A 288,358-nucleotide genomic window follows, 5' to 3' on the forward strand; every position below is an offset into this window, starting at 1 on the left:
TCTTTAAATACCTGGCTCTGTAAGACATGGAGACAACCTAAATGTCCATCGACAGATGAATGGATAAAGAAGATGTGGTACATATATACAGTGGAATACTACTCAGCCATAAAAAGAACGAAATAATTCATTTGCAGCAACATGGATGCAACTAGAGATTATCATACTAAATGAAGTAAGTCAGAAAGAGAAAGACAAATACCATATGATATCACTTATATGTGGAATCTAAAATATGGCACAAATGAACCTATCTATGAAACAGAAAAAGAATCATGGACATAGACAACAGACTGGTGGTTGTCAAGGGGGAGGGGGTTGGGGGAGGGATGGAGTGGGAGGTTGGGGTTAGCAGATGTCAGCTATTATATATGGAATGCATAAACAAGGTCCTACTGTATAGCCCAGAGAACTATACTTAATATTCCATGATAAACCATCATGGAAAAGAATATTTAAAAGAATGTGTGTGTATGTGTGTGTGTGTATATATATATATATATATGTATAACTGAATCACTTCACTGTATAGCAGTAATTAACACTGTAAATCAGCTATACTTCAATAAAAAAATAATAAATAGATAAATACCTGGCTCTGAAAATGTCTGAGAATTAGTCAAAATATATTTTAGCCTTCAACTAATTTATAGATACTAGGATCTTTATAAAAGATGATTTCTAATTTATAAGTTAGGAAATCAACTTGGTTCTTTGTGGCTAGGATTTAAGGTACTTGAGAAGGAGTAGAAGGAAATAGGTGAGTTTAAAGTGTTGGCACCAGGACTTAGAAGTTTGGTCTTTATCCTGTGAATAAAATTTTTAAAAGGAGAGTGCAGTGACCCAGTTTATAACTTGAGAAATCAGTCTGAGAAGAATGTGAAGTATGAACTGGGTCAAAGAGACATTAGTTACAGTAAGGCACTTCAGGAATGGGCTCAGTCTCTACAAAGGAGACAAGGGCTTGGATAAAATGCTGATAAATAGGGATAGAGATAAGAGGGGGAAATGAGGGAGGAAGCCTGTATGCTCCTAAGGTGGCATCAATCACATCTGATCGAGTGAATGGGGATATGGTGGTGAGGGGGAAGGAAAATGCCCTTGGTTGTGTGTCATCGTGAACTGACAATGAATGCAAGAGGAGGTGAAAGGTATTGTGGGAAGTGAGAAATAATAGGTTCAAATTTTGATAAGTTACATTTGAAGTAGCTGAGGGATTTCCAAATAGAGGTGATCAGTAGACGATTATAAATGGATGTTTGTGTTTGAGAAGCATGAGTCCACATGCTAGAAATCAGGAAGGAATAAAACACATGGTTCTATAAAGTCTTCAGGTGTAAATATTGGGACTCACTGTGTGAAACTTAACAGTTCTGGGGCTTATTGGTAGGAATGTCTAAATACATTAATCTGCTTAACCTTAATGATAACCTTAGTAGGACAGTTAAAGCTCCAAATCTAGACATGTATGTTTACTGGAGACCACTCCCCAATTTTTTTTCCCCTCTAGCAACAGCAGCACTTTCTAAAGAGTATGAAATTATGAAAGGAATGGGAGCCTTGAGGTCAGAATGGATTCAAATCTGAGCTTGGTCAGTTATTGGGTGAGTTACATTTAATAAATGACTTAATCGCTCAGAGCCTCAGTTTCTTCACCTTTAGAAGAAGATAGCAGTGGTAACCTTAGGGTTGCTATAAAGAGAGGCAAAACAGCATAGTGGCCAAGAACATGAGCCCTGAAAACAGACTGTCCTGAGTTTGAATTCTGCCTGTGCTATTCATTAGCTGTGTGACCTTGGCTAAGTTTCTGGACTTCTCTGGGCCTGTTTCCTTACCTGTAAAAAAGGGGTACCCTTTGCTGTTTTTGAGTTGGTCAGTGACCAGTGTCACGCTTCCCAGTGCACCACTCCTGCAGAGAGAAACGAAGCACCTCCCCAAGAACAGGGTGAAGGTGCAAGTCGGGGACCACAGAAATTATTATTGGGTGCCTGAAAGTTCAAGGCCACACTTGGGAAAAGACTTGCAGTTCTGGCAAAAGAAGAATGATTCTATTGTAACTGTCATCTGATCAGGACTGGGCAGGAATAGAGGCCGGGGTGGCCTTCCTGGTTCAGAAGAGTGTAAATGAGGGTTAGACTCTCAGTATGAAACAGCTGGAAAGATACCTGTCCAGCCCTTTTCTTTTTTTTTTTTTAACATCTTTATTGGAGTATAATTGCTTTACAATGGTGTGTTAGTTTCTGCTGTATAACAAAGTGAATCAGCTATGCATGTACATGTATCCCCACATCTCCTCCCTCTTGGCGTCTCCCTCCCTCCCATCCTCCCTATCCCACCCCTCTAGGTGGACACAAAGCACCGAGGTGATCTCCCTGTGCTATGCGGCTGCTTGCCACTAGCTATCTATTTTACATTTGGTAATGTATATATGTCCATGCCACTCTATCACTTCGTCCCAGCTTACCCTTCCCAGCCCTTTCTTTTGAAAGACAAGGACCCTGGAGCCCAGGGAGGTTGTCTGCAGACCATTATACTGCAAACCAGTGACAGACAGGACTCCTGACTCTCACTTCATTGCTCCTTTCTTCACATCACACCTTTACATAATACAGATGGCCTCAGATCTGAGAACTGCTAAAAGATACTGCAGTGGTTATTCTTTCTGTTCTGAGGAAAACAAATCAGAGATCTGAAAACATAGCAAATACTCAGGCATTATGTTTTACATTATACACATTAAAAAAATACATATTGTGACGACACTATAATCAGAATGTTTGGCCTTGCATTAAACACAACTTGTAAATGAGAATGAAAAGTTAAAATCCACCGAAAGAATCATCTGTGCATCTTCCTAATCTACTGTCCTAGCTTCACCTCTAACAATACCTAATTCCTCACCCTTTTCCTGTGGCAATATTTTTTTTACGTTTCTACCTTTGCATGTGCTGCTTCCTGTGCCTAGAAGCCTCTTTTCTTCATAAATTGACTCATTTGTTCAAGTTACTAGGTTCTCCGTGTAATCTTCCTATTCCAATTCTAGTCCTATTGGTTTTTGCATTTGGTACATTCTAGCACTTAATGGACTTTAATTATTTGGATGTGACAGTGTCTTCAGCCAGTAACGATCTCCTTAGAAACGTCCCAAGCCTTAAGGAGTGCTCAACACCAGCACTTCTCCCACACTTTTACAGAATTAGAAATAAAAATGAGAGGTAAGCAAAGCAACGGTGAACACAGGATTCACTATGTAAGTTACCTGCAATAGGAGGAGGCAGACTTTGGATGGTGAGTCTGTGGGTCCTTATTACATATTTAAAAATAAATAAATTAATAAAAATTCTATATTACTAAGGTACAGTAACTAGAAATTATTTACACGAGGGAGAAGATTGGCCTTTCTATTATTACCGGTTACTCCACAAAGGTTCCTCTTTGACTTTAAACTGTCCACATGTTCCCTGCATTAATAAACATGTAGAGTCGAAATGGGCAATTAAAGGTTAAATTTCTCTTTCCCTTAGTGGGCCTGATTTTTGCATTAGAACTCACGGGTCACTAGACATTTGCTTTGGGTGTGAGCAGTTTGTTTCCTTCCGTTTTTAGCAGGAACAATATGCAGCGGGTTAAAATAATCCCTAGACTTGGTTTATGGTGACACGTACGGAAGGTGCTCATTTTGAGCTTCCTCATCACTACAGCCAAATAACACGTATTTATTCGGCGCCGAGTTATGCACAAGGATCAAAAGGGAGAAGTTAACAAGGCAACACCACGGACTTCCCCTTACAAGGGGCCCGTGGCTTTTGCGAGGAAAGGCTTGCACTGGGTCCGGTACCAGAACACTAACCACTCAACGGCACACGACCAGCTGCGTCGACAGCCCGGGTAGACCTGCTCTGCAGAGGAGGGCGGCGGCCCGCCCCAGTCCACGTGAGCTTGGACGCCGCGCTCGGACGTTCGAACGCCGTCCCTGCGGCCTCCGCCAATGGGGAAAGCGGGCCTCGAGGCTCCGCCCCCTCCGTCGAATACGTCACGGCGTCGCCCAGGGCGCGCGGGCCGCGGGGCTCTTGGGCTTCCGCCTCCAGAGGTCTGCTCGCTCTTAGGTGTTGCGTGAGGGAGTATTCTCCGCCAGGTCTTGTCGCTGTTGCCGCTTTCGCCGTCTGCACCATGGCTTTCGTAACCAGGCAGTTCGTGCGTTCCATGTCCTCTTCGTCCACCGCCGCGGCCTCAGCGAAGAAAATCCTCGTCAAGCATGTGACGGTCATCGGCGGCGGGCTGATGGGCGCCGGCATCGCCCAGGTGGGCAGTCCTCGGGCAGCGCTCCCCGCTCGCTTTGCTGCCCCACCCTGGCGGTGCCGCGACCCGGCGGGGGTTGTCAGGCCCGGAGGCCAGCGTTCACGCGAGCCCCGCGGAATTTCCACCCCGACCCTCCCCCGTGTAGTTGAAATGTCTGGGCCTGTTAGTCTGCAGTCCCCCAAAGATCTAGTGTTCTTGGGCCGAGCCTCAGTTTACGGCGGTTGGCTTCCAGAGACCCGCACTGCGATGTTTTAATTTTATTAGTTTTTTATAATTCTGCAGCCGTTGTCAGAGCAGTTTTCTGCTCTCTAAATGGTCTTTTCTCCTCTCCCAGTGTGTGCTTGCTGAGTTACAAAGAATAATAGTAGTCAGCACTTTTGCAGCATTTGGTAACGTTACCTAATCGGCGCTTGTGAGGCGCTGGGACTCCACCAAGTGCTGCGCAAGAAGTCTTTGACCTAGTGCCCTCTGGCGCTGGGTAGAGTGGGAGGGGGAGGCAGAGCGGTTGAGGGCTCTGAAGGAGTCGCTAATCTCAGTGTGCATCTTCAGGACTCCGCGCGGTTCCAACTAAGCTGTCATTCAGGGTCAGTTGTGCAGCTGTTACCTAGGTACTGTGATCCTTGTGTTTTTACTGATTGGGTTTTAGCGTTTATATTCCAACTCGTATTGGGGAACCGTGATTTTCATATCCTAGCTGATTATATGCTTAGCATGTCGGCCCTTTGTTACTTGTACTGTTGGACCGGGGAGGCATTTATCTAATTTTTCTTAGGGGAGAACTCAAGTTCAGTGGCTATGATCGTGAAGGAGTTTAATTTTTGTAGTGTCTGTTTCCAGCCAAGTCTATGCTTCTATGCTTGCTTTGTAGAAAAATCTTTTCTTATTATTATATATCTTAAAACTTCCCAGACTGCAGGTTTTTTGCAACATATTAATTTGATTGCATTTTCTTCTAAAATCTGTATTTCATTAATGTTTTATCCTTCTGACTCCCATTTCTTCTCAGATCATGTTTTTGGACATATATTGCCCTTTTTATTGTGTACATGCCCTGGCTGCTGGGTTATGGTGTCCCATTAATCTTTATTATACGTGAGATGGGAGAAGTATGTCCTTTTAACATGAAAGTTTATTATACTACATGATACTTAAAAGAAAGTTTAGGTTGAGTGCATTTGTATCTCCCTGCTCCACCCAAATCTCCCTATGCTGTGAGAGTGAGATTTGTTGTATATCTCACAGGTATACAGGGCAGGTATAAAATACCTCACAGGGCAGGTATAAAATAATGTATTTGTTTAAAAACATCTAAACAACATCTTAGTGACAAGGTATTAGGGCCTTAAGCCCCCAATAACAATATAGGAAATGGGTCCAGAAACTATTGTTGATGGTCCTTTGAAGACATCAGTGGAAGAGGATTAGAAACTAAGTAGAAAGCATCACTTCAACTTTTGTACAAATTCAGGTTGCTCAGTTCTTGGAGTACTGTATCCACTACTGGCCCAAAAAGTGTTATGTTGCACAAAAAGGCACACACGTAACACCTAAAATTATGGGTATGGTGTTGGAGCTTTCATCTGAGAAAGGAGGGAGGAGATTGACAATGATGGGCATTCAGACTTGTGGATCAAATCCTTGAGTAGTTGGACCAGGGTGGCGTGCCTTTTGAAACCTAAGGGGTAAAAAAGAAAGCTATTTACCCCACACATTGGAAATATAATGGAATTGTCATTCAAGAAGTTGATAAGGACCAAAGATTTAAATAGTGGACAATCCTAGGGAACGGTAGTTCTGTCCTTACATAACAAGGTTTAAAAGAGCCTCAGCCGCTGTAGGTGACAGCTTTAATCCTGTGGAGGGGAACCGCACTTTCCTGCATTATATCTCTGTGTGCCACTTTCAGCCAGTTGGTTGGTTTCGGCTGTTTAGCTGATCCATTTTTGTACTCCATCCTGCAGCATGCTGTTCGAGGCAGTACTGCCTCATTCTTCATGCTCCTTGACCTACAGCTTTTGTCACAGGGTAAATCTGTTTTGCTTATTTAGTGCCACAGCTATTAGTTGGTGTGGTTTGACTGTAGATTGGATCCAGTTCACTGTGGGGAATTGGGATGGTCTATGCTGGCTCTGTGCTAACATGGAAAAGTTACTTCTGTGCCTTGCTTTACTAATCTCTGAGGTAGGACTAGCCTCCTGGGAGTATGGAGAGGATTGAATGAAGTAGCACACGTCAAGCACTTAGCACAGTGGCATCTAGTAAGGTCTCACAGAATGTTAGCTGCCTTCAGGGTTATTACCACCTTGGTGTTATCCTTGTCCTTTTGTCATTGTCCCCTCATGCCACTCCCATCTCTGATCCTTGCTGCTATGGTAGGCCTGTGATGTTAAGATGGAGAGCACTGGTTTTGATTCTGTTCCATCTTGCTTAATCTTGAAGGCAAATGCCAGTTGTTGACTGCAGTTTGTTCAGGGACCTCTGAAAAGAGGGAAGGCACTTTTTATCCTCCTTAGTAAAGCCTTAAAAACACAAGCACAAAGTAACATCTAAGTTTATGCTACTAATTCACACTTAGCTTCACTCTCCAGAACTCTTTCTGAAGTAGGGTTTTTTTTAATTAAAAAAAAAATTGGGGGTGGCACCAGGTCTTAGTTGCAGCAGGCTGACTCCTTAGTTGTGGCTCACGGGCTCCTTAGTTGTGGTACATGTGCTCCTTAGTTGCAGCCAGCAGGTTCCTTAGTTGCAGCTCACGGGCTCCTTAGTTGTGGCATGCATGTGGGATCTAGTTCCCTGACCAGGGATCAAACCCGCGTCCCCTGCATTGGAAGGCGGATTCGTAACCACTGCACCACCAGGGAAGTCCCATGAAGTAGTTTTAATTTTAATCAAGGTGTAGTTCTGTTTACATTTTTAATATTTTAAAAAAATTTATCATTTTTGCCATATGTTCCAGTTCATGCTGAGTAGGATAAAAAAAAACTGAGTAGATTTTGTGGGAGCCTGACACATTTCTCAAGCAATTAAGCAATTTAAGACGAGTGAGGTTTGTGTTTAATTATACATAGTTGATCAGAGCACAGGCCATTTGTATATTTGTATTCTCTAAGAGTATCTACTTTGCCTGTCATTACTTTTGCTTGTTTTAAATTAAAAAAACAAAAAACAAAAACTGTGGGTTAATATTTAAGTAAGGTTAACTTGTTGTGTGTGTTTGCCCATTATTCTGACTTGGGTCTGATTGCCAGTTTATCTTCAGCTGGATACTTAGGCCAGCAAAGAAGCTTCCAGCAGTAATTGACCCTTGAGTGGGGGACAGGTTGGTTTTTGCTTTGTAAAGAAGGGAAAAAAGGAAGAAGTTATTAGCTGTGCATCTCTTCAATTTATAGAATGAGTCAGAGCTTTGCTTCTTGCATTGCCTTTTTTTCATATGAGGAGCCCAGAGAGCTTATAGCTTTTGTTAATTTACTAGTGAGAAGCCAGTGGGCTTTCTGGGAATGGCATTTTAGGGGCTGGATTTCTTGGCTCTCTGGTAACAACCTTACTTTTAGTGCACTATACTTCTTTGAGGAAGTGAGAGTTTGCATCTAGAAGGAGATTGGAGCTGAGTTCACACCGAAAGCTTTTTTATTTGTTCTTCTTAAAGAGCAAAAAGTGCACATTTTTTCTGGGGAGAGCTCCCTAGGCTATTAAAACAAGGGGAGGGGTATTCTAAACTACAAGTACACGTTTCCCTGACATTTGTAGTACTCTGCGATGCTTGATGAGGACTCAAGTGGATAGGAAGTCTTCTCCCCAGCCTCTGCATTTGTTTGCCCATCTCCTTTTTCCTGCCCCCAACTCTGAACTTTCTGATGCTGAGTAGAAGAATGATCAGAGTTGCTTTGTGTTGTTTAGCTTTATTCTTTTCTGTCGCTACAGTGAGTATGCCTCTGTTGAAGTTTGTTTGAAAGCAGTGCAGTGGCCTAGGAGAAGTTTTAGGAGCACAGGAGGTTGGCACAGTCACATGGCTGTAAGCTCTCATTTTGACTCAGAGTTCTTTATGGAGGGAATAGTTGTGTTTTGTTTTGTTTTGTTTCTTTTATTTTTGGCTGTGTTGGGTCTTCATTGCTATGCACAGGCTTTCTCTAGTTGCAGGAAGCAGGGGCTTCTCTTGTTGACGAGCACAGGCTCTAGGCATGTGGGCTTCAGTAGTGTGGCACGCGGGCTCTAGAGCACAGGCTCAGTAGTTATGGTGCACGGGCTTAGCTGCTCCACGGCATGTGGGACCTTCACGGACCAGGGCTTGAACCCGTGTCCCCTGCATTGGCAGGTGGATTCTTAACCACTGCGCCACCAGGGAAGTCCCATGGAGGGAATAGTTTTATTCCCAGGTGTTAACTTTGTCCTCAAGGGTACGGGGTGTGTGTTTGTTGTGAAGTTCTTCCCTCATTTACTGTGTTGTTGCTCATTTCTTTATTGGGCTGTTCTCTGATATCCATGATGTACTAGGACAGTAAAATCAGCTGCTGTCAGCATGTTAGTCTTTGGACTTGGGGTGTGGCTGTAGATGCTGTAGAAGAGGTAGGGCTGACGGGCAGAAAAATGAATGCCGTAGAATATGTTTGGATATTGTAGAGCAGAAACGGTACCTCAGTCAGGTTTTGGGTTTTCTCTGCCGTTTCCTAGATCCGCCTCACTGTTATCTGCCCCTTTCTTGAGTTTCTCATTTCCTTTCCTCCTCCTTCTCTCTTCTCCCCATATCTGCCTTAGGCACATACCTCACTGCCTAGCTCTCCTGGGACCACAGGAAGATAATGCTGCTGCTTTCTGTTCTCTGTCTCCCTCTAGGTTATGCTGACTATGTGATAGTTTCCGCTCAGTGGTGGTCTCATGCCTGAAAGTGAGCAGGCTGTAAGGTGCCTGCTGGAGTTTGGATCCCAGCCCTTCCTCTCCTGGCTGTGGAATCTTGGGCGAGTCTCTTAACCCCTCTCTGCTTCTTCCCTTATCTACGAATAATACTTAGTGTTCTGAGAGTTCTATGAGCTAAGTGCTTAGACTGTACTAGTGTTTTCAATGGTAACTGTTCAGTAAATGTTAGCTGCCTTTATGTAGCTCCATCAGCTGTAATCTGGTGATGACTTCTCTTATTTTAGATTCTCTTAACTGTCTTTGAAGATATGATAGGGAGCTATGGAGAGTTCAAACAGTTCTAAAGATTTTAAGACTAATTGTGTGGGCTGTTGAGAGAGATAATCTTAGTGCTTTGTTCACTTGTATTTGGGTATTACAGTAAGTTCATAGTCATAAAGCATTTGCAACAGAGCCTGACACTTAAAAAACACTCTACAGATGTGACATTTTTTTTCTGTTCCAAGCACTTTAATGTCTCTGTCATTTCATGTGACCATTATGATATTCATCCCTGCAGAGATGGCACTTGGGGTCAAGGGTCAGAGGCAGAGCAGGGCCTGGAACTCGGGTCTCTCAACTGCTCTTCTGCTTGCTGGAGATCCCTGTGGCTGCAGTGACCACAGTTCTACCTGCACCTTTAGCCTCTGCTGTCTTGTGGGGAGAAGTATGGCTTCCATGGGCAAGGGGATTTTTTGTGGGTATCTGGAATCAGCAGTTATCAGCTTGACCTCTCTTCAGCTCTAGATTCAAAGTTAGAGTCACCTGCTAGTCATCTCCATGCTCTGGTACTATCTTTCTGCCCATAATAGACTCAAATTCACCTGGCAAGACTTCTTTGTTCTCTCCAGCTTTCCCAAAGAGTTTCCTCCCTCTGTGATTGCCATTGTTGATCTTCTAGCCACTTCATGCACTCCAAAGACAGGGTTTCTGTCAGAGTGTCCACCATACAGCAGAAGGCTCTGAGGCTTTCCTCCGAGGAGAACTGTTTCCCCTGTTCTTTACTTTGTAATTCCTAGACCAGGCGTTGATACCTGAATTGTTGAGGAAACATCTTAATTGGTTCATTTCAGCAGAATCTAATAGGAAAGAAACACTCATCCTAATAACCATTGCCATATTAATCTTCCGAGAGAGCAGTTTGGAATTGCAGCTCTCTCCTCTACTCAGAAAGTGTGCATCCTGGCAACATCTTTCAGAGATTCTTAAGTATAACTAAGAGTTGGTTGATGCCACTGACATGTCCAGTTATCCCATCTCCTTTCCAGAATTTGTGGGAGATGGGAGTGGAGGGTCCAGGGAGAGAATTTATTTTCTCTACATTACCAAACCCAGATGCTTACTGAATTTAAAAAAAAATTGTGTATTTAACAGGCTCACTTAAAAATTGAGGCACATTTCCTTGGCTTTTTAGAAATGCTATTTAAAATATAAAAATCTCAGTTAAAAAAAGAGGCCAGCCAATGAACTTAACTGTTTTAAGTACAAACCACCTATCTGTGGTGGTGGTCGAAAGCCTCAATGGAATGCCTTTTTCTGATTGTTGAAGTTTGTGAAGATAGCTTGTGTTGATGGCAGAGTTCACGGCATTGCACAGAGACAGTCATAAACCCCGACTTGCCAGCTCTGAGAGATGCAACTGATTTATGACTTTTTTCCTCCCTGGATCAAATCATGAGAACCAAGGGCAGGCCTAGATGCAAAGGCACAGCAGCCTCCGGGGCGCAGCAGCCTCATGGGGAGCAGCGACTCCGTGTACTTATTCTGGGCCAAACACTTACTCTGAGGATCGAGAAGTCAGAATTTGCGTTTGGCAGATGGTACATACAACTTTGCCGTTTTTCAGAGAGAATGTAATGTTGATGAAATGCAGCCCTCCTGTAGTGTAGGGGCACATGGAACATCTCACTGGACCAGTTGATGTAATTCTCACAAATTCTTCACTCAAATTACACTTCAGAGAAGGGGCTTCAAATCTGGTGGTATGTTTGCAAAAATAGAAAAATCCAGCAAGCTTCTGCTTGGCATGCTTCCTTGGCCCTGTGGCTGGAGTACTCAGGGGCTTTGACAAGTGTGCTGTTCACTGGACCTATTTTTACAGCTCTGAGCACCCTTGTCCAAAAATATTTCTCTCTGGCTAAGCCTGCTTTCCACCAAGGCTAGAGAAGTCATAGAGCTGAGGACATAGCCTTCAAATAAAATTTTTTCCATTGCAGACTGCTTGTCCTCAAGGTCTTACAGTGTAGGTCACTATCACATAAAACAGGAGTTCTCAGTGGGTTGATTCAGATTATTTGCACTCAGATTAAAGTGCCAGGGAGAGTCCTCCTTATTTATTGAAAAAATAACATGTCTATGGGAGGAGGGAAAAAGACCTCTTTATTTTTGTGATCCACTCTTCCACTACCATCTCCTCAGAAAGCTAGGGATAATTTATCACTGAATAATTTGAGAAGAATGAGTGTGATTGATTTCCTTGCAAACAAGACACATGAAATTCTTTTCTAAGTAAGAGAAAATTCAATAATTAATTAAAATCAAATCAGGTGTGAATCATCAATATCACTCTTATCAACAAACAATGCTGATAAGCTGGTACAAACCACCCCAAAACTTTAGACTTCAGTTTACAAAGCAACACTATAAATCAGTAGGTTTCATGCCTTGACCAGGGGTCATTGTGGTGCAGGAACTTCAGCAAAACAACTCAGGCTAATTCTAGACCTGCTGGAATTAACCGGCACAGCACTGTTGCTGTGAAGAGTCATGGTCCTGTCTTTTGACATACATGTGTGGACATATCTCTTGGGTGAAATCACAATTTCAGTTTCAATTACAGTCTTGCTGGATTACAAGATATGAATATATTTGACTTCAGTAGATAATGCCAAACATTTTTCCAAAGTGGTTATACCAGTTTACAGTTTTGCCTTCAGGGTATGAAGATTCTCTTTGCTCTATAGGATTATATTGTTCCTTTCAAGTTTAGTCATTCTGGTGGGTGTAGTGACATTTCATTGTATTTTTATTAGAATTCCCTGCTTACGATACTAGTGAGGTGAACCTCTTTTCACATGTTTATTGGCCATATAGATATATTCTTGTGTAATATGCTATTAAATTTCATTCCTGTTTAGCTCTCATGTTGTCCTTTTTTTTCCTAATGGATTTTTAGGAAATGTTTATAGATTCTGATTATGAATTCTTATATTCATATTTCAGATATCTTCAGTTCCCTGCATTGACTTTTAATTTTCTTTGTGGTTACCATGGGGCTTACATACAGCAACTTGTACAGTCTATTTTAATTTAATAACGACTTAAATTTGATCCCATTCTAAAGCTCAACATTAATACCCTCCTGCCATTTAATGTTTTTGATGTCACATTTTACACCTTTTTATCTTGTATATCCCTTAACTAATTATTATAATCATAGTTACTTTTACGACTTTTGTCTTTTAATATTCATGCTAGCTTTATAAATGATTAATCTACCTTTACTATATATTTACCTTTCCAGTGAGATTTATTCTTTCATATGTGTTCTTGTTACTAATTAGTGCCCTTTCTTTTCAGCTTAAAGTCCCTTTAACATTTCTTGTAAGGCTGGTTTAGTAGTGATGAACTCTTTCACTCTGAGCAATAACTTTGCCAGGTAGAGTATTCTTGGTTGGAAGTTTTTTTCTTTCAGCACTCTGAATGTATTGTGCCACTCCCTTCTAACATACAGAGATTCTGCTGTTGGTCTTACTGGGGGTTCCCTTGTGTGTAGCAAGTTGTTTTTCTCTTGATGCTTTTAATATTTTCTCCTTGTCTTTTTTTTTTTTTATTCAACACCCATTTATTCTCTAGTTCTGCCCACTATGGATGGAGACACCCTCCTTGAAAAGGTGTTAAATCCTTCGTTCACTTTAGCACCTTGTGCTGAAAACACGTGTTCCAAGGTTTTAACTATGAGATCCACATTCTTAAAGCATTAATTCTTAAACCTCATCTAGATTTCTCCCCCTTGGTTGTGGGGAGATGACCCAAACACAGCGAAGAACAGCTCAGGACTGTGGGCTCTGCTCGCCCAGAAGACCTTGCAGTTCCCCTGACCACCCGGCTGGAGCCAGGATTAGGGCCCTGAGACGAGGGGTGCCTGCTGGGCTGCCACCACCACCACTGGCCCCAACTCCTGTCCTCTTCACTGGCTTGCTGTCACCTTTAGTTTCCCTGGAGTTTGGGGATTCCAGACCATCTCTGCTCACACTTCTGTATCACGCCTGCTGCCTCAGCACTGCTGATCCACACCAAGGGGGAAAGCACACAGAACTGCTTTTCAGCACACCAACGTTCCACACAAAAGTTATTTGATAAGCCTGCAGGTTCTTTTTCATCAGAAGACATTCCCAAGGCCATGACTTCCCTGGCTCTCCACTGCCCTTGCCGGCAGACTGGGTGTGCGTGGACTCCGTGCTGTGAGTCAGGCACACACCCCCCGGCTCCACTCCGGTGCACTGTCCTGCAGAACTGAGGATGGTGTCCTGGCCTCATCAGCAGGATCTGTCCTGAAGCCAGTCCTAGAGTGACAAGAGCCACACCTGCAGATCTATTCCACTGACCAGCTGCACAGGACCGAGCTGGGCCCACGGACCTGAGAAATGGAATCCAATCCGTGAATCACCCCCAAACCATATTTTCTATAGCAGGTTTTGTCAGCCTTGGCCCTATCAGCATTTGGGACCCTGTAGCTTTACTATGGAGCTGTCCTGGGCACCACAGGACATGTAGTTACAGCCCTGGCCCCCACCAACTAGATGCCAGCAGCACCGCTACCCCTTTCCTGCCCTGCACATTGCCATGTGCCCTGGGAGGGGGACAAACTGCCCCTAGTCGAGAGCCACTGACCTACAGCTTTTGTTCAGCCCTCCAACTTAAACATTTCGGGAAATAGCAAAATGCACTCTCCGCCCGCAAGGAGACCAGGACGCCCCTGGTTTGGATGATCATTTTATAGGGTTACATTTGGCCCATCGAGGGGCTCCACACAGGGGCCCCACTTCTGCCTCATCAACAGGACAAATGCCAGGAGCGAACCTCTGGCCTTCCTTCCAGAGTGACACGTCTCAGGGTCCTCAGAGCACGAGTGCTTGTGGACCAGGTGGCTCTGGGCCCCCCTCGCCCCCACCTAGGACCCTGCTCTGAACAGGGCCTGGAGGCCCTACAGGGCCTTGATACCAGCTCAGCGGCCCTCAGCCAGGGATGCATGTCACACTTGCCCAAGGATTCCTAAAAAGTCCTCGCCAGACAGACCAACAGAACAATCATTTCCAATAAGGAGACCCTCTCCTGGTCAATCCCATTGTGCCCAAAGCTTGCCATATGGTTGTACACATATCTCATTTAATTCTCGCGACGAGCCTTATTTTATAAAGAAAAAGAATATCAAAGTGTTCAAGGGCCTGCGCACAGCTCCCACTGCAAGTGCACGTGGAAACAAGGTGCTTTCTCACGCAGCTTTTGGTGGTGTCTGGCTACAAAGCATTCTAAGCGCCCACTCTTCTGAGCACTGAGCGTAGAAGTAGCCGCTTCCTCTCTGCCCCAGCGTCACAGGTGCAGCAGGGCAGCCGCACCCGTGGTGCCAGCAAGTCCGGCATCTGCAGGGCAGCTCTCCTTGTCTTTCACTTTTGACATTTTAATTATAATGTGTCTTGGTGTGGGTCTCTTGGGTTCTTCTTATTTGAAACTCTTTGGCCTTACTGGATCTGGATGTCTGTTTCTTTTCCCCAGGTTAGGGAATTTTTCTGCCATTATTTCTTGGAATAAGTTTTCTCCTTTCTCCCTCTCTTCTCCTTCTAGGACACAGTAACGTGAATGTTAGTATACTTGATGTTGTACAATAAGTCTCTTAAGCTATCTTCACTTTTTTTCATTCTCTTTGTGCTGCTCTGATTGGTTGAGTTTTATGCTTTGTCTTCTAGTTGACTCATTCTTCTGCTTTATCTGTTCTGCTGTTTAACCTCTATAGCTTTTTTTTCAGTTCAGTTATTGTATTCTTTAGCTCTGTGACTTCTGTTTGGTACTTTCTTTATTTTCCATGTCTTTGTTGAAGTTCTCCCTGTGTTCATCTATTCTCCTGCTCAATTTGGTGAACATCTTTATGACCACTACTTTGCACTCTATCAGGTACATTACTTGTCTCTGCTTTGTTACGGTTTTTTCCTGAGGTTTTATCTTGTTCTTTCATTTGGAACATAATCCTCTGTTTCTTCAGTTTGCTTGACTCTAAACGGTAGAAGGAACAATCACGTCTCCCAGCCCTGAAGGAGTGACCTCATGTAGAAGGTGAACCCTGTTGTTCATCCCTGCCTCAGCTCCTGGTTGTCTCCAACCTCTGTGCTTATCCAAGTACGCTGTTATGTTTTTAACAGCTCTTAGTAGTTGAGGATATGCCAAGTCCTGTTAATGTCCCAAAGGGAAGAATCTCAGCATCTAGATTCAGGCCACCTGGAAGCCAGGCCCTCAGGCATCAGCTTTTAGAAGTAATTAGATACATACAGACCTTGGAACCTTAGGCATTAAAGCCCCTCTGGCCACCAGAGCCAGGTGATCTGGAAGTGTTCCCTGAGTGGCAGCCACAGAAATTAGGGCACCGGATGAGTGTATAAGCTCTTTTCTGGTAGCCCTTTAAGAACTTTCTCTGTTGGTTACAGTCCTGTGGGAACCACAAACATAAACCCCACTGACCACCAGAGCCAGGCGATGTAGAGGTGTCCCCTGGCAGCAGTAGCAAAAAGTGGGGTGCCAGATGGGTATGAGCTCCTTTCTGGGTGACACTAATTATTACAGTCCTACGGGGCCAGGAATGCAAACTCACCTAGCCTCCAGAGGCAGGCAATCAAGAGGCACTGCTTAGCAGCGGCCGCAAAAATTGGGGCACCAGACACATGCAGAAGTTTCCCACCAGGAGACACTGGTGCTCTGGAGAATGGCACAGGGAGAGCGCAGAGGTGGTGCCTACCGGTCTCCATACCTGGAGAGTGTTACAGCCGGCTTCTAGATGTGTGTGTGAAATTAGATGCCTGCCCTTCAGGCTGACGCTTTAATATAAGCAGGTCAGCTTCCTTTATTTTAAGTCTGGTGTGATCAGCTGCCTCTGAGCTGGGCCCTGGGGTGTGTGAACCCGAGCACGTGAGCCTTTTAAGAGTGGCTTCTCAGATTGCTAGAGTCTTGTGGGCCTTGGGACATGAACCTTGTTGGTTTTCAAAGCCAGAAGTTTTGGAGGGTCATCTCAAGTGTATGACCCAAAAGTTGGGATGCCTGATGTGGGTGCAAGCCCCTTGCTCTTCAGGGAGAAGCTCCAGGTTCCAAGGTCCCTCCCTGCATGGGGTTTATGATGAGATTGTATCCCAGCCTCTCCTACCTACCTTGTGGTTTTCTTCTCTTTTGCCTGACGTGTAGTCATCACTCAGCCCCTCTTTAGGTTTTTTTAAAGAGGAAATTGTTCCATATGTAGTTGTAGACTCAGCGTGTCTATGGGAGGACGTGAGTTCAGGATCTTCCTACTGTACTGTCTTGAACTGGAACTCCAGTATAGTTATTTTCACATTATGAGGGGAGGCCCTAAGCAACCCTATGAAGAGAGCCTTGGACCTTCAGGAGACCTAATCTCATCTTGGCTTTTCCCAGCAGATGTATTTATTCAGTCAACATTTCCTGAGGGCCCACCCCAGCCATGCAGGGTCTATTCAGCCGACAAAGATAGAATGACATTTAGTCAGAATCCAGGAGTCGGGGAGACAGCACTTAAATGGGTGATCATCACACACCATGGTGGGTGGATGGTAAGGGTATGCAGGGGTATTACTGGAACACAGATGCTGTGCCTGGGACGAAGAGGATCTTGGGGTGGGGATGCTTAGTATCTGGAAGTGATACTCAGGCTTAGTTAATAAGGGGAAGTTGGGGAGGAGGCATGGGCAGTACAAAGTCCTGGAGGTGAGAGGCAGTAGTAGCAGGTGTGGGCAACTACGAGCCTTGTGGTGGTCTTAGAGTCTCAGGCGACGGTGAACAGCATGTCTGGAGAGGAGGTGGGTCACTTTCCTGGAGGGCCTTGCATGCCATGTGTAAGAACTTTTATTCTGTGGTCATGGGAGCCACTGAAAAGTTTAATGGAGTTAGTAATGTAGACAGAAGTGCCTTTTACAGAATTATGTTTTGGATAGAACACTTTAGTGCCTGTATGTGATCTTAGGTGAATAATTTTTTTGCTTTAGTTAATGTTTCTTTCTCAGTAAAATGAAGGTGTTGTGTTGGATTAAAGGTTTTGTGTGTGTGTGGTAAAAAATACATAAAGTAAGACATCATTTTGACCATTTAAAAATGTACAGTTCAGTGGCATTTAAGTGCATGCCTGTTAAGTAATAACTCCCTATCTCCCCTTCCCCCAGCCCCCGGCAGCCATTGCTTTACTTTTCGGTCTCTGAATTTGACTGTGTTCTAGATACTACCTATAGGAGGAATCCTACAGTATTTGTCCTTTTGTGACTGCCTTATTTCACCTAAAAATCTTAAAGGTTCATTTGTGTTGTAGCATGTGTCAGAATTTCTTTCCTTTTTAGGGAATAATATTGCATTGGAATATTTTTAATGGCATCATATTCCATTGCATGTCCACACTACCTTTTGTTTTTCCATTCATCCATTGATGGACACTTGGGCTGCTTCCACCTTTTGGTTATTGTGAATAATGCTTCTATGAACATGGTCTGCAACTGTGTTACAGTTGTAACTGTGTTACAGTCTTGCTTCAGTTCTTTTGGGTATGTACCCAGAAGTGGAATTGCTGGATAATATGGTAATTATTTTTAATTTTTTGAGGAACTGCCATACCATATTCTACAGTGGCTGTACTGTTTTACCCGTCAGCAGTGTGGAAGGGTTCCAATTTCTCCATATCCTTGCTAACACTTATTTTATGGTTTTGTTTTTGTTTTTGTTTTTTTAATAATAGCCATCCTAACAGATGTGAATAGATCAGAGGTTTTTACACTATGCTCTGACTGACTTTAGGGTTAGGAGTTCAGTGAATCTCCTTGGTGGTTCCCAAAGCCCTCTTCCTTGACCCATACTTTATGTATTGTTCTTCTGTATACATTCTTAGGAGGAAGGATTTCATGGCTAAAAAGTGTGAAAGCCACCACACTGATCTTCCTGCTCTAAAAATTGAGGATCTTGATCATCTGTAGCTAATAAAGCTGAACAGTAAATACTTTTGCCAATCTCTGACCTTGCAGTAGTTGAGAAATTAAGGTGCCTCACTTTCTCCCTTCTATGATAGAGAAGAAACATACGTTGAAGAGAAACCTGAAGATGAACCTATGTCACATGTCTGTGGTCATCCTTGACCTGGCTCACGCACGTGTCCCTCACAGGATGGACGGACACATCCTGTCCGTCAAAGGGGCTGTGTGTGCCCACAGCCCCTTTGATAAATGGTACAGGACACATTGACATGCTGGAGGAAATTAAGCATAAATCCAGTTTTGAAATTACAGAGGTGGTCATATTACACGGCGGTTGCCCTCCAGTTCCCCTTTTGCCTGGCATCTCCACCAGTGCCAGAAAACGGTTGGACTGCTCACAAAATACCAGGCATTTTTGTGGCATTTTTTTCACTTGGTAATTGACTAAAGGCTCCAGTTATTAACTCTTTTTTTCTTCCTATCCTTTTCAAACTAAGAGTGTGATTTTTCATAATTCTAAAATAACTTGGTTTGTAAAATTTGTTATAAAGAGTTTCTAGTAGCAAAACCAGTCATGATTTCTTGAGAACTTATTCCTAAGATAATTTACAAATTGACGCTTTTAAAAAATACAGCTATTATTCATGCCTTCTTTTCATGAATATTGTGTCCCTTTGTGCCAGGCACTGGGGCAGTTGAAGGTAACATGTGGCTGCTGCTCTTGAATTGCTCACTGTCCAGAGGAAGGAGCACAAGTATGAACAGTTAATTGTCATAAAGGCACAGATCGCCTGCTTATCATATCTGGGATGTCACCTGATACAGATGAAAGTTTTAGTGGTTTAAATACCTTAAGATATGGCTTTTAGACACTTAAGATATAACATTACATATAAGATATATCTTCTTAGGGTGAGGGAAAAGGAACATTAAAAAAGTACATGTTATAAAAAGGCATATGTATACATTACACCACATATATGTATATGAAATTTATATTTACTGGAAATTTTGGTTGGATTGCAGTTAGGAGTGTGCCAGAACCACCCTATGTTGGGATTTGTGGTAACAGCTACTTCAGACTCTGAAGAAGTGGATGATACAGCAGCTCTTTTGAAAAGGTCTCTAGGTATTATTTTGAGTCATCATCAGGAGTTGGTGTTGGTCAGCTTTTTCATGTCTAATTTATCTTTCACATCTGGAATTTCTCCTACATACTCATTGGTTTATGACCTTCATTCTGAAATTTGTGAGATTTTTACAACATGAAATTGTTTATGACCATTTGTTTTATGACCATTTGTTTTTGATTCCTCTGTTGTATTCACATCCTGGGGTTCTGGCTACCGTTACATAACTGAGTGGCCATTGGTAGCTGGTGGCTCTCACCAGCTCCGCACTCTATTTTCTTTCTGTATTTGGAGTCCTGCAGGAAAGACCTGCTGTATCTGTAAATCAGTAGAGGCACAAAGGAGTGACCACCTCTGCTAGAGGTTGGGAGAGCTTTCATTAAAGGAGAGAGGGCCTCTCTTGGATCATGAAGGACGAGTTGGAGTCCCCCAGGCAACAGTGAGGCAGAGGTGCTTTCTGGTGGAGGGAACCTAAGGGCAGGGTCGTGGAGCCATGAAGCAGCGTAAGGGAGAAGTGTGTGGCCGGAGGAGAGCACGGGCTCAGGTCACTGTGCTCTAGGCACCTGGTATTGAGCAGTTATTTATCGGACAACCACCGTGTGCAAGTGATGAGTGCTAGGGGACACAGGGACCAGATCAGTGTTTGCTATCAAGGGATTCAGATCCAAGAGCAGAGATCATTAGACAAAGATCCACGTGACACAGCTGACTTTGGTGTGAAGCAGCATAATAACAGCAGTAAAAGTCTAGGTCTAAGGTTTCAAAACAGAGGAAAGAAGACATTCATTTGGAAAAAGGCTTCATGGAGAGGGTAGCTTTTGAAATGGGCCTTGAATAGTGGATATAATTTCTTTGGACGTAATTAAGGGTTGAGGTTAAGAAAAAAGTGTTGTCCAGCAAATTGTGACCCTCAGGATAGTGGTAGTATTAATGAAGGTCAAGGAGAATTGGTTTTTAGGGTCAAGGTGTTGACTGTAGCTTAGGACAGAATATGCTGGTTTCATACATAGCTGGAATTACGCGAATGATTAAGATTCCAGAAAGAAAGGCTATAAAGACAGAGAAAAAGAATACTGACAGCAGAACCTTGAAGGATACCTTTGTTCAAAAGCTGAGAAGATGGAGAGAATTAATATGGCTAAAAGGAACAGATAAAAAATAGAGGTAAGAAATTGGAGAGTTTCAAAAAGGATGGTTTAGCTGGCAGTGTGTAGGGCTGTGGAAAAGTAGAATATGGAGCCAAAGAACAGGCATTGGCTTTAGCACTTAGAAGACCATTGATAAGTTATCTGTACATTCATACCACAGTACTGGTGGAGGAAGCCTCATCGCTAGGGTTTAGGAATTGCATGGCTCAGGGGGAAAGTGAGAGTGCAAAGTGTAGTGACGAGAGTGACATCTAACAAGCATTGTGCACCTTCTTTGTGCTTGGCATTGGTCTATACGCTTTAAACGCTTTAACTTCTTTAATTTTCACAACAATCTTATGAAATGGGCACTGTTGTTTTCCTTATCACAGATCAGGAAATCATAGATAAAGAGGCTGTATAACTTGTCCAAAGTTATGCAGTAAGTGGCTAAGCCAGGGTTTCAATCTAGGAAGTCCAGTTCTAGAACTCGCACTCCACATACCACTGTGCCCCCCCAGTAATTGAAAGACTTCTGTGGTGAAGCAAAGGCCAGCTTCAGGTGGCTAAGGAAGCTTGTGGGTGTCCCTCCTGCTTTTTAAACATTCTTACTTTTTTAATTAATTAATTTGGTTGTGTTGGGTCTTCATTGCTGCTCACGGGTTTTCTCTAGTTGCATTGAGCAGGGGCTGCTCTTTGTTGTGGTGCTCAGGTTTCTCATTGCAGTGGTTTCTCTTGTGGAGCTCGGGCTTTAGGCATGCGGGCTTCAGTAGTTGTGGCTCGCGGGCTCTAGAGCGCAGGCTCAGTAGTTGTGGTACATGGGCTTAGTTGCTCCGCGGCATGTGGGATCTTCACGGACCAGGGATCGAACCCGTGTCCCCTGCATTGGGCAGGCGGATTCCTAACCACTGTGCCACCAGGGAAGTCCCTAAACATTCTTTTTAAATGAAGAGAGATCCTAGCCTGTTTGTAAAAATGGAAGGACGCAGAAGAGGAAACCTGAAAATGAAAACCAAAAAGGGAACAAGTCGTGAGATCAGAAGATGTAATTTTAAAAGCAAAATAAAGTAATTTACCTTTGGAGTCTGTACCTGGATCCAGCATTAGGCCTTGGACCCTTGCAGAAGGAGGAAGGGGCCTGCCTAGAGTAAAATCGTTAAGCTGTTGTGATATGCTAGGCACAGTCCCTAGTGTATATTAACTCTTAATCCTCTCAACAGCTCTGCTGCCCATTTTTATGGGTGAGGAGACAGCCTCTGGGAGTTAAGGAATTTTTCTGTCTCACAGTTGGCAGACGGGCTCCAGAGTCTGGCCCTTGCCCAGCTCAGAGCTGTCTCAGACTGTTCCCCTCAGACCCAGCCATGCCTTTCGGGGTCAGGAACAGCCAGCACGTGAGCTTGGATACAGGCGGCCCTAGCGTCAAAGCCCCATCACATCCAGACTTTGCTTACTGTTACAGTGCCTCCCCCAAAGGCTGTTGTGCAGACCAAACGGGGTAATTTATGAGCAGTGAAAGCTCTCTGAGAGGAGGGGATTTGTTTTGTTCCTCACCTTGTCCCAGGGCCTGGAGCAGCCGCGACACGGGGTTGAGCCACGAGGAGGCAGTAGTAGTAAAGGGAACGCACGTAGAGCCGTGCTCAGCACGGGACTCTAAATGGTGCTTGCCCTCCACCCCAGGGGAGTGCGGGTGTTGGCGCGGGGGAGCAAAAGTGCTCACCTCTGAGAGGCCAAAGTTCTCGTCTGTGACCCCTGGTCATTTGGTGGAAAGCGTTTCCTAATAATCTGCATTTTTTTCATCCAAACTATTTGACAGCTTCCCCACTGTCCAGATTGTTTGTATACCCCAGTGCAGTTACTTGGCTTCCAAGAAAAACACAGCACTTCCTGTTCTGTTTTTTCTGGTTTTTGCCTTCAAACCCGCGTGTAGCTGAAGCCATGAATGAAGATCTGACTGCTGGCCATGCCTAAGGTTGCATCAGCTTACTGAGCCAGCCTGGGATGAGAGTCATGCAGCTTTCAGGTTGGACATGGATTGCAGGGGGGCAAGGGACAGGCTGCCTGCATCCTGACTCTATCCCAGTGGTAGCCCGTTTAGACACACAGAGTAGGAGAGGAATATCAGCCCCACTTGGAGTAGATGAATAGAATCAAAGAACATTAGACTCATCCTGTGGAAATGTTATCAGGCATGTAATACATACCAGGCAGTGGTCTAGATGTAGTTTGATCATTTACTTATTCAACAAATATACATTGAGTGCCCACCACAGACCAGGCACTGGGGTTTGCAAAGATGAATAGGACAGGAAGTTGCCCTCAAGATACTGCCAACGTTGTGTCTCTTGGGTATGTCTGCAAGAAATGATTGCAAGGAACTTTAGCATTAGGTTGGGTTACTCTCTACAAGTGGGTAGGATGAAAATAACTGCTTTCTTTGAAATCATTTGAAGCTGTGCTGTAACGGCAGTTTACTGCTATGCAACCAAGAGCTCCACCATGAGATGGAAAATATTTCAAGAATGTAAATTTCTCTTTTTTCACTCGTATTTTCTCTACTCAGTCCGAACCAAATCCACTTTGGGTTTTTTGTTTGTTTGTTTGTTTGGCTGTGCCGCACAGCTTGCGGGATCTTAGTTTCCTGACCAGGGATTGAACCCAGGCTACGGTAGTGAAAGTGTCAAGTCCTAACCACTGGACCACCAGGGAACTCCCCACTAACCATATCCACTTTGGGTTTAAACCAGAATGTCCTTCTCTAACTATATTTGTGGAATGACTCTACCATAAGATTTCCTTCGTATTTTCTTGAAGCTTTATGAGTTAGCCAAGGTAAGAAAAGCTGAAGTAGAAATTGTTAAAGGGATAACCATTTAGATTATACAATTGTTGCTTTCTTACTACACCAGAAATACCAGTTTAGGCATTTTGGAGAGCCCAAAATTGTAGAAAATTCTGCAGTCAGTTGAGGTAGAGAAAAAAATTGAACAAAGTTTCTACAAGAGCAGCCTCTTTCAGACCATTGAGGCACGGTGGGGCTGAGGGAAGTTTTGCAGAGGAGGATGTGATCAGTGACACTGGGAAGATCTGTCTGTCTTCTTTCTCTCTGAGGTTCGGCCCCTCCTTGCACATCCTGTATCTTCTGGTTGAGATGAGAAAGTAAACAAAAATTTTACACCCTCAGTAACTTTGACATGGGTCATTTGACACATGCACTTTGCTCTTCTGGAACATTGCCTAGAGAGCCTTGATTTAATAGCTGGTTTTGGCTGCTGTCTACATACTGTATCATCTCTAGTGTGCTCATTTAGACGCCAGGATGAGCAAGGTAGTGACTGAATTGCCCAGTGTCTCCTTATGGCCGGGGTGGGGGACTGGGGCGGGGGGGGGGGGGGAGTGTGGGTGGGCAGCTGGCGGTGTTTATCAGAGGACTTTGGATAGGAGTGGAAAGTCAGCATTTAGGCTGAAAATGCTTTTTGGCCAGGGTTTTTCCCAGTTGAATTTTAGTGTTTTTGTAAGTCTCTCTTGGTTCACTTGAATTTTTGAGGGTTGCTTCCTCTCTAGGTTTGGTTCTGCTTGCAACTTAAAAAAAGTAATCATAAGGATAACGTTATGGCTTATCTGCCACATAACCAAAAATGCCCTGTGACTGTCACAAACACGATTATAATAACTCTGAAGGAGGCCTTCTAGAGAGACGGCATGATACCACCTCCTTCACTTATTCTGCTCCACCTCTTTAAGGTTAATACCTTGTTCCTTGGGAAGATGGCGCATTCCAGGTGTACTCTTCTTACCCGGCTTTCTGAGATCTGTTGCCTGACAGAATTCTTCACCATGTGGTTTTTATTTTCTTTGACATCCCACATATGGAGCTTTGTATTGTTGAGTGTTTTTTTTTCCTTCATGTTTTCTCAGTGGGATTATAAAGTTTTAAAGCAGAAAGACACTGCCTTTGCTGTCTTTTTTTTTTTTTTTGGTCGCCAGTTGCAGCTTCCGGGATGTTAGTTCCCCGACCAGGGATCAAACCAGTGTCCCCTGCAGTGGAAGCACGGAGTCCTAACCACTGAACCACTAGCGAAGTCCCTTGCTGTCTTTCTTTGTCTCTATTCCCTTCAGCTTTGGCACTGTCTTGTTCCAAATGTACTTGAAGTTTCCTCCCCAACCCCTTGAGGAGCAAAAAAGCCCGAGTGATGCTGGAGGTGAAGTGCGGAAGAGTGGATTGGGACCTGGGCAAAAGGCGGAACCTGAGGAATCCTGTCTGGCCTATTGAAAGGATGACCTAGGTCAGAGGTTAAGAGGAGCAAGGTGAAAACCACTTGTGTTATTCCAGACGGACTGTCAGACAGAGGAACCAAGACAAAAAGGGAAGGTCCCCAAGCCAGCACCTCTGCTTGCCCCACCTTGCAGACGAGGTGCCCGACCAGTGGTCATCACACCTCCCTTCAGCTGTTGCCCCCCAGTGCTGCCTGCCTCAAAGCAGTTCAGTTTCATCACCAGCTGCATCTGGAATTTGAGATTTATTTTCTTAGTTTTCTGTGTCAGGGTTCCTCACCAAATTCCCCCCGCTTCTCCAGGTTTGGTGATTTACTTACAGGACCAGCATAGAGTCATCACCATGGTGGCTATAACTTATTACAGGAAAAGGATATAGAACAGAACCAGCAAAGGGAAAAGGCGTGTGGGACAAAGTCTAGAGGAAATCAGGTGCCAGCTTCTCAAGTCGTCTCCCAGTGAACTCAAACAGGACACACTTAGTTCCTCTAGCAGCACGTTGTGACAGCACATGTGAAATGTTGTCTACTAGGGATGCTCACTAGAGACCCAGAGCCCAGGATTTTTATTGGGGCTGGTCACATAGGCACCCTCCTCCTGGCAAGCACCAGAATTTCAGACTCTCAGAAGGAAAGCAGTTGTGAGTGTAAACCATATTGCACAGTTTACATACCGCGAGCAGGAACCCTCTCCAAATGTATGTTTCCAGACACCAGCCAAGAGCCTTTCTAAAGAAAACAGTCTCACAGTGTGGTCTTTCCTGCACAGTTTCTAAACTTGCTCTTGCTTTTTTAGTTTGAATTTACTGAATTGGAGGTTCAGATTTGTGTCCAGTGATTTGAGGTGTTGGCAAGATGGGCCTTGGTCTGTTGTTACTTAGGGAGAAACCTGGTCTGGACTGATGTGTGTTTAGCTTTCGGGGTGTTATTTTACTTTGACCTGCTGCTGCCTGCAGCCTGTGTTTGTGCCGACAGGGCAAGTTTGCTTCTTTCCTCTGTTTTTTTATCAAGATAACTCATTCCGTTACCCCCATTGCCCTGCTGTGGTTGTCAGGCCTTCCGATCCTGGCAGTGTTTCCTTTTCTCGGTTCCAGTCTCTGGGGCGCTGGCGGTGCTTATGCGGCCTACAGGCCCCGCAGGCTCAGACTCGCAGTCCTAAGTGCAGCGTTCTCAGGGAGACGCTGTTGTTAATTAACTTCCATCTAAAACCTGTCTTATCGTTTTTAGAAGTGTTCCTTGGAAATCTTTCTTTGGGATATGAACCTTTTTTCCTTTGCATTTTTCTCTTCTGTTTCTTTCTTTTCCTCTTTGGTTTTCAACTTTGAGTTTTTAGTTGCCTGGTTTCCAGAATCACATCATGATGGTGGTTTAGAATTACTCTTTACTGTCATCTCTGGGCAGGTTTGTTTCTGCTAACCTGCCCCTCTTTTACGTACCACTGGTCCACAGACGTTCCAAAGCCAGTGGTTCTGTGGGGTCTCTCCAGACCCTGAGAGGCATCTCAGTTGTGCTGTTATCTTGCATCATTGATGTTTGTTTTAGGCTATATGTGTCCTATTACTTATGGCTTGAACTGAGTATAACACCTACCTGTAATATGAAATAAAAAATGTATCTACCTTTTCCACAGTTTTTGCCAAAGCTGTTGGCAAACTGTGATGAAGTAGGTAGGGCTTGACTTGTCATTGATTGTGGCTAAACTAGGCTGGCTCCATGTGAACTTGGGGCAGCTTCACTAAACGTATCCTCAGGATTTAACCAAGATGGGCAAGGGGACGGGAGGGGAATTTTCCTTTTAAATTGGTTGATGACAAGACCTAGTTTCCTGGGAGTCTTATCACTAATTAGCCCTTGGGGACATGAGTCTTTTTGCCACCATTGTTAAAGTCTTACCCATTGCTGACTTAAGGACTACAGCGGAGATGAGCCACGGGTCAATCTGCACAAGCTGGGCCAGCTCTAAGGAAGCAAGGTGGTTGGGGAGGGAGTAGGTGCTCTGTGAATGGGCTGTTGAACACTTGGGATAGGACTGGTGCAACTGAGGAGCTGAGTTTTTAATTTTACTTAATTTCAGTTAATTTAACTAGTCCTGTGTGGCTAGTGGCTTCTGTGTTGGACAGCGCAGCCCGGGGTAGTGGTTACAGTGTGGCCTTCGGAACCTTGATTCAGATCCCAGCTCTGCGGCCTACCTATTGTGTGACCATGGGCACATTTCTTAACCTTGTAAGGTTGTTTGGAGAATTGTCATCGTGTTAAGGGTTTAGGGCAGTGCCTGGGAAGAAGTAAGAAGTGTGTATTTAATTACTGTTGGCTTATTATGTTTATTCGGTATTTTGAGTAGAATGGTGTTAGAGTTCATGTAGAATATGAAACTTTACTGTTTCTTTGTTTTTGTTTTGAGCCACGCCACACGGCTTGCAGGATCTTAGTTCCCCAACCAGGGATTGAACCCCAGTGGTGAAAGCGCTGAGTCCTAACCACTGGACCACCAGGGAATTCCCATCTACTGTTTTTTTTTTTTTTTTAACTTTTATGTTTTCTTGCTTTTTTTTTTTTTTTTGCTCCAGGTTGCTGCAGCAACTGGCCACACAGTAGTGTTGGTGGACCAAACGGAGGACATCCTGGCAAAATCTAGAAAGGGAATTGAGGAAAGCCTTTGGAAAGTGGCCAAGAAGAAGTTTGCAGAAAACCCCAAGGTAATTTCTTGTCGTCCATGTCCTCAAGACCAGTCCTCTGACCACTTCACATTTGTGAGGGTGCTCTCGCCTTTGCTTGCTTTTTCAATTTGTTTGAATTGAAACCTTAGGCCAGTATAATAGGCCTAACTTTAGGCCAGTATAATAACGTAATCACTAAATAGTCCATGAGAAATATTGGGGTTAAATAAAATTAATTTTACCTGTTTCTTTTCGCTTGTTAAAATGCAACCAGTAGACATTTTAAATCACCTGTCGTCTTGCGTTATATTTCTGTTGAACGGCTCTGAGAGTTGTTTATTTCCTGATGACTTTGGATGCCTTTAGCTGATTGTGACCATTTTGAATCCTCACGGGCAAATGACATTTTGAAGTAAAATGGCAGCTGATAGGGGCACTGTCTGCTTCTGCCCTGACTGAGATCTCTTCGTGGAAACCTGGAGGCACAAATGAGGAAAAGACAGGACTGTGAGCTCTTTTAGAGCAGAGACTGTGTCTGGTGTGCTTCTGAACCACCCATTGCCGGCACGTGATGGGCGATCATTATTTGACGAGCGACTGCTGAGTTCAGCTTTCTTATTCCTCGCTCCTGCCCTTACTGGGCTCTTCCCTGCCTCCTACTAGAGGGATATAGTCAGCACCACCCCTCAGACTCATGGATGGGGCTGAGCTCAGCCTTTACCCTTTTCCGGAAGACAAATTACAGGCTTCCAAGAAGCCCGTCATGGAACAGTACATGGCTGGCTGGCTGTTCACTCGGAACAGATAGAACAGGCCAACACAGGTGCTGTGAACAAACAGTTTAGTGACTGGAGCAGAGCTGACTAAGAGCTTCAAAGATTATGACTGACACACGACAGTGTGCTGACCAGCAGTTGGGATTGTGCACAGGCTGATTCTTGCCCTGGTGTCCAGAAGTATATTGAGATGCTGTCTGCCCTAAGAAGAAACGTAGGGAGTTTTATTTCTCAGAATTTCAGGACACATTCAGGTTGTGTCTGGGGTATCCTCGCCCTCCTCTCTCCTCTCGCCTTAGCAGCAAGTCACACACCGTTTTCTAGTGAGCCCAGTGACTGTTCTCTTCTTACTCCACTGCATTAGGCTGGCGATGAGTTCATGGAGAAGACCCTGAGCAGCATATTGACCAGCGTGGACGCAGCATCCGTGGTCCACAGCACAGACCTGGTGGTGGAGGCCATTGTAGAGAATCTGAGCGTGAAGAGCGAGCTCTTCAAGAGGCTGGACAAGTTTGCTTCCGAGTACGTGATCTCTGGGAGATCTTGTAGGGTCTGGGGGCTTCCTCCTGGGCGCTTGGGCTTTTCTCCTGGGAAAGAGTCTTCTGACACTAAGACTTTTTATTACCCTACAGCTGTTTCCAGAAGAGCTGACACTGTTTCCTTTGTTCTCCATCCTCCACCCCCAGTTTGCTTCCCGAGGCTTGGGCTGCCCTCATCTGATCCTTGTCCCCAAATTAGGGTGGAATTTCCCATGTGAAATGGAGGGCCCTTCCAGGGACAGGCCTTCATCTCTTGCAGCGTCTTTGTCTTGGGCCCTCCCAGGCCAGAGGATGGAGGCACTCGGACATGTCCTTAAATGTCTGCTGAACAACCTCAGAGCAGTTTGGTGTGTCCCCTCTTTTGGGTAGAACCAACAGAATGATGTAATTGAAGGGACTGCTTCTCTGTCTACACAGTTTTCGAGGACCCTCCTGCTTTGAGCTTTCTGTGGGTTAAATCACAACACTCTTGGGAGCCTTTAAGGAGCACTGAGTTCTTACCCAGCTTCCTGGCAAAGGGTGGGAGAAGAGAGCCAGCCTCATGCAGGTCAGGCGCAGGGCCGCCGGGCTCAGGACTATCTGCAGTGTCAGCAAGCTGTGCACATGTGCAGCTCTAGTTCTGCGTGTGGCTCTTGGTGATACTGACACCTGATGTATTCATTCATGCTCTTCTTGTGGTTTGCCTGGCCACGCTTCACCCTTCTTGGTTGGGACTCAAAGTCAAATAAGATTATATGACAACAGTAATTCTTAGGCAGCCACCAGTGAGCACCGGCTAAAGAGAAACACTTGCATACCAGGCTGCTGGGTTGTCAGCCCTTAGAGCTCTATGGTCTGGTGGCTGGAGAGGCCCTGTCCTGACAAAGAGAAGAGGCCTGTCTTTCTGTCACCTGTGTGTCACTCTGCTGACGAGCATGCTTATGTGCTTTACACGGGCATTTAGGGGCTGCAGCACCATCTACAGAAACAGAAGGCTGTCTTGGTAGGGGCGTTGACTCCCAAGTCAGCGGGGAGCCCTCTGAGTCAGTGAAACACCCACCCCCAGAAAAGGGAGTATTGTCAAGCAGTTTGGTCTTTATTGGAATGTTGGTCATTCCCTCGTGACAGTGACGGGTCTGACTGCCCTCTTTTGTCAGCGTCGAGTAAGGGAAGGACTGTTAGGGGAAAGTCAGGTGGCCTGGGGCCTGGTGCCAGGCCCCCCCCCCCACTTCCCTCTCTGACCTTGGAGAGTCATGAACCCCTTCTGGCTCTCAGTTTTATCATCTGTAATTTGAGTTCAGGAGTTAGGGGTAAATAATTTCCAAGACCTTCCCAGTCCTAACTCTAAGACTAGTTGCCCTGTCCGTGAAATAGGGGTAGTGGTACCTATTGCACAGGGTTGTTTGGGAAACTCGTGTAACTCAGCTCACATTTCCGGAGAGCTTCTGTATGTCAGGCACTATACTAGCCTCTTTCACCTAAGTTTACGTAATAAAACAGATGTGACACGTGACAGGACCAGTAGTAGGCACGCCGTAGATGTGACTTTGCTTCTGGCCCCAGCCATCCTTCTCCACACTCTTGTCTTCATTTTAGATCACCGCCTTTATTGAATGTTTGCTGAATTGTTGTTGTTGTGTTTTTTTTTATTGATAAAACAGCTTGATTGAGATACTTTACTGCTTAATTTTGCAGTTAGATCCTTATAATGGGAGACGAAAATATATTCTAGTGATAAAGATCCACTTGGAAGCCCTGATAAAACAGTTGCATCCTGGAAGAGAGCACAAATTCCCTAGCTGCAGTATAAGACATGCAGATGAAAAGCTTCCTTAGGGCCCATGGCCCACCCCAGCTGAGTCCTGGCTCCCCGCTTTCAACAAAGCATGGGCTCTCCTCCACCACAGTCCACCACCTCCTCTAGTCTTCTTCACACCTGGGGGTGTTGCCAGTGACCATCATGCTTGTGCTGTTGATTTTCTGTTAGTGCATTTCAGAGGAAAGTTTTTTGGTACGTGACTATCAGAAAGGGAAAAACAAAAGATGGTCCTAGAGAGTCAAGTGTTTCAAGGAAAATGTGAGAGTGTGCTTTTTTATGGAAGATAATGTGTACATATATTGTGTTTGTGTTGAAGGAAGGCAGTGTGAGACACTGTTAGTAGCAGAGCCAGCCTGGCCGATTGGGAGAGGTGGCGGTGGAGGTCTGTCGGCAGGAGACATCTTTCTCCTTCTGGTAATATGTGTGCTGGGAATGTCCTGGGTTGGAGACACTCGGCACTGGGCACTGATGTACAGTCTTCCTTCTGTATCTGTCGGGGTTGGTTCCAGGACCCCCTGGGAATACGAAAATCTGAGGATGCTCGAGTCCCTTACATAAAGTGTTGTAGTATTTGCATGTAATCTACGCAATCCCCCATATACTTTAAATCATCTCTAGATTACTTATAATATCTGATACAATGTAAATGCTATGTAGACTTCCCTGGCAGTCCAGTGGTTAAGACTTTGCCTTCCAGTGCAGGGGGTGCAGGTTCGATCCCTGGTCGGGGAGCTAAGATCCCACATGCCTCGCGGACCAAAAAAAACCAAAACACATGAACAGCAGAAGCAGTATTGTAATAAATTCAGTAAAGACTTTTTAAAAAATGGTCCACATCAATGTAAATGCTATGTAAATCACAAGCAAGTCCAAGTTTCGCTTTTTGGAATTTTTTGGGGGGAATATTTTTGATCCGGGTTGGCGGAACCTGTGGATCCTGAGGGCCGACTGTAACTTCATTGTTTGACGAAACGTGCTCTCCAGTCAGTGTGCCTTTGTTTCCCCTTTTTGCAGATGAGTTGCCCTTCAAATGTCCTATAAAAAGGTGCCACACTCATCAAAGATGAGTGTGTAACCCTCACCTTTGAGATAGCCCTTTCTTTTCTTAAGGGTGGTGTGGAACCCCTGCTAGCACAGCCTTGGGTTGTGGAGACCCTGCTGCTGTGCTTCAGGGCATGTCAGCCACTCCTTGTTACTGCAGAGGGTCTCCTTGCCTTCTGTGATGGGGGATGGTTTATATTATGTGACAGGATAATTTATATTATTTTCCCCAGACCAAAAAGCAAGAAACTTTGAAAACTAGAATTTTAAACCTTAAAAAAAGTCTTTTTATTTTTTTAAACGACAGGCCCCTCCAGCTGGCCTTTAAGTTGGCCAACTTAGAAGTTGTTTGAGAAAGGTCAGTGTTCTTGTGCTGTAAAGGTGAAATGCTGTTTATGTCAGAGAGTGTTCTGCCTGTGCTTTCCTCTAAGAGTTTTATAGTGTCCAGTCTTACATTTAGGTCTTTAATCCATTTTGAGTTTATTTTTGTGTATGGTGTTAGGGTGTATTCTAATTTCATTGTTTTGGGGTTTTTTTTGCAGTCATTTTTGTGTGCTTTTATTTATTTTTTTAATGGACTAGATTGAGAATCTGCTGTATTTTTTTTGTGGTTTTTTTTATACAGCAGCTTATCTATTTTTTTAATAGCATCTTGCTTTATATTGATTTCTTTATAATTTTCTTTTTTTTAATTTTATTTATTTTTATACAGCAGGTTCTTATTAGTCATCCATTTTATACACATCAGTGTATACATGTCAATCCCAATCTCCCAATTCATCACACCACCACCCCCACCCCACCACCCCCACCACTTTCCCCCTTTGGTGTCCATACATTTGTTCTGTACATCTGTGTCTCTATTTCTGCCTTGCAAACCGGTTCATCTGTACCATTTTTCTAGATTCCACATATATGTGTTAATACACGATATTTGTTTTTCTCTTTCTGACTTACTTCACTCTGTGTGACACACTCTAGGTCCATCCGCATCTCTACAGATGACCCAGTTTCATTCCTTTTTACAGCTGAGTAATATTCCATTGTATGTACCACATCTTCTTTATCCATTTGTCTGTCGATGGGCATTTAGGTTGCTTCCATGACTTGGCTGTTGTAGATAGTGCTGCAGTGAACATTGGAGTGCATGTGTCTTTTTGAATTATGGTTTTCTCTGGGTATATATATGCCCAGTAGTGGAATTGCTGGGATGTGGTCTAATTTCATTCTTTTACATGTAGCTGTCCAGTTTTCCCAGCACCACTTATTAAAGAGACTGTCTTTTCTCCGTTGTATATTCTTGCATCCTTTGTCATAGATTACGTGACCACAGATACATGAGTTTATCTCTGGACTTTCTATCCTGTTCCATTGATCTGTAAATCACAGCAAGATCTTTTTCAGTCCACCTACTAGAGTAATGAAAATTAAAACGAAAATAAACAAATGGGACCTGATGAAACTTAAAAGCTTTTACACAGCAAAGGAAACTGTAAACAAAATGAAAAGACAACCCTCAGAATGGGAAAAAATATTTGCAAATGAAGCAACCGACAAGGGATTAATCTCCAAAATATACAAACAGCTCATTCAGCTCAGTATCAAAAAAATACCAACCCAGTCAAAAAATGGGTGGAAGATCTAAGTAGACATTTCTCCAGAGAAGACATACAGATGGTTAAAAAGTGCATGAAAAGATGCTCAACATCACTAATTATTAGAGAATTGCACATCAAAACTACAATGAGGTATCACCGCATACGGGTCAGAATGACCATCGTCAAAAAAATCCACAAACAATAAATGCTCAAGAGGGTGTGGGGAAAAGGGAACCCTCCTACACTGTTGGTGGGAATGTACACTGGTACAGCCACTATGGAGAACAGTATGGAGGTTCCTTAAAAAACTAAAAATAGAGCTACCATATGATCCAGCAATCCCACTCCTGGCCATATATCCAGAGAAAACCTTAATTCAAAAAGATACATGCACCCCAATGTTCATTGCAGCACTATTCACAATAGCCAACACATGGAAGCAACCTGAATGCCCATCAACAGAGGAATGGATAAAGAAGATGTGGTTCATATATACAATGGAATATTAGTCAGCCATAAAAAAGGATGAAATAATGCCATTTGCAGCAACATGGATGGACCTAGAGATTGTCATACTGAGTGAAGTCAGAGAAAGACAAATATGATATCACTTATATGTAGAATCTAAAAAAAGGCTACAAATGAACTTATCTACAAAACAGAAATAGAGTTACAGATGTCGAAAATACACTTATGGTTATGGGGTGGGGGAGTAAGGGGCAAGGAGGGATAAATTGGAAGATTGGGACTGACACATACACACTGCTATATATAAAATAGAAAACTAATAAGGACCTACTGTGTAGCACTGGGAACTCTACTCAATACTCTGTAATGGCCTATATGGGAAAAGAATCTAAAAAAGAGTGGGTATACATATATGTATGACTGATTTACTTTGCTGTGCACCTGAAACTAACACAATATTGTAAATCAACTATACCCCAACAAAAATTTTTAAAAAAAAGTGAAGTGCTTTCCTGGGCTGAGCACACGAAGGGTCCTCCTTCAGCCTCTGGTAGCCACCACCTAGCACACCAGCTGCTTTCACCTCACTCTTCTCTCCTCTTCCCAAATTACTAGTTTCTTCTCCCTTCCCTTCTCCTTCCCACTTGCCCCTGATTTCAGGCAGATTGTAGTATTGCCTTTTGAGCAAGCAGGAACCCCCCAATCTGGTCGTAAGGAACCACTCCCCTTCCTGCGCTGTGACCAGGCTCTTGTGGTTGTACTTAGCATTAGGCCATTTTGTGTACATTTATCCACGAGGTGGTGCTGTAGGAAAGCTCGTAAGTCTTGCCTGTCTCTTTAAATATTTGCCTGTCCTGCCTTTGGCACCCACTTTACTGAGGTCTTAAAAAATTAAATTGGGTTTAAGTCAGTATGGATTTTTTAAATTAATAATTTAATATTTTATATACTCAAAAGAAGATGGTACTGCTTTTTTAAGGAGATTTTATGATAATAAGAATGCCTTGAACTACATTTATCATGTGTATACGTGTATCCTTCCTTCCCCAAGTCTACTAGTATAACCTTAAAACTTCTTTTGGACCATGTTGGTTTTTTTCTGTTTTCATTTGAATTCCCAGTCAATGGAAAAGTAAAACTTTTCACTTGAGGGGAAGATTGTAGTTCATGTTTATGTCAGATGTTTCTTGTTAAGGATTCAGGTGTTTCTTCACAGTTTTTTGCTTATTTTGAGTGTCTGTGATGCATCCTGTTTTTCCTTAGTCTTTGTTCACTTGGAGTTTCATCTTGTGACTGACGTTGTTGCCTCCTTTTGTTTCTCACATACTGTGTGAATTAAATAATGCAAGTAGCCAGGAGAAATTTTGCTCCTTAAAATTAAGGAAGGTTTGGTAAAGACTACGTAGGCTTTTGGAACAGGTAACTTCTGAATTTAAAATTTCAAAATTTAAATGAAACAGGTCACTGATTCCAGCCTCTTGTGTGAAGCTGTGTCTTTTCCCTGATTTCCTCTAGGGTCAGGAAAGGACAGGACCTGGACAGTAAGCAGTCACCTTGTGTGTTGCACCTGAGAGGAGTCCTGACTTTCCAAAGATGGGACTCATTTCAATACTCTACTGTCTTTCTCTCCACAGACACACAATCTTTGCCAGCAACACTTCCTCTTTGCAGATCACAAGCATAGCCAATGCCACCACCAGACAGGACCGATTTGCCGGGCTCCATTTCTTCAACCCAGTGCCCCTGATGAAACTTGTGGAGGTCAGTGGGTGTCTGCTTGTGCGTACGTGCTTTTGCCCTGCCAGCCCTCAGCCCTGCTTCTGTGAGTCACATCCTCCCTGCCACTGGGGATTGCACTGGATAGATTTTAGTGGCAGGGTGGAGGGTTGTCCTTGTGCTTGGGTTTCTCTGGCCAGACTCTCCTTTCAGAGCCAAAGGAAGAAACAGCACCTAATATCTAGGAAGGCCCCTGTGCTTTGTTCTTTGCAGCCCTGCGTTCTGACCAGTGATGTCCAGGAGGGCTGTTAACTTTGTGGAATGTCACTTACTTGTTTGTGCCATAGCTGATAGGTAGTGTAGAGAGAGGCATCAGACTGGGAAGGCAGCACTAAAGACCACTAGCTTGATGAGACCACGGAGGGGAGAGCCACCCATGTTCATATTGTCTTGTCCAGGTCAGTTTGTCTAGGCTGGATGTGGAATTCTATTAGAAGCTTGGTTTCCCACAGGAGCCGCTGTAATATGCCCTGACCACTGTTCCCAGGGTGAATTCAGCCCCAGGTAACAGGGCCTTGATATTGTCACCAGGGGAGGCACAGCTCCCGTGTGTTATAATCAGACCTATTAAAGCAGCTAGTGGGAAGCAGCCGCATAGCACAGGGAGATCAGCTCGGTGCTTTGTGACCACCTAGAGGCGTGGGATAGGGAGGGTGGGGGGGAGGGAGACGCAAGAGGGAGGGGATACGGGGATATATGTATATGTAAAGCTGATTCACTTTGTTACACAGCAGAAACTAGCACACCATTGTAAAGCAATTATACTCCAATAAAGGTGTTGAAAAAAAAATTAAAAAGCAGCTTCCAGTAGCCTTGAACCTCCCGACCTCAAACCTGGGAGGTGGAGGAAAGTGGCCAGGGAGGGCTGCCAGCGTACCTGTTTGGGCTGCTTCTGCTTGCTTGCTTGGAGTCTTAGATACCAGGGAGGTGGAGTCACTGTAGATAATTTGCACCTGAAATGTGGCAACTTGCCATTAATAGGGGGGCTCATTACAGGATCTGAGGAGCAGCTGCTATTAAAGTAGCATTTGTGCGGAGGCTGCGGAGTTACTGCCATGCGCGAAGCGTGGGGCTGTGGATCCAGGCAGGCCTCCGGAGACTGGCCCGGGCTCCCTGGGCACGCGGTGGGGTCTTTTTCTCCACTGCTGCCTTCTCCTCCAGGCCCCTTCCCCTCCCGTGTCCCCTCCCCCTACAACATAAGCATTAGCATCTAGTTTAAGGGTGACTACGTTTTCTTACAGTTCTCTTTCAAGGACGACTCTGACCCATCTTGCAATAGGAATTATCTGTTCCACTAACATTGCTTCTTAGTTTCTTCCAATTTACTGCCAACCCCTAAGGCTGTTTTTGAAGAAGTTAAGGAATGAAAGGGAGGGGCACAGGGAATTAGAAGAAACAGCATTTCTCCTTATACAAAAAAGAGCAAGGAAGTGGAATGGAATTTTCAGCATTTCAGTACTTAGGGACTAATTACTTTTTTGGTTACCATATCATGCACATAATGTGTTTCGAAGATACAGACAAATTTTGTAGATTTACTTCAAACTCTAATACTGTTTTCAACTGCATTCATCTGATAATGTCCATCTGTGTCTTTGGAAATAATGGCACCTTGATTGTTAACAGTTAATGCTTGGCAAGTGTTAACATTTTCTAGAAAGTGTTTTCCAAAAGTGCTCTTCTTTATGCAACTTTTACTCTTTAACTTGAGCATTCATGTATGTGTTGCTGGTGGTAAGCACCACAATGAACCATAAGTTGAGTGGCTCTTCTTTCCTTGGGGCTGGGCTCAATTGATGTGTGTATATGTATATTTTTTCAGACCCTGTGTTGGAACAGAATATATGTAGCACATTGCTATTTGTTGAATGAATGAGTAAATATGCATCCCTCCTGTTAAAAAAAAACAAAAACTATAGTATTGACTCCTTTAAGCCAAGAGATTATTTTTTTAAACTCCATAATTAGCAGCCCTTGTCCTAGGTCAATCTGTACGGTTCTGATGGAGGTGGTTTTATACCTCCTCTTGAATAATTCTCCTATTGCTGTTTGATTTGTGATGCCTGCAGAGCAGTTTCTGGCCCATCTCATCCCATTCCTCAACCCCATCTTCATGGTGCTTTTTTCTGTTTCCACTCATTTACTTCCCTTAGTGCCATAACGTAGCCCCACACCCCAAGCTGTGATCACATTAAAACATGAATGATAATGATTCTCTTCATTTATATAGAGCTTTTCATCCTGCACGGACACTAGCTCGTTACACCATATAGCCCTCTTAAAAGAGGAAGGATGTGTCAAATGTCATCATCCCAATTTCATATAAGAAAGGTGAGGCACAGAGGGTTGATTTGACTTGCCTAGGCTCATATAAAGGGTCTGATGTAGAAGCCAAGCCTGTTTGCTTTGACTCTGGTTGAAGTCCTTTAACTGGCATTTAAATTGTATATTTAATTTATATATATTTTTAAGTTTAAATTCATCTGGGTCTCTCTCCATTTGCTGAAATCTAATTGCTGACAACGCCTGAGAGTTGACTGCCAGGTGCGGCCCTTGGTGCTGACTTCTGTAGAGCCCAGCAGCCACTGTGAGGAGGGTAGCAGTCATACTCTGGCAGTGCACCTCATAGAGAAGGTCAGGAGGACAGCCAGGGGCCTTCCTGAGGCGCCTGGCAGGTGGCAGGCCCCAGCCATTGGCTGGTGTTTGCTGGTTATGAAAGCCTTCCACTGGGATGAGCCTGTCGTGAGGCAAATGGAGCTGTTGGGCTTTGGGGCATCTGTGTGGGAGAGGGCGCAGTAATGGGGGGATTACTCATCTCAGAGTCCACAGGACCTGGGTGACCTGAGTGCACCTCTGTTTTCCTGAGGCTCCTTCTCATCTGTATGCTAAGAGAAGGTGTGACTTCATGCAGAGTACTTTAAGGGCAGTTGTTACACTCTAGTAGACTTCCAGTTACCTCCCTGAAATAATTAACAGTAGCAAGTAAAACCCTAATAAAAGCCAGCGTTTACTGAGCACTTCAGCCCTCGTAGGAGCTGCCCTTAATGCTTTACTTCCTAATCTAATTCCATCCTCACCTTAACTCCTTGAGGTAGGTAGAGTGGTTTAAATGTCATTTCAATTTCAAGAAACATTCCCAGGCTCACAGAGCCAGTAAGTGGTGTGATTGGTATTTGAACCCAGGTCTGTCTCAGTGACAAAACCTGTAGAACTCTCCTGCACACACACACACACACACACACACACACACGTATGGTTTTTTTAAAATATATTTATTTATTATTTTTGGCTGCGTTGGGTCTTCATTGCTGCGCGCGGACTTTCTCTAGCTGTGGTGAGCAGGGGCTACTCTTTGTTGCGGTGTGCGGGCTTCTCATTGCGGTGGTGTCTCTTGTTGCGGAGCACGGGCTCTAGGCCCGTGGGCTTCAGCAGTTGCAGCACACGGGCTCAGTCGTTGTGGCTCACGGGCTGTAGAGTGCAGGCTCAGTAGTTGTGGCGCATGGGCTTAACTGCTCTGTGGCATGTGGGATCTTCCCAGACCAGGGCTCGAACCCATGTCCCCTACATTGGCAGGCGATTCTTAACCACTGCACCACCAGGGAAGTCCCCACATTTATATTTTAAGCCTTGATTTTGTGTGTTCTGCCGTAGTCCACTATCTTAAAGTGGACGTTTTGTTTCTGGCTTGAAATCCTTCTAATCTGAAACTGAAATTATTTTTGTCACCTGTGTGGCAATATTTGATCAGTGTTTCCTTGAACTGTTCTGTTGAGATTGTTTGCTGACTTTCTGATTATAACTCTCCTCTGCTTTACGTTTCCAGGTCATTAAAACACCAATGACCAGCCAGAAGACCTTTGAATCTCTGGTAGACTTCAGCAAAACGCTGGGAAAGCATCCTGTTGCTTGCAAGGTAGAGTATGGATAGCTTGGTAAGGCCGGGGGGTGACTTTTCTCAGAACCTGACTTATTCCAGGTAGTACTCTTCCATAGTAGGATGATGTGGGACGTGGGCCACTTTTGCTGCAGGCCTGTCCGCAGGCTGTAAAGAGCAAGTTGCATCTAGCCGTGCTCAAGGCCATCAGGTGGATAGTCTGCGATCCAAATGGAGCCACGGCTTCAGCTAAATCAAAAACTCGGATTTCTCTCTGGGTCTTGACTTTTGTCTCTTGATGAGTGGTTGTGTTTCCATTAGTGGTTTTTGTTACCCCATCAGCTTCGGCTTCTTCTGGGCCCTGAGGAAACAGAACCCTGTGTGTCAGGCACAGCCTGGTGGCACATGAATCCTGAACAGAAAACTGGGCCTTCCCTTTTGGAAAGAACACTGCAGGTGATTAGGGAAATGGTGTGAGGGAGGTAGAGCCCACCTCAACCAAGGTAGCAGAAAATGAAGCTGTTTCTCAGTGGAATGTTGCTTATGATTTTGTTTGTGTTGTTTTGTTTTTCAGTAAGAAGTGTGGTGGGTGGAAAGCTTGACTCCGGCCTTTTTCCCCTTTCTTGAGATACCTGGTATTATATGTAAAATTATCCCCAGGTGCTGTCACCTACTTTGGTTTGATTACCCTCAGTCTCTCCATTTGCTGTAGTTCCTCTTTAGTTCCCCCCAGATTTAGGGACTGCACTTCTTCATGACTTGGCCGTTTTTCTGAAAGGACAATTGTGTCACAGAATTCCATTACAAATTTTTATAAATATGTTATCTACTTTTTTGACCATAATCATTTTATTTAAAAAAATTATTTTTAAACAATTTTAAAAGGTTACTTTCCATTTACAGTTACTACAAAATATTGGCTATATTCGCCGTATTGTACAATACATCCTTGAGCCTACCTGATACCCAGTAGTTTGTATCTCCCATTCTCCCACCCCTGTATTAACCTGTCCCCACCCCATGGTAACCACTAGTTTGTTCTCTGTTACTGTGAATCTGCTTCTTTTTTGTTCTATTTACTAGTTTGTTGTATTTTTTAGATTCCACATATAAGTGATATCATACAGTATTTGTCTTTCTCTGTCTGACTTCAAGTCCATCCATGTTGCTGCAAATGGCAAAATTTCATTGTTTTTTATGGCTGAGCAGTATTGCATTGTATATATATCATGTCTGCTTAAGCCAGTTGTATGTTGATGGGCACTTGGGTTGTTTCCATGTCATGGTTATTGTAAATAGTGCTGCTCTGAATATTGGGGTGCATGTATCTTTTCGAAGTAGTGTTTTTGTTTTTTCGGATATATATCCAGGAGTGGAATTGCTGGTTGACTGTAATCTTTTAAATACCATTGTGGTTCTTCTCATACCATAGTTTTGCTTTCTAAAATAGTCTCAAGTTTGAACTCAAACTTCAAATATTGTATTAACCCATGAAAACTCAAATTGTTCATGAATCATCTGAATCAGTCATCTGTCGATGTGGACCCCAATAGTCTTCCACATGCCAGTCCCCCCAGTGGAGGTCTGTAGTGTTATATTAGGGAATCTCATTTTTTAACACTCATTATTTTGGTTTAGTTTTATGGTTTTAAATATTTTGGATTAAAAAAAATCACATTAATAACCAGAGGGTATGGTTGCACTTTTTCTTACCAGTTGATGCTTTTTTGTGGCAGAAAGTAGTCATAATGTTAGAAAGGGCATCAGCCTGCAGCAGATCAAAAGCCAGGTATGAAAATGGAGGTGCGGGAACAAGCCAGGGATGGTCTTCAGCAGCACAGTCATTAATGCATGGAGAGTGATGATTCGTTCTTCCATCAGACTGGCCATGGCAGATGCAGGCCTGGCAACTCTGGTCTCATAAAATTGCCCTTGTTACATCTCTTTTTAGGTGATACCTTAGGGCTTCTGGGGAGTCTTTCGGGGTCAGTTATTCAAGCTCTTGCTGAGGCACCCAGACGACAGAAGGCAATCACATAGAACAAGGGTCAGCAAACTTTTCTGCCAAGGGCCAGATAGTAATATTTTAGAGCTTATGGTCTCTGTTGCAACTACTCGATTCTGCTGCATGGACCATGCCAGCAGAGAAGTGTGGCTGTGTTCCACTAAAACTTTATTTACAACTGGATTTGGCCTGCAGGATTGTAGCTTACCAACACCCGACACAGAAGAATGGCATGAATGTGCCTGAAATGTGTCTTTCGTCCTAGTAGGACTTCACAGGGAAAGTGTGGTGTGAAAAGGTTAAGGCCATGGACTCTGGAGCCAGCCTGCCTGGGTTCACATCCTGGCTTTGGCACTTATTAGATGTGTAACCTTGGGCAAGTCACTTAACCTCTCTGTGCCTCAGTATCCTCTACCTCACGTAGAGGTAATAATAGTACTTGTCTCACAGGGTTATCATGAGGAATAAATGAATTAATATTTGTAAAGTACTTAGAACAAACAATACCTGGTATGTAATAAATACAGTAAAGTATATTTAATAAATATATGTGTATGAAAAATGTAAGGTGTATGATTATATAAAATTAAATTGCTTAATTAAAGGACTGTGTCTCTTTACATTCTACTGAGAGTATCACTCTGCATCCTCAGCAGCATTGAATATTATAATGGGGAAAAAACCTCTTGCCAATAGTCTTACTGGCAACATGCTATTTTGTTCTAATGAATATTTCTTTAAATATTTTGTGAGTTTTAGCATGTTTTCCTTATTGAGTTCCATGAGCTCTTTATGTAAATGATTTTAAAACTCCATATATTATATATGGAGAAAATATTTTTCCCAGGCTGCTTTCTGATTTCTAACCTTGTATATGGTGTGCTTCATGTATTCAGGTACCCTACCCCATCCTGAATTTCTACAATAAACTTTTTGAAGTTGAAAAGCATTTTTGCCCTAGTTATTTAAAAAAGTTTTTTTATTAGAGTATAGTTGATTTACAACGTTTCATTAGTTTCCGCTGTACAGCAAAGTGTATCAGTTATACCTATATCCACTTTTTTAGATTCTTTTCCCATATAGGTCATTACAGAGTATTGAGAAGAGTTCCCTGTGCTATACAGTAGGTCCTTATTAATTACGTATTTTATATATGGCAGTGTGTATTTGTCAGTCCCAGTCTCCCAATTTATCACCCCCCCAACTTTCCCCCGGTAACCATAAGTTTGTTTTCTACACTTGTGACTCTTTCTGTTTTGTAAATAAGTTCATTTGTACCACTTTTTTAGATTTCACATATAAGCAATATCATGATATTTGTCTTTCTCTGTCTGACTTATTTCTCTCGGTATGAGATTCTCTAGGTCCATCCATGGTGCTGCAAATGGCATTATTCCTTTCTTTTTTTCTAGCTGAGTAATATCCCATTGTATATATGTACCACATCTTCTTTATCCATTCATCCGTCGATGGACATTTAAGTGCTTCCATGCCCTAGTTATTAAATCAACATGGTTATATTAATATAGTCTTGGTTAAAGTGATAAAGCTCTTTTGTGCATCTCTGTATTCCTGGGAGATGGGGTAGGCATGGTTTCAGCTTGTCCAGGGTGAAAGGAGCTACAAATCCTGTGGCTATGGTGTGCAGTCTGGTGAGTTGGAAGAGTAATGCAGGAGGCTGGGCGTCTTTAATTCAGATGTTTCTGGAGTGTCCAGTGTGTGCTTGAAACGGGACACAAGACCTGGGGCCAGGGTGCAGATTTCTTCCTGCAGGAGGATCACAGCCTTTTGTTAAAAGAGCGGGCTCCATTTACTTAGTGGAAATCAACTTCACATAAATACCACCAAAAAGTTAACCAACCCAGCCTGCCCCACAAGCTTCCAAAAGAGATCAGTAGGTAGAATCCAGACCCCATACTAGGCCTCCAGGAGAGATGGTTAAGCATTTTAATGAGGGGGGAAATGAAGAAAGGATGTGCAGTACAAGGAGTCATCAGGGTAGAGAGTCTTCCGTAGTGAGCTGTGAAAGGCCATCGATCTGTTAGCATCTGCTTGTTTGCCCCGGCACCTGTCCCCAGTTCCACCATCCTGTGCTGTGCGCTGGAGCCTGAGAAAATCCTGAGCAGCCGGGAGGTCGTGCTCCTACAAGGAGTGTTCAAGGTGGACTGTTACTTTTTCTAGACTCCTAGAAGGGATGTGGGAGAGAAGAGGAATAAAAGGACTACCATTTGAGGGGAGGGCTGTATGCACAGCATTTTATGTGTTCTGATTTATCTTCACAGCCTGTGAGGTGGAAGTTACTATTCCCATTTCACAGATGATGAAACTGAGATTCAGAATGATGCAAAGTCAGAGAATATTAGAATTCGAGCCCACATCTGCCTGCCCCCAAAGCCATGCTCTTTCTAGTGACCTTATCTGCCTTTATTTCAGGGTCCGTGCAGTAGGGGCTTCTGGAGTACTATAATTGTTGGATAAACTGTCATGTGAGATAGAAGTGAGACTGTCTTGGTACCTTAAGACATTTTGAAAATGTATAGCTTGATAAATGTGGGTAACAGTCCAGGGTGAGAAGGAGTGATCTGGTGACTTTACAAAAGATAAAGTTCACGGAAATTTCATTTGTCTACTGTTTTTCTCTCTCCTCTGACAGGATACTCCTGGGTTTATTGTGAACCGTCTCCTGGTGCCGTACCTCATGGAAGCAGTCAGGCTGTATGAACGAGGTAGCTGTCCTGACCCAGGCTGGGTGCAGCGAGTCTGGGAGTTCTCCCGCAGGGTCTGTGGGAAGGGATGGGCCATGAGGTGTAGGGGAGGAGCTTCTGTTTTCTGGCTCTGTGGATCAGCCTGACCCTGGGCCCCCGTGCCTCTGTCACTGTGCTCCCAGGCCACCCTGGATTCCCTCTGAGGTGGCTCTGGGACAGCCCCCCCACTACAGTCCCAGCCAGAGCAATCATAGGCCAACACGGATTTATATCCTGGATCTCTGGTTAAAGGGTTTATTGCTTAAAATAATAATCATGATGATGATGATGATGATGTAGATGTAAAAATCACAGGGCTAGGAAACCTTTAAAATTCCCTAAAGTTCTAAAATTGTGACAGGAGAAGGGAAACGAGTAACAAGGCTGTTGTGTGACAAGGAATGTTAACAGCCTTGTCCATCCTTACTGAGTGATGTTATGATGCCTTTTTTTTTTAACCTTAAGAATGGTCTGAAATGTTTTTTTCTCAATACTTTGTTGATTGACAAAGAATCATTTTCCCTGTTGCAGAAGTAGACTTGGGACATGGTCCAAGGTTATAAAATGTCATGTATCCTCCTGCCTACCTTACCTACCGCATTTCTGGAAAGGTAACTATCATGTCTGCTTCAAAGGCAAACAGGCCTTAATAGGACTGGATGAAAAGCAAGTGTAATTGTTTTCAATTACTTCATTTACAAATGCTTGCTCCTGAGAATGTCATTTTTGAAACAAAACATTTATACTAGCTCTTCCAGAGAGATGAAAGCATATTTTCTTCCTCAAAATCTGCTTTAAATATTAAAACTTTTCTCTGTGTTTTATGGAGGCATTTGCCTCACTTTTGCTCCAAGATCAAACCAACACTTCTGTGTTTATCTATCAACAAATATGCCTAATTACACCTCAAAGACAGCATGAAGCATTTTGCCCTACTTTGAAAGGCAGTTTTTTTTGTAATGTAATGTTTTAGAATATAACATGTGGGTGATCCACCTCGTAATGGTGTCTTTCTCACTGAAACATGCTGTCACTTTGATATATTTTCAACTGAACCATGTATCTGGTTGTAAGTTGAAAGTCATTTTCTTATCTTCTACTTTCCTCTTACCAGCAGTGGTCCTTTTCTAAACAGATGGAATCCCTTTAACCTTCACCATCACTAGCCACCTGGGAGGTAGAATTTGGAGGGGAGTCTGACCCCACAGGGGAAGTACTCTTACTTGGCCCTTGGCGGCGCCCTCAGGACCCTGGAGGTGCTGGGCGTCATGTCTGGCTGCTGTTTCCCAGGAAGCCACACTATGGTCTGGACTCCTCACACCTCAGGCTTCTTACCATGTCCGTTCTGCCACCTCAAGGTTCTGCCCTCATTCAGCCAGTGCAGGGGGTGCTCACATGCACGCCTGCCACCCCGCCTCTGTTAGCCTGCTCTGAGTGGCTGGCAGAACTGCATCCGTTCTTCTTTGAAACCTGAAGGCATTCTGGATTATCCTCTCTCGCTGCCATGTCTTTTCATTTGTCACTTTGGATTCCTCCCTGTCATCCCAGTCTCCCTGTGCCGGTCAGCCTGCCTTTAGTGAGGCTCCCCCAGGCAGCAAAGGATTTCCTGTTACCTTGTGTCTTTTCCAAACTGGTCTCCTCAAGTATTGTGTTGTCCAGGAGGGTGAGGAGACAGTGCGTGCAGTGCCGCCACCCCCCGCCCCACCCCGGGCAGCAGAGTCAAGCCATAAAGGCAGTTCAGCCCAGCCTTTTACAAACTCATTGTGGAGAATTTCTCTGGATGACACTGTCTTGGTCAGCTTGGGCTGCCATAAAAAATACAGCAATATAGATTGGGTGGCATATAAATGACAGAAATATAATTCTCGCAGTTCTGGAGGCTAAAGTCCAAATTGAGGGTGCCAGCATGATTGGGTATCTGTGCGAGCCCTCTTCTGGTTGTAGACTGCCTCCCATGGCAGAGAGCAGAGAGAGGAAACAGGCTCTCTTATGACTCTGAGAAGAGCACTGATCCCATTCATGGGAGCTCTACCCTTGTGACTCTTCTAATCCTAATTCCTACAAGACCCCACCTCCTTATACCATCGCATTGGGGGGTAGTATTTCAACATGAATTTTGGGTCCCTTACAAACACTTTTGGTATTCCCGAGGTAAGTGTGCCACTCAGACAGGTTGGCAGAATGCTGGTTTGAGCGGTAGAGGGTCGTCAGAAGGATGTGTGGGGCGTTAGAACAGAGAATCAGCTCCGTCGTTGTCCACTCGGGCCTCCTGGGCAGCTGAGCGTCTTTTCAGTGCACAGGCCCCCAGCAGCGCTTCCGTCAACTGCCTGTGGAGTCTAGCTGCGCTTCACCGCCCCCATCGCTGCTCTCTGGTGCTGGGAGCCTCCTTGCTTCTGCCGTGCCTTCCTCCCCAGTGCCCTGCAGCTTCTGTCCTCTCTCCTTCGTTGCTCTCATCATTCCCACTGTAACCGAGGCCTGATTGGTGGGCTTGGTCACCCTCGCCCCTGGGGTCCGGGCTCTCTCTGCAGACCTTTGAGCAGGCTGGTGCCTGGAACAGACAGCTGCCCCCGTCAGATGCCACTGTGACAGGGTCCACTCTGGCAGTGTGGTGGGGCTGCATGGTTAGCTCTTCTCGGGTGACGCCCTGGGAGTGTCGTGAGCCTGTTCTCCAGGCACTGTGTGACATCCTGCTCACACTGTCCCTCCCCCGCCCAAGACGTGTTCAGCGGTTCCATTGTAGCCTACCAAATACGGTGCCCTCACCAGGGGGCCTTCTTTCTCCTCACCCTCAGCCTTCCTGTCATCACCCCACACCTTACTCCCAGCTTCTCACAAGGCCCCACTGCACTGTCCCCAGCGCTCCAGGCTGGATGTGATCTGTGTTGTCGTAACTCTCTGTACACTTTGCTTCTCCTTCGGGGCATGTGCTACTCTCTTCCCTGCCGCACGGCATGTGTCTCTCTTCTCCTACTGTACTCTTGTCTTCTGCGGCAGTATTTGGGTCCCCATCTTCATACCCCGCAAAGTGCTTGTGTAGGACAGGCTTTAGGTAGCTGTTGATGAATAAAGGAATGGTGGCTGCACTGCGGTTCTGATCTCTTTGCTGTGACTCTGGTTTGTTGTTAATGCCAAGAATGGTCGGTAGGTGGTGCTGATGAGCCGGCAGAGGAAGCCTGTTGGGGCAGGTCCCAGGTTCTCAGGCCTGCAGAAGAGCTGGGAGTTCACTGAGGACGCCCTTCTTTGTTGTTCAGAGTTGGGGGCTCTTAGCTGGCGGTGGGGGTGGGTCCCATGAGCCTCCTAAGGTTGATGCTGAATTTTGTGTATACGTGCATTTTCTTTGGAGAAGGTGTCAGGTTCCAAGTGAAGTGCTTGATTCTAAAGAGTAGGAATTATTGGTCTAAAATTATTATTGGTTAAAATTATTGGTCTATACCACGTGTTGTTAACTCCCACTTGGCACACCGGTCTGTATTTTATTCCTCTCTCTTTTCTTTTTGCCTCTTTCACCCTGTGTTACTCAGAACAGAATTTTTAGAATTATACTGACTTTGTAAAGCTTTTTAGATTTTTTTTCCATGATGTGCTGTGTCTTCATATTATTTCAGTCAAGTGAGTCTCTGAATCTGGAATTACAGTTTTGACTCTAGGGTTTATTGTCTGTCTTGAATATTGATTTAATTAAATGGCTTTAGGTAAGTTGGAACCGTTATGCTATGAGATTTCTGTCCCCAGGGAGCCTATATTCTAATGAGGGGAGACAGCCTGTAGCGAATGAACCAATAGATAACATGTTAGGTTGTGATCAGTAATCCCCGAGAAAGATAAAGTCTAGGGGATGGCCGGAGTCCTAGCCTGGAGTCCTGACAGTTGCTAGTGTATATGCAGGGAGGAGGGGGAGGCTCTGATGCGGTGACACCTGAGCAGAGGTTCTGCGGATGGTGAGGACAGGTCACCAGTACAGGGAGCATCCTGGGCTGTCGTTGCAGCATTCTGGCCCGGACACCACGGAAACCTCGAAGTCTAATGAAATCCTCTCGGCATAATCCACTTATCAGCTGCCGGCTTCTTTCTCACTCCTGCCTTTGTACGTGCTGTTCCTGCTCCCTGGAATGCCCTTCCCTGCCCCTCCCTGAGATTCTCTTCAGGACTGCCAGGACCCGGGCCTGGGTGGCAGTTGTGGTGAAGTCGTGGCAGTATGCGTAAATCTCTCCGTGTTTGTGAGTCTTCATGAATCCTCAGCACTTGTCATGATGAAATTTGTGCTTTACACGTCTGAATCCTCCCATTATACTGTGAACACTGGAGTGCTTGTCTTGTTTTTCTTTGTCTCATTCCAAGTCTCTGGTGCCTGATACATAACAGATATAGACAAAAGTTGAATGAATGAGTGAATGAGGCTGCCTGATAAGGCTAATGTGTATGTGATCATTTTTGCTCTCTTATGGCCTGAAGCTCAAATCATGGTTCTCAGGATCCTCTGGTTGACTAATCAGTGGAGTACTGATAATGTCTCCCGTAAGAAATAATTGGTTGGTATTTTAATCATCTTGAACTGCCTTGAAATCCTTTGGCATTACCTTAGTACTTCATATGCTTTTAAAAATAGAGTCTTTATGCATGTTAAGTAGTTCTTGTTCCTCATGTCTAAAAATCTGAAATATTTAGGTTGTGAAATCTCTCAAGTCTTTTATAGCTTTTTAATTTTATTTAGCTTTGGTATAATTGACCGTTTCTTTATGCTTTGGAACAAAATTCTAGATAGACACTTGTGACAGGCAAGTCCTGATTTTGGAGAAAGGGACCAGGTTGTTCTCTGTAAAGACCTCTGTGACCCAGGGACATTATGTGAAGGATAAAAACTCCAAGAAAAAAGCACTTGGCCCTTGACTCCTCAGCACACTTGCACACTTACATGGCAGTGCTCAGTCGGGTTTGGGCTTTCCTTTAAACATTATCGTGACTAACGAGTTTGTGTGCATGTGATTCCAGAGGGATACTCATTACTTATAAAACCAGGAAATCTGGAAAAGAAAAATATACATATAATACATAGAAAAACAAAAAAAAGCCCATTTATCAATCAAAAACATGTCCTTGCTTTAAAGGATATTTTGGTAAGTTATTCCAGAGAAGGTGATTCCCAATCCATTAGAAAGTAACTAATGTTTCCAGGCCACTGGGGCCTTCTCTCTCCATGAACAAGGTTGCAGTGCTCTAGAATTCACCTCACAGAGTAAAACTTCGTGGAGTAGCTCTGAAAATCTTGTGACCTATTTGGCATTTACCTCTAAGAAAAATCTTACCTAAGCCAGAGTTCCTGACTCCAGATGTTTTTTGAATGTGCAAATATGTAAAATGCTAGTAATTCAGGGACTCAGCATGTGACCAGGAGGATTCTGGGAAGGATGGTGGTGACTCAGCACTGCCCTCTTCTGCGTAGGTGATGCGTCCAAGGAAGACATCGATACTGCTATGAAGCTGGGCGCTGGGTACCCCATGGGCCCATTCGAGCTTCTCGATTACGTTGGGCTGGATACTACGAAGTTCATCATGGACGGTAAGAATTGGAATTCTCTGTTGTCTGTCTTTAATTGAGTTGAGGTAGTCTCTCAACTATGAATTAAAGTATAATGCCTATTTAAACAGATAAGGAGTCTTAGTAGACCTTCCAAAGTCCTGCCCCACCAGCTTAAAGATTAAAGTGAAATGGCAGAAGGAAAAATGTGATTGCCTATTCTCCTCATAAGGCAACTTTTTTTTTAAACTTTTCATTTTGAAATAATTATAGATTCACAAGAAGTCTCAAATACAGCACAGACAGGGCCTGTGTACCCCTTTATATAGTTTCCCCCTGTGGTTCCATCTTATATCATAACCACAGTACAGTATCAAAGCCAGGAAATTGACATTGGTACACATTCTATCACATATGCTGATATGTGTAACCACTGCATTCAAGATGCACAGCCATTTAAAAAAGTGTATTCATTTTACTGTAGTGGCTCTGAAGACAGGTTTAAAATAGTAACCAAAATTGGGCTACCGACGTTGAATGTACCTCATAATACCAAGTTGCACAAAGAATACTTACGGGAGGAGCAAGGAGGGCTCTGGTTTAAGCATGAACTTTTGAATTTTATGAGGGTACAAAATACCAGGGGCAGCAAATTCAGATTTGTTGAAAAGTCATTTCACTGTGTCACTGAGGGGTCCAGCCACCAGGTGAATGGGTTCTGTTTGTGACCCTGGACCTTTGGCATTAGCGATTCCCAGGAAGGGGTCGGATGAACGGGACGGCCTCGAGTGGCGCGGCCTGGTGGCAGCACACCCGCTTTAGGGCTCATGCTCAGCCTTCCTTCTGCCTCTGCCGTTTTGGCCCGAGTGACACCAAGCCTGTGGGGCTCTCCCACATCAGAGTAAGGACCCTTCTCCCCACACTCTGCCTCCAGACTTGCCCAGGAACGCCGAGACTTAAACCCAGCAGTTCATCCGAAGCTCTTTTCCCTCCTCTCAATAGGATGGCATGAAATGGATACAAAGAACCCCTTGTTTCAGTCCAGCCCATCCATGAATAAGCTGGTAGCAGAGAATAAGCTTGGCAAGAAGACTGGAGAAGGATATTACAAATACAAGTGATGCGCAGCTTCTCTGGCTCTGGGAAGAAGCCCCGTAAGCACATACCAACAGCTCCCCAAGTGCCCAGGGGAATGCTTTTTGGTCAGACGTTCCCTCACACAGCACAGTCTGTTCAATGTGCATTTTGATTGTAATCTATATGAACTAATTATTTACAATAGTTACAGTAATAGCCGATTCCTCCATTGAGAACTAATTCCCTTTTTAAGTCTGTTTATTCATTTCTGTGTATTTTCTAAAAAGCTTTACACCTTAGGTGCCTTGGAGTAAACATTTATTTTGAACCTTGTCGTTTTTGTAAAGAGTGTCCTGAACCTGAACTCATTCACTTGTAACGAGAGCACCCTGTGTCCGTCGTTGCCACACGGGAGAGCCGCGAGCCGTTGCCTCGTCGTGGTGTGTCTGTGGAGGGCTGCGTGAGCAGCACCTGCATCTCGCCTTTACCAGAACATGTGCTGCCTGCAGCCTCAAGCCTTACCCTACTTCGGGCGTGACGTCAGGTGTCACGCCTCGATTCAGCTCATCATCGAGATGCTGCTTCTGGATTGGTGGGAATACCTCCATGTGTTTTGTTTTTGCAGGAAGAGGTTTCATTCACCTCTGAAATCTGAGTGGTTATTGTCTTTTTTTTTTCATGAGAAATAATTGCTGCAGATTGACTCTAATGAAATGCAGTCTTTTATTCTGTGAAAATTTGAATTCAAATAAACATGTAAAATTTAAAATCATAATATGCTTAAATGGTTATAAAAGTAAAGGTTGGTAATTTAGGCAGAAGCTGTGCCATGTTCCTTGGCCTGTAGTCACTTTTTTGAGTGGTAATGGAGGGGGAGGAGTGGCAGGAGAGGGTGTTCATGTACAACCTGCCTGCAGCTGTCACTCCAGATTTCTTACCCACAGAGCAAGAATAAGGGCACAGAAAACACTTTTTAAGGAACATCGGTTTCTTCTTTGCCAACAAAAAGAAACAGTGTAACATAAGCTTCTTTTAATCATTGGCTTGAGAAAGTGTCTTCCAAGATAGAATTTTGAAGCTGGAAAGAAATCAGAAACCCTGAGGTCCAGTGGCCTCATTAACAGATAGCTGAAGTGATGTGCCCAAGGTCACCAGAAATTTTGTGGCGGAGCCAGGATTAGAACTAGGTTTCAATGATTAAAAAAAAAATACAAAAAAGCAAATTTGAAAATTTCAAACAGGACTGTCCCCAAAATGGGCATCCTTGTTTGGTATCCTGGGTCACAGTGCCAGTGGTTGAGAGATTTCTGCCCCCCTCCATTTCATGGTGGATAAAGGGGAGCTTATTCTTTTTTTTTACTTGAATCTAACTATAGCATAATGGAAAAATTAATATGTACTTACATTTCTACCACACATAGAACCTGGTTTAGGAAACTTGTAGGTTATTCTTATAAAACATTTCCTAACGATAAAAGGAAGCACCTGTCACACCATCACCATTTCCATTACTTAAGGTTACCCTGTGGTCAGACAGCCCCCTGCTCACTCTCAGGCTGGCTCCTGACCTTTGTTTGACAGGAGCCCCGGGCTTAGGAGGGGCCTTTCTTTCTTTCTATTCTCTGACTGGAGTGCCCGCAGGATGTGGGCCCTTGTCTTGGAAATGGCAGGGCTCACTCTTGACCACTGAATTCCAGGAAAGAGAGCTCTCAGTGGTGTGACCGTCAGCCTGCCGGGGTGAGGGTGGAGGTCACAGCACCTTTCTCTGGCTGAGGGTTTTCAGCTCACTCAGCCTGCCAGAAAGTCAGAACACCTGGCCTCTGAAGATTCTTTTATCATTTTCAAAAATCCTGTTCCACATGGCATGTTTGAGTCCGGGAAGGAATTTTGAACATCTTCTTACAGGAGCAGAGAGCGGCTTTCTCAGCCCCGTCTCTGCATTCTTGGGTGAGCCCAGCTGCTGCCCGCCGAGGGCTCCGTGGGGAGAAGGGTCTCTGTGGTCAGGTCCTCTGCTTTCAATTCAGGACGGCTGCTGCTGTTTGCCACGGTATGTGTTGCAAACTGAGCCTCAGCAGGAACCGTAGGGGCTTGGGTTGGCCTCCACTGTGTTTGGCTGCACTTGTTCAGGAGGGAGGGCAAGTCCAGGCGGGGCTGTGGGCCTGGCTTCCCCGATGCTGTTCCTCCTCTATTCCCTGAACTCTCCTCCAATCAGCGATCCAGGGATGTTTGGTCACATCTTGAACGTAATTACTAGATTTTTTAGATCAAGAGGATACTCTCCCCCCTTCTCTCCTGTACTCCCTTCTTAGTGATATTATTATTCCTATGATAGAAATGAAAATTTGAGATTAAAAAGAAAGCTGTACGATGGATGAAATAGCTTGTCGAAAAAGACTAAGTGAGCCTCTGAGCATAGCCATCACCTGGACTTCAATTATGTTTAGCCAGATGGCGTTCTCTGAAGGATAGTTTTAGCGCTTCTGAAGATGTCTTTGTAAAGTAAAAATTGTGGCCCTTTAATGTCCATAAGCTTCACTGTTAGTAGTTTCTCAGGGGGCAATGGTTGGCTAATTCTCTTTCTTTTTAAAAATTAATTTATGGCTGCGTTGGGTCTTCGTTGCTGCGTGCGGGCTTTCTCTAGTTGTGGCGAGCGGGGGCTATCTTCGTTGCGGTGCGCGGGCTTCTCATTGTGGTGGCTTCTCTAGTTGCGGAGCATGGGCTCTAGGCGCGCGGGCTTCAGTAGTTGTGGCTCACAGGCTTAGTTGCTCCGCAGCATGTGGGATCTAAGTGGACCAGGGCTCGAACCCGTGTCCCCTGCATTAGCTGGCGGATTCTTAACCACTGTGCCCCCAGGGCAGTCCTGGCTAACTTCTCTTGGCATCAGTTGTAAGGTCTGTTTCCAGTTTGGGGATTGTTAACTGATGCAGCATGGGGGTAAGGCAGGAACAGATCTTGAAACTACAGTATAAAAATCTGGTGGTACAAAATGATTCCCCACTGGGTTCTGTTCTATGGTAAGTTTTCTGACTCTTTAACATGTCAGCTTTTAAAAGCTCATTTGAGACCCAGCCATTAATTGTTGGAGGAGGTAAAACTAATACGTTAGTCACCGCTTATACAACATGCACAAATTACACTTTCTCTCATAGTTTTCAAGTTGTAGTTGTCACACATTTGAAACAAGCTTTTGTCTTGATTTTAATCCCTTTAACATTTCAACCTAAGTAACTAATTGATTAAGTCTTAGCAGAAATACAAGGTGTGGCTGTAATTTTGTGGAACTAATTTTCCTGTAAACAGGCATTGATGGTACATAAACAGTAATCAAAAAATGCTTTGAACAATGGAAGCATTGCTGCGTTTTCAACCCAATTTGATTGTGTAAATTCTGTTTTTAAGATCACTCGATTTCATAATCACAGTTTTTATTTCTATGGCAGAACAAATTTTAACTCCTGAAAGACAGAAAAATCCCATCATTGATACTAATTCTATTCAGCGTTTTATTTAAAATGACCAAATGTAGCTGTTCCGGAATTAATCGGTATAAGTGATTAATACCATGGGCTTTGGAATTAAACACACTTGGGTTCTAGTGCTCAGCTGCACTCTCTTTACCTATGTAGCCTCACCTCGAGGGGGCGGGGCGGGCAGTTGTCTTCTGGAGAAATCTAGCAGAATGGGCACAGTGATGGGGCCTACCCGACAGGGTTTCTGAGGACCAAATGAGATGATGGATGTCCGGTGTTGAGCTCATTGCCTGGCTCAATAGGCTGATCGTGACTGCCTCCCTCCTCTGTGCCCATTGGAAGGAAGCCACGGTTCCTCAGAACCTGCAGGCTTAAGATTTACACTTGCGGGAGGGAGCTGAGTGACAGGGAGTCTTAGAGGCGAAGCTGCGGGGACAACTGGGTGAAAAGATAAGTGCGGGCGCTCCATACTCCACCCCGCAGCTGCTCCACAAGGGCCTCCCAAGCCTCGGGAGGGCCGCTGTCAGGGCTGATCCGGAGGGAGAAGCACGCAGGAACCAGCGAGCGGGCGAGGCGGCCATCACCCAGGTGAGTTCCGTTTTATGTGTGAGCAGTAGACTGTGGAAGATTCAGGACCCCAGAAGGAAAGCAAGTGCGTAGGAGAGAGGGCCCCAAGACTCGCCGAACACATGCAGAAGTCAGGGAAGGGGGCGGTGTAGGAACAGAAGCAGCGGCGAACTTCGTGCTCTCCTAGCGTTTGTCAAGGCAGAGCCAGGAGACAGGCCTTCAGGCGCAAGGGCTGTGGCCGCTGCTGGCCTGCAGGCCTCGAGTCCGCCAGAAACATGTAGCCTGCTCTCAGGCGGCCGAGCACATGTTATAAGAGAAAACTTAGACTAAGAACTCCTCGTAAACGGTCACTTTACCACGTTTGGAAATCCTGGGTTTAGAAAACAGGAAACTGAGAAACCACCCAAACAGGCCTGGGGAGGAAGGCGCGTTTCCGCGAAGTTTTCTGGTTGAAGCGTCTGAAGGACCGAACCCTGAAAGCCTCACTCTAGAGCCGCGTGGAGGTTTTGCCACCTACCCCTGGGGAGGGGGATTTCCAGAGCTTTAACACCTCAGTGTTACAGCTGCAGGGCAGCCCCCCCAGCCACCCATGGATTCCTGGCGTAGCCGGAGCGCCCTGGTTGGGCCCGGGGCCGTGATTGGCCCTCTGAGTCCAGAGGAGAGGCTGTCCGCCCTGAGGCCCGCAGGTGACACCTGCTTAACTGGCATCAGGTGATGCGTGAGGGAGGGAATTGGTACCGAGCTGCCTTCCCCTCCCCCCCAACCCTGCACAGCTGGCAGAGCTTAAGCGAAGGCACACACCTCCTCGGCTGGGAACCAGCCGCGTGCGCGTGTTGGTGTTTAGAGAGTCCGCTGCCCTTTCAGCACTGGGTTTCTTGGGGGATTCTGCCGGTAGCTGGCTCGATGCTCTTAGGTCAGAGGCCCGTGTGAGGTCACGAATGCTCAAGTCTTGATTTTCTCTGTTGTCCTCCCTTGCCAGTTAAGGCTCGCACGTATTAGGGGCTGACTCGTGCTAGCGTCGTTTTGTTAAAGTCACGCTAGTCTGCAGTGCCAGGGGCTCTGGGGACAACACATCTCTGTTGCGCTTCTTGCTGTTTGCAGTCCCTGCCCCATCCCTGTGCGTCACAGCCTCCTCGCAACTCTGTGCTCCAGGGCCTCTCATCACCGCTTGAAATTCCCCATCCCTGCTGCTCTGGGAGAAAGGACTGGAGGGGAGAATAGACACAGTGCTCCTAACATTTCAGAATAAAAGTTGTGGTGGCCACAATATTGAGTGTTGCATTCAGGTTGAAAGCGTATGAAAATGGGCTATACAGTTTTTTTTTTTTTTCCTTTCTATCAATTTTTTTTAAATTAAGGTATATTTGATTTACAGTGTCGTGGTAATTTCTGCTGTACAGCAAATGAAATGTTATACATATTTATGCATTCCTTTTTCACATTCTTTTCCATGATGGTTTATCATAGGATACTGAATATAGTTCTCTGGGCTATACAGTAGGACCTTGTTGTTTATGCCTTCGATATATAATAGCTCACATCTGCTAATCCCAACCTCCCACTCCATCCCTCCCCCAACCCCCTTCCCCTTGGTAACCACCAGTCTGTTCTCTGTGTCCGTGTTTCTGTTTCATAGGCAGGTTCATTTGTGTCATGTTTTAGATTTCATGTGTGATATCATATGGTATTTGTCTTTCTCTGTCTGACTTCACTTAGTATGATAATCTCTAGGTCCATCCATGTTGCTGCAAATGCATTATTTCATTCTTCTTTATGGCTGAGTAATATTCCATTGTATGTATGTACCACATCTTCTTTTTATCCATTCATCTGTTGATGGACATTTAGGTTGCTTGCATGTCTTGACTATTGTGAATAGTGCAGCTGTGAACATAGCGGGGGTGTGTATATCTTTTTGAATTATACTTTTGTCCAGATATATGCCCAGGAGTGGGATGGCTGGGTCATATGGTCTATTTTTAGGTTGTTTTTTTTTTTTTTTTTTTTAGTTTTAGTTTTTTAAGTGGCTGTACCAATTTACATTCCCACCAACAGTGCAGGAGGGTTCCCTTTTCTCCATACCCTCTCCAGCATTTGTTCTTTGTAGAGTTTTTTTTTTATTTAATTGTTTTATACAGCAGGTTCTTATTATCTATTTTATACACATCAGTGTATACATGTCAATCCCAATCTCCCAGTTCATCCCACCACCACCACCCACCCCCACCGCTTTCCCCCCTTGGTGTCCATACGTTTGTTCTCTACATCTGTGTCTCTATTTCTGCCTTGCAAGCCAGTTCATCTGTACCATTTTCCTAGGTTCCACATATATACATTAATATATGATATTTGTTTTTCTCTTTCTGACTTACTTCACTCTGTATGACACAGCTAGGTCCATCCACATCTCTACAATGTTAGTTGTAGAGTTTTTGATGATAACCATTCTGACTGGTGTGAGGTGATACCTCACTGTAGTTTTGATTTGCATTTCTCTAATAATTAGTGATGTTGAGCATCTTTTCATGTGCCTCTTGGCCATCTGTATGTCTTCTTTAGAGAAATGTCTATTTAGGTCTTCTGAAAATGGGCCAGTTGTTGTAAGGGGCGCCTGGATGGGTTGGAATTCTGAGACCAGACACTGAGGAAAGAAGAGACCCAGCTAGTTGGATCCTAGGAATCAGAGCAGACACAGCCTGTGCCACATGCTGGAATGCGGGGAACAGATGAAGTGGTTCAGCAGGCACCCCTGGGCTTTTTAAGTCCCCAGCAAGCACTGCACAGGCCTTGCTTTGTACGCTGCATGGTGGCTAGAGCCGGGCATGGAGGGCGAGCTAGATTTTGAAACTGTGGGTTGCCTTTCTCCAGCTGAGTAACGTTGATAGGACCTGTAAAAACAACAGGCCAATTTGTGGGGCTCCGTTTTACTTTGGTTGTCTTGCACCTTCTTCCTGGTGGGAGAAAATATTACCACAGTGTAGAACATAATTTAGTGATTCTACTGAGTTCAAATTCTGAGACAATTAAGTTACGAACAGAGAAGAGAATGACTAATCTGTTCTCACTGCGACTACAAAGAGAAACAACAGTTGTGTGATTAAGTCTGTTTGTAGGCAGTGTTCTCATTCCATCCGGCAAGTAATACATTTTCGAACAACTTCTCCATGTATTTAATGGAGATCAAAATTTAACTGAGCCGGTAACATCTCAAGCTATTAGAGATGAGATAAAGAAAAATATTTAATAAACACATCAGTGTAAATGACCCGATACAATCCAGACTCTGCACCCTTAGTGTGACCATTTCCTCGCTCTTTGGTCCAAAACAGAGTGGTTAGGCCTGGTTACCAACTGCTTCCACGGGCAGAAGAAAAATACTCATATGTTCTATGGCTACAGGCATTACAAAAACAAGGTATTATTTTTTTACATTGGGGAAAAAAGAAACTGTTTAATAACAAATTCTAAAACAATTCAAAGGGAACTTCATTTGCTAGTTATTTTGTATGTGTGGGGTGCCTCTCATTTTCCACTCGCCGAATGTTCGCGGAGGTCAGTGAGATCTTCTTCAGCCCGCGAGGGGGTGTGCGCAGAGGGATGAAGCACACAGCTCCTGGCAGCGGGCGCGGCAGACACTGTCCGGCTCCGTGCGACTCCAAACCTGGGCTTTCCCCACCGTGTACCTCCTTCCGTTATAAGCAACTGATTTTTAAAGTTTAAATTACTATTCAGGGAGAAGGATGCCTGTATATTATAACAAATGCAGGTGGTGAACAAGCTTACAAACAGCAGAAACATTTTCCTAGTGGACAGTTATTTCGGCAGAGCCCATGGGCAGGTGCTCACTCAGTAAATAGGTATTGAATGAGTGCATTGACCAATTCTGTTTAACGCCGCCTTACTGGCCTGCAGCACTGCCGACGGTAAACAAGGGGAGCATTTTTCTTCAGCTAGGCAAGTTCTAATTTAGGTTGATTCATGCTCGTGACGTTTATGTTAACTGGCTGTCTCAGTATACCCGATACATTCTCCAGTCTCCCTCAAAACCACTCCTAGCTGCAGAGTAAGACAATGTATGTTTTCCGCATTAGAGAGCTGGAGAAGTTTTGGAGGTTTGCAGCTGCCAAGATGGTATCCACTAAGTAATAGCCAACAAAACCAGTCATCTTATTTTTTCCCGTAATACATACATAGGCATTTAGAATCCCATTCTTCTATTCCTATTAAGATGCTTAACTTCAGACTATTCAGTGTCTGTTAAAAAGCGGTTCAGATTTTGTGCGCGTATACATGTACGTATCCCTGGAGGTCAGGCTTCACAGGGCAGCTCTTAAAATTTCTGCGTATGAAAGATAACATCCTGTGGCAGATGTAGCAACCTGTACAACTAGTACGTCGTGCGGAATTTAAGTTTCTCCTTTCTGTCGGGACCATGCGTCGCTCCCTCGTGACTTTGCTCCTTTAAAAAGAAAGCCACGCAGACATCTTGTTCTTGCTTGCGGGCCCCTGACCAGAAGTTTCCATATTGTTTCAACCTTCTAGAGGAAAAGACATAGTTTCCTAACGTATAGAGGAAAAAATGGTTGTATTTAGGACAGCCATAGTTGTGAAGGTGTTCCAAGGCTCCTTCCAGCCGAACAGGTAGTTGCCAGCAACCAAACACACTAAAGCCACAAGGAAAGCGCCCCTTGCTTGGTAACGACTGGCGCATCCGCTGTGACCTCCGAGAGAGGCTGGCCGTCCTCCTCTAGCAACACGCCCCAGCCTCGAGCTCGCCGCGGGGAAGGAAGCCGAAGCCGAATCGCTGCAAGAGCAAACAGAAGCAGTGGCCAGAGGGGAGTCCCTCTGCCCCGTCGCCCCAGGAGACTGTGTCCCTTGGTCTGTGTGTGCCTCTCAGGGGACTCTTGGACTCTCCTTTCACCAAAACTGCTGCCTGCAGAAAGCAGGATTTGGGAAGAATGGGCCAGAAGTGAGCACCGTGCCATGACATCCAGGTTATCTAGGAAGAGTTATTCTGGAGGAAATATGAATAGAAAACTAGGAGGGACCAAGTTGTGGCCCGGAGGATTCAAACAACCCATTTCTTTCAATGTTGTTTACCCATTTTTTGCGTCATAAAAACGTAGAGGAGGAGGAACCCAGGGAGAGGAGACTTGAGTAGGCTTTGGCTGAGGTGCAAGTCTCACAGCTATCCTTGCTCTGTTCACTTGACGGACAGACTTTTATCACTAATCAGTTTCTTTCTGAGACTCAGAAGAACCAATGTGTTGCTATGACCTGTTTTTCCCCCCAAAAGTAACACCCTAGATTTTTCCTACACTTCCTTGGATCTTATAGTTAACTTCTGGAGAGAGCACGGTGGCAGCTTTAAACAGTTATAACTTCTTGGTTCATGTATGTTAAGAAAACAGAGAGAGAGAGTTTCAAATGAATAGGAAACCTTTAACAAGTAGGTCCCCTGAACGTAATAGACATTTTTCCCTGCTTCAAGTTTAGGACTAAATGAAGAGGAATTGGAGAGGTTCCAGAGGATACTAATGAAAATGATTAAAGGACCACTGATGAAAGGTTCAAGGAATTGGGATTACTTAGCCTGGAGAAGAGAAATTTGAGGGGTGATTTAATGGCAATCTTCAAGTACAGTATGTGGAGGGTTATTACAAGTATGGTAGCCAGCTGTTCTCCAGCTGTAGTGAAGGTTGAAAAAAGGAAACAGAACTAGAATTTCAGCAAGACATTGAAATGAGATCAGTGGTGTCGGTGGTTTGCAGACTAGCTCAATGGACTGTGGAAGCTTTGTGGAAGGCCATGAAATGCTGATGTTTTAAACTTAAAATATGGAGGTTCTACTAAATCCGATACCGACCTATAGATAGTATAACAAACGCTTAAGGGAGAATTACGGAGTTCAAACTCAAAATTGGGAAAATGTCGACTTTGGGAGATGAATGGGAGTTAAAGCACGGGGATACCTTGATTCGGGGAGCCCTGTTTTGAGAACCCATGGGCTCTGACCACGGGCTGCACCAGCACAACCTGCAGTGGTGCCGGCTGGAGCCCGTGAGGATGTCTGGGTTCTCAGGAAGGGAGAGAATCATTCCCATCTGAATTCTGTTGCCCTGATTTCCACCTACCCGTGGGAGAGGAGGAGGTGGGGTTCCAGGCTGCAGGAGCGCCCCTACGGACTGCATGGCCTGGAGACGGGGGGAGGGTGTGGGCCTGTCCCCGAGGCAGCCTCACGGGCAGCGCCCCCATCATGTGGACACACCAGCTCTGGCCTGGCCTATGGATTTAGGTCACCATTACACAACTGCAGGTTATCAGGAACTTCACTTTTTAAAAAAAAAAAAGACTTGTTTTTAAATGTTTTATTACAAAGCTTTTTTAAAAAAATGCTCAGCACGTTAACTCAAACTGGAATGACAAACGTTAGATGACAGTTTGGGGCAAAGGCTGTGCCTTGCTATTTAAAAAAAAATGGGTACATCAATGCTCATTTTAACAACTGGCTTAAAATTCCACTAATTGGCTAATAAAAACAGATACAAATACAGAACATTTAAAGTAATAATTCAAGTGCTGGGCTTTTTACAACAAGGGGGTGAGAAGGAAAGAAATGAAAATTCACTGCAAACTGGTCTGCTGAAAGTATCTGTTAAGGTTTACCATTTAAAAAAAAGAGAAGAGATCATAAGAAAAATAAAATGAAAGAGGACTGCCAACTGCTACCCACAGAGTGGACTGGCTGTTACAGTTTACTTAGCTCTATCGGACACCTTACAAAGACAGGCTACTATTATTACAGGTAATTCACCGAGAAGCCCCTTAGCGGACAAGATATCCCTCAAAAGAAGAGGGCTTCTTTTCATTTCGTTTTTATTTCAAACTCTTCCAGATCTTTCGATTTTACTTAAAAAGCTCATTGCTAGCAAAATATACAAGAAGATTAAAACTAAAAAGTGTAAATTAAAAAAATTCAAGTTTAAAAAAAAAAAGAAGCAAACAAGATTGATCCTTTTGCACTGTTAAATAAAAGCTTGAGGAAAAGAGAAACAAACATGAAGCCAGAAACAAAGAGGGAACTCTTCCACAAGTTCCCTCCGGGATGCTGACGGCTGTGCTGCGGCCGCTCCCAGGGCTCGGGGCAGGCAAAAGCAGCCAAGTCACTGTCCTTGCCAGGAGGTTACAGGTATGGAGGCGGGATGCTCTGGGAAGTGCACGGCGGAGACGGGGGAGGAAAGCTGCTCAGCTGACCCAGGGCCTGCTAGCATGCTCATGTGCTTTTTTTCTTTTGAAAAACCTTGTATGCTTTTTATTGTGGAACATGGCTCTCGCAGTAGATGAAAGGGGGTTTGGCAGTGATTGTCTTTATGGATCAGCGTCTCTAGCAGTGACCTCAGGGTGAAGTTGGTGTCATTTCTCCTTTGGGGTCGACTGGGCAAGCCGTGGAGACAGTCTGGGTGTTCAACAAGCTTCCATCTCCAGGAGAGGTCCCGGGGTCGCTGCCTTGGCTTTGCACGTGGGGAATGAGCTTCGTTTTCCACCTCAAGAAGGAACAAATAAAGTACTGTGAATGTGAATGTGCCACAGACCTTTACAGATTTTAACCTCTGTTTCATACAGCACATGTCTTAAGATCTCTGCATTTCATTAATCCACGTTGTTGATCTGGTGATGGCTAGAAGAGGTTGCCCTATGGTAGCCCTAAATCCTCAGACTATGTTAGAGAATAAGTGTGCTTTACTGAAATGTTTACCCTGGTTCCATGTATGTGTACATAAATGTACAGGGTTATGATGCGAAATACACATAATACTTTAGATCATGGTTTAAAAAAAAAAAAAATCTGTTGGAAAAACATCAGGAGGGAATGGCCAAACATGAATCGTAATGGCAGGCAATGGCCAAATCAGGGAAGACTTGTCATTCTAAAGTGTTTGGTCTTTTTAGTCCACTGTGGGGAGCCAGTGTAGGATTTTACATGAGACTAAACCACACGCAAGTTAGTCAGTGCCCCTCACACTCCTAACAAGCCCCCTTGTGACCGGGATGGTCTATGTCCGCTCATATTCAGTCTTGAGGTGCATACGCTTCTCCAATCTTCGACTTTTCAATTCTCAAGAGTTTTTTCCTTCCTAACAACCAGGATCTCTAACGTTAGCCTTGGAATGTACACTCAACAAGTATTTAAAGATACTGCTGATAAGAGCATTCAGAAAGGAGAATCCCTACATCCCAAAAGCTTTAATAATCTGAGTTTTAAAAAGTGATTAAAAATAAAATATAACATTGCAACAAGATGAGACAAAGACAAAAGGAAAGTGAAAGCATCTCCAAGGTCAACTCCTTTCTGGAGAGCATCCGCCTCCCCTGCTTCACACCAGCTGCAGGGAAGCACCTACTCTACCTGGGTCTTTGGCACCTCAGACGCATCTCAACTCTGTGCTTGCAGTGTCCTTGTTATTAGCAGACATTTCCTTTAAAAAAAATTAATTCTAAAAAGTGGAGTGCATTCCCTTTAGGCTTCTTATTTGAGTGGAAAGACATCTTAGAGGAGAAATAAAAGGAAGCTTTGAGATAGTTTAATAATGAAAACTCAACTCAACTCTGGGTAGCCAGTTACAGTCTACACCGCGCTGTTCAGAGAAGATGGATCTGTAGCCCGGGAGCCGTGAGGACGGGCTCTGCCAATGCCTCTAAGGGGCTCAGAGAGTGCGGGGTGCAGAGTGAGCCCTGCCATTAGGGCTCTTACCAGCCACGTGTTAGCATCGTCAGAATCACGGCAACCACCACCGCTGCTGTCCCTCAAAATGACTTACCAGAGCTGAGAAGAAACTGTTTACCCGGGTGGCTAGTGAACAAACAAAACAAGCAAAAGCAAACTGGGAGGAAATCAGCCACAGAATGTTGCCTTCAACAGAATGAGGTCTTCAATGACAGTTTCAATTCCTATTCTCCTGCTTCCCCCATTTAACAGGAAAACCACACTACAGCTTTGTGGTTTTTAAACTTGACGCAGAGTAGAGATGCTTCACACAGGAAGATGGAAGAGCTGCGAAGGGCCCTGGCTTTCCAAGGAGACAGAAGCAGAGCCCGGGCGGGGGTGAAGGCAGCGCCCGCAGACTCCTATCCACACCGTGCTCGGGCTCACTGACTCTCAAAGGCCCGGTCCCGGTTGCTCTTGCTGGTGAGGAATGGCGAGCAGCCCCGGGCTGCTGGAGACCAGTGCTGTGGTTCAGGACAGACTGGAGACCAGTGCTGTGGTTCAGGACAGACTGGCCTCAGCCACCAGGAGCGCCTGTCTGCTCACGGAGACAAACTGTCCCTCTGCTGGGACCCGTGCCCACCCCAGCCTCAGGCTGACTCCGAAGTCAGACGGTCGGCGGCCTCCACTCTCCTGCACTGACCACTCGTCGAGTCGCCCTCTCTCCTCATGGCACCCAGAGTGCCTCCTCCTCCCGCTTCTTGAGCGCATAACAACGTAATTACTAACCCGATCCTGGCTGGCCAGAGTGGCCATTTATCCCAAGGATGATACGCGCTTCCCTGGGAAGAATTTCGACATCTCCTAATGAAGCCAGTGCTTTTTACAGTCTCACGTTTCCCCACTGTTGTTTCATTATCTTAGTATCCTCTTATAAATCCTCCTGAAAAGCTGGTTTCAGAGGTGCTTGTACAACTGCCAACCAAAAAGCGACTCTTCCCCACCTGGGATGCTCTCCTTATAGTGTAGCTAGTATTTAAATAGGTGCGCAAGGAAACTGCCTATCAAATAAGCCGCCTTATTTGAACCTGGTTGCTCCTTTAAAATATCGGGTCACCAGGGCAGACCAGTCTTACCCCCAGATGGGAGAAATGGGGGTAAAAGGCCTTGCAGTGTTGCTTTACAGACATAAAACAGGTCAAATCAAGATTCTTTTCAAGAAACCACAGGCATGAGGCTCGGGAGACTGGCGACTTCCCACATCTAAGTCTTCACGGGGGGCTGCAGCTGAAGCTGGGCTGGCCAGGCGAGCCCCGCGCAGCCCAGCCCGGCGGTGGAGTCGGTGTAATCAAAGCCGCAATTACCGCGCCCGCTTCAAAGGGAGCTCGGAGCCCGTCTTACCCGTCAGGCTTGGGCTCCCTCCACCAGCACTCACCACGCATGGGCCATTTGCTGAGTGGGTGTGAAGGAAGCACAGGAAAACACCCTCCCCCCACCGTCCCTCTGAAGCTCCTCTTCTGGACCAGACTCCAATCTGGACAAAATATCCCACTAACCAAATGGAAGCAGGAACGCAAACAGGCGGAGTCGCTTAAGAAGAGCCCAAGCGGTAAAGGGACATCTCAAGATTTCAAGAGGGACCTGCGTCTGGAAGACGACCAGCACTGACCGAGGCATTAGGGCCTTCTAGGCCTTGGCTCAAAAGATGTGATGAGAGGGAGAGGGGAAATTCCTTCTTCTTACGTGCAAACGTAAGCCTCCACTGGGAGCTAAGCGTGGGGTCAGCCCATATCCTTGAGGTCCTGCGGCCCAGCCCCCTTCCCAGGCTGTCCCCACAGCAGGAGGGGCTGCGGAAACAAGCCCATTAGAGGCCGAGGTGGGGGCGGGAGGAGGGGCGACGCGTGACCAGGACCCACCGGCTCAGCTGGAGCCGTGCCTGTAAGCTCACTTCCCCGTCCAGAAATGGTGAGTAACCCGAAAGGAAACTGGTTGGAGTAAGAGCTCCTCCCTCCCCCTCCCACATGTTACTAGCAAGGAGTGGGAAACTTTCAAGTGTTTTTAGTTATGATGTGAAATTTGAGGGGAGAGTATCAGAGATCAGTCTGTGAGAGATGAAGAGAGGCGGGGGCTTTGCAAAGATTGCCCTCCTCACAGCAGCACACTCCTCCTCACAGCAGCACACTCCGCCTCACGCCTACTGCCTAAGTTCTTCTGCCCCACCTCGGGGCAATCGGACGCAAGCCTGCCATTTCACGGCGTGAACTCCCGCGCTGCACAAAGCCGCCTGTGGACGCAGAGAGCAGACTTCCAGAGCAGGAAGCGAGCGCGACAGAGCTGGTCTGGCCCTGCTGTCCTAGAGGGAACTGAGGCATCTGGTTGTCAGCGGCTGGTGTGAGGGGCCCCTAGAGATTCCCCAGGCCTCCTGGTTCCCCATGGGTCACAGGAGCTGGTGAGGAGGAAGGAAGAAGAACAACGTGCGCCGAGCGCTGCTGTGCCAGGCGCTGGGACACGACGTCATGCGATCACGACAGCTCCGCTGACTTCAGCGCGTTTACACACAAGGATCCCGCTGCGGGAGGGGCAAAAGGCCTTGCCTAAGGTCACCCAACCTACAGGTGGCAGGATTAGCTTTTGAGCCCTAAACCTACGTTCTCTCCAGCACACCTCGGGGCTGAATTTTCACTCATTTGCTTCTCCTTGCCTACCTGCCTGCCGTGCCCATCACTAGTCAGCATCACTGCGGAGGTGGAGGTGGTCTCCATCTGGACCACTGCCCACCCCAAGAGGCTATGCTCTGTTTGAAAGCAGGGTGAGAGAACAAAGGGCCTAAGAAAGTAACTTTGAAAATTAAATCTCTAAGATTGAAAGTATAACCTACAAAGGCCACCTTCAGGTCTTTGAAAGTAAGTACCACCCAGTATTTGAGAAAAAGAAGAGATGATAACGCGTGGTTAGGAAGGTTAGTGCTGACTCTGCAGCTGAGCTAGTCCTGAAGTCCCAGCATCGAGCCAGTCAGTCCCCCAGTCGCCAGCCACAGCTCTGACACCAGATGATTCCCAGAACGTGGAGGAGGGAGGGAGGGGTCAGCGAGACAAGGGGTCACTGGCCCCGGGCTTGGATCCAGGTTATACAGACCGAGGCAGGGTCACTGAATCTGTGCGGTTATTCAAAGCGTAACTGTGACCAGTGAAAGCAGACTTCTTCGGCAATGCCAAGATGACGCTGAGGCAGGCCTGGAACTATTGATAAATTGCTCGAGGGGGAAATTCTGGTTTCCATCTGCAGCTGATGGTTTCTTTTCCTGATCAGCCCTTGGTGTCTCCCTGTGAGGATGTACACCACCATCGGTTGGCTGGGCCTCCCAGTGTAGGTCTCACCCACTAGACCTTCACCTCCGCTGGGAATACCACCGAAACATTCTCGAGGAAAGTTTTTAATAAGAGACCCTCAGAACCCATTTTAATTCTGTATATTAAAGTGCTTCAGGAGGACAGTAACTGTGGAGACTCATCTACCCACCTCCAGATTCTTTATCCAGTTCACCTTTCTCTCTACAAGTTCTCCTGCACTAAAAATGCTAACTTCACCTTCTAAAAATGAGGCAGCAGAGTGAGCACACACTTGTGTGTTTTTCCTTTCCGCTGTCATGTAGTACGAGTCTACGTGTCTAAGTATATGGGGCCTAGGGAGGTGACAATGTGTTGTGGGTTCTGAGCATGAGCTCTGAAGACAGAGCTATCCTGAGCAAGTTACTTGAACATGCCACGCCGGTTTCCTCGTCTGTGAAATGGAAATAGTTAAGTCGCTCTACCTCATAACGTGTGTTGAGGGGATGAAAGGAGATAATACACATGACAGGCTTGGTAAGTACCTGGCATCTGAAAGGGCACAATGAATGTTGGTTACTGCAGTGGGTGGAGACTTGAGTTAGAGAGAGACAGAGCCAGGTGTGAACCTGTCCCTGCTGCACACCAGCCACGTACGTGGCCCTGGACAAGTTACTGACGTTTTCGCATCCCTCAAACAGGGCAGAGATCCCTCCCCACACGGGGCTGCCTCAAGGACGGGAATGGAGAGGCTTCTATTAGAGCACCCAGGACAGGATACGTGGTCCAGAAACGTTAGTTCCATTTCTGTTGTTCCAATCTCACACAGCATGTTCAGGGGGTAAAAGCAAGATTTATACTACTTACAGAACTTCCGGTGGAAAATTACGACCAATAGAGAATTCTGGAAAATCTCTCATGAAATATTACAAAATATCTTATCAAATAGAACGTCTGCAGAAACACACCGATAGATGGGAAAAGGAATCCCAAGAGGGCAGCAAAAAATTCGTCATTATATTTACAGAGACTGTATCTAAAAATTTAGAAAACTTCGGGTTAGATTTGACTTAGGACTTAAGCAGAAAAGCGGGCACTACTGTTTGAGGTGCTTTCATTTTTTTTTCTCCTCGTTCTGTCAAATAGAATAGAGTGACTTTGCTAAGGCTCACAGACAGTTCTAGGCAGGATCACCCCACTCCTCTGGATCTGCTGACTGGCAGCTTCAGACCCAAAGGACACAGCTGAGGAAAAGGAAGTGAAAAGGCCTCAGGGTCTCACTGTAGTTATCAAGAAATTCAAGCAAAAAAAAAAAAAAAGCATATTTACCCTTCCTAATAAGAGCACCCTCCATGCGCCAACTCAGGCCCCATTTACTTTTAATGTATATATTATTCAAATAAGCTTTGTTTTCTGGTTCCCAAATCTACAAAATGGATCAGAAGGAAAATTACTTTAGGGGAGGGGTACACAGTCCTAGACAGAACAAGAAGGCACAATAAATAGAGAAGAGCAGATATTAAAAAAAAAAAAAAACCCCATTATTTGGGGTCATCTAGAAGGGTCAAATGGCATCAATTCCTTGTTACCATTTACCACATGGTACATTACACTGTAGACTAATGGCATGAGGTATTAAGAAATATTTCATTGTCATGTACTCTGGTGAAGACAGAGGTGCACTCACAAAAGTGAAAATTAAAAATTACATGTTTTGATACTTAAAGAGGTAAACCTAGAGTTCTCTGGGAAACTCTGTTATCCAGAAGGATGATTTCCCTCAAGTATCTGGATGGCTCAGTGAGAAAACATTCTATCAAACTCCATTTGTCCAAAATAATTTTTTTATTCTATGAAGTCTTAGAATAATAGCATGGATCTTACTTTCATAGGGCTTTCATGAGCAATACTAAATATTACGTATCTCGAGAGGGTTGGAATAATGAGCTTCATTCTTCTCTCCGTCTACTATTATTTTTTTCACGGCACGTGATCACTCTTGCTAGCCCAGGGTCCGGTTTCCTGTTTGTTTCCCAAGGCAACTTAAACACAATTCTAGCTCTTCTGACCATTAAAGAAAGAGGGGGAAAGGCTTGATGGGAAGGGCACTGTAGCACAACAGAGATTTTAAAAGCTTTCACCATATGTACGATCCTCTACCAGTTCCTTCACGAATGCACAGTTGCCTAGATAAAATCACCCTGTCTGCTGATCTAACAGGCCCAGCCACCAGCTTATTAGTGAGCTGTGGTGGACGTGTGCTGGGTTGCAGCCTGCCTCCCTCTTGATGATCCCAATGCCAACACAGCCCCGGTGGGAGCGGTGAGCCCCCGACAGCTGTCTCGTACTGTGTGGCCATCTGCTGTGGCCACAGTTGACTGCAGATGGGGGTAGGAGTTTGACCCAAGCTGGGCTAGCCAGAGTCCCTTCTCTGGAATTTGACTTTGTATTGGTTTGTTTTTTGGCCACGCGGCACGTGGGATCTTAGTTCCCCGACCAGGGATCAAAAGCCTGTGTCCCCTGCAGTGGAAGCGCAGCGTCCTAACCATTGGACTGCCAGGGAAGTCCCCCTTCTCTGGAATTTGAAAGAGTTTTCTCTTTTGGAGACTGGTACTGTAAGAATATGTGAGCTCGAGGGGTTCTGGACACGTGGATCAAAGAACTGAGGAGGCCAATCTGCAGAAGGGGAGGATGTGATTTGGGGGAGGGGCAGATATAAGAGACAGCAGAAGCGTATGGACAGTTTTCCAAGCCCACCTTCTAGTGCTCTCCTCGGCCTCCGCACGATGCTCCTGCACCCTTAAATAGAGGCGCTCAGCCTCGCGGGGGCTGTTTCTGTTCCTTGTGATGAAAAGGCTTGCGTCACATGAGCGCGCGTGAGGCACTCTGGAGAATGATTAGAACGTGAAAACCTGCGGTCCACGCACAGCTTGGTCTAGCCACACGGTGCCGTGAGGCAGCCATCTCCGTTTCAGACCGCGTGCCCAAGGCTGCCCTTGCTATCAGTGTCTGCATTTTCCTGCTGAACGGTCTTACTAGGGAGTCCCTAGTAAGAACACTGCAGTCCAGTGTCATTGCTGTGTGAATTCTCTGCAAGTTTTCCGCTAACTCACGACACGTCTCGCAGGGGTTTGCAGCCAGACGTTAGAGGAGGGGAACGCGGGTAGGCTACCACCCCAGGCAGGGACAGACCTCCGTGTCCTAGGCACAGCACACCTGCGATCCTGACAAGACAAAGGACGCGCCTGCGGCCGTTTCCATCAGGATCCAGACGCTTGGCCAACTGGCGGGCGAGGTCCTGCACTGGCTGGGCCACCACTCAGAGGGCGCTCAGGAGGAGCTTGGGGACAGCACTGAGCAGGGTGCAGGCGGCCGTGCTGGTCTCCCACCTCCGGATGTGAGGCTCCCTTCCCAAGAGCTCCTAACTCTGCCGTATCCTGTGTGGTTAGTGGCAATTCTAGGCTAAGTGCCTGACACACTTAGTGCCTCATCGTGTGACAAAAAGATGAAGGATGGAAAACAGGGCATAGTGTTTTCACTTTCTCATTATCAAAGCCTTAATTTTTACTCTGAGACTTTGGACAAGCCTTACCGTTTCTCTAGCTGCTTCCAACTTTACTACTTTGTAAGCACTTGGCTTTGCTTTCTAAGTAGACATGCCAACCTAGGAACAAGTACCCAGAGGCTCACTGATACTTACTTAATGGGGGTGACGACATACGTACTTAGGGAACAGAGTTCAGAGCAAAGATTAGGCAAAAGCATCAAGTTCCCCAGGGTGAGCTTCAAAAACTATACGAAATAAATGTTTTTCTCAAGGAGACTGCTGAAAATATTTAGACCTCTCCCCGACTCTTAAGAGGACAGGGCTAAGTCCCGAGCTTCAGACAACGCTCCTAGAAGACCTTCAGGGTCACAGTCCTCTCGCTAGTCCTGCACATGACTCCAGTCTATAATGGAAAGCTAGAGACAATTTTTTTTTTTTTTTTTTTTTTTTTTTGCGGTACGGGGGCCTCTCACTGTTGTGGCCTCTCCCACTGCGGAGCACAGGCTCTGGACGCGCAGGCTCAGCGGCCATGGCTCACGGGCCCAGCCGCTCCGCGGCATGTGGGATCTTCCCAGACTGGGGCACGAACCCATGTCCCCTGCATCGGCTGGCAGACTCTCAACCACTGTGCCACCAGGGAAGCCCTAGAGACAATTTTTTTAAAGATGTAAATCCAAGCACTGCACAATTAACTATTGCATTCTATGCTGTACTAGAAATTACTTCTCCCACACACCTCTTGGTGCCAGGGAAATAAAGGCGAATGTTTTTATTTAGTAAAAAATATATACTAATTTCTCAGTTCAGCAAGTATACAAGCTGAAGATTATGCCAAGGCTAAAATCATAGTGTACAGAAGAAGTATTTCTGTATGTGAGTGCCCGTATGTATCTCTGGGTGCGTTTAACCAGAGATTTTTTGCTTTTTAAAAAAAGATAGCTTGTTTCTACTTTTAAACTAGACCTTTGACGTTATATAATCAAATGAAATACACTGAAATATCATAAGAATATCTTTTCCATCTATATAACTTTAAGATAGTGGACTTTTTATGTTTTGCTAAAGTAAATATTAGTAAACCAACCTGTAAAGTTAAGTTTTTAAGTTAGTAAACTCAGAATGATAATTCTCTCCAGCTTTTCAAAAATTCTAATTCTCTGCTTCTTTAATTCTTTATGAATCTTGATTAAGTCAGGAAGAAAGGGAAGTTCAGTATTTGATGATAATCTCTGACTTCTGACAAACTCTTGACGTTACATATTCCAAATGAAACGTGCACCAAAATACTGGAAACTCAAAGAAAGCAACTCGATCATTGTTCTATCAAACTCAAGAATTCCCCCATGACTGGGCACGCAAGTGTTACCTACTGCAGGAGGCCTTCCTTGAGCTCGCTCTGATTTCCGTCACCTTTGTTTTTACACACTGCACTGTATGCACTTCCTTGGTAGCATAAAACGTATTATTTTATAATTATCCATTTGTACGTCTGCATCCTCTTAAACTGGGAGTGCCTCTGGTAACGGACAGGGTCCGTTTGGCAAGTAACCCCACTGCCTAGAGCAGTTCTTGCTTGCCGGAGCAGGCCTCACTGGATGTTGGCCGAATGAATAAACGAACAATTGGCATTTTATGATATTGGCCCGCACAGGAGAACGTGTGTAAGTCTCACTGCCTGAGGCCCTGGGCTCCCAGCTCCCACAAGCAGCAAGTTAGTTAAAAAAGCTAAGGATGAATCTGGATTTCCTGAATGATCCCACAGCTTGGGGATCACCTCCAACTTGGAGGAATGTCTTTTAAGGATCCCGTTTCCAATAATCCTAAAGTCTGCTGCAAGGTGTTGAGACTGGGTTAATGCTCATTTTTTTATTTCAACTTGATTTCACCAGAGTGAATATTCTTATAGAATACACAAAAGTAGAAACTCACAGGGAGATGGGGACACAGCTGGGTGTATGAAGCAACTGCAATGGCATTTCCCACCATTGGGAAATGAGAAAGTATTAAGTGAAACTCATGTCTTTCAAGGAACAGAAACAAGTTTTCAGAGGGCTTTTGTGTTCACAGAGGAGTCTTTTCCTGATGGGTGGGGTCTTTTCCTTATAGTCCGCTGCCCCACTCTAGTTCAGGGTACTGAGAGTTCCCTAGCATTTGAGCTACACCATGGATTGTCTAAGCTCAGTGATCTAATAGGAATTTCCTTTAAGGGCAGCAGGCTAATGTTAAGTTTCGCTGTGCAGAAAGAAACCCTCTCAAAAGTCTCTTCACGTTGGAGTCAACGGCATCCTCCCTGTCTGGGCACTGCGCTCCGTTAGCTTTACCTTCCTGCAGGGAGGGCCGTGACTTTAGAACTTCCCTTCAGAACTGAAAGCAAGTCCTGCGAGCTTTCACAGACACTATGTGCAGGAGCAAGTCTAATCAAACATTTCATCTGTCTTCGGCTTTTTTATAAGGTGGAGCCAGCACTGGCGGGACTGAAGTCTGGCAAACAAGGAGCCACGTGACGGCATCCGTGGAGAAGCAAAGCCCCAGACTAGAGGCAGTGCTTCTGGGCACTCATCCTGTGGAGGGGGAGGGGAGGCAGGAAGTGATCTATACAGGAATTGAAGAGCAAGCACATCGTGGACAAGGCGTTTTCAAGATCATACAGGTGCCTTATAGTTATACAGAGCCACTCAGACCTAGAATGAGGACGACAAATTAGTAAACAAAAAAGAGACCCGAGTCCCTTGACTAACACTGGGAGGCAGTGCAGCCCGCGGAAGCACAAAGCAGACCAGGACGTTGGGACCTGATGCGGCCGGGAGCGTAGAGGCCAGCAAAGCACCCCTTTCACGGAGGAACCAGTCTCCAGCTTAAACCTACTGCCCCGGGCCATACAGCACAGGGAGGGCTAATGTGAGAGCCCAGTGTGGCCTCACTCCTAGTCTAGTCTAACCTCTTTCTACAACAGGGTGCTCTGTTGGCCTGGTCTTTCATTTAGAACAATACACACAATACCCTCCAGGGAAAACAGCTGGTTATTACTGAGTGTCACTTCTCAGAAGGGCCTTTCATGATCTTCAAGCCAAAGCCGACCCTCAAGTCACTCCCTGTCTTCTTTTTATTATAGCACTTACACTTTCCTGTTTGCTTTAAATCAGCTGCTCTCCCCGAGATGTAAGCAGTACAGAGCGGGGACCTTCTGAGCCTTGTTCGATACTGTATTTCCGGTATTATGGAGCTAACTGGCATTTATAAAGTGCTCAATAAATGCGGAATAATGACTAAACAAGTCAACGGCTACACAGATAGAAGTTTCTGAATTCCTAAAACAAAGAAGGGGATGGGGAAACGGTAGGGATAGTATCATTCCTAATTTGCGGAAATCTTTATGAATGCAAATCTGACCTTCTCTCTGCTTAGTAATTCTTATCAGATGACTGCCAGTGCCGCTCTCTACAACAGGATAGTGGGGAGGACAGAACTTCAAAGGCTGCATGACTGATCCAGCAACGAGAGGGGAGAGGAACACTGGAGACCCTGATTAAGTGCAGCCCAGCCGACGGGAGCCTCACTGGTTGCTGGTGAAAATATTTTTCTTGGGGGGAGGGGGGGAGACTTTGTTGTGTTTTTCTGGGACAGGGCAGAGGGGACACCCCTTGACCTTTAGAAAAACAAGTTAAGTGACAAGAAAACACCATGATCACTGTAACATTATTTTAAAAAGAGATATTTGGGATACATTCTAGGACAAAAATGCATTCAGCCTAATCGTCTAGTTTAAAATACTACATAAGGTTAATCATTAAGGATGCAAAACTAAATATCAAAGTATGAAGCAGAGAAATACATTTTTGCATGATCTTTAATAGAAATAGCATTAAAGATTTTGGTGCAAACAGAGGACACAGTAAAATCAGCGAATGTTGGTCCTTAGCACGGTATGCTTATCAGGGTTTTCTGTTTCGAGGCAGAGCATAAAAAGGGCTGCTGTCCATACCTAAGTGTTTGTTTAGTCATTAAAAGGACAATATTCTTCTAAAAAAATGCAAAGAAGAAGTACAAGAGCCTGTGCTTGCTACTAAAATTACTTCTGAACTATGATGCCATGAGCACCTGGGGGCAGAGCCTGTGCTCCTATAACCAAGCTGGGGGGCCAGCTCAGAAGAGGTCCTCAATTAATAGCCGTTAAGTTGAATTAAATATGAACATCATCTGTGATATTATTTTTCTGATACCTTGTTTGGTCACCTGTATGAAGGGCTGATCTTCTTTTCAGCTGGAGAAAAGCCTACCACTCAGCGCTAGTTTAGAAGACTTTTGATATCATAAAACAATGATGACATTTTGAAGAACCTGGGGAACGTGAATAAACATGAGGAAAGTTTCACAGAGGAGAAGGCAGCTGCAGTAGGTCTTTGGGGTGGCGTCTAGGGAGGGAGGGAGGCCACATACGATAAACAAAGAACCCTAGCGGGCGGCGGTTACTGTTCCCATTTTACAGCGGAGGAAAATGAAGATTAAAAAGCTCACGCAGATTGCCGGGGCAAACAGCTGATGTGAAATTCATACCTATTTGGTACCCAAATCTCTGCAGATTCCCCTGGGAAAGTCCGCTGAAATTTGAGCACCAAAATTAAGTTCTGAAAGATTAAGCGGTCATCTGGTTCTAGTCAAGAATGAAGTGACCCGCAGGCTAATGCTCTTCTCCTAAGAAACACCACCCTCAGGCAGAGGAAACGGGCTTTCCAAGCACAGGGACAGCACGTGCAGCGGCCTCCACCTGTCTCAGGGACGCCAAATAATTTTGTTTGGACTGAGCCCAAGACGCATGGTTGGAGGTGAGGCGGGTCAGAGAGTGGAACCCCCCAGGACAGGGGAGACGCAGATCCACCCTGACGTGGTCTGCACTGCGTCCCTCAGACAGTGGGGAGCACTGACCGTTTTTAAGTCGGGAAGTGACACAATCCGTTTGTGTTTCAGCAGATCCCTCTGGGAGCAACACAGAGGATGAACTGGCAGAAAGGAAGTCTGGAAGCAGAAAAATTATCCAAAGGCTTATTACAATAATCCAGATGGGAAGTCTGAGCACCTGATCCGGGGCTGTGAAACTGCTGAGTGTGAGAGGAAAGACTCGAGACAGACCCAAACGATAGAGCTGACGGGACTGGGATGTGGCTTCCTAGAGAGAACAGAATCAAAGGGAGCGCCTCTGAGAAGAACTTTCACAGTGTAGACACACCGTGAACTCAAAGCCTAGCAAAGACTGAGGCAATGTACAAAGCCAGGTTCCCGCCAGGGATGGTGGTCAAGCGGTCAAAAGTCAAATAACTGCAATAAAAAGAAATGAGATAAATATCACCTATAAAGATGAGAGTGAGATCTAGCAATGGTTACCAATAAAGAACTTGATAGAATACAGTTAGTAAGTCCCCATGCCACATTTTTAAACAACAGATAAAACGAAGCATCCCTCTCTTTCTCACTGGAAACAAATACATTACTTCTTAAGCCTCTGTGTATCATCTCAACTGAGAAAAAGTCTCTATACCACAAAACCTTCCAGGTCCTGGGCCAGCCTGAGCTCCTCCAACGCAGCCCTGGGTTTGCAGAGTAAGATGGCATTTTGCCGGGTTTCGTTACTTGTTTGTTTCTGAAGCAGGCAGATGTGCCACTGGTCAGTAAGGAATGGCTGACAAGAGTTAGGGGAAAGGGAACAGAGAAAGATTAAAGGGGCAAAAAGGGGAAGAAGAGAAGAGAGAGACACATACTATATTGCAAATCCATAGCCGGTATAAAAACCATCAGACGTTTTAAAGCACTGGTTTGATTTTGGTGGCCTTTCCTCTTTAAAGGAGCAATGCTGAATGGCATCAGTATAAGCAAGAAGATTCACAAGCAAGTGCCTCTGTTTATAACTAATGTCAGCAGTAGGACCAGAGAGTCGTTCTTACCATGTTTCAGATGTAGGCAGCTGTCATTCTTGGACCTGTACCTGCAGAAAATTGTGTCTTTAACAAATTTTTATTGAAGAGGTTTTTGTACATTCCAAATACGTAGTAGCTACAATATAATGTGGACCTGTTTGCTTTATTTTTTATGGTTCTTACGCCAGCCAGTCTTATTTGTGCCGTACAAGTAGAGGCCTTATCTTTTATGAAAGAAAAGGGGAAATAAACTGGACCTCACTGATGGATGCCTTGAATTAACGTACACGAAAGATAAACCCTATCATCATGTTTTATATTTTTAAATAACCCCAAACCATAGAAAGGATTCTCAAGGGGATATAAGGTAGCATATCAGAGAGTCATCATAAAAAACTGTATTGTAAGGAGTTTTGCAAATAGAAGAACAGAAGTGTTAGAGAACACAGACAACAAAAGCAAAAACAAAACCTTAAAAACAACCACAGTTAGCAACCAGGAATCCAGGTGACAGGGTTTGCAAGAGCTTTTTAGGTGTACCTTCACATAGTCACATTTAAAAGAAAGGTCTTTCAAACATTTTGAAAGAATCTCAGGAAGAAAAGCAGAGTTCAAGAATCATATGTTATAGCTGAAGAAGAAAGCAGCGTGTAGAAAGATGCACACTACTCTTTAAAAGGTGCTTGTCAGAAGCACGAGAATTGGCTGGAAAGTCACATGGTGCCTACCTGATGTAGATTCCTGTAGTTTCTCTCTCTTCCTCTTCTTTTTCTTACCCTGGAAGAAGACAGGCACATGTTCATGTTATAGACTGTACTGTGAACACACGGATGAACGTGATACAAAAGGACCAGCAGGTGGTCAACCAAGAGATCAAGATGCCTCATTTTCTCTCTCTCTTTACCATCTGTGCCTAGAAACAGGGCAAGAGAAAGAAATTCTTATCTGTGACCTCTGTCTCTATAGCTTCGCATTTAATGTCATCAGTACGGTACTGACGTAAGCAGTGGTCATACACACACACACACAGAGGAGGATGATGTCCTAGGGCTGTGGCCACAGACCCCTCCGCCCCCCGCCCACCTTCAAGGAACGCCCGCTTAATAAGGAGGCCCTCCTTTCACTGCTAAGCACCACACTTAGGACCCACTTCTGGTAGTGTCGATGACAAATCTTCCTCACTGTGAATTCCACCATCTAATTAAAAATCCACAGTGTTAACTGAGGCCCCCTCAGCTCCCATGGCACAGACAAGATGTAACTGAAGACAGTAGTAGAAGGGTAAGATAGAACCTGAGAAAACTTAGAAGGTAATTTTAAAGACTGGTTTATGGCAGTTAAGGACCCTGCTTCCTAAAACAAACACAATAACGTGAATATGCTTGCAATTTAAAATACATTTCAAAATCATCTTAATCACAAATTTATAATTTTAGGTCCCTCTGATAGTAGTTTAATTTTCTATTTTTCTTCATAATTACTTTCCCCTCAAAAAATAATTGTAATAGGGCATAGACACGGCATATATTTGATTTATATGAATAGTAAATGACCAACCTAGATTAGGATGGTCTTTTCAAATAAGTGTCATAGGACACATATCACATCCAGTATCTCTATCTTATGTCTGCTGTAATAATCACATTCACAAAAAATAAAACCATAAGATTATATTGAGTATATTGTGTGAATATATAAAAGTCTCTACTTTTATGCACCTCAAGATAGTTTTTCTGGGGCTTCCCTGGTGGCGCAGTGGTTAAGAATCCGCCTGCCAATGCAGGGGACACCGGTTCGAGCCCTGGTCCGGGAAGATCCCACATGCCGCGGAGCAACTAAGCCTGTGTGCCACAACTACTGAGCCTGCGCTCTAGAGCCCGTGTGCCACAACTACTGAGCCCATGCACCTAGAGCCCGTGCTCCGCAACGAGAAGCCACCACAATTAGAAGCCCGCGCACTGCAATGAAGAGTAGCCCCCGCTCGCCGCAACTAGAGAAAGCCCGCGTGCAGCAACGAAGCCCCAATGCAGTCAAAAAAATAAAATAAATAAATTAAAAAAAATGTTTGTTGTTGTTGTATTAGGAAGACATATCCCAAAAAAAAAATAAAATAAAGTAAAAGATAGTTTTTCTTCATGTCACATGACCTGACCACTGAGGCTCTATATCTTTGGAAAGCTGACTGAAACTATCCTCACAAACACTAAGGCAAACAACAGATATTAGTGACCTGGGGAAATGGCATATCAAAAACAATGGAGTCTTCTTTCAGAAGATTAAGGTGCTCCAGGAGGAGGGGCATCTGCTATCTCCCTTTCAAATGCAACGACTGTGGTTTCCAGAAGGTGCAATAAGGTCGTTTCCTGTGTCTGGAGCCTTCTTCCTCACCGTCTCCTAGCTCCCATTTGCCCTTTAAGACTCACCTCAGGTGTCATCTTGTCCAGGACCCTTCTCTCCCCCCACCGCCCCCCGACGTCAGCCCCAGGCAGAGCTCACCACCATAACGTAACTCCGCACAGGTGTCATAATGGGCTGTGGCCCTGGACCCCTCAGCCACATGGCTATCGGCTCACACGAGCACCGCCCGAGTCTCAGCACATCTCTGCCGCCCAGCACATGCCTAGCACGTGCCTAGAACATGCGACCGTGCCCTGACATGTCGGACTGATGTTGCTTTGTGAAATAACCTGTACTATATTCTAGGTATACATCAGTGCTTCAAGAGAACTTACATTTATGGTAGACAAAAGGACCTAAGGAGTTTGAATGTATTCATGTCAGCTTAACACAAAAACAAAATTCATGTGTAGTAAACACATATAAAATTTTCATTAAAATCATATATAGTACTTGGGTTTTAAGCACCACATTTAAAAGCTCTAATAATATAAATAATACACCTAAGAAAATATGTGCACTGATTTATGAAAACCAGTTACAAAAAATGAAAGTTATAAAAACAAACTGAAGTGATAAAATCTACAATGCCATAGAATAGGACAACTTGATATTAAATCATTGAGATATATATTTAATATGATTGCAGTGAGCATCAGGATATCATTCTGACAATGAAATGCTAAGATATAGGGCATGCATCTTATTTAGACTGTATTCCTGTACTCTTATTTTAAGAATACTGTAATATCTTTAGCTAAAGTGATACCACTTGACTGACTTCTGTTTGCCTTAGTAATTAATAGGCTTGTTTTGATTGTTTTAAACATTTTAAGTAACAAAGCTGGGCTTCCCCTTCATTCAAAGAGATCCTAAAATCAAGTTACGCAAACAATTTCCTTTAAAAGTTGCGCAGAGGAAAATCTTTAAAGGTAAATTCACATAACACCGGTTTTCTTTAAAACTACTCTCTTCCCGTCTCTCCACATGGAGAAAAGGGGAGAGAGCAAGAGGGAGAGAATGTGTGTTTCTTTTATCTCTTTTTAAAAGTGGAAACTCACTCCTTAAGGATCAGAAACAGAAACTTCACTCAAAGACATAATATCATTCATATATGTGGAATCTAAAATACAACACACATAAATTAGGAGGTTGGGATTAACAATATACACACTACTATATATAAAATAGATAAGCAACAAGGACCTACTGTATAGCACAAGGAACTCTACTCAGTACTGTGCAATAACCTATATGGGAAAAGAATCTGAAAAAGAACAGATATATGTATATGCATAAGTGAATCACTTTGCTGTACACCTGAAACTAACACAACATTGTAAATCAACTATACTCCAATATAAAACAAAAATGAATAAATAAATAAAAAGAAGGATGAGTTTGAAAAAATACAACACAAATGAACATACATCTATGAAACGGAAACAGACTCACAGACGTAGACAACAGACTTTTGGTTGCCAAGGGGGAGGGGGCGATGGGGAAGGGATGGACTGGGAGTTTGGGATGAGCAGATACAAACTATTATATATAGGATGGATAGACAACAAGGTCCTACTGTATAGCACAGGGAACTATATTCAGTATCCTGTGATAAACCGTAATGGAAAAGAATATGAAAAAGAATATATATATATGTATAACTGAATCACTTTGCTGTACAGCAGAAATTAACACTGTAAGTCAACTACACTTCAAAAAAAAAAAAGAGAGAGACAGTCAACACACAACACTAAATCTATGCAAAGTCACAGCACAGCAAAGCTCTCCCAGAGGTCAAAGAAGGAAGGCCACTCTCCCCTATAAGGCCAACCACATCCAAAAGAGATCCAGGACGGGGTTAGAGGAGGGCACTTCTGAAACGCTTTAGGTGGGGGACTGATCTTCCCACTTAAAGGGCATCACAAAGGCTCTATCCAGAAAATACTAATTACGGCCCAGAGGATGGAAGCCCAGTTCAGGGAGAAAAGTCTTCAACTAAAGCAGGCTTCCTAAAAAGGTCCTGGAAGACTGAGCTGGTCCACCTGGAGGAGGAGGGAAATGGCATAGACTGTGAAGTCTGGGGGACCTGGGTGTCCCCTGTAGCTTAGCCACGCCACTACATGGCCCTGGACCAATTACCTAACCTCCTGACAATTTAACTTCCCTCATCTGTAAAATACAATAATACTGTTGACGCCACAGGATTATTAGAAGGACTAGAAAATAACACAAAAAGCATTTAAGACAGTTCTTGACCATTGGCATATAGTATTGCGCTGGCCAAAAAGTTCGTTAGGGTTTTTCCATAGCATCTTACAGCACAACCCAAACGAACTTTTTGGCCAACCCAAGTAGTTATTTAAAACAATCAAGACAACAGTTCAGGAGACATGATGAAGCTGCTGCTCCCAAGTCACGAAAGGAGGACTCTTACTTCCTGTGTCATAGTTGTATCCAATGTTGAAGCTCCAAATCCTGACCAGCAGTGACTTGGCCACACACTGGCCACACGCTGATTTACATATTGATTCATGGCTTCACCCTCGCCCTATTTTTTTTAAATTTATTTATTTATGTATTTATTTAACATCTTTATTGGAGCATAACTGCTTTACAATGGTGTGTTTCTGCTGTATAACAAAGTGAATCAGCTATATGCATACATATATCCCCATATCCCCTCCCTCTTGCATCTCCCTCCTGCCCTCCCAATCCCACGCCTCTAGGTGGTCACAAAGCACCCAGCTGATCTCCCCGTGCTATACGGCTGCTTCCCACTAGCTATCTATTTTACGTTTGGTAGTGTATATATGTCCCTGCCACTCTCTCACTTCGTCCCAGCTTACCCTTCCCCCTCCCCGTGTCCTCAAGTCCATTATCTACATTTGTGTCTTTATTCCTGTCCTGCCCCTAGGTTCTTCAGAACCTTTTTTTTTTTTTTTTTAGGTTCCATATATACGTGTTAGCATACGGTATTTGTTTTTCTCTTTCTGACTTACTTCACTCTGTGTGACAGTCTCTAGGTCCATCCACCTCACTACAAATAACTCACTTTCGTTTCTTTTTATGGCTGAGTAATATTCCATTGTATATATGTACCACATCTTCTTTATCCATTCATCTGTCCATGGACACTTAGGTTGCTTCCATGTCCTGGCTATTGTAAATAGTGCTGCAGTGAACACTGTGGTACATGATTCTTTTTGAATGATGGTTTTCTCAGGGTATATGCCCAGGAGTGGGATTGCTGGGTCGTATGGTAGCTCTGTTTCTAGTTTTTTAAGGAACCTCCATACTGTTCTCCATAGTGCCTCACCCTTTTAAAAAAGGACAATTCCATTTAATGTGAAGTCTGTCCTTGCGGGCACTCTGAGTGCTCGTCTCACAAGAAACATGAAAATGATCTTCAAAGTTTTAAATTAAGAGCTTAAGTAATCAAAATCATTCCCCTCTATAAAATATGATACAACTAATATCACTTATAATAGTCTTTCTCAGTAGTTTTTGCTGTATCAAGACTACATGAGTAAGGTATTCAAACTCTGAAGTAATAAAATAATTGGCAATATAAATGAGGTATTTTTTTCCCAATGAAATTAGTACAGCTTAAAAATATAGTACCTACTCCATCTGAATAAAATATATAATAGGCATCATGGTACGTTAATATGAAACGAACAAAAAAATGTTTTTTTACCCAGTTTTAATTAGTCTGTGCAAAACAGTCACTGGAATATATTGTTTGTAAGAAGGGTAAAATAACACAATCCATTTTGGAAAGAAATCTGACAATATATATCAAGAGGCTTTAAAATATTTGTAATCTGTCCTCAGCAATTTCACTAGCGTTTCACTACTGTGAGTCTATCCTGTAGAAATAAGTCCTAAAAACTGTTACGCACAATCCACTGCAGGATAATTTCCGATTATTAACAAAAAAATAGCCAATGTCTAAAAAGCAGGGAAAAAATGGTTAAGTAAATTGTGACATTCACTCAGTGAAATACTGTATACCTGTTAAAAGTGATATACAGAAACGCTATGCCGTAACAGAAAAATGCTTATTATAGATAAGAGCAAGCAGCATGATACAAAGGCGTATGTAATACACAGCCACCCACCCACACATATCCAAGTAAAAGGTAAAAAGCTACGCACAACACACCGCTGTACAAAGCAATTATACTCCAATAAAGATGTTAAAAAAAAAAAAAGATATGCACAGAAAAAATACTGGAAGGTAGTGTAACTAGTTATTACTAATGCTGCCTTCACATGATGAGATTATATGCTTTAAAAAAAATCTTTTTCAGGCTTCCCTGGTGGCACAGTGGTTGAGAGTCCGCCTGCCGATGCAAGGGACATGGGTTCGTGCCCTGGTCCGGGAAGATCCCACATGCCGCGGAGCGGCTGGGCCCATGAGCCATGGCCGCTGAGTCTGTGCGTCTGGAACCTGTGCTCCGCAACGGGAGCGGCCACAACAGTAAGAGGCCCGAGTACCACAAAAAAACAAAACAAAACAAAACAAAACAAAACAAAAACAAAACAAAACAAAATCTTTTTCACCAACATTTAAATAAGGTTTTCTTCGATTTAAAAAATTTTACTTAAAAATTTCATTAGCATATAGCCAAAAAAAAGTGACAGCACAAAGCTTTCAGACTGGAATATATCCATGAAATCTTTATTATAAAGTTCATTAACTTTCAAAAATAGAGAACGGTGCCAGCATTAGCTACACTCTACAACACATTTCCTTCACGAGAGCAACACAGAGGGAGAACGAGTGAGAGGAGAGAGCCGTTGGTGTGCATAAAGTGCTTACATAATTGTCTCTTGCAGACCAGCCTGGATAGAGCTGCATATGTAGCTGTCTTTCCTTCCGCGCTAATTCATAATATTTAGCCTGCTCTTCACGAGAGAGGGCATGCCACTGAAAAAGAAAGGGGAAGGGGGAAAATATCAAGTGAAAGCAAAACAGCGACAGTATTGTATGTTTCATATTTCAGACACTGAAGAATGAAAACAGTAAGCATTTAAACTTCGATTTATTTTTAAATGGCAGAAGACCACGTGTCGCAGAAATCCATCTAGAGTTCGGTGGCTGGAGTGAGACTCAAACTTTGATTTCTCTATTCTGTTCTCACGTGACATGAAACCTGTCAAAGTATCCAAAGTGAAATGGCCTGTTACCCAGCCTTTCTCTTCTCCAATACAAATTAAAGAGAACATTCACTGGTGAACCTCAACACCCACCTTAGCCCTTTTTCATAGTTTGCAGCACATTCTGACATCTGAGCCCAAGCACCATTTATTTATGCAAAATGAAGTAATTTCCACAGATATATCCTCACCTCCCATGCACTCTCCCACTCTGTCATGTGAGGAATCTGAAACCTTCATCATATGATCCTGTCCATACGGCAAGACATCAAAAGTCAGTCTGTCTCAGTCTCTTCACCCTCCCCCCACACTTATTTAAACACTAATTGTCCATAGGGAGAATACAGATAACGCTGTGTAATCAAACACGCACACTTTATGGCTGTGTTTTTTAGCTTCCTTCGGATGGAAAACAAGGAACCTGACTAAGTTTATTTTGCCATCTAGACTTCGAGACCGTAGGATCTAATCTGGGGAACGTAGCAGCTGACACCCTGCAAATTTTCCACTTCCCTTTAGGTAACATATATTTATTTATCATACAGAGCAGAAGAGTTTTATGCAGGCAAGGTGCTGTTTGGGATTTTTAGCAGCCTGTACCGGCACTTTGTGTGTGTTTGCACACAACTTACCCCAGCCCCCCAGGGAGCAGTTTCCAAGTTGGTCCCCCTACTTCCCAAATGCCAGGATCTGTTGCCAGAACATCCCAGGAGAACTGGCTGCACTTTGGGGAACCCACTGGCTGGAGGTGACGGCACAGAGGCGGTGGACCCGACGCCACACCACTGCGCAGCTACATACACGTGCATATGCACGCGCACACGCTCTGCGTGAGCCTGGCTCCCAGTCCAGGGCTCCCAGCTCTAGGGTGTGTCGCTTCCCATTTTGCTAACTTCCCCTGAAAGGCTGGGCGATTCTTTCTCATTCACCTCTACCCTGCATATTGATTTTAATTACCCTGTTCTTGTTTTTTTAAATGATAAGACAAAAAGAAAAGAAAGGTGTGACTGGATTGGGGGAAAGGAAGGAGGAGTGAGGGAGAGAGGCTGGTGAGCGAGAAAAGGCTGCCCTCCAGGACAGCGATCCAGTGGTTAGGATGCAGCCCCCAGAGCATGGCAGGGATGCTCTCCTCAAGAAAACGAACACCTGCTGCTCTTGCCTGTTAGAAGAACAAGAACCTGATCTCAAGGAGAGCACTAAAGCACCTTCGGCCTCCTTCCATCCTCCTGTCCAGAGGCTGTGGGGCTTACAGGCAAGGCAACCAATTCCATTTCCTTTGAAAAGCCCCTTGAAGGCCAGGGCCTCTGTGCTGGATAGAGCAGATGATTTCATTTTTAATTGCTTTACACGTGCGGAGGGTAAAGGTAAGATGCATGGCCCACAGCGGGACTTGGCCTGAGTCTAAAGGCAAATCAGGTAATATGCTTTTCTTTTTAAAAAAAAAGGGCGGAGGGGGGAGAGGAGACTGGGAGGTGGCAGGAAACAACAACAACAACAAAAAACCCCAAACACCTGGGAAAAGTTACCTGCGACACAAGTCTTTGTACTAACAGAGTAATCACAATTAGTTAAGCGGAGCCTAAGGAGGCACGTCTGGGGAGCAGTGGAAGTTTAGGCAGGAAAAGTCACACCGCCTCTGTCAACTGACAGCTTTTCTAAACCTGAGGTACTGACCTAGAGACCTTCACAGGGAGAAAAGGCCGAACTGGGCACAGCGGAAAAGATCGGCCTACACTTTTTTTTAAAAAAAGACCAACCATTAGTGTTTAGACAGTTCTGGTGCTAACATGATCAACAAGAGGCAAAGTGTTATCAAAAAGGAACAACAACAAAAAAAGAGACTAAGAGAAAAAAGGTAAGGATAGAAGTCTTACTTTGTACATCTGTTTATTCATTTGATAAATAATCTCTCTCATCCTACTGCAGTATGTCAGTATAAAGATATCTTTTTTATCAATATAATTGTTTGTAAATATATTTTATAGTATAAAAAAGCTTAACTAATTTAAAGTATAATTTTATGTAATTTATGGCAGCTTTATACCTTGCTGAGAAAATCTGGCATTGCAAATAGGACTTATCTCCCAAATACGTATGGAGGTTGGGTCTTCTACCCAAAACAAGCAGTTAATGAACAAGCATGAATTTTTCAGTTACAGCAGGAAACTTAGGTTGACAAGACCCCAGCGAACAAAACAGCAAAGTTCAAGGAGAAAAAAAAGCAGACCACAGACTAAACTGTTTACTTGCTTACCTCAGATTGCTTTTAGTTCCTTGATATTATTTCGAATTCACAAACGAAACATCATTTACCAGAGTAAAACAGTAGGTGAAACTTTGTATTAAAGTTTTGCACTGAAAACAAGAATAAAGTCTGATGCAGACAAGAAAGATGATCTTTCTTTACAGGAATTTCTGAAACACAATTGACCAAAAATGCTTTTCCATCTCTTCTGCTTACTGAAAGATTCACCAAGTTTTTGGGAAAATACCCATTTAATTTGAAGAGACATTCTGACAATAAATATGCAATAAGTGGACTTCCTTTAGTAGCCTGGAAGGTCTGAAAACAAAAGGCTTATTTTAAAGTAGTATTTGTGTTATTATTATTCAGAATACGAAGTAGAAAACTTTGATGCATTCATATGAACGAACATTTCTATGCTAGAAATACAGTAGAACTGAATAAAAATCAGAAGATCAAATGTTCTAGGATGAATTTCAGGCCCACTATTAAGAATTCTAATTATCCCAATGTAAAACTTCATGATTTTAAAGCTGGGAACTTTAAAGAACTAGCAAGGACTACCCTGCCACAGGCGGAGTTATGAAAGGATAGAAAACCTGATCTTAATCAAAGATCTCAGAGATCTATAAATAGAAACAGGTGTCCAAATTAAAACCAGAGAGAGACCTTAAATGAGAGCCATCCTTTAGGACACATGCTCTGATCTGGGGATTGTTAAGGGAGCTGAGAAAGTAGCAACTGTTGGAAATGTGCATTAAAAAGAGGAAGCATACATTCATATATTCTTAACTCTATAGAGCAGGAAAATAATTCCCACTGGAGGACCATGGACCTTTAACTCAAAAAAGAAACAAACAAACAAAAAAAATCTAAGAGTTTTACACAAGCGGAAATAACCCGTCTTTTCCTCTGATTTCTTCTTTTAAAGGGTCAGGGAAAATCGTCATCAGCCTTTAAGCTTTCAAGGAGGAATTCTTCAAAAAATGATGGGAATCACTCATCTGCTATGATCTGGCTTTGGAAATCATTGTAATTATTGTTATTAAGTGTTTAAGAATCCACAGGGAGATAGAGTACTGTACACAGGGCACCAAAAGAGCTATAATCTACCCCTGCATCCCACCCCTGAAACCCTGATGTCTTGCAGATTGGAAATTGCTGCATTTTTATGCTCTCCAACAGGAATCGATAATACAAGAACGCCTGCTTTCCTCCATCTGCGTCCTCACGTGGACTGGTAATCTCCTAAATGTTTTCTGTTATGAATGCTGAAATGTATTAGGTTTGTAACAAACATGACAAAAATAATCAACAACAGCTAAAACATGATCTCTAGGTCTCACAAAGGTTGTCAAGACCCTCCTTCTCCTGAATGTTCATTTGCAAATCATGAATTTCTTGAGAGGTTGCAAAAACAAATACACAGGGTCATATTTTAAGAAGCTACCGGGACTTCCCTGGTGGCTCAGTGGTCAAGAATCCACCTGGCAACACAGGAGACACGGGTTCGATCCCAGATCCGGGAAGATCCTACGTGCCCCAGAGCAACTAAGCCCGTGCACCACAGCTAAAGAGCCTGCGCTCTAGAGCCCATGAGCCACAACTACTGAGCCCTCGTGCCACAACTACTGAAGCCCAGGCGCCTAGAGCCCGTGCTCCGCAACAAGAGAAGCCACTGCAATGAGAAGCCCCGTGCACCGCAACGAAGAGTAGCCCCTGCTCGCCACAACTGGAGAAAGCCCGCACGCAGCAATGAAGACCCAACGCAGCCAAAAATAAATAAATGAAAAAAAAAAAAGCTACCACACATATATGAAGAGCATCAACAAGTTAAGATGAAGCATTTCTAAAATTACAGTGTAATTACAGAAAAATGCAATTTGAATTAGAAAAATTCAAATGTTCTCCACCACCCATCAGATACCCAACTAAACCCATTTCAATCCTGAGAAAAGTACTGGGAAGGACTTGACTAGCCTCTGGGCTGGTGGCTGGACAAAGAAATCTAAGAGTGTCTGTCCTAGCTGTAAGTCCAGTTCCTGGTACATGACAGGTGCTCAGAAAAATATCTTCGCATGGGTGAAAGAAGCAACAACAAAAAGAGAGGCAGTCGAGAAACCTGGCCCATGTACACGTTAAGATTCAGAGACCAATTTTCTAGAAAGACTTCTCAGGCCTGTGCCACTTCTTCCATTTAAAGCTTCAAGGTGGAACGATCTGCTTATGTCTTGCAAGGTGCAGCCGACCACATGTGCTTGACAGGGTTCACCCAGAAGCGTGGCTGGTCCCGCAGGCCTTTCTGTAGCCCCCTGGGTGGGCTAAGTGGTTTCCTGCTTCAGAGTGTGCACGCACACGCACGCAACGCACGCACACGCAACACCCGCAACGCACGCACACACGCACTCGCACACGCACGCAACGCACGCACACACATGCACACACGCACACGCACGCAACGCACGCACACACACGCAACGCATGCACGCAACGCACTCGCACGCACAAAACGCACGCATGCACGCAACGCACACACACACGCAACGCACGCACGCAACGCATGCAACACACACACACACACACACACACACACACACACACACACACACACACACACACACACACACACACACACACACACACACACACACACACACACACACACACACACACACACACACACACACACACACACACACACACACACACCCCTTTACCTCACCCCGTTCATCACATGGCTAACCCCAGGCAGCTCTCAGGCCTCAACTACGTTCTCAGTGGGCCCTTCCCCAGCCACCCTGTGGTTCTTTCTCAGATCCTTGCTCTTCATACAATATTTATCACAATTTTAATTATATATATACTGGGTTTTATTCGTCTAATATTCGTCTCATTTTTATTCGTCTAATTCGTCTAATATTTATTCGTCTAATTCGTTAATTATTCGTCTAATATCTGTATCCTGTCACAAAACTTCAAGCTCTACGAGGGCAAGCACTGCATCTATATTATTCAGCAATAATTATCTAATGCCTACCACAGTGCCTGGTACCTAAAAGACACTCAAGATATATTTGTTTAAAGAATGATAATAGGACAAACAGTTATCATTTTCAGGAAGTTTTCTATGCGCCAGGTACCATCTCAGTTGCTTACAAGGCATTGTATCATTTACTCCTCCTAAAGGCTGTCGTGCTCTCTCTGTTACTCCCCGAATGGCGGTGGCTGGTGACTATACAATGATTCTATGACTACCTGGCATGTAAGTGCATTCGGGCAGATGTTACTGAAGAGTTTCCGTGGTTACCGTGAACATCTACAGACCATCCCACTACTTACCCTTCTGCCTAGAATCTGGTTGATAGCGGCACTTTCCTTTAGGGTGCACTCAGCTACGACATTCGCTCTCATTTCTTTCATGTATAACATAAAGGCATTCAGAGGCTTCTTGATGTGAGGTCTCTTGGGCTCCTGCTCCTTCCTCTGTTCATGCTGAGGCTTCCTAAAGGGCGGGGGTGGGGAAGAGGTGAGCCCAGTAAGGAAGACATGGCAGGAGAGAAGCAGAGCATCTGCTTACGCCACGAGTCCAGCTCAGGCTGGGACCACCCTCTGGGCTCTCTGTAAGCCCCCAGAACACCAGCAGCTTAGAAGAACACCTCATCAACTCCTTGTGGATGAGGAAGTTTACCTATAGCTATAGAAGGGGTGAACACAACGTGGAAATGGGCTTGTGAAGATGTTCCATCTAAGCTTTTAGATGCTCCTTGGTCACCTCGGGAAAAGCTGAACATAGAGTGCGGGGGGTCAGTCCTCCTCCAGAACTGAGGTTCTTAACTTTTTTGGGGTCAACGGCCCCTCTGAGAAGCTAATGAAACCTTAGACTCTCTCCCGCAAACACACGCACCGCACACTGGTTTTGCCTGATCACGTGCTCCCTGCCACCCCATCCATCCTCCCATCCCAGTACAAACCCTAGATTAAGAAACTCAATTACTAACCTCTTCGGACAATCTAGCCCTGCTGTAACAGCCTGGGATGACCCTGGCCCGACAGGAAATCCTGGGCTTGGTTTGCCCCTTTCCCTTGAATTCTGTGCTCTTGAAGCCTAGATGCAGGGCGACTGCCTTTCTAGAAGGAAATGCACTGAACCCTCCAATCTACTTCGCTCCCGTGCTCCTCAAGAATCGGAACCCAATTAAAGCCTTGTAGTAAATGGCTAAACCGCTCAAGTTACTCAGTCGCTATGCTCTGAAGATCACCCCCCTTTGGTGAGTTTCCCTCGATCTTTTGAGGTCTGTGCTCCTCTTCAATCTCAGACTCAGAACCAGAGCAGTGAGAATCAAGCTGCTTTTGAGGACAGAGCTTCTGAGGCGGGGCTACACTGATTTCCGTAATAACAGACAGGGGGCAGATTCAACAACAGCGAAAGAGAAGAGACTGTGTGGTTTAAGTCCTTAGTACCATAAGGCACTCGCAGGTGAAGACAGGGGCACACTTACACGTGCATTAGGTCGCTGTCAGTGTGCGGGTGTTCCTGTTTGACCTGAGGCGTTACGATAGCTGGATGTGGGATGCCAGTTGTGTGGGGACCAGGAGGACCAGGAATCATATGATGAGAAAACCTAAAAGAAGGAAAGACAAGAAAACAAAATGTACCGCTGTAGCGAAAGCTAGACAGAATTTCCAAACAACCCACTGACTGCTATTGGCTGACAGTGAAAACACACCTTCACACGCAGAAGTATTAACTCTAAGTTAGAGCAGGCTGATGATTAATTTCTTTCTTTTCTGTATTCAGGTGGAAAATATTTATAATTACGTGCCACCTCACAGATTTTTTTTCAAGCTAATGGTACAATCTGGCATTTCTCCTGGGAGGGCTCTAGGCCATAGGATTTAAAAAAAAAAAAAAAAAAAAAAGTGAGTCACTTTTCTTGCAAAGCAGTTTTCAGAGAAGAATTTCAAGAACAATTACTGGAAATATAACACTATATTAAGATTTAGCTTTTTAAATGATTAAAAAATCGAAAGACATCACATTTTAAACTCTCTGTCTACATTCCTAAGCAAACCTTCACATTAAGAGTCTTCTTCTCCTGTTGGCTTTTTTCCTAATACTAGGAGAGAACAATTGAGAAGACAGGGGACAGGAAGATTTGTTCAGTCCCCAATTTAATAAGGTCACCATCAACGTCACCCCAAATAATTTTCTACACATAAAGAAAGTAGTGTTTGAGAGATCCGGACTAATGGAAAACCGATAACAAAATTAAGGGGAAGGATTTAATTAAAGGGAAGGATACAGTTCTGCTTCAAGGTAAAAACTACGTATGCTAAAATGAAGGCTTTTTCCCACAGTATACTTGTAGAGCATTAAACAAATCTTAAAATATCCAACTACCATCCAACACAAAGGAGGGAAACTGCCATGCAAGAAAAATAAAACAAATGAAGACAGTACTTTCAACAAGCTCTTTGGATAAGTTTGGATACGCTTTAGAAATTTTTGTTTTTCAAGCTCTTTTAAAGTCAACAATTTAATTCAACAAAAACAACTTTCTCAGGTCTTTTCATCGCCGCCTGTACAGTTAATTCCTTCTTCTGGGAAGGAAAGAAGGGACTCTGCTTGGATATGTAATATTTCAGAAGCAAATTTTTAAAAATTAAGGAGGCATGGGAAAAATACAAACATTTGATCAAATCATAATGCTCTGCTAACTGTACCATTTGCAAAAATACATGATGCTGGTTATTTGCCCGCGAGAAAATCCCGTCGTCACACAATTCTTACAATGTTAAAAAAAAGTGTACAGAGAGATTTGGGGGGAAGGATATTAATTTCATCCTCTCGCAATCAGCTAGATTTACAACCTACTGAAAAAATAACGTTTCCTAAAAAGCTGAAATTCGCCACAGAAAACTGCGAATTTCATACCGATGTAAAAAAGTAAAGATTCACAACCAGTTGCTAACCCGACAGTTTGACTTCTAGCATGTTAATGCTAGCTCCCTTGAAAAAGCCACATTGAACACGCAGATGACACACCACAAATGTGTGTGTACATCAAAGCACAGGGCACAGAAGCCATCCTTTCCAGAGGCAAAAGCATTACACACAGCAGTGTGGCACAGCAGACCTCACAGAGCTTCGCTTGCACCAACGTGTCCACACGGGGCCTGATTCACACACTAGGACACGCAGCCCCGTATGGCCTGACAGCCTGTGAGCACCGTCCCTTCTCTTCCGACGGCCTTGGTCCCGAAGGCTCTAGACTGGGCGTTTTCAAACACTGGCACGTGAAACTGATACAACTTTCCTCATAGAGAGCAAATTAGAAAACTCAGATCAAACCAGTCTCTATTCTCCCCCCCGACCCCACCCCCATCATATTTTGAATCGAACAAGCTCTTCTGATAATGTCCCCTCTGGGGATGTTTCCCGTCCCACAGTCAGGTGGCAGCGAAGTCTTCTGGAGGGAGACGCGGGTTCCCGGGGCGGCCGAGTCCATCCCCCTGGTGGGCGTGGCTGGCGCTGCTGGGGGAGGACCCTCCGGGACGCCTAGTGTGGGAGCCAGGCACCCTGCGCAGACAGACGCGCGGGCCGAGCCGTGCACCCGCCCGGCCAGGACCGAGAGGCAAGCAGAGGCGCGCGAGCTGCAAGCGCAGGAAGGGCAGCCTGTCCTGGAGCGCCCGGTTCCACCTCCACCTACCTGGACATGGAAGTGTCGACTGACAGGGAGGATGGGTAGGGTTGCCTGAAGCCTCCCGTGACGGGATATACAGGCTGACCTTGCCTGAGGTCACAGAAGAAAGGAACCCATCAATGACAAAGCATGACTTACCAACCAGAAGTAAGAGTTTCAGGAGGGGAGGAACTCAACCAGAATTTGGGGGGAGTGTTACCAGGGCATTGCTTCAGTCACCCGGCTCCTTCCCTTCCTGGACACCCTCCGCCCAACCAAAGCATCGTCTGCCTTGAAGGAAATCTCCCACCGCAGTCCGTGAACGACCTGTCGTCTATCCCTTCCCCTCTCCCATCCCCACGAATGCTCTGAACAACAGGTAAACAATGTTTTCACTGAATATAACAGAACCTGAGAACGGTGAGATACTCCTTTTAGGTTAGTAGATTCTTTATCAGAATCTTTGAGCATTTCAGGGAAGGGAAGAAAGAAGGAAATAAAAGTTTATATTTATATAAAAATGAACAAAGTTTTTAAAACGCTGCACTCCCCCCCTTATATATCCATGCTACAGGGAAGAAATAAAAGATCGATTCATCGGAGTTATTTTCTCTCTCCTCTGAGAATTCCATCTCTCCCTCTGCTTTTCCTACATCTCACACTTTGCATTTACACGGTCTTTGCATTTACACGGTCTTTATTTCCAGATGCCACTGATGCAACTCGGCCCAGGATTATTGCCCCTGAGTAGCTAAGTTCAGAGAGAATAATTGATGGAGCTTTGAAAATATCTGCATAATCAATTAAATTCAGACAGAGTTATTGACTGAGAGATTTAATGCAAAGAGAAGAGAGAAAGCGGGGATTTCCATGGCAGGATGAGCCTCCTTATGAAGAAGAGATAATCTAAGGATGTCAAGGTAGGGAAACTGGGGCCTTGACGTGGGAGCTGTGGGGACTGAGAGCCAGATGAAGAAAGGAGAGAAAATATCTGCTGAAGTTGCCACGCTCTGTCCATGGAGTGAGCGGTGGGGAGAGGAGAGGAAGGGAAGTGGGAACAGGGAAAGCCTCACGCTAACAATAAAATGACAAAAATAGGCTACATCACATGCAGTGATTCTTTCTTCCCTAAATACATTTCTTTTCCTTTACCTTTACAATTAAAAAATTTTGAAAGGAATGTTACGGATTTTTCAGAAATAACAAAATAGAGAGCATTTGGATTCTGAAAAGAGAAGTCCAAACATCAGTTTTTCATGCCTCTGAACTCAAACTGGTGCTTATTTTATTAAAATTCAAAAGATGCTTTTGCACTTGCATTTCTCCCTAGTTATCTGTCATTTATCTCACTTGCCCATTTATAAGCAAAGATCGATATTCAATACATCTAAGGTTATGTTTCAAAAATATAAGTTGTTCATAAAGAACTAGAAAAGAAAAATCCACGCTGAACACTTTGTACAGGCATAGCAAATGCCCAAAGCCACAAATTGAATCCATAAAACTATAAGCTTCAAAGCAAATGCTACACAGCCATTTTCTACACATATTAGCAAACGAATTCAATCCATTTCAAAGTCTGTATGTTTTTTAATCTTTTAAATTAAAATGAAATAAAGTTAGCACCTTGCTTGTTGATGTGAAGTTTCTTCAACTCCAGTGTTATCATTCATAAAGCTAATTTCCATGAATGGGAAGTAGAAGAACACGTGTTCAAACGCCTGGCTAAATGTTGCAGGAAGGATCTTACCAGCCAAGAGGTGGGGTAATCTGTCCAACACCACCCGGAGACAGGGGATAGAAGGTAGGGATCTCGGGAGCTGGAGGATGTCTGGACATGCCTATTAAAAAGAACAACAGAGAGGTAGAGTTTTCAGATTCATAGGACATTCGACTTTAAGAGAAATAGAAAGGCAAGCAAATGCGTGATGTCATTAATACTTAAGCTCTCGAATGAAACAGTATTTATTTTTCAGATCCATTTAACAGAAGTCAGTTTGTTAACTTTTCTCAAGATTTCAGCATCTGAGAAAACAGGCATTAAGGTAGTACATCTTGAGGAGCTCCTGAAAGAGTAAATATGCTGCTAGTAAAACAGGCATCAAAATAAGACTTTAAAATTATTTAGTTTGCCCTCATTATAATATCACTTTGGTCAGGAGAATGGTAGACAATTGTTTTTGTGTAGAATGGAAAATGACAGCCCTTCATAAGTAGAAGGCCTGCCATGGTGTTCAAGGATTAGGTAAATTGCTACTTTCAGATTTTCACTGGCTCCCTTATGGACACATAGATTTGGAAAATGTGATACCTCAGAGGATCAAAGATTAATTAGAAATCATCTTCAGCCCCATAATGGTCGTACTTGATATGATTCATTTGGTCTCTGCCACTTCAGCTCCAGCTAAGCTCTTCATCAAGTTGAGTCCTCTGGGCTCCAAGGTCAAGCTGTTCTGGATTAGTTGTATTCCACAGAAAATGAGAGTGCCACCAAATTGTTTCTTGAGCTCACACTCCCTGGAGCACACTGCCCTATAACTGTAAAAACCACCTGAAGCGGCTTCCCTGGTGGCGCAGCGGTTGAGAGTCCGCCTGCCGATGCAGGGGACGCGGGTTCGTGCCCCGGTCCGGGAAGATCCCACATGCCGCGGAGCGGTTGGGCCCGTGAGCCATGGCCGCTGAGCCTGCGCGTCCGGAGCCTGTGCTCCGCAACGGGAGAGGCCACAACAGTGAGACGCCCGCGTACCGCAATAAAAAAAAAATTTAAAAAAAAACCAAACACCTGTAGATTGTACCTAATCCTAGTCCCAGATGACACCTCTTTGTTTATATCTTACCTTGGGTACAGAAAAGAAGGGCTAAGACGCACACATAAAAATGCAAAATAAAAACTTAGATTTAGATTTGGGGGAAAGTGCTTCGGAACAGAAAAGAGCCACATGAGTTTCTTTACATAGCTAATCTGGCTTTAAAAGGCCATTACACGTGCAAAGACACATTCTCAGGTTTAACACCCAGCATATGCATTCAGTGGCTGTAATTATATTAGCCGGTATGCAAATTAGGTGAGTATACAGAAGATGCCCTTTAAGTATGCTGCTTTTTTTTTTACTATTTAAAATGTTTATGAATTTCATTTGGATCTTAAAAGATACTGAAGGCCTTGAGCATATGGGAATGGCTTAAGAAGTGTCGCCTTCAAAGTGGATGTTAATTTGACTTTGAAGTTAGGACACACTCTTTCTCAACTCTCAGAGAAAGGTCTTTAATCTTTCTCTTAACAGAGAGTTTACAGGAGATCATCTGAGGTTTTATTGTTTTTAAAAGAATAGTCTAAAATCTCCTTTTTTGATCTCTTATCACTTTCAAATTTAATGAGTATTCTTTTAATTCCTTTATATCATCAATTCACCAGGAGCACTGCGTACAATGGGACCCAGGGCATTCTGCGGATCCACTCTCTCCCACTGAAGCAGAACCACTGGCAGCTGGTTTTTGGAAGCTGGAAGTTCACCTTAGCAGAGTTACCATCAAATCTCCCTTTTTTTTAAAGCGAGAAATACTGCTTCTTTTGGTCACAGTAGACCCCAAATTTCATACTCTGGGATTTTTTTTCTTGGGTCTGGGGAGGTAGGGGCAGCAGGGGTGCCTACAGTGGTGATTCTTGACGTATCAGAATCACAGGGAAGTTTCTCCAACTCGCTGCCTCCCTCACTCTGACGCTCTGATACCTCTCCAAGCCTCAGGTTCTGCAGGAGGGCTGCTCCGTTTTGAAAAGAAAAACCAGGCCAACTCAGAAGAACTTGGAAAACTTTGCGGAAATTTGAACTTGAAAATCGTAATTAGAGATGGAATTGTCTGAATTGTCTCCTTTAATCCCTTTGTTGGGGAGGTGAAGTGACTGTTCAGGTACCTAAAAAATGCGATTTGTCCTGGGATCTTATCTCTGGGATGCAGAGAAGTAGCCTGCTTTCAATCACATGTCTCTAAGCAGACAAGCTTGAAAGCTTGCTCTCCACTCTAGTCCATGTTCTGAGTACACTGAGAAGGCTGCACTAGTGATTCTGTGTGGGAGTAATCTGACAGAACAAAAAATACAAACTAGCTGCACTTGGTTTCACTGCTTAAGAAGAAAGGAGGGAACTACCATTTACTTAGCACCTGCTACATGCTAGTTCCTAGGCTGGGTATTTAATTTGACTCTTCCTATTAAAAGTCTACTCATATTTCAGATACCTCTCTCTCATGGAATATTCTCTAACTCTTATTGCTCTGAGAAATCTTTCTTCTTTGAATTTACAACATTTCATTTGTACTTTTAACATGGTACTTAAGATAGTCTTCACTTGGCTTTATAGTGAGGTTGTACAAATGATTTCCTGCCTGAGCCTCGTACGCTGCTTGGAAAAAAAGAGACCGTGTCTTCCCCATCTGTGCATCAAACTATGGCTGTCTCCGGACGAGGCTCTGAATATACGTCTGAGCGACTAAACAAATGAACAGGTGAAATAAATGGACCCATTCCCCATGCTGGGTCAGTACTATAACCGTTTTGCACGTACGTACATGATGTGGCTTAGGTCATTACATGAGTAGAAGAAAGTGGATCTGTGTTTTCTAAATAGCTTATTGTTGCTTTAAGATCCCGTTTCCAAAGATTCCGAGAAGTGTGCGCCTCTCTACCAACTCCTGTGCTACTTTAGACACATTTCACATCATTCATTTAATGAGTATTTATTGAACACTTAATTATATTCTATGCAGTATATCCTTAAAAATTTTTAAACTTTTATAAATAACTTTTATAAACACAGCCAAAATGATTCTGGTGTCAGACTGCATGGATACAGTCATTCTGCCACTCACTAGCTATCTGGTCTTGAGGAAGTTATTTAATTATTATTCTGTAAAATCAGAATGAAAATGAAATAAGTGTTGCTGTGAGGAATACATGCATTCGTGTGTAATACTGAGAAGTGCTTGGTATATAGTATAAGCACTATGTTGAGTGTCTGTTGTTATTTATAAGGATACAAAACATATAAACAGGTACATAAACCCAGTATTTCTTAAAAGCTCTTTCAACATTTTTATCAGACACAATGAGTGGAACAAAATGAGGGGTATTAGCTTCCCTTGCTTTTCCTACAACTAACTACACCTACACACCTGCACCCCGCACCCTATCCCAAAACACATACTGAGGGAAACGTAAAACCTAATACGCTTCCTAATAGGAAATTAACCTCAAGTTATTTTCCTACAAATGAGAATGGGTTCTGCTGACAAGCAGTTTATATTTATCGGATAATTCCATCAAGGGTTAGAGTATGAACACGATATTCTTTTTTTTGGATTTGGGGGGGGATAAAGCTAACCAGCTTCCCAAGGAACTTTGAAATCAGCAACTCAGCACCACCATGTTATAACCAGCTGTACGTGATATACCAAAAGGCAGGCAGAAGGAGAGAAAAGAGAGTAAATGCAAGAGATCCAGTAAGCCTTAGACTTTTTTTTCCCTTATACTTATTTTTTGGTGATCAAGGTACCCAAATATAATGATATGAACTCAAAATCATGTAAATTAGTACTTTTTAAAAAATTAGTTCTTTTTAAACCAAGGTTTTATATCCCCCTAACTACAGGGTGATGAGGTACATGAAGTCCAGGACAAAAAAAGTAATTAAAAACAGGATTTTTATATTAAAACAAATGTAGACTGTGTATGGAGTAGAATGCAAAAATCACACGAATTTTTAGGACAAAATACTTCAAAGAAACTGCAATCAGACAATTTCTGTTCATGCCCACTAGTCCCTTCTCTAGTTCTAAAAAGTTTGTTTAAAAAAAAAAGTTTGAGGAGTAATGATAATAAAGTACAATTAGCAAGGTAGGGTAGCCGTAAGATATGGAAACAGAAGAGAAAGTGTAATTGGTAGCTAGTCAGAAAATTGTCTGTTTCAAAAAACTGAACTCTCCTAGGGACTTCCCTGGTGGTCCAGTGGGTAAGACTCCGTGCTGCCAATGCAGGGGGCCCAGGTTCCATCCCTGGTTGGGGAACTAGATCCCGCATGCATCCCGCAACTAAAGCCTGGTGCAGCCTAAATAAATAAATAAATAAATATTTTTATAAAACAAAACAAAACAAAAAATTGAACTCTCCTAGAATTCCTGAAAGAACAACTTCTGAACCATCATGTGTTTAAAATTTTTTTAAAATTTTTATAATGTTATTTTTTTAAACAAGTCCGTTTCAAAGTGCTCAGAACAGGGACTGGGGTATAGTAAGTACTATGTAATTGTTAAGTAAATAAACGGTTTAAAACTAAATAAAACATGCTGTTGGATTATTTTTGCTAATAGCTTGTTCGGGGCTTTTATATCTATCTTTAACTGTCACCCGCATCTTTATGGTCCTCAGAGGCCAAGGTCATATTCATCATATGGTCCCCCTTGGCCACGGCCAAGGTCATATTGGTCATATGGTCCCCCTTGGCCACGGCCAAGGTCACATTGGTCATATGGTCCCCCTTGGCCATGGCCAAGGTCATATTCGTCATATGGTCCCCCTTGGCCACGGCCAAGGTCATATTCTTGAGCTTCCCTCTCAAACTCAGCCTTCTTCCTAAGATGCCTATTTTAATTCCCTTTCTCACTACATATTCACAGACCTGTCTCTGATGTTTCTTATTCTTTGGAGGTCCTTGACAAAAGGAAATAGAGGAGAGGAAGGACTGGAAATGAGGAATAAAACAGAGACAAACCCAGAAACATTGGCCTTGATGATTTCTGCCTTCTCTAAGTAAAGGTACCTGGGCTCCACTCAAGCGAAGTCCAACGGTAACTAAGTCCTCAAACAGTCGTCTTTTTAATAAAGGTGGGAAATGAACATGATACATATTTAACCTAGAAGTGTTCACAGCAGTGGGAAAAACACCCAGCCTCTGAACTCCATTTTTTATTTTACATACTTACTATATTTTGTTGTTCACTATCGATCAAAGATAGGCCTGGACACACGGGTGAAGTGTGGAGGTGGCACATTTGACCCCTATATACATTCTCTGCCTTCATGTGGTTTTGCAGGACCCTTTATTTTGAATGTCTAAAGAGCCCGTTGAGGTCCAAGTATGTGTGTACGTGGGAAGAATAAGGGCTATGCTGTGAACAAACTCCCCCTCAAAGTCTGCTCTAAGCTGACATGACCAGAAGGCTTGGGGAACCCGAGCGTTGTGTCTGACAACGAACCCACACACACACCCATCAGGTTAGAAAACAGGTGTCTTGAGTTTTCAGACCGCTTATGATGTGTGTTTCTCTGTAAATGATACAGAAGCAGAACTTGGTAATAATGTAGAGAAGCAAAATAAGACTCACGTTGCTTTGACTTTAGACAGAGATGGTTTTGTATTTTAATTATATTTATATCTAAATTGGTGCTGGGAAACAACAAAGAGAGGAGAAAACACAACAGGGATATAAAGACCAAAAGAAATCACAAAAGGCTCAAAAAGGTAACATTTGAGGAAAAAACAATCTCCTACTTTATCCCTTTTCTACCTTTTTTTTTTTTAACACTATCATCAAACCTGCTAAACATGCAAACATGCTAAAATAAACAAATACGGCAGGGGGCACTGAGGACTGAATTTGTAATATATTTTCACAACATATTGGTTTACACTGTGATCATAGATCATCAGAGCTGTCACTTTGAAATGACCCTTCAATATTTTTGTTCTGTTTTCTTTTTTTTTAATCCTGAAAAGAAAAGAAGCCAACAACAAATTCTTGTATGCTTATTAGATGTGGCACTATATACAATGGAATATTACTCAGCCATAAAAAGAAACGAAATTGAGCTATTTGTAATGAGGTGGATAGACCTAGAGTCTGTCATACAGAGTCAAGTAAGTCAGAAGGAGAAAGACAAATACCGTATGCTAACACATATATATGGAATTTAAGAAAAAAAAATGTCATGAAGAACCTAGGGGTAAGACAGGAATAAAGACACAGACCTACTAGAGAATGGACTTGAGGATATGGGGAGGGGGAAGGGTGAGCTGTGTCAAAGCGAGAGAGAGGCATGGACATATACCAAACGTAAGGTAGATAGCTAGTGGGAAGCAGCCACATAGCACAGGGAGATCAGCTCGGTGTTTTGTGACCGCCTGGAGGGGTGGGATAGGGAGGGTGGGAGGGAGGGAGATGCAAGAGGGAGGAGATATGGGGATATATGTATATGTATAACTGATTCACTTTGTTATAAAGCAGAAACTAACACACCATTGTAAAGCAATTATACTCCAATAAAGATGGAAAAAAAAAAAGAAATTGCTATCAAATAAATTCCTCTCATCTCCTACAAATGTATTATGACCCATAATAATGTATTGACCCATAATAATGTAAATGTATTATGACCCCAGTGACATGTGTGGAGGCACTTGTGAGGTCACTCAGACTGATGAGATGAGGCTCCTTGCTTATCCAAAGCGGCCTGGGGAGGGAGGCAGGGCTCTCACCTTGTTTGGAGCTGACATCCGACGGGATGTGTGACGGGTGTGATCCTGGAGAAAAGTGCTCGTCGCTGTAAGTGATGAGGGGGGTGAGAGGATGGACTGCGTGGGACGGCTGCACCACGGGCACTTTATTTGACTGCAAAGTAACCACAAGGACAGCCGTTAATACGGACGCCCAGCTCCTGTCTCCTCTCCCCGCAGAAGTCACACAACAGCGGTCACTGGGCACCAGCACAACCCGAGAATCCTCTCCAGACCTGGACGACTGAATCGTCTGCTCTACTCACTTAGATCGTCAGGATTTTCTCGTGTTCGGGACTCAAGTACATGAATATCCCACCGAGAAACAACCAGTTATTTAACCAAGGCCCCTTTGGAGATTTAGGTTGGTCACTATTATCCCATATGACGTAAGTTCTAAACGTACACATGTACACTCCCCTTTTGGATTATCTCCTCAGGTGAAAGTCAGCAGAGAGCTACTGGAGCAAAAGTTGTGAATGTTTTATAAACTCTTTATTCATTATATATGTTCGGCATAAAAAAGGCACTCAATAAATATTGTTCAAAGAATACATAAATGAATAAATATTGTCAACTTGAAGGGCAACTTTTAAAACAACCCAGTATGTATAAATCTGCTGTATTGGTATCACCTTAGTTTATAAAATTCGTCATTCTAGAGTTGTACATCTTTAAGAACCACATTATACCATATAGTTTTATAGTTTGGTCAGTCAAGCATGACCATCATTCATTATGCTTCAGAGCTGCTCAGTTCATCTTCAGGTTCTTTAGTTTCTAGAAGTCTTAATTGATAAGAGCAAGTTCCCAATCTTGAGCTTAACTGCGTAATGTGAAATATGGCTTGTCAGAACACTCTAACTTGTTAGCCTTTATATTTTAACATATTTTATATGTCTTATATGTGTTTAAAAGTAAACTTTATTATTTAATTTGGAATTCTAAAACAGTAACCCGTTTTAGAGGTTCAGGTTATTTATCTGGACCTCATCAATTTGAAATCTGGAATTCTTTTGTTTGGCTAAAGTTGACCCCGCCCCCCACCCCGCCCCCAAGAAAGTGCCTACAAAGCAAATCAGTAATATAAACAAGATTCAGGCAGTTTAACCTAATCAGGGGACTGTTTTAAAAGGAACTCTACCCACCCACCCACCCCCAAGAGAGTAAACTCAACACAATTATATACATGCAAAATACGTTCCTGATTTTAAATTCATCTCCTAGTTAAAGCAGTCTCGGGAAGATCTCTATTTAGAAACACTACCGTAATAAGTAACTTGTGAATTTAAGAGGAATAGACTGTAATGAATTGTAACTATTCTCTCATTCACTAGTTCAAACTGGCCTTCACCACAGCCAGTTTGAAATAGTGAGACTGTTACTGTGCTACAGACTAAAATGCACACGAAATCACTTTCTCCGGAAACAAATATCTGTTTAAAACAAATATTAAAAAAACGTAAGTGCCAGAAAACTGCACAGTGTAAACTGCTTAAAATGTAGGGACATATCTGAATGGCTGAGGGCCCATAACACACTTGTGTGTGGTGGCTGCACCTATGATGTACTCTGATTATTTCATGTTTTTTTTTACAAATTAGGTATAAACGGTACGTGGCTCCAACAGGAAAAACCATCCTCTCAGGAAAATTAGGAATAATCATACTAGTAACACTTAATTCTCTTTACAGTTAGTAATAGTAATTCTCTACACCCTATCATTACAACCTGCGCCCAAAAGAAACTTACGAAGAAAAAAAAGCAAGGGGAAAAAAAATCACACTTTTTTAGACAATAACATAATATCCATACTAGACTTTGCCCTATTTTATAATTATCAGCTTCCCTCTAATGGCAGAACTTGCGTAGCTCATATAGCCCTTGGCATTTATTAAATAGAGCACCATTATCAAAGCCACATGCCTTTTCTCCCTACACTTCTGCACAGACATCTATGCACATAAATGTGTAAACGGTTAAAAAAAAATCTTTCCATGCTTTTCAAGGGTTAGTGATGCAGTTTGTCAAATACACAGAATGAGCTTCTTAAATACTTAGAATGCTAAAGGGATGCTTCTTAAATATTTAGGATGCTAGAGGAAGTGGGAGGCGGGTGGGTGTGACGATATTATTATTATAAACCCTTTTAAAGACAGCAAAAATCGCAACACCCAAATGCTAAAATGAATATATTTCAACTATAGTTTAGAATAACTGCTTTGAGTTTCATTTTTCAGAAGTTTCATAAGAAGCATAATCGCCGAACAATCTACTTAGATATTTTCTTGCGGTAGTTAAAAAAGCACTGCAGAAATCTTCTGGGAAAAAAAAAAATATGTATTTATTTTGCATGCCTTTCTCATTTCCAGAGCACCACCTTAAGGGACCTGCATTAGCAGGCAGCATCTTCTTGACGTCTGACCTATCCCTCCAGCCATATAGCTCAGAATCCGGTGCCATGAATTTTTGTTAAATTATGCTATCCTTGCTCTCCTCTTAATTTTACGGCTTTCAAGACAGATTTGCTTTCCTGTGGGAAGGAGATAAGAAGCTGAGGATTTTCATTTAAGCTCTGGCCTTGTCTTATATTTTGCAAGATGGATAGCGGAAGCAGTACTAGTAGGTGTGCTAAAGCCAACAAGGATTATGTCTATTTTTGTGGCCAAATAATAAAAGCAATATGAAATCTCAATAACATGAGCGAGCCCAGTTCTAGGGTTTATATCTTGCCTCCTGCTGATCACCTCTGCTACGTACACAAAAGGGTCCAACCGACACCACGGAGGCTCGGCACGTCGCCCTCACAGTCAAGTGTCCTCAGCCCTGAACAGTGGGCTTCCTCTGACATCAGGAGCCGCTGCCCTCTGATGCCACACGCCCACACAAGGCGAGAAGCCACGCACTGCGACTTTGTGTTAAGTTTTACGACAGACAATATAACCATTCTTTTTTATCGCCCACCTTAGGGTTTTTTCTCTTTTTTTTGAACTTTTTATTTTATATTGGAGTACAGTTGATCAACAGTGTTGTGTTGGTTTCAGGTGTACAGCCAAGTGATTCAGTTATACATATACATGTATCTATTGCTTTTCAAATTCTTTTCCCACTTAGGTTGTTACATAATATTGAGCAGAGTTCCCTGTGCTCTACAGTAGGTCCTTGTTGGTTATCTCTTTTAAATACAGCAGTGTGTGCATGTCAGTCCCAAACTCCCAACATAACCATTCTTAATTCTAGTCTTCTCATCTCCAAATAACAATGTGCTGTATATTGGGGAGGGGAGCGTGTGAGGAGAGAAATAACTAATCGACGACTTAGCTTCTATAGACACACTTACGTAACTACGTTATAATGCCTAGTTACAGGTATATATGCGGGCACATGTGTATATTCATTAAGCACCTAAAATGTTCCAAACACTATTCTAGTGGGGATGGCCAATACAGACAAGGTCCCTGTTCTCACACAGCTTCCTTTCTAGGGGCCTGGAAAATGGGGATGCGAGTATTGGAGACTAAATAAATAAATGTATAAAAAGCAAAACAAAAACCCCAAGCAAAATCTGAAAAGACGACATCAAGTGCTATGAAGAAGAGGAACCAGGTGATAGAAGAGACAGTGTATATCTCATCATATGCCTTCGTATCACATTAAAGCTGTAAGAAACTGAAAGTTCATTTAGTCCAAGATCCTTATTTTCTAAGACAGGAAGCTGAAAAACAGAGGTCACCAGGGAATGGGTGATCAAGCCATGACTACTGTCAACACTTACAGTAAGACAGCCTTACTCACTACACAACTCCAGTTAACACAGGGCCACTGGGAAGAAAATGGGAATGGAGACCCCCAGGCGCACTTAAGAGAGTGGAACCAAGCAGCAGAGAAATTACCATCTTTCTGGCTCCTACTCTGTGCTGGGAACTGTGCACCTAGTACTGTACCTAATGGGACCCCAGTCTCCTGACTCCCCCTCTGGTGCTTTTCCCAGCATACAGCTCCCTGTAAGGGAGGGAGGAAGGGCAAAAATCATTTCGATTCTTTTTCATTCACAGGTACAGTCAGGTAAGTCTTAGCTTCCAGAGGAGAGCCACCAGGTACTCCCAACGTGTGTCCTTTCCTTGATCATCTCAGGAAAACAGCATGCACAATTATCCACCTTTACAAGACACCTGGCAGCCTTAAGTCGTCCCAAATTCTCCACGCCTGTTCAGAGAGAGGTTCGGTAACTTGTCTACGCTCATACGGCAGCAGGTGGCTGAGCCCGGCCACAGACCTTCATCTTCTGATTCCAGCTCTGCATCTCAGGCAGGTGATCAGTCAGGTGAGCAAAGGAAAAAGATGGAAAGAGCAGGTACTGGAAAAGGGGTAGAAGATATCAAGGGTGGATTCGAGAACACAGCTCTCCTGCCTACACTCAGCACGCATAAGTGGCCATTCAGGAGGAATCCTGCAATCTTTTCCCAAACTGGAAAAACCACCATCAGGCCACCCTACCCGCGAAGCACATAATGATTACGGTAACTAACATTTAGCCAAGTACTTCCTAGGTACTAAGCACTTTATAAGTATCTTTGAGGCAGATACTATCATTATCCTCCTTTTCCAGAAGGGGAGGCTGAGGCACAGAGAAGGTAAGTAACTTTCCTGAGGACCCAGAGCTAGTAAGTGGCAGAGCCAGGTTCAAATGCAGGAAGTCTGGCTCTAGAGGCCACGTTCATTACCAGTAGACCATGCGGCCTCCCCGAAGAGCCCAGCTCATAAAATCCTGGACACCGAGTTGACCATCTGGGCCGTAGCTGACAGTACGTGACATCCATGAAATGCCCGTGTGGTCTCTGTACCCCGCACAGGAATCACATCAGACAAAGAGGCACCTTAGTAGAAGTGGTTAGAGCCGGAGACTCAACAGCCACCTTTCTCTCCAGGACTGGAAAACATTCCAAGGAAGCTAGCTTGGCTGCCACCCAGGCTGGTCCCTGCGCGTAAGGACTTCTTCGGCATCACGGCCAAGAAGACCCACACCTCCTGCGGACACGAAGTGGGTATCACTTAGGGACCCGGAGAGTCAGCCCCAAAGCAGCATTCCCAGAAACGACCCACTCACTGCGGGCAATAACTCGAGCTGTCGTGAATGTCGTCAGCCTCTGAGGATGTGGTCTGGGAAGGACTAAAACATGGTTCAGCTCCCTCCTGGCTAAGGCCGTGGGCCTGCTGGTAAGTGGAGTAACTGGGGGGGGGAATCCTGCTGGCCTGCTGGCTAGTCCCCGCTGTGCACATCTGCACACCTCCACTAAACCCACAGTGCAGGATCTGGCTGTGCATAAAGGTCCTGAGTTCCATTCCAACTGGCTGTGCATTTCATCAACAGTCCTCCCGGTAATGGCCGAATCCAGGGGAATTCTGACACTCCACCAACTTACCGAGATGAGGAATTTCATCTGGCCTAAATCGTTATAGTGGCATTTTACTTTTTACTGAACTCCTAATACGTCTGGTGTTCGTGAAGTAGAAGCCGCGTAATTTCGTATCGTGCCTTCCCGTCCTCTTCTGAGAATCTGAGCTTCTCAAGCCTTCCCACAAAGAGCAGCAGATTGAATTTGCCCAAAAAGGATACAGTGACTCTTGCATTCGCTAGAACTCAAAAGTAACACTTGGTACTGGAAATCTTTCCTAAGAGCCACCAAAGCTAAACACCTGATTCAGATCTGCTGCGGCTGTCAAATCTCAGATGACTACCGGCTGAGAGGCAGCAGTTCTTTTCAGATAATGATGAGGTCCCAGACTTTGCAGACTTCCCGAGCAGGAACTGATAGAACTTCTAAGGTTCGCAAAGGACAAGTATTCCACGAGCCCAACTCTGGAGGCAAAGGGATGGTCTCTACCGGACACCTGGAATATCTTCCCTAAGAGAGGAAGGAACATGTTGTAGGGAAAGGAATTAATATGCACTGGACACCCAGTAAGTGCCCTCATTACGGCCATGCCTTTATATCTCTGGCTGGCACTCATGCACAGAGGTGGGGCGGTATCACCTCTATATTTATAGATGAGAAGGCTGAGTCCTATTGGACACAGCTAAGTAATAATCAGAGGAGAGAGAACTTGTGCTGGCACAACTGGGCACCCACGTCCCTGACTGTCCTGCCCCACATTGCCCACTACTCAGCTCCTCTCTCCACCGCTGCTCCAAACCACCCTGCCGGCTGAGCATGGCCCGCCCGGGGCTCAACTGTAATGAAGGGTCTGGGCAGAACAACGGGCCTCTTGCAAAAGACTGATGTCACCAGCGGGACTCCAAACAGACTGATGGAATTGCTGATAAAATGAAAAGGTGTGAAGCGCCCTCCGTGTTCCCACTTCTCTGTAAGGTGATGATTTCTATAGGTTTCCTCATTGAAACCTAAAGTCACCCCTAAGTTAGGTGTTACAGTTTACGTTAACACAGAGAAGAAAGCCAAGGTTCTGAGAGGGTAAGCAGTTTATACAAGATCACACAGGATGTTAAGCGGCAGAGACAGGATTTGGACCCAAGTTAGAGACTCTGAAGTCCACAGCTTGTATCCCAAGGAACCAAAACCAGACAGTGCCAGCATCCTCTGGTTGCCAAGTGGATGAGATGAGTAATAATACAGTTTAATATTCGAGTACGTGGAAACTGGAGGCAGAGTGTTCAAACATTCAAATACCAGTTAGCTGCTATGCTTAGGTAACTCACTTAATTTTTCAGAATCTCGGTTTTCCCATATGTAAAATGGGTAGACTAATACCTCACAGGATGAAGGTGAGGATTAATGAACAATGCAAATAAAATATCTATCGAGTCCTGGCATATAATATATGCTCAATGAATATCTGTGGAATGGATAAAGGGAAGAGGAAAGGGAAAAGAGGGCCAATAAATGAATTACTCGGCTCCCCAAAGTTCAAATCACTCATCTCTAAGACACAGTACATTTTAGAATTTAGAACTGTGCTTTCTTTCAGATGAATTGCCCGCCACCTCTCCCTTCTGCAACTGGTTTAATAGGAAGACAACTGCATTCTCCTATCTGCTTTCACATTCAAATCTCCAATTTGATACGTTATTTTGGTTGAAACATAGGAAGAAAATCTGACCTCACACAGATACGTTGTTGAAAAGGGAAGGATGATTTTAATCATTTTTTCAGATAATTGTGGTTCTTCTTCTTTGATACTAAACCAAAACTCTACAAGTGGTAGTTGAAAGGCTTGCTGCAATGTAGAATCGAAAAGCTTATCAATATATTTTTCCTGCTCTTACATCAAAATCGATTGCTCTGTCTTGCACTTTGAATTCACCCATGTATCATCTTGCATTGGGTCATTTGGAAAACAGCCTTCACTGAGTTGACATATTTTGTTACACAATATAAAAATCACATTCATTCACGTCATCACTCGTCTCATCAGAAAAGCTTTAAGGATCTGGGAAGTTATCAGGCCTACAGCAGCGGTTCACAAGTTTTCTAAAATTCTCGTTTTTGCTTGAAAGCTCCGATTTTATCAGCGGCAACAAATGCTATCAAGTGTTTTCACTGAAGAGAGAGACTCACCTGACTCATCTGTGAGAAAGTATCAGCCAAATACCAGAGTCCAAAGAACCACAGTTTGTCTGTCAGTTATGCAGTCAAGGGGTCAAGATTTAAGAAAATTCCAAAATTTTCTACTGCTTCCTCAAGGATATTCTAAGTGACACCGGCATTTTTGCTCCCCTGGGAGGGTGTTGTGGTGCAGAATTCAGTGACTATTAGTACCTCTTGGTGCCAAGGCACCAATAGTTTTACCCACTGTTGCTCTTGGACCAATGATGCAAATGCCCACATATGGTAGAGAAGACAACTAATGTGCTGCTGTTATCACGACAGTAGTTTTGACCTCGTGGACACCCTATCTCAGGGAGTCCTTTGAAAACGGCTGCCTGTAGGAAAGTAATGGTACAGAAATAGTTGTTGATTGTCGATGATCCAAAGCCAGTAAGGTGAAAAGTATTATTTTTGCTCAGCTGAATTCAGAGAGAAATTGATTAATGTGTTACAAAGGTAGAATGCTTTCATGATGTACTAAGTTATCATTTTTTCCTTCCTATTTGCTAGTATCATACATCTGTAAATCAAGAGAAATTTGAAAAGCAAACAATCAAAAGTAATATATACCACATCCTTTTAAATAACATTAAAATTGTTTTACACTCCTTCAACTCTTTTAACTCGATATAGAACCCCAGAGACCTGTGTTCATTCATTCAATGTGAATTATTTTCTTGAAAGGAATTCTTGACACATAATAGCTGGGAATAAGGATTTGCACCCTTTGGTGCTAAGAAGCCTTCTTCAACTTCCTCAGGTACACCAGTCATCACTGGCTCTATGCTTGCAGCCCCAGGACATGACACCATGCATTTACCACACTGCACTGTGACTACTTGTTTGTGCATCTGTTTCCTAGATAGAGATCAGGTCTTGGTAACTCATCGCCAGTGTCTAGCATAGGTCCCAGTAACGTGGAGACAATCAGTACCTACTTCTTGTGACTAAAGGTCTGAATGAGGCTTTCAACACAAAGAAGTCGGCTCTGCTCAAGAAAGAATTCCTACCCTTAAATTAAAAACAGGGATTGGTCCTCGTGTTTTCTATTGCTGCCTGAAAAATTATCGCAAATTTATCAGTGGCCTTAACACAGCACAATGTACTGTCCCTCAGTTTCGGTGGGCAGGATCCTGGCACGGTGTGACCTGTTTCTTAGCTCAGGGTATCCCAAGGGTTGGCCGGGCTGAGTTCCTGTCTGCAGACTCTGCCAGCTCTCTCTTGCTGTTAGCCGGATTCATTTCCTGTGGTGATCCCCATTTCCCTGCTGCCTGTCACGGGGTGGGGGGGGGCACTCACATTCCTTGCCAAGCAGCCCCTACGCTGAGCATCAAACGTTTCTTGCTTTGAGTCTCTGATTTCTTCTTCTATGACCTCTGGAGAAACCTGCTTTCCAAGGGCCCCCCGTGTCAGGGGTATGTCAGGCCTACCCCATAACCACTCTTTCCTAAAGCCAACAGTGAGAGTAAGAGAGCAGAAGTGGGGGGCAGCTCTGATCAGCTCAGGATGCTGCAAGACCTGATGCCATCTGTTAAGACACAGATCACCCCCTTCACTCTCTCAGTGTTTCTCTGTTTGCAAAATGTTATCACCAATTAATCTTCAGCACATAAAAATGAAGTACCATTACAAACGTTATTTATCTGGTGTTATCGTTCTTCTGGCTACACTATAAAGTCCTGAGGTTTAGTTTTGTGTTTTCCTCCTCTCCTTTTCGCTCTTTTTAATCCAGGGACTACATCGTCAACAGCGTGTTAACTCACACGCATCAGAGTTGACGGCAGTGGCGGCTCAGAGGGGAAGGGATAAGAGAGGATTCAAACATCTTCCCCTCCCCTCCTCCCAAAGTCAGGGAAGTCAGGGAGAGCTATGTGCAAGGAAAGTTCCAAGGTAGCTACAGGGTCATGGCTTAAAGAATGGAAAAGGGCAATCACTAAACAGGGCTGAGGCTCCAATAGATTTATCTTGAAGAAAACGTTAACAACCAACATATCAGATTTCGGCCAATTATCTGCCTTTTAAGAAAATTTTTAGAAAGATCATTATTTTATATTTAAGTGCAACTCTCTTATTACAAGGGTCTATCTAACCTGAAGCTTTTGGCTTAATGACCTGACCCTAAAGAGTCATATAACTGTCTTACCATTTATTAATCACTAATAATGCACTAAATGCTGTAAGAAATAAACATGGTAGAAGGGAAATATATCAAAGTTGTAGGTTAAAACCTGGATGCTTGAGTGAGAAAGACAAGAGAAGGGACATTCACGGAGTATTTACTCTATTCTAGGAACTACGAATGATACTTACACACTTGTGATCAAATTTATTTCCTCATTTTCAACTAAGGAAACAAACGGAGGCTCAGAAAGGTTAAGTTCTGCCCAATGTCACATAGGTTAGCTTGTCAATGTTTGAACCTGGATTCAATACAGATCTGTTCTATCCCAAACAGAGGAACTGTTCACTGTGAGCTGCTGAAAAGAATGGCAACAGGGGGAATAACTCATTCTGGGAGCCTAAAGGGGACCCACACGTTTCAGTCACTGGCGTCTATACCTCAACAGACTGGGGTTACGCCGAGAAAAGATCAGAGCAAAAGGGAAAATGACTTATAATTAGGTGAAGCTGCAACATCCTATTATTTGATTGATTTCACAACACCTTCACCACACCCCTAATCCTCTGAGTGCTGCGTTTATTTTTCATGTTAAAGGCTGTTCTTTGAAAATTACGAGAAAGAACTGGAATCATTCAAGATAAACAAACCAACCAAAGAACAAAGCAAACAGGTTTGAGATTTACTGTGCTAGTGGTAAGACATTACGAGATGAGGCCAGACAGTGGCTAATTCAGAAGCTGAATAAAGGGGTGAAGCATAGGTGAAAGGAAGGATCACTAGATTCTAAGCAAGAGGAGACTGCCTGGGCTACGGGCTGTAGGAGCGTGGGGTCCTGTGGGGTGCATAGGTAGATGTAAGATTTTACAGCGGAAGGACATGGGGTAGAACAAGATGCCAACGGTTCGCGGCATTTTCTGGATCACAGACATCGTGATCTGATGAAAGGCGGCGTGTAAGTGTTTTCACATACAAACACAATCACACATTAATGGACGGGGGTGGGAGGTTTCAGTGTGCACAGGGGAGGACAGGGTATGGAGTAGCCCATGGACCCTAGATTAAAAACTGCTGCCCTATTCTAAGAGACACGTGCTTTAGCAATCACTCAATCATAAAACTTTATTATTATTAATAAGCTGGAGTTTAATTAGCATGTTGAAAGTAGTATTTGTGGGGGTCACTGGGAAATAATGAAAGGCAAACAAGTCAGTGAAGGTGGGTGAGAAGTCAGGGCCGGGGCCGCCTTTGTCTACCCCAGAGAGCACTGAGCACAGGTAGCAAGTGACAGTTTCCTCTGTAGCCCAGAGACAAGGCCGTGTAACAACAACAGGCCATCGGGAAAGGGCAGAATGAGGCAACTCCAGGAGCTCTAGAGCCAGAGAGGGAGTGTACTGCTTTGGGGTGAGTGGATCCCCAGAAGTTCTCCTCTGAATCTCATCGGCCATCAATCCTGAATAGACTCGGTCAGGTTTTCTGGTGCTGGTCTGAGCACAGGCTGGTTAAAAGAGACTCTCTCCACCCACTGCCCAGGGATAGATATTCAAAGGGAAGGTGTAATTCTTCCTACTGCCACCACAGCAGAATCAATCTCTCATCCAGTTTCAGAGGGTTGGAAGATTTCCCCACGGCACTCAGAACGTCCAGTCCGAGAACTTGATGACCCCAGATCTCCTTGGGGGAGAGGGGAAGGGGGGAGCCTGCATGGGGTAGAGGGCAAGGAAGTCCCACAGCTACCCAGGAGAGTGGATGAGTTGTTTTCATGTTCGGGCTGCAAACGGATGGTACAAAATTCCGCAGGAGCAAAGGCCAACAGGCTTAAACCTGGTATTTTCGTATTGAAAAGGGATCCTTCACACTTAAAGTAACTAGGAAAAGCATGTGTCTTATTTTAGTTTAGATAAAATTGATTTCTGTTTTAAGATCAGGTGTGAAGCATTTACAGAACAGTAATAAGAGGGCTTATGTGCCCATTCTGTCCCTCAAGCGGTCTCTGATTTTAGTAAGTACCATACGTGTAAAATAGTCTCTGCTTAAAACTGGGTGTTTTGAAAAGTGAAAAGAGTAACATTTATGTCTGTGAGGGACCCTCATTTTTCTACACTATTTGCTAAAGAGTCTTTCAGAAATCAAAGAAAGAAATGCGAATTATTTGGGGTTCAGCTACTAACAATAACACTCTAATTGAGAGCTACAGCTTACTAGGAAAAGCAAATCATTTTCTGTGAATGTGTAAATGTGATATTTACACTGTAAGATATGCATTAAAGCTATTCTACAGAGCTATGCTGTCCGATATGGTAGCCACTGGTCACCGGCTTTTGAGGGCTTGAAATGTGGCTAGTCCAAATGTAGACGTGCTGTTAAGTATAAAACGCACACCGGATTTCACACAGTTAATGTGGAAAAAAGAATGTAAAATATCTCAGTAATTCTTCACATCGATTACATGTTGAAATAACATTTTGGTTATACTGTGTTAAACAAAGTTATGACTAAAGTTGATTTTACCTGTTTCTCTTTACTTTTCTGATGGGGCTACGAGAAAACTTTAAATTACATGTATGACTTGCAGTTGTGGACTCACATTATATTTCTAACAGACAGCTCTGCTTCACAGTTTGAAAATCTACAGGTAAGAATGCACCTTTCCCTATTATACTCTAATTTGACTTAAAACAAATAAACAAAAAAGTCATATTTATTATTAACAAAAGGTCCTTTTATGGAAAAGGAAACTTACAGATAAAGAAACTGAAAATCAGAGAAGTTTAGTGGTAGAGCTGGAAATTAAACATTGGATTCCAATATCCCATACTGAGGGCCAAGTCAGTAAGTTTAAAACCAAATATTTATATGACAAGTAGTATAAAACTATACATTTCATATTATAGCATGAAAGGAATTACTAAATGATATCTATCTTTTATAGGTCAGTGAGCCTTTTGAGTAAATGGTGTGTTGCACAGCGGTTATATGTAACTTCTTCCACTTGTCAGCACAGATTACTTTTAAAAACACCTAATACACATTTTCAGATTCATTACAAGTTAATGGTTAACTCACTCCCTGATGGGTAACCATCTTTCCATCTCACACCAGAATATATTGTCTGAAAAAAAACAAAACCCAACACACTAGAGTTTATCTTGAGTGAAAATGATGCTGCAGACATCACCATTTATAGGATATACTTTTATGAGTCAAGGAAAAAAAGCTTTTGCTTGGGATTTGAAACCAAATTCTTGAAAGGAGTTGAAACGGAGGCATAAAACCTGAGTGACAAATGAAGTAGACTACATAAACAGGGTTTTATGTAATTTACTACATTTCGATTCATCTTAAAGCCCACAAATAAGTCAAACTAGAACAGCAAACTTTCCTTGAAAATGTTTGTTTCAATGGTATAAAAAGAGGAAGCAAAATGTAAAGACCCTTTAAAAACTCAGTTCTATTCATATATTGTAACAGAGAAATGCCCTATAGCCAGTGGAAAAGTATAGCAGCAAAAACGACAATAGCTATTCTCTGCCGGTGAAAAAGGATACTTCCACGAATATAAACTCAAAGATAAACTCTATTTTGTAGCATTTATTGTGAATAGGAAATTTCCTTTTTGAATTTTATTTTGCATCCTTTTTGGGAAAACTTGCTGATGAACTCAAGGCAGATACCCAATGCCTGATCTACAAACCTTGCCCAAGAGCAACCTAGGTTACTGTTTACTTACAACATTGGATTGGAGTTGGCTGCTACTAGCCCTCCAGAGCCGACTGCTAAATTTTCAGGAATTTTGAGAACCTGTTAATATTATGTTGGTAGCTTGAAATTGGCCATGGTGGGATTATTTATACCATGAAAATTGGCAAATATGAAAAGTCACTGCCACTTCCCCCCAAACTGGTTGTTAAACATGAAACAGCACACCACTGGCAAACACTGAATCCCTTCCTAAATTACCGGGTGAAACAAACTTTTCTTTCCTTATTTCTCTTTGACAAGCAACAGGAACGTATTCTCGATCTTTGTCTGAAACCGTTCCAGAATAAGACGTTTCAAAGATCGTCATTTGATGCGATCTAGGATGACCTGAGCCATGTCCCCAGGCCCTGCTAACACTGGGAAAACGTGTGGCGGCTGGGCGTGAACTACTCTGCCTGGTTCCCTGCCATTGGGCTTCAGCAGCACCGGGGTCTGAGTCAGCAGACAGGAGGAGCTCCACCACGTGGCACTGACAAGAGAGGTGTAGAAGATTTGCTGGCATTTTCTTCCCTCCTCTCCTGGAAATAGTTCATGCAGCCCCAAAAAAGGATAAAATGCTTAACGGAATAACTTTTGAAAGTTATCCGTAACAAATGAATTTTACACAGAAAAGCAAATAATTGAAACTATGTCATATCATACATGCTTAATAAAGAAATCAGCTTCCAACATGAGGGCGGTATATCAAAGAGCAATTCTCCAGACAAACTGCACAGAACCGCGTACTGGACTCAATATTAAAAAAGAGGGAGATGAGAGGCTGCTGCCTTTACAGCACTTTTACTCAAGAAATAGGACATAAATACTCTGTAGAGAATATGAGAATCAACTTAGGGACCTCTGAAAGCAATTATGAATCTTAGGGAGAAGTGTAAAGGAGCAAAAAGAACTTAAGGGCTAATTAAGGAATATTCTTAAGACACTATACTCTTTGCTTTCACAAAGCTTTTGCCTGGGTTTCTATACGAAGGCTGGGGGTAGTGGTCGGTTCTTGGGCAGATAATTGCATACTGGATTTGAAGTGGAAACACCTGGATACTATTCCTGGTCCTACCTGTTGTGTGGACTTAGGCAAATGACATACCCCTTTTGTGTTTCAGACTGCTCGTTCAATGAGGCTAATATTTCCCCAGCTAAGTGTGTATAAGGATCAAGTGAGATCATGCATGGAAACACTTTGCAAATGGTAAAACACTATGTAAATACAATAGTTAATTCCACTTTGGAAGAAAGAGAAGTCATTAATCTCATTTCCTACACTGAGAAAGTTATTACCTGAGTCCACATGCATGAGTCTGGTGAATACCAGATAAAGCTAACTTAGAAATTTGCTGAAACAGTTAATCATGGCCTCAAAGAATCCTCTCAATCACTGTTTCACTACTGATTTGCAGCCTTAAAGAAATCTCTACTCCCTATTCAGATAACTTCTTTGTGTAAGAATGTTTCTTTTCTGATGCAAATATGCTACACTATGGTCTATCTAAATGCACGAAGAATATTTCAATTTACCTCTTTAATATGTGTCACCTGCTCCATCTGAATACCACTATTTTAACGATGTTTGAAGGTAGTGGTTGACTTGCTAATACAAAAAGTGGAAATATATACGTACTGGGGGGCCAAGAAAGCCCGAAGATGACCCATAAACCCAAGAGGGAGCAAGAAAGGTAAAGCCACGTGAGGAGCGTAAGGCAAGGCTCTCAGGTGCAACAACTTGAAGTTTTTGAGTCTGACGTTTTGGGATTGGATTCCCGCCATCAACAAATGATAAAAGTGTCGGCCCGAGTATCTTCCATGCCATCTCCAGTACCAACGACCCTGTGATCCCAAGGGTTTCTAAAGCTTTGAATTCCAATAGTTTAATATTCTGTAGTTCTGATTCTTCTAGTAGTAACTAGGAGGAAGGAAGAAGGTCAGGAAGGTGAAAGAAAGAACTGCATATAATCAGAGATGACTTACCTGAACATTTAAAAAATCAGTTTGAAGATGCATCAGTGTCGCACTGCTGATGGGGCCCTGGCTTGCTGGCAGCATGTACTGGTGATCTGAAGGAACATCCATAAAGCTTACAGAACAGATGGAAGACAGAGGGCGAGAGCACTTTCACTGTCATGAAACCCGATTTCTCCCAGTGCAAGGACCTGGAAGATTGTGCTAATCGTGACAAGGGTCAGAACTTCCAGATGAGATGAGTCATGCTGCCAAGATTCCACTGAGGGCTTCTCCCTTTCTGCAGCAAAGACAGGAACCACTGTGTACTCCTGCACCCCAAGTCTACCTTGAATCTCCGCCGCTCAATGAACCTTCAAAGACAAACCCAGTTGGACTAGTCTGTGACTAAGAAGTGGCAATCCCCTGTCAGAAGGGCAGGGAGACGGCAGCCCCCTGAGTGAGGTGTACTTGCACCAAAAGGCCAGTCCAGAGTCTGCACTGACAGAGTGAGCTAACGGTCAGTACTTGTAAGTGCGATGAATTGTATGGCTACAGAGTTATGGTCCTACAGAATAACAAACATGGAAGAAGAGTCCTGCTTTATTTCAGGGGTCTAGGTTCCTGGTTTCCTCTAAGTACTTTACTGCAAAGAGGATTCGGCGTTGGCAGTTTGGTCTAGCTAGGAACAAGCCACTCCGAGGAAAGGCTGATGTCTTGTGGGGAAAAGCCAGAACTGAACTATGACAAAACAACCAATTTACATTAGTTTACAAAGTGTCTTCATGTCCCTTGTCTCATTCGGATCTTGGCATTGCCCTGGGAGAAAAGCATTATTAATTTCCCCATTTTTCAGACAAGGACAAGAAAGCTCAGGGAAGTCCAACACCACAAAGGAATAAGTAAGAAAGGCTGGACTAAATCCTATCTTCCTTCACGTAACCATGATGCAGCCCATTTTCTGATCATCCAGTGGCCGACAGCCTCTCTCACTAGGCTGGGAAAGTTGACCTGGAACAGGTCACAGGGCCTCAGAGGCAGGCGTGAGAAACGTCAAATGGTAAAGGCGTAGCCAAACACCACAGACCGCCCCCCCCAAACGCTATCATCATCTGTGTTTATGCTTTAGAAATAGTTATGCAATGTACTAATGTATAGTATAATCAATCAATACATTATCCACAAGCCTTGCAATTCCCAAGCCAAGCTGATGAATGGAATGTCGAGAAAGGATATACGCTGTCATTCTATTTAGAAGATTCCTGCCTCATACAAGTAATCATTTTAAGGAACCTATGGGCCTCTGTTTTTCACCTTCCCTTTAACTTCCAGTTTACGTGAACAACGGTCATTTCTTCAGGCTCTCAAGTCTTTCAGCTAATTAGCAATGCTCAGGACACCTTCCCAACCTTGATTACTACCGCTGATTCTTGAAAATAATTAAACTTTATTTCACCAGAGTTTGAATATGTCTATTAAAAAATCCAAGGGAATTCATTTTCTCCACCAACCCTATTTAAGCCAGCTTAATGTGGCGATAACATAAATCACTGTAAGTAATAAAGTTTTCTTGTATTTAACAGAACCTGAAATTTTCCAACTCAGATTATTATTGCAATACTAACTCAGTTACTGTGTTCTCTAACCAAATATACTGACTTGTTGAACTCCTGCCTCCCTTAAAAATGTTTTAACTAGGTGATATTTAGGCCTTTAAAAATATTTCAAAGGAATAGACAGGAAAATAGTTTTTCAGTTCCTCAAAAAGTTAAACATATGACCTAGCAATTCCACTTCTAGGAATGTACCCAAGAGAACTGAATGCATGTGTTCACAGAAATGCTTGTACACAAATGTTCACAGCAGCATTGTTCATTAATAGCCAAAATGTGGAGCATTCCAAATGTCCATCAACTGATGAATGGATAAACAAATTGCAGTATATCCATACAGTGGAATATTATGCAGCTATAAAAAAGAATGAAGTTCTGATATATGCTAGAATATAGATGAACCTTAAAAACTATACAAAGTGAAATAAACCAGACACAAAAGGCCACATATTATATAATTCCATTTCTATGAAATGTCCAGGATAAGCAAATCCATAGAGACAGAAAGAAGAGTCGCTGCCAGGGGCTGAGGGGAGGGAAAAATAATTGGGAGTGACTGCTAATAGGTAGGGATTTCTTTTTAAAGTGATAGAAATATTCTGGAATTAGACAGTGGCAATAGTTCCACAACTTAGAGAATATACTAGAAACCACTAAACTGTACAATTTAAATGGTAAATCTTATGTTATGTGAATTATATCTCAATTTAAAAAAGTAAACTAGAGGCGCAATAACTGATTTGGACTGAATGAAGCCTAATTGTACTGTATATGTAAGGCAAATCCAAGCGATATTTTACTGTGTATGTGAATTATATCTCTGAACCTTGTAATTTTACATACAGTGATGACAGGGCAATCTCAGAAGGCTAAACTTGGGATTATATATAACCAAAGCACAGCCCACAGCAAAAGCGTGACACGCTGTGTGTGTGTAGGGACACAGATGACACCCACATAATCAGACTGAGGACACATCTAGGAGCGAGCCTCCCCTTCCCTCACAGACACCTTCCTGGGCCTTGCTCACGTGCTGGCAGGAAGGCTGTTATTGGCCCTGTGGTGTCCCTGCCCTTCCAGGAGCTCTCTCTGGAGTCGTTCCATACATGGCACCAGTCTGACTGTGGGCACTGCCGCAAATGGACAGAAGGGAACCGGAAAATTTTCCAGGTGTTCTCCAACCTACCATAGGCTGATTAGGGGCTTGCAAGCCTCCTGGGAAATGGCACTGACTTCTCAGCTTGCTCTCAGCTGTCAGGTAGACAGACGGGCATGCTTCACGGGAGCTGAAGAGAGCATACCTTGTAGACTCGGAGTCTGGGCACACACGGAAGGAAGGGCTCCAAGGGCTTTCTGCTGGCCTGGTCGGCAGGCCACGTTCACAGCAGAAACCTGGGAAGTCTCTATTTGTAACCTGGAGTTCTAAGTCCTAAGGTTGATATTTTATCCTATTCTTGAAAAGGCAGTGAGTTTTTAAAGTTACAAGTGTGTAAAGAATCCACTTCTTAAGAGGACTCCTGGGGTTGGAATAAAAAGTTTAAAGGCCACGCTCTAATTTTAAAACATTGTTTTCACTTCAAATATCTCCATTTTCCCGAGTGGTTTCAAAATTAACTTCAATCCTGTTCAAATCATGACTTTTACCATTATACGTGAAAATTGTTAAGTTTTCTATCTTATTTCTCTACAGATGATTTGGCCAAAAGTCTTACAATAGAACAACGGAAACGATCCCATCTCTTCCAACATGGAGTCTCTGGCAGGGCTCTCATTAGCCGCCCTCACAGGATACGCGCAGAAGGACTCCTGGGCTTGAGATGAAACATTTTATCTCATACGAGACGGGGAAAGTTGCTACTTCAAAGTGATCAAGAGCAAAGCAGTTTACTGAAGTGGGATTCAAGAGCTGGAAGGGGCCTAAGGGCTCACACAAATCTGACTGCCCTCAGTTGGCCGGTTCGGGGAGCGCCGTCGCCTGGGGACGTGGTCGTCTGCAGCCAGGCCCCAGATCCAACGCTCCCCTGCAACAGCATGCCACGACCAGATCAGCCAAAATCGCTCCAAGGTGAGCCCAAATCTGGCTCAGAGATTAAACAATCCAATCAATTCAGTTCACTCCTACCCCATTCAATAAACTTTAAATCGGGTACCTACCATGTTAAAGTGCAGGGCCAGACAAGGAAGGGTGGCAAAGGGGCCAAAGATAAGAAAAATCTCACCTCTGTTCTCAAGGAACTTGGTATCTGCTCAAGGAGGTAAGACACATATGCAAGGAACTAGAAGGTGGAGTATTCGAAGCAAAGCTAGGCCAGTTGGGAGAGGAACGAGTCCAGCAGGAGGTAACAGGATGGAGGGGTGGCAGCGACAGAGGAATGGTCACAAATGCGAGCAGCAGAGGACAATGGGCTGGACGTGACGGCAGACTGGGTGTGCTGGTAAGGGGAATGGCCAGGACAGAGAGCCTTCTAGGTTTCCAAACTAGCAGCCTCAGAGAATGCAGAGGCTGCCTTTGTGGACTAGGTTGCGGGTAGGCAGGTGGGTGAGAAGTGATAATGGGCTTTGTTATCTCACACACGTTCTGAGAACATTTTAGGTCCACCGAGGGGAACAAAATTGGGTGTTACGGCCTTTGACTATCATGGAGTCCAACAGACCACTTTCACTCCCCCCTCCCCAACTCTGCTGCCTCTCACGGCCACTTCCCCTGTTATACATGACCGCACACTCATGGACCAGTTAGGGTATTCATGTTGTTTTCCTTTCATGAAACAAAATTAGCAAAGTGACTTTCATGAGGTCACTGGGCTAGGAAGAGGTAGAGCTGGCACCAGACTCCAAGGAAGGCCCACTATCTGAGTCCTTGCCCCGGGCCATCCCGTACCTCCAAAATGCTACCTCTATTGTGGACGAGTTTCAAAGACCAGTTGCAGAAATACAAATTCTTTTTCCAAACCCACTCATGTTAGTAAAAAGCATATAAGAAAAAGCAACCTCACAGGATCATCAAACAACACTTGATAATGAATGGCACTTTACATATTTATAGTCCCTTTCAACTTTCGTGGAGCGCTCAGAGAGAGGAAACCCAACTGACTGAGGAGGCAGACAGGTTGAAAACTGAGCAGTAACAGAGGGATGAGTAGAAATGAGACAGCAGGCTAGACACAGACAGTGTGTCCGCCAGAGTCCAACTTGAGCCTGATTGAAAAATATTTAAAAACCCCACACCTGGGCTTCCCTGGTGGCGCAGTGGTTGAGAGTCCACCTGCCGATGCAGGGGACACGGGTTCGTGCCCCGGTCCGGGAAGATCCCACATGCCGCGGAGCGGCTGGGCCCGTGAGCCATGGCCGCTGAGCCTGCGCGTCCGGAGCCTGTGCTCTGCAGCGGGAGAGGCCACAACAGCGAGAGGCCCGCGTACCGCAAAAAACAAAACAAAACAAAAAAACCCCACACCTCACGTGCCTCTTATTATAAAAAGGCCCGCCCATTGGTCTTGGTGGAAAGGCTGACTGGGCTTTTAAACAGTCCACTCTCTCTGTCCTCATTACGCCCCTCGTCATTTTTATCTGCATGAATGTACCGACTCATGCCTGGAATAGGGGCTGAGGTCAGTGACCTCTGCAGGCAAACACGATGGTGCTTATGGGCACAGAGAGGGAAAAGGGTTTTTTGAAAATGTTCCCCATACTTAGCAGCCTTTGTTCTGGGAAAAGTGAAATTTCATACAGTACCTATGGACAGAAAAAAGACTGGAAATACATGCACTGAAATGGGAACCACAGTGTTAACTTGTCAGACTAGAGGTGATCTTGTCTCTGGTGCTCTTCTGTATGCTCCAAAACTTCCACCAAGATATTATGCATTAGCCTTATAATCAAAGAAGAAGACTTCCACAACAGTGAAATTTTAGTGTTAACTCGAGCTTTCTTGTATAGAAAAACTGTATACTATGAACTGTACTCTGGATAGCCACTGAAGTCAGCCTCATGTGTAAATCTTTTGGTTTTTCACAAAATTTTGCCCTGTTTCTGTCAAGTAAGTGATGATCTTCACGCAAACACACTGAGAACACTGAAAGAAAAAAACAACTGGGGTGTTACGTCCTTTGACTATCATGGAATCCAAGAGTCCACTTCCACTCCTCCCCGCCCAGCCCCCGCTGTCTCCCACTGCCATTTCCCCTTTTATTGATAGAAGAAAGAAAAAGATATAGAAAACCTAATACAGGTACACAAACCCGTGCGGACAGTTACCACGTGAAGGTCTTATAAACGAGGATACCCTCAGAAAGCACAACTCTGAGGACTCAGAGCCAGACATCTACCTACAGCACGAAGCTGGCTAGAAAGGGACAGCTCCCTGGGCAGGGACGGGGTGAGATGGAGAGCCATGAAGGGAAACGCAACCGCACGGAACTCGAGAGAGAGGCGGAAGTATCGACGAGACCCAGTCATCTATCTATTCAATCGCTCTGCAAAGTGTACAGCTGCAGGGACCTCAACCTGGATACGTGGCTTTACAATAGTCTGCTTCAACTTTGACGTTTCCTCTCCAAATGGCTCAGATGTTCCACATCAACCTTCAGGCGCTTTGCCAGAGATGACAGTTGTGCAACCAGCCAAACATCGTGCTGGCAGTGAAAAGATCTCAGTTCATCATCTTATCTGCCATCAGTTCGTCACATCACCTCTTTCTTACTTTCGACTTCTTCTAGATTTGACTCACTCGTAGGACACCCTTTTCTCCTTGCAAGCTTATCTGGTTAAGAGGTGCTGCACTAATGTTCTACTGGGCTCGGTTTTTCCTACCCAAATTAAGGCAACAACACGCACAACAACTGGTTATCTGCCTTCTGAACGTGTACAATAACTCATATTACAGCACGGGGGATGTCTCACAGCCTCGGCACTGGGAACGGTTCCACCAAGATAAGAGCAGTCACATGGTCAGGAGAAAGGCCTCCCACCTCATCTCACCAGCTCCTTCCCATGAGGTAAACAGGATCTGCCAGGAAACCCGTACAAATCACTACCTTCTCAACTTACGTATAAGGCACACTTGCACGAGGTTAGGATTAACTGTTAAATATGAGGTTTAAAAATAAACAGAGGGCTTCCCTGGTGGCGCAGTGGTTGAGAGTACGCCTGCCGATGCAGGGGACACGGGTTCATGCCCCGGTCCGGGAAGATCCCAAATGCCGCGGAGCGGCTGGGCCCGTGAGCCGTGGCCGCTGAGCCTGCGCGTCCGGAGCCTGTGCTCCGCAACGGGAGAGGCCACAACAGTGAGAGGCCTGCGTACCACAAAAATAAATAAATAAACAGAAAACAAGCAAACTAGTCCCTTCTGTTGAGCTGCAAGTTTTTCTCTCCTCTCTCGCATCCCTACCCCTATTAACTCTCTTAATTACATTAAAAGGATCTGGAGCAAAGATCTTACTAGTAATTAGGGGTGACTTATGTGTGTTTTTCATTCTCTATCTGTGAACCAGGAATATAGGATTGGATCCAGACCAAGTATGAAATTCAATAGGTCCCTCCTGTCCCCAGCTTAGCATGCAAACTTTGATGTGTAAAAACTTACATTTCTACCTAGGGATATAGTTTTGATAACAAAGGAGCTTGGCAGACAAAGGATAATTTGTTAAATCTGCTAGAAGCTACTTATCTGCTGTGGGCATGCGGATCTCTACGCACATTTGAGTTAGCACCTGTGTGGAAGAACTATTTAAATTGGAAGAAAGAAGAGAAATCCACTCCCTGTATGGCCATCAACTATTCCTCCTTAGTGTTTTTTAGCCTGTGCACTTTCTCAGTGCTCAATCTGTTTCAACGATTAACAGACGAAAGCTAAATGCTGTTCCCCTGCTGGAGGCTGTCATCTAGAAACGCCTCAGAGAAAAACGAGGAACAAGCTGTCTTCCAATATAGTAAGGGGCTGAGCTGTGGACTCTGGAGCCAGGCTGCCTGGGTTTGAATGTCACTTCTGCCCCATAACAGCTGAACGATCTCTGGCAAGTCACTCCATCCCCATGTGCCCAGTTTCTTCACATGGAAAGTGCGGAACAAGAACAGGAGCATGCCTGAAGGACTGCACGAGGAATACACGTGTTAATATCTGCAAGCCCCTTAGAACAGCGCCTGGCTTACGGTAAGTACTATGTCAATGCTGAACAAAAATAAATGCATGTGAAGTGTTTGGAATGGTGACCAATGAGCACTAGATATTACTACCCCTTGTCTAGTGTAAATTTTAAACCAGAAAACGGAAGACAAAACATTCAGGGTCCTGAACACTGAAGACATTCCCTGAGGTACTCAACTATGGCCTCCCACTGTATTAACAGATTCTTAAAAATCCAGACAAGTTATTTTCCATCAAGTCCCAAGCTCTTGGGGTCGGAGTGGAGGGCAGGAACAGCAGGTCCACAGAAATACCCATCTGCCCAGCCCCATAATTAAGAACAAGTCACCGTTACAGAGCGCAGATGTGTTTGAAGTTCACCGGAGCTTTACAATACAGTACAAATTACTTTCTCCTGGTACTTCAAGCAATTATCACTTTTAAAGTCTACTGGGGGAGGGGTGTGAAAGGGAAAGTAATGGGATTTGTATCAGAACTGCTTTTCCCTTCAATTGTTTATATTCAGCAAGGGCGAGTCGCCTCTGGTGGGGAGGGCAGATGGGGAAGAAAGGCAGGTGGTAATAATGTTGGCTGAACAGTTTTCCGGGGAGAAAATTAACATCCTCCAAACGGTATGTAATTGTTAAATTTTTCTGTCTGCTTGTTTTGAGTACAATAACAGGGGTCACTAAGTATTATAATCATTTCCTTATGGGACATGTTTTCACACTCTAAAATTAACACGTTTTCGTATTTTATACTAGAATTTCTCACAAGCATCCTACAGTATGGGTATTTACTATCTCTACAGTGTAATAGCTTCAATCGGCCCCTGGTGATACAGCCATTTGTCTGTTGCCTAGAAGGTTCCTAATAGGATGATTATAATTGTCTTTGAGATTGACACTTGTGTTACTGGCATTTAATAAAAAAAAGAAAGAAAGAAAACAACCCACAAAGGGGGTTATTTTCAATAAGGAAACAGACACATGAGCGTTCTTTATTTCTTCACCCTCCCAAGAATGCTCCCCTCTCCACTTCTCTCAGGAAATCATCCCAGCTAATCTCTGCCCCTCCCCTTGCATGGGCACTCCATGCAGGTCTCCTGGTGTGGTGTGAAGCTGACAGATCTGGGTTCAAATCTTGACTCTGCGCCGTTGGTAATCCTTGTCTAAATACACCTCTCTGTTTCCTCCATTGTAAAATGGAAATGTTAACATCCAACATCTAGTGTTAATGTTAACACTAGATGTTAGTGTTATGAAAAGGATTAAGGAAAATGTAGAGAGAATTCACAGCCCTTAGTAGCTCTTCAGTAGTACATAGCAATCCTTCATGTTATTTGAAAACTTGGATGGGTCCTACAACCATAAGGTCTCTGAAACCTGTCTGTATTGAGCATTTATTAAATTGGAAGAAAGATGCATCTTCTTTCTATATGCTGAATTTCCTAAAAATTGGGCAAATCTCCTCTATGTTCTTCTTAAGCAGAATATAGGGCTAATCAACAACTTACCTCCCCCTCACCCAATATTTCCATAGGATACACCAAAGAACACATGAGTCACAAAAGGAAGAAGAAAAGATCATTCATGTTGATGATCTGAGAAGACGCCTACGAAGGTAAATGAAGGATGCCCATCTGTGAGATATACCCCTGCAGACTCAACTCTACTTTCTTTCCATTCCCATTGTTGTTTCCGAATGTAGCTATAGCTTTGATGACTTCACAAGAGCTGCGTTTTTATCTTGATTCCCAGCACACCGGCCTATAGCTATTTTTTGAAAGCACCACCTGCTGAGCGTACCTGGGGATCCAGCTAATGAACTGCACTGTTGGCTAAGTCACCTTTCAGCAACCAGGCCATGCTATAGAGTCCCCACAAACTCCTGCTTGAGGGGAGGACAGGAGGGAAAAACAAGTGACGGCTACAAAGAAGAGGTTCTTTACCTTTTGCAGCTACCATATAAATTCCCAGCCCTGATTCTGACACTTATCTCCACCACTTAATAAGAGGGAGAGTTAAAAAAGAATGAGCTAGAGAAAGACAAGATGAGCAAGAAAGGTCCTGGCATATCAAAGAGTGGCGGACGAATTTAGGTTCTATGCTGAAGGTAGACTACTGGCACTATACCTTCTTACCCATGATGGCAGTACCTAGTTCACAGGGTTGTTAAGGATTAAGTGAGCTACTATTAGTCAAGTTTCTGGATCAGTTCCTGGCTCATAATAATGACATACATATATGTTTGTTAAATAGGTAAAATGTAAAAATAATTCAACATCTGCTGCACAGTAACCAAACGTGACTCATACCTAGTACAAATGGTCTAACAGGAATGTGATTAGTACACGTGCCTCATTTTAAACCCAAGCCCTTTTACAGATACAGCCCTCTCAGAGAAGGCAGAATCAAGCCAAGGTCCACCTCCACATAGTAAAGTGTTATCTGTCCCTAAGACGTCCCCCAGAGATCCCAGAAGTACACCGTTAGGCAAAGTCAAAAAAAAGCACTGTCAGAAACTGCCCCGGTGGAGTGGAAACACCACTAGGAGAGGCAGGGGCCCAGGCATGGAAGCCGGGCGCTGCCATGAGTCCCACAAGCTGTAAGCTGGAGACTGCGCCGCAAAGGTGAGATATGTTACCGAAGTGAAAACCATGCCAGGTGTTTAATTAACAAGGCTGGTGGAAACCATTCTCTTGGTTTAAGGTCATACATGATCAAAGTGAGGAAGAAATACAGTAAGCCGGTAAATCCACCAACCCCTAACTTTTAATTTGGAAATCAGAGAGCGCGCAAGGGACAGAAACTTTCTGATGAAGACAGAGAGGAGGCAGGTGGGAGGGGTCCACCCCGCCCCCGAGCGAAACGGGGGACCTGGGGAGCGCCAACTGAGTGCCTGTCCCTTGACAAGTCCTGAAACTAACCTGCACACAAAGAGACAGAATTGTTGTGGGTGTGGAAGGGGAAGTGGGGACCGTAGTCAGGGAGCACCCACCCTGCCACAAGCCTACCTCCTGTACAGTCAGGCTCACCTAAAACATCCTGTTTTTGCCGCAGATCACAAGCACCTGAAGCCAAGTCTGCATCTCATGCTGTCAAAATACCAAAACAGAAGAGATGCATCTACAAATCTGCTCTTCGAAGAATTCAACAAGATGCCCCCGGCACTCCTGAAAACGGGAGGAAGGGCAGATACACAACAGCAAGCGCAGGGTGGGGAGCTTGGGGCCCTGAACACACAGCCCGAACGTCCGCCGAAAGGAGGGGGACGTAGGGAGGATGAGGCAGCGAGTGGCTACTTCTCCCCTTGGGCCACCCGTTGTCACTACTGCTCAGAATAAGCATTTTGAATAAAAGACAAGGCAGGTTCAAGTTGGAAGTTGGTTTGTGCTACCTTCAGCTGTAAAAGAGTTCGCTCTGGACACAAAGCCCATGTTAAAAACCGCTGTGTGAAGACAAAGAATGAAAGAAAGGCAACAGAAGAGTTCCAAGCAATCTGGGCTTCCTTCTATTTTTGTCTTAAAAGGCAAGTATGTTAGGGCAACTTCAGGAAGTTTTAAATACTCAAAACTTCTTAACCTATTTTATTAAAATTTTTCAAAACTCCATTTTTTCATTGTAGAAATTCAGCATATTCAAGCCAACAGTTGCACGTATTCAAACTTGCCCAGAGTATTTACCATTCAAACACAACAAGAAACGGAAAGAAAAACTGTCCTTCGGAGATTTTCTTTCTCCTTTAGAGTTAACTTATTTGGTAAAAGAACCAACCTTAAAAATATTTTCTGAGTCAAGTAAAGGAATGTATAAGGACAAGCAGGGAGGAGGACCAAGCTTGCCTAAATGACAGACATAAAAAAAGCCATACAAACAATGGTATCACCATCGTCATCACTGTTGTTGTCGATACAGCAGGATAATTAAGAAATATGAACTGGGCCGTTCGAGAAAATGGTTTTCGCAGAAAGCAAGTTTTCATCACCCCTACCATTCCAAAGGTCCTATGTTAAAGGGGAAAGGTTAAAATGAGGAAAACACCAAAAGCACAGAGGTGAAAAGGTACACAGTTAGGGGAAATAGCACAAATTAATATGAAAACAAGGGTTCTCTAGGAAATATGGAGACAATTTTGGTGCATATGAGCAGACAAACTCCATTAGCTGAAGATACGAGATGATGCTGTTTAGGGAGAGACACTGACTAGGAATGAACAGCTGCTACAGGGCAAGGAAAACACCCTGTGCCCTGGAAAAGGGTTTACAGAGGGCAGTTAGGACCACTGTCAGAGGCACATGTCATACGTGATACATCATTTGTCCTTATCAGTGGAAGTGTCAGCTTCCTCTGTGAACACTGCCCCTCAGCGGCCCAGGACTGTGTTACCCCAGGCAGCAGCCCTGGGCATGGTGACGGCGGGGGGTTGCCTGCCTGGGGAGAAAGGGATGTGGGAGAACGGCATTTGAACTGGGTTCCCTCTGGCCTGCTACGGACAACCTACGCCCAAGAGGCTGCATTTAAAGCAACTGATTTATTATCCACTTTAGATTATAAGCCATCAACTAAAGGTCCCCTTCCCTTTATATATACACTGGTATAACTGATATATTCTCCTCTGTTGAAGACAGAAGATTCTCTCCTGGCCATGCAAATACCCAACTTTATATATTGAAAATGAGCTGTCCAAATAACTCAGACCAACAGGCACACCTTAACATATGAGGCAACCTGAGGGTGAGAACGGGAGTAAGCAGAAACCGTACAAAGACCTGATGACGAGAAGTTAGATGTAATTTGGTAGAATGCTGGGAAGCTGCCTCCTCTCTCAGTGGCTACGGTGAGCCCAGGTCATTCCTCTGCTTTATAACCTTGAGAAAATTCCTACTTAAATGTTATTTTAAAGTGGTTCACTTTGAGAGATAATGGTCTATCCAGAAACAATTTTGCTAATAACCCCAAAATTGCTAACTCCGAGCTCTCCATCAAAAATAGATTAGTAACTGATGCTACAGTAAGAAAACTGCCATCAGAACAATAGGACAGGGCTTCCCTGGTGGCGCAGTGGTTGGGAGTCCGCCTGCCGATGCAGGGGACACGGGTTCGTGCCCCGGTCCGGGAAGATCCCACATGCCGCAGAGCGGCTGGGCCCGTGAGCCATGGCCGCTGAGCCTGCGCGTCCAGAGCCTGTTGCTCCGCGGCGGGAGAGGCCACGGCAGTGAGAGGCCCGCGAACCGCAAAAAAAAAAAAAAAACCAAAAAAACAATAGGACACAGCTGAGGTACTTATCAGACCTGATGAGGTTAAAGGAAGGAAAAGAGTTTTGCGGCTGTTGTAGAAATATACAATAAGACTCTAACCTCTTTCTGCTTCTGGAATATACTAGAAAAAAACAATATGTAACAGAAAATGTTGAAAGACTGCACCGAGTCTTTTTCAAAGAATCAGAGCAGTGAGAGACCTTGAAATTCATTTAATCCTGTCCTTGAATTTTTCCAATGAAGAAACTGAGGCCCAGAGAGGTTAAGAGGTCTGCCTGTAACACACACAGAGATGGCTTAGGTACACCTGTGGTTTGAAGCCCTCAGGCCAGGGGTACCCTTTCTCGTTACCTTGCTTTCCCTCCCTCTATGAGAAGCAGTTATGGAAGAGTTATTTTTATAGGGAGAATTGAAGCCACCGACTATGACAGAAGGAAAGGAAATGGTGGTTTTCATTTTGAGTGAAGCTATCGACTCATTGATACGCTCACACCCAGGTAAGATTTTTGAGCCTCAGGTAAAATAAGTAGCAGGCCTTGGTAGCCGAGGCTGTTGTGTGGGGTTAGGACTGGGGTCCAAACAGTGACGAGATCGGAGGACCACGGGCTGGACTCGGCTCACAGGACAGAGAATCGACAGGTTAAGAGAAAGGGTCCAAGCAGCCCTTTGCATCCACTTGTGACTGCATTTGGCCACGGCACCCAAGTTCACCTTGCCATGGCTACACGAACAAAATCCACCTTGGAAATAGCTTGCCAGGAGCGCTGTTAGAGCTCAAGGCAACCCGGGACCGTGCGGCTGAAGCGCGGGCTCTGGGTCTGGGTCTCGGTTCTCCTGCTCGTGTCTGTGCGAGCCTGGCTGCGTTAACCTCCCTGTGCCCTGGTTTCCCATAGGGTACAGATAACAGGCTCTCCTCCGCGAAGTTAACAGATCCAGAGCACTGAGAACAGTGCTGAGCACGCGACGTGCACAAGTCGTTTGGGACTGGCTCATTCCACGGCATCAAGGCCACAAGCCTCCCAGGGTGACGACACCTCGCTTCCAGGCACTGCGGCGCACAGTTCACACTCACACATCCTCTTTTCTCTGAAAGGTTAACCTTTTTGTCTGAAAGACAATTTGGTTTCTTTCTTTAGAAAAAAAAAAAAAAAATCAGCTTTTGTTTCTCCTTACTAGAATTCTCAACTCATGTAAAACATTTAGAAAATCCAAATAACAGTTAACAAAAACTACCTGATATTGCCACCCAGAAAAAAAACACTTCAACACAGAGATAAGCTTCTTTCCAATCCTTCTTCTCTATTAGTTTCACACACATACATTAATTTAAAAAACAGAACTGTGATGTTGTTTTGTGATCTGGTTTTTTTACTGAATACATTGTGAATATATCCCCTTATTGATTATGTTTCATGACACCACGTTTTAATGGTGGCGCTATCTGGGGCATAATTTACCACTTCTAACATCTTCGACAAGACTTGACCTCCACCGTCCTAGTCTCACCTTTTATATATCCCCAAAGAAAACAGAAACATAACAATTAAAGCTTTTTGATGGTGACCTCCGTACAAGAATTCTCCCTTTTGTTTCTCCCCAGCTCAGTCAGCCCTGGTGCTCAGAAAGTGGCTTCCAGAAAAGCTTCTCCATGTAGAGGCTAGAGCTCCTGCATTACTAGACTAGGGAAGGGCAGCTATTATAGCCAGCTGAGTGTCACAGTGCCAGGAATGTCTGACCTTTCCCAGGGCTTTGATCTAGCAACCTCCTGCTGGGAGCTAACTGGCCAGGGCTGCTGGGGAGGAGGGAAGTAAGATAGGGGGTGGGGAGGGGAGAGTGAAGGACCCTCCACTGGGCAGCGAGCCAACCTCCTGAAGCAGACTCAAATGTCCAGCTGGAAGAATTACTTAGAGCTCACCTACCAACCCCACATTTTAGAGATAAGAGAACCAAGGCTCTGGAAGATAACAGGACTTAATTAGTACTTGAGAAATACAGCTTAATATTAGCAAGGATAACAGCCACAATTACTATTACTACTATTGGGAGCATTTACTTTGTACCAAGTACCGTGCTAAACAAATGTTTAATCCCAACGACAATCCTGTGAGACTGTATAATTATCCCCATTTAAGGAGGGGGGAGTGATGAGTCTTGGAAAGATGAAATGAGTTCCCTGAGATCCCACAGCAGGTACACAGTACAGGTAGGAGTCAAATCCAGATCTGACACCACAGTACGGGCTCCCTCCAAGCACACTGTAAAAGTGATTATTTTTATTTCCATTGCATTGGTTTTTTTTTAAAAGATGAGCTTATTAGTACTCACTGTTAATTTAGAAGTTGGCAAAGAATCCACGCTTTCATCTCTCTAGTCATCTTTTTACAAATCCATCTTTCTGCATTTGCTAAACAGTGACATAAAAATATTCAACAGATCAATTTGCTGGCAGTCAACCTCCATATATTTCATATGATGGTTCTGGTAATAGCCTGACTGTAAAGTTTAGGCTAAATGTGAACTACCAGCTGCAATGATATAGCTGAACTAGCAAAGAAGGTGACAGACTTGACAAAACACTTTGTCTCCAATGAATGACAAATACAAAGACATTTCTTCTACATTTCTCCTAGGCCACTGCAGGTTTGGAAAGGCCTCAGGCCAGGGACTGTCCCAAGTACATAATTACCATGCTTCTCTTAGATGATTATCAGGTAGAAGACAAAGATTTCAAATAGTTTGTTTACTTCCTTTTTTAAAGGCAGAGTCTCTTCTCAGAACGACTCATGTGAGCAATTTAAAACAAACAGCTGCGGCAGGAGATGGACAGCCACTGCCACCTGGTTTGGTGGGTAAATGTGCTGAATCTGTGTGCGTTAATTTGATCAGTCCTGACTCATTTTCTTTAATGAGACAGTATAACACAACATCCACCCAACCTGTTTTCTGGATTTTGTTTTACATACATTTGTTGTCATGGTCAAATCTGTTCTTGAGCTTCTTGTTGGTTGAAGCAAAAAGTTTACAACTATTTTTTTTCCAAACACGTATTTTAGGTGTGCGTATATGACAGCTATGCTCCCTTGTGAGGGAGCTGTACTTCACCGCATGTGGTCTGTGATCAAATAGATTCAAATAACTTACACCAAAGAAAGAAACATAAAAATAAAATTTAAAAAGGAGGATTTTATTCAATTTCTTTGCCTTCTCATTAGATCAGCTATGTAGACTACAGATGCAAATTCTGCAGGAAGGTGGGCTTCTCAGTCTTGATATTTTTTTCATTTTCTAGAATATCATACGGATACATGGGAAGATGATTGTTCTTTCTCACTCTCATCTCTCTTAACTGTGCTTGTGGAATTCTGAGGTCTAAAGGCCAAGAGGAAAGGTTGTGATCACAGCCCTGTCTGTAGAGGTGAAGGCCAACTCCCACATTCAGGATGAAAGCTCAAACACCAGGTTACTGAAAACCATGTGCTGAGGAAAAAAGCAAGTCTTTGGGTTCTGAATCATTTGTTTTTGTTTTCTGTTAAATGAGGAAATCTTTTTTACTTTCATTTAGAAAAGATCATTGCTATTCTTGATCTTTGAGTGAACACACTGAAATTTTATTTTAAGTAAGAAAGGACATGATAGATTCTCATACATTTTCACTCAAGAAATTTCTGAGTCCACTTTAAATACATAATAGGCTTCAGATTTATGGGGTTCAAAATGTCATTTAATACTATTACAGTCATGTACAAAATGACAGTGAGAATTACCCACACTTAAAAAATGCAAAAAAAAAAAATAGCTCAAAACACTCAATAACATGTCTTAGGTCTTGCCAATATGGCCTATTTGGGATTATTTTGAATGGTGTGGTTCATCACCAACAGCCTTTATTACAAAAAAAACAAAAAAAACCCTTGTATGTATCTGTGCATTTGGCAGCCTACAATCTTTCCCATGAAAAAGTTTAAAAGTTTGACTCACTAAACTAGTAGTTCTCAAACTTTTTGGTTTTAGGAGCCCTTTAACTCGTAAAAATTATTGAGGACCCCAAATAACTTTTGTCTATGTGGATTATATCTACCAATATTTACCACACAGAAATTAAAACTGAGAACATTTAAAAGTATTTACTTATTTATTAAAAACAATAGTAATAAATTCATCACATGTGACTATAACTGACCTTTTTATGGAAAATAAGTGGTACTGTTTTACATTTTTGAAAATCCCTTTAACATCTGGCTTAATAGAAAAGAGCTGCCTTTTCATATCTGCTTCAGCACAAAATCTGTGGTGATATGTTGTTTTGGTTAAAATATATGTAGAAAATCTGGCCTCACACAGATATGTAGTTGGAAAAGAGAATTATTCTAATAGCCTTTTTAGATAATTCTGAATATTCTCCTTATACGTGCAGTATAATGGAGATATTATACTACATTGGACAAATGATGGTTTCTTAAAGGTTAGGTGCAAAATGAAATTTGAAACCATACCAGTGTACTTTTCCTACCCTGTCACATCAAAATCCATTAGTCTCCATTGAATGGATCTTTCATCCATGTATGATTTTGTAATAAGTACTGATCATTTTGAATATGTTGGTTTCCTGAGTTATTGCAGCTCTTCCAAATATTGACACATTTCATTATACAATATCAAAATCACATTTGTCAATACCCCCAATGAGCTTATTAGAAGAGTCTTTAAGGATTCAGGCTTCAAGCTTATGGAGAGGGATACAAGACTTCCAAAATTCTAAGTTTTGCTTGAAAGTCTGAATTTTATCATAGGTAACAAATATATTGTTTTCCTTGAAGTGACAGGCTTAGTTCTCATAAAAGGTCTACCACAAGGGTCCCCAACCTGCGGGCCGTGAACCGGTACCAGTCCATGGCCTGTTAGGAACCAGCCGCACAGCAGGAGGAAGCAGCAGGCAAGCGTGCGAACCTTCACCTGGCACTCCCCATCACTCCCCATCGCTCGCATTACTGCCTGAACCACCCCCACCCCCTCCCCGCCGGTCCGTGGAAAACTCTCTTCCACGAAACTGGTCCCTGGTGCCAAAAAGGTTGGGGAGCACTGGTCTACCAAGCCTAAATAGCCATATTTGATCATCAATCATTCTGTAAAGTAAAAACTCAATCACACAAGTGTTTTCTCGAGACAGCCATGGCACGTCACTACACACGAAAAGTACCTTCTTATGTGTACTTCTCATTCATCACCAGAATACATTAAAACAAAAAAAAGACTCAAAGGGTTTAGGTTTAATAAAATAACTTTTACTGTTTTATCAAGGGGCACCAGCATTTTTTAATTGAATTCATGATAGGAAAGAATATAATCACTATTAATAGAGTTGGTGCTACAGCCTTGATCTGTGCTGTTGCCACTAGTTTAACTCATTGTTACTTTCATACTACTAGTGCAAATGTTAACACAGTGAAACAGCAAAAAGAAAAAAAGAAAGAAAAAAAAGGACAATATTATATGTTATCATGAAAACAGTTTTGATCTCATGGACCCCCTCAAAAGTGTCTCAGGGACCCAGGGGTTCAGAGACTACACTTTGAGAACCTATCTAACTAAACCAAACCTGCTGATACTGATCCACTCAACTAAGGAAGTTGGTTTTATTTTTGCTCTGAGCGAAGAATAGAGATACCAAAGCACAAGCCAAGCATGCCCTCGTATTTTGAGTACTACAGCGTAACCACTTTCCTTTTGTTACCCTCTGGACCAGCTGTTCCCAAAAACTTGGACAACATTTTCTGGCCAAGACTTTGAAAGACTGATTTCTCAGAGTCATGAGTGACTGCTAGCAGCAAAGGAGGATAGTCCCTGGCCTGGACTCTGTTGCAATCACCCCTCATGCCTCAATCATTCTCTTTGATTCATCACATATTCACCACACCTTTAATCTTTCCTGTTTTGCTCTTATGAGCATTTAAGGCTATAAATTTCCCTCTAAGTATCACTTTGGCTGAATACCACTGGTTTGATATGCCAACTTTTAATTACCATTCAGTCCTAAATAATTTCTTTGACCTTTGTGGCATTTAGAAGAGTTATCCTTATTAATAAAAAAGTTTTTCTGGTTTCCTTCTAAATTAATAGCTTTATGACAAGAGAATACAGTTGTATAATAACTAATCCTTTGAAGTTTGGTAACACTTGATTCCTGGCCTAATATTTTATATCCCAAAGCAGCTGGATATAGCAATCCACATAATCCATTTGAACAAGCTGTGTTGTTCAAATATTTTATAGCTTAATTATTTTGAGGAGGAGGAGGAACATCTGGTGATTTATCAATTATTGAGATATGCTGAAATCCCTTATTGGAATGTAGATTTGTCCATATTTCCTTATGTTTCTGTCAATTTTTCCTTTATAGATTTTGAAGTTGTATTATTATAAGCATGACAGTTTAGCATTTTATTTTCCTTTGTCTGATAGTATCATAGTTCTATCAGCTTTTTCTGGGTTGGTCTTTGCATGTAATACCTTTTACCTTAACTTTCATAATTTTCCTTTTTTTGTTTGGTCTCTCCATATGAATTCTGGAAAATTTCTTCAGATCTCTCTTCCGTTTCATTAATTCTCCCTTCAGCTAAGTCCAATCTGCTCTTAAACCCATCCATTTTAGTTTTTAGCTTTAAATGCTCCATTTTTTCCTTTCTAAAAATTCTGTTTCTTTCTTAAAACTGTATCATATTTCTATAGTCTCTTGATCTTTACTCATATATTTTTCAATTCCCTTTTCTATTTCTTAAGCATATTAAACTAAGTGTATAATAATTCTACTTTCTAAAGCTGTACTATCCCATACAGTAGTCACAAGCTGTATGGCTACCTAAATTAAACATTCAGTTTCTCAGTTGTACTAGTTAAGTGCTCAAGAGCCACATACATTATGACTACCATATTGGATAATACATATGACAACACTGATTTAAAGACTCTGGTGTTTGACTCAACTGAATCTGTTGAGTATGGGGCCGTGTTTTCTTGTGTGCTGTGACTTTCTTTCTTTCTTTTTTTCTTTACTGTAAGTGCCTATTTCTTGTAAGTTTATCTATGGACATTCTTTGAGACCTATTTTAAAGGTAGGACTTCCAGAGGGAACTTGTCTCTGCTTCTGCTATGTGTTGAGAAACATTACCAAACTAGGATTCCTTTAAAGAAAATTCTCAGTTTGAGGTCTTTAGTCCACCTGGGTAATATGAACTTGGGTTGCAAACCTCAGTGAAAGCCAGCTGTGTTTACAATTCTCATGAGAGTATTTTTCCAACCTTCTAGTCAGCGCCAATATTTGAGACAAGAAATTTTCCTTGCATTTTCCTGGGAAGGTGGGTTTATTGCTAGTTCACCTTTATACTGAAGATACAGCTTTTGGCATCCAGCTTTCTGCTGGGATTGGTGTTTTTCTTTTACTAGACTCTATCTACTTTTATTCCTGTGTACTCTGCAAGATGTAAACTGAAGCTTGATTCACTACATTCAACAAAAGCCAGCTTCTGTGGGCCATTTACATCACTGGGTTCCTACTTTTACTTGTTGATTGGCCTCTGAGTATCCCTTACTTTCTAGTTAGCTGACAGATGCATTCAAAATGTATATTTTGACAGTAAGTTTTTTATAGATTGGGTATGTGTATGCATGTTTGTGTATGCATCATTAATGTGCATATATTTGTGCATATATGAGTGTGTGTGTAAGTAAAATAGATCTCCATAATTTTGGCTCATTTCAGCAGAAGGGTTGGTGAGAGTATCTCATTTACCATGATGCCAGAATTAGAAGACCACATCAATTTTCAAGATGCCTGTTGCCAATTTTAAATCTGAAGTTAATAAGCAAAGCTACTACTTAGGGAGTATTTTGACTTATCACCTATCAAACATGGTATTTTAGAAACTTTCAAAACAAATAACCCTATAATCTAAGAATTATTCTTTCAGAGGTTAAACAACCTGTCCCTGGTCTCATGGTAAAAGGCAAAGGCAGATTTAAATCCAGATCTGTCTGACATCGAAAACTTTTCTCTTGCAAAATGGTATGGTATTATCAATCTAATTTACATGAAATAACTAAGGTTCTGGTCTACAACGTACGTGTTACATGAAACCCGAGGGGACGTGTTTTTCAGTTTTCAGAATTTTCATATGTATGTAAAGTAATACAGGATGTAGACTGTATGTCTACAGGATGTAGACTGTATGTATATGTAATACCCCCAGCAGAGTCAGGGGCAGCACCCCTTAATCAGTTAGATGAACATTCCTTCAGCAAAATTCAACAAGAGTCACACTAAGTGGGTTAGATATAGGCTATAAAAAGTCTCACGTCCATTTTGGTCAGCTCTGGTGACCAATTAACTTATGAAAACACTTTCAGATTTCAGACTGTTTTTGGATTTCCACACTCTTTTATCTGCAAGCAATCTGTCCAAAGTTCATCTTGGACCTAGGATTAGAGCTTAGCTTTTCTAACACTTCCTTCTAGGTATCACCAGAATTGTTTCATACATTTTAATGTAGCAATATTGGTACCAAGCTGTGGGAGAAACATTACTTTTGACTCATTAAATCTGAAATGAATTCTCTGCTGAAAGGCTAATCATATAGAATTTATCTCCTTCCAACTTAGAATTTTAACTTACCAACATCTTTTCCCATTAGAGACTAGCAATTATTTTTCTCTGGACTAATGCACTGAGCTTATTAGTATTCATTGCACTTACTAATTCAATATAATTCAGTCATTATTATATCAATATTACTTACAGTGGTAGGATGCCAGCTCTTTTAAATATACCTCACTATCGGTTTTTAAATTTCCCACTGCTACAGATAAAATGTTTAGTGTTTTAGAATTTCCTTGATGCACTAGTGAAAATCTGTGAAAGTCCAGCAGATATGTGTATATTATTGATAGCTTATATGTTATTAGTGGGATTTTGCAACTTTGAGGTCTCCCAGAAAAATCATTTGTTTGCTGCGTAACACTACCTTAGAATCTTTTTTTAAATACATTTTTAAAGCACGTGAGTTTGAAAGATACTTCAGTAATCAGACTTTGGAAACAGCTAACCCTCAACAGATGGTTTAAGCACAGTAGTGTGAATGTACAGTCTTACCACCAGAGAAGAGAGGTCAAGGCTTGCCTGAGACTTCAATTCAATGTAATCCATAAATGCTGATTAAATCCACTATTATACTCGTACGAGGTAATCCTAAATGTATTATGTTGTATTATTTAGAACTCTAAGTTCAAAAAGTTACTAATCATAACAGTGTGAACACTAATCATATCTTTTACCACCAAAACCCACAAAACTACCCAAAATCTCCAGTTCTTAATATTTAAGTTCTTAGATGGACATGAGACAACTTTACTGGAGTGGGGTAGTTTCTTGTTGTTTGTTTCTGGAAATGGTCCTAGTCCAGAGTCCCGTGCTCTTAATTATGTTCTGAAATGCTCTTTTTCTACTAAGGACTTAAAGCTCCAATTATAAGTCCCTTAAGTTGCAAAAACTTTCACATACACATGCATAAAAAAGCCAATTCTAGATTTCTGATACTAATGAAAACAGATATCATGGATATTTTTAGTAAATGTTCAGCAGTTTTTTTAGTCAACTATGTCAACTTTCTCAATCAAATTTTTTCATCTAATCAGGACTTAAACTGATTAGTTTGAATTTGACCTTTTTGTGCCTTTTGATATAGGTGTGATAGGGACAAAAGAAAAATGGGTAAAAGAATCAGTCAGGGGCTTCCCTGGTGGCGCAGTGGTTGAGAGTCCGCCTGCCGAGGCAGGGGACGCGGGTTCGTGCCCCGGTCCAGGGGGACCCCACATGCCGCGGAGCGGCTGGGCCCGTGAGCGATGGCCGTTGAGCCTGTGCGTCCGGAGCCTGTGCTCCGCAACGGGAGGGGCCACAGCGGTGAGAGACCCGCGTACCGCAAAAAAAAAAAAAAAAAGGATCAGTCAGGATAAATGACAATTGGAATAATTAATCAAGACTGCAATTGAATAGTTTCTCAACATATTCATCTCCTTATTTTTTATCCTTAGGAAAAAAAATGAAGTTCCATTCATTTACTTCACCATTCGTTGGTTTGTGTACACATGGCTCTATTTTAGGGGCTAATCATATAAAGGTGGTCTCTGTCCTGAAGAATCTGTGCACAGTCTAGTGAGAGGAATGGGATGTAAATTAATAACCTTCAATACAATGTGGAAAATGCTGTAAGTGAGGCATGAATAAAAAAAAATATTCTACATGAGTGATTAAGGCCAACTAGGGCTCAACTAGAGCTTCTGAGGAGAGGCGACATGTGAGCCGGTAGGAGTTTTCCCTGCGGAGCGAGCACTCAGGCACACTGAAACCTGGGAGAGGCCCGAGATGGCACCTGGGACTTCCCATCTGACGAGTCAATTCTTTGGATTATTCTTCAGGAGGGCTCCTAAGGTTGTTTCAGAGCCTTCCAAATTTGGGGGACTAGTAAAGGAATGAAAGACATCTAAAAGTTACTTATTTCATTTATGAAGTTGTGTACCTAAGGAAATGCTGAGGACGTGATGACTGCTATATAAATCGCTGACGCCGAATCTCGTGACCCTCCAGAGAGAGGCTGAAGAGAGCTGGAGGGAGTGGGGGCAGAAAGAAGCAAGCACAGGGGTTCACTGACGTAAATAATTATTTACGATTACCACTGTGTTGTCATCAATTTTATGTTCTCTCTTTTCTCCATGCATTTGAAAACCATCCATCATCAAACTACCTCAGGGACTACAGGCAGTCTCCTGAACTTGTCTACAGTACATCTCACTTACAGAGCAGGTACTGTAGCTGCTTCTCACTTACTGAAGCAGAAAACGTACTGTAGCATTCTTGCCACTGTGAGGAATCAGAGATTTTAGGAATGTAAATACACAGTGGGAAAAAGGAAGTTATAGAGAACTTATGGATGTAGGGAGTATAACACGTCAAGATAGTAAAGGCTGAACTGTGGGAAACAGGAATTTAAACAGGTCTCAAATTGTTTGGGGCCAGGCAAAGAGAAGGAGATCAAGGGCTGGGTCTCTGTCCTTGCGTCCTCTTTTATGGGGCTTTTGACCACGGCCCTGAATCTTCTCCGTAAGGTCTGGTGCTGGACATTTCAATCCCACAAGTCCTATTTCTTTATCTTTCCAGCTGTTGGAGGTTTGCTAATGCAACACATGCAGAGTATATTTTCGTAATATATGATTTGCTGGGGAAAAAACAGCAAATGAATTACGTACGGTTCTTAAGAGAGAGTAGTACTCTCAAAAAGAAATATGCACGCAAACCCCAGTATAAAAGTGACAATATTCACCTGTTGTGGAGTTCCCACAAAAGGACCTCTTACTAACGGAGGGAGTCTAGCAGTCAGGACCTCCACAAGGACCTTCAGTCTTGCCCTCCAAAGACACGTTAGGCATTCAAGAAAAACAACAAAAAAGATGAATAAAACTGCAACAAGAGCTCCTAAACATCAATGTTTACAACATAAGCAAAATTATTTAGCTGTCATTAAAAAAACCTGTATCCGTAAAAGCTTGACAAGAAATCAGTCACTGGTAGAAAAGCAAAGTGGGATTAAAATCTCAAGGAAAAGAAAAACAAAAAGACGATGTATTTTTCTTTAAGGATAAATTGATCACTGAAAGTAAGGAGTTAGGGCTTTTTTTTTGCCCTTTGGAAAGACGTTACTTATTTTATTTTTTAAAATTGAAGTATCGTTGATTTACAATATTGTGTTAGTTTCAGGTGTACAGCATAAAGAATCAGTTTTTTTTGCAGATTATATTCCATTATGGGTTATTACAAGATATTGTGTGTAATTCTCTGTGCTATATAGTAAATCCTTATTGCTTATCTATTTTATATGTAGTTTGTATTTGTTAATTCCATATTCCTAATTCGTCCCCTTTAGTAACCACAAATTTGTTTTCTAAGGATATATCTTATTTTAAAGTTGACTTGAAACCGTTCTTTTCTAAATTGTGAAATACATTCATTTTAACTAGAAAATAAATATATAGTTAAGATACAGCACCCATTCTTATTGCAAGGATATAAATATCTAAACAGATAAGATTACAAAAATGCCAAAAATGCATATGTATATGGGAAAGGACTAGAAAATAGAAAAGATCGTGAATAATCAAAAGAGGTATTTATTAGGGCAGTAAGGCTGTGTATGGATTAGCTCATCTGATTTCCTTTGTTGTTGCCTTAAGACAGATTAAAACTAAGAGGAAAAGAGCTCCTAAAAATGCCTATTATAAATGGATGTTTGTAGCAATCAAATAAATATCACAGATAAAATAAATGAACACTTCCCACACTATTAAATCACAGGCACCATTTTCACTTCAGAAAAGAAGGCCAGGTAAAATCCCAGAGCGCGTCCACTGGGCACCATCTTCACCACTCCCTGTGCCCCATCTTCACCACTCCCTGTGCCCCACACCCCATGCTGAATCAGGACATCTCTTCTGTTTGTGTTCTTTCTCAGATTCCTGACAGAACCAAACCTGCTGCTCCCAAGGGAAGAAGAAAGAACTCAGAAAACCAAGTTTCTCTGAACATCTTGCAGGATTTGTGCCACTTCACAGTCTTTCTGATTATATGCAACTCTGGTCAGTTCCAACCGGCTCACTAGAGAGAGACAGAAAAACACAAACCCCTTCCACTCCCAAGAACCAGTGGTCAATTAGAATGCTCCCTTTGCCGCTAGCATTACAAGAGCACTAGAATTCCAAAGAAAATTATAATTTTGGAGGAAAAAATATCTCTGAATCATAGATTCTCTAAGCTTCAAGTCATAATTTTTTTTTTTTTTGGTAAGGAGTAAGTTAGAAGCTCAAACCATGTATAGATTGCATGAATTCTGAATGCTTTGTTCTCAGAAACATGGTCATTCATGAATAATGGAGAGGCAGAAGGAGAGAGAACAATCCAAGTAAAATAACACTTTTCAGATTCTGAGAAAATCCCAGATACAGAACAAAAATCCTGCCCTGGGCATTCCACTTAAAAATATATATGGAATCTTTAAAAAAAAAAAAAAAAGGTTCTGAAGAACCTAGGGGCAGGACAGGAATAAAGACGCAGACATAGAGAATGGACTTGAGGACAAGGGGAGGGGGAAGGGTAAGCTGGGACGAAGTGAGAGAGTAGCACTGACATATACACACTACCAAATGTAAAATGGATGGCTAGTGGGAAGCAGCCGCATAGCACAGCGAGATCAGCTCGGTGCTTTGTGACCACCTAGAGGGGTGGGATAGGGAGGGTGGCAGGGAGACGCAAGAGGGAGGGGATGTGGGGATATACGTACGCATATAGCTGATTCACTCTGCTATACAGCAGAAACTAACACAACACTGTAAAGCAATTATACTCCAGTAAAGATGTTAAAAAACAAACAACAAAACTATCTTTGGTTGTTCTCCTCACTCTTCATAAGTCTATCCAACAACAAAATGTTCCCAGTTAATTCAGGTCATATCTTGGCATTCAAATTGTTTAATAAAGTTAGAAATATACTTAGTTTATCTTATGTTAGTTATAGCTAGTTGCAAATCCTAGGTACAAAAACATGATATCAATATTGGGTACTTACTTACTAGGGTATAACCCTAGGAAGCACGTTGTATATTCTTTGAACAATTTTCTTAGCCTGTCTGAAGTACCAGTAATAAATGGTATCAACTTAGGAGAGAAACACTGTCCTCTTAAACCACGTTATGGGTAGCAGCGCCATTCACAGAGTGAACAGTCATTGAGGCAGTTGGTAGTGATCCCATTTTTCATTTCTTTTTTCCATAACATCATCAGTCCCAAGATCACTTTAAAAAAGTACTTGATTCACGTCCCTTTGAGTTTCAGGACGAGTTAAAATAGTCCTTCAAATCTCTCCCTTCATACAAGAACTTTCAGAGCAGCAGCTGGAATTGAGGTTAAAAAAAGAGGAATGACAGCCTGTAACACAGGTGACCAGAACCGATTATTAAGTCTGCTTATATGATTCTCTTTAAATGAAGCCATTAAGAGCTTGACAGATAACTATCCACCTGGATAATAATGTTGATGAGATCCTTAAAGACACAAGAAGGCTCTCTTATGTTGACAGTCCTATGATGCAGTGTTATCAGCCTATGGTTACATTAACTGTTTACAGTTCATCAAAAGGCTTTCTAGTTAATTTGCTATGAAGTGAAAATAACATGTTCTCTTCCCTGCCTTCCCAAGTTGCTTCCTGGAGCTTAGGCTTGTCCTTAACCAACAAAGAAAGAAAATGAATAAGCGCACGTATTTTTTTTTTTTTTTTTTGTCTTAAACAGCATCTGACTGTCACATGGCGGCGGGGGTGCCACATAGAAATCGTTTTTTCTAACGTAAACCACTCGAAAGTGCCTCCGCAATGCCCACACGACTATGCAAGCGGCCCTCACAGAAACACGCTTCCATGTGTTATTAGACAGAATTTTGGTCAAAAGAAAGACATCTGGAAACACTGTCAACTCCTGAGCAACTGCATCCGAGTCAGTCCCCGCAAACTGCCCAAGTGGTCTGAGAGGGGGCTGCAGAGGACCAGCTCGTGCGCCTGTGCCTTGGGTAGTATCTGGCACAAGCCAATACGTGCTACTAGTCACCAGTCCGGCTTCCGTGAGGCACGGGCTCTTTGGGAACATACAATAAAAATTTTAAGTTTCTGGCAGGCTAAAAATCAGACAAAATTCTGCCCTTGGGCAGCTTACCATATAGTATAAAGCATATCTTATAAGAAAAAGCTTAAAATGTAAAAAGTTCCCAGTAAAAAATTTAGTGGTGTGCTGTATAGGGTTTGATGAGAAAACAAAAGAGACTTTTGTTTGCTTTGCAAACCACGCAAGAAATCAAGGTTATTTCTTTGTAGTTCAGCAAGTGCACTGACACGACGTTAGGATTCAGGTCAACCTAGAGGGAGATGTCAAACGCAAGTTCAAAGTGTCTATCGATGACTTGGATGAGGATCTAATTAGGCAATGTGGTTCAGGAATCCAAAACATTATGGGACTCAACTGATGTGCCTATTTGAGCAAGATGAAATTTAACAAGGATAAATAAGGTAAGGCACTTGGGTCCAAAGAGAATTGATTTCACATCCAAAAGCATGTGAAAAATGTAACCCAGTAGTCTGGCTGATATATTTCTTTAGTCCTCCCTTGCTACTGCTGTATCCCCACTGACATTCTAGAGACAACAGATCTCCCAGTGGGGAGAGAACTGTTCTTCCTCCTGAGCCAGGAATACTATTCCATCTGTAGCCCAAAGTCTTACCCATCGTAAAGCACCCTCTTCTCAATGAGCCTCTTCTCGTTGTCCCAGTTAGAATTCCTTTACTCCTCCCCTACTCTCCTTCTGTATTTTGAGTTTCATTTACAGCCCTTTCAAAATAGTAACTTGGCACAGAGTAACCTGGGCCTAGACGGCAGGCACCATGGGCCTCTCCAGGTGTTTTCTTCATGGCAAGTACTCAGTACTGCTTACTGAATTAGCATGCCTCAGACCTGGAGGACTTAAATCAAGCACAGGTTTCAGGACCTCGCCTGACAGAGTTCTCCGTAGATCTGGGATGGGAACAGAAATATGCTTTTCTAAGAAATTCCCAGGTGATGCTGATTCTGCTGACCCCTGGACCACACTTTGAGAACCTCTGACCTCTGGTCAGATCAAGCTCATGAAACAAGTTTACCACACAACTTTTATTTATAATTTAAACTCTACAATGACTATAGCATTCTGTGTAATCGTGAGACATAAGTAATAAATGTGAAGCAAGTACGGGCTTCTCCGTCGGTAGGTGCCTGCACTCTGGCGTGGAGGGTTGGAAGAGACTTCATAGGTCCAGTTTCCTACTCAATGAACTCCTCGACAACATCTTAAAGAGGGGGTTGCATGCCACCTCTCCACCTCCCCCCACCCCAAAGAGTGATCTCAGTGTTAGAGATGTCATCACGTTGGAAAATGATCCCACTTTATTGCCAAGTATGTGAGAAAGTCTTCCCTAAACTAGGCTGGTATGTGTCTTTCTGAGATTTCTGTTTACCCACCGGTACAGGCCTACAATCTAATCTCTTATCTAAAGTCCTTGGGATCATAGGTTTCGTAACTTAATTTTTCAGATTTTAAAAAAGTAATATGGTACCCATACTACATATCATATGCTGTCCTCAGTGGAGTCCAGGGTAGTACTCTATAATCAAACATGTTTTTATTTTTGCAGTGAGGCATCTGAATAGTCACACTTAGTGGAATAAAGATTATAAATAACTTCACATTGATGAGAGTCAGATTTTGCCACCGAATTTACCAAAACGCTCAATTTTCAGGTATTTTTCAATTCCAAATTTATAAATAAAGGACTGTGGACCTGTATCAGTTTGTCCTTTGTGATTACACGAGGTAAGTCTACTTCCTCTTCCACCCTAGCTAGCAGTCCTTCAACCATCTGAAGACTGCTATCACACCCCTCCCTCTTATCCACTGTGTCTCCTCCTACATGTCACCGTTCTTCCAAATTATCAACTGATAGATTGATCCAGTGTAATGAAAGAGGACTAGGTAAAAGGTCAACTACTCATCCTAAGCAACCTTAGTTCTTTACTTGAAGTTCAAATGTGCAGAAATGTAGAGCACAGAAGGAATAGTCAAAAGTGGCACTCAATCCTCGAAAAGAGAAGACTTGTGAAGCTGATGAGGAGACAGTGATTCAGTTAATCCAAGACATATGGATGAAGTATTAAACTTTATGATTCCAAAGCACAGGAAAAAAAGAGAATTAATCTTTGTTGACAACGACTCTGTGCCAAGCACTGTTTGATGACTGACATACGTGATCTCCAATCTTTACAACTGCTCTATGAAGTAGGTGGTATCGTCATTTTATAGATGAGGAAATTAACACTTTGAGAAGTTAACTGCTCAAGGTCATACTGCAAGCCAAAGGCAAAACGAGGATTCTTATTACCTGATTCCAAAGTCTAAGCAAGATCCTTCCAAAGTACCCAAAGGGTACTGATGAATGGCTCAGTAAGTCCGTTCTTAGTCCTGCCTCTATACACATTTTAATCAATGAGTTTAAAGGAAATGAAGATGCCTGCCTTCCAAATTCTGATAGGACAAGAAAATGGCAAGAATAAAAAACACTATCACTGGATCCAAAATGACCCCACATGGCTAAAAATGACAAAGTAACACTGAGAAGGGCGGTTTTAATATGGCTTAGTATGAAATTTTACAAGTTGATGGGTCCATCCACCACCATGTTGGAGGAAGACAGGAATTTTAGTTGCCGCAAATTAACTTTAAGCCCACATGCCAAGAAGTGATGAAGACTTTAAAACCTATGGTTGCATTAATAGAACTCTAATGCTTAGAATGAGGGACCCCACAGACCCAACATGAAGTACTGAGGAGTTCAAACCTCAAGGCTTTACTGAACCAAAACAAACGTAATGGGGCGGGCCGACCAGAACAGCAAAATTTCTGAAAGCAGAGGCTTGGAAGAACTAAGAACGTTTAGCCTGAAACAGGGGGAAAGAGTGAGAGGAAGGCAAATGACAGCAGTCTCAAAAACACATGAAAGAGTGATTCCATTTACTTTCAGTGATGGCCCTGAAAGGCAGCTACCTCTCCCCATGGGGGTGGGAGATGGTGGGAGGGTGAGAGATGAGGGAGTTACTCTCGCAGAGGGCTGGCCTCACCTGGGGAGAGGCGCAATGCCGTGTCTACCAGCCAGAATGTTAGACAAGCCCACCTCTAAGGCACTCCTCATCCCCAGCATTAGGGTTAAGGGCACTGAACAGGGGCCTTTGGCAGCAACGCCCCTGCTTTGTCTGTAGAGAACCTCTAACAGTGGGAATTGGGAGCAAGTAGGCCAGCTGAGTGACATTTCAATGGACTGCCAGCAGGGAAGAGATTTTTAGGCAAGCAGAGACTTGCAGGCCTCCTCAAGCCCTATAGTGTAGGTAATTATCCACTCTGAATCCTTCAGGGGCTAACCCCACTTGGAGCCTGCAATCCCTTCTCCCCTTCTCCCCCTCACCCCGTGGGCTGGCTCCAACGAAGCTTTTCTTTTTGGCTTCATCACTCCCCTCCACCCCCCATGCAAAAGTACATCAAACAGTATGTGCGATTAAGTATATCCTTTTAAAATTCCTTAGGTTGACTTATTCCTTACCCATTCATAAAGAAAATCAGTTACAAAGTTATTAGACAAACAGGCCAACTGAACAAAAACCGGTCTCATTTTACCTGGAAGCAGTGTAACCGCTCATAGGAAGGGGATGATGGGGGGTGAAAAGCAAATCTTTCAAAGGTTAAAATTCAGGTAGAAAAACAAAACAAAACATGGCAGACAAGAACAAAAAACCTCTGAACTTAAATGCAAAATGATTTCCAGAAGATTATATTACAAACTTTAAAATTCTAAGGCATGGTTCATTTTTTCTAAGACGCACAAGCAAACACTGTGTGTTTGAGCTCTATGAAGAACTCTTACCTTTAAAATTTCCGTGTGGTGTTGGTCGAGCATTTTATACAATTTATATCTTTCTATCATGTCTGCTTTGTCCTGCTACTATATATATTCCCCCAAACCTTCAATACTTCAGTTGCACGGGCTATTCAACCAAATATTCCAAAAATCAAAGCATTAATCTTCATAGAAATGTGTGTGCTAAATTGCCAGGTCAAATACTTCTAATGAAATAATGTTTCTAATGAAACATCTCCTTAATTTCCTTTATAAAAAAAAAAAAATAAACAACTTTAGATGCTTATGCTGCATAGTAACATTCCGGTTTGGAAAACCCACTCAAATCTGGAAAGCAACACACAGGATCAAATACCAGAAGTTTGCCTTTTAGGAGGTCTTATAACTGCAAAGCTAGAGGCAACATTTACATGTTTTACAAAGCATGCTGTTTAATTCTTAGTGTGCCTGAAGAGTTAATAAAATCATTTAGGGTCATGTGCCCTCCAATAAGATTTGCATTTTTTTTTCCAAAAGCGTAAATGGTTGAGATTGTTTACCCTGTTATGCTTGTAAGATTTTGAAAGCATGTTCTAACTCCAAATAGCCAAGAGTAAAATGGGAGATACCGGCCAATAACTTTTATGAAGTTACTATATAGGTTACATAATCACTGAAATTTTTTTTTAAAACAAATTTATTTATTTATTTTTGGCTGCATTAGGTCTTCGTTGCTGTGCACGGGCCTCCTCTAGTTGCGGTGAGTGGGGGCTACCCTGAATTGCAGTGGCTTCTCTTGTTGCAGAGCACGGGCTCTAGGTGCATGGGCATCAGTAGCTGTGGCATGCAGGCTCAGTAGTTGTGGCTCGCGGGCTCTAGAGCACAGGCTCAGTAGTTGTGGTGCATGGGCTTACCTGCTCTGCAGCACGTGGGATCTTCCCGGACCAGGGCCCGAACCCGTGTCTCCTGCATTAGCAGGCGGATTCTTAACCACTGTGCTACCAGGGAAGCCCTGTAATCACTGAAAATTAAATAGCTACAACTAAGAGCTCTAGAGTGTTCCTTTAAAATTCTGAGAAGTTGATCAAAACATCATTTTTTGTACACCTTTAGTATGTACAATTTTTGTCTGTCAATTACACCTCAAAAAAATTGGAAAAAAAATCTGAGAGATTGTCCGGTCCTTTCTGCTGAGGATATAGCTATTTACCCAGACTAAGTTTCTTTTGGCTTGTCAAAAATTCAGAGGTTTTATTTTAAATATTTTTAAATGGATGTTAATTAACCTCAATTAAAATGTACATTGGTGCCCCTCTCCTAAATAATTCTTCTTCAAACAGTACAGAATTTTGAAGTTAAGAGGAGTAAAACTGTTAAGTAAGTTATCTTCAGTAGTTTTTACAAAAACAACACAAATCACCAAAACTGGAGATTTCCTATTAAAACAGACGGTCCAAGTACTATTTTAAATTCCACATGGTTATCTTCCCACTGCAACTTAGATTTTAAATGTTGGAGTTCGTATGTGATAAAACTGCCCTCAAAGGCCTGAGAAGAGGAAGGTAAAGCAGCACTGACGACTGTCCGCACGATGGTGAGAGGCCGTGAGTGCTGGTAGGCAAGAGGCGCAGTCTGGACGCAGGAAGGACAGATACTAGTCACTGTGCTGCCCAGAGTCTGCTTTTATCCTGGAGGATTTACAATAATCCAGTAACCTGAATCTTGTTTGTCTCATCCACCCTGAATATTATCTTATTATATTATAAATTTTAGATCCTTAACCAATTTTTTTATTTGTAACTCAAAATATCTGAATATGGCTCTCCTTTTCACCATTCCAAATGCTAGTGAATTACACATGGATAGACTCTGTAAAAAGAACTTAATACTGTCCTATGGAATGTATCCAACTAACAAATACAACATGTGAAAATATAACACTCATGTAATTAAAATTTTTTCCTTTGAAAGAGATAAGCTATTTCCTTTAGTGTATTAAAAAGGCTAGAAAAAAATGTGAATTATGGTTTTTTTCCTCAACTCCAAATTACGAAACCTAAGAGTTAAACAAATTATTGACCATGTATTTTCTCCCATGATTATGCAGCCCTTAGGATCATTACAACAAAACCCCTTATTATTGCATCTTCAATAGACGTTCAGGCTTAGACGAGACATGCTGGAGTCAACGTTTCCCTCCAGAGCCTGGGCTCTACTCTGGGAATGGGTCATGAAGAAATTCAAATACCAACAAATGCATAAACAGATAATACATCTCAAAAAATTAGTAGCAAAATGCAAATTATCTTTTGAGTGCAGAACAGATGCATTCTTTTCTAACATGAACCCAAGAAGAGCTAACATTAGTACCTAAACATCATCTATGTTTGCATCTGCATTACCGTTACACAGAGTCCCCACAGTAGTCACTACTATTACTTCCATTATACAGATAAGGAAATGGAGGCTTAAAATACTTAAAGCGGCTTGCTTAAGGTCCCACAGCCATTAAGCGGTGGAGCTGGGATCCAAGTACAGGCCATCCAACTGATCAGCTCTAAACACTGCACTATATGTACATGTACATCTATATATATACACTCACACACAGGGGAATGTGCCTGACAATTTACCTAGCATGTACATTTCTACATAAAAGGAGCTTAGGGACGGCAATCTAGGTGGAAGAAGGGATTAGAGGTTCCATCTTGAAGAATGCTTTTACTTGGCATAGGTGTTTATTTGGGGCAGCTGCTGGAGGCAGTTTATTCAGGATATTGCTGGAGATCATGGAGGCTAGCCCGCCCTCACACCCCACCCCCCAACCCCTTGGAGCTTCTGCTGCCTGTGTGACAGTAAACGCCCTGAGCTCAGAATTTAGGGCTGGGATGACAGGTGCTTCCACCTGGGCCAGAGCAGAGCTTGCTTGGGGCATGGTACCTATGTGCTGCACGTACACCCTGCCCCATTTTCCTCCTCTGTCTTCTTTCCTTCCTTGCATGTAAATGTGAAGACACTTATAACAACATCTGCTAAGTAACCTGGAAGGATGACAAAACGGGATTAAGGATAGGAAATGGAAGAGGGAGACTGGAGTAGAAATGCAAGCCGAACCCAGCCTGAAGGAGAGTCAGAGGACAAAGGCCTAAAAATACTGACTGCAATTCTCGACCATAGCTTAATTATACGAAACTAGAAAGAATCTTCACTTCTTGTCTCAAGGCCTACAGCACACCCTTGCAAGCTTCAACGTATAATAAAGTACATTCATGAAATAGTTCAAACAAAATGCAAGTCTTTTAGATTTGTGGAAATGGCTCTACCATTTTTCTGCTCATTAACTCTGTACTAGGAAATAAAAGTTGCAACCCACAGTGTGTGGTTGTTTTCCATTTGGGTTTATTTCGTTTTCAAAACAGTGAGTCATCTGAACTTATGCAAATGAAAGTTATGATGATTTTACTCAAGCGATTAACTCCAGTTTATACGTAGAACAAGTTTCTTTAAATAGCAGGGCATCCAGTTCTATAAAGCCAAGCTATCTTGTTCTCCCTTAAAATCTGGAGACTTATTACCCAGCAAGGGGCAAATCAGGCTCCACAGTGGTTGTGGAGGTGGATGCGGGTGGCTCCCTGGGCAGCAGCTCAGGTACACTACTCCATCAGTGAGGAAGGTAAAAAGAAACCAAGGGAAAGGTAAAAGCGTAATCTGTGCTGCTACTTTATGAAAGACCTTTAGGGAAGCTAATGAAGGAACTATATCTTGGGTAATCTCAGAAATGTTTACAGCTGTAAAATGAGTGAGCAAACAGGTTCACTTTTCTATAAGAATATCTAAAAATACAAGCCTTTTAAACTCTAACTTGGGTTCATAAAAATACATACTGGCTCACATAGCAACGTGCTGGCCAAACTGCTTCAGATAGATAGTTAATCTCCAAAACTATCTGCCATTACCCACAAGAAACAGAGGAAAAACACAGATTTCTTACCTCAGAAAAGAATTCATGGGGGCTTTCCAGCTCTCCTTAATAATTTGGCTTGGGGAAAGAACACACACGGTAGAGATTTGCCTTACTTTTCATATAAATCAATGGCTTTCAATAAACATTAAGGAAAACCTCTCCTCAACTTATATTCAAAATATCAAGGGATTATTGAAACCCCTAATTTGCTGTAAAGTCTGTGGCAAGTGTTATACCTTGAGTGAAATGCAATCTAATTCCTATGTGGTTATATTTAAAAAGGGTCGGTGGGCGGGGGGGAGGGGGTGGTGGTGGTGGTGGGGAGAAGCAACGTTATTAAAGCCAATGCTCCAGGCAGCCCTGGAGCAGACTGGATCCAGTTTGAAAAGAACTGGCAACCCCAAAACTTTTTGATAAGATAAAAATTCATTGATGTTGGCTCACACGAGGCCCACTTCAACCCTGCACTTGTCCTCCGAGTTTCCTTGGCATATCTGCTCCTTTCCTCTATGTGCTTTAGCATAACTTTATTTTTCTCTTTTATCTTTCGATAACTGCACCCAGGGACCGGAGGGGATTGATTTTTTGTTTTGACTTATTGTTTGAAGATCTGTAACTCAAAGCAGCTCTCACGCCTCTGATGTCTAAGCTGGAGCGGCATAAAAGGTAAACCCGGGCCTGGGTAGCAAGCTGAGCAGCAGCAATACCATTTTATAATCAGCCATCTAGGTTTTCATCTTCTTCTGCCTTCCCTCCCACCCCCTTTAGCTGGGCTAGCTGGCAAAGTGCGAGGTTACTCCTACGCCTTTGTTAGGTGACAAGAGCAAGTTAAAATAAAAATAAATGCCTCGACATCTTTGCGTGCCAGAGCTCTGAGACTAAATATACTTCTACTTACAGCAAAAAGTTATTTCCTACCTAGAAGAAAGGCCTTGCTTTTATTCACAATGAAAGGAAACTTCAACGCATTTCAGAAGGCTGCATTAGAAAAATATAACCTGTGAAAACAAGGGACGACAGAACAACTGACAAAATCATTTTCCCAAAGGGCTTAAGTTAAGATGAAAAAACGTAAGGCTTTTTTGAGGCAGATTAACAAATTCAAAACAAAAATGTGACTCTTGAACCGGAAGATGTTTAAAGACAGACTCACATATGTTAGGTCAGAAACTCAGTTGTGTTTTCAGGGTTCCGTGTCAGCGGTATAAATTCCAAATTAGCAAATGTAATAACCCAAAGCTCTCTTTCTCTCTTCCAGTCTAATCCTCAAATGATCAGGATTATTTCTGCCTTAATTAAGCTAACTTCACATGCACACGCTAGTACACATACACATAAATACCCACACAAGAGTATCTAAGGGTCTGTTCCCTGAAGTTGTTCAGCCTGATGAAATATGGTTACATATGCAAACATTACCGCCCAATTGTAACCTCATTTTCTGCTCTGCTGGACAGCGTGACCAGCATTTGTCATCGTGCCTCCCCCGCCCGCCACGTCATTCGTATGTCTGTAATTGTCATCGAGATGTGGCATGTCAGCAGGACTCCAGTGTTCTCTGCACCCTGTCTCCACAGTCACTCAGGTAACAAACCCGTAATCTCGTCCTGTTTTCATGATGGTTGAATTACACATAATTGTTTCTGCACAGTGATTGATTTCTGCCTGAATAGAGACCTCTGCCTTTTTTCAATGCAAGCGAGTGGCAGCCAAGTCTCTCCATCTAGGAGGAGGCAGCAGCCTTTGAAGAGATCAAAGCCAAGGCCGCAAGCAGTTGTGCGCCCTGGGAATATGGAAAGCCTTTATGCTCTCAACCCCATTTCCAGCATCATGTTGGACTGCAGCTGCATTACATTCTGCCAGCATTCTTAATGCTTTTAGTATTGACTCTGACATCACCAATAGCTGTTTTAAAGTAACAAAAGCCGAAAGATGACTTATTTTCACAACTCTGTAATTGGAACATGCAAAGATGGGGGTGGGGAATCAAGAATGAAGGGGAGGGAAGTACATTTGCTTTTAATTTAAAGCAGCACAAAAGAAAGCCCAGCCAAAAAAAAAAATTATATAAGTTTTCACAAATGAAAAACATGTTTTTCATATGGAAAAACCAGCAGGGGCATTTTTATAACTCAGACCACACAAAATGAACCGATGGCTAAACACACGCTTTTTCAAGCCTGAAGGGTAAAATGAAAACGATGGGGTAAGTGACTCCAATTGGGAAAGGGACTTTAACATGCACTGGGTCTGAAGACACCTGATGCAAGGTGAACCTTGCAGCTCAAGAACTGCCCCCTCCCCACTCCTTTTTCTATTAAGGAGAGCTGAAATTTGCATCTGTAATACATCACAGGTTCACTCGGGAAATTGTAAATGCATAATTCCTTACTAATAAGAGAAGAAAAACAGGAAAGTCAGAGGAGCTTTTCAGTTCTGGCTCCAGATACACAGACACACAGTCTGCCATGATTACACCTTGGCATCTGAATCAAAACCGGAAGCCACCAAACAGCAGAAAAATTCTTAAGGATACGATAACCAAAACATATCAACATCAGTGTCCTACTCTTTCTTAAAATCGCAAATAACAGTGAAGGTATTTCTGATTGTTTAAAAGTTAAGGCATTTTGGCCACTTTTATTAAGCACACTGTGTAAATAATCCATTACTGCCTTTAAAATCAACACAGAAAACAAGCAGGTCAACCATAAGTCATTATACTGTGTCTCCAGGGTTACGTATAGTGCTATCTATGTCCAGTAATCTCCACTCCCTAGCTACCAGAAAACCCTCTCATATTCCAATTCCAATACTTAAATTTCTGCTTTTGAAAATATCTGCCCCAATGAATATATGTAGCTTTATAAAGAAGCTACAAATGTAATATAGGACAAGACTTTAGGGCAGAAAAAGTAGAAAAGCAGAACTTTTTAAGAACTTACAGAATTGAATGCATCTCATTTATTAAAGCCCCCTTTTCAAAAAGATTTAATATCGTTTATGTAGCTATTAATCAATGAACCACAAGTCTTTTACTTTTTCAAGTCTACGAAGTTCTAAAACTTACTGACATCGAAGAAATGCATCCTTTCCCTCTGCACAAAATCTTAGTTTTGAAACACCAAGTAACTGGTGAACAAAAGCTGCCTTTGTGTTTCTGACAGGATTTTGAATCAACAGGCCTGGTTGTAAGGTCCCCAACTGTAAATTTTCTCTGAAAAATTTGTCTGAAACTCTGCTGAACTGGAAAGTTCTACCTCAGTTTACTGGGCTACAGTTTTGATGCCTGTTTTATTTGGGGTTTATTTTTTGGTTTTGTTTTGGAAAAAGGAGTGCAAACTACATGAATTTAGACTTGCAACAACAAAATTCAGCAAGGAAATATGAATAACAACATTTCAAAGTCTAGATCTTCTTCTCTTGGAAAAATGCTGTCTTTCCTGAATTTTACCATTTTACAGAAATTGCCAGAAATAAGTTCCAGTTATTTTCTCTGTGTTGCATTCCTAATAAGCTTATCACATTTTCTGTACCCCAAGGCCCCAATCTAATTTCAGATTATCAGGCAAAACCCATTTCTTTATGATTCTATCATGAGCGCTCTCCAGCAAAGTAACAAGCAAAATGGCCACTGGGAGCATCCCCTGCTTCTCATTCACACCTGAGGGACAGTCACTACAGGCTAACCGAACCCAGGCCCCCGCTCACAACCAAGCGTCCCACTCTTCCTAGACTCTTTCTCTTGAGTCCAATACGCTTCAAGGCTCTCTTCAGAGAAACCTGAATTTAGAATTTTAGTCACCTGGACAGGATGTGAAGTGACACAGCACCCTTTGCTCAGCCACCAGCCTTGAGAGTAACACCACGGCGGCTAAGCAGAGACACGCTGAAAGCACGGGGAATCTCAGGTGCCGCGGGCTCCCCAACTCCTAAGACTGCCCCTCGGCCAAAATTGCCATAATTGAGAACTGAGGTGACAGCACTGTAATGATACACAGGAGACTCGTTATATAGCATAATCTATACGCTGGCCTCTTTGTCTTTCCCTTCAGGAAGGACTATAATCTCTTGGAGGACCTGGAGGGCTTGCATGCTGCTGACTGAAAAGAAAATACAACTGCCTCCGAGGTGAAGGGTGGGCGAGGCAAGGCGGGTGAAGCACAGGGTGAAGTACAGGACGGACAGGCACAGCCCACGCCTGGGGTCGCTCCAGGTGAGGCATTTTCATCACTTCGTACAAGCGTTTCTCCTTAAAACCTTTAAAGAATCAGACTCCGTGCTTCTCCTTTGGTAAACCATTCTAACGTTTATTAATCCCTCCCTCTGAAGTAATTCTTCCAACCTCAATTCTTTCAACAATTGAAGCCCGGTTTCTTTGGATATTCCTTCAGCGAAAACAAAGCTGGTCACCAACTCATTTCTGAAGAAACAGTCTTACACTTAGGGATGATTTCAAACTGCTCTTCTGCCTTGTCCAAGTCAGATGACCAGCTTCTTATCAGGCAGGTCCCTCTGGGGACATCGACAGCCACAAGAATATGTCAAGATTTGGATGGTGTCCAATTTCCAATGTGCTCGTGAAAGACTGAGAACTGTCTCAGATAGCAGAGGGCTTTCTTTTCAAGCGGTTTCATCACTTGCACACACACTGTACAGTTTTGGTTGAAAATAGCAAACACCCCAGCGCAGACATCTAATCTAGGGGAAGGAAGGCAGCAGAATTCTCACACAGCTGCTGGAGGGCAGGGCCACAAGAAGGGCACACAGGAGATACCGCAAGATCGGCATGAAGCGCAACCTCCGATGATGTAACTTAGCTGGGCCATAGCAGGGTCACACATGACCTCAGCCAGGAGCCCAGCGTGCGGCAAACCCAGGCGACTCTGAGCCATCCGCAAGTAACCTACACGCGAAGAACCTACTTAACCGGACAAAAAGAGGAGTATTTTCACGAGTGTTGCAGCATCTGCTGGTCTCCTAAAAAAACCCTCACGGGAAACACGTAGCAGCCAGCTTGTCAGAAGTATCTTATTGGATCAAATAGCAATACAGCTTCCCTTTACTTTCTCCATCAATCTAGAGCAGTGGGCTATAATGTAGTATAGGAAGAGTACACAGCATCATCCGCTGGGGTGCAGGAAGAAAACATTACAATGTCCATACTTATTTTTATGTTAAATCACTTAAGCTTTGCAAAATGTTTTTAATATACAGATTGTCACTGGGCAAACGCCCCCATTTACTCTGTATGTCAGATGGGCAAGAAGGCAAGTGGATTGAAGACAATGCTAACAATGAAAACACAAGTAAAATCAAGAAAATGGCAAAGCTAACAGTTATCCTACTTCTAATAACAACTCTTTAAGAGCCTGTCTTAGAGCTAAAATCTAGGATGAGATCTGACAAGAAGCTAACTGAAATAATTAGAAATTATTTATTTTATTTGAAATAAGAATTTGCAGCTTCCATCAATGACCATACACAGTGCCCTAAGTGTATACTCTCATTTGAGTTATTAGATAAATGTGTAATTCAGCTATATAATTCAAAAATAATTATACAGTGGTCAAATGTTTTAACTGGTAGGGATCTGCAATCAAAAGTATTCTCATCACTGAGTTATGTATCTGAAATATCAACTGACTTTAACTTTCCTCCCTCCCGAAAAAGACTAAATCAACTCATTTTCTCACTGTACTGATGCTCATACCGACATCAGAGAGGGTATCCAACCTCTGCAAGGTGAGATTCAGCCATGAAGAGGCAGAGGAAGAAATGAATGAAGTAGTGATAACATGCTACAACATGAAGGAACCTCAAAGATACTATGCTAAGTCAAAGAAGCAAGTCACGAAGGACCACCTGTTATGATTCCATTCTTACAAGATGTCCCAAACAGGGAAATCTATTGAGACAAAAAAAAAAAAAAAATAGATTAGTGGTTGCTTAAACCTGGGGTGGTGTGGTGAGGGAACAGGGAGATGGTGGGGTGACAGTTGAAGGGTACAGGGTTACTTTCTGAGGTGATGAAGATGTTCCAAAACTGACTGTGGCGATGATTCCTCACATCTGTGAACACGTTAAAAACCATTAAACTATACCCTTTGAATGAGTGAACCGTATGCAACGTGAATTACATCTCAATTAAGCTATTTAAAAATAAGTAATCACTAAATAAACGCTAAATAAATGAATAAATTCCTCCTCCCCACTTAAAAAAAAAGGCAAAGTTTCGAGAAAACCCTCCCAGACATGATCCCCCTGAGTCAAACTACTGTGGGACTTAATCCTTGTCCACAGGGCTACCCTGTGACTTTAAAACGACCAAATGGTTGCTTGTGGCCATGCAGCATCTGGATGACAACTGTGGGCAAGGAATTCTAGGAACATGTTGGGGTGTGCGAAAAAGAGGAAAAGCAGAAATAGTTATGGGTTGGTTCCCTGAAGCAGACCTTTATTGGTCAGCAAGCCCACTGCATGGAACTATTCAAATTAGATGTCCATGGGTTAGTCTGCAATTGGGGCGCCCCCAGAGGTTACTAATGGGCAACGAGATGCCCTCCCAGAGCCAGGCAGAAGCAGTACTGGGTTCATTTTCTTTGCTTCTCAAACCATCAGACCTTGCTCTGCTCTAAGAGCAGAAACACTCCTTTGCCAAAGCACTGAGGTCAATTCTGATGCTTTCAGTGCCGATAAAACAGCTCAACGGAAACGCACATCTCATGCAGCTCAGCAGTCTGGCGCCCAAAAGCCCAGGGACTGTGCTTCTCAGTCCCCGCAACCACTTGTTCCCACTGTGAGACAAGAATACCAAGGCTCGAGGGTTAGGAACCCCTTCAGAGACAAACAGCCGGTCAACGACTTGCCTAACTTCTTGTCAGTATTTTTTCCCCACCACGAAATTAGCAACAACAGAACTTAAAGAAAAAATTAAAAGGCTTTTAAAATTTATTTTTCTAATCCTAAGGAAAGAAAATTAATTTTTCTGCAGGTAGCCAACCATTTTCAAACTTCACATTGCATACACATCATTGAATTCATTCATTAACTATTTAGACAACCAACAAACGTAAAATAAACACCTCAGATGTCCCTGAATTACAAACCGTTTTCTCAATTGTAGGCTAAATGTCAAATTTCTCTTGCTCTTTCCATCTTGGGAGGAAATATTTCCTTTTGAAAAATTTCATCTCTGACTAATTTCCCCAATGAGATACATGAGAACCCCTCAAAAATCTAGTTAAGTTGATCTTACATTATTTAAATTTGGCTTTAGCTTAGAATTATTCAATAAACGGTATAGAAGGCATGAAAGCGAAGATCCTCAGGCCTGTGATTCACAGATCTATCTTGATACCTATTCCAAGCAGGTAGTCATTCCCTGCCATGGATTTTGACCAAATATTTCCTATATGCGGTAACTAAGTAACATCGTTTTCAAAGCAGTCGTTTCCTGCTGTATTTCCAACTCTCAGGAAAATTTTCAAACTGTGAGTAAAGAAACAGAAACAGAGAGGTAAAAGTAATGTTCCCCTTGGACAGCTACCAAGTGGCTGATTCTGCATTTGGGCTTAGCCGTTCAAGATCCAGGGCATGTGTTCTTAGCCCTACATGACATAAGCCAAAGGAAACCTGTCTACCTTCCTGAGCTTCTGTTTGCCTAATTCTAATTGTGGTCAAGTCTGACAATAACTCTTAATGTGGTTAAAGAGTACACAGAGCAAATGTCTCACAAGTTAAGGTTTCTGGTGGTGGTGCTAATGAAAGTGACACAGTACCAACAACTAAGCAGAGGAGGGTCTGACGCCTAGCCTTCATTCTTACCATCAATCAGCTTGGCGGCGATGTTGATAAACTCGCCCCTTTAAAATGCTTTATGATGGGTGTGTTAACTTACTTTAAAAATAAATAAATAGGGCTTCCCCGGTGACGCAGGGGTTGAGAGTCTGCCTGCCGATGCAGGGGACACGGGTTCATGCCCCGGTCCGGGAGGATCCCACATGCCATGGAGCGGCTGGGCCCATGAGTCATGGCCGCTGACCCTATGCGTCCAGAGCCTGTGCTCCGCAATGGGAGAGGCCATGGCGGTGAGAGGCCCGCGTACCGCAAAATAAATAAATAAATAAATAAAACAAAATGCTCTATAAATTATTGAGTTCTTTTCTTAAATAGTCTTAGGTTACTTACTATGCGTAACTTTTAATTTTAAAAAGTGTTTATTTATTAAAACAACTCTCCTGGCCCAACCCAAAGAGAACTATCTACACAAGCATTTTAAAATAACTAAACCAAATACTCTCTATCATACATCAAATGGTCCATACTGAACTGAAAGCAGGTAAAGAAAGTTTGGCACATATGAAAACTACAACCCTCAGGAACTGTTCAGTAGGCTGCACCACTGCAGGAAGACCTGCCCACTCCTGTTCCCTGGGTCCTGCTCCCTCCGCGTTCAGCCGTGGGTGTCTGCACAAGCGTCTCTCCCTTCCTAAACCGTAAGCTCCTTGAGGGTGGTGACCCCGTCTTCACTGTCATGTATGTTAACAATGGGGCTCAGCACAATGACTCCCAAAATAAGTACCTTCAATGAACGTTTATGAGATGAATGATAAATCGCACCTGAAATAAACATGCTTTGGTGTTTGCCTTCGTTCTACCAGGAAACCTGTTTTAACCCTGAACTTGAGGGTTAATTCAGAAACTGCTACAACAACAGGTATCTTCTTCTGATAGTGAAATGAAATAAAATGTTTTTTCCTGGTTACTGTACCATCCTACAAGAGTCAAAAGAGTATCTTCTCTTCTGAAATAAATTATAAAAAATGAGCCAAGCTAACGCTGGAAAGCATTTTCTTGGAATCAAAATGGTTAATATGCTTTATATATAAAAACCTCTTATAAATCAAGAAAGGTATGATCAAGTGATTCACATAAACATGTAAAAACACATATTTAATCTGAAATATGCATAGACTTATTTCTATAAACTATTTAATTCTACATAACCTAAAAAAATAGATTATGAATAAATACGCATTTTTAACAGGGTTTCATTTAGCATTGTTTCAAACAAGTAAAAACAAAAAAATAACACCCATAATTGAGGATAAAATCAATAAACTGAAATATTCTTATAACTGGATAGTATCCAGCCGTGACAACTGATGATACAGACCTTTACTTATTCATATTGAAAGATGAGCAACAATATCTTTTTAATGAAAAAGTTATAATAAAATAATAACCTTATGAACCACCTTATAAAAGTACTTGTATTATAGGTACAGTGGTGAAAGAACATCTTAAAAAAATATATAAATGAAACCATTATATCTGAGTGACAGAAATACAGGCAGTTTTATTTTTTTCTATTCTTTAATGAGTTTTCCCCTGACTTTTTAAAAACAATATTACTTTAAAACGACAACAAAAACCTCCTTTTGAGAGAAAGAAAATTGTTTCTAATAACTATTTTCTTAATAAAAAAAGTTTCTTCATTTTTTTAAGGAAACCCACTGTTGCAACTTCTCAGGAATGATCACAATTCCAGTTAATCCTAAACTAATTTCTTTTACTTAACCTAACATCACGATACCACAAAAATCACCACAAACAGCTCCTAGAAACGAAGCACAAACCACATTTTAATTGCTTATTGTGCAAAGAACACTCTTCGGCAGCAGATTTTTGCCTGTAAATACTCAGTTCTTATGGAAGGAGGCAACATCATTCACCAAAGTGATTCCAAGACTTACAAAACCTTTGGCCACACAGCTGTTTGATTAAGCTATTTAGTCCTTAAGACTTGAGGACACTGGGACCCTAGAAGTGAGCAATAGGAATTCCTATACAAGTCAGACATTTGTCACCTAAGAAACAAACATTTCCTGGGAATTTTCAAGAACACATTGAGCAATCACATGGTTATGTGCTGAATGAACCAGAAGACAAATTTCAAGTATTCTTAGAGCTTGCTAATCAAGCCACCACTAAAGCTGAACCGTTTACATTGTTTAATAGAACACAAGCATAACAGACACTTTTAATCCTCAAAGTGATTTATCGACATTGACTAAGGATTATTCTTTGGGGGGGGGGAACTAGTTTATAAAACGGGTCCCAGTTCCTAAATCAAGGCTATCTGACTTTGAATCCAAGTTCTACCGCTTACTAAGCTTTGGAACTATAGCAATCAATATAACCTCTCTGTGCCTCAGTTTCTTGAATGGAAAGATGGGAAGACTAGGTAGTGTTCACTTCATAGTGTTACACTGAGTATTTAATAAGAAAAATGCAGGTAAAGTGAACTCATTAAATATTACATGCTAGTATATTAATACTATTCCTCTCCTCACCTATAGGCAATATGCAGTTCTGTTTTTCATAACCACAGAGGCTTCTAATCAAGGTCCAGGCAGCTCCAGAGGTAAGTGATTTTGTGAGGCACAAAAAATTAAATAAATTAGATAAATTATGGACCAAAATGATGTCCATAATGTAAAATGTTTGGTTGCAGATACTGGTTAATTTTTTGTTTTCTTAACATAAAAGAGAAAACACAGGACAGTCCTTAAGCCAAACTCATGTATGTCTGTCCTAAAGCTTGCTCCTCTTTCTAAATTCATTATTTCCACTAATACCGCCCCCTCATCATCAGGCTAGAACTTTCACCATCTTTTTTGCATCTCCCCTAATTTTTCCTCCCTTCGCTACATCTAACTTGTAATTTGCTCTTTCTAAATTCATTATTTCCACTAATACCGCCCCCTCATCATCAGGCTAGTACTTTCACCACTTTTTTTGCATCTCCCCCAATTTCCCCTCATTTCGCTGCATCTAACTTGTTGCCTTTGAACTCTGTGTTCTCTATTAGCACCATAGCTATTACTACCAAACATAATGTTAAAGACATTTATAATTTCATATACTATTTTATTTTATGCTTGCAAATGCCATATAGATTAAGAATCATTTACATCTTCCTGATGAGAAATTCACTGATTCAACAATCATCGACCATCTTCTGAGTACCAGTGGCAGTGATGGCAATGAAAACTGAAGTTGCAGAAAGCACCCTGCAGTGAGAGTCAAGGCCTGGTCCAAGCATGGTACCACTACTTACTAGCTGTATATCCTGGCAAATTAACTACTTTATCTGACCAAGCATTTCTTGGTCTGGTCTTACAGTGGTCCTTAACCACTTCCATGGCCCCTATGCCTCAGTTGCTCAAACCTCCTTATGCCTCAGTCTTCTCATCTGTAAAATGGGGGTACTGGGGATATCACTGGGTTATTGTCAGGATTAAATGAGCTAATATACATAAAGTGCTCAGAACAGGTCCTGGCACTTACTAAATACTCAAAACTAATAGCTAATTCTATCCCATGGATTATACTTAATGCTCAGATAATTTCTAAGCTCAATTCAGGTCTGTGATTCTGTATTAGCTTATATTTTATTAAAGTGTCTCCATTTAAATATAGATTGATATCTGGTGTCACTGCCCTATATTAATGAATTTTAAAATTTTCTGCTCTATTTATTCCACAAATATCCGTGGAGTAACCTGCTCTATGCCAGGTAGTATAGCAGGCTGTGAGCAACAGAGATGAGTAAGACAAGCTCCTTATCCTAAAGGAACTAACAGTGAGACAGAAAGACACGGAGACAACCAATGATTATAAGATGTGGTAACGGTTATGAAGAAGGTCCTGTGGGAACCCACAGGAGAGAGCACTTAGTCTTAACTGGTGGTGCAATCAGAACTTCATGAGGTACCATTTAGCCTGGATCTTTCAGGATGAACAAGACTGTGCTGGCAGGGAAGAGGGAGCAGGGCATTTCAGGGAGACCAAGCTGTAATTACCTGAAGACAGGGATTTGGGAAAGCGTTTAGGATGCAGGTCTGGAAATGTCACTGAATCGTAAGCTGCAGGGTCTGGTGGTAAGGAGGCAAGGCTTGCAAGGTGGATGATTCCAGATTGCATAAAGCTTTGAAAATAATGCCAAAGAATGTGGGTTACGGGAAACCCCCTGAGGTCTGACTTGAAGTGAGCAGGGTGCCAGTGGTCTCCAAGAGGCATAGCGCTGAACTGAGCTGAGTGGAGAGAAAGTAAGCTTTGGGGCCAAAGTGCCTGACTGCTTTCTAGGTGTGCGAGTCACTTGGGATATCTAAGCCCAAGTGAATTAAATTATTGAATGTTTACTTGATCAGTGTTTTTTCAAACCTTACTGTAGGTAAGAATCGCTAAAGTACCTGGTTAATAGTGTACGTGGTACGTGTTATGTCCTGCTTGTCGCTTCTGGTTCAGGACATTTGCAGAAGGGCCTACATATTTGCCTTTTGAATAAGAATACCAGTAAATTCGGATGCAGTTGGTCCGCCTTCCACAGACACTACTACTAATGCAGAGTGCCAGGTACTTTCGTAAGTAGACGAGGTGGCAGTCTATGTTGCAGGTGAAGAAATCAAGGTCCAGAGAGGAGGTAGCTGGCTGCAGCCGGTCACTAGCAGACCCCGACATCTAGATCTTCAGACCCCAAACGCAGTGCTCCGCTGTAGCTCCCGTCGTGTACGCACGCGCGTCTCACCACTGTCCCGGCTCTCGGTCTGATCAGGGATTATGACTAAGGAGATAAACACACTCTCCTTCGCCCCTCCTCCCTAGCCTGGCAGCGGCTGCAGCCTTTGTCTCTCCCACCCCCTCACTCACTTTCCACAAAGGAAAGCGACTCATCTCTGGTGATCTGGAGAAAGAACTGGGCAAGGACGGTCTGACCCTTTGTTCTCCCTCTTGGGGCCAGCTTGCGTGGGTTTGTTCTCGTCTCCAGTTCTATAGGACGTAAGCTCCCTGCCCCTGTTAGGGAGGCCTGTGACTTAGTGGTGTGTTCCATCTGGGGAAGTCAAAGGAAGTCCAAATTCGTGTCACGGTTCAAGCCACGTTCTCCAATCCAGCCTTATTAATAATGAAGTTGACATTCTGCTCCCCATCTGTCCAGCTTCTTGTCTATCGCTGGACTGACTCTTGACTAGGAGAAGGCATGACACCAACCATAACCAAATATGAATGTAGTCAAGTGATACTTCTAAATACTGACTTCAAACAAATGTTTTTTTAAGGTTAAATTGCAATGTTGGGTTAACCCCAAATTAAAAAGGTGCATTCATTGCCTTTGACTCTACAATTCCACTTCTAGCGATTCATTCCAAAGAAACAGAATTTGTGCAAAGATGTAGTTAGAAAATATGCATTGCATCACAATGTTGCTTAAGATAGAGGGAAAAAAAGTGACACCACCTAAATGTCTTACCAACAAAACTGATTAAATAAATTAGGCAATAAATCAGGCATTAAAAATGATGTTACAGAAGATATCCACTGTATACTGGTGGGAAAAAAGCAAGTACAAAATGGTATATTATGTTTCCATTACCATGCATGTATAACATATACTTACGTGTGTTTATGTGTATTTCTAAATGTGCATAGGAAGAGGTCTAAAATGCTACATGGTGAGTTTTGAGATCATCTCTGACGGCAGGACCCTAAGAATTTAATATTTGCTATTCCTTTTGCTCATCTGAGTTTTCTAGTGTATTGCTTTTTAAATGAAAGTATTTTCTTTTTATTTTCATAAAAAATAGCTAAGCATTACTGAAAAGAAGTTGCCAACAAAATCTTCAAAATAATAACTTTTTGCTTTACATTTAATCAACATTATGATTCATTTAATAAGTGTTTTATGTTCTGAAAGGCAAATTTGGTCATTTTTTATGAAAATAAACAAGTCTTCAGACCTTAAGAAGGGAAGGGCAGTGACTCTATCACTTACTAAACTGAAGCAGGTTCCTGCTGCCCCTGAGGATGGGCCCTTCTTTTCAGCATGGAGATTACTACACCCAACCACAGTTTCCATTCGCGTAAATTGCCTAGCACAGCACCTGGCGCATGACAGTAGTTAAAAAAGAAAAAAAAAAAGTTAATCGTTTTCCCTTTCAAAAGAATTTCTTGAGTTCTAATTTTAAACTTTTAACATATACCAAAAAAAAAAAAGAGTAAAAACCAATTCAAGCAATGTCTGGGAGACTTGATTCTTTTCCTAACCCTGCCAGATACTTAACTGGTTAGCCCATTTGTAGTAAACGGTAAACAGTTTTTACTTTGGTACTCCTGGTTTTGTTTCAGACTTTAAAAAATCTTAAGTGTCGGGGTCTAAGACAATGTTTAACACAACTGAGATAAGACCACAATACCTTTTTCCTTTGGTCCAAGTCATATGAACTAGTGTGCCAAGATGATACGTGTTCATAATTATTACAAGGTAGAATACATGATGTTTAAAACTGAAGAAGTCTACCAAGAAAGCTAATTCCACACTGAAATATATTTAACATTCACTGAGTTTTACTGAAAGAAAAAGAAGTCTTGAAAGGATGAAAGCTGTAATTTTCCAACGAGACTAGGAAAACACTGATTTCTCTCTGCTGCCTGGCCAACATATCCCCCCTTGGACCTGACTTTTTTTAGATGCCACGAAAGCTCGAAAGACTTAAGGCAGAAGAAAATTTGAAGGCGGAAAAGAATAACTCTCCTGTCGTCCTCTACATTCATGCGGCTCTTAAATCTCCTCTCTATATAATGTTTGCAGTGGAGAAAAGAAACCCAGCTGCTAAAGGATTAAGGAAAAAAAGGTTTCCTAAATAAAAATCAATTACCACCCCCATCCAAGGAGTTAAGAGTTATCTGTCAATTTCATATCAAATGTTAGAAGGATATGAGATTTTTAAACAAATCTTAAATTTAGAAATCCATTCCCTCACACATCTCATTCCCTTAGCAGAAGAAAATCAGGTGCTCTCCTAACAACTGCGAGAGAAAAAAGAGCCCAAGAGAAGAAAGCTGTCTCTGTAAAGAATATAATGACAATTCCCAAAACTTTTATTTTATGCTAATATTTTCTAAAAGTTAATGTAAGGTCTTGACCCAGTGTCCAATTTCCAGGCCTGCATGGGGCCACGGTAAGAACCAAAAATGTCTCCCCTTTCTCAGGAGCTTCTTGGATACAGTCAAACCCCTCTTGTGGCAGAATTCCTACCAGGTGGGCATGAGGGCTTACACCATCTGAGACTTGTGCTTTGCTCCCATAGCTAAAAAACCAGATGCTTTCACAGGCTTTGTGCCATCTGAACTGTACATCCACCATATAAGGTAGGCAACCAGATATTAACATGCCTCACAGTAAACAAGGAAACAAACTCTGAGAGAGGTCAGATACCTTCCCAAGGCTTTGGGGGAGAGTGATGGACGTGGGTCTAGACCCCAGACCTTTTGATATCTTGCCTAGGACTTCCCTCCTCCACAGGCCCAGCCTTCACAGGAGGATCCCTACCTCTGCCTGATACAGACTCAAAAGTTTTGCTCTCCACATTGCTGAAGAATATAATCAACTTACAACACACACTGGCCTAGAAGAGTCAGCGCTGATGCTACCATACGTATTTAAAAAGAACATGCAGAATTTTTTAATATCTCAAAATACCTCAAGTGTTACTGAAAAAAGAAATGTCCTTTCTACCTGGGAAAGAATAAAAATGAATTGAGAAGCATTAACCGTACGATACAGAAACGTAATTGAAGATGGTTTGCTTCTTTATTACTTTATTTCCATCTCAAGCACCCTTCTGAAAAAAGCGTTTCTATCACCTCTTCTTCTTCAATCAGGTTTCTAGGACATAAGTAAGAGATAAGTACTTCTTATGATCAGTCCTCAAATGAGGACCAAATCCCATTCTTTTTCACTCTAGCAGCGAGCTCTCCAGCTGACTGTTTTCAGCTGTTACTCGGAAACAACATTCTGAAGGACTCTGACTTCCTCATTAAAGACAATGGTCTAATGCTCTTTTTTTTTTCCCCACTGAAGCAACAAATCAGAGAAAACGTAAAATAATAAAATACTAAGGATTTATTTAGCAGACACTTTCAGATTTTGCTTTTCATATAGCGTTTGGTTGAATAAAGACAGATCCTTTTGAAATATTCCCAGAAATACATGAAAAATTTCTACAACATTATTTATTCAGCAAATCTACTGAAGTGTCTATCCCGTGCTAGGCTACTCACGACATATAACTATCTCATAATTCATCAGTCGTCCCTGATCAACTATCATTCACAGTTAATAGGCTTTATTGCAAAACTTTTCAGGATTTAAAAAAAAAGGATTTATAAAAATATTTTTCTGTGCCAGCTTTTGACAGTTTTGGTAACTGTTTCATTCAGAAGCTGACAATAATAAGAGAAAATTAAAACTACACTAGAGCCATTCCTCTTTTTATGTTATCGTACCTTCCCTTTGTCCACCCCTCATTCAACCTTTCTCTATACTGAGTAAAGTAGTAACAGGCTTCCTTTTTAAAGCGAACATAACAGCAACAGTAAATTACCATGACTAAGATCAAAACTTGATTCTGCAGAACTGTCACCAAGTTCCATACAGTATTATACGTGGGCATAGCTAGAAACAACGGTCAATAATCAAAAGGTTTTTTTAGAGTCTACTTGCCTCCGGTTAGCTGCAAAAATACAATACATTTCTAGACCCTCTGTGAGGCAACATCTCTGCCAGTCCTATTTCTCCTACAGACGCGGGAAAGAGGACAGGTAACCTAAACTCTTGTTTGCGCTGTAATGCCCTTGCAGTCTTCCCTGTACGGATTGAAGGCAGGCAAGTAACATTCTTCAGTGAGCTTTATACTGATCTACATATAGCAAGTGGATAGTTTCAGCAGGCTTAGAGATTTGGCTAGAATGGGTATTGTGTATAAATGTACTGCTTTACAGAGACTTTACAGTCCTCTGAACAGCCTCTGATAATAGTCTGCAAATAGTCCCAGCTAGATTGGCTAGATTATCAGAAGCTGGGAGTTAGCAATCCCTGTTCCCTATCCATCCTCTGCTCAACTCCTGACTCTCCTTTTTGGTGCATTCAATCTCTCCCCTCGCTCATCTTTGTTGTTGGTCTCCAGGGCATTTTCGGGCTTTGTGCCTCCAAATCTTATAGACTGATAATTTATACGCTTAAAGTGACTTCAAAGCTTACAGCAGAGTCTGTAACTGCAGATGATCCATCTGCAGATGATCCATCCAGTTCCTACAGGAACTTCACGAGGTCACAATTAATATTTAAAAAGTGATCACCAATCTAAAATATATTTTAAAAATTATTTAAATAAAGTCCAATGGCTGCCTTTTCCAAATGAGTAAGGACGTGCTGGGACAGGACAAAGCAGTACTAAGTCCCTTGATTGCTACAGTATTAGCTTTCTACAGACTGGCTCAGTTTGGCATAATGACTGAAGTAATAACTTTAAAGATACAAAGTTTAAATGAATACCCTCTTTTTAAAAAACTTCAGTCCCATGACAGTGGCACCTATATAATGCTGAGCTCTACCTTTGCCTGGGAATAAAACATATGTGCCTTTCTGCCGGCCCATGGACAGTGCTGACACATTTTCTCTTTAAACTTCAAGTTTATCTTGAAATCACAGGGAAACCAGTTTTATAAAATTCCCATTTTGTCTATAATACGTAAACAAGGAACGAGGGGAGTCAGAGAGGAATGGAATGGTCTAACTGCTTAAAAAATGTCAGTCACATAAACCACAAACAGTTCTGCCTAAAGAACTAACAGGATTAGTTAAAAACAAAACAAGACTCAAAAAGTTGCAAAAATCTCTCAGTTGATACTGTGGAAGAATACTTGTGAGGTAACAAGTTCGAGTCCAGATAGACCCATTTATGAGGCCCTTACTCTGTCCTGTTGGAATTACACGAGTCAGTCTGCAAGACAGAAATGGATCAAAATAGTTGGGTTGATGAGAGCCAAGTCCAGGACCTGTAAGGGGGCAGGGGAAGGGGGTATTTCAAAGAGCAAGATCTTCTGCAGGTTGGCTTAATGGTCTTGTTTTAGTGAAACTGGGTTGTTCTCATATCTTTATGAATGAACAAGAAATTTCTAGGGTCATTTCAGAAAAATCTATCAACTAAGGATCACACTTGTGCAGTACCAGGGTCACATGTAGCATGGGCTCCCAGGACACTTGAATTAGCATGCCATTCGGTCATAAGATTTCTAAATTATCTGAAGGGGAAATGGCAATCACTCCCAGTTCTTCTGACTGTGGTCCTTTCCCAACTTTGTAGCAGTACAATTAAGATGAATCATACAAGGATTTCCCCGGCAGTCCAGTGGTCAACACTCTGCACTCCCAATTCAAGGGGTGCAGGTTCGATCCCTGGTTGGGGAAGTAAGATTCCACATGCCATGTGGTGTGGCAAAAAATAAATAAATAAAAGATGAATCAGACAGAAGAGTTTGGGGCCCTGAGGAACTTTCCCACACATTCTCCTGACATCACATTCAAATCTGAGATAGAATATACTTTCTAAAACTTAACTCCTCCTGAACTTGAGGTAAAAGGAAAATTTAATATACTTAGCTTCAAAAAGTACACAACTTAGATTAGAAAATTTTAAATAATTTATTAGTAAGTCAAATGAAGTAGCTCCTTGCAGTAAAGTGAAAAAACACTTAAAATTTTTGCTCAAAACATAAGCTATAGTCCCCCTGTACCCTTGAATTAAGAAGCCATAGTCTCCCTATTGATTATTGTTTCTGTGATTATTTTCACAGCCAAGCAGCAGTGTGATGGACAGCTGGATAAGTGTAAGCTTACTGATTAGACATGTCCACCTACTTCCTTAATTCCAGATGTGAACAATGGCAAAAATCTAATTTTAACTGTAAGCAAATACAACCATGGGCGGGGGAGGTTAAGACAAAGTTATAATAGGTAAATTCTGTTCATCAAAAATCAAAATGTTGATTCCCTTCAGGTAAAAACCATACAATAGAACTGAGTTGCTCAAAATAACAACAACAACAAAAAAAACCCGAAACATTTTAATAGCAATGTCTACTAAAAATAAGAAAGATGAAATTCAAACAGAAACATCTTCCTTTCCCACCTAAAATTCCATCCTCAGATCACAAAGAAACAAACGATGCACTCTGCAGTACTATCCTGGCCAGGTGTTACTGTGGTTGGTGTGACCCGAGCTGCAACGTTTGCTGACGCTTCCTGAGCTAAGTCTGCTGCTTTTCCCTTGAGCAGCTAAAGAGAAATGAGATGTTTCTCTTCAGAGAGAGGTGCTAAACATTTGGGTTGCATGAGGGACAAATGTAAGTTTGACACCTAAGATGAATAACCACAGTGCATGAGGCCAATGGGAACTTTCACTATGTAACGCCAGCCGAGCTCACTGTCACACAGTATTCAGGCACACAAGTGCCAGGACCCAGCGCAGGAGGCAAAGAACTATTTTTTCCTTTTAATACGTTACCATTGGCCTCCAAGGATTTTCATAAATAAGACTCAGAGAAAGTCTTCGGAGTATGCTTTTAATAAACTCTCCAGGGCCCTTGCTCTGAAATATTTCAAAGGCTCCTGCATCCTCTCACACTCGATGAAGGCGACCACCTCAAGCCAAGGTTTACTGTGCTTTAAGAACTCATGACACCAAAAGTGTCATTATTACAGGTGCTTTCTTGCTAGGCCCAATTTATCTGAACCAAGAAGTCTTATTTAAAATTCTATGAAACACCCTCACAAGATTTCTGGTATAGACACACCTCTAAGAATTTCTGTTCTAGAAGGATGAAATTAGCCGATTAAAATTTCCCTTCAGATGGAAAAAAAGAAAAAAAGCTCAATTGGCAAAGGTGGTTCTCCTGTGTAGGTAATACTATATTTAGGCCATGGGTAAAAGCTGTGCGAGCATACATATGTCAGTGTTTGCCTAAAAAAGAGCAGACACATAATAGAATTGTTCAAATGAGCCACCAGCAGAAACATTTCTGTGCGTGCCAGTTGGATCATCTGCAGTTACATGTGAACAGAAGATTCTGTGTGGGGAAGGGCTGGTCAGGGCCCTCCCTCACCCCCAGATGTTTTTCTAATCCTAACACCTGAGGGCAGCAGATACAGTAAACAAGCAGTTGTTTGTAATGCAAATCCAAGTAACAGGGCTGACAGGGCAAAGCCCAAACCCAAATGGTCACCCTGCTCCTGACTCCTGACACCCTAGATGCAAACCTATCACTGTGGATGTCAGTTGCACAAACACTCAGTCCTGCTAAGGACAGAGTTAAAGAGAAAGAGGCAGAAGTGTGGTTAGGGGTAAAGAGGAGGGGCTGCCTTCCGGTTAAAGTGTTTTGGGTCTCAGACACACTAAAAACAGCTGTTAATTATTAAAAACCAAAGATTTCAACTCATTTCGGTCAGACCCTAAAAGAAAAAAATTGAACATTGTCTCGTGGTTAAACCTGAAAAGCTTCTCAAATTGTGCAAATTGCAGAATATCCCAAGAAAGGTGCCTAAAATAAATGTGTTCTAAAATGTAACAGAATAAAGCAACGCAGCAGATAGGAGGGTAAGGTAACTGTTTCCTGACCACACCCCTTTCCTCCACTCTACACCCACCAACATTTATTCTGGCCACAAATCTTTCCCAAACAATGAATGACTGTTCAATTCACTGACCTCAGAATTTTAATACATACACTAACAATAAATACTTTCCATTCTAACAATTTAAAATGATTAGTATACTGAGGGGGTAAAAATGCTGGTTTAAAGAGGAAGAGAAGCTTAATTTTCAGTATTCTTAGGAATAATTTATAAATATCAATAGACTTTAATTATACTGACTTTTTAAAAATTATTGCTTTGAAAGGAGAAGTGGCTAAAGAATAAATCCCACAAATACTTATTAAGCATTAACCGTGTGCACAGCCTAAAAGTATAAGATTATTTTGGTAGCTATTTTCTATTGTTACCAAGTCAGAGACTATAATTTGATTTGTTGTTCTAAAAAGCCTTCAGCAGAAATCTTCAATTATTCCCTATCTAAAACATAGTCTCCTCCCCCTCCCCTCCAAAACATCAACAAAAGAAAAACAGCCCAACTTTAAAATATCTGAATGTACGCATATTTAATTCAACAATATAAAGCCTCCTACAAATTTTAAGACTCAGAAGCATTTATTTGGGTGGTCTCTAAATGTTAAAAACCATATTTGCTTTTATTAGTTCATTCACTTTTTAGATAAGAGATTTATATGTACCACACACACATTTCTATCATTAAGTATTAGAAAAGCCTTTTAAAATGTGAAATCGCTCTTTCCTATAACAACCATCACAAGATTTCCAAGATCTCCATTTTAGCTGCTATATGCAAATCAGAAAAATCTCATTCCCTGCTTAAAAGGTCACATATCTTTTTGGAACTTGTGGGAAAAAATTATAACTTCTAAATCACAGTGCCTGCATAAAGTGGTTGTATTTCATAGATCTATCGCTTCAATAGTTGAGGGCCACAGGTAATCAAGATAACCGTAAATACTCTTGTTTGTTGATGACTGATTAGGAGGTATTCCTCTCTCCTACTCTGTAGTATCTCATGGCTCCCAGATTCTGTCCACTGAGGTATCAATGATAGTACTTGCCCCCAGATGTCTGTGACTGATTTTTTTTTTTCACTTGGTGAAAGCACTGGGCTAATAAGGCAAAGACTACAGGTTCCATTTTATAATCCTAGATTGACTCGCGGGAGGGCCAGTTAGACTGAAACCCTCATCCTCAACACCCAAATATACATGTTTTTCATTGGGGTTTGGGTGGTTGAGGGAGAGTGAGGCCAGAAAGAAGGTATATATATTGACGGAGCAATGAAAACCCATCACTACCTACGAAGAGACAAATCTCAGGGAGAACTCCATCACCAGCACATTTCACATTCATGTACTACAGAGGTAACCCTTTAGCTGTTTTCTTACTATATAAATGAGGTCTCCATGTTATGCATAATGTGTAAAGCAGCTATAATGCCACTGAATTTTTAAAACTTGAAAGTTAACTGAACCCCGAGATAAAAAAGAACAATTTTCATTAGAATTATCTTCAAGTGATACTTTCTTAACAATTGACAATAACGCAAAAAATAGCTCATTCCTCCCCACCCCCAAACTGATTTTAAAGAAACATTAGCTAACACAATAAAATGAGACACTGTTTTAAAAGCTGACATAACATTTCCAATATTCAGCTCCAAATAAGCCAAAGGAGTTCTGATTCTACATAGCTTATGGGCAATGAAAGACATACAGCACTTAGTTAATTGAAAGATTAAATCAATTTCTCTCATCAGAGTAGAAAGCATAAATACTCATAAAATCATGAATTTGCTGATTTAAATTCAATGATGCCACGATAGCTCGTGATCTGTTTTTTATTATCTTAACCAAAAGCTAAAATTCCAAGTGCAAAACATCAAAAGTAGCAATATTGTATGTAAGGCAGCCATTCCTCATAGCAGGTCTTATTTAGCAACGACTGGTCACACATAATGAAAGCATTTCCAGTGTCTTTAAAAACACAAACATTTTGCCAAAATGCAAATTAATTTACACTTCTGAAATAATCTGCAACATCAGCACGTTACTCACTGTTCTCGGGATAGGCGGAGAAAGAGATCCATTGGACATGTATGGGTCACTATTCATGTTTGGCATCATTATGTACCCGGAATAACTCGAGTAAGAGGGTCCCTTGTTGTAGAGTCCTCCATCTGGATGCTTTCCTGAGAGAATGCAAAGAACAATCAAATGTGCTTTGACGTCCTTTTTATATCACTGTATTTTTCATTGAGAAGTTAATAGTACTACTTCAAATCACACCTTACATAAGACATTTGTTTACAAAGTATTGTAACTGGATTATTATGCTCTATTTTAGATTGACAGTATTTATTCCCTTAAATGGCTTAGCAGTGAACCAGATGTTTGAAAAACATGTGGTTCAATTTATTGCCACTACTGACTGGTTTTTTACTGGTGTTTTTACAAAACTAAGTGTTACCCATCTAACTTAATTTGTTCTAATACTAACAAACTGGACTGAGAAATACAGACACATGAAAGAAGACACAAAGCTGTAATATAAATATACTAGGCCATTCAGCTATACCCACACGTATATATTTATACACTTGAAGTTATGCTCCATCTTACTGGCAAACTCAAAAATTCTACCTGTGCTTCTAGATTTCTGGAAAATTTCTAGATTTTTACTGAGGGAGCAAGCTGTATCTAGCATATGGGCAACTACCCAAATTTATGAAGGATTAACTACAGGAGACTTAATTTTATGTGCTACACTACATCACTCTGGTAAAGAAATGTGTGTTTGTTCACTGTATACATTTCTTCTCTTTAATCTGTGTGACTACTTTGTAGCTCAGAAGGAAGCCTGATATTATAGTTCTCTTCTCTTCTTCCCCTAGCTGACATATTGTATATGCGAACACCTCATTCTGGTCAGGCCAATTGTAAGTAATTAAAGGAGAACAGAAATGTAGACTGTTCAACAAGGGAACCCTAAAGATTACAGATTCTTTTAAAGTCACACGGAGTTCTCCTTAAATCTTAAAAAATATGTAGAATTTTTACAGTTTTGAGCAAGAATCGGCAATGGGGAGAAAGTCTATCACGTTCCATATGCATAGTTCTTAATTTTAAGAATAACGTTTTATATTTTTACAAGTTAGAGTCTTCTTTACTGAGCCATATTTAGTCTGCGCATACAGTGCCTGCCTTCTCACTATAACAAGAAACAGCAATTTCACAAATGAAAGCCCATTTGAAACTATTCTTGTTGGAAAATAAATTGGTGTAGACTGTCACTCTTTATAACAATGCAGGAAAAAATAGTAAAGATCTACAATTAGAACTTCAGGTAAAATGAGAAAACTAATTATAGACATTTCTCTTCCACAAAGAATCTGGAAGCCAACAGAAATTCAAAAGCCCCTAAATCATTCAGACAGTTTTTAAATTACGTAACTATACATTAGTGATAAGCAATAAGTTTCCCGGGTTTTCTTTCCCATTTTGTTACAACACAGGCACAGTCTTATCACATATGATTCGAGTTTCTTGGATGCAAACAAAAATAGCAAAACATACCTACATTCACAAATTGCACACGTTAAATGTTAACGTTGGGAGAGATAGAATTGGCGTCTTACCGTCATCAGGGTGTTCTCTGGCCTTGTCGTGGTAGGAGTCCTGAGAGGTTTGTGCTTGTCTGGCCACCTAACAAGACGAATCCCCACCCCCAAAAGAAAGATCACTTTAGAGTTTGTGACAATAATGATAGAAGTGTGTATCCACTGGTAACTCAAAAGAGGAGAATCAGGTGCAACTCAATCTACTTGTTTATTAATCTAAGAGGATAGGCTAAGGCTGAGTACTGGGAAATCTTTCTCTTTTCAACATGTGTTTTTGAAAATTATCTACCCAGGACTACCAGCTATAAATGATAATAACAACAGAAACAAACTTGCGAAAAATCCATATGCTGTTCTGACCACTGTTTACTAAAACACAACAAGGCTACTTGGATACCTAATATGACAAGAATTTGAGTTAACGGCGGCGTTAATCATTTTGATGGCTTCTTCAACCACTGTTTACTTCAATCAGAGCTGATTAACAGTCGGCTGAAATATTTTGCAACTGAAAATGACATTTAACGAAAAACAAGCCCATCACTCACAAATGGAGATCTTAGGCAACTGTCCCAAACCAATCCCAGCAGGAGCTCTTCTCCTCATAAGCTACCATGGCTGGCTCAGTGCAAGCTTACGAGAGAAAAGTAAACTGTTCTGTGGTTAAAGGGAGGAAAACTTGAAAACTGGGCTATAGACTTCTAAAAGGTAGCCCAGCTAATGTCAGTTTGGGTAACCATCATCCACCCAGACTCAACCACCTGCAAATCAGCGGTATTACCCCTTCACTGTCTTCCTTGGGTCTGCCCCATGCCCACTTACCACTGGTAAAGATTAACAGAGCCCTAATAGGAGTTCTGGACTTCAAATGCAGCACCCTTCTCCCCAAGGCAGAAACGTTTAGAAAATGTGAAGTGCGTAGCAACTTTACTTATTGAAAAAGAAAGGACGAGGAAAAGGGGTAGAAATTTTAAAAGGCTGCTCTACAAATATGAGTTTGGCCTCGAATGTTTTGGATGGCATTTGGTTCCTCGGACATCTGTCCTCCCACTGGCCTCCTTCCCCCCATACACACATAGTCACAAATCTTTTAAGTGGAGCTGGGTGTGCCCTGGCCACCCCTAGGTTCCCCCCTAATTGGCATATTGGGATGAAAGACTCAGGGTATGGAGAACACCCCTATGCTCCCCTTAGAACCCAGGCCCCCGGGCTTCCAAAATGCGTACTCACCCCTGCCATTGGGATAAAGAAGGCAACTCTGAGGTGTTCTTAAACTTACTGTTTAAAACCCAAAATGTCCCCGCCCCCAAAACCACACGCTTTCTTTTTGGGGGTAGAAGGATGCCATTTAAGGAAAAAGAATATACCCTCCAAATTTCTTTGGAGGGAAAAAGCGTTGGTGAAATCATCTGAGTGTCAGGACTTTTCTACCGGATTTCCTCCAAAGAGTTTCCCAGTTGTTGAACAAGGGTGGCCAGTGGAGTGTCGGGTATCAGGGTCCATCCGCCCCCCCTGCCCCCACTTCTGAAGCTCTCCGCGAGGCCTGAAATAGCCCTTCCGCGAGGTCCTGCTCACTGGCTTTCTCTCGCCAGCACCCACGTGTCTCTATTTACTCTACTCGGGTTACCATCGCTATCGCCCGCAGCCGGCCAGGAGATCTGATAAAGCGCTTTCCACCCTCCCCTGAGTGAGTGCACCGGTTTCCGCTGCATCTCTCCGACTCGCCCTTCTTCTGCAAAGATTTAAAGGCCTGATTCGGGCCCAAACTAACCCCAAATATAAGCGTACTTTTTTTCTTTACGTGGCGATGATTGGAGCAAGCTAGTGTTGCAGGCGGTACTGCGAGCCCCCCGCCGCCCTGGGGTGGCTCGGCTCGCCCACGGCTGCTGGCAGCCGGCCCCAGCGGCCCAAAGGACCCGCGCCCGAACCGCCCCCGCCGCCCGGGCGCGCGCCCCCTCGGCCGGCCGGCTCCGCAGCGGTTGGGACCGCCCCGCCTGTCCCCGGCCCACGCCCGCCTCCCCTTCCTCGGGCCTGTGCCTCTGCTCGCCTTTACCTAAGCCTTTGGTGGTTTAACGCACTTTTGCAGAGACATCTACCGAGAAAGATAGCGGGTGCACTCTGTTTTCCGTCCTACGGAAGAACTTCTCAGTAGTGTTGTTCAGACATACTCGCTTTAATCGCACTCCCTAAACCCCACTAAAAAGTCCGAAGGCCAAACATGATGGGTTAAGGGCAGGTTCTCCTGGCCGCAAACCAACGGTTTAAGTCACCAAACCCCAAAACTGATCCACTTGGAATGTTTCCCAGCACACCACACACACACACACACACACACACACACACACACACACACACACACACACACACACAAAGAAAGAAAGAACACTAACCAGGAGCCCAGCCACCCGCCCCCATCCCCCCACCCTGCAGACCTAATCGGGACCCTTCAGCCAAGGCTCTCCAGCGCCTTCCCTCCCTTCTTCCCTCTCTGCTCTTCCCCCGGACCCGCCACGCCTCTCAAAGCTCGGGGCAGCAGCCCGCTCACCTCGTGGCCGTTGCTCGCCGGGATGATTTCGGATTCGTTAACCAAGGAAGACTTGATGTCGGCTAAGTCACCTTCCTCTTCAGGGTGACTGATCTCGGCGAAAATCTTCTCCTTCTGGGGATCGCCCTCGTCTTTGAAGGGGATCATCTCGTCCGTGGCGCAGAGTTCCGGGTCCCCCCCACCGCCGCCGCCTGCCCCGGAGAGTTGGGGCATCCCGACCACTCTGTAATCTCCGCTCCGCTGGGGGAGCACCCCAGGCGACAGCAGAAAAGAGAAGGGGTCAACGAAAAGGGGAGGAGGAGAAGGAGAATTGAAAGGATGCGTGAGGAAGGAGAGCAGGCGGAAGCCGGGCTGGAGAGCGCCGGGCTGGCGGCCGGCAGCCGGAGCTGCTGCAGCGGCGCCCGCGCCCCGGTGGCCGCCCGTGCCTTCCCACTCCGCAAAGACCTACGCCCGCGCCCGTCCCCGACGCCGAAAGACACAGGGATGCGAGGGCCGCAGCAGCTGGCGCCTCTGGGGGCGTCTGTGCTGCGCGCTAGGCTAGGCTGCCCGGGCGGCCGCCCCACGCCCCCAGCGTCTCCGGGGTCTGCGCGCGGAGGACGCCAGTTCCGGAGGAGTTTTGACTCTCCAAAGGCCAGTGGAGAGTCCGTCGGCGCGTCTCTACGCAAATCTCTCCACCTTTGCTTTCCCAGATGCCGATCTGGGAGTCTGTTTTCCAAGAAAAGAAGGGAGCTAGGCAAAACGGCTCCGTTTGTCCCAGTAGAGGCGGTGCAAAGAGAATCAGAAGATAACGAAATGTCCACTTCCTGGAGGATAAAAAAAAAAAAAGAGCCACCCGGATTGGAGATGTCCGTTTTAAAGCTTCTTATTTCCTTCCCTTTCGCTTCGGTTTTCCGTCTCCAGGAGCATTTAATCTGCCAGAGGAAAAGGTGGGGGCGGAGGAGGAGGGAAAGAGAAAGAGAAGAAGTTTGCCAAGAATAAAGTTTGTGTCGGCGAGTGCAGGGAGTCGGCAGTGGAGGGCACGGCTGGGTCTCGAGGAGTCACAGCAGGGGCCTCGGACCCAAAAGATTCTGCCGGGAGCTGGAGCCGACACACACACACACACACGCACACGCACACACACACACACACACACACAAAACCCGATCCCTCTTTGTTCCCGTCTCGAGTTTCCTCAGTCTGGCTCGCTCGCTCTTTTGCTCGCCGCTCTCCACGCCTCCGCCGCACCGCTTGTCAAAGCAAAGAGCTTCACCCCTCGGGTTCGCCAGGCCCGGGGGAGGGGGACGCCCCGAGCTTGGCCGCGTGCGGGGCTGCGGGCGCGTCCCAGCTCCTCAGCCGGAGAGCGCGCAGCCTGGTCCCTCCTCCGCGCCCTGCCCCGCAGGTGAGCGGCAGCGCCTCCTCGCCGCTTCTCCTCCTCCCGCGCCTCGGCGGCGCTGAAAAGCTACCCTCTTGCGTCGCTTCTCCTCCCCTTCCCCTCCCCCGCCTCCAGCTCTCCTTGGCTGCCCGCTGGGGGGTGCGGAGGGGGGGAGGTGGGGGACGACGAGAAGGAGGAGGTGATTGAGGACTTTTTTTTTTTTTTCCCCCAGAGCCTGTAGGACGAGTCCTAGGTTTTGGGGTGTGTGTTTGTGTGTGTGTGTGTGTGTGTGTGTGTGTGTGTGCGCGCGCGCCCGCGCGCGCCTAGAGGAAAGATTCAGGCAACTTGGCGAGCGCAGGAAGGACCCGGCGCTTCTTGTAACCCACGAGAGAGACGCTTTGCCCGCGTGAAATTGACAAGAAACTCTGCCCCAACGGTTTAACTTCATCATCTAAGTGTCTCTTCCTCGTTCCCTTCCCACCCACCCCCCTCCTTCCTCTGCCAGTCTCTCCCCCACCTCCTTTCCTCCTCCCTCTCTCCCTCCCTTGCTCTACCAGTGGGAAGAAGATGAAAGAGAAGCCGCCGCAGCTGTGATCGACACCACATTGATAGATGCTCTGACAGAGGGGATGAGGCGGGAATCGGGGACACAGAGAAGGAAAAGGGGAAAACATAACACATTGCTCAACTAATAAGACAGAAAGGAAGCAAGAAGAACAAGAAAGAGTTGTGGCTTTCCTAAATACATTGTAAAAGGACAAGGGAACACATGCTGGCAAAAATAAAACCTCCAGGCTTACCGAGAAATATAGGAGGAGGAAGGAAAAACTGAAGACTGGATCTTAATTTTCGTTTTTTAAGCAAGATCTTTTTCATTACATCCTTACCATGGGATGCTCACAGAGAGCTATGCTACAGGTCGCTCGTGGATTTTCGAAGATACATGCCACGATGTGTGGGAACCTCATAAAGAATGAAAAAACAACCCAAGTAGGGGGAAGAAAAGGCAAAAGGACCCAGGAGAGTGAAGCCAGTAGCAGGAGGGAGGACAGGGCAGTCTCTGGCACCTCGGACTGCGGGCTCAAAGAGACCCTTGAAGATGCAAATCCGAATCCAACCTCAAAAATTCCCCAGCCTCCACCGTCTCTTTGATGCATTTTGTACAAGGACAGGACTTTTAAGGAGATGCTTTGTGAAAGTTACAGTATAAACGAAGCTGAGGTTTGAAAACACATTACATTTTATTCCTTGGCTCTCAAACCCCCTCAGTTAAAAATCCAGGCAAAATTATTATACCCAATACAGTAGCCATCTGTAAAACCTCAGAACAGTAAACAAGAGGCAGGAAGAAACGTGTCTTCATCTCCCTCAAACTGAAAATAGGGAAAACATTACAGAATCAGACTTTAGCCGTACTACACAGGAATAGTCATGCAAAGATCCCTCTTCTTTTCCTAAGGGGGAATTTGCATGCTGCTAGACATCGTATAAGTAAGCCCTTAACAGTGCTCTAAATGAACACTCAAAACTTCACTTACTGATAATTACTTGATAGAGATGGGAATTCACTAGGAAGCAATTTTTAAAACTATCATTTAAAGCGTTCAATTGGTCACATAGAGCATGGCCAGTAGTCACACGATAAATTCTATCTGGGGGGTTGGGGTAAAAGTAAAGGGCTAGTGATGGGAGCCAGGAAGAGTAAAACATTAAATCCACTGTAAATAGCTGACAGTTCTATGCCTTAGAGGAAAAACAACAACAAAAAGAATAATCTGCTACAATGTGTAAGGCAATACTAAAAAGATGGGGAAAAACCCAATTTTATTTTTTGGGTCGGTAGCATTACGCAACTTCCCTTGAAGTTATGCACGAGTGTGAGTCTAATGTCTCAGAGATGTGAACACGTAGCTATGCCAGACATTTATACCCTCTGTTCTAAAAGAAATATGGGAAAACAAAGTAAAAAGCCCTCCCACAAATGCTCCAATTTGACCGATAGAAAAAGAACTGGAAAATGCAGTTTCACCAAAGCAGCCAGAGTAGACGTTCCTTTTCATCAAACTGTCGGGGGGCGGGGGGCACACAGAATGGCCAGAGGGTATTTTCTGGAAGCCAAAGAGAGATTAAATGACGACTCCTACATCCCCCACCCCCCGTTAAAGTGTTGCAACTAATTCGAATCCCATTTACTCCTTCATGTTAATTATCTGGACTCCCTGAGTCATTTGGAACTCAGCTCCCGGTGTCCTGGAGATTAGGAGCTCGAGAAGATGGGAATTTGGGGAACAACAACTAGTGGGAACTGTTTACTAGAAGGGCCGAGGGTAGGTGGCTGCGTTCTCTATTTTGCGGCAAACATCTCTTCTGGAAACGTTGTTTCTAACGAAATCACCCAGCGCCTTACTGTCTGTGCGTGCTGTTTTCCCTCCCCGTGGCGTGCGGGGTGTGGGCTGATTGTCCTCAGCATTGCTGCAAATCTTCTGACGAGGTGCACTTAAAAGGAGCTTGACTAGAAGACATTCACTCAAGTTTTTTTTTTTTTTTTTTTTTTTTAAAGCTTTGTCTGGGAGGGAAATTGACATTTCCACGTGAAGTCTGCCTCTCCCGGGGGGAAAAAGCTGGGAGACGCAGGAGGGGCGAAGTAACCCTGGGAAGATGTTCCTCCCTCCCTACAGGTTCGGTGAAGTTCCTGGCAAAGGCATTTCTATCACGGAGAGGTCTCTTCTAATTCGCGCGAGGGCTGCTATTAACATATGCAACCGCCTCTTCGGGCGCAAGGTCCGGGATGTGATGGGTGCGGAGCGGGAGAGACACCGCCGCCCGCCGCCCCCTTCCCTCGGATGTAGAGGCAGGTTGTTCGTGTGAACTCGGGCGAACGACTGGAGGTTAGCTGTTGCAGGTTCACTCCTTCAGGATGTGGGTTTCAGGGGGCGTTTTGATGTGATTTAATTCCGACCGTGAAACAATTGCTAGGGGCTGGCTGGCTTGCTGTTGGGTTTCCCTCTTTTGGTGGCTTTGGTTGCTTGGGGTTTAGTTTGGGAGCGAACTGTGACTTGTTTTCTATCAACACTTCCTTCTGCGCCGGGCGTCGTCCCCCGCGTTGCGCGTGGACGGGCGAGACGCCCACTCTGCGCCGGAACAGAGGAGAGGGGGCTGCAAAGACGGTTCTCGAAACCCGCAGAGTAAACGCGGTCCAGCCCCCGCGGGTGCGGACTGGGGAACTAGGAGGTTGACCCACACCAATACCGGAGACCCCTCCTCCCCGCCGGGGGTGGGGGGCGGATTTTGCTGTCGAGTCGAGTCAGCTACAGACACTCAAGTGAGTCCTTAATTACAGGGAGGAGAGAAAAGCGCGGTGCCCTTCAGAGCCCTCTCCGCCTCCTCAGCCCTAACCCCCCGCCCGGGCTCCGGGTCTCCCCCTTTGTGTGGCCTGGACTCTCTCCCAGCTACAACTTTGGTGGGATCCCAGAGGAAGGAGGTGGCGGGGGCCTACGGAAGAGAATGTTGGAAGAGAGAGAAGCGTGAAGGACTAGAAAAACGAATAATGTGATTCCAGGGATGGAACTCCGGCACCCCCGATCTCCCACCCCAGTGTCACCAGGGGACTAAAGCTGTGGGCATCTTCAGTTTAACGGACTTCTCGGAAAGGGGAGGGGGGGATGGCGAGGGAAACGGCAGTTTGTGTCCCAGGGGTTCTTCCGCCTCTTCTGGCTTCCTCCTAAGACAAACAAACTCAACCCCCCACCCGCCGGGGTAACCGAGAACTCAGGGGACCGTGAAAATGTCGTTCCCAAATCTGGCCGCCTGCGGACGCCGGGCTTCCGTGGGGCCGGCGCCCCTTGGCGCCCGCACCTCCGCGCAGCCTCGCGGGGTCCGCCCACGGAGCCCTCCGGTGGCATCTCCCGTGCTCGGGCGGGCCGGGCGCGGGATCCGCGTCTCGCTGGGGTGGGTGTGGGAGCCCTCCCACGGCCCACGAGGGAGGGCCACACCCCACCCTACAGTCTGTGGGCTCGGCCGGCCGACCCTCTGCCAAGCTGGAGGCGAGGGCTCACGTCACGGGGGCGCCCAGAGGGAGAGGAGGCAAGCTGGGGTGTTCAAGGACTGGAACGAGCGGACGCGGAGTGGGTTTAGAGGAGGGGCACGGGCCAGAGAGAGCCCCGCCACGCGCCCGCACCGCTCGGCTCCGCGACGGGAACCCCCATCAACCCCCCTCGGGGACTCGGGCTCCCGCACAGAGAAGCCGGCGTTACGTCTGGGGATCCCCAGAGTGGAATGGAATGGAATGGAATGGATGTGGGAGCTGGAATACATTTGCGGGCAGCAGGACGGCTCGCCTAGTGGGCTGGACGTGAAATGCTTTTTCCTCCTTTCTGAAAACTTTCCTCAGGCGTCTCAACTTGGCGTGCGGACCAGCCTCGGGCTGCCGGCTGGTAGCGCGAACGCCGCGGCCAGCCCTTCGGCCCTTTTCCTCCGCCGCTGGTCCTCCTTCACCCGCCCTCAGGCCGGGGACGCGCGCGCTGCGCCCGCGCAAAAAGGCCGCTCGCGCGCGCGAGCCGCACCTTATATCCGCGGAGGGCGGCGCCTGCGCAGGGCCCGGCGCGGCGGCGCAGCCTTTGAAGTCTTGGCGGCCGCCGCTTTCATCCTTTCTTTTTTCCCTTGCAGGCCCCTTTGTGTGACTAAATTTGGCAAGAATATGGATCGGAGCCAGTCTTTCCACGTGTGCTCCCAGCTCCCAGCTGAGAAGGCCAAGGGTTCTCTTCCGGGTAAGGAGACAGGGAGAAAGATCAAAGAGTTTGGGGAGCTGGATCTGAAATGTGAATTGAAAATAAAAATCAAGCCTGGACACATTCCAGTTTCTAAAGCAAAACCAACCCTCAACAGAGGCCGTCTCGCTAGGACTCTCGTTCTGCCTCGGCTTCCTGTACTCTTTCTTTCCCGCAACCATTCTTGAGCACATGGAGTAGAATAAAGAGGACATAGGGAAACAGTTTCTCCGGATTTTGTTTTGCAGTAATTTTATTACGGAAAATAGCTTGTTCGTAATTACCGTTATGTGAATCCGAATTTCTTCAGCCATAAATATTGTTTTATTTCAGTATGTTTCACACTTTATTCTGCGGCCGCATTTGGGAAGAGAACGTGGACACACACGCGAGCACACGTTCGTTGTGCAGAGTGCTGCTTTTTCTACACACGGTACGGTGTGCCACGTAGTTTTCCTTACCAAAGCACTCACTAATCACGGCTGGTCTCTATGATTTGAAATCCTGTTATTGGCCGACTTTGGAAAGCTTTTCTGACTCGCTGAGTAGCCAGAAGTGGCCTGTCTTTATGGCAAAACACAAAAACAAAAAAAAAACACCCTCTAAGGCCTCTTCTTGAATAGACTTTTTCAGCAATGTTCTGTTGTTTCAGAAGTAACCGATATAAAGAGACAGCTTTGCAATAGCGTAATGCAAAGGGTCGGAAATCCTGCATTGAAGGTGGGCGCCATCACTTCCTCTCATGCTGTGGTGACCTCGGGCAAACCATTAAACCTTGTCCAGAACTCAGTTTCCTTTCTGCAAAATAGGTGTACTAAGAGCCTACTTAACAAGGTTGTTGTAATAATTCAGTGAGATCATGCATGTAAAAATATGTACAAATGTGGGTATGAAGCAAAGACGATTCTTAAGGAGACCTGTAAGTTTTGAACAAAACACTTCTAAAGCACTAGGAATCTTTACCACAGGGGCAAATGCAATGGTTTCACACTCAGACATCCACTGTTGAGTTACAAAGGCACCAAAATCACCTTGGCGTTTGTTATCCCCAGAGTGAGTGTGATGGCAGAAAGAACATTCCAGGAAGAGAGGGTATGTGCCTTAGCTCTTCCTCATGTGTACGATGGACTCTTAATGCATTGATAAATTGCTGAGGAAAAATGGCACTGTGTGTGGGATATTTTTGTGAGGCATTTGGCACAGCTCCCGGTAACTCTGCTAATAGCCTGGGGTAACACGGTGGCCTGTGAAAGGAGCAACATGCATATGGGGAAAATACTCAAAAACAACAACAGAAATACAGACCCAAGGAGGGTGACTGGAAAGGTGTATTAGAGGTGTTCCTTGGGACACCAGAACTTATGTTTCAGAACAGAATGTGATTACATATCTTAGATGGAGGCATCTCAAGGTTACAGGGCAATAAAGATTATGGCTCGGGCTGGCTGTGAAGTGACAGGAGAGCCATATGTGTAGCACTTTGGGCGTTTAGCTGAGTGTGCTTCATGCATGACCCTTTCTAACCTAAGGTAACCCCATGGACGGAGTCATTTCCTGGGCTCCACCTCCCAGTATAAACTTTTCACTGTGACCTGCGTACAGAGTGATGAAAGCAGGAGTAAGGGGTGGTGTCCAGTGTTCCAGTCCTCTGTTACTGTGGCCCAAGGCTGCCCAGGTACAGGATCCTCCTGAGATGTTCCAGCTCTTTCCACCATCTCTGCTAGCAGCAACAAGCAGATTTCGCAAAGAGTGTTGAAGGGAGTTTCTAGCAATGTGGAGGCGGGGTGGGGGGCACTTAGGAGAGGGAAACCTTCCAGTTTTAACATAGCTTTTCCCCAAAGTCCCAGATGAGATGTGAATGCTGAACAAGTTCACTGGTCAACTTCAGTCCTTCCTTTCACTCTTCTTTATAGACGCAGCCATTCTGATTATTCTTGGCTGAAAGAGGGACATGGGCCAAGGCGCCAAGGGTTCTGTCTTATTTTGGGGGGACAGTAGGGAGGCCCTGAAAATACTCAGGGAAAACCTGGGGCCCTCTGGAAGGAAATAAATTCTCTGAAGGGGGTGCGTGGCTAAAGGATTTTCTTACTTTTGTAAATTTGTTTCCTCAGTGAATATGGTAATAGGGGTGTTTCTTGAATCATGGTAAATGTACCTCTTAAGATGGATGGCCTGTGTAGTCTTCTCAGGCTCCCGGGGCTGTAGGAGCAGAGCTCTGGGCTCTTGTCAGCACCGGGCCAGCACCTAATCCCTGGTTGGAGGCTAGAAGCCAAAGCCACAGCCTTCTTGCCTGAAGGCAAGAGCGGTACCAACAGAGCCATATGGAGATTAATGCAGAACAAGGTCATTAGTCTCATTGTTTATCCAGTTACTGGCAGCAGAGATCTGTGTAAATTTCAGCTACAGTGGTTGCAGCCTGCCTTTGATGTGTGTAATCTGTACATTTTAGTGCTCCAGGAAAGTGCCTGACTGACAGGAACTGCATCCAATGCCCAGAAAACACATCTACACAGGCACAGTGAAGCATGGAGCTGAACAATTTTCCAGTGAGTTCCATCAAAGTAAATACACCAACCTGGAGGTTCAGGATTGAGCCTCCTTTTTATCAAGACATGACTTTTGGGGTTCCTTGTGATTGATTTTTATTTGTTTTCATTTGAAACTGGGTACCTACTTTACACCTTCCTTTACCTCTCAGAGGAGGAAGGACTTGACCTACATAACATGTGACCTTGTGGATGCTTTCTTTATTTGAAGTACTTCTGTCCAGAGAAACAGACTGATTGTGCAGCGTTATCCAGACTAATTTATACATTTATCCAAGACACAGCTTCTAGTTCTTTCCTTAACTCTCTCTTGAGTGTGCAGCTATGCTTAAATTAAACTCAGAATTAGCAATTATGAGAGTAGTTCAGAAGGTAGACAGAGCCAGCGCAGATAGTTTAGGCTACAAAATTGTCATCTGGCCCAACGAAATGCTTTTCTTTGGCAAAAACAAAGCTAATTTGCTTGATCCGAATCGTACTTAAAGGTCCTGCCATCCCATTCTGCCAATTACAGATCTCAAGTTCACTTCCCTTAGGTTCAATTGGCAGAAAGCAAAGAACAGAGATAAATTACTGTCCTATGAAGTTTGACAGTGATTTTTGACTGCCAGTTCAGATAACTCTACAGACTCAAAATATATTTTGAGGCTTAAGTTATCCAGATAGTTGACCTTTGCTGTTCAGATTCTCTGGATAATTTTTAGATTATTTTACTTTGTATCGCAGGAACAGCAAATCTCCAGTGGCTGAGTCAGACAGGCCTCGTAAGATCTCTCTTGCGCTACTGCCTCCTGACTGGTCTCTGGCTTCCACTCTTGCTGGGCTCCACACATGCCCCACAGCAGCCCACGTGTCACAGACCAGCCAAAGCCCTCCTCGAACATTTCCTAGTCGTGGTGGCTTCCAAATCGCTACGTGAGCTGGCTCTTGACTTCTTCTACTCCTCGTTCACTGTTCTCTCCTGCTCACCACTGGCTCTCCTGCTCTTCCTCCAGGGTATAGAGTGCACACACACACACCCCTTGGTCATTTACTTGTTGTCGCTTCTGCCCAGAAGCTCCTGGCCAGGTCGATATCCGCAGGACTCACTTTTTCACTTCATGTTTCTACTCAGACGACAACTCCTTCTCAGACCTTGTTATCTAAAAAACAGCCCACTCCCACATCACCCCAGTTCTGGGCAATCCATCTCTTACAGGCTTCATCTTTCCATACTCTCACTGCCTGACATATTTTTTTATACTTATTACCTTTCTCTCCCACTAGAACATAAGTTCCATGAGAGTAGGGACTTTGTTTTGCTGTATTCCCGCTGCCTACAACAGCCCTTGGTGCCCAGAAAATATACTAGGTGTGTGTTGAGTAAGGAATTAATATAGACTTTGAACCCTCAGTTTCCTTATCTGTAATACTTCCCTTGTGGAAGATCACATATATTTGGTATAAAGTTACCTGGTATATAGTATAAGCACTGAGTAGGTAGTAAGTATAATTGTGTAGATCTGTACTGCCAATACAAGTATAATGCGACTTAAGTTTAAATGAAATTAGGAAGCTAGAAACACGTAAAATTAATTTTAATAGTATATTTTATTTAACCCACATATCCAAAATATTACCATTTCAACATGTAATCATTATCAAAACTTATTAATAAAAGATCTTTATTTCATATTAAGTTTTTCAAATTTGGCGTGTGGTCCACTGACAGCGCTCTCAGGTTAGGCTAGCCCTGTCTGGAGGGCTCAGCAGCACATCTGCAGTAACACGACGGCAGCTGTAGTCCATCAACCCTTTAATGATACGCTTTGTCCAGATCGTCTTTGTATCCCCCCAACCCCCCATACCTTGCACAGTCCCCTGAAAACAGTGATCAAAAATGTATCAAAGAATATTATGATAATATGTTGTTATATACTCTTTTCACGACAAATATAGACTTTCACCTTCATGGGAGGGTGAAATAAGTGTGCGCACTAGCTTGAGATGGCGGTCAGCATCTTAAGTGTACTGTAAACAGTTCTTTGCACGTAAGAGGGGCTCAATGAAAAGTGGTTCAAGTGTGTTGCTGGATTGTTTCTTTGAGTATTTTTCTACATTCTAAATAATAGATTTACTATTGAACCTTGGGAAATATGTAGGTTGAAGATTTCCTGTATTATGTTTTCAAGAATGACTTTCTCCTCCCCTGCAAAACTGCTAAGCTCGATGTTCTCTAGGATCAAAGTTTCGTCAGGAAATAAATAATGTGGAGAGCTCCCACTCCCACCCAGACTTCGTTTTCAGTTTTACTTCCTCAATTGCTTCTTGGCCACACATGGGCCAGATAGTAAATCTCCCTCTGTCCTGTGCCCGGAGTTTTCAACCAAGATACCTTCATAAGGCATTAGCCTTAGGCTTAGGCAAATGCTTTATAGTTGCAAAAATCACTCCGCCCGCTCTGCCCATTTAAGCCCTGATGCAATAATGAGAGCAGGATAATTTCCTGGAAGAAATGGGTAAAGAAGCTTCTGGCGAGGTATCTACCTCCAAGGCCTTGATATACCTTTATAGTAGAAAGGCATTACTTGGATATAAGTACAGGAAGAGGTCATCCTTTACAGTGACTTTGAAAATGACCTATAGCGTCTTTCATCAAAAGTACAGAGAATTAAGGATCAAGCTTATGCCACCACTAAAGTGGAGGGTGTTTAAAGGAAAACAGGTATGTTAACAATGATTCCTAAAATTATTTTGCCAGCAAGAAGATCATGAAAGATATATTCAAAAGACTCTTAATGAGATGTTTATAGGAAAGTAGGTTATAGCTTTGAAAGGTTTAGTTGTTTGAACTAGGGGATTTATTTAATAAATTCTAATATAGCTGTACCAGGGAGAGCTATGCAGCTATGAAAATGATGTCAAACAATTTTTATTCACTTGCAGATATATTAGTGATAAATTGCTAAGTGGAAAAAGCAGATTATAAAGGAATATGTACAATTGTGTCTCATTTTAAAAAATCCCTCTGTACGTATCATTTATTAGCATGCAAGCTCTGTGAGGGCTGGGCACTGTCTTGCTTACCACAGTATACCCGGCACCTGGGACAAGCCCTGCCACAAAGTGGGCACTCAGTATCTATTGAATATACCCAGAAGCGTAGACATAAAATACTGACAGTATTTTTCCTTGAATAGCGGAGACATGGGCGATTTTTATCTTCTTCTTCGTGCCTTTAAAAACATTTATATGCAGTGAATCAATATTAGTAAAAGGGGAAGATGAAAAATGTTAAAATGTAATATGTTGAACAAAGATTTTAAAAATAAAAGAGCTGATCCTAGGGAATTCGGCAATAATAACAAAAAAGAGAGAAAAAGAAAAGAAAGTAAATCACCAAGGAAACGAAGATGATGAGGCAGAAGTGGTAGTGTTGGAGTCACTGCATCATGGCAGACACAGTTTCAGGGCCAACTGGTGGGTATGTGGAAGTTAATACAAAGGGGCTCTGATCGTTTATAGCAATCAGAAAGGGTGGGCTTTTTAATTTTTAAGATAAAATTTAAACAGTGAAATGCACAGGTCTTAAGTGTACCATTCACTGAGTTTTAATAAATATATACATTTGTGAAATCATCACTCCAATCAAGATACAGAACATGTCAATCATCCCAGATATCCCCAGAAATATGGGATGAACTTATTCTGAAGCAACTTTTTAAGCTACATTTTTCGTGACATGTCATGTGTTCTTACTGCCTTGCACATTTTCCTTAAACTCTGTGATTTAATTCCTCCATTTGAAAAACTTGTCAGGTTGAAATATGCCTTTCCAGGACTTCCCTGGTGGTCCAGTGTTTAAGAATCCGCCTTCCAATGCAGGGGACGCGGGTTGGGGAACTAAGGTCCCATGTGCCGCGGGGTACGTGCCACAACTACAGAACCCATGTGCTCTGGAGCCCGCGCGCCACAACAAAAAGCCCGTGTGCCACAACTAAGACCCAAATGCAGCCAATAAATAAATAAATATTAAAATAAATAAATATGCCTTCCAGAAAATGTGCTAATAATATACTTTATAGGAAGGGAAGAAATGGAACTCATAGTATTTGGTTGACTATTGAAATGCTGAATTGAAACACTGACCAAGTGAATTCACTGAAATATTTGTATTGCAAATTGTTTTCCAGTGTAATGGATGCAATGATGTTTGTGGTCCCAACAGACACAACAGTCAGAAGAAGTCTCGGGTGCTCTAGACACGGATGTTTGGGGGAGAAGACCGTGGGGGTAAGATGAGAAGGAAGTGATGGGGTGATCTCCAGAGGCAGCTGCATCCCGGGGACTTGGGAATGTGAGGACCTTTGGTGGGTGTAGAGACACAGCAGAGCAATACAGCAGATTAAGCGTGCCCCCAGCACGTGCCTGCTGAGCTTAGCATTCCTCTGGCCTCTGATCTAGTCCACTGGATACATGCAGTTGAGCGCAGCAAACAGGAGGGTCTCTTGGCTGTGGCACAAAATTGTACTCATTGGGGGGGGGGGGAAAGCACATTTCCTGGATTTCTCTTACGGGAAGTGTTAAAATATAGAGATGGGATGTAGACTGATGTTTTTTCCCCTTATTGTAAAATAGTTGACATTCTTGTCTTCTCTGTCTCTGTCTTTCTTTCTCTAACATGAACATAAACCTGGACTTCCAGGAAGGGGAAAATTCCATCAACTTAAATATGGGTTCAAACACCCATGCCGGAACAATCCAATCAGTAAACAGGTCAGAAATGTCCTAAAAGAGGGCTGTGGAATGAACTGCAGTAGGGTTCAAGTCAGACGATTTCCTAGCTAAGTGTCAGAACTTCTTGGGTTATTATCCTGGTAGTCCAAAGAGATACGGTATGCTGTGAAGGAAATAAAAACAATAATGTGAAAACGACATTCAGGACTTGCTCCAGGTATGGACTGCAGGACATTCCCAAGCCGCTGTCTTGCCCATGCATGCCTTTCATCTGTCCCCCTTTCTTCATGGGCCCTACAGCATGTGGGGTGTGAAATCGCTTGACAAGCTGTTTCCACTGGTGAGGTATGAGAATTTCATAGTTTGACCCCTGAACATGAAGGGAATTAAGAACTGATAGGAAGGATGATTTGGTGCCCAAGGTGGTCAGTTGGTCACCAGGAAGAGTCACTTAGGTAAGAAAACACCTTTGCATAGTGACTAGGTAGGTGAGAAATTATAAGTGAGCTGAAAATTAAGATAATAAAAAAGATTCATTTCCATGAGAAGGCCAGCTGGACAGAGAGAAACAGTAAAAATTATAATCTGAGAAAAAATAAGCGAGAGGAAGTTTACTTAATAACTAAATACTTTCTTTTGTCTCTCCCCTTCATTTGTAAACCAAAGTGGGTATTTTTTTGTTTGTTTATTTTCCATGCAAGAGTTAATGCCCTATAGTTAATTATATTCATTATTCCAACAATAGCAACAGCAAAAATGATCTTTAAATGAAAATCATCATTATGTCTATTTTTTGATTGCTAAATATGTAAAAAGGTTGAAAATCAAATGGACGTTGTATATTAGTTACTGTGAGTATTTCACTTACTATGGTCTATTTTTTAAAAAATCTATTCTGTTTTACATAATGCTTGAAGTAAATTACATTTTCTGCCTCTCACATTTGAATACAGGACTGTTATCTTAGGGTTTTCAGCACTGTGGAAGAAACAATTTATGGAAGTAACTCCATTTCAGCTATACTGTCTCTTTCTGCTCCTTTTTTTTTTTAACTTTTTATTTTATAATGGAATATAGCCGATTAATGTTGTGATAGTTTCAGGTGCACAGCAAAGCAACTCAGCCATACATATACGTGTATCCATTCTCCCCTAGACTCCCCTCTCATCCAGGCTGCCACATAACACTGAACAGAGTTCCCTGTGCTCTATAGTAGGTCCTTTTTGGTTATCCTTTTTAACTATAGCAGTGTGTGCATGTCCATCCCAAACTTCCTAACTATCCCTTCCCTTTACCCTTCCACCCGTGGTAACCATAAGGTCATTCTCTAAGTCTGTGAGTCCATTTCTGTTTTGTAAATACATTCATCTGTATCATTTCTTTTTAGGTTCCGCACATAAGCGATATCATACGATATTTCTCTTTGTCTGTCTGACTTACTTCACTCAGTATGACAATCTCTAGGTCCATCCATGTTGCTGCAAATGGCATTCTGCTCCTTTTTTATTGAAGGAAAAAAAAAGAAAAAGAAATAAAGAAAACAACAATAATTACATTTATAGCCTAGGACTATGATCCCTTGAGTAAAACTGCTCTCACTTCTAGTTAACCAGGGGATGAGTGAGGTCCTATTTTCTTGAAGTTTCTTCTAGACTTAGTAAGATGAAAGAAGAATTTACAATCAAATAGAAATGATACTGCAGACATTATGACTAATTTATATAGTTAAAAACTCAGGATTGTATTCAGAGCAACATGTCACAGATTTAATTTAAAAGGAAAGAGCAATTTCTCCTTTTATTTTGGTAATTTACATTGTGCCTGAGTCAGTAATTGTGCTCCCAGCCTCTGATGCTGTGAACACTGATGAATGTGACTTTGTGTTCATCCCTTCTGTCGATACTAGATTTAAATGGAACTAACTCCATCATCAGGTTGGAGAGAATTCAGAAGTATTGCTTGCTTTCCTTTTTCTTCTTACTGTCTTCTTTTTCCTATCTTCTAGATTATTGGTGCCTCACCAGATGGGAACAGAAGGAGATACATATTTACTGACTTATGTAAATTATATACAACAGGTCACTTACTACAGAGACTACACATGCAGAATACCTGCCAGATATACCACACATATTAGAGTATGGAGCCAATATTTTGTTCATGTAAAAAGTAAAGCAGAAAGTTAAACCAATTATTAAATATCTTAGGCAAAACACCCTGCTGTAGAAGAAAAAGCTGTTTTTTTAACCTGAACTAGTCAGTTTAAATTAAATTGAGCAGAGCTAATATTCAAATATACTTAATTTTGTTGGGGGAAAAGAATCAGACATTTCTTTTGGTTCCAAACAGTGCTAAAGTCACCGACACAAAGAGGGTGGCAAATGTGAGTACATTCCTCTTCACCCCTTCTCTCTCGAACACACTGCAGACGTGCTTTGGGGCCCATCTCTCCACCAAAACTGCGAAATCTGATGGTTGGGTCTCAATCTCCTTGTTTGATCCACCGTCAGCGTTTGACACAATTGATTACTCTGTGTTCAAACACTTTCTTCACTTGCCTCTAGGGTGCCATGAGCTTCTGGTTCTTTCCTGGTCTCCTGGGCCACCCCTCAGTCTCCTCTGCTTGCTCCCCCGTATTCTCCCTGACCTCTAGGTGGTGGAGTGTGCCCCTGTGCTCAGCCTCTCAGCCCCTCCTCTTCTATGTAATTGATTCCCTTGTTGACCTCATCCAGTCTCAGGCCTTTAAATGCACTGTAGATGCCAGCAACTCCCGGAGTCACATCCCTGGCCTAGACCTAACCCCTGACGTACAGACTTGCTCCGACTGCCTGCAGACCCGCCATTTGGATGTCTGATAGGTGTCTGAAACGTCACATGTTCAAAATCCAACTTCTGACCTTTCCCCAAATCTGCTCCTCCGTAGTCTTCTCTCTCTCAGGAAATGATAGCTCTGTTTTTTTGCTGCTCATGCCAAAAGTCTTACAGCCATTCTTCACCATGATATTTCTCTTATGTTCCCATATCTAATCTACCTACAAAGCCTTTACTTATAAAATATAGCCAGAACCAACTACTTCTCACCAACGTGGTTCAAGTTGCCATCATCTTTCATCTGGATTTTGACAACAGCCTCCCAACTGGTCTCCCTGTCTCTGCCTGTTGTCTGCAAAGCTGCCAGGGGGATCCTTTTAAACCTGAGTCAGTTCAGGTCTTCCCTTGCACAGAACTCTCCAGTAGTTTACAGTTTCACAAGTCCTACAAGACCCTACGTGATCCCCACTCACCCCTGACTTCTCTGGTCTCATCTCCTACTGCTCTTCCCCTTGCTTACTCTGCACCGGCCTTACCAGCTTCCTTGCTGTTTCTCCAATCTCAGGCAGGATCTTGCTCCAGGATCTCTACATAGGCTATTTCTTCTCTTCGTAGTTATCTTTCCCAGATCTTCACATGGCTTACTCCCTCACCTCCTTTGGGTCTTTCTGAATGTTTCTTGTCGGTCAGGTCTTCTCTGATCACCCTATTTAAAATTATAATGCCTCCCCAGCCAGTGGTACTCCCTATCCTCTTTTCCTGCTTTGTTTGTAACACTTACTGCCAGCTGACATCCTGTACATACTATTCATTTATTTATTGACTATCTTCCCCACTAGGGTGTAGTTTCCTGGAGGGAAGGGGTTTTTGTGTTTCCTTCATTGCTCTATCTCCAGGTACCTAGAGTAGTTCCTGGTATACAGAAAGAGTCCAACAAGTATTTGTTGATGAAAGAATATCTATAAAAATACGTACATACCGTTTGGTAGCACTTGGAACCTGTATACTTTATCCCTTGTTACTGTTGTGAGCTATGGATGGGTGGAGCTTGATAGTTATAAATAAATCGTATTTTAAATGAATCAGAGAAACTATTACTTGAAGGAATTTGATGTCTTTTTTATGGGTTAAAAATCCTTTTTAAAATGACCAACCATACTCTCATTTGTCTATGTTGTCAATGTAGGTTTTCATCCTAATGACTTGCTTCCATAGAGGAGAAACTTTTTGACCACTCTGTTGGGCAGGCAGATATGATGAGGCTATTTCTAACTGATAGGGAGGAAAAGAAATTTAAATTTTAAAATATTTTAAAAAGTCTGGTTTTTTTAGTAACCTGGTATGGATGAGATTTGACCAGGCCCCTCAGGACAGTTGTTGGGTTAGGCTCTATACCTCCTGAACTGCTTCAGGCCTTACCAGGTACCTGAAGATTTCCCGGGGTGGAGGAATCTTAGCTTGGTGGTATGGGAGATGACTTTGAGTGATTAACAGGCTCACCATAAATTCCTTTGACTCAAGTAATGAGAAAGCTATTTCCTTTTCTATTCCCTTTTGACCTCAGTTTAGTATCTAGCAGCATCTATTGGAGCCCTGTCCATATCTCCACCTTTGTCAAGTCAGTGTACTACTGCCAGGCTTCCTGGTGCAGCACTTGTATTCTTTTCCTGAGGTCTTCTCTTGCCTCTGGGGCCTGCTTTGCTGCCCATAAGACAGCCCGGGAATGCTGGGGAATTAATGTCCCCATGATCAGCCTTTAACAGCGGTTGGTGTATAAATACCCCAGCTCTCTCACCCTTTGTGAGGACTAGTTCTGAAGTGTGTTCTGCACTGGCTTCCAGAGTTTGCCCAGGGGGATTAAGCTCCAGTTGCCCAGAGCGATCGCTGGCTTGATGACACATCATTTATTGGCTTCATTCCCTTTTCTGCCTCACTTCCCAACTCCCTTATTTGTGTTTCCATGTTTCCTTCCCCTTTTAAGTAAACTATTTGCAATTGAATTCTTGTCAAAGAGTTTGTTTCTGGAGAAATCCAAACTAAGTACCAGTAAGACTTTAACTACTTCTAGTGCTGTTGATCTTCCTTATTGCCAGAGAGCTAGTTCAGGCCTCAGGCTGGAAATCTCGGGTCATTGAGAACATCTTGCTAGAATTACTAACAGTTGTTTTGTTTTCGGTATATTTATTTTTCAGTTACCTTCTGTGTACTATGATAATTATTTTATATTTACTATTGTGATATAACTGGATCCATTTAAGTTTAAAAAATGAGTTGGTTTAAATACAATGTTTATTAAATAACAAGACTAGTTAGTGGTAAAGGGATTTGACAAAAATCATGGACTTAAATGGCTGAAGTTTGGGCATGTTGAATAAGTTTGCTTTGTTGATATAATTTTTCAATGTTTCCTTTTGGAATATTGCACCTTCTTCTTCCTCCCTCACCCCTCATCTCTTTTCTAGGAACAGAAGGAAATAGCTATCACCCATAATCTTAACGCCCAGAAACAATTACTGTTGACATTGTGTTATATTTCCTTCCTGTTCTTTTCTAATAATATATAATAAATGATGTGCTGAACCCATTCCAGTGAAGCTCCCTGACTACTATGAGTAAAGTTCGTTTTCACTTGAGTCACATTACTTGTTCCCTCACAGCATTCGACACTGCTGATCCTTCTGGAAGTCCCCTGCCTCACTGACTATGACACTGCTCTCCTCTCTCCCCTCCTAGGTCTGCTGCTTCTCATCTCCTCCTAAAGGCCCCCATCTCTGCTCATTTCTTAAATGTCGGGTCTTCCTCTGCTTCTCCCTGAGCGATCTCACCATCGCATGAAATCTCCTGCATATCTGTCTACTTCTTTAAGCCGGATTTCTATCCTCAGCTCCAGACCTACGACCTCCTTTCCCGGATGTCCCATGGCCACATCAAACTCATCGTGTTCAAAATTATAGTCATAATTTTCCTCCACAAACCTGTGTTTCTTCTGTATATCCAGTCGCATTAATTTGAGCAGAAATCAGAATGTCATCCTTGGCTCCTTGCAGCCGATGAGGAGCCAGGTGCCCTCCTCTCCACCCCATGGCGCTGCCTCCATGCAGGCCCTTGTGGTCTCTGAAAGACCTCAGTCACCCCACCCACTACCTTATACCAAGAGTGATTTTTTTTTTATATACAAAATCTGATCATGACACTTTCTTTCCTAAAACACTCTTCAATGAAGTATCCAGGAGAAATACTAAACCGTTATCTCTAGGGAATGGGCCAGGATCATTTATTTTATTGCTTTTATATGACTTGATTTTTCTTTAACAATGAGCTTTTTATTGTTCCAATTAAAACGAATAAAGAGAAAGATTTTCAGAGGAAAACACATTCAATGAGCACCCCCTGTTGCTTACAAGCAAGGGGCTGAAAATTCACTATACTCTGCCACTGATTCTCCCTCAGCCTTCCTGTCTCCCACGCTACAGTCTTATGCCATATGTCTCAGGCGTATCCTATAGGCTATAGGTATTCTGAACTTCCAGGGCTTTACTCAAGCTATTCCCTCCATCTGCAATGCCATTACGGTCTTTGCCGCCTGTCCTGTATTTAAACATCCTTCACGGCTCAGGTTGTGTCACCTCTTCTAAGAAGGACTTCCCCACTCCAAAAGGCATGACCGTGCTTCCTTTGTTGCCCATCCTGGGGCTTTAACCCTGTGGAAAGATCCACTCTGGGGCCCACATGACATTTACACATTTGCCCCTCCGGCCTCTTGAGAGCATGGACTGTGCCCCTCAGCAAGCCCTTAAAAAAACAACATAACGAGGCCTGTCATTTACTGAACCTCTCCCTCCCTGCTGTATACGCTGTGTGTCACATATGCCACTTCTAATCCTGAAAATAGTCTGCAAAGCAGAGTCGCTTCATCTCGCAGAATGAAAACTGAAGCTCAGAGCTAGGCTAAGCGTCACCCAGGTGCGTTTGCGGCAGAGCTGGGAATTGGAACTCGTGCCCTCTCCCGCCTCTAATGAAGGGCGTTGAAGGCAGGGGCCGAGCCTTACAGGTGTCGCGCTGGTAGCAGCTGTAGCATCATGACGGCTCAGTAGTCCATCACTAAACACGTGTCTCCGAATAATTTGGTAGGACAGTAGTCCATCTCACTAAAAGGTATTTTACCAGGTCTGTGACGTAACCTCCATCCTCTCTCTGTGTACTCTCTGAAAGAGATGCCCAAGGGCACTTCAAGGACCACAAAGCCGTCTGCAGGGGTGGGCAGTGTGTATCTACCCTTGGGTAATCTGCCCTGGCTGGATCGTTGGTAGTCATTTTAAAGTTGTTTGCCAAGTTCGTGATGCAAGAGCACGTCCCCAGGGACAACAGCTTTGTCACTGAACAAGGCACAGACACAGACAAAGGCTCTGGGGGTAGGAACTTCACCTCGGGGAAACAGGGCTCTTAAGGGGACCAGCAGAAAGGTGTCAGTGCCGTGGGACTCCTCCTGCAGGTCTGGACGGAAAACGATGGGCTGCCGGGCGCTCCGAGCATGGGAGCTGTGTGTCTGCGTGCGTGTGGCTGGGCGGTCTTGAGGGCCACCACAACTAGTGGAGGCCAGTGAGGCTGTGGGCAAGTCAGAGCTGGCAAGGGTGGGGATGGTTTGTGCCTCCCTAGCCTGGCTCCAGGCTGAGGGGTGGCGGAGCCTCTTCTCGGAGGTTCTCACAGCTTCCCATAAATGTTCAGCCCGAATGCGGCTGGCGGAGGAGCAGGGCTGTGGCAGGGAAAATGGAACCCCTAGCTCCCTCTTGCTGGGGGATGCGGGTCGGGCACGTAGTAGTTTTGTGAGCCCGAGCAAAGGAGAAACATGAGTACACCCAAGTCAGTGTGAAAAACGCGTGTGACTCCCGCGACTGCAGAGGTAGAGGAGACCTAGTTCCTCCCTGGAGTTTACATTCTAGGAGTGGGAGGCACACGTGCAAACATAGAAAAACCACACACTGGCGAGTGCCACTGGCAGGTCTGCTAGCCTACGGTACATTCAAAGGGTGAGCGAATCAACATTCGCAATGTTTTATGGAAACGTGGAGTGCTAATCATATTATTATGTTTACATAGAGCACACTAGCACTTAAAGATAAGTGGAAACCAAACTGGGTCCGGTTGCTTTTGGGAAGTTGAAGGCTTCCTGCTGAACAAACAGCATTACTTTTTGCTATTCAGGATTTGGGCCACACAGTACTTTGATCTAAAATTTTAGTCGATAAAGAATGAATATTTATTGTTTTTATGAGCATTGTTTCGTATGAAACAAATTTGGGGGAGTGAAAAGGAATAAATATTTGGGACAGCAAACATCTAAACGCCAGTAGTTAATTTACTTTCTTACCTTGATTTACAATGGTAACATTTGGGTGGAGAGCTGAAAAGAAGGAACACTCTTTGTTCTTGTTTTATTTAGAATTTCTGACATCTAAAGGAATGTTTTTATTGCAAGTACATAAAATAATGAAAAAAAACCCCAAGGATTTAAATGCCATTAGAGAAGCTTAACCTCAGGGTGTTAAATGAGCAAAGGATATTCTAGCAGATTTCTTTTGAATCTTCTCTATTTTTTTCCTTCTTAAATACCTTCCAACTTCAAAGTTGTTGTTATAAAGAATAGGGGGGGAAAGGAGTGTTAAAAAAGGGGAAACAAGGGAGACTTCCCTGGTGGAGCAGTGGTTAAGAATCCGCCTGCCAGTGCAGGGGACACGGGTTCGATCCCTGGTCTGGGAAGATCACACATGCCACGGAGCAACTAAGCCCACGCACCGCAACTACTGAGCCTGCTCTCTAGAGCCCATGAGCCACAACTACTGAAGCCTGTGTGCCACAACTACTGAAGCCCATGAGCCTAGAGCCCGTGCTCCACAACAAGAGAAGCCATGGCAATGAGAAGCCCGTGTACCGCAAGGAAGAGGAGCCCCCGCTTGCTGCAACTAGAGAAAGCCCGCACGCAGCAACAAAGACCCAATGCAACCAAAAATGAAAAAAAAAAAGGGGGGGGGGAACAGGGACCTCCCTGGTGGCTCAGTAGTTAAGAATCAGCCTGCCAATGCAGAGGACACCGGTTCGATCCCTGATCCGGGAAGATCCCACATGCCTCGGAGCAACTAAGCCCGGTCGCCACAACTACTGAGCTGCGTGCTGCAACTACTGAAGGCTGTGCGCCTAGAGCCCATGCTCCACAACAAAGAGAAGCCACCACAATGAGAAGCCCGCGCACTGCAACTAGAGAAAGCCCGTGTTCAGCAAAGAAGACCCAACGTAGCCAAAAAAAAAAAAAAAAGACCGGGGCGGGGGGCCAATATAAAGCACCTGAAGCTCCAGAGGAGTAGACTCAGGACCTCACAAAGTGAGGAGAACGGACTTATCTCTGGGAGGTTTGGGGCAGAGGAGACAGTCGTTATCTCATAGACCAGAGAGCTTTATTTGGTTGAGTCAGGCGGTTCATCCAGTCAGCATGACTAAACAGCCACCAGCTTCAGAGTCTTAGGAACCTGAAATCCTAAAATCATATTTAGAGCTGATGTGATGTTTAACAAGGGTCATCTAGAGGGAAAGCATCTGATAGGCTCAGAAGGTACAGACACCGGCTTTTAATGTTTCAACATACATTTTCCTTGATCAGATGTTGTTTTCAGGAAAGAAAATAGTCTTGTCTCTGAGACTTTGTCACACAAAAAAACTGTTCAGAAATTTTAACATACTCAAATGTTTCATAATCTCTACAAGTGTTCAAAGGGCAGAAAAATAAATCCCCATAGCCTGTGTTTTTCGAGGCATATTGTTTGATTTCAAATTTGGTTTTCCTTATGTTTTGTTTGTTTTATATCACGATCACAAGCGGCATGGTGTAGCTATGGCAATGCTTATAGAATTTGTGTGTCAGGCTCTGGGCCACAGTGGCTGGGTGGTGTCCCACCCTGGGGAACAAGGAGGAAGATGACATCAAAGAACCTGAAGACTGAGCACATTTACTTTTCTGATTCTAATGACTTTGTTTGGAAAAGAGTAAACACAATTACCTTAACAACTGAGCTGGGAGGCTTTGAGGGTTTAACACTGCATTGTTTTCCTAGGGAGAGGGTGAGGACCGCTGAGGATCATGGAGAGGGGCATGAAGAACCAGGTGGTTTTGTTTGTTTTCATTTTCTTCTCAGAAATGCGTTTGCGTAGTTACAGAGCGTTTGATGGAGTTTCTTATAAAATTAACTTTGTTTATTTTCCTTATTTAAAATGGAACTAATGTTCATTATAAAATAATTTGAGAGGCCAAAAGAGTAACCCTTCAACGTTCTGTCACCAAATCTCTTTCTACATTTGTCCCCCTAGCCACCTGTTCCCCTACACAGATTTTATATCCATTTATAAATATACAACGCCCGCCCCCCAAATAATAGCATGTTATTCATTGTTTCACTGTTTGCTTTTTTTCACTAAGTATATTCTGGAGGTCTTTTACTCTCAGTCCCTATAGAATTGCTTCATTCTTTTTATCTGCAGCATAGCATTCCATTATATGGATGTTCCCTAGTTTATTTAACCTGTCCTCTATTGATAGATATTTAGGTAGTTTCTAATCTTTTGCTATCACCAACAATGTGGCAATTAATATTCTCGTAGTTGTTGTGAGAGTATGCCTGGAGGGTAAATAACTAGAATTGGAATTGCTAAGTCACAAGGTACGAGCATTGGTGGTTTTGTTCGAAATTGTATTGCCTTGCTTTACATAAAGATCATTTATACTCCCGCCGGTCATATGTGAGAGAGTGCCTGTTTCCTCACATCCTTTGTAACACGGTGTGATATCAAACTTCTGGATCTTTGCCAACCTGGAAGGTGAAAATAGTGCCTTAATGTAGTTTAACGTGTACTCCTCTTATAAGTGAGGATGAACAACTTTGCCTAAGTTTAAAGAACTCTTTGTATTTCCTATTCTGTGAACTGTATGTTCCCATCCTTTTGCCCATTTTTCTATTGGATTGTTATTCTTTTTCTTATTGATTTGTTATAGTTCTTTATATATTAATAATGTCAGTCTTCTTTTCTGGAATATGAATCACAAACATTTTTACCATTTTGCTGTTTGTATTTTATTTTGTTTATCCCCCTCCCCTCACTATGCAGAAAATTTTTATTTTCATGTAGTCAGATATCCAGGTCTTTATCTTTTATGACTTAAGGGTTTTATATTATACTCGAAGAGACTTTTCCCAAAACAGGTTATTTTAAAAAATCCTTCCATGTTTATATCTATTTGTTCATGAATTCATATTTGATGTATCTGGAATTCATTTTGGAGGAAGGCATAAGGTAAAAAACAGCCTTACTGATATCCTACATTTTGCCATCTGCTTGCCTCAAAACCATTTTTAAAATAATGTATGTTTTCATTAATATTTTGAAAAATTACCATTATATATATTAAATTACCTCAGCAATTTAGTTCTGTTTCTGGACGTTCTGTTTTATGTCACTGATCAGTTTTCTAGTCAAAGTCAGTACCACTTTGCTTTTAAAACTGTAGTTTCATTATGTACTTTAAAATCTTGTAGAGTCGGTTCTCTTCTATTACTATTTTTTCCCCAAATTTTCATGGCTATTACTGTTTGCTTATGGATGTTGAAATCAGCTTGTCTAGTTCCCCCACAACAATAGTTAGCCTTTTTGTTGGAAACATGTTAAGTTTACAGATTGACATAGGGAGAATTGAATTTTAGGATATTAAGTCTTTATCTCAGAACATGGTATTTTTTGCTATTTTTCCCAAGTCTTTTTTTTTTAAACATCTTTATTGGAGTATAATTGCTTTACAGTGGTGTGTTAGTTTCTGCTGTATAACAAAGTGAATCACCTATACATATATATATGTATATATATATATATATATATATATATATACACACATATATCCCCATATCCCCTCCCTCTTGCCTCTCCCTCCCTCCCACCCTCCCTGTCCCACCCCTCTAGGTGGTCACAAAGCACCAAGCTGATCTCCCTGTGCTATGCGGCTGCTTCCCACTAGCTAGCTATTTTACATTTGGTAGCGTATATATGTCCATGCCACTCTCTCACTTTGGCCCAGCTTACCCTTCCCCCTCCCCGTGTCCTCAAGTGCATTCTCTAGTAGGTCTGCGTCTTTATTCCCGTCCTGCCCCTAGGTTCTTCATGACCATTTTTTTTTTTTAGATTCCCTATATATGTGTTAGCATATGGAGTCTGTCATACAGAGTGAAGTAAGTCAGAAAGAGTAAAACAAATACCAAGTCTTCTTCTATGTCTAGTAGCAGATTCGTTTAATACTCACTCCAGTAAAGAGAATTCCTCCTAATGAAATACTAGCAAGAGCATAAGTTCCCCAAGGAGTTATTCAAAGCAAGATTTTGAGTTACTTAACTGATGTATATTTCTAATCTTTCAGAATCATCTTTCTCTTTATTTAAATAGACACAATCAATGATTTTGCATCTGTGTGACTATATTAGTAACATAAAAAAATTAAAAACATTTGCAAAATTATCCTGCGTGGTTTTCTCCTTTGGATATAGTAAGAGGCCAGCAAGATAATTTTCTGGCCTCCAGCATTACATTCTCCCTCTCTCTCTCTCTCTCTCTCTCTCTCTTATTTCTGTATTTAAATTTTACTTAACTTTTTAAACCAAATCTTATATTTTGGAATAACTTTTTATTTACAGGAAAGTTTCAGAATTAGTACAGTGTCCTTGTATTCCCTTTACCCAGTTTGCCCTAATGTTAATATTTTAAATAACTATGGAGCACTTGTCAAAATAGAAAGTAACATTGGTACGTTACTTTAAACTCTAGGCTTTACTCGGGTCTCACTAGTTCTTCCATTCATGTCATTTTCGGTTCCAGGATCCAATCAGCAAACCACAGTGCACTTGGTAGTACTGCTCTTTGGCTAACCCACTAACCATGTAGGCTCCTTGTATGGCTAGAGGAGAACCCCTGTGACCGCAGAATCAGATCATGTGATCGCGTGATACAGCCTTTCTGCCCTACATGTGCCTTCCTTTATTTGCACTGCTCCATTAACCTAACCTAAACGTGTGTGTACGTATGTGCGCGTGTTTAATATTAAGGCAAACCAACATTTCTATGTGCCTTTGGAATGTCTCTCCTTCAAATGCTATTGATAAGGTTGTCATACGTATTTTGATGAAACCACTGTTTGTTAAATCAGTAAACGGGTTGTTTTTCTTACTGTCCACACTTGCCTCATCTACAGAGATGGGCTTTTTTCCCCAGTGGTTAAAAGCATGGGGTCTTACAAATCTGGGTTCAGACCTAGTTCAGATACTTAGCAGCTGGGTGAGCTTGAGCAATTTACTTAATGTCTCTGAGCTTCGATTCTATAGAATGGAATGATCACAGAAACTTCCAGAGATAACACATGCATAGCCTGTAGTACAATAGAATTTCTAATAAAAGGTAGTTTGTATACACTGGCCATCTCCCATTCTCCCTGGTCTCAAATAAGTTTTACATCCAGCACATCCCTCAAGACCACAGCTTGGTATTAGCAACATAATTTTTATGCTGTGAAGGAAAAGGTCTAGGAAGAAGTTTCAGTAATAAGGGTTCTGTCAAGTACAGATACCACACACTCTCCTAGCCTCTCCTCTCTCCACGCATCGCTGCTTTCTTCGGCACTCGACGCGGTTTTCCTGGGTGCGCTAGTGGGAAGGATGGAATTGGCTCAGGTACGCCTGGAGGGCGGAGGCCTGTGGAGCAGGAAGGATCTCCTCCCTTCTCTCAGAGCGCTCCTTGTGTGGCTGCAGCGTTTGAGGGTCTGCCCGGGTGGGCGTTGCCAAGAGGCCGGGTGGCCCCAGCTGGGGCAGAGCTCACAGGCCTAGTTCTGGGTGAATCTCTGGCTCACTGTTCCATGTCTGAGGGGGCCCTTAGAGAGCTTCCGCTAAGGGTAACTTTGGGTCCTGCTGGATGCCACTTCCAGACTCTGCTGCCAAAGGGAAATTTTCTGGTTCACCTGGGATCGTTCCGAAAGGACGAGACAACAGGGGCAAGCTCCTTGGTCTGCTCTACAGACCGTCCTGAGCTAGAGGGAGAGATTCTAGCTCAGGGTGTTTCTGAGAGATTTATTGTAATTAACATTTTTCAGTCAATGCTATTATCTCTGCAAAACTTGACATATTTTTCAATATGGAAAGAAGTATTCTTGGCTTTACACGTGAAGGCCTTCCATCTCAGCTCACATATTTCTTTACCTGGAGGTGATGTTAATGATTCCTTCTTCTTTTTTTTAATCTTCTTTTTTCTATTGTAGTTCTAAAATCCTGATCTAAATATATATATGTAAAATTATGATTATTGATATTATTTCAGGTTTTCAATGGAAAATTCTTTAGGAGGAAAATAGAACCTTAAGTTATTTAGTTGCTCTCTTCTCTTAAAAGAGCAACTAAATAACTTAGTCGCTCTTCATAGGTCCTTCATATGTTTGGAAATATTTCATAGATAAACACAGCCTCCCTCAAGCCTATTTAGCAGCGAAATAATTCCCAACCCCAGTAATAAATAATCCATGTAAATAAATATCTGCAGCGTTCGTGCACATAGACACACTGTTCTGTTTTGGGGTCAGGGACCTGAGAACGAAACAGGTTCATTTTTAGTATACGATGTCTTTGGGTAATAGTCTCACAGATTTTTCTTTGCTGCGGTACATTTAGTGTAAGATACTGCTTTACATTGACTGCTTCTCTACAAAGCTGGTGCATGGACCTTTACCTCTTTGACTATGAATGTAAATTATCATTACAGTCTTATGGAAAAGAAAGAAGTCTAATACGTACATTTCTCTCACTGCTTTCTTTTTCCTTTTTCTGGGAGAACCAGTTTGGCTATTAAGGGAACCTCTCAACACAGAGCAGAGCAAGAGAAAGCAAGCTTTCAGAGAGAATAGCTGTTTACCATCAAAGCAAACTGGGTTCCGCACAGACATGGTATATTATACACAAAGACGGAGGTAAATGCCCCATGGTTTTTATGAGTAATTTGCTGTGCGTATATAAATGCACCAGAGCCTCTAGAATTCTTACTGATCATATTACTTGCTGTTTTATTGTTTAAAAAAAGGCACCAAATAACCAAATGTAATTAAAAAATCTATCGTCTGCTTTCCATACCCCCCGCCCCCATAGCCTGGTGCTGCTGTGTGTCAACATCTATATATCAGAGAGGAGTGATTTTTCCATGTGATGAATGCCAATTTGGTGATGCCACACAATGAAAATTTACTAACCTTTTACTTATCAAAGTGTCTTTCTCTGCTCAGGTTTTAAAAGCAGGAATTTCACTTGGACTTATATATTTCTTGGGTTAATTTATATTTTATAAATATGTGAAATTATTAATTCACTCTCTCTGTAGCGTGTGTGGACCCTGAAGCTTATGGCAGTGCTGTTATCTGTTGTAGGGATGCAAACATGCTCTTTGATGTGTTATTCTTGGGGCCTGGGAAGGATAAAGATGGAATACGCACTGGGCCCAGCTCTCCAGACGGGCTGAAAATGCAGCAGAGAGTTAATGTGCATTTCCTCAGAGCAGGCTCGTAACTTTCTCCTGCGCACCCTGTTGTAGATAACAGGGTGCTTCAGGGAGGAGCAGCCTCAGCCATCCCTGCTCTGCACCCCTCTAGGACGGGTGCCGGACGTCTCCAGTCTGCAGACACCACTTCCTGCACGTGCTTGCTTCAGTAAGCTGCCTCCACTTTTGCTGTGTGGCATGAGTCACACTACCTAGGAAAAATGCCCCATGTGAACAATAAAACTAACCATCAGATACGGTGCCAGCATGTGTCCCAGCCTGTTCTAAGTGCTTTGTTTCTATTAACTCGTCTAATCCTCACAACAACCCTCTAAATAGGCTTCTTAGTATCCTTGGTTACAGATGAGGAAACTGAGGCACAGAGGGGCTACCTGTGTACCTCTCTTATTCTCTGGCCCCAACCCTGTGTTGTTTTAGTGAATGCAGACTCAGGCTTGGCATGGAGATTCATTTTTGGTTTTCCCCCTTGGGACTTAATTCTTTAATTTAGTAATTCTTTCTTTCAGTCAGTGTGTTGAGAGGTACTATGAGACAGGCGCTCACTGTGTTAGGTTTTGAGGATACAGCCAAGACCAAGTCGGGCATGGTGGTGACCCCACAAAGCTTACAACCCGCTGGGAAAGCCAGACATTAAAGAGATAATTACAGCAGACTGCAGTGATGGCAGGGGAAAAACTGGATGCTGTGGGAGAGCAACGCGGGGAAATCTAATCTGGTCTGGGCGGGGGGGCAGTCAGAGTCATTGCCCAGGTGGAGTAAGAACTAGTCAAGGGAAGAGAAAAGAGAAAATTGCTGGAGGCAGAGGTAACTCCAAGGTAGAGCCAGGCAGGAGGTCTGTGGGATAAACAGAACGTGCTGCTTGAAGAACTGACAAACTAAGGTCAAACCTGGAGTGTGGATTGGAGGGCGGGGGTGGGAAGGGAGACACTGGAGAGGCAGGCTGGGGTAGCAGATGGAGAGCTTGGTAAGTTACTGAGGATTTGTCACTTAAAGAGAAGCCTTTAAAAGGATAATCGGGGAAGTGATGTGATCTGATGTACACTTTCAGAAAGACCCGTCCCCTGCTCTATGGAGAGTGTCCTGAATTGGGGCAAAACTGGGGCAGGGAAGACCAGTTAGATGGCTGCTGCAGTAATCTCCCAACCCTTGGGGATACCGACAAGTCCTCTCCTCAGTCAGCAGACGCTTGGCAGGGTAAGAAACCTTCAAAGGGCCTGCGTTCCTTCCACTGAAGGCCAGGGAATACCAATGAGCTTGGTTTACGTAGCTGGGTCAGATTGATGTAGGTTTCCAGCAGCCCGTGTGCACACACTGAGGAGAGCTGGGGAGGAAGAGTGCCCAGAGACACGGCCTTTGGATGTTTGATCACTGTTGGTTCATTCAATCAATAAACGTATTGGCACTCAGTTTTTTGTCTAATTAATTGACAGCTAACATTTCAAGCGTGTTCACCAGTCACTATTCTAGGCCTTGAAGCGGATTATCTCGTTTATTATCATCACGGCCCTCTGAAGCGAGTACCTTATTTCTTCCCCAGTTTCTAGTTTGGGAAGCTAGGCAAAGAGCTTAAATTGCTTGCCTATGCCACATAACTAGTAAGAGGAGAGGAGCCAGGATTCCATTATATGAATGAATGAATGGATGAATGAGCAGAACCTATGGCCTCTGCTCATTTGCCTCTAATAACGTGTGAGAATGCTACCTGATTGTCAACTTCCCACCAGCAGTGGGTGATCCTCACTGTCTTTATGTAGATTAAGCAACTGTGTGGGGCTCACTCAGTCTACCATCTGCAGCTTTGACGCTAGAATAGAGAAAGGAAAATGCAGCCATTGACCTTTCTATGTTGTGGGCAGCAAGTTGCACGTGGTCAGGCAATTAAACCAAGTGTCTGATAAGAAGACAGTTTCTGTAGGGAAAATGAATCGGTAAAAAAAGGCCACACTCATTTTTTTTAAACTTTTTTTTTTCTTTTTTGGGCACACCACACGGCATGCAAGACCTTATTTCCCCAGCCAGGGATCAAACCCGTTCCCCCTGCAGTGGAAGCGTGCAGTCTCAACCACTGGACCATCAGGGAAGTCCAGGCCATACTCATTTTTAAGGAGTTGATAGTTAAGTTGAAACACTTCTGCACCCATTGCATAAGTGTCAAAAGCACTTATTGCTTTTGACAATATACTTAAAAGCAACCAGGATCATATTAGAGGACTTTTGTTTGTCTTATAAACTTTTCCCCTTCCTCCATTAAAGAAATATTAAAAAATATATTCTACAAATGTAGGGTACAAAGAGGAATATAATCCAGGCTGGATTCATTATTATATCTTTATTATTGTTATTTTCTTTTTTGTTTTTGTTTTAAAAGAAATTAACATTAAAACATAAATGTTTGTGGCTTCTAGGTACTGTGCCATTGTGCCTCATGGGTAAGTTGGTCCTGTTTCCAAATAAGTGACATAGAAAAAAAATCAGAAGATTGTTTTGATCTGAACTATGGCTCTGCAGCTGTCCCCAACCTTTTTGGCACCAGGGACCGGTTTCGTGGAAGACAGTTTTTCCACAGACGGGGAGGGGGAGCGGCAGACCTGCTGTGCATCCTGATTCCTAACTGGAATCAGGTACTGGTCTGCGGCCCAGAGGTTGGAGACCCTGCTCTCAGGGATTCAAAGTTAGCCAAAAAGATACTAAGCAGTCAGTTTCCAGGACAAGGCAAAGAATGAGCAGCTGAATAAAGTCTAGAATGAAATGCGAAGGGAGACAGGTGCACGGTGAGAGAGACTAGATATTCCCTTTAACCTGATGCCAGATGTGGAGTTTGGGAAGTGATTGCTAAAAGGCACTGTGCAGAGTGGGAGAGACCACCATGGGCCAATGTGCGTAGGGAAGGGTCCAGGGGAAAGGTGGGATCCTGGCCAGGACCCCGAGAGCCAGAGAGTAGATTAGAAGAGTCTGGGATCATTGCCGATGTATAGGGCAAGACTGCGCAAGGCAATCCGGAAAGGCGGATTAGATCAGGAGGACGTGGCGACACCATGAATTGAATTGTTCCCCATTCATGGACAATTTTGCAAAAACAAAAAAAGGTGAAGTGCTGAAAGCCAGTTCAAGTCTCTGCTTGCATGGTATCTACTACGTGAAACACACAGCTGAGCCCAGAATCAAAGGGGTGGGGCAGGTCACCGCAAAGTTACATGGCAAAGGCCCCCAGTGTAGGGAGGAGTAAAGAACTAGGGTCAGTGAGATCGATCCACCGCAGAGAGTAACATGATACAATCCTCGTGTTAAAAGGACTAGGCCAGTAGCTACATGGAGAAGAGACTTGGGGAACAAGAGTGGCGTGAGAGAGGACAGGCTATGGGAGCGACAGTGTAGGACCCGTGGAGATGGCGAGGAAGGTTGAGTTCTGAATATATTTTGCAGGTAGAGCTGACAGGACTTGCTGATGGCTCAGATGTACGATATGAGGGGTAGAAAGGAATAAAAGATGACCTCTAGGTTTTGGGCCTGAGCAAGTGGCTATCACTTCCTCTGAGGCCCCACTAATCCAAGAAGTGATTGGTGGCATGGTGATCACATGAGTGTGTTCCCTTTGTGATATTTCACGGAGCTGCCCAGGACGTGCATTTGTTTGTGTGGCTTTCTGTATGCGAGCTGGCTCTCATTTTATAGACTAGGACATAATTGGTAGAAAAATGCTCAGGAAACACTGAGAGTCAACCTCACTATTTCCTCTGATTCCTCTGTGGCTCTCCGAGTACCTGTTGAATTTACTCTGTCTCCCTTGTTTGTGCTTCAGTTCAGAGCTCTTGCCTGGACAATTGCAATAGCACGAACTTATCCCACTGCCTCTGGTCCCCTGTCCATTCTTATACGGTAGCAGAAAAATCTTTATAAAATACAAATACGAGTATGGCTCTTTCCTGCCAAAAATTACTTCTGCATAAAGTAAAGGTCAAACTCCACTGTTTATGATGTAAACCCCCCTCAGGTGTGGCTACTTCTGCCTAATCTTGCACTGCTCTATCCTTCCCATGCAGCATTACAGCCATCACAGCTGTTTGCAGTTTCCATAACACCCTGTACTTGTGTATGGCCCTTCCTCTACCTGGAGTGCCCTTTTCCCCCTGTGATCCTGGGTAAGACTCCACTCAATTAACTGCCCCTCTTTCCCAGTGTTCCAGGCAAAGCCTCCTCCACTCCTTTGTGCCAGCACTTGGGCTTTACACTTCCTTCCATGTATTACCAGAAACAGTATACTGCCTTGTAATTATTTTTAAAGCAAAGTTTATTTTCCTTTTCCTAGCAAAGAGACCTAAATAAAGGGAGAGAACTAGCCATTTGAATATGACTTATACAAAAAAGTAATAGAAAGAAGGAAAAAAAAAAAACCCAACTCTCACCATTTAAAAATCTTTCCTTTTATTCTTTGCTTTCAATCTTTTTTCAAGGCTTATTTTAAAAACATAGCTGGAAACATACAACATAAATTCTGTCTTGCTTCTTCACGTAATATTATAACATAGTGACTTTCTCTTGATATTTAAAAATGTTTCATGTATTTTTATGGAAACCTATTTCCATGTTATTTCTTAGCACCTTACCTTCCTCATCTGTGAGTCTCGTCTTACATGTATTTCTCGCCCATAAATTTATTAGATTTAGTGTTTTCCAGTGATTTATATAAGATTTTTCTATATCAAAAATGTAAACCATTGGGCTTCCCTGGTGGTGCAGTGGTTAAGAATCCGCCTGCCAATGCAGGGGACACGGGTTGATCCCACGTGCCACGGAGCAACTAAGCCCATGCGCCACAACTACTGAGCCTGCGCGCTATAGAGCCCACGAGCCACAACTACTGAGCCCTCGTGCCACAACTACTGAAGCCCGCGCGCCTAGAGCCCGTGCTCTGCAACAAGACGAGCCACCTCAATGAGAGGCCTGCGAACCACAACGAAGAGCATCCCCCGCTCACCACAACTAGAGAAAGCCCGAGGGCAGCAATGAAGACCCAATGTAGCCAAAAATAAATAAATTAAAAAATATATATATATAAACCATTTTCAGTTAGAAAATATCATTTAAGACTGAATTAGGCTGCAAGTAACAGAAAAGCAGGTGTATTTGTTTTCTGCCCCCCAGCTTTGTTGAGGTATAACTGACAAATAGAATTGTATATATCTAAAGTGTGCGACATGATGATTTGATACGCGGTACATTGTGAAATCATTACCACAGTCAACTTCACACATCCATCATCTCACATAGTTACCTTCTTTTTGATGAGACTGCTTAGGATCTACTCTGTTAGCAAATTTCAAGTATACACAGGTGTATTAGTTTTCCATTGTTGCTATACTAAATTACCACAAACTTAGTGGCTTGAACAACACAAGTGTGTTCTCTTATAGTTCTGGAGGTCAGAGGTCCAAAATGGGCCTCATTGGGCTAAAATCAAGGTGTTGGCTGAGCTGTGTCCCTTCTGGAGGCTTTAGGGGAGAGGACTTGTTCCTTGCCTTGTCCAGTTTCTAGAGCCCGCCTGCTTTCCTTGGCTGACGACCCCTTCCTCCGTCTTCAAAGCCAGCGATGGCAGATTGAGTCCTTCTCACGAGCATAACTCCCGTCTCTGCTTCCATCATCACATCGTCTTCTCTGTCTCTGATCTCTCTTCTGCTTCCCTCTTCCACTTTTAAAGACACTTGTGATGACATTGGGCCCACCTGGGTAATCCAGAATACTCTCTCTGTTTTAAGGTTAGCAGAATAGCAAACTCAGTTCCATCTGTACCCTGAATTCCTCTTTGCCATGTAACGTAACATAGCCACAGGTTCAAAGGATTAGGATGTAGACATCTCTGGGGGGCCCATTGTTACATGCCACACCAAGCATAAAAACAAGTGAGGTGTTTCATTGTCTTCTGCAAAAATAAGTCTAAGGGTATCAGTCCAGGACTGATAGGACAACTAGTCATACCATCAGACGTTCAGGCTCTTTCCATCTTCCTGCTATATCATCCTTAGTGTGTGGACCTTTGACACTGTACTTATTGCCTCATGGTTGCCAGATGGCTGCTGAACCTCCAGGCATTTCTTCTATGCTCCAGGAAGGAAAAAGGCGGCAGTGTGAAGGGCAAAGGAGCAAAAGCTAGAAGCGAATGTGTCTTAGGCCAGATTCACCAGAAGCAGACCCTGGCCTGTTCACGTGTCAGTGATTTACTAAGGAAGTAGTTCTAGGAGATATCAGTAAATGGATGGAGTAAGAGAAGAGCATAGAGCCAAGCAAGGGAGGGCTTCAGCCTGAACTCAAGGGGAGCACAGCATGAATTATACAAGTTTGTGTCGTCTCCATCTCCAAGAAAGTAGCAGACTCCTGCCCCAGTCAATGGGAAAGGGATGGGGACGTGAACACCCAGGCCTTCTGACATCTAGGCGAAGAGCCTCTTGCAGCCCAGAGGTAGCTGTCTGAAGAAAGTAACAGGTGCCAGATGTTAGGGTCAGCACAGAGACGAGCGCAGGGTGCCCGGAGCAGATAAAGGGTTTCTGAGGGGTCTGGGCAGAGCACCAAGCACGAGCTGCAATTTGTCTCTCTTGTGAAGCCTCTCTGGCTGCCCTGGTTGGCAACACATCTGCAACACATCCCTTCTGTCCAAGCTTGTCACGTAGCCACCCCTCTCTGCAAAGATGTCTAAATCAGGATTTTTAGTTGCATATGCTGCTACTTCAATAGAACTGGAGTTCTGTTAGTAAGTGAAAAGGAGAGAATGGCTATTGGGTAGGCAACCATCAGAGTCTGCCAAAATGTATTTCTTCTTTTGTTAACTTTAACTTTTAGTCATTTTTCTTAAACAGAAGATTTAAAGTTTTACATTGTAGATATTTTCTTTTGTAATTTCTACCACTATTGAAAAAGCAAAATGCCCTTTTAAACAGATCTGATAAATATCAACTTATATTTTATCTGTATATTCTAGTTTATAAAATATTTAGCTCTGTGATCTGTATCTTATTTTGAAGAATAATTTCAAGTATTGCTGCAGATGATTATCCATACAAACACTTTTTTGTGGGCTGTGTGTTCCACTCCACTGGTCTGTTCACTCCTTCAGTACCACACTTCAGTCTCCTCACTCTGACACTCTCCAGAGTTTTTGTTCCAGTGTTTAAAATTTTGTTCGAGTGCTTTTCATGCAATGTGGCTCCTGAATTCAAGTCAACAACGTGCTATGTTGGGCTTATTGAGAGAAGGTGTGTCCATTTTCAAGCTGACATAGTTGATCCTCATTATTCATGGATTCTATATCTGTGAATTCACCTGCAGGTTAAAATTTATTTATACCCACAAAAATCAATATATGTGGTGCTTCCATACCCATTCACAGACATGGGCAGAGTGGTGAACCTTTGAATTGCCCAGGACACGAGTTCCCCAGCTGAGATGGAACAACTGACACTCTGCATTCTTATTTCTGCTCTCATACTGAGGACAAGGGTCTTTTTTTGTGCTCAAGTTAGTGCCATGTTCTTTGCATTTTTGTGCTTTGTGTTGGTGATGTTGATGTTTAAAATGGCCCCCAAGCACAGTGCTGAAGTGCTGGCTGGTATTATTATGTGCAAGAAGGCTATAGTGTGCTTTATGGAGAAAATATGTGAATTAGATAAGCCTTGTTCAGGCATGAGTTGAAGTGCTATTGGCTGTGAGTTCAACGATATATATTAAATAAGAAACACACAGAAAACAAGGTTCTGTGTTCATCGGTTGACAAAAATACGATCGGAGGCTCACAATAATCTAACCCTATATTTCTCTTAGTAGCTAACGGTTCGGTATTTGTTAATTCAGTGTTTGTAGTGATTTTACAGAACATAACTACCGCAAATAACAAGAATCAAGTGTACTTTCCTAAGGGATATTTGACGATTATTTGGGCTACTTGTGATTTTTAACCTCGAGTGTACCCACGTCACCTCTTGCTCCTAAAAGATGGGACTCCTTGTATCTTATCTGGGCATGACACAGGAAGTGCTTGGATGCCTGTGACATCCCCTCACGATGCCTTCCTCTTGAGGTTGTTTAGACCCCATTATTTAGAAGCCTGGTGAAGGATTTTCATTATTTACTTTAATATATAGCGTATCTTCAGTTTCATCATTAAAACAACAACAACAGTCGTTTTGTATTGAGAAGCACTGAATACAGATTTTAGGGAGGAAAAGAAAATTGTACCCTAATTAGTGATGTTGTACATTCCTCAGTGACTTATAAAACCTTTCTCGTAATGATAAAAATAGTTGCCATTGGGCTTCCCTGGTGGCACAGTGGTTGAGAGTCCGCCTGCCGATGCAGGGGACACGGGTTCGTGCCCCGGTCCGGGAAGATCCCACACGCCGCGGAGCGGCTGGGCCCGTGAGCCATGGCCGCTGAGCCTGCGCGTGCGGAGCCTGTGCTCTGCAACGGGAGAGGCCACAACAGTGAGAGGCCCGCGTACTGCCAAAAAAAAAAAAAAAAAAAGTTGCCATTAAGTTTTACTGTCTTCCAAACACTTCAGTAAGCACTTTGTATGCTCTATTTTATTACATCCTCACACCAATCCTGCACAGTAGGTCTTATTATCTTCATTTCACAAATAAGCATCTGTAGATCAGGGAACTGCATTTGAATCCAAGTCTATTTGACCTAAAGTCCAGGTCTTTCCAGGTCTTTCTACTAAAGCATTCACAGTAGACACTAGTTGTTTATATTTACTGTCCTTCCTTGTGGGTAATTCATAAAACATATTAGGAGAATATGAATGAAGTTTACTCAACTGAATGTGTCACATTAACACCTTCTTAACTCAAGGGAAGACAAACAAATGTAAAAAGCATGATACATATTCACATAACCATAAATTCAACCCATGCTTTGTTACTTTAACCAAGAAAGAGAAACGTGTAAGGAGTAAAAAAGGAAGGCACACACCAGACCCCCTATTTTTGTAATATATTAATTAATAATAAATACAAACAGATATTAGTGTAATATCTACATTTCATTAGCTTGAAAAAAGCACACAATTCCAGAAATGGCGCCTTTAGCTCCAGAGTGCACTGACAATGAAACAGCAGTTGCTACATCCAACAAATGAAACTGATCTTTCTGCAGGTGCTTTCAGGGTAATGGTAATTAAATAAATTTTGGGTTACTCCTGTCCTATGTCCTGCACTAAGTTGATTAACCTGTTTAATGAGTATATGAGAATGACCAAAGCTGACCTCACATCAAAGAGCCCCATTGTTACTGTGTGCTGACCTGAATTTTAACCGTGAACTAGGTTCTTTAATTGCTCCACAGATGTGCTGGAAAATAGAGTAGGTATTTTAAGCGGCAGTGAGTTTCTTCTCCCAGATGTGTTCCATTACTCAACATACAGTATTAGATGCTGGTTTGCATATCCAGGCTCTGAACACTCCCCCTCTTTGCAAAGATTCGAAGTTTAACAGTTACCTTTGATACATCTGGCAGTGGTGATCAGTTTTATTTCTATGGTAAAACTTAACTATGTAGTATTAAACATCACAAAGGAATTTAGAAAATAAAGTCTGTAAGTAAGTCAATAGTGACTGAAATTAGAATCCAGTCTTCAGGCATCCCTTAAGGCCTCCAAGAGAATCCTTAGAAGCAGATGCGGCTTCCTTAGAGTACTGTTACCAAGAGCTAACTGTTACTTCAAGCTCTACGTGCCAGACTATAGAAAAAAGGAAGCTGGCTTTTAAGTGACAGCATTGATTTTTTAAAACCCTGAAACTCAGTAACATTTGTTGTAGTCTTCTTTCCAATTCCTCTGCAACATGTTTTTGTAAGCAAGGTGAAGAGGGTGTTGTCACTAACCATTTGCAGCAGGACGACGACATCCCGATCTCATTTTTCACTGTGGCACTTTTTTTTTTTTAAAACACTGAAGTTCATATACTTCTGTTGCTTAAGCCTTAAAAAATAACCTGTCTTATAGTGGGAAGCAGCCTCATAGCACAGGGAGATCAGCTCGGTGCTTTGTGACCACCTAGAGGGGTGGCATAGGGAGGGTGGGAGGGAGGGAGACGCAAGAGGGAAGAGATACGGGGATATATGTGTATGTATGGCTGATTTTCTTTGTTATACAGCAGAAACTAACACAACATGGTAAAGCAATTATACTCCAATAAAGATGTTAAAAATATATGAGCTGCCTTCATATCTTTTTGCAACAAGCTTTGTTTTCTTGGTAGGCAGGCAGACATATATAAATAAGGGTAAGTAAAGCAACTACTGCTCCCTTTGCTGTACTCTTTCCTATGCCCATTCCTGGAGTGGAAAGTGGACCCACTGAATGCAGGACGGGGCTCAAATGACTTCTGTCATCCAATCTGCATCTTCTCATCTGTGACAGCATCCCCAGATGTACATATGAAATAGCACCCAGTCCAGGCTGGGTGGGAGGGGTGGAAGCAGTAGGAAAGGCAGTGGGATCGAGGGAATATATGGGGCCAGCGGGGTACAACAGGGTGCAAATGCCTCTAATTTCTGCAGGAGCCGGCCTGATCCCAGCAGTCTTGGATTCTTGAAGCTGCTCTCTTTCACTGCTTCTTTTGTCTTGCCACCCGTCTTCCTCATTAATTTCTTGTCCAAACACTAACTTGTACTACAACCTCGAGATAGTCATTTAACTTCAACTTGCGCCTCAGTTTCTTCCTCTGTAAAATGAAGGTGTAGTACATCATCTCCAAAGTTTGTTCCAGTAAATGAGTTGTCTGCTATTTTGTGGTCATCTTGTCAGGGTACTTGACCAGGAAGATGATTAAACTATTTCCTAAAGTCTATTTTCTTTTTCTGAGGTATCTTTGGATTTTATTTCATGTTCCCCCACGAGTATTTTTTTTTTAAATCCACAGTCTATTGGTTATAGATAGTTTTATAAAGAGAAAAAATAGCTGGACTCCAGATAGTCTCAAGATGATGTCAGGATTGCCCCCAACCTCCCAGTTTTCTGAAGAGAAGTATCTACGTTTGTACCTGCTGGTACAGTATCACAGCCGGAAAGGGGCCATGTAGGAAAGTCAGAAAAGGTGGGGACAGCAAGGGTGTTTGTGTGGTTGGCTAGATCCCAGTAGTGGTGATTCTGTCTCTGAATAGAAAGCATTAGATTGTTTTATTGTTTGGGGAAGATTGCTAGCACATCAAGGGTGTTTGTGTCTTTGGCTAGGTCCCCTTAGTGGTGATTCTGTCTCTGAATAGAAAGCATTAGATTGTTTTATTGTTTGGGGAAGATTGCCAGCACATCAGCTGGGCCTCTCCTTCACTCAGTAAGTCAGCAGGAGACCAAGGAATTTTTGTTCCTCAGTGTGTCTGGCTGCCACTAATCCCACGTCTAAGTGGGTAGTATTACGTTTCTTCGCCCTGTCGACCGGTGTACCCTGCAGTGAAACCTTCTGTAGATGCTGGCGACAGCAGAGACGCTCAGAAACACACTTTTGGAAAGGCAGTGTCTGAAGCACCTTCCTTAGGGCTGCTCAGGTGGGAAACTGTCCTGGGAAAGGTGGTGGCATGGGGCGGGCAGGGAGTGGGAGTGATGCAAGGAGAGTCAAGCCTGAAGGGGCAGAGAGGCAGGAGAGTCCACTGAGGCTAGTAAGATACAGGTCCCTCTTTGGAAGCAACTCTCCCAGAAATCAGCTGCCTTGTAGTTCTTTTTCTCCGTTATCAGAAATCTCTTTTGCTTGCTTTCTGCATTTTTTTTTCAGGCACCTATGTCAGAGCCCTTCTGATTCATATTTTGGTTCCTATGTAACTAGAGGTGGGGGGAGGGTGTCAGGATTATGTCAAGATGCTGGGATGCTGGTGCACGTGTTCCCTCATGTCCTGTGCAGAGAGAAGACCCACTTTGCCCAGGGACCACCGCCCTCCCCCAGCAATCCTCCCCGAGAGTTCACTAGCCCACGGAACTTAGAGTAAAGGGGTGGAGGTGAAGTTTCTGATCTGAACCCAGAAAGCAGGTTCAGGAAAACCTGGGCCTGAACTGTTAGGAGGGAGAGAGTGTGACTCAGGTCAGCAGCAGTATGCATAGATGTACCATCAGACTCACAAAACACTAGTTCTAGAATCACACTCAGATTTGCCACAGCTGCAGTTATTCTTATTAGGCTGTAATCATCGTAGGTGAAAGGGACAAATAAATATTTTACCTGAACTGTGGTTGACTCTTTTCCCCCATTTGGAGGTGGTTCAGGTGTGGCTGATTTGTGAGGCCTCCCAGGCAGCAGGCTTTGGAGTCAGTTGCTGACCTCAAAGGGTTCATTTAAGCTTTGGTCCCACTCACGCTTACTACCTGTGTGAATTCAGTTAAGTTCCCTCCTTGGTCTCTCTGAGCCTCAAGTCCCTCACCTGGAACCTGCACATGATAACATTGGCTCTAGGGAATGCCCTCTTTGAAGATGCAACACGGGCATCTTTGTGAATATACATCATAAAGGACTACATACGTTTCATTCTTCCGTGGCAGCCATAGCAAACGTGTCACAACTCTGTTAGCTACTGTTTTTTTTTTTGTATTAGCCTCACTCTAAGTTCCACTTATTGTCCCCGGTTTTGTTTTCTTATTTGTTTTCATTTCCAGTTTATAAATCTGCTGAATATAAGAACTATTCTGGGGACAAGATAGGGCATGTATAAGTAACTGAATAAATTTAGATTGTAATTTTGCTAGTGGAGTGATAAAAGAATCAGAAAGATATGCTAACGCCAACCTTCCAGGACCAGGCCTGCTAGTTTATTCCAACCTCAGTCATTGACTTATGTCAGGTACCATCTGGGGTCCCTTTCTTTCTGCAGCTTTCTAGGGGAGGTGATACATGATCAGTGTTTACCTGATGGACAGAGTCAATTACGTTGCTCCCCTTATGTAGCCCAGGAACGGACAGATCTGGGCTTCAGATCAGGTACAGTCTAGGGCCACCAGCTTGGTGGGCTGTTTTCCTGATGTCACCACAGGCTTTCTTGTGGAGACATCTCCCAATTCACATACCTAGAAATGGTAGGAAAAATCCATTCGTTCCATAAATAGTTAATGAGCCCCTAGCACTCACCAGGCACTGTGGCAGGCACTCCGGGTGCTGCAGGAATGGGTAAGAAGTGGACCCTGCCGTCAGAGAGTGCAGGGGCCAGTGGAGAAACCACTATGTAGGAAACCCAGTTGCTGGATGGAGTAGAGAGGTATGGTAGGGTGTTGAGTGTGCAGACCCTGGAGCTGGCCTGCCCTGTCATCTGCCAGCCTCGTGACCCCGGGCACCCATTTCTCAAGCCTCAGTGCTCTTATCTATAAAGTGGGAATAAGAATGGTACTTACTAATAGGGTTGTGGTGAGGATTACTTAACACGCATAACACGCAGAATAGCGCCTCGCACCACAGAAAGCTCTCAACAAAGACGACGATGTTGTTGGGGGTGGGGGGATAGTCAGTGCTCCAGTGTGGGAACCAGAGGAAGCCTTGCCAGTGTCATCCGGGAGACTGGGAAGGGCACTGGAGAACTGGTCATGCTTGGTAAAGGTGAGGGAGCTGCCTTCAGGGGGAGGGCTCAGCACTGTGGGCACAGGTAGGGCGGAGGGAATGTTGTCTGAGAGCTTTTCAGTCAGGCAGGGAAGTACCTTCAGCTCCTGAATTCTGAGCTTGGTGCCAGAGTGGAAATGAACATGGCCTGTTTCCATCTCAAGAACATTTTGTTAGTAACCACGGGAGAAAATTGGCCAGGCTGAAAAAATATGGTTTGTGAACAAATGATTTTGTCAAATAGACATGCCCAGTGCCTACAGTGGCGGGGAGGTTAAGAACAAGCACTTACCTTGTTAATTCCAGGTGGGGAAAAACTTGGTAAGAAAATGAAGGGTGTAAATAAATCTGAATGAGTTATACAGGTTGATAGTGTGCTCTGAATTTGGTGAATTATTTTTTAGCCCTTCACTCTCCTTGAAAAAAAGTCGCAGGCTGACTCACAAGCCACAATCAAATGATATCTGTTTGGGCACAAACCCTGATAAAATCCCTGGGATTTTAAAATCCTCCTCATTACCAGAAATCTATTCCTTTAAAAAACGAGGGACAAGGGGCTTCCCTGGTGGCGCAGTGGTTGAGAATCTGCCTGTCAATGCAGGGGACGCGGGTTCGAGCCCTGGTCTGGGAAGATCCCACATGCCGTGGAGCAGCTAGGCCCGTGAGCCACAACTACTGAGCCTGCGCGTCTGGAGCCTGTGCTCCGCAACAAGAGAGGCCGCGACAGTGAGAGGCCCGCGCACCGCGATGAAGAGTGTCCCCTGCTCGCCGCAACTAGAGAAAGCCCGCGCACAGAAACGAAGACCCAACACAGCCAAAAATAAATTAATTAATAAAAAAACAAAAACAACGAGGGACAAGAATTGCTGTGAGTCTCCAAAATGCCAGAAATTTCTAAAAATAAAACCAATGACAGGGAGTGAGAAAAAGCCCCACTTACCTTTAGCTTGTACATAAATAAGTTCAGTTATATATAATTCAGTGTATTCTGTCTGTAAACATTGAATTCCCAAACAGAATAATCAGTTTAAAATTAATGTGGATTATTAACAATTAAAAGTGATAACACAAGCTGAAGAAGATTGGAGGTGAAGTGTTGAGTTTCCTTTGATAGGTAGAGTAATTACAAAGTGTGCTTTTGAAGTTCAAGAAGACAGCCTTAGGACACAACATTTTTAAAGTAAAAATTGGCTTGCACTCTGTTCAAGTGATTTATTTTGCACTGAGATGGGTGTGAGACATGATGTGATTTAAAATTTCATCCCTTGATAGAACCGCTTGAGGGTGACATGGTTTTTTTCTTTTTTTCTTTTCTCAGCCTGCTTAGCCTATGAAGTTTCCTATCTAAAAGTTAATCTTCTGAAATTCCTTAGGAATTTAAGGAAACCTAATCTTTTGGTGTGTAAACAAAAGGGGCTAAGTGTATTGCTTTCCCTCTGCCACTCAGGAGCCCAGGAGTGTCAAAGTAGCAGCTAGCAGGATCTAGTGCTGACCATGGCAAAGCAAATCCAGCCATTCTTGTTTTGTTGCCTATTAAGTAATTACCTTAGGAAAACTTCACCTTTACCTTTCAAAATGCTTTTTCTCTCTTCAAGGCTTGAAAGGTCTGGGGGTGAACAGAGGAGGGGAGATAGAATACATTGAAGAGGGAAGTTAAAAGGAACTGGTATTTAGTTCAAATAGGCTAGAACATCAAGGGAGAGCTCATTGAGGGAAAGAAGGTGAATAACAGTTTAAAAAACTGGTTGACGGCAAAGATATTTCATATGTTCCACTGAGCGCTTCTGCTCTATTTCCAACAGAGAAAAGAAATACATTTAACAGACTTTAAAATTTCTTCAGTAGTCTATTTGTGAAGAGAAAAAATACTTGAAAGAAATGTGTCTGTCATGGTATGCTAGCAAATGCTTACAAGCTGGCTGTTTGGAGGAGGGGAGGGCAGGCCCTGATTTGTAGTGTTTGTCAATTTCCTTGGCGTAAACACTCCCACTCTGGTGGATTCTACAGTGTGATGTCACAGAACGTGAAGCTGGAAAGAGACGTGCAGTAACAAACACACTGTTAGTTTTTCCACCACACGTTACAATAAACATAAATAAACCCCAAAACATAGGTAATTGTAAAACGTAGTAAAAAAAAAAAGAAAAAAGGGGAGTGGTTTTCTTTTTTTTGGTTTTGAGTACTTCTTATCTTTTTTAAAAATGTGATTTAATTGTAAGTCTATATAAATTAATTTTTAATAATGACTGTGTTTAACATCCAGCTCACAACTTTCCTGACAATTGAAGTTGGCTCTCAAGAACCAGTTCAGGCTGGTTCCAGCACACCGCTAAGTACATGTATGACATTCATGGAAAGGGGTTTGGAGGGTTACGCCCCAAATTACTGACCGCGGTACTCACCTGTTGCTGGGGGGAGTCGTGGTGTGTGGACGGCACCTTCACGGTTTACTCCGTATACCTCTCTTTTGTATACGCTGCTACTGTAGTAAGAGTAAATAGAAAATGGTTTTCATAAAATATCTGTTGTCTTTGTATCAGTGCCTTTCCCCCTTCTTTCAGCTGAGCTGAAGTCCCTGAGGTAGTACGGCTAAATGGAGAGAGTATGAACCAGACACTAAAAATTTGGTTTTTAATTCTGGTTTGGCCCCCGGCAGTCTCGGTAACCGAGTACAAGGTATTTAACCTCTCTGAACCTTGGGCTCTTTGTTAAATGAAGATATTTGGATTTTATCTCCAAGAGTCTATACAGTTCTAACCTTGACATTTCTGATTATTTCTGATGTCATTCAGTATGTGCACTCTTTGCAGGAGATCCGGAGCACTCCCACAGAGACTTCTGTGAAGTTCTAACACGTCACATTTATTTTAGTTTTCTAACATCTTTATTGGACTATAATTGCTTTACAATAGTGTGTTAGTTTCTGCTGTATAACAAAGTGAATCAGCTATGCATATACATATATCCCCATATCCCCTCCCTCTTGCGTCTCCCCCCCACCCTCCCTATCCCACCCCTCTAGGTGGTCACAAAGCACCGAGCTGATCTCCCTGTGCTATGCAGCTGCTTCCCACTAGCTATCTATTTTACGTTTGGTAGTGTATATATGTCCCTGCCACTCTCTCACTTTGTCCCAGCTTACCCTTCCCCCTCCCTGTGTCCTCAAGTCCATTCTCTATGTCTGCGTGTTTATGTCCTGCCCTTAGGTTCTTCAGAACCTTTTTTTTTTTTTTAGACTCCATATATATGTGTTAGCATACAGTATTTGTTTTTCCCTTGCTGACTTACTTCACTCTGTATGACAGACTCTAGGTCCATCCACTTCACTACAAATAACTCAATTTCGTTTCTTTTTATGGCTGAGTAATATTCCATTGTATATGTGTGCCGCATCTTCTTTATCCATTCATCTGTCGATGGACACTTAGGTTGCTTCCATGTCCTGGCTATTGTAAGTAGTGCTGCAATGAACATTGTGGTGCATGACTCTTTTTGAATTATGGTTTTCTCAGGGTATATGCCCAGTAGTGAGATTGCTGGGTCATATGGTAGTTCTATTTTTAGTTCTTTAAGGAACCTCCATACTATTCTCCATAGTAGCTCTATCAATTTACATTCCCACCAACAGTGCAAGAGGATTCCCTTTTCTCCACACTGTCTCCAGCATCTATTGTTTGTAGATTTTTTGATGACGGCCATTCTGACCAGTGTGAGTTGATATCTCATTGTAGTTTTGATTTGCATTTCTCTAATGATTAGTGATGTTGAGCATCCTTTCATGTGTTTGTTGGCAATCTGTATATCTTCTTTGGAGAAATGTCTACTTAGGTCTTCTGCCCATTTTTGGATTGTGTTGTTTGTTTTTTTGGTATTGAGCTGCATGAGCTGCTTGTATATTTTGGAGATTAATCCTTTGTCAGTTGCTTCGTTTGCAAATATTTTCTCCCATTCTGAGGGTTGTCTTTTCGTCTTGTTTATGGTTTCCTTTGCTGTGCAAAAGCTTTGAAGTTTCATTAGGTCCCATTTGTTTATTTGTGTTTTTATTTCCATTTCTCTAGGAGGTGGGTCAGAAAGGATCTTGCTGTGATTTATGTCATAGAGTGTTCTGCCTATGTTTTCCTCTAAGAGTTTGATAGTGTCTGGCCTTACATTTAGGTCTTTAATCCATTTTGAGTTTATTTTTGTGTATGGTGTTAGGGAGAGTTCTAATTTCATTCTTCTACATGTGGCTGTCCAGTTTTCCCAGCACCACTTATTGAAGAGACTGTCTTTTCTCCACTGTATACTCTTGCCTCCTTCATCAACGATAAGGTGACCATATGTGCGTGGGTTTATCTCTGGGCTTTCTATCCTGTTCCGTTGATCTATATTTCTGTTTTACATCACATTTATTAACTTATTTTTTTCCCTGACTTTTCAAAAGACTGTGTACTTGAAACTCACTGTCGCTGTTGGTAATCATAAAAGTTGGTTGGGTTGAGAAAATTGAGGTTTGGAAACTAGCGGAAGGAAGGTCCAGGAGATGGTCTCTGGTTAGCTCTGTTCCTAGCAGAGACCTTGTTGACTGACTGATTGTTGGTGGTGTGTGCCACTAGAGGCCTGGACACTGGGCCCTGGAGGAGCCCTCCCCATGCTGCCTGCTTCCTATTCTTCTGGCAGGTATTGGCTTGAGTGGCTGCCCCGAACCTCGTTGTATGTTGAGCTGACTCTAGTCTCTGACCTGGGCTGTTAGGAGTTTGGTTCCCAATCAAAATGATGACATCAATTTTTATTGCTTTTAGTTTTCAACTATAAAATAGCAGATACTGTAGAAAATTTAGTAAATACATATGAGAATAAAGCAAAAAGGAAGATCACTGATTTTAAAGTGTAGAACTTTCCGTTTTTGTTGTTGTGTTTTGTATATATGTCTATAAAGTTATGGATGTTTGAAAGAACATCATCTTTCTTGAAAGTGAGGCCCGGTATAGATACAGAGTATGGGCCCTGGAGCCATGCTACCCAGGCTGGAGCCCTCGTTCCACCCTCTGTGTGAACTCGTGCACTTTACTCTGCCGCTCTGTGCCTTCGTTTGCTCATCTGTAAAAGGAGGCAGATAGAATCTGCCTTGTAGGTTTGTTGTGAGGATTGAGTTAATACCTATAAAATGCTTATAGAACAGTGCCTGGAAGACCATTCAATAAGTGATAACTTTATCCTATTGTATGTCATGTACCATAGTTTACTAAACTCTTACTATTGGACCTCTAAATGGCTTCTGATTTTTCACAACTGAGATGAAATCTCATAAGTTATAACTTTACACACATCCCCAGGATAAGTTCTCGGGCCTGGAATCACTGGGTATGTACATTTTGAGGTGTTAAGTATATATTATGAAAATTAAAGTCCTCCTTATACTCAGGCAAAGACCATCCACGTCAGCGCATGAACACGTTCCATCTGTCCCTCATGTCAGTGCTGGTGACTAGGCTGGGCTTTCACAATCCTTATCAAAACGGGAATCACAGTCTATTTCCATAATATATACAAATCTGTGATCTTCATCTTAAGTGCAGAGTAAATGCCCTACTATTAAACTATGAAGATTTAATTAAATTGAAGGCAATCATTCTTTTTCAGAAATTCATTCACCTGGTTGTGCCTAGGCGTGGAAATACCTCAGTGCTGAGCAGTTTGCCCTCAGCCCGCCGCTGGGCAACGGCACCGGAAGAGACACAACGTGCCTCAGGGAGCAGCGCTCCCCCGGGCTGGAGGGCAGAGGCCTCCCTGTCTCTCCTCTGCAGCCTTCTTGTCGCTGCAGATTCCGACGCACTTCCCCACGGCTTTGAGGCAGACCCTGTACACAGCCTGAGGGGAGGATGTGATGGCCACCTCTGCTTGAAAAGTGTGTCAGCACAAATCACGGCCAGCCCGACGGGGACGTTGATGAGGGAACTCTACAACGAACAGGCAGTGTACCAGTCAAGGTCCAGTCAGAGAACCGGAAACAGCAGGGCCCTGCAAGGCTGCTGCCCACAGGTGGGATTGCTTTTTCCTCAGGAAAAACCTCAATATTGCTTTTATGTTTCTTCAGTTTATTGGAAGCACCCCCCCCCCCCCAGATTATCAAGGGTAATCTCCTAAAGTTAGCCGATTGCAAAATTCCCTTACAGCAACACCCAGATTAGTGTTTAATCTGAGAACTGGGGATAGTAGCCTCGCTGACACATCACAGGCAGTCACAAGGAGCCAGCGTTCACGAACAGCGGTCCAACTGCTACTTCCACCAGGCAGCCCTCTTCGATTGCTGAGAGGACATAGAGCTGCCCTATCCTGAGAGAGGAGAGTGCTAACCTCTCCTCATAGGAAGGCGGAAGGGAGCTTGTTATCCCTATTTTCACTCAGGATGATTTGGAAAGTACAGTTCATCAGGCTCATGTAATGAATGATTTCATAGGAAAGTCTAGAATATCCACTCAAAGGACTATTGGAAGCAGTAGAGGGCAAATCTGTATTTCTTTACAGAAAAACTGAAAAGCCTCTTTGGTAGGTTAATTTGAATGGGGACTCTCGAAAGGGACTCCAGTATGCAGTATGTATCGAGCTAACTTGATTACAAAATCAGTTTTTTGCTGAGCACCTTTTGGGTCTAGTGTCCCATGAAAAAGTCTGGGGAAAGATGTAATCAGTAGTGTTAGCCCCTCAGACCACCCATTACGAGCCAGGCATTATGACCAGTGCTGGGAACACAGGGCTGTGTAAGACCCGCTCAGACCCTTATCTCATTGAGCTTATGTCTTTTTCTAAACATGTATCCCATGAGGAAGGGATCCCCTGATTCCTCAGCTACTCCAGATGGAACCCCACCAGACCCACCATCAACCCTAGTGCATAAGTCTTCTGTAGGTTAGAGGATTATAGAAATGAGACCACGTGTCCAAAGAGCCTGTGCTTTGGCTGGAGGAAGGGAAGTGCTAAGAAAAATCACATCTGTCTTGCCCGATAACTACATCAAAACCAGAAGAAAGAGAATCCCTTCACAGGACTAGGGTAGACAGTTCGGCAACAAGCAAAGCCTCTGAAGTTGATGGAAATAAGAGGTGGCCAACTGGATGGAAATAAGAGGTGGCCAATCTCCCCTTCCTGCTGCCGATATTTTCCCTGACAGCCAGAGACATCCTTGATGGAAAGCCTTGAGTGTGGGAAGATGCAAATAACTAAAAAACTCAGGTCTTTCACTGCCATATAAAGTTAAAAAACCAGTCAGGAAAGCCCATACCTGAGGTTCTCATCTCTAGGTTCCTGGTTGGTGCCACTTTGCTGAAGAGGAATTTTAGTCTTTCGTGGGCCTAAAAAAGAAGCCAGATTGGCTATCTCATGCAGGACTGTTGATTCCTCGGTTTGCCGTACCCTGTATCTCAGTGGTCAGGCTCATCTGGCCGGCTGGAACATATCTAGCCGGCTCCTAGTTGGTACAGCTGCAGGCTTTCTAGAGTAGGTGTCGTATCCTGGGGAGGTGCTTCCTGGCAAAACGGAGAGAGTGATTCTCCAAGAGGGTCACTGGGAGACAGGGACAAGACGAAGGGCAATCCTTCCTTCATCTTATGCCTGACACCAATCAACACACTTGTATTGAACGTTTCTTTTATGCCATGTGCAAAAGAAGGGGACACTAAAGGAGGTCAGGTATCTTGACAGTAGAAATTTAATTCCAGTTGGGAAATTATAAGTAGATATTTTACCAAGCTGGAATTGGGCATGGGCCTGGAAATTGTTCCTTTTATGTTTGTTCTAGTTTCCAGTCTCAGCCCCTTGCCCATAAGGCCTTCCATTCGCAGGCCCAGCCATACCCAACTCTTAAATCAGTTCTGATCAGAACAGTGAGCAGGTTCAGTAGCTTTGGCTTATGAGGTAGTGGGGGATGACTTAATCTTATTGCCACAGGCTTTTTGGGATGAGTACAGACCTGCCCATTCAGTTGTAGCTTCCCCCTAATATTGTCCTCCCGCTGAGTTTCACCTCATCCCATCTTGATGTTTAAATTTCCTTGACATTCCTTCTTCTAGATCCCTTTGGAGTCTTCAAAGGATACTGCATAACTTGTAGGAGTTAGTCCTAAAGCAAGTCAATTTCCTCAACCAAACTCACACTCAGCCTGAGCAAGATTAATCCAAGTAATAAAGAAAATTTTCGTTAAAGGTCACATGTGACCGCATGGAACCTTATGAATGGCAGTGGTCAGTAATGTATGCTCAGGGGCCAGTCTTTGTGGGTTCAGATCATGGATCTGCCACTTACTAGCTTTATAATCTTTGGCAAATCACTTAATCTCACTGGACCTCAGTTTTCTCATCCATAAAATAGGTATGCAAACTCATGGAGTCGTTGTGAGGATTAAACGAATGGTAAAACCTTTAGAAGAGTACATTTCACATAGTAAGCAATCAAAAAAGGTGGCTATTGTTGTTACTATTATTATTTTCCTGGCTAATCTAAGGGGACTCTCACTTCAATAGGAACAGAACTCATCAATTTGGGTTCTTCTGTAAGAGAGTGGTAGGGGTGTGGGAAGTGCTTATCTGGGCTGCTAAACTCACACTGGCATTTCATACTTGCAAAGAGTTCAAGTTTGACCCTGGAAATGTTCACCTCCCAAATCTGCTGTAATAACTTTGGAGTTAGACCTTAAAATATGGCCCGCTCTTATTTTGAGTCCAAAGAAGAGAGTGTCACCACTGCACACCACGTCTACCGCTGATCCGCTAAGCAGGGACTTAGGGTAGGGAAACAGGCAATTTCTCACCTCGTTTACCTGCTGGAGCACTGCCTGGCTAAGTACCCCTCCCCACCTTTGAACACCAAGCTTTGAACTGTTGCCTAAGACTCTCACACCTTTTCTTTAAGAAGACTTCTTAATTTGACTATTACCCTCAAGGAAATCTACTTGCCAAAAATCCCAACAGTAACTATGGGCTGAGATCCTAAGGGTAAATTAGTATTGGATTTCTGGGCAATTTGCCCTAAATGCTAATGTATAAAAATGCACCTGGAGAAGGACATTTTTCTTCTGAATCATATATTCATGGTCTAATTTTTACTAACAAGAAGAGAAATGCTAGTTTTCTTTCTTTCCTTTTTTTTTTTAAGCTAAGTACATTAAATAAGGTCTGCCTAGCTAACAGCTTGAAGGTAGGGACATCACCTTTCCATCCCTCACAGCTCCTAGCCTAGTGTCTTGAACACATAGACACTCCCGATATCATGGTGGACTGCAAAGGGGACGTGTGCTGGAGGCATAGAATCAGGTTCAAATTTTATTTCTGCCACTTATTTACTAGTGTTGGGGTCTTAAGTAAGTGTTTAACTTCTCTGAGAACCAGTTCTGAAGAAAATAGTGTAGGTAAAGTTTCTGACACATCCTCTTCTGTTGCTCTATGTTATGTGATTGAACCTGGAATTCCTTCCCAGTTCCAGGGACTCTCCTGGACTCTTGAGAAACTTATTTTGCAGTACTTAATTTTACAAACTTTTCCCAAAACCACTGTCATTAGAAAATAATTCATTCTGCATAACCTAATTTTTTAAATCATAGAGATTAATTACACTTGCTCTTTTCCTACTCTGTTAAAAAAAAAACCAAACTAATGATTATACCTTTGGTAAAAATTAGCCATCGTTTTTCTAGTAGAATGTAAACTATTCTTAAATCAGTTTTATGAAATCATTAAATCCTTGGAACAGACATTACTGCTTTCTTTTTTTTTTTTTTTTTTTGCGGTACGCGGGCCTCTCAGTCGTGGCCTCTCCCGTTGCGGAGCACAGGCTCCGGACGCGCAGGCTCAGCGGCCATGGCTCACAGGCCCAGACGCTCCGCGGCATGTGGGATCTTCCCGGACCAGGGCACGAACCCACGTCCCCTGCATCGGCAGGCGGACTCTCAACCACTGCGCCACCAGGGAAGCCCCACTGCTTTCTTTTTGAGTAACTTTTTACTTCATATCGTTTGGAAATTTTTCAATCCAAACTTCTAGGAAGAAAAAAACAGATTACTTACCAAGAAAGATAATCAGATTGTCATCTGACTCTTCATAAGCAAACAACACATACTAAGAGATGATGGATTCTAAAGGACAAAGGACCATGGCCACAGAATTCCACATACAGCCAAGGTGTCATTCAATTGTGAAGATATGAAAAGACAGAAAACATGCTACCTACATATTTTTATTTAAAAAGTTACTGGGCTTCCCTGGTGGCGCAGTGGTTGAGAGTCTGCCTGCCGATGCAGGGGACACAGGTTTGTGCCCCGGTCCTGGAAGATCCCACATGCCGCGGAGAGGCTGGGCCCGTGAGCCATGGCCGCTGAGCCTGCACGTCCGGAGCCTGTGCTCCGCAACGGGAGAGGCTACAGCAGTGAGAGGCCCGCGTACCGCAAAAAAACAGAAAACAAAAAAAACTTCACAACTATATTATTAGTTAGTTACTACAAATTTTATACACACCATTATATCTTGTATACCTCAGCTTCCCTTCTTGACCGCATTCTTCTGATTTATTTTTCATTTGACTAGAGCACTTGCCTGATTAACTTTTTTTTTTTTTTTTTGGCAGTAAGCGGGCCTCTCACTGTTGTGGCCTCTCCCGTTGCGGAGCACAGGCTCTGGACGCGCAGGCTCAGCGGCCATGGCTCATGGGCCCAGCCGCTCCACGGCATGTGGGATCTTCCCGGACCGGGGCACGAACCCGTGTCCCCTGTATCGGCAGGCGGACTCTCAACCACTGCACCACCAGGGAAGCCCTAGTTGTGAAGTTTAATGAAGATTTTAAGAATTTTTATACCAGAAGAGAAAATTATACCAAAAAAAACAAACAATCTTTAACTAAAATTTCAATTTACTTCAATGAAGCCTAAGAGTGAGGAGAGGAATTAAAGATCTGATCGTGATGATTGAGCAGAGATAGGTTAAAGATTCTGAATAATTCTTGACTTTGATAGAGAAATGTAAGTTCACTTACATTTGTTAGAGTGATGAAAACGTTCAAGATCTACTCTCAAAGCAGCTTTCAAATATAAATACAGTATTATTAACTGTAGTCACCATGCTGTACATTACATCCCCATCACTTATTTATTTTATAGCTGGGATTTTGTATTTTTTAACCTCTTTTTACAATTCCCACCCTGCCCACCCACCTTCTCCTCCCACAGCCATCAATCTCTCTATATAAATTTCTTTATCCATTCATCCACTGATGGACACTTAGGTTTTTTCCGTATCTTGGCTATTGTAAATAATGCTGCAGTGAACTTGGGGTATATATATCTTTTTGAATTAGTGTATTCATTGTCCTCAGATTAAAACCCAGAAGTGGAATTGTTGGATCAGATGGTAGCTCTATTTTTAATTTTTTGAGGAACCTCCATACTGTTTTCCATGCTGGCTGCAGCAAATTACGTTCCCACCAACAGTGCACGAGGGTTCCCTTTTCTCCACATGCTTTACCAATACTTCTTATTGTTAGTTTTTTTGATACTAGCCATTCTAACAGGTGTGAGGTGCTATCTCGTTGTGGTTTTGATTTGCATTTCCCTGATGATTCGTGATGTTGAGCATCTTTTCATGTGCCTGTTGACCATCTGTATGTCTTCTTTGGAAAAATGTCTATTCAGATCCTCTGCCTATTTCTTAAATTGGATAGTTCATCTTTTTGATATTGAGTTGTATGAGTTATTTATAGATTTTGGATATTACCCCATGTCAGATATATGACTTGAAAATATATTCTCCCATTTGGTAGGTTGCCTTTTCTTTTTGTTAGTGGTTTCCTTTGTTGTGCATTAATTTAGTCTGCTTGTTTATTTTTGCATCTGTTGCCTTTGCTTTTTTTTTTTTTTTACATCTTTATTGGAGTATAATTGCTTTACAATGGTGTGTTAGTTTCTGCTTTATAACAAAGTGAATCAGTTATACATATACACATGTTCCCATATCTCTTCCCTCTTGCGTCTCCCTCCCTCCCACCCTCCCTAGCCCACCCCTCCGAGCTGATCTCCCTGTGCTATGCGGCTGCTTCCCACTAGCTATCTACCTTACGTTTGGTAGTGTATATATGTCCATGCCTCTCTCTCTCTTTGTCACAGCTTACCCTTCCCCCTCCCCATATCCTCAAGTCCGTTCTCTAGTAGGTCTGTGTCTTTATTCCTGTCTTACCCCTAGGTTCTTCATGACATTTTTTTCTTAAATTCCATATATATGTGTTAGCATGTGGTATTTGTCTTTCTCTTTCTGACTTACTTCACTCTGTATGACAGACTCTAGGTCTATCCACCTCATTACAAATACCTCAATTTCATTTCTTTTTATGGTTGAGTAATATTCCATTGTATATATGTGCCATATCGTCTTTATCCATTCATCCAATGATGGACACTGAGGTTGTTTCCATCTCTGGGCTATTGTAAATAGAGCTGCAATGAAGATTTTGCTACATGATTCTTTTTGAATTATGGTTTTCTCAGGGTATATGCCCAGTAGTGGGATTGCTGGGTCACATGGTAGTTCTATTTGTAGTTTTTTAAGGAAACTCCATACTGTTCTCCACATTGGCTGTATCAATTTACATTCCCACCAACAGTGCAAGAGGGTTCCCTTTCCTTCACACCCTCTCCAGCATTTATTGTTTCTAGATTTTTTGATGATGGCCATTCTGACCGGTGTGAGGTGATATCTCATTGTAGTTTTGATTTGCATTTCTCTAATGATTAATGAAGTTGAGCATTCTTTCATGTGTTTGTTGGCAGTCTGTATGTCTTCTTTGGAGAAATGTCTATTTAGATCTTCTGCCCATTTTTGGATTGGGTTGTTTTTTTGTTATTGAGCTGCATGAGCTGCTTATAAATTTTGGAGATTAAACCTTTGTCAGTTGCTTCATTTGCAAATATTTTCTCCCATTCTGAGGGTTGTCTTTTGGTCTTGTTTATGGTTTCCTTTGCTGTGCAAAAGCTTTGAAGTTTCATTAGGTCCCATTTGTTTATTTGTGTTTTTATTTCCATTTGTCTGGGAGGTGGGTCAGAAAGGATCTTGCTGTGATTTATGTCATAGAGTGTCCTGCCTATGTTTTCCTCTAAGAGTTTGATAGTTTCTGGCCTTACATTTAGGTCTTTAATCAATTTTGACCTTATTTTTGTGTATGGTGTTAGGGAGTGATCTAATCTCATACTTTTACATGTACCTGTCCAGTTTTCCCAGCACCACTTATTGAAGAGGCTGTCCTTTCTCCACTGTACATTCCTGCCTCCTTTATCAAAGATAAGGTGACCACATGTGTGTGGGTTTATCTCTGGGCTTTCTATCCTGTTCCATTGATCTATCTTTCTGTTTTTGTGCCAGTACCATACCGTGTTGATTACTGTAGCTTTGTAGTATAGTCTGAAGTCAGGGAGCCTGATTCCTCCAGCTCCATTTTTCGTTCTCAAGATTGCTTTGGCTATTCGGGGTCTTTTGTGTTTCCATAAAAATTGTGAAATTTTTTGTTCTAGTTCTGTGAAAAATACCAGTGGTAGTTTGATAGGGATTGCATTGAATCTGTAGATTGCTTTGGGTAGTAGAGTCATTTTCACAATGTTGATTCTTCCAATCCAAGAACATGGTATATCTCTCCATCTATTTGTATCATCTTTAATTTCTTTCATCAGTATCTTATAGTTTTCTGCATACAGGTCTTTTGTCTCCTTAGGTAGGTTTATTCCTAGATATTTTATTCTTTTTGTTGCAGTGGTAAATGGGAGTGTTTTCTTTATTTCACTTTCAGATTTTTCATCCTTAGTGTATAGGAATGCCAGAGATTTCTGTGCATTAATTTTGTATCCTGCTACTTTACCAAATTCATTGATTAGCTCTAGTAGTTTTCTGGTAGCATCGTTACGATTCTCTATGTATAGTATCATGTCATCTGTAAACAGTGACAGCTTTACTTCTTCTTTTCTGATTTGGATTCCTTTTATTTCCTTTTCTTCTCTGATTGCTGTGGCTAAAACTTCCAACACCATGTTGAATAAGAGTGGTGAGAGTGGGCAATCTTGTCTTGTTCCTGATCTTAGTGGAAATGCTTTCAGTTTTTCACCATTGAGGACGATGTTTGCTGTGGGTTTGTCATATATGGCCTTTATTCTGTTGAGGAAAGTTCCCTCTATGCCTACTTTCTGCAGGGTTTTTATCATAAGTGGGTGTTGAATTTCTCGAAAGCTTTCTCTGCGTCTATTGAGATGATCATATGGTTTTTCTCCTTCAGTTTGTTAATATGGTTTATCACATTGGTTGTTTTGCGTATCTTGAAGAATCCTTTCATTCCTGGAATAAACCCCACTTGATCATGGTATATGATCCTTTTAATGTGCTGTTGGATTCTGTTTGCTAGTATTTTGTTGAGGATTTTTGCATCTATGTTCATCAGTGATATTGGCCTGTAGTTTTCTTTCTTTGTGACATCCTTGTCTGGTTTTGGTATCAAGGTGATGGTGGCCTTATAGAATGAGTTTGGGAGTGTTCCTCTCCCTGCTATAGGTTGGAAGAGTTTGAGAAAGATAGGTGTTAGTTCTTCTCTAAATGTTTGATAGAATTCGCCTGTGAAGCCATCTGGTCCTGGGCTTTTGTTTGTTGGAAGATTTTTAATCACAGTTTCAATTTCAGTGCTTGTGATTGGTCTGTTCATATTTTCTATTTCTTCCTGATCCAGTCTTGGCAGGTTGTGCATTTCTAAGAATTTGTCAATTTCTTCCAGGTTGTCCATTTTATTGGCATAGAGTTTCTTGTAGTAATCTCTCATGATCTTTTGTGTTTCTGCAGTGTCAGTTGTTACTTCTCCTTTTTCATTTCTAATTCTATTGATCTGAGTCTTCTCCCTCTTTTTCTTGATGAGTCTGGTTAATGGTTTATCAATTTCGTTTATCTTCTCAAAGAACCAGCTTTTAGTTTTATTGATCTTTGCTATCATTTCCTTCATTTCTTTTTCATTTATTTCTGATCTGATTGTTATGATTTCTTTCCTTCTGCTAACTTTGGGGGTTTTTTGTTCTTCTTTCTCTAATTGCTTTAGGTGTAAGGTTAGGTTGTTTATTCGAGATGTTTCCTGTTTCTTAAGGTAGGATTGTATTGCTATAAATTTCCCTCTTAGAACTGCTTTTGCTGCAACCCATAGGTTTTGGGTCATCATGTCTCCATTGTCATTTGTTTCTAGGTATTTTTTAATTTCCTCTTTGATTTCTTCAGTGATCACTTCTTTATTAAGTAGTGTATTTTTTAGCCTCCACGTGTTTGTATTTTTTACAGATCTTTTCCTGTAATTGATATCTAGTCTCATAGTGTTGTGGTCGGAAAAGATACTTGATACGATTTCAATTTTCTTAAATTTACCAAGGCTTGACTTGTGACCCAAGATATGATCTATCCTGGAGAATGTTCCATGAGGACTTGAGAAAAATATGTATTCTGTTGTTTTTGGATGGAATGTCCTATAAATATCAATTAAGTCCATTTTGTTTAATGTATCATTTAAAGCTTTTGTTTCCTTATTTATTTTCATTTTTGATGATCTGTCCATTGGTGAAAGTGGGGTGTTAAAGTCCCCTACTCTGAATGTGTTACTGTCGATTTCCCCTTTTATGGCCGTAAGTATTTGCCTTATGTATTGAGGTGCTCCTATGTTGGGTGCATAAATATTTACAATTGTTATATCTTCTTCTTGGATCGATCCCTTGATCATTATGTAGTGTCCCTCTTTGTCTCTTCTAATAGTCTTTATTTTAAAGTCCGTTTTGTCTGATATGAGAATTGCTACTCCAGCTTTCTTTTGGTTTCCATTTGCATGAAATATCTTTTTCCATCCCCTTACTTTCAGTCTGTATGTGTCTCTAGGTCTGAAGTGGGTCTCTTGTAGATAGCATATATATGGGTCTTGTTTTTGTATCCATTCAGCCAATCTGTGTCTTTTGGTGGGAGCATTTAGTCCATTTACATTTAAGGTAATTCTCGATATGTATGTTCCTATTCCCATTTTCTTAATTTTTTTGGGTTCGTTGTGGTAGGTCTTTTCCTTCTCTTGTGTTTCTTGCCTAGAGACATTCCTTTAGCAGTTGTTGTAAAGCTGGTTTGGTGGTGCTGAACTCTCTCAGCTTTTGCTTGTCTGTGAAGGTTTTAATTTCTCTATCAAATCTGAATGAGATCCTTGCTGGGTAGAGTAATCTTGGTTGCAGGTTTTTCTCCATCACTTCAAATATGTCTTGCCAGTCCCTTCTGGCTTGCAGAGTTTCTGCTGAAAGTTCAGCTGTTAACCTTATGGGGCTTCCCTTGTGTGTTATTTGTTGTTTTTCCCTTGCTGCTTTTAATATGTTTTCTTTGTATTTAATTTTTGATAGTTTGATTAATATGTGTCTTGGCGTATTTCTCCTTGGATTTATCCTGTATGGGACTCTTTGTGCTTCCTGGACTTGGTTAACTATTTCCTTTCCCATATTAGAGAAGTTTTCAACTATAATCTCTTCAAATATTTTCTCAGTCCCTTTCTTTTTCTCTTCTTCTTCTGGAACCCCTATAATTTGAATGTTGGTGCGTTTAATGTTGTCCCAGAGGTCTCTGAGACTGTCTTCAGTTCTTTTCATTCTTTTTTCTTTATTCTGCTCTGCAGTAGTTATTTCCACTATTTTATCTTCCAGGTCACTTATCCGTTCTTCTGCCTTAGTTATTCTGCTATTGATACCATCTAGAGTAATTTTTATTTCATTTATTGTGTTGTTCATCATTGTTTGTTTCATCTTTAGTTCTTCTAGGTCCTTGTTAAATGTTTCTTGCATTTTGTCCATTCTATTTCCAAGATTTTGGATCATCTTTACTATCATTATTCTGAGTTCTTTTTCAGGTAGACTGCCTATTTCCTCTTCATTCGTTAGGTCTGGTGGGATTTTATCTTGCTCCTTCATCTGCTGTGTGTTTTTCTGTCTTCTCATTTTGCTTATATTACTGTGTTTGGGGTCTCCTTTTTGCAGGCTGCAGGTTCGTAGTTCCTGTTGTTCTTGGTGTCTGTCCCAAGTGGCTAAGGTTGGTTCAGTGGGTTGTGTAGGCTTCCTGGTGGAGGGGACTAGTGCCTGTGTTGTGGTGGATGAGGCTGGATCTTGTCTTTCTGGTGGGCAGGTCCATGTCTGGTGGTGTGTTTTGGGGTGTCTGTGGACTTATTATGGTTTTAGGCAGCCTCTCTGCTAATGTGTGGGGTTGTGTCCCTGTCTTGGTAGTTGTTTGGCATAGGGTGTCCAGCACTGTAGCTTGCTGGTCGTTGAGTGAAGCTGGGTGCTGGTATTGAGATGAAGATCTCTGGGAGATTTTCGCCGTTTGATATTATGTGGAGCTGGGAGGTCTCTTGTGGACCAGTGTCCTGAAGTTGGCTCTCCCACCTCAGAGGCACAGCACTGACTCCTGACTGCAGCACCAAGAGCCTTTCATCCACACGGCTCAGAATAAAAGGCAGAAAAAGTAGAAAGAAAGAATTAGTATAAGTAGAAAGAAAGAAAGAAAGAAAGAAAGGAGGGAGGGAGGGAGGGAGGAAGGAAGGAGGGAGGGAAGGAAGGAAAAAAGAAAGAAGATAAAGTAAAATAAAATAAAGTAAGATAAAATATAATAAAGTTATTAAAATAAAAAAATAATTATTAAGAAAAAAAACTGAAACAAACAAACAAAAAAACCGGACGGATAGAACCCTAGGACAAATGGTGGAAGCAAAGCTATACAGACAAAATCTCACACAGAAGCATACACATACACACTCACAAAAAGAGGAAAAGGGGAAAAATCATAGATCTTGCTCTCAAAGTCCACCTCCTCAATTTGGGATAATTCGTTGTCTATTCATGTATTCCACAGATGCAGGGGACATCAAGTTGACTGTGGAGATTTAATCCGCTGCTTCTGAGGCTGCTGGGAGAGATTTCCCTTTCTCTTTGTTCTCACAGCTCCCAGGGGCTCAGCTTTGGATTCGGCCCCGCCTCTGCGTGTAGCTCGCCGGAGCGCGCCTGTTCTTCGCTCTGACAGGACGCGGTTAAAGGAGCTGCTGATTCGGGGGCTCTGGCTCACTCAGGCCGGGGGAGGGCGGGGCACGGCGTGGCGTGCGGGGCGGGCCTGCGGCGGCAGAGGCCGGCGTGACGTTGCGGCAGAGGACGGCGTGACGTTGCACCAGCGTGAGGCTCGCCGTGCGTTCTCTCGGGGGAGTTGTCCCTGCATCCCGGGACCCTGGCAGTGGCGGGCTGCACAGGCTCCCCGGAAGGGGGGTGTGGATAGTGACCTGTGCTCGCACACAGGCTTCTTGGTGGCGGCAGCAGCGGCCTTAGCGTCTCATGCCCGTCTCTGGGGTCCGCGCTGTTAGCCGCGGCTCGCGCCCGTCTCTGGAGCTCCTTTAAGCAGCGCTCTTAATCCCCTCTCCTCGCGCACCGGGAAACAAAGAGGAAAGACAAAGTCTCTTGCCTCTTCGGCAGGTCCAGACTTTTCCCCGGACTCCCTCCCGGGTAGCCGTGGCGCACTAACCCCCTGCAGGATGTGTTCACGCCGCCAACCCCCGTCCTCTCCCGGCGCTCCGACCGAAGCCCGAGCCTCAACTCCCTGCCCTGCCCGCCACGGCGGGTGAGCAGACAAGCCTCTCGAGCTGGTGAGTGCCGGTCGGCCCTGATCCTCTGTGCGGGAATCTCTCCGCTTTGCCTTCTGCACCCCTGTTGCTGTGCTCTCCTCCGTGGCCCCGAAGCTTTCCCCCCCGCCACCCGCATTCTCCGCCCGCGAAGGGGCTTCCTAGTGTGGGAGCCTTCACGGCTCCCTCCCACTGGTGCAGGTCCCGTCCCTATTCTTTTGTCTCTGTTTTTTTTTTTTTTTTCTTTTGCCCTACCCAGGTACGTGGGGGGTTTCTTGCCTTTTGGGAGGTCTGAGGTCTTCTGCCAGCGTTCAGTAGGTGTTCTGTAGGAGTTGTTCCACGTGTAGATCTATTTCTGGTGTATCTGTGGGGAGGAACGTGATCTCCGCGTCCGCCTTTGCTTTTGTTGTCAAATCTAAAAAAATCATCACCCAGACCAATGTCAAGGAACTTATTGCCTATGTTTTCTTCTAGGAGTTTCCACTCTTTTAAAACACTTTTCAAAGAAGAAACTGTAGACCCACATTTTGAGAGCTACTTATAACTAACTTCCCTTTGCCTTATTAGGGATACAAAAAGACAAGTTTCTCTCTAATCTCTTTATGGAGGTATACATAGCAAAAAAGGAAGCAAATAGAAGTTTTAAACAAAAATGTTTCCAACTAAAGTTTCCTTCCATGCAGACAGAAAATGGTGCAGGGACTTTGGCCATTTTTCTTAAGGACTGTGGTCATAATCTATATGTCTCATCCCAGTCAGACGTAGGGAAAGCCATTCCATTTCCAGCACAGAAGTGTCATGCCCAAATTGGGAGTTTTCCTGATCATCCTCTGTGACACTAGATACTTGGATTTGGAGCAAGCTGGAGGGTCTGTCTGGCTTCTCCATTTCTTTCCACTCGGTGCCACAGACTGAGCGTCTAGCCCAGCTACTATTTCCAACAGCTAAGCTGCGCCAGGTTTCTAACATCCGCAATGAAATGTGGGCCCGGCACCTGGCTCGTCCATGTTTCCATGATTTGCACATCTTGCTTTCTTTGCCTAAAGCCCCCTCCCCTTCCCGCCAACCCGGCTACTACTATTTCTTTTTCAGTCTGCAGCTCAGATGCAACCCCCTGCGGGAAGCTATCCTACCTGACCTTGCCAGCCTTGGCTAGTAGCTGTCTTTGCATTTATTATGGCATGAATCCTGTTGTTTGTTTCTTTACTGACCTGACTCCTCCTTGAGGCTAGAGCTGCTTGAGGGCAGGTTGGCACCCAGCCCAGGGTCTGACATATGCTCCATCAATCAGCGTTCAATAAATACTTCCCGGGCCAATTCATTAATGATCGAGTGAGCAGGGATACCTCTTTTCCTGAGACTGGAGTGAAGTGGGAGAGGAGGCATGACAATAGAGCTGACTGGAGAGGTCAGGACAGAAGCAGAAGTTGTACTGCTCATGGGCACCTGCTTTGTCCGTGAAGGGAGGAGGTTAGGCTGCCTGCTGAGAGCAGGGGAGACAGGAACCTGGTAGGACCCTTGAGGAAAGTGGTAAAGGTTTGGAACAGCTGTTGCGGAGAACAGAAATGGAGTAGATGAGAAACCCTTGAGGGCCCAGCTAAGGAGGGAGCTCATAAATTTATAATGGAGCCCAGCAACATGAATATGCAATTTTCTCCAGAAAGACTTAGCAGACCTGAACTGGGAATAGACAACATAATGCTAGTTTCTATTTATCCATGCCTCCTATATGCCAGGATCCATGCTATATGGTTAAGATGCCCGTTCTCTATTCCTCATAATAAAGCCTGTGTGTAGGTATCATTGTTTACACCATAGGGACAGAGAAACTGATGCTTATGGAGGTTAAAAACCTAATAAAGCCACACAGCTGGCAATTGGCAGGAGCAAAGGCAAACCACAGACTGACTCCAAAGTCTAGGACCTTGTCTGGGGCCATGTCATTCCACTGATCCTTCTGTGGGTCCAGCTGGGTTGAGCTGAGCTGGGGTTGGTCATGGTGAAGGCAGTGAAGGGACAAAGGAGACTAGAAACAAGGGTACTGGCTAGCGTGCTGTTAAAAAGACTAAATGTGGGCTCTGGGTAAGCTAGTATCTGAATCCAGGTGTGTTTGGAGATCTCTCAGTGGTGAGGAACTGAAGGTGTCAGTAATATCAAAGAATAGATTTTAAAAGAGTAAAGAAATAGCAGAAGGACATAGATAGGAAGATGTGGTCTGTGTTTATCCATGTGGTGATAAAGCTAAGGTGTTGCCATGGGAATGGATGTAAATGAACCAGAATGAAGGGGGTCATAGAAATACAAGATCCTTCTGTATTGTTTCTTGGAAGATTAATGCCTGGCATATTTTAGATGTTAAATATTTTCAGAGTCAGTGAATAAATAAAAGGATAAATACAAAGAGAAACTATGAAGTAGTGGGGCTTTTTTACTTGTGTGGTTTGTGGGCATGTATCACTCTTTTAGAATCCCAGTATACCCATAGATCTAATAAAATAGATGGAGAGAGAAGATGGAAGTTTGCCATCTAAAATGAAAACAAAATGCTCCCTTGAAGCGACTCTCTGATTTTGGAGAGTAGAGTCATAGAGGCTTAAATATTTGGAAGAGAGGCCTGTTTGGTTGGAAGAGAAAAGAAATTTCAGTGACAACAAAGTTATTGTTATTATGGCTGAAAAGAATGGTGATAAAATTTAGAAATCTTCTAGATACTCTTTGTTGTTTGTTCCTATGATGTACGTGAACTAACGCCCATAAGGCCCTTCAGAAAAGATGGTATGAACATTTTATGTTTTGTGTGTTGTATCAGGGACCCAGGCTCAGTCAACACTTATGCTTTGAAACCTGTAATCAAGGCATAGAGTCGCGTTTAAGCTAAGTCATGATTAGCCTTCGCAAATGGAGTATAAAACAAGAGTCCTGATTCATGAATTAGTGTACTGTTTTCTTCTGCTGATGCCTGATTGTTAGGTATAATATATATATGCATGCCAAGCAATGAGAGATGAAACAGCATGATGTAATCTTGTTGTGTTTCAAAGAGTGAAGCCTCAAGGGTATTGGTAAACACACGGCTAAACAAAGCCTCCCAGTACACTTCTGTGTTTTACGGTTTTGTCCAAATCAAAGGAAATGTATTTACTTTGGAACAAATAATTGTGGGAAATTTCTGTAGTGTCCCTGTGGCTTGTTTTTCATGGTAACTACAATTTCCTTTGGTGTGTGAATAACATTGTATAAGAAAGCAGTACTGGACAAAGGACAAGATGAATTCCAGTCTGTAATTATAGTGTAGAGGAGTTTTACCCTAGGCTTCTTACTTCACTTTTCAGGAAATAGCTGTGGAAAGGTGCCTATTGTTCCACAGCTAACAGACTTAAGGTTCTTAGCTGGATGTACTCTTGGTGAAATATAAGAGAAAGACAGTTTCTCAACATGAATACTTAGATCATTGAAACTAAAAGACAGCCCTGGCTATCTGTATTTTGCTACCTTTGTGATTTTGCAGTAGAGAGGATGACTTCCATGCATCGTGGCTATTGGCTCTGACATTTTTTAGGTGCTTGCGAAAGCATCCAACTCATTTCTGCTTAATTGTGTGATGGTGAATAGTCATCGTAATGAGTTCCTTCTACTTAAGAATACACCCACAAGAAGAGCGCTCTAAGAAATAAAATCTAGGAACCAAGAATTTTTGTCAATCTCCAAATCATACCTTCCTTCCATTTTGTTTCTAAAATTATTAAACCTTAACACTTAAAAAAATTTTTTTTAAATGACAGAAACACTCTTACTCTGTAGATACTCTCAGATATCACCCTGCATAGCAAGAGGTGTAAAGCAAAAGGCAGAAATAGAAATGTCTCTAGTTGTCTGAAACCTGGGAAGATGAGGCAGAGAGGCCACACCCTCTGTTTTCTGAAGGCTCAGTTGATTCTTATACTATGATTAAATGTCATTATACTAATTATAAGGCATTTGTATTGTGAAACTGGCAAGCATGGGGTTAATTGATGACACTAATACAAGACTGCATTACTTCAAGGCAGAAGTAATGCAATTCTTTGCGAGGCAAGAGTGCATTAGAACAGGTCGTCAGCAGAATCCCAGTGAAAGTGAGTCACAGGAAGGATGTGGACAGAACCAGCAACATGCCAAAACCTCCTAAAATTCACGAAAACATAATGTTAAAATTGAATTTTATTCTGCCATAGTTAGAAGGGCATGTCGTGGCCCTTGATTGCAAGGACTAGGGGTTATAGACATATCTACACTCTAGACGTTTTCCCCAAGTTCTTCTCTTCAGAATAATGGAAGAATTAATTAAATTGATTCATTGCTATTCCTGGGAACTACTTTTGTAAAGAAAGAGCACTGTATGAACCAGAAGATCCAATATGATTCATTTCATACAAAATGGAAAAGTTACAGATTATAAATCGAGATGGTTCTATGAAACACCATATATTGTCATTATGCTCTAAAAATTAGAGTATTTTAGGGAAGAGGAAAAAGAACCCACATGATTTGTAATTTACATCCTGAAGTTTCTTCCTCTTTCAGAAAAACAATCAAGAACATTTTTTTCCTTTTAAATCAACAATACACAGCCATGGGAATTGGGTGGTGGTTAATTCTTGTGAGAATTTCACTGAAAAGGCCTAACTCTATTCTATTTTAACGGTGGTTTCAAGTGATTCCCCTAGTATCCTGTATTTTCCTTGGTGATCTGTGTTAAAGCACTGTTATTAGAGCTACTTGGCTGGAAGCCAGATTGCACAGGCATTAGGTATGAGTGGGTGGTCAGGAAGTGGGAATCAGTGAGTATGTTTCTTTCAAGAAGTCGGCAGTGAAGAGAAGAAAAGAGAATGGACGGGAGCTTCAGGGGGTAGTATATCAAGGGAATGCTCTTTGGGGGTGGGAAGAGAGATTTTTACCTTGCTTACAGGCCGAGGGGGAAGGACCACTGGAGAGGGAGAAAGGGAAGAATCCAGTCAGCTGACAACTGTTATGGATACTCGAGGAGGATGATGTGGGTAAGCTCAAGCTCACCAGGTTAGCCTTGGAGAGCAGGAAACCCTTCTCTGTGCCGGGAAGGACAGAGGAGAAAATGGATGAAAATTTAAAGATATTTTGAGGAGGAATGGGGGAATACGAAAGAGCTCTCCCATGGCCTCAGCTAAGGCAAGTGGTAGGAGGATTTGAAGAAAGGGAATGATGTAGAATCGGTTTGTAGGGAATGTGATTGGGTTTCACCGAATAAAAGTACTATTGAGTAAGAAAAGGGGCCAAGTGAGATTGGATATATAGATTTTAGTGGGCCCATTCCATTTTTAAATTATTTTTAATGTCTCCAGGAACAGTTAGTACCTTGGGAGGAGAAAATGTGAAGAGGGATGTTTTGAAGACCCAGGTTGGGGATTCTTAAAGTAAGTTAAGACTGGAGAACACGGGCTGATAGAATTAATAGCACAGATACAGGTTGTAAAAAGGTCTAAAAGGGACCAATGAGTAATGAGACTAGGGAATGTCTTAGGAACTGAAGGAAAATGAGGGCAGAGAGCAGGGATTTAGCAGGAATTGGAGGGTATCATCAAAGAGGGAAATTTAAGAGTTTAAGATCCTGGAAGTGAGCAATTCTAAATTATGAATAACCAGATCTAAAGTGGGGGTCTGTTTCTGGACAGGGTAAGTAGGAGATGGAGGTGATTAAGGACATGTAAGCTAAGGGCTTGGAAGGGTTAACATCATGGACATTGAGGTGCCTACAGGGTTTGCGCTTTCACTGCACCAGTACTGAGCTCCATGATAGCACTGTTCTTTTATTATCACGTGTGTGCCTTCCCACTAGACCGCTAATTCATACAACTTGAATAAGGTCTTATTTACCTTTATATTCCTAGTGCCTGATGCAGGGTTTCATGCACCTATTAACGGAGCATAATTGTTAAGTACAGGAGTAAGAACAAAATTTGAATCAGGTATAATTTATTTAAAAAAACTAAGAAATATAAATGCAACAAATGGAGAAGGGTGATATATGTGATGGCTTTGATTTCAGATGTAAGCAGATATTGGGAGATGACTGAAGAAGTACGTTTGTGATTAGAGTATGCTCATCTCAAAGTGATGGGTCGTAAAATGAGTGGTCACTGTTAGAAAGCGTTGTGAGGGAAATGGTGTCTACAGGGACAAACCAGTATTGAGGAGAAAAGACAAAGAGGGTGTGTATGTATATTATGACAGAGGTTCCGCAGGACATAGTGGAAGAGCCTGGTGGGAGGTGCAGGAATTCATGATGTGGGGATGGAAGGAGTTGAACCAAATTGGAAGGAGGTGTGGGAAGCGATGACAGAGGGTTGAAATTCCCCTTTAGGACAATATTCCAGTCCCAGGAAGGAGAAAGGACACTGGGAAACAGCCTGAAGATGCAACGGTGATCCTGACAGAGTTTGTTGAAATAATAATAGCTAACATTTATTGATGCCTTCTTATGTGCTAGGTACCGTACTAAGGTATTGTACTCTGATTTCATGAATTATCTCATTAAGTAATGTGAGATCAAAAATATCATTTCTGTTTTCTAGAAGGCGAAGTAGCTTCCTCAAGGTCAGGCTGTTGGCCCATGGCCGGTGTAGGGTTCACACTTCAGAGCCTGTCCTAATCATTACACATCCACCCTCCAAAATAAACCCCCAAGTTCCAACAAGTAGTGTTGCTTTTTCACAGACACTTCCCACATGTCAACCCCGGGGTGGAAGTCCTAAGAACTCAGGGGATGTCAGGCCCTGTGTTCTTTGAGGTAGTAATCAGAAGGACATTCATTTTTGTTTAGCCTGGGGTGGGTGATCTTCAAAGCTCCACAGTGAATCACAGCCTCAAAAAGTACCTCAAAGACTGAGACAATTGCAGCATGCATAGATTATTGATTTGTTTTTTTTTTTCTTTCTTCAGAAAAGCCTAGATAATTATGAAAAATATTTAGCTCTGACAGAAGAAAACATGCCTTGCTTAATAACAGACTGAAAAAGACAAGGGCATCGATTAACTTCCATGAAGAGATTGTTGTGTGGGGTGTATGCGTGCATGTGTGTGCGTGCGTGTGTTGAAGAATGGGAGACCTAACAGTTGTGTGTGGAGGCATGTTGTTTTGATAGCACTTGTCGAGGCAGAACTAAATGTTTCCCTATGGCAACAAAACTGTAGGAAGCGCAGACCATATACTCTTAAATTGTAAATTGTGTCCCGTATATGTGTTTGAATGGGTTGTGTTTGCCTGGTGAGAGGGCTGAGCAAAGACGGAAGAGCCTGTGGGGTTGGTATCTGGCGTGTATAGGAGACAGACAGACTCATCCTGTATCTGGGGGCAGAGTGAGTCAGCGGTGAACAGGGAAGGTGGGAACAGGGACTCCAAGAGAGCACGAAGAGCTTCATCAGGGAGCTCGAAAGGTTATCATCTGGAATAAAGAGGACTTCAGAACTGGGGGAATGCTGTCAGGAAATAGGAGACACGAGTGTGGGCTCAGATGTGCTTTCCTTGCACCGGGGCTATTTCAACCACAAAGTTGTCCTTACTCCTGGGTGTATGCAAAGTGCTGTTCACCCTCTGATACCTGAGGCTAGTGGGGGTCATCTGGTTTGAAAAATGATCATAAAAAACTATATGAGACCTTTTTAGTTTGTGTTTTTAGGACATGCTGTGGATTTTGTAACACTGTCATGTTAGCTTTCTCTGAGCCTCAGTATATCCGAGTGCTAATCAAGGTATTGGTTCCGGTCTGATCTTCTGCAATTCATGGATCTTGCTTGCCTTGAAGATATTTATTTCACAATTATTTGATACAATGCTAGGTAGTACACATGAAAATCTAGATCTGGACTCTGCCACTTAGCAGGTGAATGAGACTTTAGGTCGGTAGATGAATCCCAGTTACTCATCTATAAAATGGGAATAATCAAGCCTACCTCACAGTATTATTGTAAGGGTTCAATGAGATTCCACAGGCAGAGTGCATAGCACAGTGCTTGTCACACAGTAGGGCTCCAATTAATATTACTTGCCCTCCCCTTACCCTTCTCTCCCACCTTGTTGCTGGTGTGATTCTGATCATGTTTGACTCAGCTGCTGCAAACCCTGTCAGTCAGACTTACTAGATTTGAAAAAAAGAATTGATACTTTGATTGCTCGAGGAAATTTGTTTAGACTAAATCAATTAAGAAATGGCTATGATGGGGCTTCCCTGGTGGCGCAGTGGTTGAGAGTCCGCCTGCCGATGCAGGGGACGTGGGTTCGTGCCCTGGTCCGGGAAGATCCCACATGCCGTGGAGCGGCTGGGCCCGTGAGCCATGGCCGCTGAGCCTGCGCGTCTGGAGCGTGTGCTCCGCCACGGGAGAGGCCACAACAGTGAGAGGCCCGCGTACCGCAAAAAAAAAAAAAAAAAAAAAAAAGAAATGGCTATGATGAAATCATTTTTTACCATTAAAGGAGTAGCAGGAGTATATATGAAGAGGAAAAAAAATGTATAATTTTGTTTGAGAACCCAAGAAGACACAAGGGTAGTGGTGCTGAAATAGTCTTCCAAGCTGCTGTGAAACGTCTAGATCACAGCACTTTGCAATAACCACTTAGAAAAATATTTATCAAAGCTAAACATACACATACCCTGTGACTGAATTCTTTTACTCCTGGCTATATACCCAACAGATATGAGCGCCTATGTCTACTAGAAGACATGCACAGGAATGTTCATAGCAGCTTTATTCATAACAGCCCCAACCTGAAAACAGCCCATATGCTCATCAATAGTAGAATGGGTAGATAGTTTGTGGTATTTTCACAAAACGGAATACTACACAGCAAGAAAAAGAACAACCTAATGATACACACAACCTCATGTATAAATCTCATAGATGTGATGTTGAATGAAAGAAGTCAGTCATAAAAAATAGTTACATATTGTATGTGGTGACTGGAAACAGGCACACAGTTTTTGCAACTCCTCTCAAGAGGAAACAGTCTATTTATTCCTCCCTTGAATATCAGTTGCTGTTATGACTTGCTTTGACCCACAGAATGTGAGGGAAGTGACACTGTGTGACTTCTCAGCACTGAGCCGCAGAGGCTTGCAGCTCTCACCCTCTTGGAACATGGATGCCACGTGATAAAGCCCAGGATGCCCTGCTGGACACGTGTAATCCAACTGACAGTCAACAAAAACCAGCAGACATTTATTTGGGACCTGTTAGATCACAAAACACCAAACTGGGTTGCCAGATGACTGCAGCCATATGCATGACCCAAGGTGGAACAAACAGAAGAACTGCCCAGCTGAGCCTAAGCCAAACTGGCGACACAAAGAATTACGAGCAAGTAGAATGGTGGTTGTTTTAAACAATTAAGATTTGGGGTGGTTTGTTATACAGCAAAGATAACCAATACAGTGTATTATTTTATTTATTTGAGGTTCAAAAACAGGCTAATCTATAGTGCTAGAGGTCAGAGTAGCAGTTATCTTTGGTGGGTACTGACTGGAAGGGGGCATGAAGAACACTTCTGGAAACGCTTTCTTTATTGAGCTGGTTTATGGTCATTAAAAAAATTCATCGAATCAGATACTTGAGCACTAGAGATTGGTGCACTTTACTATATGTAAATTATACCTTAATTAAAACACACACACAGGGCATATGATCTAGAATCTCGAGAGAAACAGGTGCTGCACTATGTGGATGAGACAGCAAGCAGGCATGTAGAGTCAGCAAAACACTAGACTGACAGACCGTTGAAGATGGAGGCCATTCATTCAAAATATACTACTACCCACCTACTTTGGACCAAGCACCGTGCTTGAATAAAACACAGTATGACCTTGCAAAATTGTATGTGCTGAGACAGACCAGTGCAGACAAAGGCCAGAACTAAATGCTATTATTTTCCCATGACAAATGGGCAACTGAGGACATAAAATGTAATTAAAAACTGGATTATAAATCCCATCATGGACTTTGAGAGATAAACTGAGTAAGTACTGCTTATTAAGGTTCAGATCCATCAGCAGACCTACAGAACTGTATGTCTTTCATTTTGTGTAACACAGTATGTATTTATGAGACTTGAAGATACCATTGACTTTAGGAACTGCCAAAATAGAAGGTGCTGCCCCTCTCTTGGTTAGATCATATTTTAAAATTAAAGTATTAAGTATTAATACTTTTGTCAGTGGGCTTGACATTACAGTGTACCAAAGCAGAGAGTAGCTGAACAGTTTCATTCACCCTTCATTCACTATAAATGCAATGTTAAGTTTCTAGAAAATATGTCACCACAGTCAGCTTCTACCAAAGGTAGAATTGTTCAGTGAGCTGAATGAATGCCGAGAATGAAGGCAACACAGAGCAGGACTGCGAGGTGGAGAGACGGGGTCTGATGGCGTCGTTTGAGCCCTTGCTCTAGCTGTACCTGAAGCATGAACACTTTTCCTTTATTATTTATTTATTGTTATAGCAGTTTGGGTCTGGCTTTTTGTCACTTGGAAGAATCCTAACCAATAGGGTCAGCTGGACTGGCCCTTCCACCTCCTGCCCTTCCTTGGCTGTTAGCTAAATCCTTACTACCCCTACTAGGCACAAAACTATCTGGGCTTATCTTCTTTCTTTCAGGCAACTTTATACAGAGTAAAGGTGTGGTCGATGAAAGTAGTGGCCAAAAGGTGAAAAAATGGCAACAGTGGCAGGGTTTGAAGTTTTTCTTGTTTGCAAATAGGAATTCTAGCTGTCATCTTGTCAATCACCTAAATGAGTGGTGACGAGCAGTGCCATAGTTGCTTATATGTGGATATAGCCTTACTACACACACATATATCAAAGCTGAAGTTTGAACAAACAGTGAATAACTTTTTTAATTAACCTTTTAATCATTTAGTTAATTAACCTGTTAACGTTGTGAATTGTAACTATATTTTCTGAAATATTTAGAATTATTACTATTTATCAAGAGGTATGCTTTAGTTTATTATATGTTGCTTGTATATTTAATTTATTACTTTGTAGTAGACCCTTATATATGTGAGCTGCATATATTTTAATTCAAGGAAAATTTAGGTTAGTCACTGGGAGTGACAGGAGAGGAATAAGACATGGCCTCTATCCTTAGGGAATTTATAATTTAGTCAGAAAGACAGATATATAAACTGTTTGTGGAAATCAGTCTGGACATGGTGTCATTGTCATCTAGCAGTAATATATGTATAGTCTGTTGTTTGAACGTATATGTAAATAGGAGTAGAGAGTTCAAAACTAGACAGGCAGGGAGAATCTGTGATTTTCTCATATGCTGTTTTACAATCTCTTTTCTTTCCTGTCTCCCAAACTGCAAGGTGAGCACCCAACATCTTACTCAGCTTGTATTCCAGACCTTTCCATAGTGCCTGGATTAAGAAGTGTTTTGTCGAATTGCATTAATATTGTAGCTGCAACCTTGGTTCATTTAACTTTATAAATACGTCCCATATCCATCTCACTTGACCCTTGGCTGCCTTTCCATAGTTCAGAGGAAACAAGTAGATTCCTATATCCTGCCTTTTGCTTTTAACATATACTGGGCATCAGGCCAACCAATGGCCAGGTGGACAGGCAGACAGGAGTCTAGAAAGTTTATCCAAAAGGTCAAGGAAAGGTGGATGGCCTTGGGTTTAGCCAGGCATGAGAAAAAAGGTGGGCCTAATTTGACAAGTCAAGGGTCTGGGCAGGCAGCCAAGGCAGCTCTAGGAAGAGAGTCGGAGGAAAGGACAGGGTGGGGGGCAGGTGAACTGTGATTAATTCTCATGCAAAGCTCTAGCCCAGTCAAGAGCTTACTCCTTTGAGAGTAAGACCCAATCTTAGGATATGGGAAATGCGGAGAGCTCTTGAGTGAAACTGGCTGACTGTGCAGTGAAGTTCCAAGATGAATCTTAACGGGACCTCATTCTGTATTTTTCATACTGACAGCCGGATCTCATTCATGTGAACAAAGGATTACCCTTCACAGTACTTCTATAAACAGCATTTTAATTAATGAAATCACAAGTAACTATTTCCTGTTTATGTGCATTAAACAAAGTTTGCTCATAACTTTTATTTTAAGCCTAAATCCACTCATAGCTGGATGCAAACTACGTATGCATGTGTCTTTACAGGAATACCTCCTCCACTCCCCCGCCCCCCTCACCACCACCACCACCCCCGCCCCATGCACAGAGCTAGAGAGAAAATATCAAAATATCTTCAGTTCATTGGGTTAGGATCTGAAAATGTAGAGCCATGCACACTAATACTTTGAATCTTAGCTTATGGAAATGAAAATAGGATTCCTATCAGGAACACTGAATCCACTTGGTCCACATATAGGTTGGGAGGCTCTGGGTCAGACTGAGAAGTTTGTGGGAACTGTTCAATATTAACCCTTGGAATTTATAGTTCACATCTCTGAACCTGATATTAAATTCCCTGAATCAGAGTTTTACATTGTGCTGTGATGGATTGGGTTTATCCTTCTGCCTTAAACAACTGAAAAGGGGGGGAGGGCAAAAATATGTGAAACAATTGTGTTTAGTTATTTAAAAATAGTACAGGACAATGATCTCTGAGAAAAGGGAAACAAATGAAGTGAACCCTATGATTGGCCCTGCTCACTGCCTGGTGAGTGTTTCCAGACTGCAGTGCAATCTTCCCTGAGATGAGGAGAAAAAGTTTGTAGCTTGAGGAGGCCAAGGTGACTAGAATTCACAGGGCACAGTGCCAGAGAGTAGAGAGCTACAGAGAGAGACAGAAAATGCTCTGGAGATATTCAGAGGGTACCCTGAAGTCTTTAGCTGAGTACTAATCAGTGCATGTGTGTGAGGAAAATTCTGAGGCCAGGAAAAGAATCAGTGGAAAGAAGTAGGTAGAACGATCCCCAGAACTCACACAGAGCAAGGAGTAGTTCATCTTCCCACCATTCAAAATGGAAAGACCTCTTAACACAATACATGCAGGAGAGTGCTCAGAAAGGTATTTCCTTAGTTGTGGGGTCAAGCCCTCCACTCAATGTTATTGTGGACCCGCCTGACAAACATTAAAAGCAGACCTTAAAAGGATCACCTGTTTCTAAGTAATTTAACTTTCCCAGAACAATGTTGCAGAATATTTAAAGGAATACAACAACAAAAATCCATCACTCCACAATCAAAATTCACAATGGCTAGCCCTAATAAAAAATGAGTAGACATACAAACAAATGGGAAAATGCATAATATAAGAAGGAGAAAAGTCAGTCAATAGAGACAGATCCAAAAATGACATGATCAGAAGATTAATAGCAAGAACATTAAAAGAGCTGTTAGAAATATGCTTCATATGTTCAAGAAAATAGAGGAACACATGAGCATGATAAGGAGAGACATGGAAGAAATCAAAAAGATCCATATCAAACTTCAAGAGATGGAGAGATATACCACATTGTTGGATTGGAAGAATCAACCTTATGAAAATGACTGTACTACCCAAAGCAATCTACACATTCAATGCAATACCTATCAAACCACCAATGGCATTTTTCACAGAACTAGAGCAAAAAATTTCACAATTTGTATGGAAACACAAAAGACCCCAAATAGCCAAAGCAATCTTGAGAAAGAAAAATGGAGCTGGAGGAATCAGGCTCCCTGACTTCAGACTATACTACAAAGCTACAGTAATCAAGACAGTATGGTACTGGCACAAAAACAGAAATATAAGTCAATGGAACAGGATAGAAAGCCCAGAGATAAACCCACACACATATGGTCACCTTATCTTTGATGAAGGAGGCAAGAATATACAATGGAGAAAAGACACTCTCTTCAATAAGTGGTGCTGGGAAAACCGGACAGCTACATGTAGAAGAATGAAATTAGAACACTCCCTAACACCATACACAAAAAATAACTAAAATGGATTAAAGACTTAAATGTAAGGCCAGACACTATAAAACTCTTAGAGGAAAGCATAGGCAGAACACTCTATGACATAAATCACAGCAAGATCCGTGTTGTCCCACCTCCTAGAGAAATGGAAATAAAAACACAAATAAACAAATGGGACCTAATGAAACTTCAAAGCTTTTGCACAGCAAAGGAAAACATAAGCAAGGCGAAACGACAACGCTCAGAATGGGAGAAAATATTTGTAAATGAAGCAACTGACAAAGGATTCATCTCTAAAACATACAAGCAGCTCATGCAGCTCAACATCAAAAAAGCAAACAACCCAATCCAAAAACGGGCAGAAGACATGAATAGACATTTCTCCAAAGAAGATACACAGATTGCCAACAAACACATGAAAGAATGCTGAACATCACTAACCATTAGAGAAATGCAAATCAAAACTACAATTAGGTATCACCTCACACTGGTCAGAATGGCCATCATCAAAAAATCTACAAACAATAAATGCTGGAGACAGTATGGAGAAAAGGGAACCCTCTTGCACTGTTGGTGGGAATGTAAGTTGATACAGCCACTATGGAGAACAGTATGGAGCTTCCTTAAAAAACTAAAAATAGAACTACCATATGACCCAGCAATCCCACTACTGGGCATATACCCTGAGAAAACCATAATTCAAAAAGGATCATGTACCACAATGTTCATTGCAGCATTATTTACAGTAACCAGGACATGGAAGCAACCTAAGTGTCCATCGACAGATGAATTGATAAAGAAGATGTGGCATGTATATACAATGGAATATTACTCAGCCAGAAAATGAAACGAAATTGAGTTATTTGTAGTGAGGTGGATAGACCTAGAGTCTGTCATACAGAGTGAAGTAAGTCAGAAAGAGAAAAACAAATACCATATGCTAACATATATATGTAATATATATTTAAAAAAATGTTTCTGAAGAACCTCGGGGCAGGACAGGAATAAAGACATAGATGTAGAGAATGGACTTGAGGAACGGAGAGGGGGAAGGGTAAACTGAGACAAAGAGAGTGACACTGACATATATACACTACCAAATGTCAAATAGATAGCTAGTGGGAAGCAGCCACCTAGCACAGGGAGATCATCTCGGTGCTTTGTGACCACCTAGAGGGGTGGGATAGGGAGGGTGGGAGGGAGACACAAGAGGGAGGGGATACGGGGATATGTGTATACATATAGCTGATTCACTTTGTTATACAGCAGCAACTAACACAACGATGTAAAGCAATTATACTCCATGAGGATATTAAAGAAAAAAAGAAAAACCAGTGTTTGAGAATAAATACACCAGATGGGATTAATAGCAGATTAAATAGTACAGAAGAGAGGATTAATGAATTTGAAGGCACAGCAATAGAAACTATCCCAAATGAAACAGAGAAAGGAAAATGAGAGATAAAAAGATCAAAACAGAGCATCAGTGAGCCTTGGGAGCACATTAAGTTAACCTATACCTATTAAAGATACTGAATTAATAGTAAAAAATCTTCCCACAAAGAAACCCCAGGCCCAGATGGCTTTATTCATGAATTCTACGAAACATTTAAGGAAACTATAACACCAGTTCTACACAAACAACTTGGAAATTTCTTAAAAAGTTAAACGTATATCTACCATATGACCTAGTCATTTTACTCCCAGGTATTTAACCAAAAGAAGGAGAAAGCATCTTTCTACACAAATATTGTATACAAATGTTTGTGGCAACTTTACTTATAAAACTGGAAACAACCCATGGGCTCATCAATATGTAAATAGTTAAACAAATTGTGTTATATCCAGATAATAGAATACTACTGTAAAAAAGAACAAAGTATTGATACACAGAACAACATGAACAAATCTTAAAATCCTTATGCTTTAAGCTAGACAAAAAGGAATACATATTGCATGATTCCTTCCTAGATAAAGTTCTAGAAAATACAAACAAATCTGCAGTGACAGGAAGCAGATCAGTGGTTGTCTGGGGATGAGGGTGGAGGGAAGGATGGATTACAAAGGCCCACAAGGAAACTTTTGGGGATGATGGAAATGTCTGTTATCTTGATTGTAGTGACAGTTTTGTGGGTATATACATATGTCAAAGCTCTCTCCGTCATTGGTGTGCCTCTCTTTTGCCACTGGCCTGCTCAGCTGATGGGCTTTCCCATTTACCAGGGGCAGGTTTGGATCCAGGTTGAATTATGTGGAGTGTTCTGCTTAGTTTGTTGTGGTTCTTGGGACGTTGGCAGCTAGCAGCACCTCTGTGTTGGCCACCAGAGCCATGAAGAGGCTGTGCCTGTTTTGGATTTGTGCCTTGGGCTTCTTCTAGAGTAGCTCTATAAGACTGGAAGCCAACAGCTTGAGTCCAGCTGTCATTACTGCAGATTTCTTTGGAAAATGATGGAATGGGCAGCCACCCTTGAACTTTATATAATTCTCTTTTTTTGGAGCAAAAGTTTTCACTCAGTTAAAAATTAACTGCCTAGAGAAAGAGAATCATTTTGCTGTGCAACTTTCTAAAGTAAGTGTGAAATTTTTGAAATGTTTAAACATAGATGGACATTAATGACCCCAAGTTATTCTTAATAGAAGTCAGCCTTAATCATAAGTGATCAGGAAGGGCTAGAAAAGACATGACTGGTGAAAGTTAATTCCACTTAACCTTTCCATTTAGCTACATCTTGCACTTCACAGTGAAATTGACTTTATAGTAGAAGAAGTAAGCAAAGATATCTAAGCAGGTGGATCTAGATACATCGAAGACTGATATTCCTGGAAGTGTAGAATCACTAGGACAAAAATCAAGTCCATGAAATTACCAGTGGCTTCCCCATTAGAGCATCCAGCATGGTCCTCCCCAAAGGGTCATCCCTCATCAGAGGAAAGACTTTTTCCCTTCCCTCCTTTCCTATTCTCACCTTGGTGCCTAGGTTTTGCTCTTCCACCTCTCACTCCAGTAAGTTTCTGTGATGCTGGTGGATCCAAGGGGACATTCGTGACACCAGGACTTTATCCTGTTGCTTTCCCAGAAAGCTTGTAAGGACCACCATGAGGATCTTTTCTGCTAAGCAATTTTTCTGGTCTGCAACATCCTTCTGTCAAAATATCTGTCCACCAAGGAGTTCTCCTTGCTTTCCTCTCCATAGGTTGGACCCTCCCGTTGCTGAGCTCCCAGAAGACAGCAAGAAACCTAAGCGTCTTTTGTCTCTTTTCTAAAGTAAATTTGAATTATCTATCATTATCTAAGTGATTATATATTTTTTTCAAATGGAAGCTTTGTTGAATTGTAATTCCTAGGTTAGTGTTTTGAAAATACAGTTGATTAAAATACTTTTAAAAATAGAAAAGTGCTTAAACGTGTAAAACTAAAAAATAATCTCAACTATAGCCCAATAAAAATTAATTAAAAAAATAATCACCCGAATCTGTCATGATACATTTTTTGGTATGTTTTGGAAAAAAAGAGTAATTTGGGGGAAGAAAACCCAGGAAAGTAACATTTGAGACAGTGCCTGGGGTTTAAGAAATGTAAATAATTATTCTTATTTAAACCACCTGTCTATAGTATCTAGTTTTACAGCTAGTGTATTAATTGGCCCTGGTCCTGGGGATGGAAAAACTCGAAAGTATTTGTATATATAAAATGAGATTTAAAAAAAAATTTTCAAGCTTTCGGTTAAAGTCAAATTGAGCTTTTCGTGGGCAGATGCTCTTCTCTACTTTCTTTCTGCAGCCTGTTATTCAGGGACCACTCCCTTCTTAAAACTTCTTCACTTCTGAAGTGGTGAATCACTACTGGCTCCTCTTTTCCCACATAACCTCAAATACCATTCTCCGGTCTCTCCTTGGGAGATCTCACGATTTCTAGCTCTAGCTCTACCCTGCATCCTGACTAACATCTTCATTTTCAATTGCGTTGCAATGTCTCTTACGCTACGTCACCAGCACTTAAAATCCCAAAGGTAAAGAATGTGCCTTCCTTTCCGAATGTGTGGCTGCCCTTGAATTTCCTCCTTGGTCAGCATTATTATCAATTTCCCAGTCATTCTATCAAGAAATACCAGTGTCTCGCTTTATTTCCCATATCCAATTTTTTATATTTTTAGTAATATTTAGTAATATTTTTAGTTTATGTGCAGAAGTCACTAAAATATTTTCCTTCATTCTCATGCCCACTGGCACTTGCATAATTCAGATTCTAACATTTCCTCACCTGGATAAATTACAGTACTCTGTACTTTTTCTGCCTGCCAACGTTCTTTCTTCTATTCAAGAAATCCTTCACACCGATGCTTGCATTTTCTGTTTAGATTTTAGCTTGGTTTTTGTAGCTTATTCATTTAAACACTGTAATGGCTCATTATTGTCTGTGGAATAAAGTCCAACTTCTTTGCTAGTGTTCAAAGCCCTCCCCAATCTGACAAACCCTTCATTCAGAGTTTATTCCCCAACTCCAACCTTTTCATGAATTCCTGATGCATTTTCACTTCTCAGTGCCTTTCCAGATGTCTCTCCTTTTTCTTGTGGGTCTTCTTCCATAGCAGCTACTAAAACCCAAGCTATTTTCAAAATTGTGTGGAAATGCCCATTTTTGATGAAGGTTAACTAGATTTAATCACTTCTTACTTGCCACTGAGATAGCCATTTGCTTGCCCATCTGTTCTAGCACTCACGCTGTGCTTGGTGTAAGATATGTTTGGCTCTACAGCTGGCCTCTATATTCTTAGAAAGCAGAGACTGTCTTACACACCTTTGTAACTCTGACAGTGCTTAACAGACTGCCTTGCATAGAAAAGCAAGATTCACTATGCCACCCACAGTTAAGCACAGGTCACAAAGCGGAGGAGCACCCAAGCTATTTATCCTCTTGTTGCAAGGTGCTTAGACCCTTGTGTAAGTCTGTCTCAGGTACATAGATAGGGAGTTTGTGCATAAATACGCTGTATACTAACTGCTTACCACACCAGATTTTCTTTTAAGTATGTGAACTCTGTCAGTAAACACAACAATATTATTAAAATGTTGATGAAAATGATAGTTGACAGCTCATTTATAGAGCTCTTGGAGCACTTAAAGTACACTATCTCCATTGATTCTCATGAGGCAGAAATGGGGAAGAGCATCCCCATTTTCTAGCTGGAGAGACTGAAGCTAACATACTGGATCACACAGATAGCAAGCACCAGAAGTAGGAACCACATCCAGTTTAGGGCTCCCCTTTCCACACCTTTATAATCCTTTTTGATTCCACAGTGCAGCATTTGGGATGATAAATTGTTTTGGAATAGTTTTCTTAAAATTTCCCTTTGAAGAGAAGAGTTTTGTGAGGCATTCCATGAATCCTAGAAGAATGGCAATCTTCTGGGTTTTTCACTTTGTGAATCTGTGTACATCTGGCCACCTTAACACCTTATTTCTAGATCCCTGTTTTTGGTGGTGATGGGTATTACTTAACCAGTACACAGAGCCCTGTATGGAGAAAGGATTTCTTGAATCAACAGTCTTCCAAGATTTGAGTTATTTACTGTCTTAGCTTCTTGAGGCCATCAAGGGACCCAGAAAAACCTTTTCTCTGTAGGTTCTATAAAAACTCAGTTCTTGGCTTTCTGAATTGCCGAAGTCCTTAATTAAAATGTTCGGAAGGGTTAGCAAGAGTTTATACATATTGTCAACTGAAGAAACCTATGTACTTTCACTGGGATTTAAAATATAACAAGGAGAGGGCTTCCCTGGTGGCGCAGTGGTTGAGAGTCCGCCTGCCGAGGCAGGGGACGCGGGTTTGTGCCCCGGTCCGGGAGGATCCCACATGCCACGGAGCAGCTGGGCCCGTGAGCCATGGCCGCTGAGCCTGTGCGTCCGGAGCCTGTGCTCCGCAACGGGAGAGACCACAACAGTAAGAGGCCCGCATACCGAAAAAAAAAAAAAAAAAAAACATATATATATATATATATATATAAAACAAGGAGAATATGCTTTGAAAATAAGCATAGAGAAGCTTGTAGAATAGACTCATCTGGTTGTTAGTGACAGAAACCCATCTCAATTACAGGTTTATGAAATTGGAAAGTCGAAGAGTAGAGCAGCATTTAGTCACTGTGCAGGTGCAGAGAATGTCATCCATCGAGAGTCTGTCTTTTTCCAGCTCTCAGCTCCACGTTCTCCTGCACTGGCTCATTCCTGACCTGGTTCTCGCCCTAAGCTGAATGTGGTTACCATCAACACAGGCCTACAACCTACCAGATCAGCACACTAACAGAAAGAGAGCATCTCTCTCATAATAGTTCCAGCAAAAGTCTTGGGAATATATTTTTTTGGTGCAGAGTGGATCACATGCCCATCCCCAAAGCAGTTACTATGGAAAGCAGGACGGAGTGCTCGGACTCGCCAGGTTTGGATCATATGCCCATCTGTGGACTGAGGTTGGAGTCAACTTCAGTGTAGCCTGATGGACTACGCTGTGAGAAGGGGAGAGACAGTTTCCAAAGAGAACATCAGGGAAATGGCAGAAAGGGAAATGGACTCTGGACAGGAAAAAGGAGTACTGTAACTTCTTAGTTATCAACTCCTATAATAGAAAATATGATAAGTTAGTGAAGGCCTAAATTTTAATAATAATAATAGAGAAATGTTTATTTAAAAAATTAGTGTCATAAGTAAAACTACAAACTTTTTTTTTAGCTGCATTGGGTCTTCGTTGCAGTGCACGGGCTTCTCACTGCGGTGGCTTCTCTTGTTGCAGAGCATGGGCTCTAGGTGCACTGGCTTCAGTAGTTGCAGTACGTGGGCTCAGTAGTTGTGGCTCGTGGGCCCTAGAGCGTAGGCTCAGTAGTTGTGGTGCATGGGCTTAGTTGCTCCGTGGCATGTGGCATCTTTCCGGACCAGGGATCGAACCCGTGTCTCATGAATCGGCAGGTGGACTCTTAACCACTGTGCCACCAGGGAAGTCCCTGTTGGAAGATTTTTAATCACAGTTTCAATTCATTACTTGTGAGTGGTCTGTTTATATTTTTTCTAATTCTTCCTGGTTCAGTCTTGGAAAGTTGTGCCTTTCCAGGAATTTGTCCATTTCTTCCAGGTTGTCTATTTTATTGGCATAGAGTTGCTTGTAGTGGTCTCTTTTGATCCTTTGTATTTCTGCGGTGTCAGTTGTAATTTCTCCTTTTTCATTTCTAATTTTATTGATTTGAGTCCTCTCCCTCTTTTTCTTGATGAGTCTGGCTAAAGGTTTATCAATTTTATTTATCTTCTCAAAGAACCAGGTTTTAGTTTTATTGATCTTTGCTCTTATTTTCTTCGTTTTTATTTCATTTATTTCTCCTCTGATCTTTATGATTTCTTCCTTTCTAACTTTAGGGTTTTTTTTGTTGCTGTTGTTGTTGTTCTTCTTCTTTCTCTAGTAGCTTTAGGTGTAAGGTTAGATTGTTTATTTGAGATTTTTCTTGTTTCTTGAAGTGAGATTAAATTGCTGTAAACTTCCTTCTTAGAACTGCTTTCACTGCATCCAGTAGGTTTTGGGTTGTCATGTTTTCGTTGTCATTTGTTTCTATGTATTTTTTAATTTCCTCTGATTTCTTCAGTGATCTCTTTGTTATTTAGTAGTGTATTGTTTAGTCTCCATGTGTTTGTGTTTTTTACAGTTTTTTTCCTGTAATTTATTTCTAATCTCATAACGTTGTGGTCGGAAAAGATACTTGATACAATTTTCTTAAATTTTCTGATGCTTGGTTTGCACCCCTAGATGTGATCTATCCTGGAGAATGTTCCATGTGCACTTGAGAAGAAAGTGTACTCTGCCGCTTTTGGGTGGAATGTCCTATAAATATCAATGAAATCTATCTGGTCTGTTGTGTCATTTAAAACTGTACTTCCTTATTTACTTTCATGTTGGATTATCTCTCGATTGGTGTAAGTGGAGTGTTAAAGTCCCCCACTATTACTGTGTTACTGTTGATTTCCCCTTTTATGGCTGTTAGCATTTGCCATATGTATCGAGGTGCTCCTATGTTGGGTGCATAAATATGTATAATTGTTATATCTTCTTCTTGGTGTCCTTCCTTGTCTCTTGTAACAGTCTTTATTTTAAAGTCTATTTCATCTGATATGAATATCACTACTCCAGCTTTCTTTTGATTTCCATTTGCATGGAATATCTTTTTTCCATCCCCTCACTTTCAGTCTGTGTCCCTAGGTCTGAAGTGGTTCTCCTGTAGACAGCATATATATGGATCTTGTTTGTGTATCCATTCAGTCTGTGTCTTTTGGTTGGAGCATTTAATCCATTTACATTCAAGGTGATTATCAATATGTATGTTCCTATTACCATTTTCGTAATTGTTTTGGGTTTGTTTTTGTGGGTCTTTTTCTTCTCTTGTGTTTCCCACCTAGAGAAGTTCCTTTAGCATTTGTTGTAAAGCTGGTTTGATGGTGCTGAATTCTCTTAGCTTTTTCTTGTCTGTAAAGCTCTTGATTTCTCTGTTGAGTCTGAATGAGATCCTGCTGGGTAGAGTAATCTTGGTTGTAGGTTTTTCCCTTCCATCACTTTAAATATATCCCACCACTCCCTTCTGGCCTGCAGAGTTTCTGCTGAAAAACCAGCTGATAACCTTATGGAGATTCCCTTGTATGTTGTTTGTTGCTTTTCCCTTGCTGCTTTTAGTATTTTTTCTTTGAATTTAATTTTTGTTACTCTGATTAATATGTGTCTCGGTGTGTTTCTCCTAAGGTTTATCCTGTATGGGACTCTCTGCACTTTTGACTTGGCTGGCTATTTGACTATAATTTCTTCAAATATTTTCTCAGACCCTTTCTCTTTCTCCTCTTCTTCTGGGACTCCTATAATTCGAATGTTGGTGCGTTTAATGTTGTCCCAGAGGTCTCTGAGACTGTCCTCATTTCTTTTCATTCTTTTTTCTTCATTCTGCTCCCCAGCAGTTATTTCCACCATTCTATCTTCCAGCTCACTTATTCGTTCTTCTGCTTCAGTTATTCTGCTATTGATTCCTTTTAGCATATTCTTCATTTCAGTTACTGTGTTGTTCATCACTGTTTGTTTGTACTTTAGTTTTTCGAGGTTTTTGGTAAACATTTCTTGTATCTTCTCAATCCATGCCTCCATTCTGTTTCTGAGATTTTGGGTCATCTTCAATGATCATTACTCTGAATTCTTTTTCAGGCAGGTTTCCTGTTTCCTCTTCATTTATTTGGTCTTGTAGTTTTTTTATCTTGCTCCTTTGTCTGTAACATATTTTTTTGTGGTCTCATTTTTTTGATGGGTGGGGCTGTGTTCTTGTCTTACTGGTTGTTTGGCCTGAGGCATCCAGCACTGGAGTTTGCAGGCAGTTGGGTGGAGCCGGGTCTTGGTGCTGAGATGAGGACCTCTGGGAGACCTCACACCAATTAATATTCCCTGGAGTCTTAGGTTCTCTGTTAGTCCAGCGGTTTGAACTCAACGCTCTCACCACAGGAGTTCAGGCCCGACCCCTGGCCTGGGAACCAAGATCCCACAAGCCATGGGGCACAGCCAAAAAACAAAACAAAACAAAAAAGGCAACAAAAAAAAGGAGCAGAAAAATAACAAAGAATAAAAATAGAAAAGTAAAAAATATATTAGAAAAAATAAATATACACAGGAAATGACAACAACAGGCAAAACAGAACCACAACAGAAAAAAAAAAAAAAGAAAAAAAGGCCAGAATAGGCCTTGGTGTGGGGGGGTGGGCCAGCAAAGGCCTTGGGGGGTGGGGGCGGGGCTTAGGCTCAGCATGGCTGGAGGGCACCCTGGAGGGCGGAGGTTCAGGCCCGGGACCCCAGTAGGCTCCCCGGCCTGAGCAGGTGAGGGAAATGCTGTCTGTGTTCCGCTCCGATCCCCCAATCCCCTGAAGGTCTCTCCCCATCCCTGCTGGTCCCCACACCATGGGTGTGCCCCTCTGATCATGGGAAACTCTCTCTTCCCCCAGCCACCCCTCAGGGGTGCCGGTCCCATCCCACCTCCACTTTTCCTCCCCCTCCTCCTTCACCCCCATGTCCTACCGGGTCACGCAGGGATTCCTCCTGTCCCTTTATGTGTCCGAGGTCCCCCACCAGCCCCTGGTAGGTGCCCTAGTGGTGAGGAGATGTGACCTCATTGTCCTCCTACTCTGCCATCTTGACTCCTCCCCCCAATTCATTCATTCTTGAAACTCCTTTTGAGGGTTTAGCCAGACATTGTGCTAAATGCTACAGGTACAGAGTCTTTAAGATTAGGTTATAGATTCCCTAGTTGACATTAAAACTGTGGATGTAAGAGCTCTACTTGATAGTTGGTAATGCAAACTAATTTTTTTTAAATGTGTTTGGTAAAAAGTATTTTGTAACTTAGCATTTTTAATTGATTCATCTTGGCCTTGCTTTTAGTTAAGCCAAGTTAGTGATTTGACCCACGGTGTATTTCTCTAGCTTCTATGTCTGAGGAGTTCAAGATGACAATATAGAAAGGCAAAAATCCTCACATCATTTATGTTTCTTTCATTATGATTACACTGTGATAGATGTGTGATCGTACCTTCTAACGTAACTGATCTTTTTGATGATGAAGCTCTAGTCTGTGGTGAGTTCTTTCATTTTTGAACCAGTTATGCTGAAACAAAGGCCATCTTTCTTGTTTCAGTTATACTGAATATTCACACTACTTATTAAAGGAGGATCATGTAACGTTTAAATGAAGCCTCCAGTCCATAAAATACCTGTCACAGATGAAAAACATGTACGTGGATAAGCATAATGCATTCATTTACAGGCTGTGGATCAGCTATCCCTCCAGGAATGTTATAAACCCATGTGTTGTCCCTGGGCGTCAGGGCTGGCCACGGCATCTGTAGCTGTAACAGCCAACGTGGCCCAGGAGCTCCTCGCTGGCTACACATCTGAACAGCTTCAAGAGTACAAGTTTCCCCATCAAAGGTTTGGAATAAATTACACTAAAAAATTGGCTCCAGGGAGAGTTATTTTGGAAAGGACAAGGTGAAGCTCTCATGAGGTGTGTTAAATGAATCCCTTCTGAGCAGTGGGTGTCTGTGGGAAAGTCAGTGAGGGTGGTTAAAGGCTGTGGAGGAAATGGGGGGATCTAATTCCACACATGCTTGGACAGAAATGTCAAATCTACTCACCGGATAAGGGTTTTGAAAATTCAGTTTCTTAATAAATGGCTTTATAACTTAATATGAACATATATCTTATGAAATAGTAATCTTTTTCCTGAGACTTTATTTTCCAGAGAATGTCTTTTCCCCTCAGTGGAGTGCTGGAGCCAGGTAGTACCAACTTACGAGAGCTGATTGTTAAGGTTTTAGGAGTTTTGTGAGCCAACCGTCAAACACAACCACTATTTAAAATTAAATTATATAGACTAACAATTATATAAGTTATATTAAAAACAAAGGTAGCAAATACCCTAAACTTACCACTTTCTAATTATTTTACTACTTTTCAATATAATATACTCTGCTCTTGAGGTCGCTTACATCTGTCACACCTGTACAGAGGACGTCATATAACAGTGTGCTGCTGTGTGTCTCTTCACAGCCCCACCTTCAGTGACGTCACATAGGTGGTTTGAAATAAGCATGATGGCAGTATTGACATCACAGAAATTGACTACAAATCAGGACTTGATTTATTGTTTTGTTGATTATTTAGACCTGAGAAAGTGATGGAGAAAATGTTAATAATAATAATGTATACTAAATTTACTCAGGTGTCTTACCTGTACTCATTACATTGTGAATAGTCCCCCAAACTGAGGAAATATTCTTCCAGTATTCAAACACTATTATCTGATTCAGCCATGAATCAGATATGTCATGAATGAACAAGTGTGGTTACTATATATGTCTTAGATGTTTGCTTATGTCATGAATGAACAAGTGTGGTTACTATATATGTCTTAGATGTTTAGTACTCAAGACACATGAAAATATTAACCAGCGTTCCTGTGAAAATTATACTTGTTTGATAATTGCAACCGTAGGTTGGCTAAGGATACAAAACTTAGATAAAAATCAAGGAAAGCATTCTGTGAGAAATCAATTGTCTCCATAGAATTTATAATACAGGTTTATGTATTTTATTATATTTATAAATTATAGCCACACATTCTTTATATCAGTAAAATTTATACTAAACTTATGCATACTTTTTTTTTCCCCCAGAGAGCTGATTGTTAAACTTTTTCTAGCACACCACTGCCCACAAATAGAGTTGTTTCCTACTCGTGTTTGGAGTTTTCCTCTGTTTTCCCAGAGCCGAAGTTTCCCCTGTTAGATACCGAAGGAGGGGCTGTGGCACAAGTGAGGGACGTAGGTACCTGGCCTGCTTGAGGTGGCACAGAAGGGAAGGAAGAGGTAGTCTTTCTAGCCATCACCCCACTGGCCCTAAGGGTGGATCTTATGCATAAGACTCCATGGGAAAAGCAAAAGATCCAGCTATTTCTTTGGGCTCCTTTCCTGTGGCATTCTTTTTCTCTGGTACCCTGGAACCATGGGGCCATATTCCATCTCCCAACACATGCTTCAGGCCCTCTTCAGTTTACAGCCTATTATCCCTCCTTTCTATGCACCCGCACCCCCAGCTGAACAGTCTGGTATCTGCCAGTGCCGCCAGCTCTGGCCCACAGCATAGGAGCCAGACTACCCCCCCCCCCGCTCCCCACCCTCACCACCAGGGAAGGCAACCTGGAAGCCTAATGGTGGGCGTGATGCTTTCAGAGGCAGCGGCTCGTTGGACCCCATTTGATCAATGGCTTCTCCAGGGACAGTAACCCCAGGGACAATGCCAGGGAAAGGAAGAACATGATGGTGGCCGCATGGTAGCTGAGGTGCTGGTTTATGACCCGTTTGAGGTGCCCTATGTATTAGTCTAAGTATCAGGGTGGAACTTGGCATTTAAAGGAAAATTGGATAATATTTTGTACTTCCAGGGCATGTTCCAGCATTCACAGACTTTACAAAATGGTCTCAGCCTGATAACAGTTCCTGAACAGAGGCAAGATTGTCTGGGCCAGTGGGAAAACATGTGGAGTCAGGGGACCTGGTTTTACTCCCAGTTCTGCTGCTGCTGAGCCCTTTGGCCTTAGACAGGTTATTTTACTTCTCTGGGACTTAGTTTTCTGTAAAATGATCTACAGTTTCCAGGAGTAAAGGTCCCTTCAGACTCTGTCATCCTATCACTTTCTGTCTCTTGTTCTACAGTTAGAGTAAAGGAAGCACACATCTTTGGTCCAAAAGTCAAGGGTAGAGTCTAGCATCTTGCTCGTATCAATTCTTTGATTTCCAGGCCTCAAATCCTTGATGGCAGTAGGCATAAATCATAAATAATTCCAGGCTACTACTCCCAGATTTCTTAGAAGGATCAGAGCACTGACATTCTTTGGCAGATGAAAAAAGAAATTCAATTATCTGGAATGCAAAGAAAAAAGAATCTTCTCTCTTGTTGAAAGTCTTTCTGAAGGGCAGTAGCAGTTTTTCTTGCTTTAGTAAGAACAGAGAACATATTAATATTTCTTCCATTATCATGGCTCTGTTCTGCTTCAGGATTAAGATTCCGAATACGAATGTGTTCAGTATTGTATGCTCTGCCTGTAGAAGATTTAAGAGATTGGCCTGCATGTCTACTGTCTTAAGTGCACATGGAGACATTTTTATCAATCATGTCTGTGGTCTCTGTGAATCACTTCAAGTTTATATCTTTCTCATTAAGTGGGATGACCAAAAAGTTCTAAAAACAATTTTTTGGGGGAGGTGGGGGGGTGGTAATGTTCCGTCTCACGGAGTTCTGATTAATTAAGGCTCTAGATGTTCAAAGAATTCAGAAAGATAAAACATTTATACTATGTTCTGAGTATTAAATACTACAGTCGTTATTTAACAAGACAGTTGCTCATAAGCAAATGTTTTCAGATTCTGAGGAATAAGAAACAGTATACCACATCAGCCTGACCGTCCCTGTGCAAGAGCTGCTTCTCCTCTGACATAGCTACTTCCTCAGTATGGGACCTTGGGGTGGTCCCAGTCACAGGCTCATTGTACAGTCTCAGCCTCCAATGAGCTTGAATTCCAGTATTCAGGTATAAGACATCTTCCCCACCTAGACTGTGACCAGTTTCCAAGGCAATCAGAGAGAAAGGGAGGGTGAAAAAGAGGACCAAGAAGAAAAGAAAGAAGGAAAGAGGTAGAAGAGTGAAAGAGCAGGATTAGTCATGAAGAGCTCATGTTTAATTTTTAAGTAGGAGAAGAGAATTCAAACCTTCAGAAGAACAAGAGTGCCCGTCCCCTTTGCTTTTGGAGTATCCAAGGTGGAGCTTTTCCTCTCATGGGAATCACAGGCTCTGGATGTCAAAACTGTGGCATGGGGCTTCCCTGGTGGCGCAGTGGTTGAGAGTCCGCCTGCCGATGCAGGGGACACGGGTTCGTGCCCCGGTCTGGGAAGATCCCACATGCCGCAGAGCGGCTGGGCCCGTGAGCCATGGTCGCTGAGCCTGCGCGTCCGGAGCCTGTGCTCCGCAATGGGAGAGGCCACAGCAGTGAGAGGCCCGTGTACTTCAAAAAAAACCCCAAAAAACAAAACACTGTGGCATGTAGTTCATCCACTGGGCTGCTTTGACTCAAGATTTTCCTGTTCATTGTCAAAAGTGTATCATAAACCTTCTACTTATCACAACACTTCCAATCATGCAAAGATTCATGTCAAAAAATGAAATCGATTTTAAACCTGAACTACTTGTCTGAAGTAAATTCAGAGTTCAACACATTTCTTGATGACCCTGGCTACTGAGGGATTTTTGTGGATTCTTAGGTAGGAAATGGATCTGACAGTCTTCATCCCCAGCCAGCCAACCAACTGACCAACCGAAGAAACCAAATCTCTCTCCCCACCTCCACAGTTGCACTCATGTCAAATGCAAAATTCTTTTTTTCTTCTGGTGTTGATCTCTTGATTCAGGAAAGTCCTGATTATTTCTATGTGGCTGACGCATTTTATCAGTTTTCCACATAGCTTACTCCTTCTGTTGCCTGCCTGTTAGCACCTTTGTTGATAATGAGAAAAGAGGGTCTCAGACGAGTTCATCTGGCTCTGTGTTAGCAGTTCTTGAATTAGTTTTAATGGAGAGAAAGTTGAAACGAATGGATAAAATGAGGGCTTTGCATTATTCCTGCCTTTCAGTTGTTTATGTCAGCACTGACCTATGTTTCCACAGGTATTTGAAAAGTTATTTTCACTTCTGTATTTTTAGATTTTAAGATCAGTTTTGCTAAATGTCTGAGACCCAACCTTGCAAGGTGGTGGTGGTACTGTTGATGTACCATGCCTCCTGGCTTCATTCTAGGTAAATAAATCAGTCATAACTCTTTTGAGCCTTTCACCTTTCTTTCATCTCACTGTGGAAAAGTTTAGGTAGAAATATATCTGTCTATCTATATCATGCGTATTTTTTTGTGAAAAGGGTAATGGAATACAGAATGCCATACATGGGTTATTCCCGCTATGAATTCGTCTCTTTTATCTGTCTCTGACCAAAACAGATGTTGGCAGCCTTTCTATTCCAGCTCTCTAAGTCAGGCTAAGACTATCAGTTCCGCTTAGGAAAGCTGTAGGGAAATGATTTAACTCTTTCAATAGACTCTCACTAGTTTTTCCCTTGGTTCCTTTTTATTATAAACTACAAACAAAATTAGAATGCATTTTTATGCAACAATAAAAGAAATATAGCAATATTAAAAATACATCAATACAACTCTAGAGGGAAGTGAATTTTTATTCAAGGGCTTTCAAGAATTCTGACATTGAAAAGACATGTTTGCTTGAGGAGACAGTTAAATGTGTTTCCAACTTAGATGCAAGTTCATTTGCATAGAATACCAAAAGAGCCATTTTTTTTAATTCAGAAAAGGGTGTCTATCAGAGTGTGGCAGGATGCATCTTGCTAGGATTCTACTCTTTTCTGTAGAAACTGACCATTTAAAAAAGTCACTCTGTGGTTGGTGCCACAATAAAGCTCACCAGGATTTTGCAACAAAATGTAAATTAAAGGAATGTGAGAAATGGAGTGTCTATAGGGGAAAGAAAGGATCAAAGAGTGAAAAGGAAGGGGAGATTAGTAGAAAAAAATGTTTAATAAACAATAGCATTCCAAGAATTTATCATGGAAAGAAACAATCTCTTTAGATTTTAGGTTAAAAACGTTCTGTAAGCTACCAAATAAAAACTTGAAACATTTTCCAAACCATGCAAAGGAAAGAGGAAAAGAAAATGACTTCTTAGACTCCAGGTAGTTTCAAGTAATTTATCACACTTAATTCTTACAGTTATCCTATGAAGTGGGTATTTCTGTCATTACTTTTTCATATAGTACCCATGCCAGGGCACCTGTGTGTTAGACCCCCAGGTAATTGGTTTTGTGGAATAATGCCTCTGCTGGCACACTCCCTCCTTCCTCTAACCCTTCCAGGAATACTGGAAATACAGGGCAGGAAGAACCTTGGACTTTCTTGACCAAATCCTTCCAATGAAGTCGTCAAACTATAACTAATGATGCGTTTGATCACCATTTATCAGTAGATGGCATCTGGAAATTCAAATTCTCCGTATTGCTAAAGTGAAAGCCAAGATTTATTGACCTACTTACCATATGCCAGGACTATGTTAAACCCTTCACATATATTACCTAATTTAATCCTTTTCAGCAGCTTGCAAGGTAGGTGCTATATTTTTTCTCATTTTCAGAAATGGAGACTATGGAAGTTGTTAGTCATCTGATATCTCACAGCCAGTACGTGGCAAAATCTGGCATTTTGATTCCAGAGCTCGAATTCCTAACTGTCTCATCTCAAAACTTGGCTCCATTGGATGTTGTCTTTCATTTCACTCTCAGTCACATTCCCCTGCTCCAGTAACCTCATCACAGAACTTTGAGGTGGATCTCTTCTGCCATAGCCCCTGTCACTATCAGGTGTGCTGTGTGACACAAGGAACTTCACAGAGAAGCACTTCCTGCTTGTGACAGGTGATGGCCAAACTGTGACTTGTTGATCATGGAAGGGCCAAATACAGAGATATCAAACACCAGAGGAAATCATGGATGGCAGAAGTGTCCAGGTCACCCAGTGTGCATGATTTCAAAGCCCACCTGCTTCCTCCATACCATATGAAATTAAGGACTCAACCAGAAGCAGGATGAGCACTTCTAATTCCCCTAGAAATGACTGGCAAGCAAAAAATTAGATATCTTTAGATGAGGCGGATGGTGACGGAGGGAGCGAGTAAACAGTCTTCTAGATTCTGAACTAAGAGCATATCATGTGCTTCTACAGAGGAGGCTGGATCAGTCTCTAAGGAGTTACAGCCACGTTAACTGCTGTGGGGTTAGTGCCATGCCGGTGGCTCTGATAATTCTACAAGGAATGAGCAGTTACCACATATTCATTACACAGATCATGTCATATTTTGCATTGGACGTTAAAATGTCCAAAAGCAATGAAATTCATTGTAGGATGGCCTTTGGAGTGTTTTTGGTATATAAACACCATTTTAGCTGTGTCTCAAGGGGCTCAGGCCTGTGATATCAGTATCAGGAGGACATAATTTGAGAAACCAAAGGTAAATAAAATATATGTATCTGAAGTGGGAGCTGAGTAGTCACAGTGACCCAGATTTGGGTCAGGGTAGAATCAAGATTCCTAATTTCTGAAATAGATAAATTCTTCAGCCTCTTTCCATTGTACTGAAAGGTCGGGCTGTCTCTTCGGTACAGCACGTTTTGTGTCTGCTACAGTGCTTTCAGTCAGTGAGAATCTATTCTACGAGGTGAGAGTCCTGCCCACTCTTTGGAGCAGGCCACATGTCCAGCACAGCTGTGTTGGCCCTTCAGGCAGTTTGGAGAACATCTGCTCTGCCAGCACACACACACTTCCGTGTCGGGGATGTCGCCACAGAGCAAACTGTTGCACATTTGTCACCGGATTGTTCTTTGTGTGTCGTCCTCGCTTATTCCTGTGGCTGACAACAAAGAAAGCATCATGTGTCTACAGAACAGCCGCTGCCTGATGACTGTGCTAAAAGTCAGGCTTCCCACTGGCACTGTGGGGTTTTTTTCCCCTGAATTCCTCCCTCTTCTTTCCACAAGTAAGTACCTGTCCATTCTAGAAGCTGGGGGTACAGCAGTGAATGAGACAGGCCAGGTCCCTGCTCTCATGGAGATTGCATTCTGGTTGGGCGGGGGATAGACAATGAACAAAATAATTTTCAAAGCAGACAGCATCGTGCATGTTCCAGAGAGCATGCGGAGATCTACTGTAGAGGGCTGTCCAGGGAAGGCTTCTCTGCGGAGCCAGTGCTTAGGCTGAGACTGGCATGACTAGAATGGAGCGGGCAGGAGAAACCTGGCAGCGCACTGGGGGTGAAGAGGAGAAATGCAGAGTCCCCAGAGGAGAACGGCCTGGCAGATTCCTGGAACAGAAAGGCGCGTGGCCCCCATGAATATGGTGGAGAGGTAGGAAATGAAATCAGAGAGGCAGGCAGGGTCCAGATTGGGTGGAACATTGGAGCCCCTGAGACGGAGCTTGGATTTCGTTCTCAGTATCTTGAGAAACGATTGGAGACTTTTGAGTGTGGGACTAACATGATATGATTACTATTTGAAGGGCTCTGTAACTTTTAGGGGGACAAGGATGGGAACAGGGAGACTAGATGGAAGTCATTCAGGTGAGATGATGATGGCCTGGACCAGGGTGATGGCCATGGTCAGACTTGAGATTGGAGATACAAGATACATATTGAAGATACTGAGATGGGAAAAGTGAGGAGGATCAATTTTGTGGGTGGGGTGAGGGTGAAATCCATAGCTCTGTTTTGGCCATGACAGTCTTGCGATGCCTATTAGGAATACAAGTGGAGGGCTTCCCTGGTGGCGCAGTGGTTGAGAGTCTGCCTGCCGATGCAGGGGACGCAGGTTCGTGCCCCGGTCCGGGAAGGTCCTGCATGCCGCGGAGCGGCTGGGCCCCGTGAGCCATGGCCGCTGAGCCTGCGCGTCCGGAGCCTGTGCTCCGCAACGGGGTACCAAAAAAAAAAAAAAAAAAAAAAAATTGGAAGCTACCTCAGTTATAATAAAAATAAAAACATTTAAAAATCTGGATGGATTCTAGAAAATAGAGACTTGAGAAATGGCAATTTTAGAAGAAGAGAGTGGTTACATTATTTTCACTGAAGTTTATTGCATGAACATACATTTATGTATGAGGCACATGTAATCTGTATTATATAAGCACAGATTACAAAAAAATAAATAAGTCCTAAAACCGAGGCTCAAGGAACTCACAGCCTAGTGGACAACATACACACACACGAACATTTATTTGCAAGCTACTTCTTTGCCCTGTACTGAACAGAAGCCTTCTACTAAGTGTGCACATCATTTTCCTGGATGTTGAATGAGGCACAGATCCCATGTCTAACCCTTCAGGTCGCTAGAATCATCCCGGGGTCAGTGGGATGATGTGCTGGAGGCAGACCAATCTTGATGCTAACGTGGTGTGCTAGAGCGTGGGAAAGGTATCCTGTACAAGGGACCAAAGGAACTCAGTAAGAGATCACAAACCTTTGCCTTGGGGCTGGAGAATGCTTCACAGCAGACGTGACATTTGAGATGCATCTTTCTTTTTTTTTTTTTATGAGTTTTTTAATAGACATAAGGTAATTGTATGTTTAATGTATAGGAGTTTCCACACTGTTTTCCAAAGTGATTGCATAATATTATATTCCCAACATCAAAATATAAGAGTTTCAGTTGCTCCAAATCCTATGAAAATTTTGTATTGTCTTTTTTTTTTTTTTTGCATCTTGACTGATGAGCCGGAGTTTGCCAGAGGGCATGGGATGAGTGGGAAGTCTATTTCTACTAAAGGAGTTTCCAGAGTGAAGGTGTGTCCTGGAGAAAGTCAGCCAAAAACATTTTTTCTTCTTTGAACACACTGCCCAGGTGGGCACATAGATCAGATCTTTGCTAGGTTTGTCAAGTTACTCTTTTACTTTTGAAATCTGCCAGTGCCAGACTTCCAGTGTTTCATATATGCATTAAAAATCCCAGATCATTTTATTAATCTGACTTGTGGGGACACAAGACTTTTTTTTTTTTTGCGGTACGCGGGCCTCTCACTGTTGTTGTGGCCTCTCCCGTTGCGGAGCACAGGCTCCGGACGCGTAGGCTCAGCGGCCATGGCTCACGGGCCCAGCCGCTCCGCGGCATGTGGGATCTTCCCAGACCGGGGCACGAACCCGTGTCCCCTGCACCGGCAGGCGGCCTCTCAACCACTGCGCCACCAGGGAAGCGCCCAAACAAGACATATTTTCATTTAAAGCTTTGACTGAAGAATATTCTTCTTCACACCCTCCCATCTCCTATCTTAGACAGAATTAATGAAAACAGTATATAAGTGGATTATTGCAGCATAACTATATCCTGTTTCCTTTTATGTTAAAAAAATCCAAATAATAATTATAGGTAATTACTACAGTGTAAATCTCAGTCTGTTCACCATCTAACCTAAAGCGAGTTCATCTGGGAGTCACCTACCGCACGTTGGTATCTAGTTTTAAAATAGACTGGTGCTCTCCATGCTTCTTTATCATTGCATTTGTAACAGAGTGCCTTTCAGTTACTTCTTGGCTGCAGTTGATAGCCACTGTTTCTTCCCATTACACCCCTTAATGCCAATTTCTTCCTCTTCATTTTAATGACTCAACACAGATGTTGAAGACTAGGAAAGAGATGACCCAAAGTGGGATTTTCTTAATATTGGTAGTAAAATATTTGCAAACCACTGCCTTGTTTATGTCACTTAGGATGCCCCAGAATTCCTCCAGATTTCCTGAAAACTTACATGGAGGAACAACATGACAGCCAATACATAGAGAGGTTAGTTTGTAGGAAAGCACTGATCTTAGTCTAATTCGTCTCTTCAATTTTGTCGGTGCGTGACAGATTGAATAGTAGTGGTTTCTCAGAGGCAGCAAATAATTATTCTTCCCCTTCCCAGGTGAAGAGAAGATGAAAGTTGATTATCTGCTGTCAACCTTAAGCATGCCTTCTGACCACGATTGTGTAAAAGTGTTTAATGAAAATATAAATGACTTTCCTTGAGCAAGTTATGCAAACTTCCTGACTTCTCAAGCAGCTAAGTGAGGATAAAATCTCTTTTACAGAGTTGTGGAGATTAAATCAGAGCACATCTATGAAGAGTCTAGCAAACAGCCCGGCACAGTGAGTGTACAGCGTATGTTAATTATTGGCCTCTTTCCTCTTACCCAGAAGCCTTAGTAGGGCTGTTTTTATATGATGGAAGCATATAAAAACAGCCCTTCATATAAAATCTTCTATATGAAGATTCCAAAATTTTCCAAGTTAAATGATTCATTTCTTACGAGACATCAATATCACCAGTGACCCACTAATCATTTTACTTTAGTGATATGAAGAACACACCCTTGTGATGTTGTTTGGAGCTGTACTCAGGTGGTCATCTTGTTATTTGCGTCCTGACCCAATTTGATAGAAATAGGGTTAGGACATACAATCTTCAGATTTATGCTCTGTTTGAAAATTCAGTAAATTCTTGGGAGACTCACAAAGGTTCTAGGGCAAGGTTTTGATGAATCTCCAAAATGGACATGTTTCGATATCCCCCTGCCTTCCTGCAGTTAGCTGTTTTGTCTGCAAACCTACATACAAGTTAACCAAACTGAATTCAAATTTTCTTTCTCATTTTATTGCTATTTTAAGTAAAGAAAAAATTTTTAAAAAGTAATTCATCAGAGATGCAGCTTATGCAAAAAGAGGATTCCAGTGCTGGACATTGAGTGGGGTTGACTATATGTCTCTCCTTGCCCAAGACAGACTCAGTTTATGCCTATGGTCTTGTTGTAATTATTAATAGCACCAATTTTATTCTCAAAAGTGGTCCCAATTTGTCCAGTACGTCATTGGTCCCAATTTTGACAATACGTTGGACTGCCCCACACGGTAGATCACCATGTCCCATCACTACCTATGTGGCCTGTCAGGAGCTCCCACCTTGCAGCAGAATTATAAATGATTACACGGCATAGACCCCTGAGGTTGCTCCCCAGTGGTCTACATAGTTGAATCTGAAAATGTCAAGGATCTCCAGGATTTAAACACCCACTGAGCCACATCTGTCTACCAGTGAGCAGCTCCCCCTCGGAAGGGATCCTGCAGCCTTTCAGCACGCAGACTCCCACTTCGTTCAGAAGATTTCACCAGTGTTTGAGGTTACTTCCTATCACCAAGTTTTTATGGCATCAAAACCCAGCCTGAGTAGTTCTTTTTTCTGCCCACAAGCTGTATTGTTACTCGAGTGTGCTTCTTAAAGCAATGAATATGTAACTCATTAAATGCCTTCAAGGAAAGGGAGATGTAAGGATCTAATTTTATTGACTGACATAGACAGCAGAGACACACAGAGCCTGCTCACATCCTTTGTAAAGTTTGGATTCAGAGACACTTCTTCACCCCCTCCTGCCATAGAGGGAGCCGCCATCACACATGTTTACTGACTGGTAGAGAGTAAAGGTCTGTTGGCCATATGCACTCAAGTAAAACAACATAGATCTTGACAGGAGATGTTTCTTATGAGCTACATTTAGGAGAAATTTCTCTGTCCAGGGCTGGTGTGGTCACATTGTTGGTACCAAATCAGCTGGTGTGAAGAACTCAATGGGTCATCCTGTATGCACCCTACCCTCTAGAAAGGATGTGTTCACACCAACTCAGAAACGCTGTCTCAAAGAACAACAAAATCAGGCCAACCCCAAAGGACAAAATTTCCATTCCTGCTTGATAACTAATTTTGTTATATGCGACATCTCACTTCGATTTTATGCACTTTAACTTAATCCCCAAACTTCTTCATCTTGATGGAAATAGAGCAAGTGCTTACAGTTAATGTAAAACTAACAAAACACAATAGCAAACACGTAGCACTGACTATGTGCCAGACGCTGGTTCAAGCGTTTTACATATCATAACAAACAGAATCCTCATAAACACTTAATGAGATAGGCACTATTATTGTTATCTTACAGGCAAGGAAACTGAGGCTCAGAGTCTGTGCCTACACTGCTTGCTGCCCTGCCTCTTGTACACTGGCAATGTTCTAGAAGGCATCAGGGAATTGCAGCTCACAAGAAGCATCTCCTGTCGAGGTCGGTGTGGCTCCACTCGTAGGCTTATGGTCGCCAGATCCTTGTCATTCGCCTGTCAACAGTCATCCCTTTCCCTTAGGAATAGATTCCTATCTCTGCCCTCAGCCTTCTTCTCTTAAGGCACAATATATCTACATTCTTTTACTTCTTTCATTGTGAGGACTGTTTCCCAAACTGTGAATCATTTTAGTCGTTTTCTCCAAGTGCCCCAGAACATGCTTCTCCTGGTACCTCCAGACCCGTCCCACTTCAGACTCACTGGCTGCATGAAGAAGTGGGGTTTTGTATGGTGTAGGGATAAACAGGGGAATAGAAACAGAATCAGCCCGGATCCCCCAAACCATAGCCATTTAACCAGGAGAGTAAGGCAACCATGATTCCTTGATTCCTTTCAGTGACCAATGGAAGATAAGTCATTTAGTTTTCCATGAAGAGAGGTTTATACTGACACATTTATAATCTAGTTAAAAATCTTCCTTGGTCACCCAGAAAACTATGCTGGTGAGAGACATGAATACATGGACCTTAAGCAAATGAACAGATAAAGGAGAAGGCACGCCACAATTCCAGCCAGCTGACACACTATTTTGAAACCTCTCCTCCTTTAGTAAATGTTGGAAGATAACTGATGGTTGTATTTTTCTTTTTTTCTTGTTTCTTGTGGTCTTTCTCATTAGAGGATAGTCATCCTTTTAAGTGGGATTCAACAACCTTCCTCGAAGGTTGGAAGTCAAAACTGAGCCCAAACTACTTTGAAGTGATATTTAATATAAGGTTGTCAGGGTTTTAGAATATGAAGGTGTTTGCATTAGGAGGTTACTTGCTTGATTACATTATTTGATTTTGTGAAAATTCTACGTCTATTCAGAGGATATTTTTTAAATTGAGGTATAGTTGATTTACAATATTGTGTTAATTTCAGGTGTATAGCAAAGTGATCTGGATTCTTTTTCAGATTCTTTTCCGTTATAGGTTATTACAGGAATTCATAGGATATTTTAAATAACGAGTGCACAGACTACACACAGTAGTTGCCCTCAAAATGTTCATTTCCCATTCCACTGTAGTGTATTAAGTTATGCTCCAGCATCGTTTAAAAATGCCATCTGGTATATTCAATTTAACAGTTCATGTTTTGTCTAGGTTGTCATTTGTGATGTAAACATGGACAAATGACAGCTTTCACGTTGCTCAGTTTGAAGGGACTATCTCTGAAGACCCTCATTTCTCAAGGTGGAACATGTGTTTCTTTGTTGGTTCACGGTATGATATGAGATGGTATACAATGAACTTTTGAAAACATTTTGTTAGCTATATATTTACTTAACATGTATTAGAACTATTTCTAACATACCAAGTCTGTTATTTCATAGATACTATTCCTTAAGATGGGGCTGAAGAGAAAAGGAATAGATTTAAAAGGAAAAAGTTAGAGTATATATGTCTATCAGCCCATGCAACAAAAACTTTGAGGGAAAGTCATAAATGTATAAAGTTTGGGACACACCAATATAAGATATCTTGAGACCCAGGAACTTTGTTTTCCTTGGTCTATTGATGGATGTAGATAAGTGCCAGGAACCTTATTGCTCTTGTTCCGATATGTTCTAGACTTGTCTCAAATTTTCCTGGCCATTCTTGGTACCTGATCTGGCTCTTTCCTACCCTTGGAATGCCCTTCCCAATCCTCTGCAGCTCTCCAATTTCTCCTGTTGTTCAATGCTCATTTCAGGTAATATTCTTCTGTGAAACCATTTGCACCCATGCAGTCACATAGCATTTGCTTCTTCTATTACCCTGCTTCACACTAAACTCTCCCCTCCCTGGCCCCTGGTACAGAGCTTGCTCACCTGTGCGATACACTGGGTGTTGAGTAGCCTTGGTTTCTACAGAATGATCGGTCTGGGGAAAGGCGAAGGCAAAACCAATTCAAGCAAGTCACAGATCAAAGCAGGGCAGAATTTATTAGCTCTGCTCTTAAATATTCTTCTAAGTTGACCTGCTATCCATCAGGCCAGTCCAAGAAAGCTCACATTCTCATAAATTACATCATCAATCATCTAGGAACAATAGTGTTCATTTCTAGGTAGGTTGCTTCTTCCTTAGTCAAAATCCTAATTTCATTAATTTTTCTGAATTCCGGATTTCAATCAAATTGTGAAGTCAAAGGATTTAAAATTTTGATGTTTTGCCATATTGTCCTCAAGAAAAGCTGCATAATTTATCTGCCACCACACACTGGCTGACATGCTTGCTTTAATTTGACATGTGCAGGTTAAAAAAGGATACTTCGTTGTTGTGGAAATTTTGCGTTTTTAAAATTACAAGTGATGCTTATATTTTAAAATTATGAGTGATGTATATAAAATTATGAGAAGCTTTTTGCTTGTCCTTTGCTTATTTTTCCTTTTGCCTTTCTTACTTCTTCCTTTCCTACTTCCCTGCCTCCCTCCCTTTCTTTTTTTCTTTTCTTTTCTTTCTACCGATTTATAAAAGATCTTTTTGTACCAAGCAGAATGTATTACAAGAGTTTTATTCAAGTTTGTCTTTTTACTTTATTTTTGTATTTTTTCCTATAGAATTTTAAAATTTTGAGACAAATTCAATAGATCAATCTTTTCCTTTATGGTTTCTGGGTTTTATGGTTTTCTTAAAAATAACTTCCCCACAGAATTTTTTTTAAATCCACACATTTTAAAATTCAGATTTCTGATTTTGAAAAGGATGTTCTGTATTTGTTTCATCCCTGACATGCTAAGTGGAACAAGCAGCTCACACAGCTCCAGAGCACAGGGACAGATCCTCTTCTGGCCTCCCTGGGAGGCCTCACGTCTCCCTTGATCTTTCATTCTGTGTACCCCGGCTTTGGCTTCAGCTCCTGAGCTCTGACTCAGGCCTTACTTGTTCGGATGCCTCTTGGAACTCATTTTTTGGGCCTGTAGACCTCAGTCTGGTGTGATACTGTTTGTTGATGTATCAAAGGACCTGTATTAAATAGAGCAGCACCTGTGACAAAATAAGGGTTCCACACTATTACTAATACCAAGTGTTGCATTGAAATTGCCTTTTCACAGTTCAAAATGGTTAAATAGTTGAGGCTGCTGATGGTGAGGACAAAAACAATTTCTAAAATTCTAACAGGATATGATAAAAAAAATCCCTGAGAAATATATACATATATATATATATATATATATATATCCATACTCTTTTACAAAATTTCAAAAGGTTGAATTATGAGCAGTTCCTTTTTTTTTTGCATATTAACGTGTTAAATTTTATTTTCTTATACAGTTAGTAAGTTATCCAGATTTACAGTGTTGAAGTGGTTAAATAGAATTCCTATAAAACATGAATAAGTCCTGTTTTGAGTTTTATTCCATGTGCTACGGCCCCTTTGGTCAGTCCCATGGCTCTATTTCTGCCTAAGCCCCATGTGGCCATGCTAGCAGCCAGCCACTATGGATTTCCTGTGACCGATGCCATTCCTGAGATCCTCGCCCATTTCTGTTGGGGGGTCGGGACTGTAAGAGCTTGGTGCCACACTGTCACACGTCTCGCCCTTACGATTGACAGTTCACACTGGAATCGAAGGCGAATTCATGGGAGTGGAGGTGAGCCGTCCTTAGGCAAGTCTTCTGTAAAGAGCCTCCAGCATTGCTTCAATAACAATAGCGTCTGCCATTTTCTCTAAACGCCTGTGCGGGCTTTTGGGGCCCCTGCGCTGCTGGTATTCGGAAAGCCGAGGGCTGTTGCTGCCGCCACTGTTGCTACTGTTACACGGCTAGGCCCAGGCCGCGGTACCACCCAGCCCGAACTGCTGGCTCTGAGGGCGGATAGGCCCAAGCGAATCTAAAAGGAACAATAGGCTTAGAGGAGCCCACGCGGGAGTTCAGGACTCGGGCCTCGACATCTCAGGATCCACCCGTGCGACAGCGTCCGCAAGCTCTCAGGAATGGCGGCCAGTGCTTTCCCCGAGCAATCCCTTTAAAATAGTGCCATTGTCTATCTGGGACATGTAGGATGCTTGAAGTTTGAACTGAAGCCTTTTGGGAGGACTCATAGTAAGAAACTCTGCTAGAGGTACCTTCAGTGTTCTCGCCTGTCGGTGTTCTGCACCGGTTCCTCATAGCCACTTCCCTTCTTGCCGAAAGCCTGCCATGTGACATTCATACACAGTTGTATTTGGTTTTGTGGGATTTTTGTATTTATCACAAAGAAGTCAAGTCATTGATAAACCATTATAGACATATGTTTTATTTCCCATTAGATTTGGTTCTTTCGGACAAAAAGTGGACCAGTTTAGAGGGGTCTTAGGCTTTTCAAACAAGTCTGGAGGTATCATAATCAGCCATCAACTAGCAATGCCTCTGTTTTCCTTTAAGATCATTCAAATCAAACCGTAAGAAATGAGAACTATTTTATGAAGACCTCCCTAGGAAATTCCATACCATGTTGAAAACGTTCACTGTCATAGTGAATAGAATCCACTGGAGCGAAATTAATATACTTAATTTAAATATATTATACTAATATATTTAAAATCCATAATCTCTTACTCTATTATGATCAAATGAAATTTTTTTTTTAAAAACCTGGACTTCATCCTCTGAGATTATTTTTCCCAGGCTTGGAACATTCATTAAGCCTTGTGAAGTGATGTGCTGGAGATGGATGGCAGCAACTCAGGAACAAGAACGTTCACGTCTCTTCGCAACTCTGTTTAGGGACCTCAGGTAGAGAGCTGGAAATTGGCGTCATGACAGTACTTACACCATGGAAATTGGCGGACACTATATGTCAGGGCTTTATTTTACAGAGAGCCATTTTGCCAGCACACCACTGGTTTCTGTCTGCATACATCTTATAATGGGAGATAAATAACAGGCTATTCCTTGAATATTCATTTTCTATGTCAATATTACTGAGTATCTAAGGGATTAAGTAACTTAAAAAGTCAACAGTTTGGCTTTAAATGATAGAATAAGTAGATTGCTTGCTAGTTCCTGACTTAGCAAGTGTGACTTATAAGTCAACAAATAAAATTTTTAACTGAGAAAGGACATAAAAGTTTTGTATGCCTGTCTCCTATCCTATGAAGAACCCTTATTACAGGATAGCTGTTATTTTTGTCTGCCCTGAAACCTCTTCCCTCTTTTACTGATGAATAGCATTTTGATTCTCCCTCGGCAAGTCTAGGTCCCCACGGTTTAAGAGGGAGGGATTGTTGACTCCTGCTCTAAGGGTGTGCACATGACCCAGACCCGGCCAAAGAGAGTGCTGCATGCCCGTGACCGCCTAGATTTGTGCAGTGTGGTCACTTGACTTAGTTCTGACTAATGCGATTGCTGCTTTTCCCATGTCCATAGCAATAGGTTCAGGGGACGCACTTGACCCAAGCTAGAGTGAATTCCAGAAATTACTGCTGCTATCAAGAAATGGGAAACTCCACTCCTGTTGCTTAGTCGGTGGAGTGTGAGACTGAAGCTGTAGGTTCTCTTTGCCACCATCTTAGTATGAAGCCAACAGAAAGGCAGGTGGAACTGGAGTGATAGAGATTCTTAATGATATCATTTGAGCATCTGGATTCTTCTGGGCTGAATCTAGAATTACATTGAACCAATTCATTTCCTTTTTGTTTAAGCCGTATAATTTAGTTTTTGTCACTTGCAATTGAGAGCTCTCACTGATTTAATGTCTTTCTATAATGGCTCTGAGTACTCAGCAGCTGACTCTTGAATACATCTAGAGGTAGGGCCCTATTTTGTGAAGCAGTTCATTTCCCTTTTGATGATTCTGAATATTAGAATATTCTACACTGATCCCAAATTTATCTCCTTTCATTGGTCCTATATGTGTTGTCAGTGGCAACACTTGTAAGTGTACATCTTTATCTGTCTTCCTTCCCTTTGCAAACCCTGAGTTAATTATCATGCTTTTGCTAAATCTTCTCTAGCTAAACATACTTAGTCTCAAATATCCTTCATGATTTTCATCCTCCTGGTCATACTTTTCTAGACGTACAACAGTTGGTCAGCATCTTTTTAAAAATGTGGCTTACTCATAGACCTAATATTTATGAGAAGTTTGAGCAGGGTAGAGAGGGATTATTCTCTTGTTCTACTTGCAGGACTGACTGTAAGTGAAATGCCTAAGGGGAAAATGTACGGTTATGACTTGGCTTCCATTTCTATTTATTCTTCTATTTCTGTTATTTCACCCCGTCAGGGTTTATTTTCTCTTTCCACCCCAGGGATCCTCTTACCCCTTGTCCCCTTCTCTACCTCACCGCTGTTGCCTCTGCCCCATTCTCCCTCCAACCCAAGCTGCTCCTGTTACAATAAACAGTAAAGAAAGAATTTGACTCATGTATTGCGTTGAAGTACAAAATAAATGCTAACTTTAATGTGCCACCTCTCTTCAGGTGTATACATTTTAATTTCCATAGGCAAAGCCTTGTTTAATTTGAGTCAAAGAACAGAAGTTGCAATTGTGGAGTTTTAGCTGGGGTTGAACTGTTGGGAAGGTGGTTTATTGGAGGGTGCTTACTTTATTGAGATCATATATTTCAAGCCCCGACTTTGCTAGCAGAGTCTTGGCCAGCTTGCAGTCTCCAGGGCCCTGCTTCACAACCTGCCCCACTGCCTACTCTCACATGTACAGCCTGGTCTTCTGAGCTTGGTGACATCCAGCTGTGTTTTTGCCTTCTTATTCTTTTTGTTTGTTTTAATTTTTATTTTATAATGGAGTATAGTTGATTAACAATGTTGTATTGGTTTCAGGTGTACAGCAAAGGGATTCAGTTATACATTTATTGTACATGTATCTATTCTTTTTCAAATTCTTTTCCCATTTAGGTTATTGCAGAATATTGAGCAGGGTTTCCTGTGCTATACAGTAGGTCCTTTGCCTTCTTAAAGAAGCAAAATTCTTCTTGTTCTCAATGGAAGACAGATTAGACAAAAACAAAACAAAACAAAAATAAAAACTTGGAAGTCTGCACCATTTCTCCTGTGAAATGCACAAAGATCCTCCTGTCACTGGGGTAGAGATGACGCCCATGTCCAGGGCGGTGTCTGAGATACGAACGAAAGTTATGCATTTCACGTATTGCATCTCCTTTTGAGATCACATATTGATCTCCTTTTGAGGTCACGTATTTTGGCCATTTTAACCACTAAGTCCAACTCCATAGGTTTGCTGGATCAATTAATACTATCATTTAAGACTAAACATAGTAGATCAATGTCTTTCTTTTCATTTTAGACACATAGATTTCATCCGATTTTAGCATTCTTTTGATATTACCAATAGGGTTTTTTGTTTTTTGTTTTTTTTGCAGTTGTTGTATCCCAGACTTAGCTCAATTCCTGGCTCTTAAGAAATTTTTTGCAGTTGTTTAATAAAAAATAGCATGTAGATATAAATATTCAAAGCAATATCACAAAGCTATTTAAAACTGCTCCTCAGAACTTCAGTTCTTTAGCAAGTTTAATGGAGTTTTCTATAAGACCTATTTATGGAGGAAATTTATGAAAATGTGGGTCCATCTTGTACTAAGTCCTAGGATATTCATTTCTCAGAAGTAGCAGAAAGACCTCTTTATAATATGGCTTTTCCCTGCGTCAGTGTGTTTTGGAAGTGGACCACCAGGCCAGCACTATAGTGACATCCCTGTGTATACACACATTGATTTCCTAAAGCAATGGGTGATTTTCACCAAGCTGGCTTCTCCTCAAAGATCGAAACTTAATTTTTCTCTGGGTCAGTTTTCGTGTGAAGAATCCTTTCCAAATCACTTTCCGGTCTCTCTCCATGAAACCACCACTGGTTAATGGGAACCTAGAGCACTTGATGGAGTGGGGCACAATGATAAGTCTCTCAGTCTGTTTTCTTCTTTGAATAAACAGGTCTTTTCTAAGGGCACTGCTGGTGGTTTGATCCTTGGCAGTGACTCTCCTCAAAAACATGTCTTCCAAGAGCAAGTGGTTCTTCCGAGTAGAATGGGTACCTTTCAGAGCCCTTTCTGTTTGTTTAGTTTCTTGATTATATGAAGTACGTGAAAACCAGTCCAAGGCCCATTAACATAATTTTCATGCATGTTAGTTCTGGCAAAACACACTAGGCAGGAACTGTATGATAAATGAGATAAATAATTTTGATGGAGCAGTGAAATAAAATAAACTTCTGCTATTTAAGAAAACAAACCATGACTGGTGGTGTGTATGGGGTCAGTTTGTGTTAGGGTGGCATTCTGAGGGTGGCCTCTCATCCTTAGAACGTTCTGGGGAGAAAGAGCCGCTGTCTAACTCCAACAAGGTCCAATTTCGGCTTGAAAATAAAATACTATGAAGCCTGTTGTCCTTTATTTAGGGGGTGATTATCCAGGCTGTGGATTGTGTGAGGATCCTTGTACATCTTCTCCTTGGCTGCATTTTAGCACTTTGTCTAAAGAATGGGCGAGGCAGACAGAATAAATGAAATTTGTGTTCATAGTGAGACTTATTAACACCTTGGGGAAGAAGTCACTGGAGGCTGAGTGGATTCTTTCTAACAAGTATAATTTTGCTTAGTTAGCAGCTTATAGACTGTTGTATGAGCAGATCCTGTGAAAAGTGTCTATCAGAGTTACTAGCAGAGTCAGGCTCGTGGGGCCTGGGCCAATAACATGGTCTCTGTGTGCTGCCCAAATCATGGACGGTAGAATGGACCTCAGATGAAACCTTGAGAGTTTGGGTTTTTTTTTTTAAAGAACTTTTAAAAAATGGGTTTCTGGATATAAGGTATTGTTTCACAGTGGGTTGATTGTTCCAGTGTCACCTGGATTTTGTATCATTGAGACCTCCCTCCTCCAGTGCCGAGCTGTGTTTCTTGGGTAAGAGGAGGAAAATCCCACACAGGTACGCATGCCCCGGCAGAAGATGGCTAAATTACACTTGTGTATGTTTTTGTGTTTTTCCTTTAACTTCTCAAAGACCGATCAACTAGGAGAAATGCAGGCAATAAATAAAGTTAATGAGATTATTGGAATGATTGATGGATTTTAAATGTCCTTGCCAAAGCTGCCATCATAGCACTGTCAATAATTGTGAACTAGTTATGTACCACATGTGACAGGAAGCCCTAGGGTTTCTACTTCTAAACACATGGGAAAATATAGCACCATATCCCTGCCACCCACAACACATTCTAGCCTGTCTATAGAGGCCATTGGATCTTTTATCATAATAAAATCCTCATTATCTCAGTAGCCTGTGATGTTGATGATTGCCTTAAAGTTTGGTTTTAGAATGTTGGGAAAATGGTGGCAGCATGATTTTGAGGTCTTCCTAAACTCCCCACAAAAAGCACAGGATAAATTGCATGCCGTATGAGTTATAGCTCAACAAAACTGTCTATATATATATATATATATAAAACTATAAGGAAAAAATAGAGCAACTACATCATAAAACTAAAAATCCATCTATGGACAATATGTATGAAAAGCAAGGAAACAAGATAAACCAGTGAATCCTAAAAAATGAGCTGTAAGACCTGTACCTTCTGACATCTGTATGAGAGGAAACACAGGGAAGCAGTGGGGCTGGATTTGATGAATATGAGAATTGAAGAACCTCAAAACAGACGAAACTTGGAACTAAAGCAGGTCAACTTGATAAGAACAGCTGCTCTTGTCAAGTGTTTGCCCACCCCAGTTGCTGGTGATACAAGGGTCTCATGTTAAGGCTTAAAGTGACTGGAGCAGTACAGCCTCTGTGAGCTCTTGAAACGGACCCGCCAGAGCTCTCTTCCAGCGCAGGGCCTCACACTGAAGAGATGAAGGAAAGAGAAGGTTCAGATAGAAGTAGATGGGTGGAGGAAACAGCCAGGACGTCTTAGACAGCAAACTTGGTGTGTGTTTGTGTGTAATAGACTTTATTTTTCAGAACGGTTTTATTTCTTTTTTATTTTTTTGCAGGGCAGAAATAGAGACACAGATGTAGAGAACAAACGTTTGGACACCAAGGGGGGAAAGCGGCGGGGGTGGTGGTTGTGGTGGGATGAGTTGGGCGATTGGGATTGACATGTATACACTGATGTGTATAAAATAGATAACTAATAAGAACCTGCTGTATAAAAAATAAATTAAAAAGTTAAAAAAAATTAAAATTAAAAAAAATAGAATGGTTTTAGATTTACAGAAAAATTGAGAAGATAGCACAGAGTTCCCATATACTCCCCACCCAGTTTCCCTATTAAATAACATCTTTAACATCTTATATATTAATATGGTAGAGTTGTTATAATTTATGAACCGATATTAATATATTATTATTGCCTAAGTTTTACTGTATTCACATCTCCGAAGTTTTTACCTTTTCCTGTTCTAGGATCCCATCCAGGATACCGCATTACATTTAGTTATCATGCCTCCTTAGGCTCTTCTTGGCTATAACAGTATGTTAGGCTTTCCTTGTTTTTGATGATCTTGACAGTTTTAAGGAGGACTGGTCTAGCTGTCATTTTATATATATATATATAAAACAGTTCACGGAAACAATACAGGAGAGATCTCTGTGAAGTAAGAAAATTGTATGAACCAACTCTCTTCCAAAAATTTCAGGAAAATAATTTTACATGAAAATTAGCAACAGAAAATTATTGAGTTCAAATTCTATACAAAGTTACTGAAAGCAAAAAGAGAATCGAGAGAAGAATAATATCTCTATAGGCAATAAAACATACCAGAAAGACATATGCAAAAAAGATAAATAGGATAATGTACTATTTCAAAACAAGCTAAATATTTTAAGAAAATTATTCAAAATATGAAGGAACAGCAAAAACCACAATTTAAAAGACTCAGAAATCAGGGAATAGGTGTCAAATAATAATTAAAAGTAAAAGAAAAAGTGAAAATTAGATCAGAAGAAATGCAAGAGTGAATAAATATGAGATAATTCCTTAAGAGAAATAGAAGGTGAAAAGGAGAAAAAAAATTTTAATTCAAAAAAAAAATGAGGAAAGAAATGAAAAACAGATTCAAGACAATGAGACAGATATTTGAAGACAGGCAAAGAAGATTAAACATGCAGATAACAGGAGTCCTTAAAGAAGAAACCCAATGGACAGGAATAAAACAAATGCTAAAATTACAGAAAATAT

General features: G+C 42.7%; 2 protein-coding genes and 1 non-coding gene across 6 annotated transcripts; 1 reads left to right on the plus strand and 2 right to left on the minus strand.

The window, feature by feature from the left end:
* The first annotated feature begins 4,037 nt into the window (after positions 1-4,037).
* HADH (hydroxyacyl-CoA dehydrogenase) lies at positions 4,038-51,599 on the plus strand. Of its 2 annotated transcripts, XM_060012861.2 has the most exons (9): positions 4,038-4,302; positions 27,512-27,640; positions 28,742-28,899; positions 35,456-35,582; positions 39,421-39,510; positions 44,130-44,202; positions 49,661-49,777; positions 50,738-50,889; positions 51,160-51,599. In XM_060012861.2, exons 1-8 carry the CDS (start codon positions 4,171-4,173, stop codon positions 50,854-50,856), a joined length of 945 nt encoding a protein of 314 aa, XP_059868844.1. In that variant the 5' UTR covers positions 4,038-4,170; the 3' UTR covers positions 50,857-50,889; positions 51,160-51,599. The 2 variants fall into 2 exon arrangements, with proteins under 2 accessions (XP_059868844.1, XP_059868843.1); XM_060012860.2 differs by having other exon boundaries at positions 50,738-51,599.
* LOC132426358 (small nucleolar RNA SNORA43) lies at positions 14,696-14,829 on the minus strand. Its single transcript, XR_009519656.1, has one exon. It is a non-coding gene; the product is annotated as a small nucleolar RNA SNORA43 (small nucleolar RNA).
* A 9,632-nt stretch (positions 51,600-61,231) lies between the features above and the next one.
* On the minus strand, positions 61,232-179,202 carry LEF1 (lymphoid enhancer binding factor 1). Of its 3 annotated transcripts, XM_060011830.1 has the most exons (12): positions 178,990-179,202; positions 176,463-176,529; positions 174,883-175,016; positions 101,355-101,487; positions 94,577-94,667; positions 92,854-92,937; positions 90,643-90,765; positions 89,483-89,645; positions 83,561-83,668; positions 77,064-77,112; positions 76,363-76,403; positions 61,232-62,393 (listed from the first exon to the last, which is right to left on the minus strand). In XM_060011830.1, exons 1-11 carry the CDS (start codon positions 179,200-179,202, stop codon positions 76,369-76,371), a joined length of 1,200 nt encoding a protein of 399 aa, XP_059867813.1. In that variant the 3' UTR covers positions 61,232-62,393; positions 76,363-76,368. The 3 variants fall into 3 exon arrangements, with proteins under 3 accessions (XP_059867813.1, XP_059867812.1, XP_059867814.1); XM_060011829.1 differs by lacking the exon at positions 76,363-76,403; XM_060011831.1 differs by lacking the exons at positions 76,363-76,403; positions 92,854-92,937.
* Between the last annotated feature and the right edge of the window lie 109,156 nt (positions 179,203-288,358).

Source organism: Delphinus delphis, chromosome 5 (genome assembly GCF_949987515.2).
Source record: "Delphinus delphis chromosome 5, mDelDel1.2, whole genome shotgun sequence".
Classification (NCBI taxonomy): domain Eukaryota; kingdom Metazoa; phylum Chordata; class Mammalia; order Artiodactyla; family Delphinidae; genus Delphinus; species Delphinus delphis.

Excerpts from the sequence above, each read along its gene's own strand:
- HADH (XM_060012860.2), top strand. The coding sequence starts at position 4,171 with ATGGCTTTCGTAACCAGGCAGTTCGTGCGTTCCATGTCCTCTTCGTCC. Across the intron at positions 35,583-39,420 it reads CCCTGATGAAACTTGTGGAG|GTCATTAAAACACCAATGAC; the intron begins GTCAGTGGGTGT and ends TTACGTTTCCAG. Across the intron at positions 49,778-50,737 it reads TACGAAGTTCATCATGGACG|GATGGCATGAAATGGATACA; the intron begins GTAAGAATTGGA and ends TCCTCTCAATAG.
- LEF1 (XM_060011829.1), bottom strand. The coding sequence starts at position 179,202 with ATGCCCCAACTCTCCGGGGCAGGCGGCGGCGGTGGGGGGGACCCGGAA. Across the intron at positions 101,488-174,882 it reads CTCCGCCTATCCCGAGAACA|TCAAATAAAGTGCCCGTGGT; the intron begins GTGAGTAACGTG and ends GTTACTTTGCAG. Across the intron at positions 94,668-101,354 it reads GGATGTCAGCTCCAAACAAG|GCATGTCCAGACATCCTCCA; the intron begins GTGAGAGCCCTG and ends TCTTTTTAATAG.